At 41.5% G+C, this 288,358-nt stretch overlaps 2 protein-coding genes across 2 annotated transcripts in view; one reads left to right on the top strand and one right to left on the bottom strand.

The window, feature by feature from the left end:
* The window catches only part of RGS4 (regulator of G protein signaling 4), a 15,317-nt gene extending 12,688 nt beyond the window's left edge, over positions 1–2,629 (top strand). Inside the window, exon 5 of the mRNA XM_077453044.1 lies at positions 104–2,629. Within this exon, the coding sequence (XP_077309170.1) occupies positions 104–340 (237 nt within the window). The 3' untranslated portion in view covers positions 341–2,629. The remainder of the gene's footprint in view (positions 1–103) is intronic.
* Positions 2,630–48,765: 46,136 nt separating this feature from the next.
* On the bottom strand, positions 48,766–227,490 carry RGS5 (regulator of G protein signaling 5). The gene is made up of 5 exons (XM_077453043.1): positions 227,228–227,490; positions 148,418–148,528; positions 130,356–130,417; positions 99,309–99,475; positions 48,766–52,541 (listed from the first exon to the last, which is right to left on the bottom strand). Exons 1-5 carry the CDS (start codon positions 227,269–227,271, stop codon positions 52,380–52,382), a joined length of 546 nt encoding a protein of 181 aa, XP_077309169.1. The 5' UTR covers positions 227,272–227,490; the 3' UTR covers positions 48,766–52,379.
* Positions 227,491–288,358: the final 60,868 nt, after the last annotated feature.

Genomic DNA, 288,358 nt, shown 5'->3' with positions numbered 1-288,358 from the left:
GAACATCATTACCATAATATGTTAGAGAGTGCCTCATGAGTGGGATTGTCATAGCTGTCATAATCTTATCACATAATAAGCCTTGCATAATCTTCTTTAATAGGTGAATCTGGATTCAATTACTCGAGAGGATACAACTAAGAGCATACTTCAGCCAACAAACTCGTGTTTTGACCAGGCACAGCACAAAATCTTCATCCTCATGGAGAAGGATTCCTATCGGCGCTTTCTAAAGTCACATTTCTACCTGGACCTTGTCAGCTTGCCTAGTGGTGGAAGCACCAAGAAGATGAAAGGCCTCAGCACTGACAGCAATCCATTCATTCCTCAGTGTGCCTAATAAATAAGGCATAGACTGTGCATGGCCGCAGCTAAGAACTAAATGTCTGTGTGCTCTTATCTTTACTGTAAGATGGCTCAGATCCGGTCCTGAGCCAGCTCCTCTTATTTATTAGACGTGTGTGTCTTGCATGCATTTCTGTTTTATTGGGGTGAGCTGGAATTTTCACTCAGACCCGTGCAATGTTATCCAAATTAGGGACTCACTGGCATATGGGTGAAACAGGTCAAGCTGAACATTCTCAGGTGATATTTATGAAAGGTTTCAGGTGCCTTCTCTGTGAAGGATTCATTGACTGATCTTATACCCAACATGATGCTACTGAACTTCATATGACTATAGCAAAGCATGAAATTAGCTTGCTTTTGACATACATATAGTAAATACAGTGCAAAAGGGCACCCCTGTGTTGGCGAAGCCTTCAACTGCATAGGTTTTATTAGAAATGAGAGTTCTGTAGTACAGGGTGAAGCTGGGTCGCAATGCCTTTGCCAACGCATCTACAAAGTCATATTGTTCATGGACAGGGAGGTAGATACTACTGACTGGAGCAGGCAACACTGCTTTTATTTTATTACAGATATTTATTTTGACAAAGCTGTCTTTATTTAATTACAGTGATTCACTTTGTTTTCTATACATTTTTGGGAATTTTTTTTTTGCATTATTTTTATACGTTATGTTGTTGGGATAAGAGGTTATGGATTGATCATTGATCAAACAGTGATTTTATGAACAATTGAGACGAATGAAAGCAAAGCAAGAGCAACTAGTGAAACCTGCAACTGCTGTGGGCAATAGCAGGGAACAAGTTTGTCATTCATTAGTGTTACAAGCATGTATCTGCTTGGGTACTTTGAAAGTGTGCATGTTTGTGATGTCAAAAAAGTCTGTGAAGCCAAATAAATGTAATTTATTATAGAAACAGTATCCTGGGATATGTTGACCCAGTAAGGATAATGTGATGGTATGTATTGACATACATATGTGTATTTATTAAAAATTAAAAGCATCTGCTTATTCCAAAAGATGTATCTTCCAAAGAGAAGGAAACAGTGGCTTATGACAAAGTGGGGTTTACTACTTAGAAGCCCTATTTAGTGTTTCAACAGTATGCTCTGTGGATACAATCTTATTGTCCATACATATAACAGTTTCCATAAACTAAAGAAGTATGCTTAATGGGGGGATTCCTCATTGTCCAATCAATCAAGAATGCCCCCCATGATCAACTGTGGGCATTGTTGCAGGTCCTGCTGGCCCATGGAGATCAACTGTTACAAACCTGCAATCACTCATGGGAGGCGATGTTAGTGGAACTAAGAGTTGACAATGTGTAGCAAATCTGTATTAGCTCCAAGCATTTATAAATACATTTATAGAGGCTAGATGAAAACGAGTGTTGTCCACAACTGCAAAGTATACATCTGCTGTTGTGTACCACCGGTGACCTGCTAATCAGGAAAAATACATAGGTGATGATTAAAATAACATGATTGATGACTGATTTTATTTCACCTAAATATGTTCACGCAAATCTGTCTGACCTGTAAAGAATCACTCAGTTTAAGAGTCTTAGACAGTCATATATTTTATAAATTGTATGATTCTCCACAGACCGGAAAAATCTGCATACATTCACTCAACTGATTTTCAAATCAAATGACTTATCACTAGAAATGTGTATAGAAGCTGTGGTTAACTCAAAGGGATATATTTATTAAAAAAAATATAGAGCTATTTGACCTGTGAAACTGAATTTGCATTCGTTTTGTTGTGAATAGGGGCAAAATGGAATGTTATTAGGCTATTTGCTCTCCAAGCCAAATAATATTCATGTATACAGAATAGAGTAAATCCGGAAAATACCACATTATGGCTAATAGATGGAGCTGATGATCATAGGAAATAAATAGGTACTTATGTACTATGATTGCCTGCTCCATCTAGTGGCTTTTATGCAGTTTTCCCTGATTCAATTTACCATTTATAAAAGAATAACATTTAACCTGGAGATAAAATAGCCTAAGAGCATTCACTGAATGCTTTTAGTCAAAACTAATATATGTGTAGTTTCACAGGGTGAATAGCTGTACAAATTTCTTATACACACACACCCCAAAGTGTTAGATACCAAAAAATAAATGAACAGATCACATATCCATAGTGACTGCAAAATGCAGATTATAAAAAATGTACATGTGTGCAAAATATATCTTGTCAACTGTTTCATTTGTTATAATGCAATTGGAAAAAAATAAAAGCAATGTGATTTTTTTCTGTGGACAATGCTTTAATTTTCTCTTTTGGTTATGTGCCAGCCTTAGTATAACAAAGAGAGCGCCTTCCTTTTTTTTTTCTCACAATGGTTTAGTCGATAATACATTTCTTGTCTCTAACAATGAGCATTGATTAATGCAGAGTTTGGGGGCAATGACATTGAAACATTCAGAGTTTGCATACTCGTACTATTAAAAGAAACATTGAATAATCTGCAGCTTGTACAAAACGCCTCAACATAAAATATGCAATACCCTACCTTTTAACTTTACTGTACAATGTTAGCACACGCTGATCCATTACAGTTTGTAAAATAATTTTTGATGGAATAAGGTGTTATTAGGAGAGGCTGTTACCATTCAAAAAAAGCATGATACATTTTAAGTTGAACTTCAGACAAACAGCTATACATGTAGCAGAGAAACATATTTTATATTTTTAAAACTTCTAATTTAATATACAGTATCTCACAAAAGTACACACTCCTCACATTTTTGCAAATATTTTATTCTATCTTTTCATGTGACATCAATGAAGAAATGACACTTTGCTACAATGTAAAGTAGTGAGTGTAAATCTTTTATAACAGTGTCGATTTGCTGTCCCCTCAAAATAACTCAACAAACCAATTCATGTCTAAACCGCTGGCAACAAAAGTGAGTACACCCCTAAGTGAAAACATGCTCAACGTCATATCCAGAGGTTGTCTTTGAGAAAAAGAAGTATAAGTGCTGCTACAATTGCAGCAGACGTTGAAGGGGTGGCAGATCAGGCTGTCAGAGCTCAGAACATATGCTGTACACTGCATCAAATTGGTCTGCATGGCTGTCGTCCCAGAAGGAAGCCTCTTCTAAAGATGCACAAGAAATCCCACAAACAGTTTGCTGAAGACAAGCAGACTAAGGACATGGATTACTGGAACCATGTCCTGTGGTCTGATGAGACCAAGATAAACTTATTTAGTTCAGATGGCGTCAAGCGTGTGTGGCACTAACCAGGGAAGGAGTACAAAGACAAGTGTGTCTTGCCTACAGTCAAGCATGGTGGTGGGAGTGTCATGGTCTGGGGCTGCATGAGTGTTGCCGGCACTGGGGAGCTACAATTTAATTTAGGGAAGCATGAATGTCAACATGTACTGTGACATACTGAAGTAGAGCATGATCCCCTCCCTTCCGAGACTGGTCTGCAGTGCAGTATTCAAACATGGTAATGACCCCAAACACACCTCCAAGATGACCACTGCCTTGATAAAGAAGCTGAGGGTAAAGGTGATGGACTGGCCAAGCGTGTCTCCAAACCTAAACCCTATTGAGAATCTGTGGGGCACCCTCAAATGGAAGGTGGAGGAGCGCAAGGTCTCTAACATCCAGCAGCTCCATGATGTTGTGATGGAGGAGTGGACGAGGACTCCAGTGGCAATCTGTGAAGCTCTGGTGAACTCCATGCCCAAGAGGGTTTAGGCAGTGCTGGAAAATAATGGTGGCCACACAAAATATTGACACTTTGGGCCCAATTTGGACATTTTCAGTTAGGGTGTGCTCACTTTTGTTGCCAGCGGTTTAGACATTAATGGCTGTGTGTTGAGTTATTTTGAGGGGACAGCAAATTTACACTGTTATACAAGCTGTACACTCACTACTTTACATTGTAGCAAAGTATCATTTCTTCAGTCTTGTCACATGAAAACATATAATAAAATATTTACAAAAATGTGAGGGGTGTATTCACTTTTGTGAGATACTCACAGCCTGCTGCATGGATAATAAGACTACATTCTGACGGCCAAATATCTGCTGCTTGTTTGCTTCCATCATCCATTCATGTGCAAGCAAAATGCTGTTTTTTAATTGTCCTTGCATGTTATTGGGTATTCTTTACAAAGTGAAGCTTTATGATATTTATTTATTTACTCATCAACCCCACTATATAGTACAGTGATGGCGAACCTTGGCACCCCAGATGTTTTGGAACTACATTTCCCATGATGCTCCACTACACTGCAGAGTGTCTGAGCATCATGGGAAATGTAGTTCCAAAACATCTGGAGTGCCAAGGTTCACCATCACTGATATAGAACAACACACCTACTCTATTTAGCCAGAAGTATAAGGACACCCCTTAAAATGATTGATTTCAGGTGTTGCCAGTGAAGAGTGCTTTGAATACTGTAAAGGCATTTTAGGTACTCTTGTAACAGTTTGGGGAACATCCTGTTCTGTTGCAGCATGACTGTGCCTCTGTGCCCAAAACCAACTCCATAAAGACATGGAGGCTGATTTATTAGAGGCAAAAAAGGCTTTCACTTTGCAAGGGAATTCTCCCCAGAGCTTAGTGAACGTGATAAAACTCACTTTTTATGGAATATCCAATCATGGCTTGCCCATGGTTGGATGCTTGAAGTCAGCAGAGATTCTCCTCATTACCTAATTTCTGGGGAACAATTCCCTTACAAAATGCAACGTTTCTTGTACAGTGAACAGCCTATTGGCCTTTAGTAAATCAACTCCTGTTATTAGCAAGTTTGGTGTGAAGGAACTTAAATGGTCTACACAGAGCACTGCATTTAACCATATTGAACACCTTTGGGATTATTTAGAAAGGTATTCTCCTTCAAAACTGGTACCTAACCATGCACATGCTCTTTTGGATGAATGGACCCAAATTCATATAGACATACCATAAAATCTGCTAAAAAGCCTACCCAAAACAGTGAAGGTTATTAAAGCCACAACCAGGTGGGGCAACTCCATGATAATGCTCATTGTTTTGAAATGAAAAATTCAAAAAGATCATATAGGTGAGGGGTAAACAATAATTTCCTCATAAAGTGTGTACAGTAGACCAAGCACACCATCACTATAGCTCACCACTAAGCATGAGGCTGGGCTCCAGGTTCAGAACAAATCCAAGGCATTTTATCACCTTGCCACTTGTTTTAACCTTTAAAAACCAGCACCACTGCGCCGCAGCCACGGTGGGCTACTTTTTATGACATCAGTGGGAAAATACACAAAGAAAAAAAAGTTAATAGCCTAGTGTTGTCAGGCTAGAAGCTGGCTTTTGTTCAATTGGCTTTGGTTACTACACACTAATGCAGTTTATATATGCAGACTTTTATTAAATGAAGATTTTTTTTATCTTAAAATATCATATTTCTATTAATTAATGTGTAACTACTCTACTAAGTGTGTATGCAACAATTCGCCATGCAGACAAGAACTTAAAAAAGTCCCCAACTTAATGATAATTTTTTTTTTCAATTTGTGGTATTCCAAAAAAATTGATCAGAAATCAGTTTTTTATCGTTCTGATTGCTGTAAAATGATGAAGAATGCTACCTGTTTGGTACCAATGAATATATACACATCATTATTTTCATATATTAGGTCTTTAGTGGTTATTAATTTGAAGATGAACACATACATCACTACACAAGTATTTAATTTTAATTTTTTTCCTTGTTCAAGAATTGTTATAAAGATTGTCATAAAACATTGAATAAAGTATATAAGAAGAAGAGTTTTACATTGTTACATGAATATAAACTCATCATTACAGAAAAATACATTACTAGCTGAATATGACATTTCCATTCTTAAAAGTTTTTTTGTTAATAATTAAATCATGGCTGGTTTCTGCAATAAATGAGTATTATTCCATTTAAGTAAGAATCCACCCAATAAGATATAGAATTATGTAAAGCCATTAGTCTATCTGGAGCTCTTTCCATAACTAAACATTATATTTAATTTACTGCTAATAAGGGTCTTATTATTAATATATGATATGGTATGTCAATTGAAGATAGCGAAATTCATCTGTTTTAAAAATAATTATGTATAATGGCAGAGAGAAAGGGTTCACAACAAGGAGTTAAGAGAAAGCAAGTAGGAAAGGGAAAGGATAGGGGGTCCCCGAAGGTAGGTTACTCCCAGAGGGTCGTACTATAGCTACATATTAGAACATCATCTACCATGATAAGAGTACTTGGTCTTCAAAGTCTGGTGGAAGGCAGTGTTTAATACATAAAGGATAATTAATTAATTAAAACCGTGCTCTCTATAATGTGTAAGTGCAAAATTGCAAAATTAGTGCAAGTGCATTGATTGTATTAATCTCTTTAACGGCAAAAAAATGATATATATAAATAAAAAGTACCGATATTAAATTACAATCATGTATAAAGTCCAAATGAAAACTTAAAACGTGGTGTTTGTTACCATGTGTTCAAAAACACAAAATAAAAAAATTGGGAAAAGATGAAAATAAAAATAAAATAAAAATAGTGTTCAAATTAGACAAATTCTGAAGAGCTTCTGGATAAAATTGTCCTAATATTTGGCAATCACTAAAGAGGTTTGTCTTCCACCACCATCACCGGCCACACAGTCTGCTCACCAGAATGTAGTGACCCCCATTACATGAGTCAAAAATGCCTCAATGGAAAATGCCAGATGGAGTCTCACAGCCACGGCTTGATCCAAATGCTGTATAATCAGGAGTACTGTGACGTATGTGGACACTAGGTGGGCTTGTTACGAAGACCTCAATGCAGTGTTGGTCATAGCAGACCATCAATGCCATAAATTGGGAAAAAGGTAAAAGGCTCCCATAGCGAAGTTTTTAAAAAAAGGTTTATTTAACCACTTTCAGACCCGACCATTTTGCTGGCTTAAGATCAGACCACTTTTTGCAATTCGGCACTGCGTCGATTTAACTGACAATTGCGTGGTCGTGCGACAAAATTGACGTCCTTTCTTTTCCCACAGATAGAGCTTTCTTTTGATGGTATTTGTTCACCCCTGCGGTTTTTATTTTTTGCGCTATAAACAAAAAAAGAGCGACAATTTTGAAAAAAACGCATTATTTATTACTTTTTGCTATAATAAATATCCCCCAAAAATATTTAAAAACATTTTTTTCCTCAGTTTAGGCCGATATGTATTCTTCTACATATTTTTGGTAAAAAAAATCGCAATAAGCGATTATTGATTGGTTTGCGCAAAATTTATAGCGTTTACAAAATAGGGGATAGTTTTATGGCATTTTTATTAATATTTTTTTTTACTAGTAATGGCGGCGATCAGCGATTTTTATTGTGACCATGACATTATGGCGGACACATCGGACATTTTTTTACAAATTTTTGGAACCATTGTCATTTATACAGCAATCAGTGCTATACAAATGCACTGATTCCTGTGTAAATGACACTGGCAGTGAAGGGGTTAAGCAGGGCGTGGCAGTGTAGGGGGTAAGTGTGTCCTAGGGGCATGTTACTAACTGTGGGGGGCGTGGCTTTGTGTTAGTGAACACTGATCTCTGCTCCAATCAGAGGGAGCAGAGATCAGTGTCACTCATTGCTAGGGATGAGCTGAACACCCCCCGGTTCGGTTCGCACCAGAACTTTCGAACAGACCCCAAATTCGAACGAACTTTAGAACCCCATTGAAGTCTATGGGACTCGAACGCTCGAAATTAAAAGTGCTAATTTTAACGGCTAATATGCAAGATACTGTCCTAAAAAGGGTTTGGGGACCTGGCTCCTGCCCCAGGGGACATGGGTCAGTGCCTAAAATGTTTTTAAAAATGGCCGTTTTGGCGGGAGCACTGATTTTAATGATGATTAAAGTGAAAAAAAAGTGAAAAATTCCTTTAAATATGGTGCCTGGGGGGTGTCTGTAGTATGCCTGTGAAGTGCCACGTGTTTCCCGTGTTTAGAACAGTCCCTGTACAAAATGACATTAAACAGAAATAACATCATTGAAAACTGCTTGCGGTTTTAATGTTATATCTGGTTCCTGCAATATGGTTGAAAATCATTGAGAAAAATGGCATGGGTAGCCCTCCCTGCCCATTACCAGCCCCTTTGGGTCTTGTACACATATTAAGGGGAACCCCGTACCCATATTAAAAAAAGGAAATGCGTGTGGCCCCCAGGCCCTATATACTCAGAACAGCAGTATACAGGCGGTGCAAACAAGACAGGGACTGTGTAGGTTTGTTGTGTTAAGTTGAATCTGTTTGTAATTTTCAACTGGTACATTTTTAAAGTGTAGCTCCAGTCAAAAAAACTATTTTTAAGCTTCTTGGAAAACATAGGGAAGGGTTATCACCCCTATATAATTTGTTTTGTCGTCCATCTTTTTTCCTCTCACTTGCTGTTGTCTCCTTCCGTTTGCAAGTAGGAGATGTTTGTAAGTTGGATGTTTGAAAGTAGGGGCCTGCCCTATATGCTCTGCAGAAATGGCGGAACAAGGTGTTGGTTTTGCCACAACATTGTGAGCCCTCAAAGTGACTCTTGCTGGGCGCTGGAGCGCCCTGCTGTGAACAATTATATCAAGAATTGTAATTACATGCCATTGTTGAACAGTGGTAGAAAAATTGACCTTTGGTGGTTGTGGTGCTGGTGCCACAACACTATAAGTCCTCACAGTTACTCTGGGTGGGCACAGGAACGGGCCCTCCTGTGAAATATTATATTTAGAATTGTAATTACATGTCCCTGTTAAACAAAGGGGCAGAAAAATTGGGCCTTAGGCACTGGTGCTGGTGCCACGACACTGCAACCTCTCCCATATACTCTAGTTGTATTGCAGGAATTAGCCCTGCTGCAAAGCATTGCATCAAAAATTGTAATTAAACGCCCCTGTTAAACAGGGGCAGAAAAATTGGGCTGATGGCATCACCCAGAGACAGAAATGTTCTTCCAACATATCAGCGGAGGAGGAAGAGGATAGATAATCAACATAACAGGACAGTCACTCAGCATCAGCATAGGCAGTCTTGAAGGGATGTGATATTTAAAAAAAAATTATTCGGTTACATCAGCTTCAGGTGCTTGGTAGCTGTGGGTGATCCAAGACTGATTCATCTTGATGAAGGTCAGTCGATCAACTGATTCGGTGGACAGGCGCACCCTGTGATCGGTAACAAAGCCACCAGCAGCACTGAAGGTGCGTTCCGAAAGAACGCTGGATGCAGGACAGGCCAGTAGCTCAATTGCATACTGTGCAAGCTCTGGCCAGTGATCCATCCTCAAGACCCAGTAAGCCAGAGGATTTTCGGTGGGAAAGGTGTCCAAGTCTGACCTTGACCCTAGGTATTCCTGCACCATGTAAATCAGACGCTGGCGATGGTTGCTGGAACCGATCATACCTTGGGGCTGCGGACTAAAAAATTGTCTGAAAGCATCAGTCAGACGGCCACCTTCTCCACCGCTCCTTCTGACCGATACCTCAGCAACACGTTGTCCAGGACCAGGAGTTTGTAACCTCCCAGTCTCTGGGAACGCGTTGCACAGACCTTTCTGCAAGGCCTCCCGGAGATGTCTCATCCTCTGCTCCCTCTGCGATGGCAAGATAAGGTTGGCAACCTTACCCTTGTACCATGGATCAAGGAGAGTGGCCAGCCAGTAATGGTCCCTCTCCTTGATCCGAAGAATACGAGGATACTTCCGCAGGCTTTGCAGGATCAGGGAGGCCATGCAGCGTAGGTTAGCTGAGGCATTCGGTCCGGAGTCCTCTGGGTCACTAAGGGCAACATGATCCGCAGCTACCTCCTCCCAGCCACGTACAAGTCCACGTGTTTCTTGGGACTGTAAATCATCCCTACAAGACTGCTGCTGCTGATGCTGAGTGCCAGCCTCCACCTCCATGCTGACACAATCATCCTCCTCCTCCTCTTCCTCCTCCTCATCCTCTTCCTGTGTGATGGGTGGCACAGCAGGAACACTGTCTGGATAAAGGGGGCCTTGAGAGGCAAGGAAGTCCTCCTCTTCCTGCCTCTGTTCTGCCTCAAGTGCCCTGTCCATTATTCCATGCAGCGTATGCTCCAAGAGGTGGACAAGAGGTACAGTGTCACTGATGCATGCACTGTCACTGCTCACCATCCTTGTGGCCTCCTCAAACGGTGATAGGACAGTGCATGCATCCCTGATCATGCCCCACTGGCGTGGTGAGAAAAAACCGAGCTCCCCTGACCCTGTCCTGGTGCCGTAGTCGCACAGGTACTCATTGATGGCCCTCTGCTGCGTGTGCAGCCGCTGCAGCATGGCCAACGTTGAGTTCCACCTGGTGGGCATGTCACATATAAGGCGGTTCTTGGGCAGGTTCAACTCCTTTTGGAGCTCAGCCAGCCGAGCACAGGCATTAAATGATCGGCGGAAATGCACACAGACTTTCCTGGCCTGCTTCAGGACATCCTGTAAGCCGGGGTACCTGCCCAAGAACCGCTGCACCACCAGGTTAAGGACGTGAGCTACATGGGTCAGTTGTCCCTGTCGGAGGGCGGAGAGGAGGTTGGTGCCATTGTCGCAAACCACCATTCCTGGCTTAAGCTGGCGTGGCGTCAACCACCTCTTGGCCTGCCCCTGCAGAGCTGACAAAACATCCGCCCCAGTGTGGCTCCTGTCCCCCAAACAAACCAGCGCAAGCACGGCATGGCATCATTTTGCCTGCGTACTTGTGTAGCCCCTGGAACGCCTACGGAGCACCGCTGGTCCTGAGGACAGAGCACTGGAAGAGGCCATGGAGGAAGAAGAAGAGGAGGGGATGGAGGAGAGAGGTGTGTCACAACCAATAGTAGCATTTTGGAGGCGTGGTGGCGGAACAACCTCCAACACTACTGCACCTTGTCCTGCATCCTTCCCAGCTGCCAGAAGAGTGACCCAATGGGCCGTGAAAGACAGGTAACGTCCCTGTCCATGCCTGCTGGACCATGAGTCAGCGGTAATATGCACCTTACCGCTGACCGCCCTGTCCAGCGAGGCAAGGACATTGCCTTCCACATGCCGGTAGAGAGCCGGAATCGCCTTCCGTGAGAAAAAGTGGCGTTTGGGGACCTGCCACTGAGGAACCGCACATTGTACAAACTCATGGAAGGGGGCCGAGTCTACCAACTGAAAAGGCAGCAGTTGAAGTGCTAGCAATTTAGCCAAGCTAGCATTCAACCGCTGGGTATGTGGATGGCTGGGAGTGAACTTCTTTCGCCGGTCCAGCAGCTGGGGAAGGGACATTTGCCTGCTATAATCGGACGTGGGTGTACTACTAGCAGAGTGCCTGGAAGCACTTGGCTGTGACACACCTAATTCTACACCTTCATTCCTCTCAGAGCAGGTTTCAGAGAGGACTGAAGGTCTAGTGGGGTTGGAGATGCCAGCTGATGAGGAGCAAGGAGAGGTCCGCTTTGTTCTTTGGTGTGGGTCTTTGAGGTATGCTTGCCAACGAGCTGCATGGCAGGTCAACATATGTCTGGTCAAGCATGTGGTGCCCAAGCGGCTGATGTTTTGGCCACGCGAGATACGCTTGAGACATATGTTGCAAATAGCAGCGGTGCGATCTGATGCACTCGTCTCAAAAAAGGCCCACACCAAAGAACTTTTAGAATAACGCGCAGAGGCAGCGCCCTGCACAGGCGGAGCTCTGCGGTGTGATTCAGTCGGTGTGCTGCCCCTAAGCTGGCCCCCGGAGGGCATCCTGCCTCTTTGGACATGTGCCTCCTCCTCCTCCTCCTCCTCCTCTCTCCTACCAGGCACCCACGTGCAGTCAGTGCCCTCATCATCCCCTCCCTCTTCATCACTGTAGCAAACCTGGCAGTATGCTGCAGCTTGTGGAACATGACTGCCAGATTGCTGTCCTTCTTGGGCATCCCCTCTCTCTGCGCTCACGCTACTGCCTTCCTCTAGCTGAGTGTCATCATCAGAGCCTACAAAACACTGGGCATCCTCCTGGAGCATGTACCCAACACTGTGCTCAAAGAGTTCGGGAGACTCCTCAGGAGGACGTGGTGGGTCTAGGGAAGGAGTCACTGATGATGACATTGAGAGGAGGGAAGACGATGCGTTGGCAGCTGCTTTGCTAGTACCCTGAGACTGGGTGAGAGAGGATGAGGAGGATGAAGAGGGCTTGGTCATCCACTCTACCAAGTCGTTGGCATGTTGCGGTTCAACATGTCCAGCTGCCGAAAAGAAGGACAAGTGTGTCCCATGGCCACGTGCTGATGACAATGCACCGCGTCCATGACCAGCACTGTTGTCTCTAGACACAGAGCCTGCTTGCCCTCTTTTATCGGCTCGCGCCTGTCTGCCTCTCCTTGCTGGCCTTCCAGACATGGTAATGGCCTGAAGGGATTTGGGTAAAACAGCAGTGTAATGGAGTCACACAACACCCACTAAACCCTGCAGATGGCTCTATTAGAGAACAGCAATAAACGGTAGATACAGGTGTATATTGTGCTGGAGTCACACAACACCCACTAACTCCTGCAGATGCCTTTATTATAGAACACCAGAGATAAAGGGGTATACTGTAATTGAGTCACACAACACCCACTAAGCCCTGCAGATGGCTCTATTAGAGAACAGCAATAAAGGGTAGATACAGGTGTATATTGTGCTGGAGTCACAAAAAACCACTAACTCCTGCAGATGCCTTTATTATAGAACACCAGAGATAAAGGGGTATATACAGATGTATACTGTGCTGGAGGCACACACAACTTCCAATAACTCCTGCAGATGGCAAGTGGGCTCAAATAGAGAAGAGCTATGTAGGTGGATATAGCGATGTGTACTGGGTACAGAGCACGCAGACAGCACGCACAAGCTCCTAACACTACTGACTGCAAGCTCTATTATAAAAGATAGATCACTAGCTATATAGGTGAGGTGAATATAGCGGTGTATACTGCGGTCAGGGCACGCAGACAACAACCACTACAGAAGAGCAAGATCGAAAATCGGCCGATAACGATCGGTGTGTACTGTGTTGAAGGTACACAGAACACCCACTAACTGCTTCAGACGCCAACACACTACACAAGGCCGCCGCGCTGGCGGCCTTATATAGTGTGGGGCGTGTACTACACAGCCTGAGCTATGATTGGCCACAGGCATCCTGCCTGTGGCCAATCATGGCTCTCCTCGCTGCTGGCGCTGTGATTGGCCAAGAATGCGGGGTCACAGTGCATGCTTGGCCAATCATGAGCCAGCAATGCACTGCGATGACGCAGTGCATTGTGGGCCGTGAGCGCCACACGAATTTGGCGCGAACGGCCCATAACGTTCGGAATTCGCCGAACGGGCGAACAGCCGATGTTCGAGTCAAAGGTATGTTCGACTCGAACACGAAGCTCATCCCTACTCATTGCTAGGCAGAATGGGGAGATGCTGTTTCCCTCCGCATCTCCCCATTCAGCCTCCCCGTGAGACGATCGTGGGTATCCCCGCGGCGATCAAGTTTGCAGGACCTGCGACCGGACTCACGGGGGTCCCAACCGGCAAGCGCCGCGCCACCGGCCCATGCCATTCTGCTGATATACATCGTCGTGCTCCAGTCAGGAAGTGGTTAAGACAAAGTAAAACCAAATAAAGGTTCATAGCAGCTATACAAACAAATCCATGAACAAGGAAATGCCGCTGGCACTCCAACTGCATGTCAAACGGCAGAAGTGATGTGTCACGCTCAGTACACAAGGGTGTACTGTTAGGGACAGAACAAGTTTCAGAGAAAAGTTCCTGATGTGGAAGGAAAGCTTGGGGTTTGCAACTTCTCTGGAGATGTGCTTGTTTGGGCACTTGGGCCGCTTTCTTCCCCTCACTACAAACGCTGACAGTTTGACTGCATTCTGTTCTCTACCTGCTGTTGGAACCATGAATGTTCTCCGTTAGGTTGCCTTCCCACAAGTTCTTTCACTGCACTGGGACTGAGTGTGTTATTCCCACCGTGCCAAGTTGCACCCCACCTATACTTGGCAGCAGTCGGCAGGATATGTCTCTTGCAGTGGGTGTGGAAGGAGGATAGGGCTCCAGTATGGCTCCACTAGGATCAGCCTTAGCTCTAAAACTGAAGTTTAGTGGCTCTAACACTCCTCTAACAGTTTGGGAGGAGAGACTGAGGGTTCCAGCCCGGCTGGTGGTGGAGCTGCCCATTAATGCCCTAGAGCAGTGTTGGCGAACCTTGGCACCCCAGATGTTTTGGAACTACATTTCCCATGATACTCAACTACACTGCAGAGTGCATGAGCATCATGGGAAATGTAGTCCCAAAACATCTGGAGTGCCGAGGTTTGCCATCACTGCCCTAGAGGAGGACACCTGCCATGCTGTTGGAACCGTGAGTGTTCCTGGTTGGTTACCTTCCAGTGGGGTTATTTGTGAATTGTCTCCGCATTATTTCAATGCAAATTCTTTAATTGCACTGGGACTGAGTGTGTTATTCCCTCAGTACTGCACCTTACCCCCTACATCTGGGTCACCAGAACAAACAAGCAAGAAATAAAAGTCAGAATTACTTTTATCTATCTTTATTCATAAGCAGTAATTCATAAAGTGTTGAACTCAAAACATCAGCATGACAGCCAAGCAAATAAAATAAAAAAATGGATGAGAGGTTAGTAGAGGCATTATACATTTTCTGTCTAGACAAGTTTCCTTTCAGCAGATTCTTCTAGGTCAGAAAATACTGAATTAATTTAGTTTCCTGGTAATTCATTCCCAATTGATATGCTTTTTAATTTCCTATTCATGATTCATGTTATAAAACAATAACAATTTATAGACAATGGCAATGGAAACAAACGGAAATGCATTATTGAGAACTGATCCATGCCCTGAGAAGCTAACCCCCACACACATTTTGGACCTCTGCCAGATGAGTGTAATACTATCCAAATATACAAATATAAAGGACCACAAACTTGTACATAACATCATCACTTAAAATAATTATGGTCTACCCTTCTGAATGACACTAGAATGTTCAAAAACATCTGCTGCGTACAAAGCAATGTAGGTGATTGGATTTGGGCCGAAAACAAATCCTAGGCCTTTGACCCCTTTATTTCATTGAGGGTATCATTTCCATACTACAAATTCAGCACTAATCTATTTGTTTCTGGCCTGGGTGGTATTTATTCCAATATCCTAGGCCACAGTAATTCGTAAGGTGTTGGAGGAGCCTGGGAGTTCTAGAGTGCTGATATGGAAATCTTTTTATCATTCTAAAATAAATATATAATAAAAAGTGAAATGTAATACTACATTAGTGATTATGCTGACAATGTTCACCTTAAGGCTACAGTCAGGGGTGGTGAAAAAATTTCCACTGATTAGACAGCTGTCAATGGCTGTCTATGGGCCTCTTTCATGAGGATAGGAAGTTTTTGTATGGCAGATGTCGATGCAGGTTTACACAATGACACACCAACAATGCTTACATTGAATTTTTGGGTGGAACAATGTGTGGTCCTGCACTGTTACCAGCAGAAGAGTTGGGCTACATAGATCCCAGGATTAGAACTGTGCAGAGACTGACCCAAAGTGCACATAGGGCCAAGTTGTCTTCCTGTTCCTGCCTGTGCTGTAGGCTTCTCAGAAACTCCCTCTACCAACCTGCAGGTTTGAGACTCTCATATGATCTTCCCGTGTGGGCAAGATGACTTGAGGAATAGGCAGAAAATTATTTATATGCCAGGCTTTCATTCTACCTTCTGGTCTCTTTATCTTTTATACTGGGATCCTGGGCAATTTGTTTACCACTGTTAGGGATGAGCTTCGTGTTCGAGTCGAACGTACGTTCGACTCGAACATTGGCTGTTTGTCCGTTCGGCGAAATCCGAACACTTGGTCCGTTCGCGTCAAAATTTGCATGGCGCTCACGGCCCACAATGCACTGCGATGGCGCAGTGCATTGCTGGCTCATGATTGGCCAAGCATGCACTGTGACCCCGCATGCTTGGCCAATCGCAGCAACAGCAGCGAGGAGAGCCATGATTGGCCACAGGCAGGATGCCTGTGGCCAATCATAGCTGAGGCTGTGTAGTGCACGCCCCACACTATATAAGGCCGCCATTGAGGCGGCCTCGTGTAGTGTGTTAGCATCTGAAGCAGTGGGTGTTCTGTGTACCTTCAACACAGTACACACCGATCGTTTTTGACTGATTTCCTATCTTGCTGTTGTGTAGTGGTTATTGTCTGTGCCCTGACCGCAGTATACACCACTATATTCACTATTCACTTCACTATATTTATATATCTTTAATAATAGAGCTTGCAGTCAGTAGTGTTAGGAGATAGTGCGTGCTGTCTGCGTGCTCTGTACCCCCAGTACATACCGCTATAATCCACCTACATAGCTGTTCTCTATTTGAGCCCAATTGCCATCTGCAGGAGTTATTGGAAGTTGTGTGTGCCTCCAGCACAGCACAGTATACATCTGTATATACCCCTTTATCTCTGCTGTTTTCTGGTTATTGTCTGCGTGCCCTGACCGCAGTATACACCGCGATATTCACCTAACCTATATAGCTAGTGATCTATCGTTAATAATAGAGCTTGCAGTCAGTAGTGTTAGGAGATAGTGCGTGCTGTCTGCGTGCTCTGTACCCAGTACATACTGCTATAATCCACCTACATAGCTGTTCTCTATTTGAGCCCAATTGCCATCTGCAGGAGTTATTGGAAGTTGTGTGTGCCTCCAGCACAGCACAGTATACATCTGTATATACCCCTTTATCTCTGCTGTTTTCTGGTTATTGTCTGCGTGCCCTGACCGCAGTATACACCGCGATATTCACCTAACCTATATAGCTAGTGATCTATCGTTAATAATAGAGCTTGCAGTCAGTAGTGTTAGGAGATAGTGCGTGCTCTGTACCCAGTACATACCGCTATAATCCACCTACATAGCTGTTCTCTATTTGAGCCCAATTGCCATCTGCAGGAGTTATTCGAAGTTGTGTGTGCCTCCAGCACAATATAAACTACCCAACTGCTGTTTTACCCAACTCCCTTCAGGCCATTACCATGTCTGGAAGGCCAGCAAGGAGAGGCAGACAGGCGCGAGCCAATAAAAGAGGGCAAGCAGGCTCTGTGTCTAGAGACAACAGTGCTGGTCGTGGACGCGGTGCATTGTCATCAGCACGTGGCCATGGGACATGCTTGTCCTTCTTTTCGGCAGCTGGACATGTTGAACCGCAACATGCCAACGACTTGGTAGAGTGGATGACCAAGCCCTCTTCATCCTCCTCATCCTCTCTCACCCAGTCTCAGGGTAGTCGCAAAGCAGCTGCCAACACATCGTCTTCCCTCCTCTCAATGTCATCATCAGTGACTCCTTCCCTAGACCCACCACGTCCTCCTGAGGAGTCTCCTGAACTCTTTGAGCACAGTGTTGGGTACATGCTCCAGGAGGATGCCCAGTGTTTGGTGGGCTCTGATGATGACACTCAGCTAGAGGAAGGCAGTAGCGTGAGCGCAGAGAGAGGGGATGCTCAAGAAGGACAGCAATCTGGCAGTCATGTTCCACAAGCTGCAGCATACTGCCAGGTTTGCTACAGCGATGAAGAGGGAGGGGATGATGAGGGCACTGACTCCACGTGGGTGCCTGGAAGGAGGGAGGAGGAGGAGGAGGAGGAGGAGGCACATGTTCAACGAGGCAGGATGCCCTCCGGGGGCCAGCTTAGGGGCAGCACACCGACTGAATCACACCGCAGAGCTCCACCTGTGCAGAGCGCTGCCTCTGCACGTTATTCTAAAAGTTCTTTGGTGTGGGCCTTTTTTGAGACGAGTGCATCAGATCGCACCGCTGCTATTTGCAACATATGTCTCAAGCGTATCTCACATGGCCAAAACATCAGCCGCTTGGGCACCACATGCTTGACCAGACATATGTTGACCTGCCATGCAGCTCGTTGGCAAGCGTACCTCAAAGACCCACACCAAAGAACAAAGCGGACCTCTCCTTGCTCCTCATCAGCTGGCATCTCCAACCCCACTAGACCTTCAGTCCTCTCTGAAACCTGCTCTGAGAGGAATGAAGGTGTAGAATTAGGTGTGTCACAGCCAAGTGCTTCCGGGAACTCTGCTAGCGGTACACCCACCTCCGATTATAGCAGGCAAATGTCCCTGCCCCAGCTGCTGGACCGGCGGAAGAAGTTTACTCCCAGCCATCCACATGCCCAGCGATTGAATGCTAGCTTGGCTAAATTGCTAGCACTTCAACTGCTGCCTTTTCAGTTGGTAGACTCGGCCCCCTTCCGTGAGTTTGTACAATGTGCGGTTCCTCAGTGGCAGGTCCCCAAACGCCACTTTTTCTCACGGAAGGCGATTCCGGCTCTCTACCGGCATGTGGAAGGCAATGTCCTTGCCTCGCTGGACAGGGCGGTCAGCGGTAAGGTGCATATTACCGCTGACTCATGGTCCAGCAGGCATGGACAGGGACGTTACCTGTCTTTCACGGCCCATTGGGTCACTCTTCTAGCTGCTGGGAGGGATGCAGGACAAGGTGCAGTAGTGTTGGAGGTTGTTCCGCCACCACGCCTCCAAAATGCTACTATTGGTTGTGACACACCTCTCTCCTCCACCCCCTCCTCTTCTTCTTCCTCCATGGCCTCTTCCAGTGCTCTGTCCTCAGAACCAGCGGTGCTCCGTAGGCGTTGCAGGGGCTACGCAAGTACGCAGGCAAAACGATGCCATGCCGTGCTTGCGCTGGTTTGTTTGGGGGACAGGAGCCACACTGGGGCGGATGTTTTGTCAGCTCTGCAGGGGCAGGCCGAGAGGTGGTTGACGCCACGCCAGCTTAAGCCAGGAATGGTGGTTTGCGACAATGGCACCAACCTCCTCTCCGCCCTCCGACAGGGACAACTGACCCATGTGCCCTGTGTAGCTCATGTCCTTAACCTGGTGGTGCAGTGGTTCTTGGGCAGGTACCCTGGCTTACAGGATGTCCTGAAGCAGGCCAGGAAAGTCTGTGTGCATTTCCGCCGATCATTTAATGCCTGTGCTCGGCTGGCTGAGCTCCAAAAGGAGTTGAACCTGCCCAAGAACCGCCTTATATGTGACATGCCCACCAGATGGAACTCAACATTGGCCATGCTGCAGCGGCTGCACACGCAGCAGAGGGCCATCAATGAGTACCTGTGCGACTACGGCACCAGGACAGGGTCAGGGGAGCTTGGTTTTTTCTCACCACGCCAGTGGGGCATGATCAGGGATGCATGCACTGTCCTGTCACCGTTTGAGGAGGCCACAAGGATGGTGAGCAGTGACAGTGCATGCTTTAGTGACACTGTACCTCTTGTCCACCTTTTGGAGCATACGCTGCGTGGAATAATGGACAGGGCACTTGAGGCAGAACAGAGGCAGGAAGAGGAGGACTTCCTTGCCTCTCAAGGCCCCCTTTATCCAGACAGTGTTCCTGCTGTGCCACCCATCACACAGGAAGAGGATGAGGAGGAGGAAGAGGAGGAGGAGGATGATTGTGTCAGCATGGAGGTGGAGGCTGGCACTCAGCATCAGCAGCAGCAGCAGCAGTCTTATAGGGATGATTTACAGTCCCAAGAAACCCGTGGACTTGTACGTGGCTGGGAGGAGGTAGCTGCGGATCATGTTGTCCTTAGTGACCCAGAGGACTCCGGACCGAATGCTTCAGCTAACCTACGCTGCATGGCCTCCCTGATCCTGCAAAGCCTGCGGAAGGATCCTCGTATTCTTCGGATCAAGGAGAGGGACCATTACTGGCTGGACACTCTCGTTGATCCACGGTACAAGGGTAAGGTTGCCGACCTTATCTTGCCATCGCAGAGGGAGCAGAGGATGAGACATCTCCGGGAGGCCTTGCAGAAAGCTCTGTGCAACGCGTTCCCAGGGACTGGGAGGTTACAAACTCCTGGTCCTGGACAACGTGTTGCTGAGGCATCGGTCAGAAGGAGTGGTGGAGAAGGTGGCCGTCTGACTGATGCTTTCAGACAATTTTTTAGTCCGCAGCCCCAAGGTATGATTGGTTCCAGCACCCATCGTCAGCGTCTGATTTACATGGTGCAGGAATACCTAGGGGCAAGGTCAGACTTGGACACCTTTCCCACCGAAAATCCTCTGGCTTACTGGGTCTTGAGGATGGATCACTGGCCAGAGCTTGCACAGTATGCAATTGAGCTACTGGCCTGTCCTGCATCCAGCGTTCTTTCGGAACGCACCTTCAGTGCTGCTGGTGGCTTTGTTACCGATCACAGGGTGCGCCTGTCCACCGAATCAGTTGATCGACTGACCTTCATCAAGATGAATCAGTCTTGGATCACCCACAGCTACCAAGCACCTGAAGCTGATGTAACCGAATAATTTTTTTTGAAATACCACATCCCTTCAAGACTGCCTATGCTGATGCTGAGTGACTGTCCTGTTATGTTGATTGTCTATCCTCTTCCTCCTCCGCTGATATGTTGGAAGAACATTTTTGGTTCTGGGTGATGCCAGCAGCCCAATTTTTCTGCCCCTGTTTAACAGGGGCGTTTAATTACAATTTTTGATGCAATGCTTTGCAGCAGGGCTAATTCCTGCAATAAAACTAGAGTATATGGCAGAGGTTGCAGTGTGGTGGCACCAGCACCAGTGCCTAAGGCCCAATTTTTCTGCCCCTGTTTAACAGGGGCATTTAAGTACAATTTTTGATGCAATGCTTTGCAGCAGGGCTAATTCCTGCAATAAAACTAGAGTATATGGCAGAGGTTGCAGTGTGGTGGCACCAGCACCAGTGCCTAAGGCCCAATTTTTCTGCCCCTGTTTAACAGGGGCGTTTAAGTACAATTTTTGATGCAATGCTTTGCAGCAGGGCTAATTCCAGCAAAAAAACTAGAGTATATGGAAGAGGTTGCAGTGTGGTGGCACCAGCAGCAGTGCCTAAGGCCAAATTTTTCTGCCCCTGTTTAACAGGGACATGTAATTACAATTCTTGATATAATATTTCACAGGAGGACCCCTTCCTGTGCCCACCCAGAGTAACGGTGAGGACTTATAGTGTTGTGGCACCAGCACCACAACCACCAAAGGTAAATTTTTCTACCACTGTTCAACAATGGCACGTAATTACAATTCTTGATATAATCGTTCACAGCAGGGCGCTCCAGCGCCCACCAAGAGTCACTTTGAGGGCTTACAATGTTGTGGCAAAACCAACACCTTGTTCCGCCATTTCTGCAGAGCATATAGGGCAGGCCCCTACTTTCAAACATCCAACTTACAAACATCTCCTACTTGCAAACGCAAGGAGACAGCAGCAAGTGAGATGAAAAAAGATGGACGACAAAACAAATTATACAGGGGTGATAACCCTTCCCTATGTTTTCCAAAAAGCTTAAAAATAGTTTTTTTGACTGGAGCTACACTTTAAAAATGTACCAGTTGAAAATTACAAACAGATTCAACTTAACACAACAAACCTACACAGTCCCTGTCTTGTTTGCACCGCCTGTATACTGCTGTTCTGAGTATATAGGGCCTGGGGGCCACGCGCATTTCCTTTTTTTAATATGGGTACAGGGTTCCCCTTAATATGCGTACAAGACCCAAATAGGCTGGTAATGGGCAGGGAGGGCTACCCATGCCATTTTTCTGAATGATTTTCAACCATATTGCAGGAACCAGATATAACATTAAAACCGCAAGCAGTTTTAAATGGTGTTATTTCCATTAAATGTCATTTTGTGCAGGGACTGTTCTAAACACGGGAAACACGTGGCACTTCACAGGCATACTACAGACACCCCACAGGCACCATATTTAAAGGAATATTTCACTTTTTTTTTTCACTTTAATCGTCATTAAAATCAGTGCTCCCGCAAAAACGGCCGTTTTTAAAACTTTTTTTTGCATTGACCCATGTCCCCTGGGGCAGGAGCCAGGTCTCTAAACCCTTTTTAGGACAGTATCTTGCATATTAGCCGTTAAAATTAGCACTTTCCATTTCGAACGTTCGAGTCCCATAGACTTCAATGGGGTTCTAACGTTCGTAACGAACGTGGGGTCCGTTCGAAAATTCTGGTGCGAACCGAACCGGGGGGTGTTCGGCTCATCCCTAACCACTGTAAAAATTTCCTTTCACCACCTATAGGCTAAATTATCCTTTACAAATGCTCCCAAGTTCCAAAGCAAGATTTGGTCACCTGGTTTCAGATTTCTGAATCTCACACAGAAATCAAATCTTCTTTTGTTCCCTTTGTTTTTTTTAGATGTGTTTTTTTCAGCTAAATGGTAAGCGGGCTTGAGAATATTTTTTAGACGAGCTTCAATATTGGTAATGGATTTAAACACTAGAGTTTAGCTTGAAGTTCGAGTTGAACAAACAAACAAATTGGGCACTCGCAAAACGTTCACCTGCCACAGAGCGCCCCAAAATGCAATCGCAGTGCATTGATGGCTGGTGATTGACCAAAGCATGCACCTGACCTGTATGTTTTGGCCAATCATAGCACGATATACTGTCAGAGCCATGATTGGCCAAAGGCACGGTGCCTTTGGCCAATCATGGCTCAGGGGCCCACACTATATAAGGCTGCTTCCAACGGCGACCATATGTATTGTGTTATAGTGGAGAAAGATTAGGCAGGGTAGTTAGTGGATTGAATGTGCTGTCAGTGTACTGTAAATAATACAGTGCAGTGCATATTGTATAATACAGTGTAATGCCAAGTATATAATACAGTGTAGTGTGGTGTATATAACACAGTGTAGTGCAATGTATATAATAGCAATAATTATAATAATAACTGGTGTTATTCCTTCTGCGTCAGCACAGCAGTGGTAAACTTTTTTTTTTGGTGGTGCAGCAGCACTAAGAATATTTAGGGCATAATTTCTGCCTCCCTTCTGCATCGTAGGTGTTCCTCTTTCTGCATCAGCAGTGGCTCCCTTTTTTCTCAATAATTGCTGTTCCTTCTTCTGAGTCGCAGGTGGTCTTCCTTCTGCATCACCACTGTTTGTTTTTTTAGGACTTTTTAAATTTTTTTTACATTTATTTTATTTTAGTTTTTTTTTTGCTGCAGTACAATTGCAGTACAATTGCTGCACCCTTATTTTCTTTATTAAAAAAATTATTTTTAATATTGGAATGAAACCCAAGCACCATATTTCCATCCCACACTCTATACTAAAAAGTTATAAAAATCCCCCTCCCCCCCCAAAAAAAACCCAAAACAATAATAAAACAGTTTATAGTGCACAAGCACAAAAATAGTGCACCCAAGCACCATATTTCCATCCTACACTCTATAATAAAATGTTATAAAAATCCCCCCAAAAAATCCTCATTATGTCCAAAAGGCCAACAAGGAGAGGCAGACACTCACTGGCCACTAAAAGAGAGCAAGCAGCCTCTGTGTCTATAGTGAAAAGTGGTGGTCGCAGACATGGTGCATCTTCTGGAGGTGGGGCATGCTTCTCCTTTTTTCTGGTGCTAGCCAGGTTATTGAGCCACAACATGCAGAAGAGACCCAATTTTTCTGCAGGCGCACATAAATTCAATTTATTTTTTTCATTTTTAACAGCAGGGCCTGTTCCTGTGCCCAGCAATATTAACTGTGAGAGGTTACAGTGTGCAGGCACCACCAATACCCATTTTTTCTGCAGTTGTGAGTAAATTAAACAAATTGGGGAAAAACCAGTGTGGGGGGACCCTTTGGAGCTGGTATGTATTTTAACCACTTCCCTACCAATCATTGTAAAATGATGCCAGCAGGAACACCCCCTCCCTTCTGCATCAGAGTACCCGAGTACCTATCTGTAGCCAATCAGAGTACCCGAGTACCTATCTGAAGCCCATGTCTTATAGAATATACATTGGGGTGTTTTCTTTCCAAAACTGGGTCATTTTGTGGGTAATTCCACTGTCCTGGTGCTCCAGAACCTTCAAAAGTGTGATAGGTAGGAATTAGATGTGCAGCAGAATGTATTTTTGGGTGTAATTGGAAGTATGCATATGCTGTGTGTGAAAAATAACTTGTTATTATCAGTATTTTGTGTAGAAAGAAAAATAATTTCTTAATTTTCCCAAGAATTGTGGGAAAAAATTACATAAAAAAAACTCACCATGCCTCTTACTAAATACCTTGGACTGTCTACTATCCAAAAAGGGGTCATATTTGTACTGTCCTGACATTTCAGGTACTCAAAAATTAGATAAAATGTTTATGATTTGCACCATAGCTTATAGACGCTATAACTTCCATGCAGACTAAATAATATCCACTAATTTGGGTTATTTTTAACAAAGACATGTAGCAGTATAAATTGTGGCCCAAATTTCTGAACAAAAACTGCTTAATTGCAAAATATTACAATAGAAACTAAACTTTTTTTTTTCACCTTTTTTTTATTATATCACAAAAAATTAAATCCCAGTGGTGATTAAATACCACCAAAAGAAAGCTCTATTTTTGTGAAAAAAATTATAAAAATTTTGTCTGGGTACAGTGTTGCATGACTGAGTCACTTTGCCATTCAAAGTGTGAGAGCACTGAAATCTTAAAACTGGTCTGGGCAGGAAGGGGTTGAAAGTGCCCTGTATTGAAGTGGTTAAGAGGAACCCTATGACAAAATTAGGAAATAACATGGCATTGGGTCCTCCCCAAAATCCATATCAGGCCCTTTGGATCTGGTATAGATTTTAAGGGGAACTCCACATCAAAATGTAAAAACAAATGGCGTGGGGGGCCCCCCTCGAAATTCATACCAGACCCTTATCCGAACATGCAGCCTGGCAGGCCAGGAAAGGGGGAGACAAGGTCCTGGTGTGGACTGGGGGGGGGGGGGGGACATGCAACATGTTTTATATATTGTACAGATGTGCCACTTCACATACAGACTAAGGAGACCCCCCAGGCATGATATTTAAAGGAATATTTCATTTTAATTGTTTCCACTTTAAACATCATTAACCACTTCAATACAGGGCACTTAAACACCTTCCTGCCCAGACCAATTTTGAGCTTTCAGCGCTGTCGCACTTTGAATGACAATTGCGCGGTCATGCTACACTGTATCCAAATGAAATTTTTATCATTTTTTTCCCACAAATAGAGCTTTCTTTTGGTGGTATTTGATCACCTCTACGGTTTTTATTTTTTGCGCTACAAATAAAAAAATACTGAAAATTTTGAAAAAAAAATGTTTTTTTTTGTTTCAGTTTCAAAACTTTGTAAATAAGTACGTTTTCTCCTTCACTGATGGGCACTGATGGGGCTACACTGATGGGCACTGATAAGGCGGCACTGATGGGCACCAATGTGGCACCAATGAAGTGGCACTGATGAGGTGGCATTGATGGACACTGATATGTGGCACTGATAGGCGGCACTGATAGGCGGCACTGATAGGCGACACGGATGGGCGATACGGACGGACACTGATAGGTGGCACAAATTAGCACTGATAGCTGGCATGGATTGGCATGGATGGGCGGCACAGATGGGCGGATCACCGGCTCTTCCCATTTACACTGTGATCAGCCGTGTCCGTCGGAGACTCTTTACAGAGATCGTAGTTGCCGGGTGTCAGACTGACACCCTGCAACAACGATCGCCGCGATGCGCGCCCACGGAGCAGCTCATAATCCTGATCACGTCATATGACGTCCGGTCAGGATTATGAAACCACTTTTCAGCCGACAATTGCCTATAGAGCGGGCGGCAAGTGGTTAAAATCACTGCACTTTTAAAAACGATTGTTTTAAAACCTTTTTTTTTGCATTTATACATGTTCCCTAGGGCAATACTTGAGTACCTATACACCTTTTATGGCACTTGCATATAAACCTTTAAAATTAGGACTTTTGATTTTTCATGTTTGTGTCCCATAGACTTTAATAGAGTTTAATAAAGTTTGCATGTTCGGTAGAACTTTTTGCCTGTTCGAGATGTTCTCGTGCAAACCAAACCACGGAGTGTTCGGCCATCCCTATTAAAGACTAATGCCATTGGTGGAGACTCCTAGCAGGAGTTCAATGGGCAATCTAGTCTCCCTCCTGAACATTAGGAAATAGGGGAGAATCGTGTACTCTCACGCTTGGTGCTGTTATAAGCATGGACCATGGCTTCAACCCTGTGGCTCCCGTTATGCTTGTCGTCAGCAGGAAAAGCACCTAGCATATCAAGCAGAGTCCTGTTGAATGTCTCTTGGAGAGCATCACATTCAGGGCGATTAGGGATGGTTTGACATTTGTTAATTACCAGCAGCTGAAGTAACGTTACTCTTTAATTAGCTTGCTCTCAAAATCACTTCCCTGATCTGAGTGTAGCCTGTAGAGTAGGACAAAAACAATTCCATAGCTTAACTCACCAACTGGTCTGCTGACCAACCAAATTAACCTGTCTAACCATCTGCTAAAAGCAGGGATTTAGTTATCACACGTGTGCAAATGCATGTGAAAACTGCATGGCCTCGTTGCGGCACCCTGTGTTGCTTGCAGTCCTAACACCACAAATTTATAAGTGTATCCACAGTGGAAGCACATGCTTGGAATGGATAGATTTGGGACAGGTGAGCCTGGAGGCTGCCCAAACCCCCTTAAAGGAACAGGAGAACACTGGACACCCAGCAGGAGCACAATGGCAGCAAAGGTGCCCAGTGTGTTCCCGGACCATATATATGAACAGTAACAAAAAACTGGCCGCTGCCCACACCCATAACTGGCCTTCAAGGTAAGGAGCACATGGAGGGCATATATATATAAGACAAAAACAATTCCATAGCTTAACTCACAAACCAGTCTGCTAACCTGTAGAGTAGCCCTTAATGAATGAAATTCTTCTCCCAGAGCACCCTCACAACTATAACTGCCCTTTGTTTTCTGGTAGGAAAAGCTTGGGTGTATTGGGTAAAGTGATTTGTCACCACCAATACATTTCCAATTCCTCTGGAATCTTTGCCAATGCAGAGAAAATCTATACAGACTAAGTAGCTAGGGCCCAAACTCTGTAAGTTCCCCACTGGAGCAGCTCAACCTGGTAGGGCTTTCACCTGTAAATATTTGAGTCAACATCCTCATACACCAGTTCTGGTATCTCTTGTCTAAGGCCAATAGAAACTGTCTTGAACTAAGCTATACGTTTCTGAGGTCCCAGGTGGCCATGGTGATCATACAGACTTCTGAAGACTATATTTTAAAAACAATATGGGATACTTTTGGTGAAACACTCCACCCATTCCTTCAAAACTAGCATGTGACTGATGACCTGAACAACTTGCACTTATCTGCTTTCAACTCCAGTCCCTCTTCTTTCAGGCAATGTAATACTCACATGAGTCATTTTTTATGCTCTATCAGTGTAACCCCAAACACAATAATGTCATTGAAGTATACAATACATTCTCTGTGTAGTAGATCACTTAAAACTATTTCCATTAACCTTTGGTTTGTTGCAGGTACACCATTCATGGCATGCATGTATATTGAGAAAAGCCCAAAAGACATATAAAGGCTGTCTTCCCTTGATCTTCAGGTGCCATGGGCTGTTGGTAGTATCCAGACCATAGGTCTGGCCAGTAGTGTGTTTAGGTTTTGTGCTGCCCTAGGCCTGTCTAAATTCATGCATCCCCTAATTTAAATATGACCCACCCTTCTTGTCAAGGCCACACCCCTTCATATTTAAGACCCACCCTATCATCTGTAAACCACACCCCTTCCAGACCCCCACCCCCTGCATCTCCCCACTAGCAGCAAAAATCCCCCCTTTCAGCACAAATCCTCAACCTCATATAACCCCTCCTAGTACAAACCCCCCTTCTCAGCACAAACCCTTGCCTCAACCTCCCCTTTCCCGGCACAACCCCCCCACCATCTCCCCCTCTCAGCACAAATCCTCCCCCCCATCTCCCTCTCCCAGCATAAAATATCACTCTCAGAAAAAATCCTCCCTATCTCAAACCTGTGCCGCCCTCTCACCCTTACAAATAAATTGCCCCAGCTGCTTCTCCTGTTCTGTAAGAGCAGCCCGCTCTGCTGAGACTTGTAGTGCCCTAGACTGTGGGGGACTGAGGAATCCTCAGTCCCCCAAAGAGGCACCAAAAGTTATAGCAGAGCGGGCTGCCATATCTTGGCCCCCCCACAGAGGGCACTACAAGTCCCTGCAGAGCGGGCTGCCATATCTCAGGCCCCCACAGAGGGCACTTCAAGCCCCAGCAGAATGGGCTGCAATATTTCAGCCTCCCCACAGAGGCACTACAAGTCCCAGCAAAGCGGGTTGCCATATTTCAGCCCCCCACAGAGGGCACTACAAGTCCCAGCAGAGCGGGCTGCCACTAGTCCTCCAAACATAGCATTAGGACACTACACAACCTTCCACCCACTCACTCCTTGGCTGCCATACACTGCTCCCCACTCTCCCTATACAATGGTGTCCTGCCTGAGTCTGAGCAGCATGTCACGCTGCATAGTGGGCCTGATTTGCCCTTCTCTCAAGACAGGTCCGGGCTCCCAGACCCCTGTGTTCTGTAAAATTCTCCTACCCACAGCACACAAGGCTGGAGATCACTTTGCCACTGGCCAGGCACCTCAGTGGCTGTAGGCGGCCAGAGCATCGGCGGATGCGGCCAGCCTGCAACACGTGTGTGCACTGATTGTATTTGAACTTGGGGATGTTTTATCTGTGCAGGCGGAGGCCGCGGGAGCCGGGACTCGGGAGTATGCGTCAGGGGAAGGTTTTCATGTGGGGGCGGTTTTTTGCCAACCCCCGCAAAGTACTGCCCTAGGCTTGGGCCTTGTCGACCTAGGCCAAGACTCAGCACCGTAAACCAGTGATTACCATTTAAAACCTCCAAAGCGTCTTCAGTTTTGGGTATCAGTGTATACTGATCAGGTATTGTCCTTGGATTCAGAGTTCTGTAATCTACACACAAGTGGATTGAGACACATTTTTTGTTGTTAAAGGTATATAAAATAGGGAATAGATGGCGCTGCCTATGAACTAAAAAGTGATAATAATAAACACCCCTTCTCGGGTAGGTATTAAAGGTGATATAGTAAATCCCCTATATCAGGTAAGTGATAAGAACCACAATATCCTGGGGTCTTATTTACTGCTCCAGGTTTCCCCAAAACAAAGTGTTCATAAATTACTTGTAAGTGCATATATATCAAAACAATCAACATAAACTGTAACATTTATAAATATAGCCACATTCAGAGGTGATTGAATGAAGTCCAACCCAGAGAGGTACTGGCTCACTCTTCAAAGTGGTTTAGGTGTTCAGAGTGTTTTTCAACTCAGTGACAGGTGACGTGGTGGATCCCCCTTATCAGGTATGTGATAAGAACCACAATATCCTGGGGCCTTATTTGCTGCTCCAGGTTTCCCAAAAACCCACTGTTATGATCATAAATTACTAGTAAGTGCATATATATCAAAACGATCAACATAAACTATAACATTTGTATAAATATAGCCACAGGTGATCAAAGGAAGTCCACCTCAAAGAGGAATTGGATCACTCTTCAAAGTAGTATTGGATCACTCTTCAAAGTGGTGTGGATTTCTCAACTCAGTGCAAAAAAACTGCCCAAAAAATTGAAAACCATATATATATATATATATATATATATATATATATATATATATATAGAGAGAGAGAGAGAGAGAGAGAGAGAGAGGTGGAAAAAATATATATATATTAGGGAGCCCAAAGTATCATTCCACGTGACTGATGTTAGTCATGTGGAATGATACTTTGGACTGCCTAATATATTCTTATTATTTTTTATTATTTTATTTTATTTTTTTATTTTCATCTCTTTCTCTCTCTCTCTCTCTCTCTCTCTCTCTCTCTCTATCGCTATATATATATATATATATCGCTATATATATATATATATATATATCGCTATATATATATATATTTATATATATATATATATATATATATATATATATATATATATATATTTTTTTTTTTTTTTTTCTGGGGATTTTTTTTGCACTGAGTTGAGAAACCCACACCACTTTGAAGAGTGATCCATACCTCTTTGAGGTGGACTTCCTTTGATCACAATATAAAATATTACATGGACTCAACATGCCTCTCAGCACATAGTTTAGGGTGTCTACTTTCCAAAATTGGGTCATTTGGGGGGGGGGGGGGGGGGGGATTGTGCTATCTTGGCATTTCACGGCCAAGATAGCGAAATCAAACATTTACGCCCTTAGAAATCCTGAAGGGTGTGATTGGTTTTCAGGGTCCAGGAAGCGGCTAGGCTCCCAAAAAGTCTCACACATGTGGTCTTTTTGTACTTCATACTCACAAATTTTGGAAAAGAGCATATCGTCATATTCTTAGCATGAAATAGAAAAATCCTGATCTCCCATGGGGCTGCCACGTTATATCTGCGTACAATGGTAGATTCCCCCCATATACAGTTCCTGTTATTCTGTATAGAATCCACCTCCCCCTTAGAGGGGTCGACTGGAACAAAAAAATTGCTTGAGTTTGAATTATGGTGGATGTATTCATTACAGGTAACATCCCCTCCGGGGGTAAATGAAGCCATACATTTCAAGCCCTTTTTGGAGGGATTTGTTTTGGATGGCTGGGAAAAGTGATTATCTTCTAACCCCCCACTAAGTAAAAGAAAAGGAGGAGGAGGGGGAGGGACTCTCCCCTTTTTGCCCAGCAAAAATACAAATATAAAATCTCTTTACTTACTAATTGGGATCTGTCACCTTTATGTATGTATTTATTATATCTGTATTGTGTCAACAATTCATTATGGCAGAAACCAAATGATTTAGGTAGCTACCTTTTCCCCTCTTTTTTTGTCTATTGCATAGTAACTACAGTACAGCCATGTACAACTTTTTTGCTTTATATTGCGCTACTATATGTATCATGTATTTGTCATTTTGTATGTTCTCTTTCCACAGAGTAGTATGCAGGGCAGGTGCTACCACTAGGTAAACTAGGCAGCCGCTTGGGCGCACTGCTGCCTAGGTGCGCCCGGCCGCTGACTTCCCTCCGCGTTTGCATGCTCTGCAGGCTGCAGCATGTAACTAACTCAGTCCGACTGCTAGCGTAATTAGAGGTGCAGCACAGTACTGGAGCCAGTGCTAGAGGAAGCAGAGCCGATGCTTCCTGTATAGCGACGCCTTCTGTCACATTAGCAGGGCAAAATGGGTGGGGTCAGGGGTGGGGCCAATGGGGGGCGGCAAAATGAGGTTTCACCTAGGGTGCCAAAAATCCTTGCACCAGCCCTGGTTGTATGGATGCCAGCCTTCTCTGTCCTGCACGGTCCCTCCGGCTGTCTTTTTTTCCTCCACCTTTGCGGCACTGACCAGGCCACTCAGTTCAACTGCATTTTTATTCCATCTATGGGCCTTCTTTTTGATTTGGCTCCCATCATGGCCTGCTGGGTTGCTTGGCAACCTCGCTTGTCTGTGATGCTGTCTTTACTTCGGCCTCTGTGCGTGCCAGCAGGCGTGTGATGTGGGACGCTGTCATGCCTCCAGATGTGGGTGCACCCGGGGACCAGCTTGAAGCACATGTCGCACTGGCATGGTTACATCACACCGCACTGTGAACTTCCATCTGTATACATAGCGGCCTTTTGCCTGTAATCTATATCAGCTGTTGGCAGTGGGAAGTCCATGTGGTCGTGATTGGCCACTCTCGCCAGCACATGTACTATACAAGGAGCAATACAGTCCTTTGCACTCTGCTCATCTCCCTTCTCCAGTCAACATTCATGTCCTGCTTCCCCTCGGGGAGCAGTCTGCAATGTCTCATTGTTCTCTTTTCTTCATGTGACTATGTAATCCCTGTTTTGTGTTCCCTGTTAACGGGGGGCTTGCCTTTACTTATTCTCTAACTTGGATATTATTGTATGAAATTTCTTTGCTATGGATAATTGTCCTAGCTATACTTTATCTTTAATGCATCTAATACATATTAATGGACAGATATATTACATATCATGTTCTTTGGATATGCATATAGATATACAGTACTTTTTGAATGTATATATTATAAAAAAATTTGGTACGTTCTGTTATATCCCCCCTTACTTTTTCTTTCTCTTTTATTCAAATAGACAGCGAGGACCCCTCCCATGTCACAAAAAGTATTTTCGAGCACTTTATCGCCCCCTGCGGGTGCACTTAACTTGTTTGCTGGTCTTGTTGGTTGTTCCAAATGGCTGCCCCGCTTGGACCCTGAAAGGGATATGACTGTTTGGCTTCCTTTAAAACAACTCTGTGGTTGTAACATGTATCTGTATCTTTTTGGGCAACATGTAAGTGTTTATTCATATGCACCTTTACTTTTGATGTTTTTTAATAATCAGTGGTTGTATATTCTATACATACATATATATATATATATATATATATATATATATATATATATATATATTTTTTTTTTTGTTTGTGCATGTTATTTATTATTTTTCGTCTGTTTTTAGATATAAAAGTAAACCTGCTCTATACACCCCTGAAGAAATAATTTTCTGAAACGTGTCGGGTGTGGTCTGCATGTCCTGCCATGGTGATTTCCATCACGGTAGTCCTTGGACCATTCTAGAGCTTAATTTCTCTATGTTTCCATGTGTATATATTCATCATGTTAATAGCCACTTACTGGTAAATTCTTTTATATCTATCTTTATATTTCAATAAACTTTGTATATTTTTTATAATTATTTTTTGTTACTTGGGCCATTAAAGTCCTGTAAGGGGGAGTTCTCTCCACTCTCCATACTCAGGAGAAGCAGAAGAATGTATATTGGGGTGCAATTTCACATATACCCATGGCATTTGTGAGCAAAATATAATTTAGTTACAACCTTGTGTAAAAAAATAAAAAATAAAATAATTTGTCATTTTCACAAAACTTTTCCTTGGACTCAACATGCCTCACAATAGCTTGGGATGTCTACTTTCCAAAAAGGGGTCATTTGGGGGGAGGGGGGGTTGAACTGTCCTGGAATTTTATTCACGACATTAGAAGCTTATGCTACATATCACCAACTCTTCTATCCACTTGAAGACAAAGCAATTTCTGACACTTTTTGTTTACATGAAAAAATATTAAATATAAAATTACTTTGAATATATTTTTTTAAAGCAAAGGCCCTACAGATTAAAATGGAGCATGTTACAGTTTTTTTTTTCGAAAAGTATTTGTGCAGCAATTTTTTGGGAAAAAAAACACTTTTTTGAATTTGAATGCACTAAAACAGACTACATTGCTCAAATGTTTGTTAAAATATTAAAGATGATCTTATGCCGAGTACATAGATACCAATCTCGACATGCTTTAAAATTGTGCACAACCGTGCAGCGACAACAAACTACCTACATTTACAGGTTACCACTTTAGATTTACAGAGGAGGTCTACTAATAAAATGATTGACCTCAATCTGACGTTTGCGGTGATACCTCACAGGCATGGTGCAATTGCTGTTTACATACAACACAAGACTGACACTTGCGTTCGCCTTTCAACGTGAGCACGGGGGGACAGGGGTACTTTTTTTATTATTTATTTTGCTTTTTTATTTTATTTTTACACTGTTCCTTTCATAAATTTTCATAAATTTTTTTGTTATCATTTTTATTGTTATCACAGGGAATGTAAAAATCTCCATATGATAGCAATAGGTAGTGACTCTTTTTTGAAAAAATTGGGGTCTATTAGACTCTAGATCTCTCCTCTGCCCTCAAAGCATCTGACCACACCAAGATCAGTGTGGTAAGATGCTTTCCAAATTTCCCAATGGCGCTGTTTATATCCTGCGAAACCAAAGTCATGTAATGCTAATAGCTTCCGCTTTCTTAGGCCATAGAGATTATTGTAGCCATTCTGGTCTCTGATTAGCTCTATGGTCAGCTGGCAAAACCACCGGCAGCAGTCTCAGGTTCCCTAGTGGGACAGGAGAGCCTGAGAAAAACATGACGGGGGGGGGGGGGGTCGATCCCTCCCACTGCTTGTAAAGCTACTAGGATTGCTTTTACATGAAAGCTGACTGCTGGCAGAAAAGGACAATACCAGTACGTTGCTGGTCCTTGTTGGGCATATAGTGTAATGTCAGCCTGTGGGCTGAACGAAAAAAGAGATTGATTAGTGGGTATTCCCACCATTAGAATATCATCCTGCAGCCACCCACTTCTAATGATGGGCATACATGCACCATTTATTTTTTCTGTGGTGGTGAAATCATCTCCTACAGCACTGGAGTTGCTGATTTATGAATCCTGAGAGCAAATGCTGTTGCTGTCACAATAAATAAATCTGTGCTGCAGCTGAATGGCATACTTGAAAAGTAAGCAATTGAAACAATAAACATTAACTCAATAAAACAAAGGGTAAAAAATAAATAATGTTAGGGCCAAACCGCCCCTCCACCTCTGCCTACATGCTTTGCCATATATGCTCTTTTGTTTTAATGGCGGTAGTGAAATCCCTTCCTATATCACTGGAGTCGCTGATTTACGTATAGTGACAGCAAACGCTGTTGCTGTCAAGATAAATAAATCAGTGCTGCAGCTGAATGGCATACCTGCATAGAAAATAAGGATTAACATAAACAGTAAAGTATAAAAGAATTACATATCTGCAAAGAAAACACAATAAAATATAGTAACAATAAAACAGTTAAGCATAAAATACAGTAAAACAGAGCAGAACAATAGAGAGAGAACAATAAATAGAGAAGAACAAGAACATGGTAACTATTTTTGGCTTTTTTATTTTATATATTTTTTTGCATCATATTTACTGTGTCAGTGTAGCCTTGGTGCAACTCATGTTTGGATGTCCTCTCTCCTCCTTCTGGAACCAAAAAAGATTCCACAAGGGGAGGGGACATCACTTTCCCTGCCTGTGTTTACATTACGCAATCAAACAATCATTCACCAGAACTGATCACCAGGTCCAGGCCACAACGTACAGCTACAGCTATTTGCGCAGGAGAGCCAACCTGCCGCTGTATAACGAAAGCAGCTGTGTATAACGAAAGCAGCTGGTCGGCTACTGGTTAAAAATGTCCAATGTGCATGAGGTCTAAAACAAAATGGCAGATTATACACTTTTTTTTGCCTCACCACTAAGGCAAATACATAAATACTGAAAAATTATGAATACAAAATGCTAACTGTATAACTGAGAGAATGAGTTATATGTTTTTTCTGGTCAAATCCTCTGGTTCTTTTCTATTCATCACAGAGAAGAATCTGAAATATGCTAATGCTTTTTAAGAACCCGATAATGCTTTCTACTATAACAAACCAAAAGGAGGAATTAATTAAAAGAATGTTTGGAATATTATTCCGTGCTATATTTCTGATAATTCTTAAAAAATCCCAACCATTTTAAATCAAATGTTTGTAGGAAAAAAGAAGTGTAACTTATTATGTAAAGATTAGGGGTTGCATGGCTATGAATTTATGTAATGCCTGAATTACAGCTTCATGGCTGAACTCAAGGCCCATGGCTAAATAGCTAGATGCAATACAAATCTGAAATAAAGGATTGTATAGGGATAGCAAAAAAACACTTAGTGGTAGCAGTGGATACCCCAAGGTAAATACTGGTAAAAGGTGCCAACGTCCTCAATAGTTGTATACAGGACAGGAAAAATTATTATAGGGACCTTATGGACTTTCTAGGCACCGAAAGGATAATTCATTAATACATTTTATTTATACAAATAGCATACAAGAATTCATTAAAAGCAAAGATAGAGAAGTACATTTATCAATAAGACCACACTCAGCATAGGATGTAATCAATCAGTATCACATAGTATAAGCACTTGACTTGATAGCCGTAAGTATGTCACAAACTGAAACATGGTGATGTTTCTTATTTCTTATCCTTTCTTATCGGTGCCTAGAAAGTCCATAAGGTCCCTATAATAATTTGTCCTGTCCTAGATGCAATACAAGGCATATAACATAGGGAAGCTGTTATACGTGCCAAAGGAAGATTTATATTTTTGTTTAATCCATTCCTGAGGTTTACAGGTCTGCAGCACAGCACAGCCCAGTCTGCCAGGGCAGAAGTCCCGATTTTTCTCCTTTGTAGTTCAGTAACATACAGAGGTCCTGTCCCTCCCGCAGCCTCTGACTGGACAATAAAGGAACAATTAGCAGACTGATGATCTCATCTGTCACCCTACTCTCTCCTCCTATCAGCATGTCCCTTGTTAGCACATGATCATCGCAGCACAACTGTTTGTGCTGCTTCTCCTTCTGACAGCCTAACCCCTGCTGTACAAGGACTATGAGTGGCTGATCCCAAGTAAAAATCAGGTACTGCACACATTGCCTGAATTTGAAAAAAATACATTTAAAGATGCATTCATTAATGCAGAGCTGCATGAACTTGTGCCTTTTATATTTGCTTGATATTCAGCTTCAAATCTCCACAGGCAAAAATCTATTTTACAAATACCATTGTCGTGGCACTAAAAACTTTTCTGTGGCTCCAAAATCATAATATGTAGCAAACTATGATTCACTCTGTTGGTACCATAACACCATAGCAGGGTGTGTGCAATCTTAAAGTGGTTGATCGGGGTAGAGCCAGAACCAAATTATTCTGTTAAATGTCATTAAGGAAAGTTTCTTTAAGTGTCCCTACATTGAAAACAAATGGATTACACCAGGGTTAGGGTAATGTAAGTTATCAACACATTTTTCAGATTTTTTAAAATGGATAGTAAATCTTTATAAACTAAGGCCGCGTACACACGCGGGGACTGTTCGCTCAACTTTGTCCGCTGAACAGTGTTTCGGCGGACAGTCCGCTCGTGTGTGGGCTTCAGCGGACAGTTTCAGCGGACAGTCTGACGAACAAAGTTTTTCGGAAATTCCGAAAAACTGTCCGCTGAAACTTGGTTTGAGCGGACAGTCCGCCCGTGTGTAGGCTTGTTCGTCAAACTAAGTCTCGCGCATGCTCGGAAAGAATTTACACGCCGAAGGTTGCATTGCAGTGTATAGGACGTCGTTTTCTAGTCCCATCGTACGTGCCGTTCACGTCATCGCGCACGGTTTCAGCGGACTGTTCGTTCGTCGTGTGTGGGCAAGTCCGTCCATGCTAATTTTGAGCGGACTGTCCGCTGAAACTGTTTGACGAACAAAGTTGAGCGAACAGTCCCCGCGTGTGTACGCGGCCTAACTGTACTGGGGGGACAAAGCCAATCCTGTTGCAGAAAGCTTCCCCCTTTTTCAGCAAGTGATTTAAAATTGATATTGTTTTCACCAGACTGGACAAGACTTGATAGGAAGGACAATCAGGACCATCTTTAAGGCAAGGGAAAAGGGGCAGCTGCCCTGGGCCCTGTCATTGTTGTGGGGCCCAAAACAGCTGCCTTATACTTGCCAACTATCCCAGTTTAAATTCCCTTGTCCCTTGAAGTTTTAGTCCCCTGATTCAGTAAACTGATTTTGAGTCCAGCTGCTATTAATTGTATGTCTCAGAGAAGGTGAAGAGCAAAATGACATGGGGGGCTGCCAAGAAAATGTTTGCCTGGGGTCCAATCAATATTAAAGACGGCCTTGAGGACAATAGGTCTGTCTGTAAAGCTGTGTTATATAAAAATGCCAATAAAAGATGGTGTGTATATATATATATATATATATATATATATATATATACATATATACATATATATATATATATATATATATATATATATATATATATATATATATATATATATATATATATATATATAATATATATATTAGATACTATATATATATATATATATATATATATATATATACAGTATCTCAAAAAAGTGAGTACACCCCTAAGTATCCCTTAGGTGGGTGTAGACTGCTGAGTGTTCATCTTCCAGTGGTGGAGGAAGGAGAGCAGAGCAAACCCTATCCATCAGTGAAGCTCAGAACCTCCACTTGCTGTTTCCCACTGCTGAGAATTGTGTATAGGGTACTGGGTTGGGCTGCTGATCTAAAGGACCCATTCTGGGGTGTAGTTAGAGAGAAAAAGAAATAAAATGTTGGTGGTTTAAATGGCCTGTACAGATATGTAATGTCATTTATCTAGAGAGGAATCAAAGTCATCACAATTGACAAACATCCTACTTTATTTAATCAAATATGAGTTGTGTGGCTGAAACTTGCCTCTTTTTTAGTTTAAATGTGATCCGCAGTTCTTCCTGATGTCTTACTTCACTGGAGTGTGTCTGTGTGCTTGATTAAATAAAGCACCACCGATGGGTTTTTCTCTTTCTAGCTACAAGTACAGAAATCCCCCTGAGGACCTAAGACCGGGACCCCCAAGGCATTGACAGTGATCAATTATATTCTTTGTGGTTGCAGGGGTATTCTCCCCTTTCGCCCATGGAAGGCTGTGTTCTACTCAGTTCACTGCAACCTCACTAAGTTACTATGTTGATTATTTCTTTTTGAACAAACACCCCTGGGTCCATAATTTTTTTTAGATACATACTACACTATAAACTGGCTCTCCCACCTTTCCTCTTACTTTTTCATTGGACAGCCTGGGGTTGCTTGTTGGGCCCCCATTCTACATTTTAGATGTTACTCTGTGGACACCTGAGGACCACTGACACGTGAATATTACTATTCTGGGGTGAACTTTGTTACATGCATTCTCTTATATTTATACTGAAGAAGAACATCTTGCAAAACAAATTGATAGTGCATCATCACAACTCTGTATTATTATTATGAGAATGTAATCTTACATGCATTCTTTTATATTTAAACAAATTGATAGTGCATCCCCTACTCATCATCACAACTCTGTATTATTATTATGAGAATGTAATCTTGTCTAAAATATCAACTATATATATATATATGGGATGAGAAAGAGAATGTAATTTTGTTAATTACTCTGCAAATTATCTCAAATGTATACTAACTATATGCATTTAAAAAAAAAAAAATTGTATAAACAAATACACATTGGTTTGCGCAAAAGTTATAGCATCTACAAAATAGGGGATACATTTATGGCATTTTTATTATTTTTTAATTTTTTTAATTTTTTTTTACTAGTAATGGCGGTGATCTGCGATTTTTATCCGGACTGCAACATTACGACGGACGCACCAGACACTTTTGACACTTTTTTGGGACCAGTGACATTTATACAGCGATCACAGCTAAAAATAGCCACTGATTACTGTATAAATGTCACTGGCAGGGACGCGGTTAACGCTAGGGGGGATCAAGGGGTTAAATGTGTTCCCTAGATGTGTTCTAACTGTGGGGGGAATGTGGCTGACTAGAGGAGGAGAGAGATTGTTGTTCCTAATAACAGAACCCGGGATTTGTGTGTTTACACATACAGATCCTGGTTCTCACTCTGTCACAGGCAATCGTGGGTGCCCAATGGTCATCGCACCCACCCAAGCATGAGCGTCAGCTCCAGGGACATGCTGTGGGCAAGCGCACGTGCCTGCTACAGCGTCTTAAAGAGTCAACGTACAGTTATGGCGGCGCACGCAGGGGAGCCATCCTGCCGCAGTATACAGTGCCTTGCGAAAGTATTCGGCCCCCTTGAACTTTTCAACCTTTTGCCACATTTCAGGCTTCAAACATAAAGATATAACATTTTTATTTTTTGTGAAGAATCGCCAACAAGTGGGACACAATTGTGAAGTGGAACGAAATCTATTGGATTTTTGAAACTTTTTTAACCTTTTCCCGACCAGCGCACGACGATGTACGTCGACAGAATGGCACGGGCAGGCATATTGGCGTACAGGTACGTCCAATATTCAATGCCGCCCTGCCATCGGGAGCGCGGCGCCGGCGGTGCGCTCCCGCGCTGGTCGGGACCCGCGTGAGTCCGGTCGCGGGACCCGCGGACTTGATCGCCGCGGGCATCCCCGCAATCGTCTCACGGAGCGGCCGAATGGAGGAAATGCTGTGTAAACAACATTTCTCCATTCTGCCTAGCAACTAGTGACGCTGATCTCTGCTCCATGTGATTGGAGCAGAGATCAGTGTTCACTAAATGAAAGCCCAACCCCCCCACAGTTAGTAACACACCCCTAGGAACACTTAACCCCTACACTGCCACCCACTGGTTAACCCTTTCACTGCCAGTGTCATTTACACAGGAATCACTGCATTTATATAGCAGTGATTACTGTATAAATGACAATGGTCCCAAAAATGTGTCAAAAATGTCCGATGGGTCCCCCACAATGTCGCAGTCACAATAAAAATCGCTGATCGCCGCCATTACTAGTAAAAAAAAATAATAAAAAATTATTAATAAAAATGCTATAAAACTATCCCTATTTTGTAAACGCTATAACTTTTGCGCAAACCAATCAATAATCGCTTATTGCGATTTTTTTTACCAAAAATATGTAGAAGAATACGTATCGGCCTAAACTGAGGGAAAAAAATGTTTTTTTATATATTTTTGGGGGATATTTATTATAACAAAAAGTAAAAATAATGCGTTTTTTTCAAAATTGTCGCTCTATTTTTGGTTATAGCGCAAAAAATAAAAACCGTAGGGGTGATCAAATACCACCAAAAGAAAGCTCTATTTGTGGGAAAAAAAGGACGTCAATTTTGTTTGGGAGCCACGTCGCACGACCGCGCAATTGTCAGTTAAAGCGACGCAGTGCCGAATCGCAAAAAGTGGTCTGGTCTTTGACCAGCAAAATGGTCCGGTCTGCAAGTGGTTAACTAATAAAAAAATGAAAAGTGGGGCGTGCAAAATTATTCGGCCCCCTTGCGTTAATACTTTGTAGAGCCACCTTTTGCTGCGATTACAGCTGCAAGTCGCTTGGGGTATGTCTCTATCAGTTTTGCACATCGAGAGACTGAAATTCTTGCTCATTCTTCCTTGCAAAACAGCTCGAGCTCAGTGAGGTTGGATGGAGAGCGTTTGTGAACAGCAGTTTTCAGCTCTTTCCACAGATTCTCGATTGGATTCAGGTCTGGACTTTGACTTGGCCATTCTAACACCTGGATACGTTTATTTGTGAACCATTCCTTTGTAGATTTTGCTGTATGTTTGGGATCATTGTCTTGTTGGAAGATAAATCTCCGTCTCAGTTTCAGGTCTTTTGCAGACTCCAACAGGTTTTCATCCAGAATGGTCCTGTATTTGGCTGCATCCATCTTCCCCTCAATTTTAACCATCTTCCCTGTCCCTGCTGAAGAAAAGCATGGTGTGTTGAGGGTGATGAGCTGTGTTGCTTTTACGTTAAATATATCGTTTTGTATTGTGGGCAAAAAGTTCGATTTTGGTTTCATCTGACCAGAGCACCTTCTTCCACATGTTTGGTGTGTCTCCCTGGTGGCTTGTGGCAAACTTTAGATGAGACTTTTTATGGATATCTTTGAGAAATGGCTTTCTTCTTGCCACTCTTCCATAAAGGCCAGATTTGTGCAGTGTACGACTGATTGTTGTCCTATGGACAGACTCTCCCACCTCAGCTGTAGTTCTCTGCAGTTCATCCAGAGTGATCATGGGCCTCTTGGCTGCATCTCTGATCAGTCTTCTCCTTGTCTGAGCTGAAAGTTTAGAGGGACGGCCAGGTCTTGGTAGATTTGCAGTGGTCTGATACTCCTTCCATTTCAAAATGATCGCTTGCACAGTGCTCCTTGGGATGTTTAAAGCTTGGGAAATCTTTTTGTATCCAAATTCGGCTTTAAACTTCTCCACAACAGTATTACGGACCTGCCTAGTGTGTTCCTTGGTCTTCATGATGCTCTCTGCGCTTTCAACAGAACCCTGAGACTATCACAGAGCAGGTGCATTTATACAGAGACTTGATTACACACAGGTGGATTCTATTTATCACCATCAGTCATTTAGGACAACATTGGATCATTCAGAGATCCTCGCTGAACTTCTGGAGTGAGTTTGCTGCACTGAAAGTAAAGGGGCTGAATAATTTTGCACGCACCACTTTTCAGTTTTTTATTTGCTAAAAAAGTTTAAATTATCCAATAGATTTCGTTCCACTTCACAATTGTGTCCCACTTGTTGGTGATTCTTCACAAAAAATTAAAATTTTATATCTTTATGTTTGAAGCCTGAAATGTGGCAAAAGGTTGAAAAGTTCAAGGGGGCCGAATACTTTCGCAAGGCACTGTAACTGTGACGTCTGGTCGGGAAGGGGTTAAAAAATTATATGGCTTTGTTTTCCAACATACTATACAAAAATATATTCCTAGAAAGCGCTCATCCTGCACTCTTATGGTTTTTATACAGCCATGGAATTGACTATCAATATTGAGTATACAGATGGGTGAGGTCCTAAGTGGTATAACAACTCACACCAACAGCTCCATAAATCCAGTTATTGCCTCATTCAGCCATTCTCAGACACAAACAACTACACACAAACCAATTCAGATCATCTTATCACTACTTTTAAAAACTAGGTAGACTTTGATCTCTGTAAGCACTGATCACACAAACACAGGACTAGTAGTTACTATTTATTTCAGGTGAAGCATTACAGAGGTTATATATATGTTTAGGCAGGTAAGTATAAAGATGTATATCCAAATAAACATATCCATGCACCACAGCACCATCACATCCTACCTTAGGACAGCAGAGATAGGACATTTAGGCCTGGTTTACACCTATGTAGGTTTCAGTTTGCATACGTATTCCAGGTGCATTTTGCATTTTTCAATACGCGTTTTTGATCCATTGAAGTCTAATGAACCACAAACCAGAAAAAAGTTTCTGGTCCTTTCCATAAAATGCACAGATGTAAACTTGACCCATAGGAAACCATGTTAAATGGACTGTAGTGTGTTTCTGCAAAACTGAAAATGCACCAAAAAATGCATAGGTGTGAACCAAGCCTAAGTGGAGCACCTCTTTGCCATGTTAAGTATACTTTGTTAATGTGAAACTGAACACAAATTTACATTTGGCCTGGATGTACACTGATGATTTTCTTACTTATTTTCCTAGCACTTAATTGCTCAAAGTAGTCAATGATCAAACAAATGGCTCCCTATTGTGTATACTGTACAAGTAGCATGATTGTACAATGTTCTAATTGTGCAACTGATCGTTGAATACATACATGCCACTTGTGTAGATTACTCCGTATAACTCATGAATATCCTCTGTTTAGTGGCTGTGGTCATTTTTATGGTTCAAAGTGGCCTATACTCATGGATTTCAGCTTGTGAAGTGCCAGTGTGTAAAACAAGTTATTGCAAAGCATTTAGCAAGCTTTGAGCAACTTTCTTAAAGCCTCTAAAACACCCTTTGGCAGCTGCTTGGGGGTGTTAAACATATCATAAGAGTAGCTCTGAACACCAACGGAAGCCTGCTAGCAGCTTGATGATAGTTAATACTTATGATCTGTGTTTAAAAACTGAACCCCCGCCTTGCCTTTATCCTTGCACAGTTGCACAGACTCCTCTCTTGTACTGAAATTGCTTAATCAGATTTCACTGAACACTGTGAGCTTCACACAATGTGCAATAGAAGCTGCAGCAAATCAGACAGAGCTTGCCTCATTTCCCGGCTGGAGGACATTCAAGCCCGATAGTTTTCAATTATGAAGACTCAGTATTACATGTGGGCATTACCTAAGAGCAGTCTGCATGCAAATGCAGCCTTCCAAGGAACTCCCACTCCTCAAAACGGACATCCAATCATGGAGGCAGTTTAATATTTGCATAACTTCTCCAAAATGCCAGCCCACTGCTGGCATCAGAGCTGAGGGCTCTTTAGAGGAGCCTTTCTGGATCTTACTACCAGTCATGAGCACTAAATTTATTCTTGATGGAGTAGAGATGCTTGAAAGGGGACATGATAGCGATTTACAAATACCTCAATGGTGATTCAGTGTCAGGGAGTGTAAGAGGAGGGAAAGGGGTATAACTTTAAGCTGTGCAGGGTTTTTTTACTGTCAGGGCGATAAGGATGTGAAACTCTTTTCCACAATTGGTTATGTCCATGGAGAGTATTGATATTTTGATATTTTTAAAAGACTCTTGGACTCTTGCATGTTCAAGAACACAACATACAGGCATATGGGAAATAATTATCGACACTGACATATGTACACCTACACAGGTTGAAATGGATGGACTATTGTCTTTATTCAACCTTACCTACTATGTAACTATGATCTGCCTGCATTGCTCAGAGAAGCATAGAGATCCAGTGATGGCACTGGGTCTCAAATAAGATATGTAATAAAAAAGGTTTTATTTAAAACATTTACGATGCATGTTGACAAGGGGGAAGGGGGGATGGGGAAGGTAAAATATAACCAGAATAAATTTCAGCTTTAAACCCCCATAATGGAACTGAATGGGGCTTTCACTGGTCCTTAACGCTGGCTTAAAGCTTTGCAAATGCAAAAATCTTAGCCCTTGTACACATGGTCTGACATTCCGACAACCAAATCCGTCGGATTTTTTCTGACGGATTTTGTCCGAAACTGTTGCATACACACGGTCGGACAAAGTTGTCGGAAAATCCGATTGTACATAACGTGATGACGTTATTTCGTTATGACGGGACTATGTTCAGGCTAGTAGCCAATAGCTTTGGTCTAAGAATTTGATCTGAGCATGTGTGGCACTTTGTCCGTCGGAGTAGGCTACACATGATCGGAGTATGTCCGATTGGAGCATTTTGTCGAAAAAAATTTACGGACAAGTTGGAAAACTTGGTCTGTCGGATACTCCGATGGAAACAGTCCGATGGAGACCACACACAATCGGATTATCCGACAAAACGGTCCGATAGGACACATTCCGTCGGAATCTCCGACAGTGTGTGTACAAGGGCTTAGACATTTCTATAAATATCTGAAATTAAATCAGATCTCTAAATTTTTCATTAGCTATTTGAAATCATCTCTAAACCAAAACCTAAATGAATACTGTGGGTTGTTTCAATCATTGCTCCTCATACTTCCTATTAAATAAGGCTGTTTGTGCAGTAATCAAGAACATTTGACTTGATTTTGGGTTCAGAGAGAATAACTTATGGACAAATCAACTCAGGAAAGATATAAGTAAGCAGGGTCATTTATTGTGTTCCAATATTTTGCCTAAAATAAGACTATATGGATTATACTGACTCTTTACAATGGTGCACCAGCTAGCTGCTCCCTTTTAGATGCTTAGTGGTTGCATAGAAACAGAAAAAAAAACATAACATGGAAACTTTCTATGACCTTTTTAGGTATTCTTATGGACAGATATTTCAAGGGGAACATTTTGTTATCCAAGAAATAAGCTGGCAGTTGTTCCTACTGATATATAAAGCGACACAGTACATGTGCTCTACTCTGGTTCTTACAACTGACTTTTACACTGATGATGAACATCATCGCTATGTTTATATCTTGTCCTAATTGTGTCCAACTCTCTTGAAGGGACATACGCATCCACTCTGAAAATAATATTCACTTATACGTCTGAATGATAAATAAAACCTGAAAAAAATTGATTTTACTGATCCTCTGTGGGAAGACTTAAACAAGACGTAACAAATCCCTGAAGCCTGGACAATTTACAGCTGGCGCCTAAATTTAATTTATGTTCTTAGATCTGTGGATGTAGTTCTATCCTGGTTACCCTGCAAACAGGCTTGCTCTCAGACAATAAATCATCCCACAGGCTACTAAATTTTGAATAGGATTGTCCACCTTTGACCTAAAGATGAGCAACATCAAATTTCCCATCTTGACCTACCAATCCAGTTCTAGTCTACAGTACATCTGTACAATTGTTTTGTAAATGAAATGTTTGCAATGCACAGTTGTATTATCAATGGAAATTGTATCATTTTAAAAAAAAAATCTGTCATGAAAGAGATAAGGGGTAAAATCTTTAATAAAAAATATTGTAACAGAAAGAGATGAGGAGTTTACCACTGAAATGCTCTGAAAATCCTCTGAAAATGCTTGTTGCGTAGCTGTTGTACTGTCTGGTTAGCTTTAATGTTTATAGTTGCGGATCCAGAACAAGTTTGCAGATTATGAAAGTCATAGAACAGTTAAAAGTCCCTGGCTTGCATACTTGCAAGGGTCATTATGATATCAAGGCAACTCTGGCATGGTACAGCTTTTGAAAATATCATACCTGCCAACAGCTGAATATCTAAACTCTCGACATTTAATGTGTGACATAAAATGTTCCAAGATAGGAAATACACTTTGTGTAATGCACAGACAAAATTTTAATAAAGCAATACCAAGGTATAATTTGAAAGCAATCGCTTTTCTTCCAAAGTAAATATCCATCACATTACCATGACATGTAGGTGTACAGTAATCAGTTTCTCAAGATGAATCCACATAAAAGAGTATAGCTTCTGGCTGTCCTGGAGATGTAATTAATGAAACTGTTGCAAGGAAAGTCTACAAGCACATAATTATCCTCACTTAAGTGTAGATAATGTATATAGTGGAGAAATCATAATGCATAGTACATAAGAGTCAAAGGTTATGCAAGGTGATAGAGCTGCTAATATATATTATGTAGGAGATGCTGTAACCACTCAGGATCCTTTTCTGTGCACAAAAATCCATCAACTACACATTTTTCATTCTATTGCATTTTTGGGGGGACACTATATTTCCGTGGACCACAAATATTACTCTTTTGGTTGAAAGACTCCTTCTGAGATATCACATTCAGTACAAGCAGTGGAGCTCTTTCAGTTGTTTCTCATGCATGAGGCCAAGCTTATCATAAACGAGGTCTTTTTGGTTTCATTCGGCTAAGGCAGGTATCGATTTTTTCGTAGGCAAATTAGGCAGATTTTTAAATCATAATTCTGACTTTTGAACATCTCTCCCAGTACAACACCCAGATCATTATTTTGTCAGCATACATTTTGGGCCTTGTGCTTTGAAGTTAACTTAAAAAAAAACAAAAAAACTTGGGGAACAAGAAAAGTATGTGTTGCCTTCAGCAACCAGTCAGGCTGTTTCTGTTGTTTTTCTAGTACAGGTTATTGAATTAAATTTTCTGATTTATTTTCTCTTCCTCCGATTCGTGTACATGCATAGGTTGCTCCAAAACAATAAACAAGGATTCTATTACTTATATTAAGCAATGGGGGCTCAATAAAATTAACCAAATATAACCCTTTTATGCAATGACCTGTTCTAAAAACATTCTTCAGAGTTAGGTCTCATGCACAAGACTGTAATTAATATGTATAAAGGGATTTGCTGGTAGGGGCTTACAGCAAGATCCTGCATAAAAAAAGGCATCTAATGGTCAGTAAAGTGCTTCAATAAACACACATTTAGATGCACAAATGTACAGATGTGCAAAATTATTCTTCCATTCCTCTAGCTCCAATTTACATTTGTATGCAAGTAAATGCATTTACACTTTTCAGATGTGTACACACATAAATTACTGAACACAGATGCAAATTTTTCTATTTTGATTTTACGGATCTTTACACAGTGTAATTTTATTGATGTAGAGGTGGCTGTGTCCATGGGCTCATACCTTAAAATACTGCTGCATTAGGACCAATAAAAAATATGCGTTTTACAGATCTGTAAACAGCGTTTTTTTATGATCACGTGCGTGAGCCTTTATGTGACAGTTAAATAATTTGTATATGACAAAGAACATATAAGGGCACGTATATTTTAAATTAAAAGATTTATACAGTTGACTCTTGACCTTTCTTAGGTTCCCTTATTAGGTGCACTCTGAAGTCACTTACTTTACCCTTTGTGACAGATGTCTCATGCTGGCTGGCAAGAGAGTTATTCTGTCTGTTTCCAGTTCACCTAAAACATATATTTTAACCAGAACCAAACAACAGGCCCTATAAATATACGCTGAATGAAAAAAAAAAAAAAAAAACAATGTTGTGTATGCAAGTCATTTATATTCCAGTTGTATTTCAATTTTTTTTTAATGAAACACTCTGATTGGTTACTGTAGACAATACCTTCATATTTTTTTTCTGATTTTGTAGTTATACATCTCATTGCTATAAACCCATTCAAATATAATACAAATAGTTCATGTTTTAATATAACAACAGTTAAGGTAAATTAATTTTTTTTATTTTATGGAAACAACAGCTGTCTCATGTTATAAGAAATTGCAGGGTTTGGGTTTAAAATTGAAAGTTCCGGCATCTATAACTATTGATAATTACTGTATTTATATGGATACAGCTGAGACTTGTACTGATTTAAAAATGCGTCAGTCTGGGAGGAACACGTTTTCAAAGAATTGCCCACCACGTTTAAGGCTACATATTCACTATGAGCAGCAAATCATTTGAAACCATTTAGTAAAAACCACTAGCTCCTGGCTGCTTCTACTATGCTTAGGGGATAAGTTCACTTTTAATGTTAGCATAATTAGAAATAAATGACAGACCATCTAATTAAATGAAAACCATATAATTCCAAAGTGTTTTACTGTTTTCAGTAGGACTCTTTTCTGCAATACAGGGGAGGTTCATCCTCATACATACATCTCAAATGTTTATGGTTGAACTTGCACAAGATATTAACAACATTCTCCTACAAAGCAAGAATACAGTATATACCATGCAGCAAAAATAAACAAGATCAAGACACATTGACTCATTTCATGGATTACTGTGCAGAAGTCTCATAACACAAGTTTAAGCAAAAGCATCAGCATAATGGCACTGTACTATGTTATTGCCAATGTGTCCTGTGTTAAAGATAACAAGTAGATACTCTTTATGGATTCGTTGTGTCATGAATTTCATTGGATGGTGATGCAAATTGAACAGATGTCCGGCTATGATTTTCTTCCCTAATACATTTTGGCACAGAAAAATTGAATTGGTGGTAGAAGGCCTAGCAACCAATACAGGGCCAATGGTACTGGGGGCCCAGCACTAACTATGTATTGTGTAAACTGTAGCACAACAATATTGATTTATTTTTTTGAAGGCCATTTCATGCCCACATTAATTTAACTGTATGAGGCTTTTGTGTATTGCAAGTGTTAATAAGGTGAGCCAATGTCGTCCTGGTTAACATTTAATGCTACTTTTCTGACTTTAAATGAATAATTCTGTTAATATATGTTTTCATATCATGAAGACTGCAACACCATTACACCATTTATTCATAGTAAATGGGTGAGATTTTCTGCCCAGTTACTAATGTTGGCTGTGTGCAATGTAGGCAGTGGTTTTATGGACTTTATGTGTATACTTATGTGAAAACTGTATTACAGAAATATAAAGTTACTGGGAATAAATTGCCCTTTTTTATAGTAGTTTATATAATAGATGTTAAAAAGACAAAGGTTGTCCTCACCTTACAAAGAATTCAGACTGGCATTGTGCTTAGTGTCAATGTTTTCTGAGAACCAAAACTGAACAAAGAGATTAACCTTCATCTCGCTAGACCAACCTTAGGCTTGAACAGTTACTTCTAAAGGAATTTTTTTTGTACTTGTCTGTTTTTAAAGGATGACTGCCTGGACAGTGTTTGCATAGCTTCCACACATGATGTTATAAGTTGCATGCAAAAATATGACTAAACCCTTTGCCTGCCTTACAGAAAGGATCCCTTGTGTATCTGAAACATAGAGCCTGTACTTTGTATAATACTATTTAGATTTAATAGATGACATTGTACTTTAGCTTGAGTTCCTATCATAACTCAGAAGACAGGATAAGGTATGTGGTTTATGACACTGACCAACCAAAGCATTCTCTACGTTACAGAGATGGATGATATTGGTTAGTTGTCTCAGGCTTTTGGAATGCACTTGGAATGATCTTATCTCTTAATAGGGAAGATGATTATTATTGGTAATTGGACAGTGTTATGAGTCTATAGGGCCTTCTTCACTTTTACACATAAAAACTAGGGAGTACAATCTGCTAATTATTTGGTCCTGGAGACTGAGAGCCATGTTTACTAAACTGGTAGATATGGACTGCATTACTCATAACAACCAATCATCATCAGATGTTTGCTTTCACTCTCCAAAATGATTTTAAAAAAGATTGGGTGATGTGGGCAATGCTTCCATTATGCATTTAATCTATTTTTTAGGTCACCTGCCACTGTAACCACTGACCTATGAGAGAGAAAGTAATGTTGTGCATACAGAACAAAAAGGTCAGGGACAGGTATATTTTAGGAAGTTTATTTAGAAAATATATCAAATTATAGGTACATACAAAAGTATATTTTTCCTATTTGCAATATCTTACCTTAGTTTTTTTTTTTTTTAGCAAATTAACAGCCAGCCTCCTGGAATAGACATCCCTATAACCCCCTTCAAGTAATTTAACTTCCATTATGGAACACTTACATTGCTGAATGTGACCTATACAGCCCTTTATCCCAAAGTCCAAAAACCATTCCACATAAGGTGCTAGGTCTTCCTGAAAAAAGCTTGTTTACCCTGTTCATCTGACTCAATTAATTGTCCAACAAACCTTTCTGTAAGCTATTCAACCCATTCCCAAAACCTTACCATATGCCACTGTTACCTATACTTATCCTGGGGCTAGGCGTGCCTTCCTTACTGCCCTGTTTAGGTAAGTATTGCCTTCAGAAAAATAACTTACTGTGACAGTCTGTGCAGGTCGCAAGGGCTTAATAATACAAAGTAGACTGATGATTTAGAATAATGCCCTGTACACATGGTCGGACATTCCGACCACAAAATCCATCAGATTTTTTCCGATGGACTTTGGCCGAAACTGTGTTGCATACACACGGTCGGACAAAGTTGTCGGAAAATCCGATCGTTCGGAACGAGGTGACATTCGTTAAGTACGACTGGACTATGTAGAGGCTAGTAGCCAATAGCTTTGGTCTCGTAATTTAATCTGAGCATGTGTGGCACTTTGTCCGTCAGAATTCTCTACAAACGATCGGAAAAAGTCTGATCGGATTTTGTTGTCGGAAAACTTTTTCCGTCGGAATTTCAGATGGAAAAATCTGATAGAGCCTTCACACGATCGGATTTTCCGACAACATAATCAGATCGGACCTTTTCCGTCTGAATTTCCGACCGTGTGTACAGGGCATAAGAGTTTAATAGTGGCACGACTACTGTAACAAATAGAAAAAGGATGAATTTAAAAAAATTCTTTATGGTCAGTGGTCTCAAATTATAATGGAATATCTATTGCAAAAGTGTTAAGAAAAACATGGGCCTCTGAATTTTCTGCTGTATAAGATGTATTCTCATGAGAATCCATTTTTAAAAGTTAGGGGGGAAAATAAAAGTTTTCATGTTGTATACAACAACCATTCAGATTTCAGCTGTCATGATTGTAGTTTACGGAAGACAATGGAAGAAACAACAAATAATCTGTTTAGATGAAATTGATTACACTTCAACATGTGCACAACCCCCATTTATGAAAAACAATCGCAATGAAAAAGGATCAGTATAAATAGTGAACCAAATTGTAAAATTATAAATGGATTAATTGATTAATGCTGTAATCTATTAAAGTTGGTTGTGGTTCTCATCTAAGAGTTATTTAGCAAATTTTTTTACATTCTTCAATTTACCAATTATTCATATGCTAGTTAAAGGGTGTTATTTTACTAATCAATTTATGTTATTTTATAGTTCCTTCGTTTTTTTTTTTGTTCCTTAAATCCAAAAGATAAGGCTTTTCATAGAAACCTAGAATCAATTTAATGCAAGGCATTTAAGAACAGGGAAATTAATTGAAATTAACCTTGTCTGTATATGGTGATAAGGTAAACTACAAGGCAATCATTGTATAATTATTGGACTCTGAAAGTTTATATCCTATTTAAAATGTTGTTATAGTTGACATAGAAATACGGTTTCATAATTGATCTCTTTTATTGAATATTATTTATTTACTGCATAATCTGTATATCACAGGACATTTTGGCAATAACATTGTCACTAAAAGAGGCCATTAGGAAAAGCAGCTGCAGAAACCACCAACCAGCACATCAGTATATGGAAACCATTGCATGCTGAGGAGCTCTGCACAGCTCTGCCATGCTGCTACTTCACTAATTCTTGATAGATGTCTGACCGGATGAATCTGGGCAGTGAATCTTTCTCCATAAGAGCAAAAATCTTCTTCTGGGCCAAATCAAAGCTGGAGGATGATAGTTCCACCAAATTCTTCATTGTCACTGCTTTGGTGAAGTGATCAATATTGACCTGCAAAATCACAAAACAAAACATAATGTTACGTAAAGTAACTGTAATAAAAAAGGTAATTGACAACTCTCTATGCACGCTCTTTAAAAAAAAAAAAAAAGCTAGTTATAGCTAATCCAAGCAAATATAAATTGCAAATGAATTCAGTAACAAATTCAGTGCAAATTGTATTAAAAAACACAAATTTTGTAAACAGCTGAATTTATCTTTGTATAAGCATCTTTTTATGTCTTGTACAGTCCAACTCAAACCGGGGGGGGGGGGGCAGCACTGGAAACCATTCTGGGGTGCTTCAATGCACATATGTGGATAGAATGAGCAAGCAAAGTGACCAGAGGGATGAGCTCCTGTGATGTGGATGTTCCTTAAAATTCCAGCAACTGGCTTGAGGCAGGGAGTTGGCCTAGTTGTATTGCCTAAAGTGTTACCAAAGGTTTTATTTATTTATTAAAATAACAAATATCTTATACTCACCTGCTCAGTGCAATAGTATTGCACAGAGTGGTCCCAAAACTCCTCTTCTAGGGTCCCTCAATGGCGCCGTCTGGTATGTAAGCAGTGTTGGAAAAACTACTGCAGAACTCCATATAATTAGTAAGAATACTAATTGCACTCAGTATTACAAACCATTTTCAAAAAAGATGAAATGCTGTGTAAAATCTACATAAAAACAGAATGCAAAGATTTTCAAATCTCATGAAGCCATATTTTATTCACAATAGAAAATGGAAAACATATCAAATGTTTAAACTGACATTTTTTTTTACCATTTTAAGAAAAAAATAGGATCATTTTGAAATTGATGGCATCAACACATTTCAAAAAAGTTGTGACAGAGCAACAAAAAGCTTTCAAATTAAGTGGTACTAACAAAGAAGAGTTGGAAGAACATTTTGCAACTAATTAAGTTGGTTGGCAACAAGTCAGTAACATGACTGGATATAAATAGGGCATCTTAGAGAGTCAGAGGGGTTGATTTACTAAATGCAAATAGGTTGTGCACTTTGCTAAGTGCAGTTGCTCCAGAGCTTAGTAAATGAGGTAAAAGCTTCACTATGCAAAGTATACCCAATCACGTGCAAGCAAAATAAAAAGAAACAGCATTTTTGCTTGCGCTTGATTGGCTGATGAAAGTCAGCAGACCTTCTGCTTCTTTACTAAGCTCTGGAGCAACAGCACTTGTAGAGTGCAACTGCACTTTGCAAAGTGCACAGTCTATTTGCCTTTAGTAAATCAACCCTAGAATTAAGATGGGCAGAGGTTCACCAATCTGTGAAAATCTATTATTATAAATTGTCTAAGAATTTCAGAATATTCTTCCTCAACATACAATTACACAGACTTGAAATATATCATCATCTACAGTACATAATATTATCAAAGGATTGTGAGATTTTAAACAAATCTGAAAGGCTGAAACTCAATATTGCATGCCCGTGATCTTTTGGCCCTTAGACAACAGTGCATTAAAAACAGGCATGACTCTTTGATAGACATCACTGCCTTTGCTCAGAAATGCTTCCAAAATCATTGTCTGTGAACACAGTTTGCTGTGCCATCCAAAAATGCAAGATAAAGCATACAAAGAAGAGCACATATCTGAACATGATACAGAAACATTGCCATCTTCTCTGGGCCAAAGCTAATTTAAAATGGTCTGTTGCAAAGTGGAAAACTTGTCTGTGGTCAGGTGAAACAAAATTGTCATTCTTTTTTTGGCAATCATGGGCGCTGCGTCCTCCAAACTAAAGAGGAGAGGGACATTCTGGCTTGTTACCAGCGCTCAGTTCAAAATCCTGCATCTCTGATGGTATAGGGGTTCATTAGTACATATGGAATGGGCAGCTAGCATGTCAAGAATGGCGCCATCAATGCTGAAAGATATACCCAGGTTTTGGAGTTGCATATGCTCCCATCCAGAGTACATCTTTTTCAGAGAAGGCCTTGCATATTTCAGCAAGACAAGAATAAACTGCATACTGCATCTATGCCAATAGCACGGACTCATAGTAGAAGAGCCTGGGTGCTTAACTAGCCTGCCTGCCGTCCAGAACTTTCACCCATTTAAAATATTTGCTGCATCTTAAAACAAAACACAACAAAGAAGACACAGGACTGTTGAGCAGTTAAAAGTCTGTATCAGGAAATAATGGGACAATGTTCCTCTCCCAAGTCTCTAGCAACTGGTCTCCTCAGTTCCCAGACATTTACAGAGTGAGAGTGTTGTTAAAAGAAGAGGGGATGCTAGACTGGGGTAAACATGGTCCTGTCCCAAATTTTTTAAGCGGTGTTGCTGCAATCAATTTCAAAATTACCCTTTTTTCTTTCTTAAAATAGCACATTTTCTCAGTTTAAACATTTGATATGTTTTCTATTTTCTATTGTGAATAAAACATGGGTTTATGAAATTAGCAAATCATCGCATTCTTTTTTTTATGTGGCTTTTACACAGGATCCCAACTTTTCAGAACTTGGGATTGTACAAGTGTAAACTGACCACACTCACAGGGTTCCTGCTGTTTTTGGGCAAGGAAACCTTTGCAATAGGATTGGTGGCCTCATATCCCACCTTCTACAGTCATATATTTATATTAACCTAAAATCCCTTATATACAATGTTGTATATTATTTAAAAAAAACAAGGGGTACAACAGACATTTAAAAATTCCCTACATATGCTAATGATTGATATGGATAATTTTATTTACAGAGTTAATTATTTTACTGTCTGCCTTAGAATATCAAGTTTATTGATACATGATTCCAACTTACCCGCAATAGGCCTACAGCACACTTTAACTTAGTATAGCAAATTACTTTATATTTTATTAGAGGGAAACTCTTCATCAAACCTAATACAAATCACAAGTAGATATATAAACGTGGACCTTACTATAGCCACCCAAATAACAATAAATTATAACTGGGTAGGAAGTTTTCCTGAATTGCTACAGTAATACTGATAAGCTTTATTTTATCCATAAGGCTGTAAAACATTTCTGACATTTATTACAGACAAAAAAGAATACATCTGTGAACTCTATATATTCACAGACAGGTTTATATATCTATTAAGACATATACAAAATGCTCAGTTTGTTCTATTATTTAGAATTAAGTCAAGCATAAAGGATGACAACTGAGCAGAAAGTATGCTTTCTGAGAAAGTTACAATAACACCCATAAATACTCTATTTATATCCACAGAGCAGAAAACCATTAGAATAAAAATGATAACATTCTCAATTGTTTATACAGTAAAAAAGTGGGCATATGTTCTACTTCACGATGACCCAATCAAGGCATCTCAGAAAATTATAAATGATTTCTGAGTGAAAATTTCAATAACTGAATTTATAAATAATACTTTTAAAGAGACTCTGTCAAAAAATAAACAAGACTGCCATTTTAATGGCCAAGCATAACCAGCAGCAGCCTATTATACCATACTGTTATTGTCAAATGCTGATCTATTCTGCAGGAAAGAAAATCTGGAACCTCTAGGGTGGTGTCAGAGTTTTCTGCCCACTCCCAACATTAACAGGAATGTATAGGAGGCAGGCGGAGTGGGCAAGCTTTAGCCCCTTCAAGCAATGAAGAAAATTAGAACAGTGAAGGAAATTAGATGTAATAGCAATTATATGCATGCTGATGTAATATGTATGTATATATATATATATATATATATATATATATATATATATACACAAACACACAGTAAAACCTTGGATTGCAAGCATAATTTGTTCTGGAAACATAATTGTAATCCAAAGCACTCGTATATCAAAGCAAGTTTCCCCATAAGAAATAATGGAAACTCAGATGATTCGTTCCACAACCATTTATTTATAGTCCATATTAAAAGATTATAGCAAGGTGATGTGTAACCATAAAATGTCCAGCCACAAATGGCAGTCTCCATAAGGAAAAATCGAGCAGGAGCTACAGAATATAAAAGAGAAGAGAGGCGCAAGTGGCAATATGGCTACATTTAATGAAGGTACAGAATTTAGCAACTCACATTGTTGATGATTAAAAGAGGCACATCTAAGTATGCAGACATCCAGGGTAAAGCTGTCCACATAGACCATCCTCCGCACTGCCGGCTCTATCCACTGTCAGTCTGCATTTGTCACCGGGAATACTACCCTGCTGTACAGCGTTCCGAGGGCTGAAGAGCTCGTGGAGTGCAGCGTGGAAAGGATGACATTGATGGCGGTGCGGAGGATGGTCTATGTGGACAGCTTTACCCCGGATGCCTGCATACTTAGATGTGCCTCTTAATCATCAACCATGTGAGTTGCTAAACGTTGTAACTTCATTAAATGTAATCATATTGCTATGCTTAGAGGCACCTCTCTTCTCTTTTATACTCAGTTGTGACATGACGCTACTTGTATATCAAGACATTGATCGTTTATCAAGTCAAAATGTAAAAAATGTGCTCATCTTGCAAAACACTCGCAGACCAAGTTGCTTGCAATCCAAGGTTTTACCGTACATGTATGGGTGTGCTTTTCTCAAAATGTAAAGGACCTTTCCAAGTTCAGAGAACCCTGCTAATAATTACTATATCTACAGCTCACAGTACATTAGCGCGTAGTCACTGGGAAAAATACTCCTCACATTGGTGGTCATTGGAAAAATCCCCACTTACAGAAACATATAAAGATCATTGATGTCAGTGGGAACTTATCTGAGAGGAAATAAGTGCTCATTGCTCAAGAAGTCCCTATAAACATCTGGAGGAATCGTAGTTGAGAGAGGATACAACTTAATTGGGGTCATAAATAAATATTTGTATATTTTAAACTGTGACTTTTTGTAAAAGGTGTGAATAATTTACATTTCAAAAAAAAAATCTACCATAATCACGGGGTGGTGAGCGCATTTGTGACAGTGTATATATTGATTCGGAAACTGCGACAGGTTCTCTTTGGAGAAATATCTAGGGTCTAAACAACTTGACATTTTTGCTTTGTGATAGAGAAAAAGATAGGGGAAACAGGGCCCTAAATCTCGTATTTCCCTGTAGACCAGCAACTGCTGCATATGCTCAGTGCTGAGTTATTTCCTGCTCATGCACAAACTGAAGGAGATTGGTAAACATGAAAGGCATATTTACTGACCTCCCCATTAACCATCCTCAACAGAAAAGCTTATGATGAGACTGGCATGATGGCAGGACATCAGTCTGATCAGCAGTAAGGACTGGGAGTAAAGTGGCACTGTAGGAGGGAATCAGATGGCAGTGGCGGGGACCAATGGCAAAGCAGGCAGCGGTTAGCACATGCAGAAGGAAATTCACACTGCAGCGAAACACTGAAGTGCGGTTGGGCGGTCACTTTGTTTGAAAAAAGACTAAGATTGTTATCTTGTGAGATGCAGATTACAGCTATTTATGACTTGGTATGGGCACCCTTTCTATTATAGTTATGAATGTACTGTACAGCTTTAGGGAATGCCAAGAGTTGAGCTGGTCTGTTGCAGGTAGTTTTATTCCATCATAACCCTTATACCCATGGCTGGTATATGAATTTAAGGCTATATAACAGAGTGCAGAAGGTTCATTGGTCATTTTGCATGGACACTGTATGAGTCCTGTATACACACAATCATATATCGGGTCTCCAGTGAAGAAAAAAACACTTTAGGCACTGTGAGTTCATACAAGAGAACAAAGACATTTGGAGAGCTCACTGGCTCAGATTAGGCTGCTCACAACACACAGGGCTACCCTCCAGTGGTTACCCAGTATAATTGTATTTTAGCAGCAGATACATAGTGATCATTTCATTTGACCTTTTCATAGTGTAAGCTCACAATTTGCCTATAGTCTCAATAACCTTAGAAATGTTATCAGGAATATCAGCACTCATAGCCATGGCAACTTTATTGAGGAAGCACGTGTCTTCTTGGATATAAAGCCGCATTATTTATTACAGAAAGGAAAATCTGGCTCGTGCTTTTTTGCACATATGCTGAAGTGCTGGATGAGGACGTGATGATGCCACAGTGAGCTATGAAGTCTTCTCTTTGTCATAAATGCTGAATGATTTGTGCAATCTGCACAGCGTAGAAGAGGGAAACTAGAATGACCTGCTGCTAAAAGCCGTGACTATTAGTCAACAGACATATATGAAAATTGTAAAGCTGATAATAAACAAGCTGCTTTTATGAAATAAGAACAATATATGCCAAGATTGTTTGTGCTCTTTGCAAAGGCACTGTTCTAATGTTCTGTCTTCCACATGTCAACAAGTGTAAAAAACAAATAAGCAAATTATAGAAACATCAAAACGGGGTTTCCATTATGAATACATACTTCAGTTGTCTCCATTCTTTCTGTTTAGCATCAATAAAGACACCACATCCAAATGTCAGTTTCGTTTATAACAATACCATAGCTGATATCTTGTATAAACAGCATGAGCTGCTCTATAAACATTTAACAACTGTTACATTTTTGTTGCTAGTCTCATTAAAACACAATCTAAGCATAGTATAAAAGGATGAGAGAACCACTAGTTGCTGCAAGTCCATTAAAAGTGTAAGAAGTCAAACGATAAAGCCAACGCATTTCAGGAGTCAAGGCTCCTCTTCATCAGGGTCTAGAAGATGAATGGAACAGAGGCTTATACTGGACGCACAATTGTTAGGCAACACAAGTTATAATTTCAGCAGAGTCATTTCCAATTGACAGTCAGTTGGAGATTATACCACAGACATAACTTACATTGCATTAAAATTGAGTGTCCAGTATAAGCAGTATTTTCAGCCAGCTTCCAAGGCCTATAAAAGACTTGAACTTCCAAAATGCATTGACTTTGTCTTCTGACCTTTTATCAAGATTAATAAACTTTTTACTGGAGTTGCAGTAACCTTTGGTGCGCTCATCTTTTTATACTTTGTTTGACCTTTCTGGGGACCTTTGGGTATACTCCGCATAACAGAGAGCCGCCTCTCTCGAACTGCAGATCAAATGTGCATTTCTCATTTGGATCCAGCACTCCTAACACTATTTGGAACATTAAAAAACTGTGGAATAATAGTTGCCAGAAAAGTGAGGATTTTTGTAGGTTATTGCTTAAAAGGTCAGAAACGGCTTTGTAATGTTTTTTATTTATGTGGGAAAGATGCCATAACCTTGTCAGTAGATGAAACTTGCAGTAGAAAAAAATGTAAGCATATGTGGCTTCTAAATCCAAACTTATATTTACTTTAAAGTAAATCCAAGCTACTAAAATATCCTATAATCTCTATCATGCGTATTTATATCAAAAAGTATTTTTTATTTCTTTAAAATGTAAGCCTTTATTAACATAATGCCTGGTAATACAGCCACAAAGGACCTAGTTCTGGCTCTTCCTGTTAGGGCCTAACAATGCTTTGCCCCTGTTTCCCAATTGCTCCCATCCATTGTCATCCTGTAATGTTTGTTTTCAGTGGAGACTATGACCATGTTGATTGTACAGGCACATTGCATCATTGCCACCAAGAGCTAACCACCAATGGAATGTATGCATGAAAGGGGCTGCAAAGAGACTGGAGACAACTAGTGGCCTTAGTATATACAAAAGGATGAAATATAAGTATGAACAGTATTTTATAAAATAAAAATTAATGGCAACTGTTTATGATATGAGTATTTTAGCAAACGAAATGTCATCTAGTTTGGGTTTAGAGCAACTTTTCTTGGCTACGTATAAACCTGAAAACTCCCTAATTCCTTCACAGCTGAGATACCTGACAACCTGAACAAACAGTCCACAGCTGATGTTGCTTGCTGTCAATTTATTCACACTGGCAACATAAAAGGACTCCATGTATGCTTTAGAAATCAGTGACAGGCAACATAACCGGCACTACAAGCTCTGCGTTTCCTAGCTGTTAAAACCAAACACAGTTTATCACTGGCACTCCATTAAAGATAAGTATAAGCAAAACATTTTTTTTGCCACCATGCAACAAATTGACGTTTCAGGGCCACAGAAGACCCCTTCCAGGGCAGGCAGTGACAACAGACAGCAGTGCACACAAGACAGACCAAACAAAAACCCTCAAAGTTACAACACCATCCCCTATCACAATAACAAATAGTACATAAAATATGCAATCAAAAAGTAAAATATATACACTATATCCCTATATAGGTAAGCATCATCCCATTATAATGCAAAACCACCGTTTATATCATCACAGGATCACTAGAGGTCTATAACAGACACTGCCAACTTAACTCAATTACCACCTCAATCCAACAGGAAGTGGGAACCAGTTTCTCTTCCTGGCTTCTATTTGATGGCCTAATCCTAACAAGGGGCTATGTTTTTCATATGTCTTGTATACTTCAAATGAAAAGTTTAAGGACTGTTTATTACGGGGCCAGTTTCTCCATTGTCTGTTAGACAGGATCGAACATTTGCCCTTGAAGTTATGACTGTGTTGAATTGCTCAAAATTATTGTGCACTAATAACTAATACTCAACTATTTCACCTCTGCGCCACAAAAAAAATATATATATATTCCAAAAATTCACATATAAGTTACTGCTGCAACCTTGAGGCTGGGTTCACACTGCTGCGGGGGGAGATCCGGATGTGATTCGCACCGCAAATCACATCCGATCTCCGTAGCGATGCGAGTTCAGCCATACAGATAGTATGGCTGAATTCGCATCGCTCCCGCAGCAAACTCGCACGGGACCCTTTTTTTGGTCCGCAACAGAATCGGATCGCATGGGGGTTCACACCATGCGATACGATTCCTGTGTGAGTCGGCAGATCGCACTGCGATATGCGGACGGATCTGGGGGTGTCATTAACATATCATTGACACTCCCAGCCGTCCGCATAGGGCAGTGTGAACTGCCGGCGGGAGTAATGCGATGCGGGAAAACGCCGCGGATTTGCGGCGTTCCCGCATCGCAGCGGTGTGAACCCGGCCTAAAGAAAAATATAATAGCAAATGTACCCTCTCCAACCTATATAGATAAATAATCTGATTTCTCTGGGGAAGGCGCCAACCTATAGTTGCTATACAAATAATTTTTTAGACGTTCAGAATACATACCTAGTATGTATATAGTATGTATGTATACATACATAACGTAGTTATCAACAAAATATAATAAGGGCAATGGGTACCGGATTTCCTGATGATCCCTCTGTGATCGGGAGCAGTGACCTTTGTCATGTCCTAGGTAGCCCATCCCCCGACAGTTAGAACACGCTGAGGGAGCATATTTAACCCCTTGATTACCCCCTAGTGTTTAACCCCTTCCCAGTGACATTTACACAGTAACCAGTTTTTTTTTTTTTTTGCTCTGATCAATGTATAAATGTCAAGGGTCCCAAAATAGTATCAAAAGTGTCCGATCTGTCTGCCGCAATGTTGCAGTCCCAATAAAAAATGCAGATCACTGGCATTACTAATTTAAAAAAAATAATTAAAAAAATGCCATAAATGCCTTATTTTGTAGACGCTATAACTTTTGCACAAACCAATCAATATATACTTATTGCGATTTTTTTTAATTTACTGTATTATTTGGCATTTGCACCTTTTCTGGGCTGCAGGAGAGTACATTCTGTTGACTACAAAGCAACATCACTATTTTTTGAATATTAGCACAGCCAACTAAAGAAATTTGCCATTTTAACCGCTTCCCAACTATCTCACGCCCATATACGTCGGCAGAAGGGCACGTACAGGCAGAATCATGTACCTGTACGTTGCCCTTTAAGAGGCGGTGGGGGCGCGGGAAGCTCCGTGAGTCGGGTTGCGGGTCCCACCAACTCAATCGCCGTGGGGATACCTGCAATCGCCTCACGGAGAGGAAGAACGGGGAGATGCTAAAGTAAACAAGCATCTCCCTGATCTGCCTAGCAACAGTGACACTGATCTCTGCTCCCTGTGATTGGAGCAGAGATCAGTGATGTGTAAAACACAGCCATGCCTCCCACAGTTAGCAACACTCCCCTAGGACACACTTAGCTCCTTCACTGCCACCTAGTGGTTAACCCCTTCACTGCCAGTGTAATTTACACAGGAATCAGTGCGTTTGTATCGCACTGATTGCTGTGTAAATGACAATGGTACCAAAAATGTGTCAAAAATGTCCGATGTGCCTGACATAATGTCGCAGTCAGGATAAAAATCGCTAAAATCCACCATTTAAAAAAAAATATTAATAAAAATGCCATAAAACCATCCCCTATTTTGTAAACGCTATAACTTTTGCGCAAACCAATCAATAATCGCTTATTGCGACTTTTTTACCAAAAATATGTAGAAGAATATGTATCGGCCTAAACTGAGGAAAAAAATATTTTTTTTATATATTTTTGGGGGATATTTATTACAGCAAAAAGTAAAAAATAATGCGTTTTTTTTTTCAAAATTTACACTCTTTTTGTTTAAACCGCAGGAGTGATGAAATACGACCAAAAGAAAGCTCTATGTGTGGGAAAAAAAGGACGGCAATTTTGTTTGGGAGCCACGTCGCACAACCCAATTGTCAGTTAAAACGACGCAGTGCCGAATCGCAAAAAGTGCTCTGGTCAGGAAGGGGGTAAATTCTTCCGGGGCTGAATTGGTTAAAACTCTTCAAACACAATTGGAATATCTTCGAGATTTTGTTTTTCTCAAAAACACTATAATGGCACTTTAACAGAATGAGTGGCTCTTGTCAAACATCTAAGTTTGTATATAATAAATGTAGTATAGTAGTCACTCTGTGTATATATATATTAATACATACATAATAGGCTTTCCACTCTGATCATTGAAAGCGCTGCTCATTCTCAGGAAGAGAGTAAATATTCTTATTAGAAAACCCTTTTTTGCCAGCCGTCCATCTGGCTAGACTCCAGCTCAATAGTGGCGGTCTTCTTAGTACCGCATGTCACAGACTGCCGCATTAAATATTTACACAAGTGCCTGAACATAGTCAGGGTCACTAAGGCTCCCTTGGGACATTCAACATCCGCAGTATGTGGCAGGACCTGCTCCTTTGGGATAAAACATCTGTGTTCTGCTTTGGGAGATCATCATGGGAAGGAAAATCCTAACTTTTAATACGTGCAATATTCCGGCTCTGAAACTACTCAGCTGTTCTGCATAGGGCAGAATATTGGGACAAGAGAAAGCTTTACCTTTTAGCTCCACAAATAATTTGAATATAATTTTCAGAGAGGTAGAAAGTGTCATGTATGCACCCTAAAGTAAATGTTAAAGTTAATGGTTAATGGTTATATCAATAGTGAAAAAAAATAAACATGAGTTTAAAACTTTGTTCTTATTGTAGAGCTATAAGTCTTACTCAGCAGAGGTGGCATCAGGCTTCTGCAGTGAGCCCACTGTTTCCAGACAGAAAGCTAGTGTGTGTCTCTACAGCAGGCTGACAAGGGACAGGCTTTTCTACACACTATCAGATTTTCTGCTGATTTTTTCCTTCAGATTTACCAAAACCATGTAGTGGAAGGGCCTGCCTGATTGCATACAAAATGAAACGCCTAAGGTTTGACCTCATATTATATGGTTTTGGTAAATCTGAAGGAAAAAATTAGCAGAAAATGTGATAGTGTGTATGGGGTTTTAGACTGTGGCAGTTTTCGAAAGAAAACTAATTGTATGCTGTTTTGTTGAGGGGCCAGGAATATATTGATCTGATTTAAATTGAAAGTTCAGTTGGGCCTTAAAGGAGAACTAAAACCATCAATTGCCAAAACAGTTACATTCAAGCCATTCTAGCCTTGTGCTCTCAACTGAACTGTCCAACCATCAAGTGGCTGGTGTCTTGACTGAACACATGTGCATGGCAACTACAGATCAAAAAGAAGCTAAGATGGCAACTTTGTTGGCTGTAAAGGAAAAGAGGGTTAAGTTCTGCTTTACCATTACTGGTAACAAAAAATAAATGGTTATCAACATATCCTATATATGTTGGAAGGAAGGACCTTAATGTGGAACTAAACTCTTCAATTCTTTACAGGCAATGAAGCTACCATCTTAGCCTCTGTTTGATCTGCCATGGTACTGCACATGTGATTAGCATTGACATCAGTCATTTGATGGTTGGACAGTCCAGTTGAGAGCTGACATAAGAACACTAGTAACTGAGACAGCTTTCAAAGGACATCCCTTGAGTGTAAAGCAAGCCATACATTAACTGATTTTCTTTCCTTTAACTAGGGGTTGAAGAAAAGACATTTAGTGTTGATAGGGGATTTCCTCCCACGGAGCTATTTTATTCTGCAGCAGGCGGTTTCCCCGACATCAAAATACTTCCTGCTATAGCCGTCGGCCGTAATCGAACAGAAAACAGCATGGTGGTTGTACTGAAGTTAATCGATTGATCACTTTCAGTACAGCCAGCCTGCCCATACATGGATCAAAATTTGGTCAGTACCTGCTGAACCAGCCAAAATTTCGACCTGTGTATGGCCGGCTTAACTGTTTTAGGAAACAGATCAGTGGCTTTAGTTTTGCTTCAAGATGACTTTTACTAATTGCTGAATTGGACCATTGCTGCAGTACCTCTCAGAACTAAAAGAACTTTCAACATAATAAACCACACAGGATTATTACTAATAGAATTTATCCATAAATGGAGTGAACAGACATAGGCAGCATTGGTTTTTTGGCAAACACCACAAACTTCAACAAATGTCAAATATACGAGAAACACTGTTTCAGACTTACTTAGAAACAAAAGTTTTATTGAAGTTTGTATTAGATATTTCAAGAGCACTTAGTTCTAAAAACAATAAATAGTCAGGGAAAAGACGTGATTCAATACAAATCAATCATAACTGACTTACTATCCAAGGCTTATTCTGAAATTCCGGAACATCTTACATTACTAGGAAATCTGAATTTGACTTTTGTGTTTTCCACTCTCTGTCTTGATCCTCTCAACATGTTTCTTACTAATTTTAACAAATTGACCTTTTTTGTAGAAAAGTGCATGTAAGGTGCCATAATCTATTACAGAAATGCCTTTTCTTGGGCATAACTACAAATGAGATGTTCTAACTCCACAAGTGCTTTGCTCCTCAGCCAATGTTCCCACTAAACATGTAATAGAGGCTATATTTATTTTTAAAGTGTATGCCAAGTCCTTTTTTACCTTCAAGCATTGGATAGAGTTGAAATGGATTAGAACCCTTGTATGGTCTTTACAGCTATCTGGGGCTTAATTAGAGGGTTTTTCTCTCATCTTTTCCTGAAAGGAAAATCTGAAATAGGAGATTTCTCCTTGCTTTCTCTATAGTAAAACATTGTCAGCAGGAAGTGAAGGGAAATTTCCAATAGAGCTGTAAAAAACCCAAAAGGGGTTCAGATCCTTCCCCCACCTCTGTTCAAAATAAACATTTTTGGCTTTATAAACACTTTACACAAAAAAATGTACAAAGCAACTGTGCTGCAAAACAGAGCAATTAGGTATCAGTTCTTAATAGCCAGTCAACATTTAACTAATGATTATAAAAATTATTCTTCACATACTTGTTCTTTGTTTTGTTTTTTTAATAAGATTCCTTTCACACTGTGGCAGTTTTCAGGTGCTTTAGCACTGAAAATAGCCTCTGCTAAGCACCTGAAAACCACTGCCCATTCATTCAGCATCTTTGGAATGGTTTGGGAGCGCTGTATTTAGCTCTCCCAAAATGCCATCCTATTGGAATGAATGGGCAGCCCTTCTGAAGCACCTAAAAAGTGCTTCAGGAACACTGCAACAATGTGGCCCCAGTGTGAAAGGGGTCTAAAGGAGTCCAATAAATAGGTCCATCTAAATTAGTTTTCAGGGCTTGCATAAAGAGTTTGAATAAATATTCAAACAAATATTCAAATAAATTCAAAACTAAACTAGACTTTCTCAGAGTAAAAGTTCTGAAACTGGCTTATTTGAGTAGCCTCATAAATGGTGGAAAAAGTCAACATGGATTCCTCCTATGTAAGCCTGTTAGCTAGCACACAATTTAAAGTGGTAGTAAAGTCTCCTGACCTACTCTGCACCTTGAAAGCCATTGTGGAATGACTTACATGTAGATGTCTTTCATGGTATCGCAATCCACACTGTTTAGGAGATTTCAACCGATTTTTTATTGAATTACATCAATCGCGCATGCACATTTTATCCCCATTGATGGCATGCTCAGTGTGCGGTCAGTCTCATCATACAGATGCTTCCTTCATTATTAGCACTCCGCGATAATGCATATCAATCCCTGGAGAGTTCAGACCCATTACTGTTCACAGCGCATGAGCGAGATTATGTCTTGAATAAAGGAGGAGAGGCTGAAGTACATTGCTTTACAGAATCAGTAGACCACCACAAATACAGCACCAGCTTCGGCTGGAACAGGGGTAGAAAAAATCAAGCAGAAAAAATTGTAAGAAACATACTATGGGGCTAAGTACCATTGCTGTGTGTGGGGAAATACTTAGCGTAGTGGCCTTATGATTTCTGAGGATTTTTGTGCTGGAGTTTACTACCGCTTTAATGTTTTCTCAGCCACTCGCCAAGATGAGCTGCATACATTGATTTTAATTTTTCTGTTCATTTTGCTTTGAAGTAAAATATAGGACAGAATAGCTGAGATCATACCAAAAACATGATATATACAATGCTTTAACACATCTCATATCCTTCACAGATCTGCAGACTTTATTGTTGTCAGCAGAACATGAAGTGGGGATACATCTCCACAAGAGAGGTTCTAGTCCATCCCCACTCTATTTAACTAAGAAAAAAGTGTCAGCACATATACTGTAATGCTGAAAAGGTTAGCCTGACATCTACCAATGATTGTTCTTGAGCTGTTTAATGGATGTACAAATTAAGAGGTTGAGGGTGATCCCAACCCTGTCATGCTTTGAAAACCTGATATGATAGGTCTGGAACATGAAGGGCAAACCTAGGAAGGGAAAACGCACTAGGAAATCTCATTATTGCACATAGTGATTGTGCTGTAAAATGTGAGTTTAAAGCGTAGATCTACCCAAAAGTGGAACTTCCACTCATTTGTCTCCTCTCCCCCTCTGGTGCCACAATTGGCACCTTTTGGAAAGGGGGGGGGGGCAGGATACCTGTCTTTGGCAGGTATCCTGTTCCCACTTCTAGGAGTCCAGGCCACGGCCTGCGACATCACCGCTCAGCTCCCTCCTCCTCCCTCCTCCTCTCCCTGTCGGGGGCCAGTAGGATAGAGAGCAGAGGGGCCTCGTGCATGTGCAATAGGGTTCCCGGCATGAAGCCATGAGGCTACACTGCTGGGTACCCTTACCCGCAATGGCGGCGGCAGCACCTGACAGATGATGGAAACATTAGCTGCAGTGCTGACATCTTTGGACTCCAGGAAAGGTAAGTGTCCTACTGTTAAAAGCCAGCAGCTGCAGAATGTGTAACTGCTGGCTTAATTTTTTTTTGGGGGGGGGCGGAACACCCCTTTAAAAATGCTTAATCCTCCTCATCTCAATAAGAAGTGGGATGAATAAGCTCTATTGAGGAGAAAAAGACACACTTTGTAGTGCATCTGTAATGCTTAAGTCAACTAACCATATAGCAAGTTTTAGTGTGTCAGCATTTAGCAGTTCTAAGATCAATTACGGACTAGTATTCCAAAATTTATATTGAAAAAAAATATCGAAACAAAGTATGAAATGTCTATCCTAGCACCTGTATATGTCTTACATTAAAATTGACATTTCAACTATTATGGATTATTAAAAGCATAATAAAAAGCAATGACATTCTGTAATCCATCACAGTGAATCAGATTTACCTTCTATCAACCAAACAATTGAAGACAATTGCTGATGAGTAGCTTTCTCTTTGCCTATTAACTTTTAACTTTTCTTAATATAAAATATACAATATACAGGGAGTACACAATTAATCTTCTCCATCAACCAAAAGAACAAAAGTCTAACAAGTCCTAGTGCCTGAAGGTCCAGTGCATATTATGTGCCCCACACATTTCATAAATCATAAGTGTAGTGATGGCCCCCTGAAAAAGATGCTGGAAATATTGAGTTCTACTATTGTTTTCAGTAATTGCCCACCCTGCAACTGGACCCACTAATACACAGACACAACAATAGTGTATACCACTAGAACAAATAGAATAGACTAGAATTAAATACATTAGGATTTATTATAGCTAACAATAAACTCTGCAGAAAGATATGGGTTAGACAGTAATAAAAACCAAAGTTTAATACCAGCAGTATTATGTAATGACAAAATGATTGTTAATTTATTGATATGGTATTCATTATCCTTACTGGCAGTGAAAGGCCTTGCCTCAAACACAGAGAGTGGACAACAATACTGCAGACAAGGCAATAAATATCCCAGATATTACATCTGAAGTATAAGTCTAACTTTAAGGACCTAAATACACTCTTCAGAACCTGACTAACCACTGACCAGAAGGTAAATCTGCTGCAATGTCTGTCATTAAATTAAATAGTGGTCTGCTCTACCTTCAAGGGAAGTTATTTGTAATCCACAGAGATATCTTCCATGTCCCCAAACAGGTGCAAGCAAATTCTACACATGAGAGGGTGGCCAAAAGGATGCCCATCATTCTCACGTCTCATGGATGTGTTTCTGGAAACAGTTTAGCCCCGTACACACGAGAGGACTTATGTCCGACAGACTTCCGAAGGAGTTCCGTCGGAGTTCTGCCGGAGTTCCGTCGGAGTTCTGACGGACTTTTCGGCGGAGCGGACTTGGCCACACACAATCACACTAAACTCCGACGGATTCGAACGTGATGACGTACGACTGGATTCGAATACGGAAGTTCATAGCCAGTAGCCAATAGCTGCCCTAGCGTCGGTTTTAGTCCGTCGGAATAGCATACACACGAGCGGAGTTTTCGAAGGGACCCGGGTCCGTCGGGAAAATTTGAAGCATGTTCCATATTCTAAAGTCCTCCGGACTTTGGCGAGTCAAAAGTCCGTTGCAGCCCACACACGATCGAATAGTCTGACGGACTCAGTCCGTCGGACTTTGGACGTTGAAAAGTCCGCTCGTGTGTACGCGGCATTTGTCTTTTAATGTCTGTTCCCACAGGCTGGATGGAAATGGATAAGAGCAACTGTAATCCACACAATAGCCGTTCCTGCCCTAGGACTGGCTCCTCTGACACATTTCACCCAATAGGGCCTAATAGAATAAGTCATACTGGGTTAAAAGCTTTGGGGGAGGCACCCTAGAGTGGAATGTGGTTGCTCTATGGCAGCCTTTCTCAACTAGGGTTCTTTAAGAGGTTGCTAGGGATTCCTTGAGCATTGAAATATTTCTGCCTCTTAGATAAGCTACCACTAAAAGCAATGATCTTTTTAGTTATCTCTAGAGCGGGGGTCAACAACCTGTATGTTGAGATGAATGAATGAATGAATGAAATACTTGTATAGCGCACAATGCGAACCGAATCGCCTCTAGGCGCTGTGGCGAGCTTTGATCATCTGCTAAAAGAGGAAGGTCTTGAGTTTTTTCCTAAAAGCCAGGCGATTTTCTTCCAGGTGGATGTTGATTGGTAGAGCATTCCATAGCCGAGGCCCTTGGACAGCGAATCTCCTATCCCCCTTGGATTTATACCGGGCTTTGGGCACGAGGAGGAGGTTTTTGTTGGCTGATCGAAGACTACGGTTTGGTGTGTAATGATTTGTTTTCTCCATTAGGTATTGCGGAGCTTCTCTATGCACTCATCTGTGGGTGAGGCAAAGGGTCTTGAACGTGATCCGATTTTTTACGGTTAGCCAATGTAAGCTCCTCAGCGAAGGACAGATGGATTCCCAGGGTTTCTTTCCTGTTATCAGCCTTTCTGCCGTGTTTTGGCTCAGTTGTAATCGCGCAAGTTGATATTGTGGTAATCCTATGTAAAGCGAGTTTGCGTAGTCCAGTCGTGAATTAATGATTGTTCCAACTACCACTGCTTTGTCATTCTTTGGGATAAAAGGGATGAGTCTGCGAAGCATGCGCAGCAGTGGTGAGATCCACTGACTACTGCTCCTATTTGCGCATCCATTGACATTTGTGCGTCTAAAATAACCCCAAGACTCTTCGCTTTGGTCTTTGGGGAGATAGTCTGCCCAAAGTAGGTTGGTGGAGACCAGGAGGTTTTGGTTGCGACTTATGATTTGGGTGTAAGATAAGAAGCTCTGTCTTTGATTCGTTCAGCTGGAGGGAGTTAGTGGTCATCCAGTCCTCTATTGATTTGAGGTAGTTTTCAAGTTGTTGGTGATCTTTTTTTCCATTGATCCGGAAATAAAGTTGCGTGTTGTCAGCGTAAGAGTGGAAGCAGAGATCTGAGCATCTGATGATTTGAAGGAGTGGGCGAATGTAAATGTTGAAGAGAACGGGTGACAAAGGAGAGCCTTGAGGGACTCCGCAGATGACTGCCCGAGTTTTGGAAAGGAATTTTCCTAGTTTCACTGTCTGTGACCGATTTCCTAGGAAGGACGCGAACCATTGGAGATCTATGTCTTGGACTCCGGCTACTTCTGTGAGTCGGACGAGTAGGGTATTGTGATCTACTGTATCAAACGGTGCACTTAGGTCTAGCAGTACGAGGAGACACAGCTCTCCGTCATCTGCTGCTTCGAGGGCGTCATCCCAAATCTTGAGGAGAGCTGTTTCTGTTTCATGACCCGGGCGGAAACCTGATTGAAGCGGGTCCAGGAGTTTGTGAGTATCCAGGTGAAGTTGTAGCTGATGTACTACAGCTTTCTCCATGATCTTAGAAATGGTGTTGAGGCTTGTAATTGGCCTACGGTTGTTTGGATCCTGAGGGTCCAGGTTTGGTTTCTTGAGTAGAGGTTTGATGATGCCTTGTTTGAGGATGCTGGGAACAATCCCTTCGATGAATGATCAGTTTATGAGGTGGGTTATGGTTTGAGCCACGATGTCGGAGCATTCTTTCAGTAGTTTTGTGGGGATGATGTCAATAGGTGAGGTACTGTCACGCAGTTTATTAATGATGTTTTTTGCGGTGTCTACGGTAATTGGGGATAGTGAAAATTTAGGCGGTTGCGGTATGTTGGTGCAGACACCCTCTTTATGTATTTGCTGGCTGAGATCTACCAGTAGATTGGGGACAGGTGACTGGTAGATTGCAGTCTGGGCTTGCTGACCCACTGCCCCAGAGCATTAAATAGTGCAACGCAGAGGGACTACTTTTAAAGTTGGAGCTGTAGTAGGCAGAACGAGCCTCCTCTGTAATTCTGGCTCCTGTCCCATGCGGAGTGATACCAACTGCACTCCTGTTGGCTTGGTATACTTCCTGAAAGAGCACCAAAACTCCTCAATGCAGAAGTTTTGGTGCTCTTTCACAAAGTGCACCACACCTGCAGAATGTAATAGAGGTCTATGGCAAAGAGTAGCTAGCCCAGGAAAGTCGCAGATGCACCCATGATACAGGTAAACCGCTGCACAACAGTGTGCCTATAGGGTGCTCAGAACAGTAGGGGTTAATTTACATTTGCAGTTTTGGGGGTGATAAGACCCCATTGTTAAGATGTGTTTTCAACACCCCCATTCCAACCACACCCTCGTTAGTTGCAGTGGCAAGGGGTGTACACACGTTGCAGCCATAGCAGGTGTTATACTCCCTGTAATGGATAGTGGGTGTCCTACCTACAAAGCATGGCCCATTCAATGAATGAGGCCACTCTGCAAGTGCCCTGCAATCTTGTGCAGGAGAGCAAACAAGGAGCAGGCAGCGTTGTGTTGCTTTCTCTCAGGTTGCCACCTTCTTTAACCCTTTGGACCCCATAGAAGCATGTAGTTGTGCAATGCTTGCAGAGTGGCCCCATTTACTTGAATGGGTCGGGATTGGCAGGTGTTAACACCAACCAAAAACAACAGGGGGTTTAATTCCTGCTGCGGCAGGTGTACACCTTTTGGTCGCTGCCTCAGCAGCTAAAGGGGTAGGGGCTGGGGGCGATAAAACCGCGACTCAACCGCAGGATTTCCAACCCCCCAACCTTACATGTGAACAAGCTCTACGGGTGCCTCTGCCAAATGCAACTAAGGGCTCATTCAGAAGTGCAGTAGGCACTGCTGCTCTTCTGAAAAGTGATCCAAGTGTGTTTGACAGGTGGTGAGGAGGCAAACTGTTGCCTCTTCACCACCTGATTGTCATGCAATGCATGTGATTGCAACACAGTAGTACAACAATTCAAGGTTTAAATCAGGTGTGAGGAGGTGACACTCTGCAATATTGTGCCTTGTGATCTTTGACTTCTCTCGAGTTGTTCAGGTAGATCTCCACCTCAATAAGGTTGCCTACCCCAGCTCTGGGGTAGGATTCTTCCCACTGACCACAAATGTAAGGAGCATTCTTCCCTCCTGTGAGCTGTAAATATAGTGATTATTATCAGGGGGTTCTCTGGGACCAGAAAGTTTTTTCAAGGGTTCCTCCACGTTTAAAAAAAGTTGAGAAAGGTTACTCTATGGAATAAACTTGGATTATAGAAAAAACATCGGTGTGCGGTGGTCTCTCATTCCTGCAGTACTTCAGATTTACATTACACGTGTTTTCTTCATTCCTTCAATAGGTTTGATACATGGTCTAACCTACTCCTCACGTATGATGGCCCTCTGATTTTACTGTTTCTTCAATACATCATTATTCCTTAAGAAATGTGTGTTCACTGATATTAAAATAAAATAGTGTATTAAAAGTAAATAGACTTTTGGTATTCATTCACTGATTCTGCAATTAATTTGGCTCTAGCTGTGAATGAATCACAAGTCAGTTTTCATATTCCTAATTTTGTTCCTTTAAAACAATACTTAATTTTAAACCTGACCTTTGTAACAGCTCCATAGAAACTAAGTGCTGAATTCACTTGTGTCCACGCAAAATTCACATGTTTCCTTACAGCTGCGCAGTACACCTGCCTTGTGTAGGTGTGCAGTGATTAGAGTTAACCTTTACAGTGCCTGCCTAATACAACTTCATTATGTCTTCTTTAGAATTATGTAGAAAATGTATTTTTCCATTCTGTTACACTAGTGCATTGTGCTTTATCATGAAAGTAAGTGCTATCTAGAACCAAAGTATAATTCCCTGTACACACGATTGGACATTCCGACAACAAAACCGTGGATTTTTGTTTGAAGGTTGTTGGCTCCAACTTGCCTTGCATACACACAGTCACACAGATGTTGGCCAACAATTGGGAACTTGGTGCCGTACAAGACGTACAATGAGGCGATAAAAAGGAAGTTCACTAGTTATGAGTGTGATAGTGTACTAGTGTGATATCTCCATTCCGAACGCTAGCTTCCGGCTCGTACTTGATTCCGTGCATGCGTGAACTTTTGTGCGACGGACTTGTGTACACACGATTGGAAAGTACAACAACAAATGTTCGATAGAGCATACACACGGTCGGACTTTCAGCCAACAAGCTCACATTCAACATTTCCCGTCGGAAAGTCTGATCGTGTGTACGCGTCATAAGAATCACAAACGGATGAATGACATGATTTTTTAGGATGGTAACGGTAATATTATATATATATATATATATATATATATATATATATATATATAAATAATACTACAGTCACTTCCTGAGACATTTTGTTTGTTGCTGGGCAGGGCTGTCCTAATGGTGCCAGTCACAGACAGACAAGAATATTACTCAGCAACATGATAAGATCTCAGACTGGGATTATAACAACAACATACAATATAAAAAAAAAAAGCAAGAGAAACTGCCCTTTGTATTTGGGACACAATAATTTATGGTACATTAATGACAATAATAAGCTAAATTACAGTCAGCTATGTTTATAGAAAATATCCAAAACTGGCAGCAGGGCAGCCGTTCATTATCCATGCTTCCCAAAATAACAACCAAACATGTAAGCTCCATCCTGATCTCCAACCCAGAACTGGCCATATCAGATAGCTAACCTTAGTATAATTCCATATTTAAGACAACATAAACTGTGTTTCCAACATAGGTATCTATAATAGACAATTTATTGATGTGTTGTGCACTGTAAATTGTACATGATTTCTACATGGAAACAACTTCTTAGCCCTTGTACACACGGTCGGATATTCCGACCACAAAATCCGTCGGATAAATTCCGTCAGATTTAGTCCGTAAGCAGTGTTGCATCCACGGTCGGACTAAGTTGTTGGGATTTCTGGTCGACAAGAACAGGGTGATGTAAACCACGTACAACAGGACTAGAAAAGGGGAGTTCAGCACCACGTGCGGCACCCTTTGGGCTCCTTCTGCTGATCTCGTGTTTATCGCGTGTTAGTAGAAGTTTGGTAAGAGACGATTCACGCTTTTCAGATTTGTGCTTCAGATCATTAGTGCTCTTCAGTTTGTGCTTGTTGGTGCGTATCTGATTATCAGTGCGTGTAGTCAGTTCGCATTTGTTGGTCATTGCGGACTGTATCTTGGTATATAGTTCTGACCAGCCGAACGTTTTAAGCCATGTTTCATGTACGTACTCGTCGTAGAGTTCGTGCTGTGCAGGAGCTTGGTGTTGGGATTTTAGCTTTGACACAAGCCCAGTCCATGAACAGGGCGAGGAGGAGTTTGTGGACCAAGAATTGGTTGCTCCAGCGTGACTAGTTCTCGCACATGCCTTTGCTTTGTGATATCCTTCGTGAGATGCCTTTGCTTCCTGATTTCAGGAATTATCTCAGGATGACGGACCCCGTTTTTCACCGTCTGCTGGCTTTGCTGTCCACTTATATCAGCAGGCAGGATACCTGCATGTGGCAAGCCATCACTCCGGAGCAGAGGCTCATCGCCACGTTGTGGTACTTCGCAACAGGGACCTGAAGTTCTCGACAGGCATCTCCCCCCAGGCTCTGGGAAACATTATTCCAGAGACCTGCTATGCCATCATACAGGTCCTGCAGAAGGACTATAAGGTAAGTTTGCTCCTTTGACATCACATTCTATGTATTTAATGTTTGCATTTGTATTGGATTTCTTTCCTCATTCCCTAATTACCATGATTGCAATATGCTGTAATTGATATGCCCCTTTGTCCTCATGCATGCTGGAAGCTTTTCAGGTTCCTTTTTTGTCCTTCATGCATATTTTCCTTCACTAACTTCCCCAGAATGCTCTTCTGGGCCCATAAACCTATAGCCTAGTCACTTAGAAATGTATTTTGTCAGCTCCATAGTATTGCTTTCCCCTAAACACCCCCTAAAATGTGTACAAATGTTATGTGTGTGCTTAAATTCATGCACAGTGCCAGAGGTTTTTTTTTGGTGGGCCAAACTCATTAGGAACCCCCCTCCCCCCAACTGCTAGGTCAGCTGATAGCAATCCTCTATCTGCTGACTTTGCCAAACCCAATACACACTATACCTACCTCTTTTGTGGTCAGATTTATGGATGAATTCACCAAAGTATGTAGTGCAAGGGCCTGCCTCAATACTTTCAAATGCTACAGTTTAATTTTTTTCTCCTATTATTATCATCTTGATAGGTAATAGCAGAATGTCAAAATGTGCTTCCATTTGTTCCTTTTTTTTGTATTATGACACTTCTTACCTGTCCAGTGGGCTGCCAATAATAAGGCAAGTAAGGAGGGGCTGGCCAAAGTATCACACATTATTTTTGCATTCAGCTCTCAATGAAGTGGAGAGGGTTACCTGTCCAAAACACCCCCCCCCCCAATTTTTTTTTGGGGGGGGGGGGTGAGGAATCCGATAAGGGGACCTTATACTTTTGGCTTTAAATACTAATTTCCAAAAATGTTATACTGATCTTGGCCAAAAATGTTTGTGTCTAATCTGCTTGCAATGTTGATGTGCAAAATTACTATTTTTTTTCTTGTTTGACTCCACGGTTTCCTTCAACGCCACAGGAATAGCAGACTGTGGTCTCCCACTTTGCCAGCCGTTGGGGCTTTCTCAATTGTGGAGGTGCAATTGTTGGGAAACACGTCCGCATCATCCCACCCCCCAAATTGGGGTCCTACCATTATAATTACAAGGGGTATAATAGTATCGTGATGTTGGCGGTGGTGTCAGCTACATATGACTTCCTGTATGTGAACATGGGGAAAAATGGCCGTATGTCGGATGGTGGAGTGTTCGCACGGACGGAGTTCTACTGGCATCTCCAGAGTGGCAGTCTGGGCTTGCTACCTCCAGAGGAGAATGTCGAAGGACTCCCCTTTGTTTTTGTCGCGGATAAGGCGTTTGCTCTGGCAAACATCTGATGCAGTTTCCCGATGAGGACAGTCAACCCGGATCAGAGGATCTTTAATTTGCAGCTGGCCAGAGCCAGAAGAGTAGTGGATTACACTTTCGGGATAATGGCCAGCCAGTTCCGCCTCTTTTTGACTCCAATCCACATGGCAAAATATAAACTAAATCTCATGTTGATGAGGTCAAGGGCCTCTTCCCGACAACCCTGGCCGTTGGTTGTCAGGGTCTGCGGGCGGGGGCCTTATCAGAATCTGGGACCCCCTTTAATAAGGGGCCCCAGATTCCGGCCCCCACCCTATGTAAATGAGTATGGGGTACGTTGTACCCCTACCCATTCACCTGAGGAAAAAAGTGTACATAAAAAAAACACAACACAGGTTTTTAAAATACTTTATTAGACAGCTCCGGGGGTCTTCCGGTGTCTTCTCGCCGGACTCCTCAGCTATCTTCTGCTAGCTCTTTTACTAGCGGAGGAGCCCGGCTTTCTCCTTCATCGCCGCCGCTGTCAGTGGGTCTTCTTCTGTCTTTGGGGGTCTTGTCCCACTCTTCGGTTCTTCTTCCCGGGCCTCCACTTTCTTCTTCCAACTCTTTTACTAGCATTGGCTCGGTCTTCTGTCGCTGTCGCGGCCGCCTTCTGCTTCTTCTCATCCGGGACTGTGACATCATAAGGGGTGGGGTCATCATGTGACATCACTCGGTGACCCCGCCCCTTGTCCCTATATAAGTCGCCGCACAACGTATCCCCAGCATTACGGCCGGAGAGAGCGTCATGTAAAAGAGCTGGAAGAAGAAAGCGGAGGCCTGGCAAGAAGAACTGAAGAGCGGGACAAGACCCCCGAAGAGCGGGACAAGAGCCCCGAAAAAGACCCCCGGATGGCATTCTCCGGGACTGTGACACCATAAGGGGCGGGTCACCATGTGACATCACCAGGTGATTTTGAGTCAAAACTTCTTTCTAAGTCCGCCGGACTTTTGGGTACAAAAAGTCCACCGGAGCCCACACACGGGCAGATTGTCCAGCGTACTCTGGTCTGCCGGACCAAGTCCACTGGATAATCCGATCGTGTGTACGCGGCATTAGATGTGATGGCTGCAATAATTTTCTTTTTTTAGGGTTTTTTTCCTTCTGTTTTCACCTGATGATCTGGCCAGTAACACACGTTCTGTGTTAGAGTGCCTTCCCTCTCGATGAAGGAGCATGGGGGGCACCTTTGGACAGCAGCATTGTTAACCACTTAAGGACCGGGCCTATTTTTCAGACTCGTTGTTTACAAGTTAAAATCTTTTTTTTGTTAGAAAATTACTTAGAACCCCCAAACATTATATATATAATTTTTCAGACACCCTAGAAAATAAAATGGTCATCATTGCAATACTTTCTGTCACACCGTATTTGCACAGCCGTCTTAGCCCTTGTACACACGGTCGGAGATTCCGACAGAATGTGTCCTATCGGACCGTTTTGTAGGATATTCCGACTGTGTGTGGTCTCCATCGGACTGTTTCCGTCTGAATATCCGATGGACCAACTTTTCCAACTTGCCGGTAAAATTTTCCATCAAAATGCTCCGATCGGACATACTCCGATCATGTGTAGCCTACTCCGATGGACAAAGTGCCACGCATGCTCAGATCAAATTCCTAGACCAAAGCTATTGGCTACTAGCCTGAACGTGTCCCGTCGTAACGAAATAACGTCATCACGTTATGTACAATCGGATTTTCCGGCAACTTTGTCCGACCGTGTGTATGCAACAGCTTCGGACAAAATCCGTCGGACAAAATCCGTCGGACAAAATCCAACGGATTTGGTTGTCAGAATGTCCGAACGTGTGTACAAGGGCTTACAAGAGCACTTACGTATGTGTTCACTTCTGCTTGCGAGCTTGGCAGGACGGGGCGCTTTAATTTATTTATTTGTTTCTTATTTTACTTTTTATTTTTTATTTTTACTCTTTTAACAAAAAAAAATAGGTCACTTTTATTCCTATTACAAGGAATGTAAACATCCCTTGTAATAGAAAAAAAGCATGACAAAAATGTCATAAGAAAAAAACCTCGCTTCTGCCCTTCAATGCTACGGAGTCAAGTGGGGGCCATCTTCCCCTCTATGTACAGAGTTCAGGATTGCACTACATACAGAGTGCAGGAGTGTGCTACATACAGATTGCAGGATCAGGAGTGCATTACATACAGAGTGCAGGGATCAAGAGTGCGTTACATACAGAGTGCAGGGTTCAGGAGTTTATTACATACAGTGTGCGAAGTTCAGGAGTGCGTTACATACAGTGTGCGGAGTTCAGGAGTGTGTTACATGCAGAGTGCAGGGTTCAGGAGTGTGCTGAATACAGAGTGCTGGGGTTCAGGAGTATGCTATGTACAGAGTGCACAGTTCACGAGTGCACTGCATACAGAGTGCAGGGTTCAGGAGTGTGCTATGCACATAGTGCAGCGTTCTGGAGTATGTTACATACTGTTGTACATATGTTACATACAGAGTACGAATCTCATGAAAAATGACACCCCTTTTCCCAGCAAATTGCTCCCCTCCCCCAGTACCATGCTCTCCTTTCCCTTCTTGACAGTACCAGATGAAGAGCTACATACTGTAATAGCTTGCCTCAGAAAGAGGCTGTAGAGAACAGGCTGTGGGGTGGGTACATGTTTCAGGAGCTGCTGCTGATTCCTATCAATGCAGGGATACAGAGAGTCCAGATGACATCCCTTCGCCAGGACTGCCTCAAGGTTGCAGCCAGAACTACAGGAGCAGAATTGGCAAATTCGCCTGACCTGTTTCTTTTTAAAAATAAGCCAAACTCGCTCCCAGACTCTTGCCAGTATTCTGCCTGTAAAAAATGCCTGATTATTATGGATATTTTATGTCCATAATGGACATTCACAAACAGCTGTAAAAATGATTGGATTTTACAAACTGTCTGTGAAGTCACGGACAGTTGGCAACTCTGACACCCACCTACACATTGCCATTTCTAGAAATGTGCGTGATGGAATTGTTATACAAGGCCAGTGCAGGGCCAATACAGTTTTGATTCCCCCTCCCATTAGTAAAGATCTCCCCCCCAGTACAAACCCCCTCAGGGACAGAATTTCTGGTGGAGATTGCCCCTAATACAGATCAAAATCTATCCAGAGTACTTTCCTCTCCATTAAATCCTCTCACCAAACCAGTCATTTAGGAGTGAAGGGAAGTCCCAGCATATCTGTATCATGTGACTAGTGCCAAGCAAGAGATAAATAGAACTTCCTTTGCTTTGAACTACCATTGCCTGCATCTGCTTCCTGATACTGTAGGTAGCAGCCAGGGCGGTAGCTGCAGTGGTTGGACCCCCTTATTCCCTCCTTATCTATGATCTTAGAGGAAAAATGAGAAATGAGAAATTAGCTTATCACTATGCTGCTTATCCTCTCAACGTCCAGTCACAGGCTGGGGCAGGTCCAGGATCTGGACTCGGAGGAAGTGGGTTGAATGTTGTTGCCTATCAGATTATGGATATTTAGCAACAGAGGGAAATCTCTGGACTGTCGGTAAATATTTCAGCTCACTTTCTTATTTATCTTGGTAAAAAAACTTTATTACATAGAATCTGGAATTTGTTGTTTTTCTAGTCTACAGACACAGGTGGCAGAGAATCAATTTAGCTGAAACCCTTACTTCCTCTTCTGGCTTCACAAGGACCATCTTTTTCCGTTTTTCTGTCTTGTTTCACTCTCTCATAAAGAGAAAGAAAATTGTGCTTGTTGAACTTAATAGGTTTGTAAAGTTTTGTTTTGTTATGTATTGAAACGTGCAAGAGTTGAACACACAAGGACTCTTCTCTTGACACAAGCACCTTGCTTGGTCATGGCTCTTATTCCTTCTACAAAAATCAATACGTGTTATTGAATAGTGATGGACGAACTTCCGACGGGACGTTTCGCGAACGCGAAACGCGAACGGACACAAACGTTCGCGAAAACGACCGTTCGCCGCGGGCTCCATTGACTTCAATGGGAGGCGAATTTCGCAAACCTTTAGGTCGAATTTGCGGCCACGGGGTAATTATTAGGGGGTAGCACGTAGTCCCACCACCTGGACAATAGCATAATACATGTATGAGGTGAATTTGGGATCGATAACTACAAGCATTTTTTTTTTATTTGGGAAATTGTTCTGACAATTCAGGACTATGGAGCTAATGAAGGCAATGGAGGAGAGGGAAGGTCAGGGACCAGGGTAGGCAAACAAGAGGGTGCAGGAGATACAGAGCACTGACAGCAGCACCGTAATACAGAGCACTGACATCAGCACCGTGACATACAGCGCTGACAGCAGCTCCGTGACATACAGCGCTGACAGCAGCTCCGTGACATACAGCGCTGACAGCAGCTCCGTGACATACAGCGCTGACAGCAGCTCCGTGACATACAGCGCTGACAGCAGCTCCGTGACATACAGCGCTGACAGCAGCACCGTGACATACAGCGCTGACAGCAGCTCCGTGACATACAGCGCTGACAGCAGCTCCGTGACATACAGCGCTGACAGCAGCTCCGTGACATACAGCACTGACAGCAGCTCCGTGACATACAGCGCTGACAGCAGCTCCGTGACATACAGCGCTGACAGCAGCACCGTGACATACAGCGCTGACAGCAGCTCCGTGACATACAGCGCTGACAGCAGCTCCGTGACATACAGCGCTGACAGCAGCTCCGTGACATACAGCACTGACAGCAGCTCCGTGACATACAGCGCTGACAGCAGCTCCGTGACATACAGCGCTGACAGCAGCACCGTGACATACAGCGCTGACAGCAGCTCCGTGACATACAGCGCTGACAGCAGCTCCGTGACATACAGCGCTGACAGCAGCTCCGTGACATACAGCGCTGACAGCAGCTCCGTGACATACAGCGCTGACAGCAGCTCCGTGACATACAGCGCTGACAGCAGCACCGTAAGCAGCCCCAGGAGGAAGTCAGCACAGCACAGGGATGGTGTGATCCCCTCATAATAAGAACCCCCAGGAGGAAGTCAGCACAGCACAGGGATGGTGGGAGCCCCTCATAATAAGAACCCCCAGGAGGAAGTCAGCACAGCACAGGGATGGTGGGAGCCCCTCATAATAAGAACACCCAGGAGGAAGTCAGCACAGCACAGGGATGGTGGGAACCCCTCATAATAAGCAGCCCCAGTAGAAATATGACACCGCTCAACCTCTTCAAAGAGGAGGGTAGGGGCATATAGTACGGTGTGCTTTTTTGGGTCAGGGAAGTGAGCCAAATGAATTAAGAAGGTCTGTGTGCTTGATTCCAAAAATTGTTTATAGACATATACATGGTCTACTGATCACATGTGTTGAATTCCTCCGAGATCCATGCCTCATTCATTTTTAGAAATGTGAGGTAGTTAACACTGTGGTGAGCTAGGCGAGTACGCTTATCGGTCACAATCCCCCCTGCTGCGCTGAACGTCCTTTCGGACAGGACACTGGATGAGGGGCAAGCCAACAGTTCGATTGCAAATTGGGCAAGCTCTGGCCAGAGGTCAAGCCTGCCCACCCAGTAGTCTAGGGGTTCATCACTCCTCAGAGCGTCCACATCGGCCGTTAACCCAATGTAGTCGGACACCTGACGGTCTAGGCGTTCCCTGATGCTGGATCCGGATGACACCTGTCGATGGGTCGGCTGAAAGAATGACCTCATATCCGAAGTCACCAACACATCTTCAAACCGGCCTCTTCTTGCAGGCGCTGTTGGATTGGTACCCGCAAATCCTTCTCTGGGAGTGGGAATTGCTCCTCTGCCAGCGCACGCAAAAGCAGAATGCAGCATTTCTCGAAGCAAGGCCTGGAAGTGCTGCATTCTGACAGCCCTCTGCGACGGCGGTAACATTTCCGCCATTTTGTGTTTGTACCGGGGATCTAAGTACGTTGCCACCCAGTACTGGTCCTTGACCCTCATGCTTTTTATACGGGGGTCCCTATTAAAACACTGGAGCATGAAGGCCCCCATTTGCACTCAAGCGGAAGGTATGTGGTGGTGGTGGTGTTGTTGGTGGTAGTGTCTTTGGGGGTGCACATAGCAGAGAGTGAAGAAGAGGGTGCAGATCGAGAGGATGAGGAGGGTGCAGAAGAATAAGGCTGAGTGAGCCACTCAACCAAGTCTGGTGCGTCCTTTAAAGTAATTGAACGCACCTTCTGCAACTTCCCACTTTGGCTCAAGGCTGTTGCTCCTGCCCTACCCCTACCACCCCTGCGGAAGGGCCTGCCTCTTCCTCTGCCTGTCATTTTTTAAATCACCCTGTGACAAAACTCTTAGTCCCTATACCGCTGAAGGACTGCTGCAGTATAGGGCAGCGGTCAGCAGTAGTGCACGTCAACCCTATGTATTGTGGACCGATAGCGGTCCTTACAGAACAGCAGACTGTAACGCACTCAGGCCTATGTACCGTAGCACCCTATACCAAGTTACCAGTCCTTATAAGAACTTTTGTGGACCAAGCAGGTTGTGTGTTAGTGATTAGCAGACTGTACGTCAGTCCCTATACCAATGAAGGACTGCTGCAGTATAGGGCAGCGGTCAGCAGTAGTGCACGGCAACCCTATGTATTGTGGACCGATAGCGGTCCTTACAGAACAGCAGACTGTACTGCACTCAGGCCTATGTACCGTAGCACCCTATACCAAGTTACCAGTCCTTATAAAAACTTTTGTGGACCAAGCAGGTTGTGTGTTAGTGATTAGCAGACTGTACGTCAGTCCCTATACCAATGAAGGACTGCTGCAGTATAGGGCAGCGGTCAGCAGTAGTGCACGGCAACCCTATGTATTGTGGACCGATAGCGGTCCTTACAGAACAGCAGACTGTAACGCACTCAGGCCTATGTACCGTAGCACCCTATACCAAGTTACCAGTCCTTATAAGAACTTTTGTGGACCAAGCAGGTTGTGTGTTAGTGTTTAGCAGACTGTGCGTCAGTCCCTATACCGCTGAAGGACTGCTGCAGTATAGGGCAGCGGTCAGCAGTAGTGCACGGCAACCCTATGTATTGTGGACCGATAGCGGTCCTTACAGAACAGCAGACTGTAACGCACTCAGGCCTATGTACCGTAGCACCCTATACCAAGTTACCAGTCCTTATAAGAACTTTTGTGGACCAAGCAGGTTGTGTGTTAGTGATTAGCAGACTGTACGTCAGTCCCTATACCAATGAAGGACTGCTGCAGTATAGGGCAGCGGTCAGCAGTAGTGCACGGCAACCCTATGTATTGTGGACCGATAGCGGTCCTTACAGAACAGCAGACTGTAACGCACTCAGGCCTATGTACCGTAGCACCCTATACCAAGTTACCAGTCCTTATAAGAACTTTTGTGGACCAAGCAGGTTGTGTGTTAGTGATTAGCAGACTGTACGTCAGTCCCTATACCAATGAAGGACTGCTGCAGTATAGGGCAGCGGTCAGCAGTAGTGCACGGCAACCCTATGTATTGTGGACCGATAGCGGTCCTTACAGAACAGCAGACTGTACTGCACTCAGGCCTATGTACCGTAGCACCCTATACCAAGTTACCAGTCCTTATAAGAACTTTTGTGGACCAAGCAGGTTGTGTATTAGTGTTTAGCAGACTGTGCGTCAGTCCCTATACCGCTGAAGGACTGCTGCAGTATAGGGCAGCGGTCAGCAGTAGTGCACGGCAACCCTATGTATTGTGGACCGATAGCGGTCCTTACAGAACAGCAGACTGTACTGCACTCAGGCCTATGTACCGTAGCACCCTATACCAAGTTACCAGTCCTTATAAGAACTTTTGTGGACCAAGCAGGTTGTGTGTTAGTGATTAGCAGACTGTACGTCAGTCCCTATACCAATGAAGGACTGCTGCAGTATAGGGCAGCGGTCAGCAGTAGTGCACGGCAACCCTATGTATTGTGGACCGATAGCGGTCCTTACAGAACAGCAGACTGTAACGCACTCAGGCCTATGTACCGTAGCACCCTATACCAAGTTACCAGTCCTTATAAGAACTTTTGTGGACCAAGCAGGTTGTGTGTTAGTGATTAGCAGACTGTACGTCAGTCCCTATACCAATGAAGGACTGCTGCAGTATAGGGCAGCGGTCAGCAGTGGTGCACGGCAACCCTATGTATTGTGGACCGATAGCGGTCCTTACAGAACAGCAGACTGTACTGCACTCAGGCCTATGTACCGTAGCACCCTATACCAAGTTACCAGTCCTTATAAGAACTTTTGTGGACCAAGCAGGTTGTGTGTTAGTGTTTAGCAGACTGTGCGTCAGTCCCTATACCGCTGAAGGACTGCTGCAGTATAGGGCAGCGGTCAGCAGTAGTGCACGGCAACCCTATGTATTGTGGACCGATAGCGGTCCTTACAGAACAGCAGACTGTAACGCACTCAGGCCTATGTACCGTAGCACCCTATACCAAGTTACCAGTCCTTATAAGAACTTTTGTGGACCAAGCAGGTTGTGTGTTAGTGATTAGCAGACTGTACGTCAGTCCCTATACCAATGAAGGACTGCTGCAGTATAGGGCAGCGGTCAGCAGTAGTGCACGGCAACCCTATGTATTGTGGACCGATAGCGGTCCTTACAGAACAGCAGACTGTAACGCACTCAGGCCTATGTACCGTAGCACCCTATACCAAGTTACCAGTCCTTATAAGAACTTTTGTGGACCAAGCAGGTTGTGTGTTAGTGATTAGCAGACTGTACGTCAGTCCCTATACCAATGAAGGACTGCTGCAGTATAGGGCAGCGGTCAGCAGTAGTGCACGGCAACCCTATGTATTGTGGACCGATAGCGGTCCTTACAGAACAGCAGACTGTACTGCACTCAGGCCTATGTACCGTAGCACCCTATACCAAGTTACCAGTCCTTATAAGAACTTTTGTGGACCAAGCAGGTTGTGTATTAGTGTTTAGCAGACTGTGCGTCAGTCCCTATACCGCTGAAGGACTGCTGCAGTATAGGGCAGCGGTCAGCAGTAGTGCACGGCAACCCTATGTATTGTGGACCGATAGCGGTCCTTACAGAACAGCAGACTGTACTGCACTCAGGCCTATGTACCGTAGCACCCTATACCAAGTTACCAGTCCTTATAAGAACTTTTGTGGACCAAGCAGGTTGTGTGTTAGTGATTAGCAGACTGTACGTCAGTCCCTATACCAATGAAGGACTGCTGCAGTATAGGGCAGCGGTCAGCAGTAGTGCACGGCAACCCTATGTATTGTGGACCGATAGCGGTCCTTACAGAACAGCAGACTGTAACGCACTCAGGCCTATGTACCGTAGCACCCTATACCAAGTTACCAGTCCTTATAAGAACTTTTGTGGACCAAGCAGGTTGTGTGTTAGTGATTAGCAGACTGTACGTCAGTCCCTATACCAATGAAGGACTGCTGCAGTATAGGGCAGCGGTCAGCAGTGGTGCACGGCAACCCTATGTATTGTGGACCGATAGCGGTCCTTACAGAACAGCAGACTGTACTGCACTCAGGCCTATGTACCGTAGCACCCTATACCAAGTTACCAGTCCTTATAAGAACTTTTGTGGACCAAGCAGGTTGTGTGTTAGTGTTTAGCAGACTGTGCGTCAGTCCCTATACCGCTGAAGGACTGCTGCAGTATAGGGCAGCGGTCAGCAGTAGTGCACGGCAACCCTATGTATTGTGGACCGATAGCGGTCCTTACAGAACAGCAGACTGTAACGCACTCAGGCCTATGTACCGTAGCACCCTATACCAAGTTACCAGTCCTTATAAGAACTTTTGTGGACCAAGCAGGTTGTGTGTTAGTGATTAGCAGACTGTACGTCAGTCCCTATACCAATGAAGGACTGCTGCAGTATAGGGCAGCGGTCAGCAGTAGTGCACGGCAACCCTATGTATTGTGGACCGATAGCGGTCCTTACAGAACAGCAGACTGTAACGCACTCAGGCCTATGTACCGTAGCACCCTATACCAAGTTACCAGTCCTTATAAGAACTTTTGTGGACCAAGCAGGTTGTGTGTTAGTGATTAGCAGACTGTACGTCAGTCCCTATACCAATGAAGGACTGCTGCAGTATAGGGCAGCGGTCAGCAGTAGTGCACGGCAACCCTATGTATTGTGGACCGATAGCGGTCCTTACAGAACAGCAGACTGTAACGCACTCAGGCCTATGTACCGTAGCACCCTATACCAAGTTACCAGTCCTTATAAGAACTTTTGTGGACCAAGCAGGTTGTGTATTAGTGTTTAGCAGACTGTGCGTCAGTCCCTATACCGCTGAAGGACTGCTGCAGTATAGGGCAGCGGTCAGCAGTAGTGCACGGCAACCCTATCTATTGTGGACCGATAGCGGTCCTTACAGAACAGCAGACTGTACCGCACCCAAGCCTATGTACCGTAGCACCCTAGACAGACCAAGTTACCAGTCCTGATAAAGAGCTTTGTGGAACAAGTGAGTTGTGAATGATTAGCAGACTGCAGCAGAAGGGCAGCAGTCAAGTATAATATTCTTTCTATATTTGGAAGAAAGAATATTATACGTGTACAAGCCTATTACCGTACCACTGATACCAGTCCTGAAAAGAACCTTTGTGGAACTAATAGTAACAGCAAGTCTTTAAAATTATCCTCACTGCCTGACACACTGCTTCCTGCCTGTCCCTATACAAATTGGCAAAAAAGAGTAGGCTGGAACGATTAGCTGGAACAGCTCTTTTGTGGACCTGATAGTAACAGCTAATGATGATGATGATGATGATGATGAAGAAAGACTAATCTGGCTGAGCTGTCCCTAAAATAGCAGCATACAGCGCTCTGTCCCTTTATCTAAACTGACAAAAGAAACTCAGGCTGCTGACCTAACACCTATACCAGTCCTGAAAAGAACTTTTGTGTACCAAATAGCTAGCGTTTTCTCTGTCCCTACTCCACACAGGATCCTTTCCCTACAGTGACAGAAGAAAGAATGTAAAATGGCCACCGGATCGGGTGTATTTATAGGTTAGGGGGAATGTCCAAGTGTCCATGAGCTGTCATGTCTCAATTGGTTGTCCTGTAACACATGATAAACGTGTCACGAAAGGTTAAAGTTCTTGTATACATTAAACACGTAAGTCCGCCGGGGCGAACGACGGAAAAAGGCGTTCGAACCCGCGGACGGCGAAAGTCGGAAATTCGCCGCGAAACGACCGCCGGGCGAACCGTTCGGCCATCACTATTATTGAAACAGAAAAACACAAAGGACGTTTATAATTATAGCATGCATCCTCATGTGTGGAATTAATAGGCCACAGTATAACACAGACGAAGGTGCTGAAGCAACAACAATTGGATTTTTTTTAAAGAGCTTTCAACCAAACTTTTTTTTTTAAGTCAGATAGATACATGCCAGGTTTATTATATAACAAAAGATGTTCAAGGTCTTACAGTTAATTTTATTTAGAAAGCAGCCACAACTGAGCAGAAAAACCTGTCCCCTGCCAGCCTTACTGTTAAACTATGTACATACGATCCTATCTTGTGTACGGCCCATAACATGCAAGCAGTTCTCTCTCTCTACAGATGTCTGACACGCTCCTTGGGACTCAGACATGAGCAAAGCTTTACACTCGCTGCTGATAAAATAGCTCTAGCTCTGACTCAACAGGGGCCTATAGAACCATTGTTTCCACACGGTGAACAAGAGTCCTTCTCTACACCATTCTGGCAGGGGACAGGTTTTTCTACTCAGACTGTGGCTGCTTTCTAAACAAAATGAAGACTTGTACACCTTTTGTTTTGATGCAAAGATAGCTGATTTAGCTGTCTTAAAAGCTAACTTTAGTTAAAAAATTTAATTTGGTCTGGGGCAAAATAGACAGACATATTTGGCATGCCCTAGATGTGCATATTATGGGTTGCCTGGCTCTATGGAACCCCAACGTGCCAGAATATTGCAGTATAGGGGCAGGGGGATTGAACGTTTCAACTAATTCAGGACAACCACCCTGCCCTAAGGGTGACTATTCAAATTTAGTTTGGCTGGGGGGTAGATAGTCCATGCTGATTTCTATTTGATTTTTCCTCTGAGCTCAGTGTTGCTATTGCTGTTGCTTCTTATTGTTGCCAGAAGGTGTCACTGGTACCTCTGGCAATAGAGTGGGATGCTGCAGTAATACTGCGCTATGAATGTTTATTTTTCCCCACTCATTCAGTAAAAGGTTTATTGCCACTGGTGCAGTCTAGGGGAGGGCATACATATTTGTGGAGGACTATATGAGTTGCTGGATGTCCTGGGGTCAGAAAGTTTTGCAAAAAACAGGAGGAGAAGAAGTGATGCTTGGGATGGAGTATCAGAGGTGACTCTGTCCTGAGGACAAAGAGATTGTAGAGAGGCTAGGAAAACATTAACAGGTTTACTGAGGCTGCTGCTGTAAGAGATACTACTGATTCAGCTTAAAGGCTGATTGTTGCCTGTGCTGAGGTCTATGGATGGAGCCTGGGAGCTTTCAAGGCAGTATGGGTGTTCTGAATTACCTACCCCTCTCTCCCATGTGTTTTTGTGAGGATCACATATCTATAAGCAGTCTTTAAAGTGGTGGGTGTCCAATTGTTACACATCCCTCAGCTTTCAGCCATGGACTTAGCCCTGGGAAAATGCTAGGCCACCTTGTCTCTGGTGGTACCCCACATGCCTCTGGGGGTCAGAGGGGTGCCACAGATACATCACATTGACTGTAAGTAAAGTCCTTTGTGATCATTTTTAACCACATCACGCCAGACCTACAGCAAAATGACCACAGGGCGGTGGCTCTCCAGTTCTGACTGGACATCATATAGCATCCAGCAGAGCAAACCGCTTGTGTGCACACCTTGGGGCACTGCATCTCCTTTTACAGTAAAGTGCCTATGACGTAGGCTCTTTACCATGTGATCAGCTGTGTCCAATCACAGCTGATCACAGCCTTACCAGGAAGTGCCGGTTCCAGTTCAGCATTTCTCTATTCACTGCTGACAGGGGGATCTGCACTGATAATTGGTGCAGTGCCCACCTGTGATGCCCACCAGTGCCCACAAGTGCCCACCTGTGATGCCAATCGGTGCTCACCTGTGATGCCAATCAGTGCTAATCAGTAATGCCTGTCAGTGCCTCCTCATCAGTGCTGCCTATCAGTGACATCTATCAGTGCGAACCACCAGTGCCCACCATTGCCCATCGGTGCCGCTCATCAGTGCTGCCTATCAGTGCCCATCATTGCCACCCATCAGTACCCATCAGTGTCACCTATCAGTGCCAATCAGTGCTGCATATCAGTACCCATCAGTGCTACATATCAGTGCCGCCTATCAGTACCCATAAGTGCTGCATATTAGCGCCCATAGGTGCCACCTTATCAGTGTTGCCTCATCAGTGCCCATCAGTGGCCATCAGTGCAGCCTCATCAGTTCCCATCAGCGAAGGAGAAAACTTACTTATTTACAACATTTTATAACAGAAAAGAAGAAAAACGTAAAAAAAAAAAATTTGTTTAGCAAAAAAAAAACAAAAAAAAACGAGGGTGATCAAATACCAAAGAAAGCTCTATTTGTGGTGGGAAAAAAATTATAAAAATGTCATTTGGGTACAGTGTTGCATGGCCGCACAATTGTCATTCAAAATGAAAATTGGCCAGGGGTGAATGTGGCCAGTTTTGAAATAGTTAAAAACCTTTGGCTTTAAATTGAAAGTTAATTTGGGCTATAAATTATGAAAGTAAAAGGTATCAATTGTATTGACGTCTGACAGTGTTATAGTTTGCTCCAACCTCTGTCATTGTCACTTCTGGGCAGCTTGGTGTGCAGAAAAATGTGAAGATAAATATTAATGAAGATGTGAAATAAAAAAAGGAATTGATATAGTGAGTAATACTGTATAATTACATTACCCATACAGTTATAGTAATGCAATTATTTTCCCAATAATGGTCCTTTAATGTGGGAAAAAAATAATAAAACAATTTTGCAAATAAGCGATTGTGGAGTGATTAATCTCCTTCATTGAAGAGAAAATGAATCTTCAACATTTTCCACAATGATTTTAAATTGAAGCACTGCTCCATTGTGGGTGATTGATTCTGCAAGTGCTAATAATTTATGTAGTAGCTCTCCGGAAGCTTAAAATACCCCATAAAAGTGAAAAATTGCACATGATTTCAGTAGTAAAACCAAACAATTAAACGTCACCTTCCTAGCCCGAGTCTACCAATAATGGTCCGTACACACGATGAAAAAAATCATAGGAAAAATACCACTTTCTAATCGATCGTACGATCATCTAATCCTCAGTATATAGCTTTTGAGACACGATTATGACAATTCATGTGAAATTATCCGATTGGACAAGCACGAAAATTTTTCTCGTATGATACCCGATCGTACGATTTTCCTTTAATCAGTACAGTTGTCATTTGGAAATACAATACAAATACATTACCTCACTTACAAATTTTTATTCTGTCATACGACAATTTTGATAACTTTAGTAAACTCTTCATTTTCAATATGAGACCAGCATGCAAAAGAAAAAAAAAAAATGGACGATCATTCGTCTGATAATCTCATTATGTGTGCCAGGCATTCGTTCATTGAAATAACACGGGTGTCACAATTAGGAACCACAGCTAGGATCACACAAGCACATGATCAGCAATTAAAAGGGCTCATACATATGAGCATGTCCAGGCATTTAGTGCAGGAATTCAGTGGATCTTTGTACTTGAAAGTCGCAGGTGTTATCTTAAAGCTGCTTGTACAAATCAATGACAGGCTATCAGATGCCATGGCTGTATACCACTGCACATCAGAGTGATTACACACATACAAGGATGGATGAGTGGCCCTTGATATGTCAGGCAGCCCGTCATTGATTTTTTACAAGCTGCGGCTGTCTGCCAACACTTGTGAATCCTGAACATGGAAAAACCATACATTCTTGTGATGTATACTGAATACCTCCGTGTGCATGAGCCCTAACAACTGAACGGAGCAGATCAAAGCATTTTACTTTTCTTAACTGAAATAAACTAATTATAAGCTCTGTAACAACTTGTGCAATGCTTAAAACAAAAAAGAAAAAAAAAAATCTGGGCATTAAAATCACTTTCATCACTCAGTCTGAAAGTTGGAAAACCCAGCAATACATTTCATGCACTTGAACTTGAAAAATAAAATAAAAAAACAGACAGGCAAATATACATACAAATAATCCAGTCATATATTCATATAAAATCACATATGAATATGCATTTGTTTTGATACCAGGGTCATAAAAAGCTGGCCATGCACTGTGCTAATGTTGGCTAATTCCTGATAAACTGGCTAAAATTCGATTAAGGGGCTCCCCTGTTGCCACCCTCCTACCTGACATCCTCCTATTAAAAAATCGACGAGGTCAGGTGAAAAACTGTCAGCGAAACAGTGGCTGCATCCAATCAAATGCAGTTCCTGTTCAGGTAAGTTGACAGACAGTCCCGTCAGCTGTCAAAATATAGTAAGCACAGCGGGACATTCAAACATTTACACACAGCGGGACATTCAAACATTAATGCTAGACAGGATACTTTTAGATTTTTTAGCCTGCAGCATGAATGAAAGGAATCTATATGTGTATGGCCACCTAAAATCTTTACACAGTAGCACTGGGCTTGGGAGGGAAAGTCAGGGATACACTTCTTTGCACATTGCTTTGAGTCAAAAGTTTAAACATGCTTGCTAAAAGACGGAACGCGATGACATCATCAGTGTACAAACATCCATGAAGAAGCTCTAAGGGCGGGGCGAAACACGTCAGAGGGGGCGTGGTCTGGATTGAGTCTGGGCTGAAGTTGCTTTTACTACTGATATCGCTGGGTTTTGTTGGATGTACGACACCTGGAATGCTTCCTTCCAATAGGTTTGAGCTGTGATAAGCTTGTTCCTAGACTGCACTCCAAGCGGAGGTCACTGGATTTGAATAGATACTGTAGGTGCCTGGAGCATCACCCCGTTCCTTTGGTGTGACTTCATCAGGGTGCTGCCTCTCTCTCGTTGTCCGGTCACAGGCTCAAGTTGGTGACCAGATTGTATTGCTTGACTGCACTTCAAAAATGAACACAGCTGCATTTCCTTTGGCAGGAAAAATAGCTCATATAAATGTTTTTCAAATGCGTGCATAGCTCTTTCCCACTACTCTAATTATATTTATAACATATCTCTGTTAAGTAAAACAATGGCATTATTGTTCAGGGATAAAAATTAGGAAAACATGGATAATTTATGGCACACAGAATGGATTTGTGGCACACAGAATGGTATTACTGCTTTGTAGATAATCTAAAATGACGCAGGCTGGTAATTGCTAAATGTTGGTTTGAAGCCATGTCATACTTTATAAATTGTTACTTCAAGCTCAATTAGGTGTTTGACAATTAACAATGTTTTGTATTCAGCAAAGTGATCACACTTGTTTTGTTGTGGATTACTTTGGCTCAAGAACAATGTTTTGGTAGAAAACCATCCAGCTTTTTGGCACTCCAAGGTCATTTCTGTTTTCTCTATAACTACATGAAAGATTAGGTTCTAGCAGCTTCCCTACTGAGAAAAATGTTCCTATGATTTAGATGTATTTCAGTTGAGATTTCTAGAGCCTCATACATGCGATCGGATTTTCTGATGGGAAATGTGTGATGACAGACTGTTGGCGTAAAATCTGACCATGTGTACGCTCCATCGGACAATTGTCGGATTTTCCACGGACAAATGCTGGATGGCAGGTTTTAAAATTTTACGCAGACAAATGTCTGTTGTCGGATTTTCCGAGCGTGTGTACACAAGTCCATTCGGACAAAAGTCCAAAGTACAAACACGCATGCTCAGAAGCAAGGACGAGCTGGAAGCGGTCAGTCTTGTAAACTAGCATTCGTAATGGAGAAATAACATTCATGATGCGGCAAATAATGAAATCTCAAAATGCAGCGCACATTCTCTTCTTCTTTAATGGGGTAATAATGAAGCTGCTTTACTGGTGAGACTGATGAAGTTATTGCAAACAAATTTTCAAAGGCTTTTATTTTCTAGTGATATCAAGAAAAATATTACTATGCTTTTTTTTTTTTTTTTTTTTGGCCAAGTTACCACAACACCATTATCCCGTAGTTTTTAAGATCAAAGATACAACTATGTTGGTGTCCCTTGTCAATTTTACATTGTATTTTTTTAAATGTAACTGCCTGCTCCCAAACTGTCATTTGAAGTAAAACACATAGCCAAGTATTATTCTCCACAATTTTTTTATTGTGCATTAAAAAATGCAAATAAAATTAGACATGCTATCTGCCAATAGAACTTAACCAAAACGTGCATTCTATGCAACCAAAAATATAGAAAATATAACAAGTCAAATCATTATTATTCAACCAAAAAATAAAATAAAAGCCTCATGCATGTGTCCTGCTTCTTAATATAGGGGGTCAACAATGCCAAGAGTTGGTGAAAGCATGGGTCTGTCATCCGGAGATAATTCCACAAAACATCTGGATTATTCTCCAGGAGCTCCCACAGCAAAGGCATATGACATAATTGGTCAGGATTAAAAAAGCAACCAATTTTTGGTCCAAGAACTCCTCCTGTCCCTGGACTGGATTTGGGTCAAAGCAATAACTCCAAGGCCAATAATAAATAACACGTTATTTCCTCTGATTCCGCAGCATGGCTGGTTGACGAACGGCTGTTCAGAAACTAACCAAAAAGCATGAAATTAAAAATGCGAAATGAAAAAGCGCAAAACAACACTCACCAAACTTCTACTAACACAAAATTAGCAGAAGGAGCCCAAAGGGTGGTGCTAAAGAGCTGAAAAACAACTTAGTATGTCACTACATTCATATTGGTTGGCCAACAATTGTGTGCTGTGAGTATGCAAGACAATTTTGGGCCAACACCCTTCTGGCAAAATTCCACAGTTTTGTTGGCCACTAATACGGTCGTGTGTACGAGGGTTTACCCCCTTCTTGCCCAGGACAACTTTCAGCTTTCATTGCTGTCACACTTTGAATGACAATTGTGTCGTCATGCAATGCTGTAGCCAAACAAGGTTTTTATCATTATATAATTTTTTTAAACAGATAGAGCTTTCTTTTGGTGGTATTTAATCACCACTGGATTTTTATTTTTTGCATTTCTTTGAAAAAAAAGTTTTTTCTTAGTTTCTGTTCTAAATTTTTCTAAAGAAGTAATTTTTCTCCTTCACTGATGAGTGCTAATGAGGCTGCACTGATGGTCTGCACTGATAGGCTGCACTGATGGGCACTAATGAGGCAGCACTGATGTGCACTGATAAGGTGGCACTGATAAGGCAGCACTGATGAGCCACCGATGAGGCTGCACTGATAGGTGGCACTGCTAAGCGGCACTAATGGGCCCTGATGGGTGGCACTGATAGGAATCACTGGTGGGCACTGACAGGCAGCACTTGTGGGCACAGATTTGCAGCACTGGAGGGCTCTGTTGGGCTGCACTAATTATCAGGACACTGACGATCAGTGCCCTGATTATCAGTGTAGATGTTCCCTGTGTGGATTTGCCAGCTCTCCTCCTCTCACGTGCTGTCAGCCTAGGAGAGAAATACCAACAAATCCTGTTTACACTGTGATCAGCTGTGATAGGGCACAGGTGGTCACATGGTAAAGAGTCACTGTGATTGGCTCTTAACCCCGATCTTTGATCAGCAGTGTCTTAAGGACACAGCGCCCACAGATTCCTGCCAATGCGAAAATGTCTCACAATGTAAAATCAACACCAATCACATTGTCCTGCAAAATAGATCCATTATCAATAACTATGAGCAATGCCCCGATGACTTCTGTCAATGCTACCATCACAATTGAGAGTCTCTAGCTTGTTGCTGAATGACAAAAAACAACAAGGAGCGCCGACTGATATCATTGGTCAAATACAGTCATGTCATATTTGGTCAATGACATCACCCTGGATTGCACAGAGTCAGAAATTTTGTAGGATTAGGGTCAGGTGTATGTTTAATAAATTACACCAAGCAGGTGCTAATGATCATCAATTTAGTGTAGGTTGAAAAACAATCATTAACTGAAACAGAAACAGCTGTGTAGGAGGCTTAAAACAGCCAAACTCTGCTACTAAGGTGAGGTTGTGGAAGACAGTTTCATGTCACAAGTCAATCACCATGGCAAGACTGAGCACAGCAACAAGACACAAGGTAGTTATACTGCATCAGCAAGGTCTCTCCCAGAAAAAGATTTCAAAGTAGACTGAGGTTTTAAGATGTGCTGTTCAAGCTCGTTTGAGGAAGCACAAAGAAACTAGCAACATGGAAGGCCATAGGTACAGTGGTCGGCCAAAGAAACTTAAAATGGTTGTATAGTCTTTTTTTGAACTTTTACCTACAGGTAAGCCTATAATAAGGCTTACCTGTAGGTAAAATTAATATCTCCTAAACATGTACGTTTTAGGAGATATTTACATTTCATGCAGCGCATGCGCATGCGCTGTTAAGACACGGCTGAAGATCCGTCAGAACTGCCAGACCTTACCGTGAAAAAGACTCCCACGTGCATGCGTGGGAGGTACGTAACACAGCTTCAGTCACTCACAGCGCCGGAGCAGAAATACCCGGAAGATACGCCGAGGCAACATATGAGCTCCCTTGGCATGCATTGAGTGAGATACTTGTGCCTCGTTCTAAGGTCAGCATTTCATAATGAGCTAGTTCTATCTATACTAGCTCAGTATGCCTTTGCCTTGCAGTTTTTTTCTTTAAAAAAAAAGTGTGGGTTTACTACCGTTTTAATGCAGCAGACGAAAGACATATCATGCTTACTTCCCTTCAACATCAGAAGTTATCTAGCAGTGCCATCAGCACAGGTGGAAACCAGTGGGACCCAGGTACCCCCATCTACTGTCCAGAGAAGTCTGGCCAGAAGTGGTCTTCATGAAAGAACTGTGGCCAAAAAGCCATACCTCTGACATGGAAAAAACAAAGGGTAAGCGACTCAACTATGAATGAAAACATAGGAACTGGCATGCAGAAAAAAATGTGGAGCAGATGAGTCAAAATTTGAATCATTTAGCTGTAGCAGGAGACAGTTTGTTCACTGAAGGGTTGGAGAGCGGTACAGTAATGAGTGTCTGTGGGCAACAGTGAAGCATGAAGGAGGTTCCTTGCAAATTTGAGGCTGCATTTATGCAAATGGAGTTGGGGATCTGGATTAATGATGTCCTGCAACAAGACAACAACCCCAAACATACAACCAATGTCATTAAGACCTATCTTCAGCGTAAAGAAGAACAAGGAGTCCTGGAAGTGATTGTTTGGCCCCCACAGAGCCCTAATCTCAACATCATTGAGTGTGTCTGGGATTACACGAAGAGACAGAAGGATTTGAGGCAGCCTACATACTCAGAAGATCTGTGGTTATTTCTCAAGGTTGGTTAGAACAACCTACCTTCCTTTAAAAACTGTGTGCAAGTGTACCTTGAAGAATTCATTCTGTGTTGAAAGCAAAAGGTGGTCACACCAAATATTGACTTGATTTAGATTTCTTGTCTGTTTAGTTTCCATTTTGTTAATTGATAAAAATAAACTTTTTATACTTCTATATCTGAAAGCATTCTTTCTTTACAGCAGTAGTTCTCAACCTTTCTAGTGCCGTGACCCCTTGATAAAATTTCCCAAGTTGTGGGGACCCCTAATAGTAAAATTATTTTTTTTAGCGTAGGTTGTCAGCACCCAAGGGAAGACAAGTAATTTGCACCCCTGACCCACGGATATTTAGCACTCTTTGAGTTTCTTCCACCTGTACAGTATTAAAACCCCTTATGGTGCATTTTAGAGTGTACCACTCTTTCTCATTGTTCTCCTTTCTTTCCCTTTTATCTCTCTCTATCCCAATTTCTTGTTTTTTTCCCCCCATCCCTCTCTCTAGCCATCTTTCTTGTTCTTTCTTATATTCTTTCCCTTTTTCTTTGTTAGTCCCTTCCATGTATTCCCTATTTTTATTCCTTCTCTTACTCATTGGTGGAGGGAATGGGATGAGTGGCAGTGCTAACAGGAAGTTAGGATGAGTGGCAGTGCTGGCGGGGATTTGGGATGAGTGGCAGTGCTGGCGGGGACTGATCAGCCAACTTAGGTGCTCTTGATTAAGGTCATCTGCTGATCTGAGAACTATAGTGAGGACTTTTAATGCCAACTATAATCACAGGTAGTGTTACTGTCTCCAGCTTTACTGTGTCTCTGACTTTGTGGTCTCGTAGCAGTGACACCTATACCCAAATCAGGAGATAGGGTCTCCTCCAGCCCCTCCCACTTCACTTTCCTCACCAGTCAGCTGACCTCTAGTCTCTGCACCCCAATCATACCGTGAACTGAATGGACGGACGGCTGCGAAAAGGCTGAGTGGGTGTCCACAGGCTCCAGAAACAGCCCAGCTGGGTGGCTGCAGGCTTCAGGGACAGCCCTGCTGGACAGCCGCAAAAGGTTGGGTGAGCGGTGCGGGCTTCAGGAACAGCCCAGGATTCGGTGACCCCTGGCAAATAATTATTTGACCTCCAAGGGGGGCCAACCCAAAGGTGGAGAACCACTGCTTTACAGCATTTTTTCACACTTGTATAAGGCAGGGTTCTCACCTTTGCGAATTTGATGCGGGTATCCCCGCATCCAATTTGCATATCAGGGGAATGTTACCGTCTCTCTATGGAGCTGGTTTACATACCCCTGGGGCGGCTGCGGAGTGCACTGCACAGAAATGCTGTGCGTCTTTGGCTCTGTTTCAGGGCTGAATTCAGGCAAAGATTTGGCCCTGATTCATCCCTGAAATGGAGAACAGGGACACACAGCATTCCTGTGCGACCCACAGCAGTTTTAGGTGTGAACTGAGCCTCAATCTTTTGCACAGTATTATATATTGATATATATAATATATATATATATATATATATATATATATATAGTTGTTATTTTCAGTTGTTTAGACGTGCTCTACTATTCGTGACCTCATGGACCATAGTGTGCCAGGCTTTTCATTAATTTCATGTTCATCATTATCAAAACAATGAACATGAAATTAAGCAAGCTCTGGGAGGCAATGGAGAACAGAAAAAACCCTGGTGTGCTATGGTCCATGAGGTTACAAAGACACGTCGAAACAACTGAACAACTATATATATATATATATATATATATATATATATATATATATATATATATATATATATATACACATTATACACATTACGATCCCATTACTAGGCTTATGAGCTACTGTGCCCCATGATTAGGTTCTTGGATTAGGGCCGTTTGGCAATGGGATATCTACATACTCATTACAGTAAAACATATTTATATATTGATAAAGATACTGAACCTGTGATTCTATTTTCCTATTTTATAAGTTATATGTTATTTTATTTACGCATTTAGGGACCAAAATATATATGTATTTATATAATAGATGTCTGCAAGTTTCTATATGTATCAAGACATTGTCCCTGCGGTTTCAGTTACCTCTCTTGGAGCCTCAGTCTGGATGAATTCTTCATAGATTTTCTTGGCTTTCAGGGCCATTTTAGTTGGAGACTTGATCTTCTTAAACTCCTCACAAGCAATCCAGAATTCAATATTCTCCTCGCTGAATTCCATCTTCAGAAAGCTTTGGAATGCAGAAAGTCCATCTATACAAAAAGAAAAATAATATGACACCATGCTGTTTCCAACAGAATCTAAAGTGGCTCAAAGAATTTCAACAGCAACAATACCAGAAATCACTCTCCATATACCTCCAGATTAGATTAAACCATACTGCCAGTCTAGAGGGTCACTACAGATAAAGAAGATAAAAATGTGCAATCGTTTCTATGAGCTCACGAGATTAAAGCCGAGCTATTAACAATCCTATTGTACTATCTGTGGGTACACATCCCATTGCACATAGAACTCATACAGGCTATCATTTTTTTCTTCTTGGGAAAAATCCTTCTGCTGTGTCAGTTTACTGGCTGTTATGCTGGTCCACAGGCTTTAACCACTTGCTTACTGGGCACTTAAACCCCCCTCAGTCCCAGACCAATTTTCAGCTTTCAGCTTTCAGCGCTGATGCACTTTGAATGACAATTGCGCGGGCATACAACACTGTACCCAAATGAAATTTTTATCATTTTTTTCCCACAAATAGAGCTTTCTTTTGGTGGTATTTAATTACAGCTCGGAGTTTTATTTTTTGCTAAACAAACAAAAAAAGATGCAAAAAAAAAAATCATGTTTAATAGTTTGTTATAAAATTTTGCAAACGGGTCATTTTTCTCCTTCATTGAAGTGCGCTGATGAGGCGCCACTGATAGGCTGCACTGGTGGGCTCTGATGGGCTGCATTGGTGGGCACTGATAGGCTGCATTGGTGGGCACTGATAGGCTGCACTGGTGGGCACTGATAGGCATAGTTAAGGCGGCACTAATAGGCACAGATAAGGCGGCACCGATGGGCACAGATAAGGCGGCACTGATGGGCAAAGATGGGCACAGATAAGGTGGCATGGATGGATGGCACAGATGGGTGGCACGGATGGGTGGCACGGATGGGCACTGATAGGTACCACTGATAGATGGAACTGATGGGCACTGATAGGTGGCACTGATAGGTGGCTCTGATAGGTGGCACTGCTGGGCACTGATGGGCGGCACTGCTGGGCACTGGTAGATGACACTGATGGGCACGGATATGTGGCACTGGGGTGCAGCACCTTTGTTGAGGCAGATTGTGGGCACTGCTGGGTGGCACTGTGGGCACTGCTGGGTGGCACTGCTGGGTGGCACTGTGGGCACTGCTGGGTGGCACTATGGGCACTGCTGGGTGGCACTGATGGGGGGCACTTACTTTTTTTAATGTGACACTGGCAGGGGGCAGGTGGGCACTGGCAGGGGGCAGGTGGGCACTAGCAGGGCTGGCCATGATCGGGACTGATGTCCCGATCACGGCCGCCGGTGATCGGCTTTTTTTTTTCTCCTTGCGCTGACAGCGCGAGGAGGAATAATAGCCGATTACCGGCTCCGTTATATCACATGATCAGCTGTCATTGGCTGACAGCTGATCACGGGATAAGGGGTCGGGATCGACCCCTTGCACGGATCGGTGATCAGGCGAGTCTCGTAGACTCGCCGATCACAAAGCGCGCTGCGCGCGCCCCTCAGGGGGCGCGCAGGGCGCTCGTGCACGGGACGTCTATTGACGTCGTCCCGGAAAAGGAGATCCGCGCTGTAGCCGTCATTTGGCTATAGCGCGGATCTCAAGTGCTTAATAATTAAACCCAAAATAATTATGAAGATCAAAACTGCATCATTTTCAGAAGCATAGCCTGTAATGTCAATATACTCGCTTCCTCCACTGGTCCGGCTATCCTCTACTCTTGCTACCTTCAGGCGATCCCTGAAAACTCATCTCTTCCATTTCCATCAGCTCATTCCCCACAGTTATAACCTTTTGTACCACCTGCCCCACCCTATTAGATTGTAAGCTCTTCTGAGCAGGGCCCTCTTAATCCTCTTGTATTTATTGTATTGTAACTGTATTGTCTCCTTTTTATATTGTAAAGAGCTGTGTATATTGCTGGCACTACATAAATCCTGAATAATAATAATAATGGCAATTTTGAGTCGGCTTTGACAGACAGCTTGGCTCACTGTTGTGGTGTGTTATTTTAATCATCCTTGGATTAAAAAAAAAAAGAAAATAGACTTTTAGGAGGTGGCAGGATCGCTTCCTTAACCACTTAAAGACTAAGCCTTTTTCTGACATTTGTTGTTTACAAGTAAAAAATCTGTATTTTTTGCTAGAAAATGACTTAGAACCCCCAAACATTATGTATTTTTTTTTTTAGCAGAGACCCTAGAGAATAAAATGGTAGTCGTTGCAATATTTTATGTCACACTGTATTTGTGCACATGTCTTTCAAATGCATTAAAAAAAAAAAAGCTTTAATGAATAAAAAAATTAATAAAAGAACAGTAAAGTTAACCCAATTTATTTCTATAATGTGAAAGATTGTCATGTCATGTTCACTTTAAAATTCCGTACGCTTGTGGAATGGCGACAAACTACAGTACTTAAAAATCTCCATAGGCTAAGCCTTAAAAAGGAGGCCTAGTGCTACCCTATTTACATATGTGGGCTTGACTTATGTATGCGTTCGTTTCGGCGCGCAAGTTCGGATGGACCTGGAGCTTTAAAAAAAAAAATTCTTATTTATTTTACTTTTCATTTTATCTTTTTGCATTGCCCCTTTAAATTATTTTTTTTCCACTTCAGAAAACACTGTATAGAGACTTATTCAACTTTACATTCATTTACTGTCTCCTTCTCAGTTTCCCATCATTGTTGTATTTTCCCAAAACGTTATTTATTTTTAGTTTTCCTTAATTATCAACATTTTTTCAAGATTTAAATGTTACGATTTTATTCGCTAATGTTACTTTTTGTAACTGTCTTACAAAATTTATATTCGTCCCTCCTCCCACCTGCTTCTCTCCCTCCCACCCTCACCCCCGCCCCCCCCCCCCCCCATTTGGTCTGTTCTCTGCACTCTTTATTATTTCTGGGCCTACACAGACCCTGACGCCCTCTGTCATCTTTTCTAAGTATTTCTCCAAGGTTTTAAAATTTTTCCATCTTCTCCAGGTACTGTTGTATCTTCCTGGTCATCCTTTTTCTCTGCTGCATAGATATTCCATTCTGCTGTAGTATTCTATTCGCTCAAACCACTCCCTTACATCTGTTTTTTCTGTACTTAACCACTTCTTTGTGATTATTCCTTTTGCACCCTTCAGCAATATTGGAAGTAACTTTTTTCCGTATTGTTTATTTGGGACTTTTGATTCATGGAATATACACTGCAAGCTGTTAGTTACCTTTTCTCCAGTTATCTCTTCTATATATTCCAGGATTTCCTGACAATATTGCTTAATTTTTGGGCATTCCCACCAGATATGTGTCATTGTGGCCCTCTGTTTACATTCCCTCCTACATAGCGGGGATTTTGTCCGGTGTCAGGTACCATCTTGACAATAACTTATAGTTCATTTCTATTGTGTTTATATCTGTTACGTAATTATATACTGCTCCTATAATTCTCTCAACTTGTTGGTACTCTACTTTCGTACCTATTTCTTTTTCCCATGTCCCTATATAGGGGGGTATTTCTTGTCCTTCCAATTCTGTTAATATTCCATACACTTTAGATATACCGTATTTCAGTGGCGTTTGTATACCACAGAGTCTTTCCAATGGATTTAGGTTCTTCCCATCTCTAATTGGTTGAGGCAATGTATTTACCAAGTGTTTTAATTGAAAGTATTCCCAATCACTTATATTCCATCTATTTGTTTCCTTTCGTTCCAGTAGTGTTCTCATCTTCCCATGTGTAATGTCCCTTATTTGTACATTCCCCATTCTATCACCAAAAGGTGTCCCCTTCCCTGGGCCAAAAATGTTTTTTTCCGGTGAGTGCAATTAGTGGTGAATTATATACCCAATTTTTTGTCGATATAGTGTACCCCATATTTTAAATACTTTTGTAGTCAAATCATGAGCCTCCAAGTCTAATGTTCTGTGCGCTTACGTGGTACCCAGATATTTATGTGTATTTACCTAATCCACTTTTTTTGCTTTTTTCATTAACTCATTCTACCATTCCTGAAATAATTACTGACTTATAATATCTGTTTATATCTGGTGTTGTTAAACCTCCGTGTTTTTGTTTCCTAGTGATTAATGCAAATTTTAGTCTCAGTTTTTTGTTTTGCCAAATATATTTTATAATTTTTGTTTTTATTATTCTGAAAAAAACTTTGTGCGAGTTCTTCTTTTTTTTCTACTCCTATATTTAATATTTCTGTTTTGATGGGGTTTATTTTAAAATTCAAGAGTTCACCATATTTTTTTATCACTTTGATTATGTTTGGCAATGTCACCCTTGGGTTGGTTACATACATCAGGACGTCGTCCACGTACGCCGCAATTTTAAGTTCCTCTTCCCCCACTCTCGCCTCTTCTATGTCTTGATTAGTCCTTAAGGTCGCAAGGAAGGGTTCCATCGACAGTACGTAGAGGAGTGGCGAGAGTGTGCACCCCTGTCTCGTTCCATTATACATTTCAAAAGATGGTGACAGCTTCCCATTTACTTTAACCATTGCCATGGGCCGATTATACAGGTTTTTAATTCATCGCATAATTTTAGGTCCAAGACCTAGGTGTTGAAGTGTATCCATCATAAATCCCCAGTCTACCCTGTCAAACGCTTTTTCTGTGTTGATTGACAGGAGTAGTTCTGGGGATCCCCTATTTTTCCCCTTTTGTAACATTAACACTGTTTTTATGCTATTATCTCTTCCCTCTCTACCAGGTACAAACCCTGTTTGTTGTGGATCCACCCACATTGGTATCAATTTTTTCAATCTCATTGTCAGGATTTTTGCATAGATCTTCATATCCACGTTCAATAAAGCTATGGGCCTGTAGTTAGAGCAGATGGTTTTATCTTTTCCCTCTTTGGGTATTATTGTAATGTGGGCTAGTAGTGACTCTTGCCTTCCATAGGCAAAGTTTAAAAAATTTTTTTACAGGTTTTACAGGTTACATATTTAGAGTCACAGAGGAGGTCTTGTGCGACACCATTTACATATTGGGGCACGACTTATATATGCGTTCGCTTCTGCACACAAGCTCAGAGGGACGGGGCACTATACATTTTTTTTTCTTATTTATTTTACTTTTCATTACTTCTTTTTACACTGCCCCTTTAAAAAAATGTTTTGATCACTTTTATTCCTATTACAAGGAATGTTAACATCCCTTGTAATAGAAATAAGCATGGCAGATTCTCTATATTGAAAGATCTGGGGTCAAAAAGACCTCAGATTTTATTAAGTAGGGGGATATAATTAGCTTTAAAAAGGTCACCTAATTGTGCTGTCAATTTTATTCCTAAGGCCGCGTACACACGGGCGGATTGTCTGCCCAACTAAGTTCGTCAGACAATCCGACAGACAGTCCGTCCAAATTTTGAATGAACGGACTTGACCACACACGATGAACAGACAGTCCGCTGAAAACTTGCGCGATGACGTGTACAGCACGTACGACGGGACTAGAAAAACGACGTCCAATACACTGCAATGCAACCTTCGGCCGTGCAAATCCTTTTTGAGCATGCGCCATACTTAGTCCGTCCAACTTGCCTACACACGAGCGGACTGTCCGCTGAAACCAAGTTTGGACGGACAAAATTACGGAAATTCCGAAAGACAAAGTCCGGACTGTCCGCTGAAAAAGTCAGCTGAAGCCCACACACGAGCGGATTGTCCGCTGAAACACGGTTCAGCGGACTAAGTTGGGCAGACAATCCGCCCGTGTGTACGCGGCCTAAGTAGCCCACTTCTTTCTTTTCACCACTTGAATGGTAGGTTGGCCTGAATTGCTCTCTGATCTTCTATTGGTAAAGTTAAATTTAATATCTCGGATTTGGTCATATTTACTTAAAAATTTGTTAATTTCCCATATTGTTTTAACTCCTTAAATCAAAGAGCAACTGAGTAGGATGCAATATAAAGCACTTTCCTGGACTGGCAAGATAAACGCAACCAAAATGTTCATATTGCCTATGCTAATTTATACGTTTCAAATGATCCCCATCCCCCTCCCACAGACGTACTTTAGAAAATTAAAATCCATGATCTCAAAATGTATTTGGGCACGTAAACAACCGTGCATCGCATACAATACAATAGTTAGAGAAAAAGACAGAGGGGGTTTAGCAGCACAAGATGTGAAAAAATATTATGAAGCGATTGTGATCTCCAGAATAGTAGATTGGACTCACAATAAGAAGGAGAAGAGTTGGGTTGAGTTAGAAATGAGGTTAAGTAGAATAGACATAGGGAAAATGATATGGATACCGTCACAGTATTGAGATTTAGGACCAAACACAAACACTCTGACTAAAAATTCATAAAAAATTTGGGATACAATAAATAAGAGACACAGATGGGATTATAATTCACCATTAATACCACTGTTAGACACAATTTTTTTCCCACCTGGGAAGGAGGAATACACATATTTTAGTAGGTGGGCTAATAAGGAGGATATTAGATTGCAGGATGTGATGGAAGGGAATAGAATATACACTTATAAAGAAATATACACTTATAAAGTAATGACCACTAGACAAATGGAGACATACTCAAATACAACACTTCGCACAAACTCTATCACAGCCACTATGAGGAAAGAGACAGCTGAGACCCCTAGAGAAACTACTGGAGTCCCCCCAAAGCCTAGAGAAAAGGACATCAAAAATATATTAAATATTGGTGTGGGAGGCGGACCACGAATACCCATCCTTTCTAGAAAAATGGGAAAGGGAGATAGGCCCCTTAAGCAGCGACGATCATAGGAACAAGATAATAAGGCTTGCTCACTTTGTAGCAAAGGATATGCAAACAGTCAAATGTTGTATCAAGCTCCATGTGAGGTGGTATGTAACCCCACAAAGAGCACATGGGTATAGAGGAGATAACCCCCCAATTTGTTGGCGGGGCTGTTCTGCACTGGGGGCTTTCTCACATTTGTGGTGGGAGTGCCCCAAAATACAAAATTATTGGGATAAAATAATAGAAGCAATTTTTGATATAACGGGTGAAAGGATCAAAAAACAACCATGGGTATGTCTGTTCCATGATACAGAAAAGGGGGTGACTCAATATAAACTGAGTTTAATCCCTTACTTATTGAACGCAGCAAAAGCCTTGATCCCACGCTTGTGGAAAACTCAGGAGTCCCTGACCATGAAAGATTGGATTGAGAGGGTAGAGTGGACAAGAACCATAGAAGAGTCAATTCACAGGATAGAAGACACAGGGGGGAAATACCATAAGATATGGCATCAATGGCTGGTATTTAGGAAATTGGAGAGGCACCTGTGGTTAATGGAGAGATAGTGTTAACAGAGAGGAAAGGACGTGAGCGAGACGGGAAGGGATGTGTTTTTTTTTGTGGTTTTTTTTTGGAAGGAGGGAGGGATAGGGATACTGAGGCAATAAATTTAATGGGAATAATAATAATGAATGTAAAATATTAAATGTCTGTAAAACATAAGAAAATAAGAGTATCACATGAGGGAATTCTTCCATTTTGTTTAATGTTCTGGGGTGTGGAGCACCAGTAGCTCATACACATATGTTATTCCATTCTAGTGTTTGGATGTTTGCCCAAACATTTAGCATGTTCAGCATAGGTGAACATGACAGCTTCCTGCTGTCCTGAGTTGCTAAGAAAGCAGTAAGCGTCTGCACCCTGCGCATCGTTATCAACTGCTGACATTACCTGGCACATTCCCTCTAGTGGCTGGGAATCCCCAGCCATGCAAACAAGGGTGCAAGGATAAGGGATGAGATCATTGTCTTAATATGGCCACATATAACATTGACCAAATATGATTATACCTATTTTCTTATATTGCCAATGACTGTTTAGGGAACAGGTTATTAAGTGTGTGTCATCTTCGTGTTAAGGTGGTCTGTTTTTTCTTTCAACGGGCGACAGGCATCACGATTGATATAAATATAATTATACATTGTGGGATTTTTTTATTTGTAATAAAGGATTTGTCAGAAACTGTGCTTTTGTGTTTATTTACTTTTAACTTTTTATGAAGGGGTAGGGGTACTATGTGCACCTTACTTATTCCCATATGGGAAGCCATTGTCCCAATGCCCCTTATTGTTCAAAGTGGCTTCCAGATGTCAATAAGCCCCCCACCTGCAAACTCCCACAGCCACAGGTCAGGGAAAAAGGCTTACCATGTTGAGGGAATGTGGTCTGGTATAATTCAAGAATGGGGGCTGCATGTTCAAATGCTCCCCTTTCCTGGCCTGCCAAGCTGCATGCTTGTATAAGGGTATGGTGGTGGATTTTTGAGGTGAACCTCTTGATAGGCTAAGTATTAGACATTTGCGATTTGTTTCGTACAAATCTCAAATTCGTACGAATTTCCCAAAATTCGTACGTTCGGAAGGATCTGAAATACGAATTGCCATGCGTCCGAATTCTGTACGCAATACGAACTTTTGTTTACGAATTTCGGATTTCGGATCAGTTGTCGTCGCATCGACGACTCAGTCATTATGCTTATTATGAGGGGCTCCCACCATCCCTGTGCTATGCTGACTTCCTCCTGGGGCTGTACCTCTGCTGTGCTCATTATGAGGGGCTCCCACCATCCCTGTGCTATGCTGACTTCCTCCTGGGGCTGCTTATTATGAGGGGCTCCCACCATCCCTGTGCTATGCTGACTTCCTCCTGGGGCTGCTTATTATGAGGGGCTCCCACCATCCCTGCGCTATGCTGACTTCCTCCTGGGGCTGTACCTCTGCTGTGCATATTATGAGGGGCTCCCACCATCCCTGTGCTGTGCTGTCTTCCTCCTGGGGCTGTACCTCTACTGTGTATATTATGAGGTGCTCCCACCATCCCTGTGCTGTGCTGACTTCCTCCTGGGGCTATACCTCTGCTGTGCTCATTATGAGGGGTTTCCACCATTCCTGTGCTATGCTGACTTCCTCTTGGGGCTGTACCTCTGCTGTGCATATTATGAGGGGCTCCCACCATTCCTGTGCTGTGCTGACTTCCTCCTGGGGCTGTACCTCTGCTGTGCTCATTATGAGGGGTTTCCACCATTCCTGTGCTGTACTGACATACTGAACACAGCAGGGGTACAGCCCCAGGAGGAAGTCAGCACAGCACAGGGATGGTGGGAGCCCCTCATAATGAGCACAGCAGAGGTATAGCCCCAGGAGGAAGTCAGCATAGCACAGGGATGGTGGGAGCCCCTCATAATGAGAACAGCAGAGGTATAGCCCCAGGAGGAAGTCAGCATAGCACAGGGATGGTGGGAGCCCCTCATAATAAGCAGCCCCAGGAAGAAGTCAGCATAGCACAGGGATGGTAGGAGCCCCTCATAATAAGCAGACCCATGAGGAAGTCAGCACAGCACAGGGATGGTGGGAGCCCCTCTTAATGAGCATATGGCTGCCATGCACAGCTGCTCCAGTTTTGATCCCCCGCACTGTACGGGGTCACCGGGGATGTGCGGGGTCACTGGAAATTGTTTGGTGTTACCAAGCATGTGCTCTCCGCACATCCCCGGTGACCCCAAACAGTGTGGGGTGATCAGGCGAAAACTGGACCAGCGATGCATGGCTACAACAGATATAAACTAAAATGAACAATGAAAAACTAAGGATTGCAAAGATATTCGCTCAGATGCACAGACAAATAATTGTGTGATCTGCTCCACTACACTAACTAACCCACAAAGGGAAGTCACATGATTGGGCCTGCCCTGTAGGCCTCAGCAGCAGAAGAAAACCTCTGATTGGTCAACCAAGTCACATGTTGTTTCCGTAGAAACGAAATTTGAACATATTGTCATATTGAGGTATATATTTTTTCCTTTAAATTCATCGTAAAGAACGTTCGTACAAGTTAACGAACCTAACGACAATTCGTATTTCGTACGAATTGAAATTGAATTTCGGACACGAAATACGAAGTACGAATTAATTCTAACACGAACCGGAACGGAACGGAATGAAACAAATTTATTGACGGCGCCCATGTCTACTAAGTATAAATTATGGGAAAAGCTTTACACAACATATATATCAGACCCTCATCTAGGATAATGGTCTGGTACAGATGAAGGTAATCCCCGGCCATATTAACAAAGGAGCTGGGAGTAGTTAAAAAAAAAAGCAGTGCTGGGGTCACTCCATAATTCATAGCAGGCCCTTCAGGTCTGATATTGTCTTTTAAGGGGAAACCGATACAAGAAAAAAGCACAGGGAATCCCATAAATACACACCAGCCTGTTCCTCACAATCCTGACCCAGGGGCTGTGGACTGTTTTCGCCAAACTGGGCTTTTTTTTACAAAATTTGATTTACTTTGGTACATGTTCCCCAAGGCAATGCCCAGTTCTCCATGCCATTTATTTGACAATTTATTAACTGTTAAAAAATGCCCATTGCTGTTTTTCAACATTGGGCCATTCAAGCCATATACAGTCATAACAAGAGCTATTAAAACTATCATCAGAACTGATTCTTTCCTCATACAAATCTGAGGGAATGCAAAAGCAGGTGGATGCAGCTTAGAAAAGGGTGAGAAGGAGATCAATGTTAGGTCAAATACACCCATCAATAAACTCTGAATGATCTCTGAAGTGTTTCAAATTGATCTCTAAGCTGAATGCAACTGAAAGCAAGCTGCACTTGCCCATCTCTTGAAGGAGAACTATACTCACCTCCCCCATTCCCATGCTAGTGCTGGCATCTATTCCTGGTCTTCTTCCAGGTATAGCTATCTTGATTGGCTGGGCTGGGATGATCACACACATGCATGTGGGAATTCATCCTGGTAATGAGGGATGCCGAGAACATAGAGCTAAGTGTACAGCACTGTATATGTCTCAAAGTATGTGTCTTCTGCAATAAAAACTATCATTTTTTTAAGTCTACAGTATAGTTCCACTTCAAAGTACTTTTTAGCTCCAGACTACTCACTACACATATAAACGAGAATGCTGACTATAGGCCGAGAGTAGCTTATTAGGCAAATTATGTTTTTTAAGACAACATAAAAGGATGGATATTAAAGTTCAGTTTTGTATTTTTGAAACTTTGATCTATGAAAAAACGGATTTTGGACCTTTGAAAGTTGAGAAATACATCATATATATATATATATATATATATATATATATATATATATATTTCTTTGAGATGTGAATGGCACACTGTATAAACTTTGTCCCAGGGCCTTGTGGAAGAAAAAGCATGGGCCAATGCAAAAAGAAACCTGTTATGCAGTACATTTCTAGAATACATGCATATTTTCCCATGTTTTATCCCCTTAAAGACCCTGCAAGTACAAACTGGTATCAGTCCTGGCCATTGTCTTTTGTTAAACTACTCAACCACCCCCACTGTATTCTTATTGATAGAACGGGGACTTAGGCAGGCCATACATTATGCAACTTTTCTTTCCTTCAATCACGGTTTTAATAAAAGAACATTTATCGATTCCCCCATAAATGAGTGTTAATGCAGGAATCCCTCCTACTGCGCTATTGTATTCTGGCAGGGTTTCCCAGCCATCAGAATACAATGACCAGCTATAGCCATTGGCAGTGACTGAATGCAAAAAAAGCAACCAGCCTGCCCATAGATGGATTGAAAGTCAACTGGTTCCTGCTGAATCAGCTGATTTTTGATTATGGCTGGATTAAATGTGTCCATGATAAGAACATGGAAGGCTAAATTAAATAGTCTATTTGAAATAGCACAGGCCAAAGGACAACCCTAAATTTCTGATAAAATTAACAAGTATTTGTGCATTTACAAAACATATTTTTACGCTATTCTTTACTCTGTGAAAAAAGCTGTAGCTTAAAAATATTATTTATACTTGGAATGACCATGACGGTAGTGTCTGTTGGTGCCCCATAGACATTTAGGGGTGGATTTACTAAAAGCAAATAGACTGTTCACTTTGCAAGTGCAGTTGCTCCAGAGCATAGTAAATGAGCTGAATCTCTACTGCCTTCCATCATCCAATCATGTGCAAGTAAAAATGCATTTTTTTTTTAAAATGTTCCATTCATGTGGTTGAGTATTCTTTGCTAAGTAAAGCTTCATCTCATTTAGTAAGCTTTGGAGCAACTACACTTAAAAATAGTCAATTTGCCTTTAGTAAATCAACCCCCAAGTTTCTTTTAGCACACTTGGCTTCCCCCTCTCTCAACACCCAAGCTTCTCTGTTGTACCTTTATTGTTATGTGCAGCCTTGCTGACCAATAAGGCAGCTCAAGAGACAAAGCATGAGAAGGGCAACCTCCAATGTTACAGGTAAAGCCAACATTTATATATTATACCAGCTGCCTATATTTCTGGATCTACGGATTGTTTTGACGTGCTCAGTGTTCACTGAAGGTAATCTCTGTTTTTGCATTTTTTCATTATATGCTCCACTCAAATTGCCCAGGCCAGTTTATGTTAACTGAGCCAAAATGCCACCAAAGTATCATATTAATATTATAATATTTCTGATGGTGAAAGTCTATGCACTTTTGAATTGGATGTGAGCTTTCAGAATGACACCTGGTTTTCATCTAAATGACTGAACTGATTATCCTCATTAGATAAGATTCACATACATATTTATATTGGACAGCTATTTTGGGAACAGTGATTGATTCAACATTATAAACATAAATATAACATATGGTATAATGAATGCTTTTCAACCATGCAGATAATATTACATGGCTAGTCAAAACAGAAAACAATACTTTGTCCTAGACCATTGCAGTAAATATAGCCTAAGGGTGGAGGATGTCTCCGAATATTTGCAGAGGAAAAGAAACAGACAGCAAGAACATTAGCTATAAAAATAAACTTAGGAGGAATTAGGAGAATTAACCATGACAGGCTTACATTGTGTTTTCCCAGATTGAAAAAAAAAAAAAACATAAATTCTTAGCAGAAAAGTGTATAAAGCCTATAAATAGAGACTACAATCTAACTTTACACCCTAATTGCACCACTGTTAGCCAGTTGCCAGTACAACTTTTGCTTACCATGGTATCCCTTTTAGTACAGTGATCAATGCAAAAATGCCCCCTTCTGTAGAGCAAATATGACACTGTTATGCACCACTGAACAGTGGAAAGTTTGTCCCTTGATGCATTGGTGGATAGTACAAAGATACCCTTCTTATACATTGATGGTTAGTTGTCAAGAATTGGGAATTCTAAGGATATTGGGGCAGTTGCTGAGGCTGCTCCCTTGATATCCACACCCAAAAATGTTTGTTGAGGGGACTATTGCGGTACTAAATAAATCATAAAAGACTTTGTTATAAAAAAATTACAAGTAATTTAATAAGGACAAAAAAATGAAATCCATCAAAACTTTCATATTGCTAAAATCATATACACCACAATTTAATAAACTACCGACGGGTAAGCCCGTAAGGTTTCTATTGAAGAGGGGTACAGAAACGTTTCCTCTACCGGTTTCGCGGCGAACCGCTTCTTCAGGAGGATAGTCTACAGAGTAAATAAAAATATTTGCAAATAATCAAATAGCAGCGGATCCAAGAAAAGACCCAAGCTTCCCCCTGGGGGGAGCGGATCTCCTTTACAGCAACACTATTCACAAAATACAAAAATAATATATAAACATATAAACAATAATACTACAAACATCGTATAATCAAGGTAATAATGTAATAAACAAAGCATGGGAACAACCATACTTCAGTGTCACCAACGGCATAAGGAATGACAATCCCACTAGCTATCGTGGTGAAAAAATAAATAAAGTAAAGTAATGTATATCTAGATACAAAAAATAGAGGCACTCAAAAGAGACACCCACCACTGTTGCTGTTCAGAGGTTGGTGCCTCTAAAAAACGGGTGTGTTATCCACCCTGGGTGTATTATCCACCCCATGAATAATGAATAACTCTCATATCATATATATCTGTTTAAATTTGAAGAGTCCTTTACAACCCCCCGCATCTGCCATGGGAGGAAACCGATGGGTCCTGTGATCTACTGCTTCCTCCTTTGTGGGTGAGCTGATCCCCTCGCTATTTAAATTACTGTAACTCTTCTGTTATGTCATTATATGATTCGCTGCTATTTGATTATTTGCAAATATTTTTATTTACTCTGTAGACTATCCTCCTGAAGAAGCGGTTCGCCGCGAAACCGGTAGAGGAAACGTTTCTGTACCCCTCTTCAATAGAAACCTTACGGGCTTACCCGTCGGTAGTTTATTAAATTGTGGTGTATATGATTTTAGCAATATGAAAGTTTTGATGGATTTCATTTTTTTGTCCTTATTAAATTACTTGTAATTTTTTTATAACAAAGTCTTTTATGATTTATTTAGTACCGCAATAGTCCCCTCAACAAACATTTTTGGGTGTGGATATCAAGGGAGCAGCCTCAGCAACTGCCCCAATATCCTTAGAATTCCCAATTCTTGACAATTATCAATTGGGATGATGGTACTGTTATATGTATTACGTATATTTTGTATTCGAGGCTATACTCAGTCTATGGCTATATTGATGGTTAGCATAACCCACAGCTACCATGCTCATTCTGTGCACCCACCCTCTCCCCATACCCTCACCTCCCAATTCATGAATAGGGTGCAAAGTGATGGTTCACAGTGCAAGCACAATAAGTATGGTCACTATTTCAATGCAAAGAGCAACCTGGCTTTTTAGTAGCTAAGTAACAAAAAATAGGATTTTGTGCCTACATTAAGGGCTGCTTGAATTAAAAGTGAGCCTGTCACCAATACACAGGGTGTAAATATTTGCCTATACCAGAACCTGCCCTCCCTGTGCACTTTTATTAATTTTAAATACTGTACCACTGCCCTCTGTGTGAGGTCCATGGTCTAACTCTCCAGTATGCTGCCAACATAGGACAGCTTTTACAGTTGTAAGCACACATACAAATATCTGGCTTCAGCTGAATTGGGCCTTAAACGCATATGATTAGGAGAGTTGCTTGATTTTTTCTTGTTAGCCACTGCAGCTTGAGTTGAGGCTACATTATTTTTTTGGTTGAAATTGTTAGTTATGTATTGCTCTATTTGTTTATAGTACAAACTATATAGTCATTACTGTAGATATTTGCTCACTTGGCCAAAAAATTTGAAAGGTAATGACAAGAAACACAAAGTGGGAGATTTCCAAAAATTGGTGCATTCAGAATTTGGTGCAGCTGTGCATAGCAACCAATCAGCTTCTAACTTCAGCTTGTTCAATTAAACAAAAAGAAAAAAAGAAGGGGAAATTTTAAATGCAACACATGGAATCAAGATGTTATCCAATGTTACTTTGTTACCTTATTAATTATGAGCCAATTCATTAATTGCTCTTTTACTCAATTCTCATTAATTCACACTTTTTATTTTCTGTTTTGATCGGTACATTTGCCGCTGTTGATGGGTGGTGCCTGGGCTGTATTGTGGTCCGGCCTTGCTCCTTTTCCGGGTGCTGCAACATGCCTTGCGGGCCTCCTCCCTCCCCCTTCACTCCTTGCGTATGGGGTGGCTGAAGGCGCCGTGTATGCGTGTTGACGTCACACAATTCATGTTGTGCATGTGGCATCCCTTGTGACGCCATCGCTTACGGCGTGTATATACCATGCTCGTGAGTGTTGGGCGTTTGGGCTGTGCGCCGGCGGACTGGAGTTCCCGTGCTCCGGCCTGCGGTGCTTCCCTCCTCGTCTAAACGGCATGGCATTGGTGGACCCTCCCGTGACCGATTCCTTTGGGATGTTCCCCGGGTGATTCCGGCATGCAGGGCGTTCCTTATGTTCACCTTCACCTGGTTCAGTCAGCATCTGACTCTTCCGGTTCTCTTTCATTGGTATCATCATGTTTATCAGGTATCTTGTCCTTACCAGCACTACCAAATTGATTTTTACCATGCACAATTTTTTCTTTCCTTTGCTACTCACACCCGTGTGATTTCCATTCCTTACTTTACACGAATTGCTTTCACTATCACCCACACACTTACCAATCCTCTTCACTTCACTCACCTGCCTTCCCCCTTCCCTCCCCCCTCCCTTCCCCTATTCCTTTTCTCCTCCCCCCCTTCTCTTGTCCCCTTCTCCCCCTCCCCTTCTCGTTTTTAATTTCCACCTTTTCAATTTCTCTCTGTTTATTCCTGTACATATTTATGTAACTTCCTTGTTCTCACCTTTCTTGTCTTTCCTTTCCTTCCCCCGTCCTCTTTCCTTATCCCCTCCCCCCTCATTTTCACTCTTTTTCCTTTTCCTTAGAATGTCCCGGCGAGTCGCCCACCTTGGGTGTCTTCCATATTGGTGCTGTGTGTTCGTCCATCTCAGCACCTGGTTGGAGCTGTTCCCACGGACCGCTTGCTCAGTCCCACTATTACACCGTCTACACAGCGAACCCCAGTAAGTTGGCCCCGGTGGGGGTGATCACATGTCCTCCCCCCCAACCTGGTCTTCTTAGCCATATATTTTTCAATACATTTTTTCTAATTTAATAATATATTTTTTTATAGATTTTACATGTGCTTGCTCCTGTGCTTGCTCCTGATGAGTGGCGGCTCGAAGTCACGAAACGCGTAGAGCTACCAGTTGCCGTGTTTTCATCAATTGTTTCATGATTTTTAAGTTATCACAGTTTTAATTTCCCGTTCAGGTATTACCTCCAAAGTATTGCTATATATCATGCCTCCTGAGGCGAATGAGGGAATGGTTTAGTGTTCATATTATATGAATTTATTCCTAAATTTTTTTTTTTGTCACCTTCATTTCATACTATTTATATGGATTGTATTCAGTGATCTTATTATCATATGCATTGTTGTATGTATGTTACTATGCATTACTATTTTGTACATTATGCCTACCTGTATTATCATGATGTAACATTGTACGGTTATCTATTGATGTATTAATAAAACTCCCTTTTATTCTCCCTTTTATCGTCTAGCTTCCATGTTCTGCATTTAAAGTCCCACCCTTCCTGTGGATTAATTTCCCCTTCTTTTTTCTTTAGGCAGTTGGGATGGATATTCACGACCTTACCAGGCCGTTGTATCATTTAAAGTCCCTAGGGATGGAATTATTGGACCTTACCAGGCCATGGTTTCCTTAAAGTCCCTAATTCTCATTAAATGAAATGTCTCCTTGTTCAATTAAACGCTGACAATAAGCCCTCGTTCACACTGAAGGCGGGTTTGAAATCGTGCGAGTTTAGCTGAACTTGCATGATTTTAACCCTCAATACCCTAATTCTACACTCAATCAAGTGAGAGTTTTGGGGGAAATTTGAAAGATATCTGTGCGGGATTCATGCACAGATGTCTATTGAAATTGCTCCCAAAGGCGCCAAAAGTAGTGCAGGAACTACTTTTAGAAATTGGTGTGGTGCCACAGTCAGCGTCGCTTTGATTGGGACAGTGCCTTTGCCAGCAATAGGCTGCGATTTGGCATGTCAAATCGCGCTGATGTGAATGGATGGTAAAACTTGGAAGCTGATTAGTTTATATGCAGAGCTACACCAAATTTTGCACTCTTCAGATTTAGTAAGTTAGATGTTATAGGAATTACACATGCAAGAAAAATGGGAGTTTCTCCCTGTCTCCCTGTCTCCACGTCTTCCTGTGCTTTCTTAACATGCCTCATCTAGATATTCTCAGAATTGTTGTATATGCTTTGCAGACATCTGTTTATTTTGAAAAACAAATGTCCCTTTTAAATGACATTTTCCTCGAAGGCAAAAATATAAATGACATGATACACAGAATGTTAAGAATTATCTCTAGGGCTCTGTGTAGGACAGGAAGTTACATCATCACTGTGTTTTCTCCCACTTGCCCACGCTTTTACTTAATTAATAACTCACATTATGTTTAGTTTACTCTACAGATACAACAATCTTTGTTCTGAAAATATGTGCAAATATTGCATTTCACAAGCCATTCGATCATTAACATTAAATTAGTCAGCAGAGATAAACATGTTCATAGCAAAAAATTTAGCAAATTTACATCTGGATGTACACCAAGAGAATGCGGTTAGAGCAGAGACTCCTTGTGACAGAGATGACGGGCCCAACATTTTCACATAGGTGAATCAAATATACATTTTTCGAAAATGACCCTGTTGCCCAAAGCAGATCTTCCACGGAGGACCTGTCTAGTTTTTGTTTGTTAAACTTACTTTTTTACACTCAGCTTTAAAATCAAAACCATTGGGTGCAACACTTCACTACTCCCTGATAACTTAGATGGTCCAAAAAAATTGAAATGTCAGCCAAAACTTCCAGCATCATGCTTGTGCTAAGAAATTACCATAAAGTACTATATAGATTTTATTGTGTCCATGTTCAACTAATATTCTGCATAACAATGTGTCCACCTGAATGATTTTGGACTTGACTATTAGACGATATGGTATTACGTATACGGGGGACCTACACAAATGTTCAATTATTGTGGATGTCTGTCTATAGCCGTATCAGTTTGATTGTGCATTAATGTCTAAGGAAGAACCCATGGGAGGCTCTTCTTAATAGGAAAATAAGTATCATTTTCAATAAGGACAGAACATTAATAACCCATATTTTTATTGCAACAAAATAGCCCTTGCAAAAGCATGGAAATTGTCTGCCCTATACTTTGATGAGGTCAAAAATAAAGACAGTGTTACATGATTAATGAAAAAATTATGGTCATAATAAATGGTAATTTCAGAGGCCCTGGCACCGTGAGTTAATTATGTTTAACCACAAGATTTGGACTTCGGAGCCCTTTAGGGCCCCCGCCTGAGCCACCCATTCCCTTCTCCTTCTCTTCACACTGTACTCCTCTTTATATTTACATCGTGTTCACTAGAGCCCCATCGTTGTTTCTTTCAGTACTTTCCTAGATCCCGGTTTAACCTTTTTGTGTTTTGTGGTATAATAATTAAATTACTTACTAAAAGAATAAGGAGCTTTTGCAGTACTATATGTAGCACCCTCTACTTAGTGTAGGTGCTAGAGTGATTTTTTTGTAGAACTGGTGAATTTAGGCAGGCCTAGGCCTGTTTGTTTTGATCTGTGGGGCTGGGAGTGGCTTAGAGTAGGCTGGTGTCTCACAGATAGCATCATGTTTCGGTTACCTCCCCTATGCTTCTAGAGGCGTCTAGAAAGATGGAGGGGCAGAAGGGTGGAGCTTTCTGGGGTGTTCTAAAGAGCCCTGACCAATCCCCAACCTGGATTGGCAGGGGACAGGCCTCCTTAAATACCCAGGGTCAGCCCAGCTGAGGAGGAGTTGTTCGGGTGGAAGAACTGGAGATGGAGTGTTAGGCTGTCGGGGCCTAGGAGGGAACCTCCCAGTCTAGGGGAGTAACCTTTGCCCAGAGGCTTAGTGCTGAACAGGAACCCCACACAACCCAGAGGGTGTCCTGAATGGGAGCAGGAGAGGACTGTGGGGAATACTGCTGGGTAAATCTCCAGGAGGAATCCATCAGGTGTTGGTTAGTGACAGGCACAGTCGGGAGAGCTGGGAGAGGCATGCCGGAGTGGACTGGGAGGCAGTCTGAGATGGATGTAGAGCCAGTGGGAGAGACTGTGATGTTACTGCCAGTGTCAGGCTGCTGCAGTCAGGAGGGCTGTCAGGGTCTGCAAGGGGCTGGCTGGGATCAGTAGTCCTCCTAAGAGGACAGCTAGCACCAGAACATTATTTGCTACACCATAGGGTCCCTGCCTGTAATAAGGAACTTTGCTAAGGCCTGGCTGAAACCAGAGTTAGGCCCAACCATGTGCTAGCTGAGCCTGAATAACTGTGCTGGAGAGAGAAAGAGATCGTCTGTAGCAAGTGTTGTGCAGTAGAAGAATATCTAAATTGTCCCAAACTATGCAAGAATAATTTTCTGGGCATCCCATAAATCCCTGATCCCCATCCAAGTTCTAATACAAAAACCAAAGCTGACGGACTGAACTTCTTTGTCTTGGAGTGTCTGGAAGTGACTGCTGGGCTGGGCTGGACCAAGACCATTATATGCTTTCCAAGACCATTATATGCTTTATTGTCCAAGAAGGAGCTCAATTAAAATTCTAGATGCAAAGTAGGATCCTTTTACCCCCCCCATCTCTCCATTTTTGACATTTAATTTTTTTTTCTTATTATTTTTATTTTTTCTCTCTTCCTTTGTCCTTCCCTGCACATTTTGAACTAAAAAATGAGGGGCCTTATTGCTCTTCCCCGAAGCTGGAGCCCTTAGATCCCGGCTGGTTCCAGGTGTAGAGGGGTCACCGGCCGCTCTAACAGGCTGGCCCAGACCTGTGGTGTGACTCCTCCCCGCTGAGCCGTCATTCCCCTGCGCAACACCCGCTAGGGATGGGGCCGAAATCACGCGGGTCTTCCTCCACTCTGGGACCGGGGGTGGGGTATGACTGCGTTCCCATCCCACCAAGCTCAACCGCCAACAGGGATTCCTCCCGGTGCCCACACCTGCTCCTGGCAGGGGCTGCTGAGCCAGCTGAGCCGAAGGGCCTGAAATCAGGCTCCCTGTCCCTGAAATCAGGCTCCCTGTGCGGTGATGAGCTTGTGGGGACATCGTGCCTGAGAGCTGGTGGCGGCAGCTGTCCCCTACAGGGCTGCGAGCTGACTCTGTAGCCATGCTGTCCCCATGGTGTCCACCATTGCTTGCAGCTGCTACGCCAAGTGCCGTGGATCCAACATCGTGGATCCACAGAGGAGAGAGCACGGGCAGGCATGTCAGCACAGGAACATTTCCTCTCCTCGTGTGTTGACCAGATTTCTGATAACCGTGACCTCTCCAAAGTACTGCCTCCCCCTTTTCACCCTGTCTGGGCAATCCCCTGCCACCTACATTTTTTCTTGCAAGAATTTTAACCCACACTATCCCAGCCACCCTGTATACCTTCTCATGCAGAACTACGCTTATTTTTATTCTTTTTGCTACAAGCTTTACTAAATGGCAATGTAGACTATAAGTGCAGATCACATAAAAGCACATACTGCTTCTAGCCATTAAATATAATTAATATTACCGCTTATAGCCATTAAATATATACTGCTTATACTGGTTAAAAATAATTAATATAGATATTCTTGCAAAGTCATCATTAGCAAGTCTTCTACATTTCCATATGGCATCACAGTTGTTAGCAGTATAGAGTCAAAGTATATCATCAATACCACCTAGTACTCACAAGGCCGTTGAGTGCTCTTATGTAACACGATATGCTCATTAGATTGTTTATAATGCGGATACTTTCACCAGTAGTCAATTTTAAAAACCGCCTTGTGTTTATTTGTAGGAGTAAGCTTTTCTTGTGAAAAACACATCTGAAGCTACTAATGTTCTCGTAAACAAAAGAATAATTGTGTGCTCTTTTCCTGCAGAGGGGGGTAATGCGATATTACAAATAATCTGCTCTTCACAGCCTTGAGGCTAAATAAATGGTAATTATAAGGCTGCCAACATGCTTCATAATTAATCAGACAAATTATGACATTTTGCTTTGAAAGGTCCTCTAATTCATTTTTTGTCTGCCTTGGGTATATGTTCTGATAATGCCTGTTGTTTTTTGAGCAATTAAACCCAGTAAATATGATGCCTCCTTTGAATGAATAGCCCAAAGCAAATTAACAACAGGGAGAAAAATAAATTGAATGTGTGCAGATGAAAAAGTTACTGGCATATGACCAGGAATAGATACAGACCATGCACTGTGCGTGTCTACACCTGTACTCCCATGTGACTTCAGTATATATTCCTATTGAGCAGTTCAGAACTAATTATTATGCATAGAAAATAAATATGTAGTGTATTTTGATTTTTGAAAGGTAAATCCTCCGAAGACCTCCTTAGCCAAGGTCACATCTCTTCCTTAACCTCCCTGGCGGTATCATTATGTCAGTTTTTTGCATCTCAAAACGGGACAATTGTTTGGCATAGAAATTTGGCATTTTATATTGTAGGCCTGTAATTCTTAGCAATAACACATTTAAATCTGTCTAAACAAGAGTCTTATGTCGCATACACAGGATTTGAATTTCAGCCAGCAAAAGACCGATGAGAGCCTTTCATCGGAAAAAGCGACCGTGTGTATGCTCCATTGGAATGTAGCTGCCCAAATTCCTGCCAGCAAAAATTTGAGAGCATGTTCTCAATTTTCCCAACGGAAAAACTTCCGATTGTGTATATGCAATTCTGACATGCAAAAAATCACGCATGCTCAGATTCAGCTACGAGACGGAAGCTATTGGCTACTGGCTATTGAAATTCCTTTTTCTAGTCCCATCGTAGATGTTGTACGTCACCGCATTTTTGGCGGTCAGAATTTGGTGTGACTGTTTGTAGGCAAGACAGCTTGAGCGAAATTCCGTCAGAATTCTGTCGGGAAAGCCATCAGACCTTTTTCTGACCATAATTACGATCGTGTATATGCAGCATAATAGATATCCCGGGTATGATGAAGTTTGAAACACAAAATCATAAATTATAATATAATAAATAAATAGAAATAATTCTAAAAAAATTATAATATAATAATAATAACATTTATTTCACCAGAATTCACTATCGCTCAATTCTGCAATTTACTATCGCTGTTTTCTAGCTGGTCTAAAACCACTTTTGATGTAAAGGGACAGTTTTTGGTTGCCATGGACAATCTCCAGTTTCCAGGCAGAAAGAACAGTATATATATAATATAAAACTGCATGCAGGGTATTGGACAAAGCACTGGGGACAAAAAGGATGTGAAATAATTTCATACAATAATGTTATCTGTAAGATTACAGTGTACTGTATGTATTATGATTTTTCACTTTTTTGAATTTGCCGTCGGGCTCCGCCCCTGTGCATCGCGACGCTTGCAGGGAACGGAGCCTGGCACGGAGAGGCATCGGGCGGAGGACAGAGCCCACGGACAGAGAAGGGGGACATTGCAGGATCCTGGAGACACGGTAAGTATACTGCACCAGGATCCTGCAATGCAATTCCAAGTGTGGCTTGGGTTACCGCTAATGGTACTGAAATTTAACCCCATGCCACACTCAGGAAAACCACCAGGGAGGTTAAAGCAGAACTTTACTCTCTCAAACAGCATTAACTATTTTTAATCCTTATGCTGCTAGCATTAGTAACTAAATAGGAAGGTACACTATATTGTCAAAGTATTGGGACACCTGCCTTTATACACACATGAACTTTAATGGCATCACAGTCTTAGACCCCATACACACAATACAACTTTTTTGATTTCCTTTAGATTTACCAAAACCAAAACCATGTAGTGCAAGGGCCTGCCTGATTGCATACAAATTGAAACTCTTAAAGTTTGACTTATATGGTTTTGGTAAATCTGAAGGAAAACATCTACAGAAAATTGTATATTATGTATCCAGCTTTAGTCCGTAGGGTTCAATATTGAGTTGGCCCACCCTTTTCCGCTATAACAGCTTCAACTCTTCTAGGAAGGCTGTCCATAAAGTTTAGGAGTGTGTCTATGGGAATGTTTGACCATTCTTCCAGAAGCGCATTTGTGAGGTCAGGCACTGATGCTGGACGATAGACCCAATAGAACACCTTTGTGATGAATTAGAGCGGAGACTGCGAGCCAGGCCTAATCATCCACATCAGTGCCGGATCTCACAAATGCGCTTCTGGAAGAATGGTCAAACACTCCCATAGACACACTCAAACCTTGCGGACAGCCTTCCCAGAAGAGTTGAAGCTGTTAAAGTTGCAAAGGGTGGGCCAACTCAAAATTGAACCCTATGGACTAAGACTGGGATGCCATTAAATTTCATGTGCGTGTAGAGGCAGGTGTCCCAATACTTTTAACAAAATAGTGTACATCCCAGGAGTCTTGATGGCAATTTTTTTTTCATCTGGAGGAGAGGAGGAAGGACTTTCCCAGCTAAGTACACCCTCCTGCCTGAATGCCTGACCGTGCAAAGGTGTACCTACAGCCCATGTATTTTGTACTGTGCATACACAAGATTTTCTAGAGTATCATCACAGTAAGGGCAGCCGGATTCCAGGACGTAAATGCTACATGAATCGCCTGCCTTTACTCAAGATGGCTGCAACTAGAAATGCTTGGGGGGGTTTAAAGTGGTCTCTCAACAAAATAAGGTGTGGAGACATGGATGAATGGGCAAGTTTACGCTGAATATTAAAAGTTAACTAAATAGAATTTTTGGTGCATGTTGCTAAGATTCTGTTAAGTTCCACTATGAAGCATGTTTTTTTTATAATATTCAAGGTCAGGTTTGCACTTCCCTGAGCACAGACTAGCTGAGGGGGGTCCAAACCACTAGACGGGACCCTGCCCGCTAAATGCAATTGAAATGTACTTGTCTTCCCAGCAGATTATGTGACCTCCGCTGCTTTGCTTCTCCCTGATCACTTCAAGGGATACTTCAAGATATTTTATTGCATAAAAGAAGTGGGATAATGCAGTGAATACTATTTACAAAGCTGATTGACTGATTATTCCAAATATGACTAGTGAGTGATTAGAGTGAAAATTATTAATACAATCAGCCAGCCATTGAGCTTGAAAAATGTATTACTACTTTCCCATTTAATAATATATTTCCCTCTCTAGTTGTAATTACTCCCATACAACTTATAAGTTATGAATATAAACATGTCTCTTTACTGTCTATTGTATATTTTAAATGGACATATACGAGAAACAAAAAATCTGTAGAGAAACATGTTCAAAATATATTTTATATTTATTTCAGGTAGTTATATAGCGTAAATTTTTATACAGCGGTTTACATTCACATAAGTCCCTACCCTTAAGGAGCTTACAATCTAAGGTCCCTAACTCACATTCATACATACTAGAGCCAATTTAGACAGGATCCAATTACCTACCAGTATGTCTTTGGAGTGTGGGGGGAAACTGGAGTACCCGGAGGAAACCCACACAGACACAGGGAGAACATGGGCAAACTCCAGGCAGGTAGTGTCATGACTAAGATTGGAACCAGCAGCCCTTTTTCTGTTGTTAAAGGGGGCTTCCAGACTTTGATAAGCCGCCCACACACAGAACCCACTAGCACCATTTAGGGTTTTGGGGAGGAGGCCCTTGTCCCCATCAACATAGCACCCCCCTATGTTGAGGGCATGTGGCCTGGTATAGTTCAGGAGGGGGGCACTCGCTCGCCCCCCTTTTCCTGGCCTGCCAGGCTGTATGCTCAGATAAAGATCTGATATGGATTTTGAAGGGAACTCCCATGTCAAAAAAAAAAAAAATGGTCCCCTAATATCCATAGGGTCTGGTATAGATTTTAGGGGGGATCCCACGGCATTAAAAAAAAATTGGCATCTTAACCACCTTCAGACCGGACCATTTTGCTGGTAAATGACCAGAGGTCTTTTTACAATTTGGCACTGCGCTGCTTTAACTGGTAATTGCGCGGTCATGCAATGTTGTACCCAAACAAAATTTGCGTCCTTTTCTTCCCACAAATAGAGCTTTCTTTTGATGGTATTTGATTGCCTCTGCGATTTTTATTTTTTGCGATATAAACGTAAAAAGACCGCAAATTTTGAAAAAAAATGATATTTTCTACTTTTTGTTATTAGAAAAATCCAATAAACTCAATTTTAGTCATACATTTAGACCAAAATGTATTCAGCCACATGTCTTTGGTAAAAAAAAAGTCAATAATTGTATATTTATTGGTTTGCGCAAAAGTTGTCACATCTACAAACTAAGGTACGTTTTCTGGAATTTACGCAGCTTTTAGTTTACGACTGCCTATCTCATTTCTTGAGGTGCTAAAATGGCAGGGCAGTACAAAACCCCCCCAAATGACCCCATTTTGGAAAGTAGACACCCTAAGGAAATTGATAAGTGGCATGTTGAGCCCATTGAATATTTTATTTTTTTGCCTCAAGCGATTGAATAATGACAAAAAATTTTTTTTTTTTTTTTTTTTTTACACAAAGTTGTCACTAAATGATATATTGCTCACACATGCTATGAGCATATGTGAAATGACACCCCAAAATAAATTCTGCTGCTTCTCCTGAGTACGGGGATACCACATATGTGGGACTTTTTGGGAGCCTAGCCGTGTACGGGGCCCCGAAAACCAAGCACCGCCTTCAGGCTTTCTAAGGGCGTAATTTTTTGATTTCACTTCTCACTACCTATTACAGTTTTGAAGGCCATAAAATGCCAAGATGGCACAAAACCCCCACAAATGACCCCATTTTAGAAAGTAGACACCCCAAGCTATTTGCTGAGAGGCATTTTGAGTCCATGGAATATTTTATATTTTGCCACAAGTTGCGGGAAAATTACAAACTTTAATTTTTTTTTATTTTTTTTTCACAAAGTTGTCACTAAATGATATATTGCTCACACATGCTATGGGCATATGTGAAATGACACCCCAAAATAAATTCTGCTGCTTCTCCTGAGTACGGGGATACCACATATGTGGGACTTTTTGGGAGCCTAGCCGCGTACGGGGCCCCGAAAGCCAAGAACCGCCTTCAGGTTTTCTAAGGGCGTAAATATTTGACTTCACTCCTCACTACCTATTACAGTTTTGAAGGCCATAAAATGCCAACATGGCACAAAACCCCCACAAATGACCCCATTTTAGAAAGTAGACACCCCAAGCTATTTGCTGAGAGGCATGTTGAGTCCATGGAATATTTTATATTTTGCCACAAGTTGCGGGAAAATTACAAACTTTTTTTTTTTTTTTTTTTTTCACAAAGTTGTCACTAAATGATATATTGCTCACGCATGCCATGGTGATATGTGAAATGACACCCCAAAATAAATTCTGCTGCTTCTCCTGAGTACGGGGATACCACATATGTGGGACTTTTTGGGAGCCTAGCCGCGTACGGGGCCCCGAAAACCAAGCACCGCCTTCAGGCTTTCTAAGGGCGTTACAGTTTTGAAGGCCATAAAATGCCAAGATGGCACAAACCCCCCCCCCCAAATGACCCCATTTTGGAAAGTAGACACCCCTAAATTTAGGGGTACACTAGTGAGACTAGGTAATAAATGGCGGGTGCCCTGAAACTATAAAAAAAATAACTAACCAACCAGCGTCACCTGTAACAGTTATATGGTGATCACTGGTGAAAGGGTTAACTAGGGGGCAATCAGGGGGCTTTATGCGGTAGTATATGGGGGTCCCTGGCGCTATAAAATGCTGCGGCGAACCTAAATACCTACCTGCCTAACAAGCGTCACCTGTGACACTAATACAGCGATCAGAAAAACTATCGCTTATTAGGCTGGGTTCACACTGGAGCGATGTGGGAACGCCACGAATGCGCGGCGGGTTCCCGCATCACATGCCTCCCGGCGGCAGTTCACACTGCCCTATGCGAACTGCTGGGAGTGTCAGTGAAATGTTAATGACACCCCCAGATCAGTTCGCATATCGCAGTGCGATCTGCAAACTCGGATCGCATGGTGTGAACACCCATGCGATCCGATTCTGCTGCGGATCAAAAAAAGGGTCCCGTGCGAGTTTGCGGCGGGTGCGGCGGGTGCGGCGGGTGCGGCGGGTGCGACACGAATTCAGCCATACTATCTGTATGGCTGAACTCGAATCGCACAGAGATCGGATGTGATTTGCACTGCAGTGCGGTGCGAATCACATCCGTTCTCATAAACCGCTGCAATGTGAACCCAGCCTTAGTGACACTGGCGACGGGGGGTGATCACGGGGTTAAACCTTTATTGGGGGGGTTAAGGGGGTACCTTAGAACTAAAGGGGTCTAACCCTAACTGCCCTAACAGTTATTACAGTCACAAATGACACCCGCCGGGTGATCAGGGGGTTAAACCTTTATTAGGTAATAAATGGCGGGTGCCCTGAAACTATAAAAAAATAACTAACCAACCAGCGTCACCTGTAACAGTTATATGGTGATCACTGGTGAAAGGGTTAACTAGGGGGCAATCAGGGGGCTTTATGCGGTAGTATATGGGGGTCCCTGGCGCTATAAAAAGCTGCGGCGAACCTAAATACCTACCTGCCTAACAAGCGTCACCTGTGACACTAATACAGCGATCAGAAAAACTATCGCTTATTAGGCTGGGTTCACACTGGAGCGATGCGGGAACGCCATGAATCCGCGGCGGGTTCCCGCATCGCATGCCTCCCGGCGGCAGTTCACACTGCCCTATGCGAACTGCTGGGAGTGTCAGTGAAATGTTAATGACACCCCCAGATCAGTTCGCATATCGCAGTGCGATCTGCAAACTCGGATCGCATGGTGTGAACACCCATGCGATCCGATTCTGCTGCGGGCCAAAAAAAGGGTCCCGTGCGAATTTGCGGCGGGTGCGGCGGGTGCGGCACGAATTCAGCCATACTGCAGTGCGGTGCGAATCACATTCGTTCTCATAAACCGCTGCAATGTGAACCCAGCCTTAGTGACACTGGCGACGGGGGGTGATCACGGGGTTAAACCTTTATTGGGGGGGTTAGGGGGGCACATTAGAACTAAAGGGGGCTAACCCTAACTGCCCTAACAGTTACTACAGTCACAAATGACACCAATGCAAAAAAAAAAAAAAGCAATTGGTGTCACTGTGACTGGGGGGGCAGGGGTAATTGGGGGTGATCGGGGGTAAAGGGGGGGTGTGAGTGTGCCTGGCATGTTCTACTGTATGTGGGGTGTGTTGGTGCAACTCACCGAACCTCTCTCCTCGGTGCCGGAACGAAAACTACCGACACGGAGGAGAGAATACATCACTTCCTCTCCTGTGTTTACATTACAGGAGAGGAAGTGATGTCACCGGACATTTTCATTCGCCGGGAGCGATCGAGAGGGGGTGGCCATGAATGAATGGCCGTCCCCTCGTCCGGGATCGCTCCCGAACGAATACCGACCGCCGCAGGCACCGGGCGGGGGCCCGATCGGGCCCCCGACCGGCGGGCAGGCAAGGACGTACATGTAAGCCCTTATGCCTGCCCGTGCCATTCTGCCGACGTACATCGGCGTGCGGCGGTCGGCAAGTGGTTAAAATCCATACCAGACCTAAGGGCTTGGTATGGATTGGGGGGACCTCCACGCCTTTTTTTTACATTTTTACATTGCTGGCAATGGTTTTTTACATTCTGCTGACAGCCAATGACTCATTCGTTGTTAAGGACACAGTGGCCGGCTTCCTGGCCTACCCCTTAACAACCGCTAATCATTGGTTGTTAAGGACACCAGGGTTTAGCAGAGTTTAGGAGAGCTTAATAGAGTTTAGGAGCTGTCAGCATTTTTTCTGCCAAAATGCTGCTGCTCCAGAACGCGCTGGCAGAGGGTTTTTTCTGCCACTAAACTCTCCTGCCAAAAAAGCTGATAAAAGCCTATGTGTGCATGAACACATAGGATAACATGCAAGGAAGTTTAGAGGCAGTTAACAAAAAGTCTGACACCCAAAACAGCAGCTGTAAAAATGGCCAGTGTGCACGAGGCCTAAAACTCATATTTCTTTTAATGCTACCTCCACCTTTAGTAACATGCTACATATTATACCTGTGTGCATAGTGGTGTAGTGGTTAGCCCTCTCACCTAGCAATAAAAAGGATTGCTGGTTTGAATCCCAACCACAGCACTACCTGCCTGGAGTTTACATGTTCTCCCTGTGCCTGCACGGGCTTCCTCCAGGTACTCTGGCTTCCTCCCACACTCCAAAGACATGCTGGTAGGCTAATTGGCTTCTGTCCAAAAATTGGCCCTAGTATATGAATGTGAGTTGGGGACCTTGGATTGCGGGCTCCTTGAGGGTAGGGACCAATGTGAGCGTGTACTCACTCACTCAGGATGGACTGGTGTCTTTATTCAACCTTACTAACTATGTAACTATGTTATACCTGTATTTAGGTAATATGCAGTTAGGCAGACATCCCACAGTGTGGTGGGGTTATTCTCTGTGGCAGATGTAATTGTAGCGCTCAGTGGAAAGTGCAGTAATCAGTACACTCATAGCCCAGTGACACTTCCTCTAAGTCTCTAACTAAAAGCCCATACAGAGGTTTAGGCAGAGTGCTGGAGGAAGAGTTTGCAGTAGCCTGACATGGCACCTGTGATTCACTGGTCATCAGTACAATACATTAGAGGCCTCTGTGGGAAAAAATAATAAATGCACCTTTTTTACAGCAAATATATATATATATATATATATATATATATATTTTTTTTTTAAAGTGAACTTTGCCTTTAACCTCTTTGCACATGATTAAGTATTTAAAACGAACACTGCTTTGCCTTATTTATTAAACGAAAACTGGCCATACGTGGCTTGAAACTGGAACCATGAGTGACCCTGCAAGAACCACTTGTCTTGACAAAAGTCAGTTTAATAATTGACAGAGCTTGGTGGAAATTTATTGGTCACCCTGCAGTCGAGATTCCTCTATCCACACTGTTTAGCATGGATGGGCAAATTAACTAATTTTCTTGGGCTGAACAGGTCTGACTGGTTTAAGTAAACATACACTTTACTAAGTGAACAGCCTATACTTGGGTTTTACAATAAATACAAGTATTTTCAAATGCAAGTTAAAAAGAGAATTTTGTTTCTAAAAAGTTCATACTATGGATATGTGGAATCCATATCCAGTTACACATTTGACACCATGTAATAATATTGATTTAACCAAGAACCATGTTTAACAAACCACAGGGCTTTGTATTGCCCCTTTTGAACCTTTCAAGGAATAAAAACCAGGACAGGGTCATCTCGGACTATAGAACAGGAAGGTCTGGATTTTCCAGCCAGGAAAAAAAAACAGCCTGCTTTGTGGGAAAACACTCAGCTATATGGGGTCAATGGCATGGATTATAATGATGTTAAGCCTTTGGTGATGAGATATAGACAGGAAGCTAGAGAATAGAGGCAGGGGAGATGGTGACTCACAGCTGTTCTGAAGCAGCTTCTCCAGAGAATCTTTCCATTGCACGGCCTCAGAAGATGATGGTCTGATAAGAGAAAAAGAGGAGAATATCGTCATCAAACAAACTCAGGAATGAAGTAGTACTTATTTCCTATATTCCTATATCTACCTATCTCAACAAAGGTAGGGTGGTATTTTCCAAAAATGTCTCAGAAGGTAAAATGTATTTTCATTGGTCACTAATGGCACATATTTGCTATTATATGATATTTTAAACCAAAAAAGTGCGCCATTTGAGTTGCAAAAAACCTCCACCCACGTGAATAGCTTAAGTACCAGTGAAAATGAATCTCAACAGATCAATAAAGTGAATATGTTAGCACAAATATTGTGAACAAAAGAACACAAGTAAATTCAAATAAAGTCAAAAAAGTCTATCAGGTGAGTACTCTTCACACTCTTCAAAATGTGCAATGTGAGTCAGAAATCCAAATGTGAAATATAAGTAAAAAGTGGAGTTCAGCCTCTGATGTGACGTTTGGAAGCATAGAAGTATGACACCACCACCGTAGTAAGGGAAGACGATATATAGGACTTATTACCTTTGGGTCCTTGACAACCAACAGGTCTGTATGACTTGAGAGGCGTAAGCCCCTTTGAGTCTACGTCATTTGGTAAGCCTCCTTCCCTTACTACGGGGGTGCTGTCATTCTTCTGTGCTTCTAAAGTTCAGGCTGAACTCCACTTTTTACTTATATTTCACATTTGGATTTCTGACTCACACTGCACAATTTGAAGAGTGTGAAGAGTACTCACCTAACAGACTTTATTTGAATTTACTTGTGTTCTTTTGTTCACAATATTTGTGCTAACATATTCACTTTATTGATCTGTTGAGATTCATTTTCACTGGTACTTAAGGTATTCACGTGGGTTAAGGTTTTTTGCAACTCAAGCGCCATACTTTTTTGGTTTAAATTATTGTATTTTGCTGTTTTGTCTATAGCAGTGTTGGCAGCTAGGTTGCTCATATTTATGTTCACAGCGCAGTATTTTCCATATATAAAAAGCTATTATATGATATAAAATGGCCAGATTTATTTAGAAAATATTTTGATGAACGGGGCAGCATACTTGATTGGCATATTTGTGTCATACACTAAATAAATTGTTGGCTTTAGATCAGCATGACAGCAAAGCAACAAGCATTTGTATAAGAAGAGGTAAGCCATGGCTTCCCCCATGTTTCTCTATGCACAAGTCTCCTACATAATAAAACCAGTTCTAGTGATCAGTGTCTATGCCATGATGCAATAGACATGTACAGCATGGTGTAGTTATAACAGGTTACATATTTTTTTTTTTTAAAGGTGTTTATTTTGTTTTCCAGCAGTACAAAAAGAATAGACAATATAGCATCCTACATGTACAATATAAATGTGTACCACATGTAAATCTATATGTTACATGTCTTGTAGGTCAACATGGTCAACTGAAATTCTTGAAAAGAGGGTAATACCAACCATCCCCCTGCAACCAAAATAATGGCGGTTGGGGAAGGGGTTCAGCATAAGCCATACCGAGAAGGTTCATTTCTAGTGGACTAACTAAACAGGTTACATATTCTAAATAATAAATGTCATTCTAAATGATACTTTTCACTGTGTTGAGAATGCAATGGAAAAACATCAAGTCATATTTCAACAGTGATTTTCCAGGACAGCAGTGTTAACCTGGCCTATGAGTCCATATTTGTAAGCCTAATTTGATGCATTTGCTGTTTGCTGAGCTGATGTTTGATTTACTTTAGCTTGTTTTATTATGAATAATCCCTAGTGCTGTCCCAATGGAAAGTATGGATATGTCACGCAATGAACAGAAGAGAACCAAAGATCTTATCAATAAATAGTCCTTTATGCCATTATATTATGCATTAATGTACATGCAGGTGCAAATGGCTGTTTAACCCCTTCAAGAAGGAGGGTAAAACAAATCTTAAGGCTTATACACAGTTTTGCTACTTTGACATGTGTTAGCAAGACAGAATATAGGTATATGGTAGAAAAGTGGTGTAGTGGTTAGCACTCTCATCTAGTAGCAGAAGGGTCGCTGGTTCAACCATGATACCATCTGCTTGGAGTTTGCCTGTTCTCCCTGTGCCTGTGTGGGTTTCCTCTGGGTACTCCAGTTTACTCCCACACTCCAAAAGACATGCTGGTAGGTTAATCAGATCTTGTCTATAAACTGGCCCTAGTATGTGTATGCGTTTGTAAGTGTGTTGGGACCCTACAGGTTAAAGGACTGTACTATTTCAAGATGCAACTCAACTCATATATCAGTGCAACTACCTAGTGTATCCAGGTGAATTATAGCTTTGCTTTTTTTTAGGACAAATTGGGCTTTTATGTGTTGGTAAATGGTAGTCAACACCAGCTGATGTATTTTTTTTGTATTGTCAAAGGAAAAGTGACACAATATAGTAAAAACTTTTTTTATTCATTTTTATTTAGCTGTACTTTTTTTGCTATTACCATAACCTACCACCAAAGAACAACCTAATATAAATTTTCCTACTCCTGCAGGCAGCAATACCACATGTGTATATCATTTGTTGTTTGCACCTGTGGAAGGGCCCAGAAACAATAGTGTACATTTTGCTTTTTTTTTTTAGCCTACCTAAAATACACTGACACTGATAATACATTTTAAAATGCATTTTTTTAATCCTACTCTAAATACACTGACCCTGACCTCTGAACCCGACCTATGCCCCTGAACTTTGTCCCTAACCCTGACCTAGATATTTTTTCTATATTTTAATCTTCTTCTTTTTTTTTCACACTGTTCTTTGTTTACACTTTTCTCCTCTAGCAAAGAGAAAAGGCGAAAATTTACATTTTCTCCATTTAAGAGTTAAAACACATAGGGGTGGGCTGGACAGTGACTAATCACCGTGATAGCTAATAAGCAACACAGGTAAGTATATATGTACCCCCCCACAGACCCACTTATGTGAGGCCACATATATGCATATGCTCAGTGGGAAGGGGTTAAAGAGGAATTCCAGCTATGGATATTTTATACACAGTTGCATTGGTTCAGCTTGGACCATTGTAACTATGAATACACCATACCTGGCCAATGCCCTGTCAACTCGAATCACTGAAGTAGACACCGCTACTCAAGTGATCCGCACTTGCTTTTGCACACTTGGATCCTGTGCCGAGTGGCTGGCATGATGCATTCTGAACACAGGAGGTGGGCCTCTCTGCATGGGCTCCATGCAGAGAATGCTTTGCATTTTCTGAATGAATGATTGGACAAGGTGGAAAGGTGGGGCAGTAACATCACAATTTCCATGTTGTCCAATCAGAGAATGCTGTGCCTTCATTCAGAAAATGCAAAGCATTCTTTGAATGGTGGCTGTGCTGAGCAGCCGACCTCCTGTATTCACGCAGCAGGGCAGTCACTTGGCACAGGACCCAGAAGCAAATGGAGATCAGTGTCTACTTCAGTGATCAGCTTCCAGGGGCTTTGGCCAGGTGTGGTATAAACATAGTTATGTAACTATGTATAAAGTATCCATATTTGGAATTCCTCTTCAAATACTCTTATGCCGTGTACACACGGTCGGAATTTCGGCCAGCAAAAGACAGATGAGAGCTTTTTTCGTCTGAAATTCCGATCGTGTATATGCAATTTCAATACGCAAAAACTCATGCATGCTCAGATTCAACTACGAGATGGAAGCTATTGGCTACTGGGTATTGAACTTCCTTTTTCTAGTCCCGTCGTACGTGTTGTATGTCTTTCTTGGCGGTCGGAATTTGGTGTGACCGCGTGTATGCAAGACAGCTTGATTGAAATCACTTTGGAATTCCGTCGGGAAAACCATCAAAGCTTTTTCCGGCCAAATTTTCCGTTTGTGTGTATGCTCCATTAAGCACCTCAAGTAGTGGGCTGTGCTCAGCACAATCAAAACAGTTGCCCCATTCACTGCTTGAAGGGTTATTTCATTTTATGATTAGCTCTGTTTTCCCCTGTTTTGCCTAGCTCAGAGCAAAGCCTGTAAATAGGAACCTGTCCTATTCAGAAGCCATGTACTGCACTTGATAAGCTGAATGCATCCTGAAGGCTTGGGCATTTGTTTAAAGATAGTCTACATGTGCCCTTTACAGTGCATTAAAACTGCTTAAAGAGTCCCTTTCTGCTTTTAAACATCCTTGTGTGTCAGTATGCTGGGAAATGTAAATGAACTGCAAAAAAGTATTTCTGTTAACATAGACACAGTGCAGGGAGCAGTTATCTGACATTATTTAGGGTTACATTATGTAATCATGAGCACATGCTGTATGTCGCCATACAGATAATTAGTGAAGCTGTCCATGAACACTTTTGCTTTGCTGACCCCTAAATACAGCTAAAATACTTCAAAGACCACATACAATATATTAGAAAACTAGATTTTCTAAACATATTCAAAGGCTGCAGCATCCAATAAAACTTAATTGGCAACACAAAATATCTCTGACATTGTTGTCACTTTTTAGCTGCTTAAAGCAACGTTGCAAAAGCTTGTGAGCATGCGTGTCCATGAGAACATGAACAAATAAATGTTTAGGGGTCCCCTGATAGAGTAGCACTGCAGAGGCGTAAAGGGGTTGATTTACTAAAGGCAAAACAACTGTGCTCTTTGCATGTACAGTTGTACTTTGCAATGGCATTTTCTCTGGAGCTTAGTAAATGAGGTGAAGCTTCACTTTGCAAAGAATACCCAATCACATGCAAGGAAGATAAAAAAAACAAAAAAAAAAATGCATTTTTGCTTGCACATGATTGGATGATGGAAGTCAGCAGAGCTGATGTATCTTCTTATGCTTCTTAGGCCGCATACACACGGGCGGATTGTCTGCCCAACTAAGTTCGTCAGACAATCCGACAGACAGTCCGTCCTACTTTTGAATGAACGGACTTGACCACACACGATGAACAGACAGTCCGCTGAAAGCTTGCGCGATGACGTGTACAGCACGTACGACGGGACTAAAAATACGACGTCCAATACACTGCAATGCAACCTTCGGTGTGTAAATCCTTTCTGAGCATGCGCCATACTTAGTCCATCCAACTTGCCTACACACGAGCGGACTGTCCGCTGAAACCAAGTTTGGACGGACAAAATTACGGAAATTCCGAAAGACTTAGTCCGCCAGACTGTCCGCTGAAAAAGTCCGCTGAAGCCCACACACGAGCGGATTGAAACGTGTTTCAGCGGACTAAGTTGGACAGACAGTCCGCCCGTGTGTATGCGGCCTTACTGAAAACTTTGTAGTGTTGTTACAAAGATAAATGAAGGAAACTTGGCTCGTGGCCCCACACCGAAAAGCCGGCAAAGCTTACTGGCTAACTATGGAGGCTGCCATTGCAGAGATTTCTTTCTGTTTCGTTTTTTCTTTTAAAGAGTAGAGGATTAGAACTTTGGTCAGATTCTTATTGGTAGTAAAAGATAAATTCCACACTCAACCAATCAACATTAAAGTTTTAATATCATTAATATAATTTTAGGGGCCACAGTGGTGACAGCCACCTTGAGAAAGGGGCCACGTCATGTCAGTGCATCATGGTTTGTTTTGCATGTTTGTATATTACTCTCACAAAATTGCCTCATTAAAACTTTGATATTGATTGGTTGAATTCTGGTTTCTTTTTTAGCGGTCAATTAGGCTGGTTTCACATGTGGTCTTTGTAATGCGTATCTGCCTGCTCAGCAGGGGATATCTCCACTGATTCCTGCTGAGCAAGGTCTGCATAGTGGAGTTGACACAGCCCAGGTGTTCTCTATGGGGCTGTCAGATGGAAACGGGTCGACTGTTTCCATATGATTGTCATCCAATCTGCTGGATGAATGGGGAATGGATCCCCCATCAGTCTGTTTTTGCCAGGATCAGATCGGATGCTGGCGGGTGTCAGTGGATACATGTCTGCTGACATCCTCCGCTCCATAGAGAGCAATGGCTGGTCCGATTAGGTCTGCCTGAAAAACTGACAGATGGACCAGATCGGACTGCCTGTGTGAAACCAGTGTAATTGTGTCAGCGCTAGTCGTGCACTCCAGACAAAGAAACCCAAAGGGATTGGTGCTGGATGGATTTGTTACAATGTTTGTACTGCTGTCTGTGTCTCTATCAGGTAGATTTTTCTTCTCTGTTTACCCTGGTTACCATTGTCATCAAGACAGAAATTTATGGGAAAGCCAACATTTTAAAGTTGTAACCAGACAAACAGGTAAATGTACATTGTGATTCTCCCAATAGAGACAACTGTTTCTGTAATATTAGTTAACAGGGGAATTTTCCCTATATTTGTTGAGATTTCTTTGTTAGGTTTTCAAGACTGGAATTAAAGGGGCATCTCAGTGTGACACAGACAGAAAAAAATAGAGCGAGAGGTTTAAAGTGATTCCAAAGGTAATAAAAACAAAATAACAAACATGTTATACTTGCCTGCTCTGTGCAATGGTTTTGCACAGAGCAGCCTAGTCTTCCTCTTATTGAGTCCCCCGCTCATGCTCTTGGCTCCTCTCCCCTTCTGAGTGCCCCTATAGCTCCTGCCTCTGTCCAATAAGGTGAGAGAGTGCTGGGAGGGATTCTGCTCTCATGTACATTGCTGGCTTGAGATTGGGCTCAGGAAAGTATTTGGGGGGGGGGGGGGGGGGCTGCTTGAGAAAGTTTTTTATCTTAATGCGGGGAATGCATTAAAGTAAAAAAAAATAAAAAAACTGTACCTTTAGAGCTACTTCAAACCCTTCAATACTCCATCTGAAAGTAAGAAAAGGTTTTGGATATACAGATGTAGCACCCTCCTAGAATTGTGCTAGGTTAGGCAAATTTAGTTACTATCTTTCTGTAATCAGTTGAGTTTCATGTGATTATTTTGGTCTGTTCTGTTGTTCACTGGCTGCAGAGTTAACTGCTTCCCCCTGTCTATCTGGAAAGGTTCTGGAATATAGTGGGCTGAGAAAGTCAAATCAGCAGCTGAATATTTATGCAGCCTTGGCCAATCCATTGGGAGAAGTGCCCAGATGGTGGCTGAAAGTGAGCATCAATAGTCTGAGGCTTAGAGCAAAGGGTTCTTGTCCTAGAGGAGGGGATCCCAGGCTGGAGGACTGCTGCCCTTCTGGGAAGACCTGCCATGTGTTGGCTGCCCATCAAGGTCCCAGCTAGGCTAGCTGGGGGGGGGGGGGGGGATACTATTTTGCTGAATTCCTTTGGACCTAGCTGGGAGCACAGAAGTAGGTGTCTGGAAGATATTGTGAGTAGGCATAAAGTTATCCAAGGACATTAGTGAGTACAGACCAGTGTGAGAATTCAGTAAAGGCTGTGTGCTGCTGTTATCCCTCTTGTACTATCCCTCAACTCAACAATTGCTGCAATCAAGGACTGTGATCTGATTCATCAAGTTAATGCCTAAAGTTGCTGGAGTATCCCACAGTTACCCTACTCTTACCCAGGTTCAAGTTCTGCGCAAAAAGCATCAGAACAGCATAACCCTAGACTGATTACTGAGCCAAGAGCGTGACTGTGATGGTGTGCCTGGCTGCCAGTGCAATTCCTGGGAAAGGGCCCTGGGAGTTCTACACAGCTGGCTCCTGCAGGAGTGGGTGCTTCACATATATTTTAGAAAACTCAGTTAGCAATGTTGATGTTCATTTAGCTTGTGAGGAACATCAGGGTGCTTGTTCTCTGATTTATTTTAAACTATCACAAAAGTAATTTATAGCGCACATGCTGGGCCTTCTTCCTTTACAAATGTTGTAATGACAAGCGACTTTTTGGCCTCAGGTCTGATCCCTTCAGTGGGAGAACAGCACCAAATTAGATGTTCTTCAGGATATTTTACAGTCATCCAATAATTGCTCCACAATTAGATTATGGAGGTATCAAAGTCCCAATATTCAATATAGCTGTATCATTTAGAGAGGTGATTAGAGTAATGAGCGAAGCACACACATTATTTATATAGAGCACTTGCTGCAGCTAGGGCCAAGGATGTAGCAAGGACAAAAAAAAGCTTAGATTTAAGTGTAAAAACTTAAATATATAATACCATATAAAAACTGTGGAAATGTTGAGGACTGTATTAGTATGATTTAAAAGCATTAACACAATAAGGCATAGGGTAAGAATATCTTTTCTTTTTTTCTTTATTTATAATATTTTATTTTTCTTTTTAATAAATGTGATACTAGTACCTGGGGATATTCATAGCACCCATTTTCTGCCTTTTTCTTACCTTGTGAAAATGTTTGTATCAATAGCATTTAGAATTTTTTTCTTTTGCATCTGGAAAGTCCTGTGGGGTGTCTCATTTGCTTGGATATAAGATACATACTGTAGCGTCCCTAACCTGCGCTAGCTAAATTTAGTGTATAACTCTGCTGTAGCCAGCTGAGCTACAATTTACTTTTTAGGTCTGATCAGTTTTATCCCTGGTGGATGATTGTTTCTGTCTGCTTCTGGAAGAATGTTCCACAAATGGTGTGGAAGAATTAGTCGTTAAATAGTTATCTGACATTAGCCAATCCCTGCGAGAAGGTGTGGCTGGGGAGAAAATGTATTGGAGAATCTGATCACAGCTCTCTTCCCCAGGGCCTTATCCCTTTGGAGATGTTACTGCTGCTGGGTCTCCGCAAGTATTTTGGCTGATGGCCTAAAGGAAGCTGGTCTTAACCTCTTGGCGCCAGTCACATGCAAATATGCAACATCTTGCAGGTGGGCCTTGGCGCAGAGTGGTCGCATATTTGCGTGCAGTAGTGAAAAATCAGCTGTGCTGAGAGAGCGCTTCCTGCACTGGTTTCTAACAGAAAGCATGAGATTGCTACTTGCGATTGGGAGCTTTCTGATTGTGTGACCACCATGACAGCCAATCATGGTGGTCACATGATCATAAATCCTGCCTACCGGCATCCTAAACAGCTTAAAGGGTCGAAGGGGGCACCGGCTACAAGGGCTTATGCCGTGTACACACGACCGGACTTTTCAACATCAAAGGTCCGACGGAACGATTCCGGCAGACCATTCGATCGTGTGTGGGCTGCAGCGGACTTTAGATTTGTAAAAATCCGACAGACTTTAGAAATGGAACATGTTTCAAATTTTTCCGCCGGAAATCCGCCGGACCCAGTTCCTACCGAGAAATCCGCTCGTGTGTATGCTAGTCCGATGGACAAAAACCGGCGCGAGGGCAGCTATTGGCTACTGGCTATGAACTTCCTTATTCTAGTCCGGTCGTACGTCATCACGTTCAAATCCGTCAGGCTTTGGTGTGATTGTGTGTGGCCAAGTCCGTTTATTCGGAAAGTCAGTCAGAACTCTGTCAGAACTCCGTCAGAACTCCACCAAAAGTCTGTCGGACCTAGTCCCTCGAAAAGTCCGGTCGTGTGTACGGGGCATTAGGGAAACTTGCTGAAGGAAACTTGCCTGTGGAGGCTCAGCTGGTGAAGAGGGTGCCTTTTGCCTTGGGCCCCAGTTACAGAACTGCACACTGAGGAAGAGATGCCAAAGGTCTTAAAGACTTTAACTGCTTTTTTGAGGGTTTAATGACTATGCCCTTGTACACACAGTCGGAGAATCTGTCGGAATGAGTCTTATCGGACCGTGTCGTCGGATAATCCGACTGTGTGTGGTATGCATCGGACTTATTCCGTCCGAATCTCCGTCCGATCCAATTTTCCAACATGTTGGAAATATTTCCCGACCAACTGGGCCGGACGGACCTAATCCGATCATGTGTAGAGCATTTTCATCGGACCAAGTGCCACGCATGCTCAGATCAAATTCCTACATCAAAGCTATTGGCTACTAGCCTGAATTTAGTCCCATCGTAATGAAATTACGTCATCACGTTCTGAAAGATCGGATTTTTCGCCAACTTGGCCCGACCGTGTGTATGCAACAGTTTCGGACACAATCCGTCGGACTAAATCCGACGGGCAAAATCTGACGGATTTGGTTGGCTGTCCCCTCTTTCTTCAGCATCACAGGGAGCTGTGACTCGGCTCGGGTGCCCCCCCCCCCCCCCATAGCAAGCTGTTTGCTGTGGGGGCACTTGATAGGAGGGAGGGGCCAGGAGCGCTGAAGAGGGACCCGAGAAGAGGAGGATCTGGGCTGCTCTGTGCAAATCCACTGCACAGGGCAGGTAAGTATGGCATTTTTGTTTTTTTTTATTGAAAAAATAAACAAGACTTTACAATCACTTTAAAGTCCTTCTTTTCCGCTTTTTCTTTGAACTGTTCAACCAATCGGATCCCTTTCTTAAAAACAATGCAATTTACTGCAGTTATGTTTTTATATTAACAATTGAAAATTCTTACATTTATTTTTGAAGGCAATAAGCTTAATTTGAATCTTCACAACAGCTTCTAGTAATCATCTTTACAGTACAACTCAAGCAAATATTTTGCATGCACTAGTACTGGCAAAAGGAAATAGGAGAGAGATGAGCTTTTCAGTCTGATGCTGCTTCTCTCTCCATTTTCTAAGGTTGGGAGCAAGACGGTGACCTAGCTGTACAGTTTAACTGCAGTAGAGAAAAGTGAGGTCACCAACTCGGCTGTGCTGGCAAGGTTATATATTTCAGGATTGGCTGGACAAATTCCAGTCCTTTAGAAGATTAGACAGCTCATAAACATGTACTGTATTTCAACAGCATGTTTAGCTTTTTGCTTGGAGTTTGACTTGAAAAGATCTTATATAATGCTTTAGTTTGATTGAAATAGATTTATTTTATTTTTTTATCATTTTATTGCCTGTATAAATTCTTTATTTTACAAATCAGTACTTATTACAATGGACTTCAATACCATTTTGTTCCAATAAAAAAAGTCTAGCACTAGCTTTGCACTTGTTCAGTACTTGTTATTAACTGAAAAGCCATGGAGCTTGTTATGAACAGAGAGAGGAAACAGGGGTCGCTCCTCTTACCCTTTAGCTTTCTTTATGGGGTTAGGGCCACTAAAAAGCTCAAGATAAAATGACACCAAACCATTCAGGATCTTTACACCACAGCAGTACGACACTGCAGACTCTAGAGCACTACCTACTGACTCTATAAAGTAAATATGAAATATTCAACAGCAACATTTCATATTTATCTGACCAATAGGGATGAGCCGAACACCCCCCCCCCCCCCCCCCCGGTTCAGTTTGTGGCAGAACATGCGAACAGGCAAAATGTTGAACACACGAACACCGTTAAAGTCTATGGGACACGAACGTGAAAAATCAAAAGATCAAAAGTGCTCATTTTGAAAGCCTGTATGCAATTTATTACCATAAAAAGCATTTGTGGACCCGGGTCCTGCCCCAGGGGACATGTATCAATGAAATTTTTTTTTTTTAAAACAGTTGTTTTTTCAGGAGCAGTGATTTTAACAATGCTTACAGTGAAACAATAAAAATGAAATATTCCTTTAAATATTGTGCCTGGGGGTGTCCTTAGTATGCCTGTAAAGTAGCACATCTTTCCCATGTTTATAACAGTGCCACAGCAAAATTACATTTCTAAAAGAAAAAATTTAATTTAAAACTGCTTGTGACTGTAATGTATTGTCGATATCAAAAATTGCAATTACATGCCCCTGTTAAACAGGGGTAGAAAAAGTGGGCCTTGGTGATGGTGGTGCCCTAAAGAAAAAATATTGTTGGAAGCTAGCATCATCAAGATTGAGGAGGAATAAGATAGTCAGCATATGCAGTCTTCAAGAGATCCCACATCCATAGCAAATTCAATCAGTTACATCAGCATCAAGTGCTTGATAGCTGCTGATCCAAGACTGATTCGTTTTTATGAATGTGAGGCTATCAATGGAGTTTGTGGACAGGCACACTCTTTGATCCGTTACAAACCCTCCAGCAGCCTTGAATGTGCTTTCAGAAAGCATGCTGGATGCAGGACAGATCAGTAGCTCAATTGCATATTGAGTAAGTTCTGGCCAGTGGTCCATCCTCAAGACCCAGTAACCCAGTGGATTCTCTGTTGGAAAAGTCTCCAAGTCTGCTCTTGCCCCGAGATATTCCTGCACCATATAATGCAGACACTGACGATGGTTGTGTGAATCGATCAGACCTTGGCGCTTAGGACTGAAAAATTGTTTAAAGGCATCGGTCACCCAACTGCCTTCTCCACTGCTCTTCCTCTGACTGAACAAAGCTTCAGCAACACATTGTCCTGCACCAAGAAATTTTAACCTCCCAGGATCTGAAAATGCATTTCACAAACCTTTCTTCAAGGCCTCCTGAAGATGTTTTATCTTCTGCTCCCTCTGCGAAGGCAGAATGAATTCTGCAACCTTACCCTTGTAACATGGATCAAAAAGGGTTGCCAGCTAGTAATGATCCCTCTCCTTGATACCACGAATCCTAGGGTCCTTTGGCAGGCTTTGCAGAATCAGGGAGGCCATGGAGCATAAGTTTGCAGAAGCATTTGATTCTGAGTCCTCTGGGTCACTAAGGATCCTATTATCCATAACTACCTACTCCCAGCCACGTACAACTGCTTGGGTTTCTGGGGACTGAAACTCATCACTTGAAGACTGCTGCTGAGTGTTATCCTCTACATCCATGCTGACACAATCTTCTTCCTGTGTGTTTGGCAGGCCCGCAGGAATGCTATCTGGATAAAGGAGGCCTTGAGAGTTAAGGAAGTCCTCCTATTCCACCTGCTGTTCTGCCTCAAGTGCCCTGTCCATGATTCCATGAAGCGTGTGCTCCAACAGGAATACTAGAGGGACAGTGTCACTGATGCATGCATTGTTTCTGCTCACCATCCTTGTGGCCTCCTTAAATGGTGACAGGACAGTGCATGCATCCTTGATCAGTAGCCACTGGCGTGGCGAAAAGAAGTCAAGCTCCCCTCACCCTGTCCTGATGCCACACTCACACAGGTACTCATTGATGACCCTCTGCTGTGTGTGCAGCCGCTGCAGCATTGCCAACATTGCGTTCCACCTGGTGGGCATGCCACAAATGAGGCGGTTGGTGGGCAGGTTGCATTCCTTTTGAATGTCAGCCAGCCGAGTACTGTCTGACTGGCGGAAATGACCACAGACTTTTCTGGCCTGCCTCAGGTGATCCTGTAAAATGTTGGTGCCATTGTCGCATACAACCATTCCTGGCTGAAGCTGGCATGGCGTCAACCACCTCTGAGCCTGCTCCTGCAGAGCTGACAGAATCTCTGCCCCAGTGTGGCTCCTGTCCTCTAGGCAGACCAACTCAAACACTGCATGGCATCTTTTAGCCTGACTGCTTGCGTAGACCCTTGAACGCTTACGGAGCACTGCTGGTTCAGAGGACAAATCTGCAGAAGAGGTCATAGAGGAAGAAGAAGAGGAGGGGTGGAGGAGAGCTGTGGAGGGAATCACCACTAACATTTTGGAGGTGTGGTGGCGGAACAAGCTCCAACAAGACTGAACCCTGTCCTGTAACCTTCTCATCTACCAGCAGAGTTACCCAGTGTGCCGTGAAGGAAAGGTAAAGTCCCTGCCCATGCCTGCTGAACCATGAGTCAGTAATATGAACCTTACTGTCCAACGAGGCCAAAACATTGCCTTCCACATGCCGGTAGAGAGGCGGAATGACCTTCCGTGAAAAGAAATGGCATTTTGGAACCTGCTACTGAGGTACAACACATTCCACATATTCACAACAGGGGGCAGAGTCTACCAGCTGAAAAGGCAGCAGTTGCAGTGCTAGCATTTGGCCACACTAGCATTTAGATGCTGAGCATGTGGATGACTGGGACCAAATTTCTTTTTACGGTTCAGCAACTGGGGTAGGGAAATTTGCCTGCTAAAAGGTGCTGTACTGATAGCAGATTGGCTGCAAGTACTTTGGACACCTATTGCTATAGATTCATTCCTCTCTGCAGGTTTTTGAGAGGACTGGAGGTATAGTAGGGTTGGAGATCCCAGATGAAGAGTGCTGTTGCCAATGGACTGCACTGCAGGTCGCCATATGTCTGGTCAAGCATGTGGTGCCCACGCGGCTGCTGTTCTCATCGTGCTTTATCCATTTAAGACATAGGTTGCAAACAGCAACGGTGCGATCTGCTGCACACATGTTGAAAAAGGTCCATACCAAGGAACTTTTAAAAGTCAGCGGGGAGTCAGCAGCGCCTGCACCTGTGGAGCTCTCTGGTGTGATGCGATAGGGTGGCTGCCCTTAAGTTCCCCCTAGAAAACATCCTGCCTTGTTGGAGTTGTGCCTGCTCCTCCTCTCTTCTCTCAGGCACCCAAGTGACCTCATCATCCCCTCCCTCCTCGTCACTGGAGCAAACTTGGCAGTATGCTACAGCTGGGGAAACATGACTGTAATTTTCTTGTCCTTTTTGTGCACCCCCTCTCTCTAGGCTCATGTTACTCCCTTCCTCAGCCTGGGAACCAACATTGGAGCCTCCAAATCGCTGCGCATCCTCCAGCAGCATGTACCCAACACTGTGGGCGAATAATTCTGGGGACTCCCCTGTGCATGATGGTGGGGCTATGGAAGGAGTGACTGTGGACAAGAAGCTGGTGGAATAGGCCGCTTTGGCAGCTGCGTTGGAAGGCAAACTACTCTGAGCCTGGGTGACAGAGGATGAGGACAGCTTTGTTATCCACTAGACATGTGCATTCGTTTTCGTCCGAATGCATTTTGTCCGAATTTCAGGTATTTTCGTTTTCGTTTTGACAAACGATAACGAAAGCACAGAATCCGAAAAACGAAACATCCGACATAAATAAATGCTTTATTTTAGTTTTCCTTGTTACAACAGTTCGATATAGAATAGGATATTCGACGTGACTCTGACAATAACAATCTGTGTCTATAGAACCTGTGGTCAAATGTGCCTAACCTTACCTCTATTAGTCCAAGATTATATAGAGAAAATATTTGACAGAGAAAAAAGATTTGACAGAGAGAAAAGATTCTGCAAGTTACTGTCCTAAAAAGTGTTTGGGGACCTAAGTTTTTTTTTTTTTTTTGACGCAGGATTCCCCTTAATATCCATACCAGACCTGAAGGGCCTGGTAATTGAATTTGAGTGTTCTCTGTATTACGGAGCCGACAATTCATAATAGCTGCGAGTGATTTTAAAGGACTTTTTTTCCTGCATAAATGACACTTTGTGCAGGGACAGTTCTAAGCACCAGAAACATGCGCCCCTTCACAGGCATACTATAGACACCCCCCAGCTACGAAATTTAAAGGAATATTACACTTTTATTGTTTCACTTTAATCATTATTAAAATTACTGCTCCCGAAAAAACTGCCTTTTTTAAAACTTTTTTTTGCATTGATCCATGTCCCCTGGGGCAGGACCCAGGTCCCCAAACACTTTTTAGGACAGTAACTTGCATATTAGCCTTTAAAATTATCACTTTAGATTTTGAACATTGGAGTCCCATAGACTTTAATAGGGTTCTAAAGTTCACACGAAGATATGCTATATACAATGCCGTCTAATCTTCTTTATACATTCGACAGACACCATAAGCCTTCAAAGACAGATTCAACCATAAATTTTTGAACGAAAAACAAAATAATTAAAACGAATTTCAGGAGTAACTAAATAAATACATTTTTCGGACGAAAACGAAATTCCGAAATGAAATATTTTACTCTGCACATGTCTATTATCCAATCCACCAACTCTTTTGCATGTTTTGGCTCAATATCACGACCAGCAGAAAAAAAGGACAAGCATGCCCCACGACCACCTACAGAGGATGCACCATGTCCACAACCACAACTGTTGACTGTAGACACAGAGGCTGCTTGCCCTCTTTTAGTGGCCTGTGAGCATCTGCCTCTCCTTGGTGGCCTTCTGGACATGATGTATTTTTTGTTTTGCAACACCACACTACACTGTATTAGATACTATGTACACTGCCTGAAGTGTATTAGAAATTGTACACACTGTATTAGATACTGTGTACACCGCCTGCACTGTATTAGAAACTGTACTAGAGCTGCACTGTATTGTGTACTGTGTATACCACCAGAAGTGTAGTAGTGTCAGGGTTGGCTTAGCCCTTCCTCCTCTGGGCTGGCCGCTCAGCTGTCGACTATTGCCAGCTCTCTTCTCTTTTCACAGTTACCAGCTGTTCCCAATGATGCTCGTCTGACCTGCCTATTTAAAGCCTTCCTGTTCACTTTTTCATTTGCCTTTGCGTTGGTCACATCACAGGGAACCATCTCCTGTTGTTTGTTTCAAGACTGGCTTGCTGACATCCCACCTGGCTTCTTATCATAACATCGAGCTCATCCCTACTGACTAAAATGAAATAACAATATATCTTTTAAATAAAGGAAATGTATACAAAAGAACTTTAGATTACCTAAAATTTAAAGGATGAGATATGTACAGTTCCTATGGCCAACAACCCTGCTTTTGCTCAAGTTTTGCCTGATCCAGCTTTTGTAAATCAGCACCCCCCTACATCTGGGAACCACTAAATACTAATGTGCTCAGAAGGGGAACTCCTTATTGAGAAATGTTTGGGGTTAGGTTCTTTGGTAAAAACCAGCTGAAATAAAAGTAGCTGCTAATCGATAGCTCTCATGATTGGCTGACAACACTTTAAGGGTAGTCCCTATATCACGGGGATAGAGAGGGTAAAAAAGGGGAGGGGTATGCCTGTATATTGAAAATGATGTGCAAGTGAAAATTAGGGAAGAGCCAACTTCCCTAAACTACGATCCTTGCTAGAAGATAATAATTGGGATACAATCTTAGAAACAAATAACACGGAGGAAATGGGTATGCTTCAAGAGCATATTAAATGAGGGCATTAGCCAGTGCACCCCAATGGTAAATACATTTAAAAGAGCTAATAAAAGTCTTGGGTGGCTTAACTCCAATGTAAAAATGCATATAAAAGCAAAGGCCTTCAAAATTTTGCCTTCAAAAAATACAAGGCTGAGGGATCATCATCAGCATTCCAACTATACAAAGAATGTAACAAGAAATGTAAGGGTGTAATCAGGGCAGCTAAGATAGAACACAAAAGGCACATAGCGGAGTAGAGTAAAAAAAATTCCAAGAAATTATTTAAGTACATAAATAGTAAGAAAGGAATGTTAGATCATATTGGTCCCATAAAGAACGATGAAGGGAATCTGGTTACTAATGATGTATAGATGGCAAAGGTATTGAATTTATTCTTCTCCTTAATCTTCACGAAGGAATCGGTGGGTTTCAGTAACTAAAACTGCAATGTTTATCCTCATGACATGTCACAGGAAGCACCATTATGGCTAACAGAGGACAGAATTAGAATTAAACTTGAAAAACTTAACATGAATAAGTCACTGGGACCAAATGGCTTGCACCTGTGGGTCTTTAAGGAACTCAGTCAAGTAATTGCCAGACCATTGTTCCTAATTTTTACGAACAGTCTACTGACTGGAATGGTACCAGCTGATTGGAGAAATGCCAATGTAGCACCAATATTTAAAAAAGGGCCAAGTTACATCCCTGGGAATTACAGACCGGTTAGCAAAACATCAATTGTATGCAAGCTCTTGGAAGGGATGCTAAGGGACTATATAAAAGAAAGGGACTGGATGACCTTAGTTACAAGGATAGGTTACGAGCACTGAACGTATTCTCTCTGAAGGGGAGATGCTTGAGAGGGGATATGATTTCAATGTACAAATACCGAACTGAGGACCCCACAATAGGGATTGCGAAAGGCAATTTAATAAGACACGTGACCATTCACTAAAATTAGAAGAAAAGAGGTTTAACCTAAAACTGCGGAGAGGGTTCCTTACTGTAAGAGCAATTAGGGTGTATAATCCTCTTCACCAGGCAGTAATTTCAGCGGGGAGCATCAATAATTTAAAAAAACTATTAGATAAGCACCTGAACGACCACAACATACAGGGATATACAATGTAATACTGACCTAAAATCAGAAACATAGTTTGGACTTGATGGACTTATGTCTTTTTTTAACCTTGCCTACTGTGTAACTGTGTAACAGTGTATTACAATTTTTTTATTTATTTACTATCGACTAAGTCACATGATGGAACCTACTTGACGGTCTTGATTTGCTTCTCAGGCTTTTCAGGGTACTGGATAATAAAGTCGATGACAGTGTCCGGCTTCTGGAGAAGGGTACCAAGTTTGGTCTTTATCTCCTTGGCTCTAAGGGAAAAAAAAACAGAATATTGAATTAGGTAGGTTTTTGTTGATGACACATATCTATTATTTGCGTTTATTTAACCACTTGCTTACTGGGCACTTAAACCCCCCTCAGTCCCAGACCAATTTTCAGCTTTCAGCGCTGATGCACTTTGAATGACAATTGCGCGGGCATACAACACTGTACCCAAATGAAATTTTTATCATTTTTTTCCCACAAATAGAGCTTTCTTTTGGTGGTATTTAGTTACAGCTCGGAGTTTTATTTTTTGCTAAACAAACAAAAAAAGATGCAAAAAAAAAAAAAAAAAATCATGTTTTAATAGTTTGTTATAAAATTTTGCAAACGGGTCATTTTTCTCCTTCATTGAAGTGCGCTGATAAGGCGGCACTGATAGGCTGCATTGGTGGGCACTGATGGGCTGCATTGGTGGGCACTGATAGGCTGCATTGGTGGGCACTGATAGGCTGCACTGGTGGGCACTGATAGGCATAGTTAAGGCGGCACTAATAGGCACAGATAAGGCGGCACCGATGGGCACAGATAAGGTGGCACTGATGGGCAAAGATGGGCACAGATAAGATGGCACGGATGGGTGGCACGGATAAGTGGCACGGATGGGTGGCACGGATGGGCACTGATAGGTACCACAGATAGATGGGACTGATGGGCACTGATAGGTGGCACTGATAGGTGGCTCTGATAGGTGGCACTGCTGGGCACTGATGGGCGGCACTGCTGGGCACTGATGGGCGGCACTGCTGGGCACTGATGGGCGGCACTGGGGTGCAGCACCTTTGAGGCAGATTGGGTGGCACTGTGGGTGGCACTGTGGGTGGCACTGTGGGGTGGCACTGTGGGTGGCACTGTGGGTGGCACTGTGGGTGGCACTGTGGGCACTATGGGCACAGACGGGGGGCACTTACTTTTACTTTTAGTTATACTTCAGGATGGCACTGCGGGAGGCAGGTGGGCACTGGCAGGTGGCATGTGGTGCCTTGCATTGCTGGCCGTGATCGGGACTGATGTCCCGATCACGGCCGCCGGTGATCGGCTTTTTTTTTTTCTCCTCGCGCTGTCAGCGCGAGGAGGAATAATAGCCGATTACCGGCTCCGTTCTATCACATGATCAGCTGTCATTGGCTGACAGCTGATCACGTGATAAGGGGTCGGGATCGACCCCTTGCACGGATCGGTGATCAGGCGAGTCTCATAGACTCGCCGATCACAGAGCGCGCCGCGCGCGCCCCTCAGGGAACGCGCCGCGCGCGCCCCTCAGGGGGCGCGCAGGCCGCTCGTAACCGGGACGACGTCAATAGACGTAGTCCCGGAAATCTAGGTCCGCGCTAATGCCGTCATTCGGCAATAGCGCGGTACCCAAGTGGTTAAGGAAAACTCCACTTTCAATAAAATATCAATGTGACACATATTACTTCGATCCAAGCTACTTTGTGTTATTTTAAATTATATTTTTATTTCAATCTACAGCAAGCAATCATTTTATAAAACTGCCACAAAAAAAAACTGCAACCATAGCAAATGGTTCAGAACTACCCATAATTCGAAGTCTCTGTTAAGAGAATTGGCTTATTACTTTTACCAGATGTCTGCCCAGAACTTGAAATCAATTATAGGCATTGTGACATCACCACCCCAACTTTCCACATATTTTTAATCAGAGAATGCCTTGCATTCATCATAAAATTGCAAAATGTTCCCTGAATGGTGCCTGCGCCCACCGAGCAACCTCACAATGCAAGAGGGAAGCCACTCATCACAGGACATGGTGCCTACTTAAGTGATCTCTAGCTTCCGCAAGGATCCCAAAGATATGGGACATACCTACACTTAAATCCAAGTCCAAGCATAAGGGGACTAATTTTTAAATTGCATCTTTTAGTAACCCTAGTCTGCATGAATACATTCCTGACAGGTCACTAAATACTGCTGCTGTATATTTAAAAAAATCTGTACCTTTACCATTACAAAATAGTCCTTGAGCATCAGTCCATGACTTTGCCTAGGTTGAGATGGAGCTAAATAATAATTCAGCTTTCTAAGTCCGCTGCAGACAGGAAGAAGATTTTTCTCTGTCTTTCCTGCCCCCTGTGATCAGACTGCAGTGCTGTAATTTTCAGTAAGTCACAAGGTGAGAAGATTTACATGACTGTTTTATCTTTGAGTAAGCATCTCAGTCAAGGAATTAAGTGTATGTCCATTTGATAGCTAAAAAAAAACACCTGTGAGCATTATACTTAGCATGTAATTAAAGAAGAAGGTAAGTCAGCATATCAATAGCAGGCCAAGTGGTCTCTATAAGACTTGCTTTACCGGTGTATTGTTTTCATTTAATTAAAATCCTCACAAAATAACCTTTTTTTGGAAACTTTCTTTATACTCATGTGACAACTAACCGTCAGTGTGTATGATTCACTGCAGAGTGGGGTGCGGAGAGTTCCCTTGATCCATGATGTCAGTGGAGGAAGCACTCCAACCCTTCAGGCCGCGTACACACGCGGGGACTGTTCGCCCAACTTTGTCCGCTGAACAGTGTTTCGGCGGACAGTCCGCCCGTGTGTGGGCTTTCAGCGGACAGTTTCAGCGAACAGTTTGCTGAACAAGGTTTTTCGGAATTTCCGAAAAACTGTCCGCTGAAACTTGGTTTCAGCGAACAGTCCCCTCGTGTGTAGGCTTGTTCGTCAAACTAAGTTCCGCGCATGCTCAGAAAGGATTTACACGCCGAAAGTTGTAATGCAGTGTATAGGACGTTGTATTTTCCGTCCCGTCGTACGTGCCGTTCACGTCATCGCGCACGGTTTCAGCAAACTGTTCGTTCGTCGTGTGTGGGCAAGTCCGTCCATGCTAATTTTGAGCGGACTGTTTGCTGAAACTGTTTGACGGACAAAGTTGAGCGAACAGTCCCCGCGTGTGTACGCGGCCTCAGACTGCGCTTCAGGGAGCAAGGGAGAAGCTGTCATTGGATGAAACAGAGATTGTAGAAGCCCCCGAGATTCATTTGTGAATAAGGCAGCACAATGCTGGGTGGTATCAACCCTTTGCATATGGGCTGAATAGTGTTGTCAGGTCAGAGCAGGAAATAAATTCATATAGAGTTTAATGGTAGGATCAGGTAAATTCTGTACAAAGTCTAATGCCCTGTACACAAGGTCAGACTTTCCGACAACAGACTCAGGTCGAACATTTCCCATCGGAAATTCCAATCGTGTGTACATAGCATAAGGCTTTGAAAAACGAGCGTAATGTCAGTATGTGCAGAAAGCTGAAAAAATAGAATATATAGAATAACAAAATTAAGATCCTACATAGTATATTAATTTTGTTAATCACCCAAACAACTACTACCCCAAAAACTACTCCATATTTTTTTATTGTACTGAATGAAAATTATGAAAAATTATTAAAATGCCTATTTTGTAACAGAGTTGCAATTTGGATATTTGCACAGGCTGATCTTTCAAATAGCTGTTAAATTTGGTTTTGTGAGTTTTGGATGCTTGTAAAATAAAAAGTTTACCATTTTTGCCTGATACTTTAAGAGACATTTTGCTTAAATATTTCTAATACTAGGATTACTTTAACGATATTGAAACACAAGTTTACCCACAGGCTTATTCAATCAATAGTACTAGTCATAACATGTTGGTTTTCTACAGAAATTATTCCAAGTTTTATTAGGCCATGTTATTTTTTCAACATAAGGTGAATTCACAAATTGTATGAAAATACAAAATTTACAACATACTTCTAGAAATGCTAAATAATGTAACCAATTCAGTGAATGGTTTTGTTAGGTCCAATTATTTTAAATTTTCTTTAGATTATTCATGGAAAAATTTGGTTGCAAAAAAAAGATATTTGCTTTCCTTTTTACAAGTGTACACAAGCATACAATTGTCTTCACTAGATCAATATACTCAGAGAGCAGTAACAGAGCCATGACACTTTTATCTGTAAGGAAGCAGAGCTCTTACTTAGGAAGTCAACAAGCAGTTAATAGATGAGAACACAACACACGTCATCCAGACTCTTTGACTGATACTCATATATGCAGTGTACTTTCATTTTTCTGTAGTTGTTTGACTTCTTTTTTGTGAACTTTGCTCAGAGTGTACATTTCACCTTAGTATAAATACAGAATAGGTTAAAATGGCAACAGAGAAAGTAGCAAGGGGATAGGAACAGTTTTTTCCATGATGTTCTGTTGTGCCTTAGGTAATAAAGTATTGTCCAATGATATGTCCCACAGTAGCGAGCATAATACACAGTATTTGCAAAATCTGTAAGTGATGAATTACATTGAGACGATTGTTCATCACATACATTTTTCTTGTTGACCTTTTCAATTTAAATGTAAAAATTACAGGGACCAACTTTGTTCAGTTGAAAAAAAAAATACCCATTCTGTGCAAAAATAAATTAATAAAAATGCAATGCAATGTATGTTAAAAACACATTGCAAAATAAAGAAATGTATACCAGTTAATATAAATTATGCATGTACTAATGTGTGCTATGGTGTGAATGGGCCCCCAATCCCCAATTTGATCTAAGTAGATGCTTGTTCACTGGTACCAATGCCTATTAGTGTGGCCCACGATCCTTAAAAAACTGAGGGCAATATTACAATAAACCTATGTAAATGCCTATTCTGTATTCAATATTTATGTTGAATATTTAGGAAATATTTATGATGAGATTACATGAAAATAAAGTTAAAATTATAGCAGGCATTTTGTTCCTCCATTTAATAATGTCTGGAAGCCATCTAGGTTCCTCTGAGGTGACACAAACACAGGATCCAGTTTTTCCTGGATCAGGAAATGAGTTGCCATGATGCGGGCAACTCATTTCAACCATAACAACCAATGGCACTCTAATGCCGCGTACACACGATCGAATTGTCTGGCTGAATTGGTCCAGCAAACAATCCGGCAAACAATCCGCCGGACTTTATAACGAACGGACTTGGCCACACACGGATGATCCGAAAGTCCGGCAATTTCTAACGCGATGACGTACAGCACTTACGAGGGGACTAGAAAAAGGAAGTTCAGTAGCCAATAGCTTCCTTCTCATACTTACTTCAGAGCATGCGTCATTCTTAGTCCACCGGACTAGCACACTAACGAATGTATTGTCCACTGAAAGCCAAGTCCAGTGGACAAATTTTGAGTTAAAACTACTTTCTAAGTCCGCCGGACTTTACGATGAAAAAGTCTGCTGGAGCCCACACACGATCGAATTGTCCGGCGTACTGTGGTCTGGCGGACCAAGTCCGCCGGACAATTCGATTGTGTGTATGCAGCATAAGAGCTTGTTCACACTTGACTAAATTTCTAATGCTTAACAAACACTTCTATAGCTTTAGTATGGGTGTTAGACTCGCGTTAATGAGATTTAGCATTGACATTACACTGGAATCTTACAAGCATTAATGACAAGTTGAAAATGCTCCCTAAATGCCCTATGGAAAGTTTTGAAGTGTTTGATGAGCATTAAGGTGCTTTAAAACCACTCCACAAATGCCTATTTCATTACAGGAGGAGGACCACAGACTTGTAAAGCAGAAGTGCTAATCACTAAGCTACTGTGCTGCCCAATCAACTCTTCTAATAGCCCTAGACTTTGATTTAGAGACTTGGCACTGAAGCCCTGCATTTAGGAATGGGGAAGTTCTATCCCTTTGCATATGCTATGTATGAGTGGATCTAATGTAGGTCTGACAACTGTCTTGTTTGAAGCAAGAAAACAGAAGGATTCAGTTATTGTCATAGCAGGAAGTTTTGTTAATGAGCACATTTTACTAATCCTGTTTACAGCTGTGGTTCAGGTTTAATCCAGCTATCTTCATTCAGAAAAATACTATATACCAGAAATTGTCCTGTGTTCCTTTGCTTGATTAAGTTGCTTGTACGTGTAATTTTTCTGGCTTCCTCTACATTTTTGTCAGGCTAGACATTAATAGCTTCCATAAGTGTGTTATTTTTTGGGCCCTGATTTTGTACAAAAATTGGCCAATTCCACAAGAGAAACAGAACATTCTTCAACATAATATTTAGCTTTAATCTGTGGCACCTGGTCAACCAGATGGAATGTCTTTAGTTCTTGTCTGACAATTTACATAATTCCTCTTTAAATGTATACTGCACCTTATTCATAACTTTGGTGTACAAAATCATAAACACACATGTGTCTGTGCAAAGTCCTAGAGACCTGAAAGTTCCAGTCATCAACTTGAACGCAAACGCTCACAAAATTGGAAGCATATGGAAAGAGCTGACATTACGAACCTGTATTTATTCATTCATTCGTGTAAATGAATGCTTTGCGATTTCTTTTACTTTTCAGATGTATTTGATATTTAGAGCTCAGTTTGGATAGAGTAATTGTTCCTATGCTTGGAGTTCTTATAGAAATATCACAGAATCATTGACTATAAAGACAGGGGCTAATGTGTCCTCAACACTTGATATGGCTTAGTGCCTAGACTTTCAAAATTTTTCAAGTTAAAAGACATTAATATGGCATATCGGGAACAATTAACTGCAGTGAATAAGGTAATGAGATGCCCATCAGGAAAACAAAAGTTTGGCAGTGTTGGTTGTACATTGTGAATGCAACCCAATAGGACAAAAATACACTTTTGGCTGGCACACATGTACATTTGTAACATATAAGTGTTCATATTTGTGGATAAATTAATAAAAGAAAACTTTTGATGGTTAATATATTTTTTAATGGTCAGCCTCTTATTAATGTTGTTGAGTTCCTTTGGTGTTAAAAAATGATGCGGTATTTCATAATATAACAAGAAGAATCTGGAGTGAAGATATGCTGGTAGAATTTAGAAAAGTATTTGCATGTAAACTAAATAAATAAGTTAAGGCCAAACAAGACAGATAGCTAATTACCCATGGGCCCCACTTCAATATGTAATTCAAGACCTCAAGACACCTACTCCTTATACATACAATACTTGCAGTCCTACACAACATAATAAGTCCATCAGTATGGATACTTACACTGAACTGAAGAGTAAGTAGTTAAAACCATGGCTCCCAACTGTCGCTCATTTGGAAGGACTGCCCCTCTTATGAGACAAAATACTTCTGTCCCTCTTTTTGGTCTGATGTGTACATCTCTATATAACAAATACTATTTTCCTACCAAAAGTGTTATACTCTACTGTTTTATCCAACCTCTAAATTATTGTATTTATTTGAAAAACTCAATATAAAGGAAAAACACAAGATTAAAAAGCACTTGTGTGATTTAGCCAATCATTTTCTGCATATTAGATCTTTGTTGTCTGCGTAACTAGAGCCATGACAGTGTCGTGACCTTTACCTACACACTTTGTGCTTGAAGATGTCCCCCTTTATAGTTTCCAAAAGTTAAGAAGTATGGTGAAAACAATTACTACCCCTGACTCTAGCCTGATAAGGGAAAAAATGAAAGTTAAACACCACTAGTCTAGAGGCAGACATGGCTTGGTAAATCACTCTTGTTAGCTGTAAACTGTTCATGCCAGAGCTGTGTACATGGAGAAGTCACTTGGAAACTACTATGTAAACTGTTGGTGCTTGCCATATAAATCCTGAATAATAATAATAATACATCTGGAATGATGTATGCTTATTATACTCAAGTGCAATGAAGTGAATCACTCGTCAGGAGATTATTACCTATGACAGTACTATAATTCTCAAAACTCCATAATTATGACTGAAGATCAATATTTTTAGAGATCAGGTGTTAGCTGCATGTCAAATGTTACAGGTAACCTCTATTTCCCTTGTTTTCCCTATTTCACGGTCTCCTCCTTTTTAAAAAAAAAAAACATTTTAAACCATCATAGTTTCTTTTTAACCACTTCAGCCCTGGAAGAATTTACCCCCTTTCTCACTTTTTGTGATTTGGCACTGCGTTGCTTTAACTTACAATTGCACGGTCGTGCAATGTGGCTTCCAAACATAATTGACATCCTTTTTTCCCCATAAATAGATCTTTTTTTGGTGGTATTTGATCACCTCTGCAGTTTTTATTTTTTGAGCTAAAAAAAGAAAATAGCGTCAATTTTGAAAAAAACGCATTATTTTTTTACTTTTTGCTATAATAAATAGCCCCCAAAAATATTTTAAAAAAACATTTTTTTCCTCAGTTTAGGCCGATAAGTATTCTTCTACATATTTTTGGTTAAAAAAAATCGCAATAAGCGTTTATTGATTGGTTTGCGCAAAAGTTATAGCATCAAAATAGGGGATAGTTTTATGGCATTTTTATTGATTTTTTGTTGTTTACTAGTAATGGCGGTGATCAGCGATTTTTATTGTGACTACAACATTATGGCGGAGACACATCGGACAATTTTGACACATTTTTGGGATCATTGGCATTAATACAGCGATCAATGTTAAAAAATTGCATTGATTACTGTAAAAATATCACTGTCAGTGAAGGGGTTAACCACTAGGTGGTGCTGTAGGGGTTAAGTGTATCCTAGGGGGTGATTCGAACTGTGGGGGGGGGGGGAGGGGCTGTGTTTGACACTTCACTGGTTACCGCTCCCAATTACAGAGAGAGCTGATCAGTGGCATTGTGATTAGGCAGAATGGGGAGATGCTTGTTTACATTAGCATCTCCCTGTTCTTCCTCACTGTGAGACGATCGCGGGTAGCCCCGCGGACATCGGGACCCGCGATCGCAGTCACAGAGCTCCCGGCAGGTGCATGTGCCGCCTCTTAAAAGGAAACGTACAGGTACATTAATTTGCCTGTATGTGCCCTTCTGCCGCAGTATATCTGAGTGAGGCGGACGGGAAGCTGTTAAAGAAAACTGGTCATCTCCATAAAACGAATACAACCAATTCTCCCTTCTTTATGCATATCATTTTCCAGTAGAATAACTTACCTTCAATAAGTCTGCCTGCCATACTGATACACCAAAGGAGGCATGACAAAAACCCAGTACCTCTAGTTCTAGAGCACATTTGTACCTTGGGGTGTTCTAAAAGAAAAATGACAATATGGGGTTGCTTTACTAAAACTGGAAACTGCAAAATTTGATGCAGCTCTGCATAGAAACCAATCAGCTTCCAGGTTTTTGTCAAAGCTTAACTGAACAAGCTGAAGTTAGAAGTTGATTGGCTACCATGCACAGCTGCACCAGATTTTGCACTCTCCCGATTTAGTAACTCAACCCCAGTGTGTTCCTGCCAGTGCCTGCCTTAGCTTCCAGTGGCAAGCTTTTGACTTTAACACTGCTGGAAGTTTCATTTAAGGTTAGAGATGTTCAAATAGTCTCAAGACTCACAGATGAGGTCATCATTATTGGTTTCTAAAATTTCCTATTTACATAATTTAACAACAACTATGTAATGTGGCTGTCTATCTAACAATCCATTCATATTACATTTAGACAGACAGACTCTCACATTGGAAAGCTGTTAAATCCTGTTGACTCGAAAGATCAAAATCTGTTTGGCTAGTTTTTGCCAGGTTGATAATTAATACTGTTGTTATCAAAACTTGCGCTTACAGCATGGCTTTCCAGAATCGAGAACTACTGCTATTGAATGCAGCACGTAAATGGCTACAATTTATTGCAATTCTTTAATGATTTAGAGACTGAAGTAAATAAAAAATGTTCTTTCCGCTAGCTGTTTTCATTCGTGAAGAGCATGACCTCTAGCCAGGAATGCACATTATTTTTCAGTCAACAGTACATGAAAAGATGACTCAAGTTCAATGTTCTCACTAGCTTAGAAAGAAGTTCATTTATTACAATAGCAAACATTCAGACATGTGGCTGTAAGAAATTAGCTGACCATTCATTATTCATTGTTGTCTGCTCAACAGGCCATGCTAGAATGTAATAATTGTATTTATGTATTCTATGTCAATACAAAGGGTGTAGCCATCTACAGTAGCTCAACCCATAAACACCAGTTAAAATAATATGGAGGGGCAGGGTAAATAGAAAAGTAGAAATAGGTTTCCGATTCATCCCTTTAATTAATTTTGTTTTACAGTTTCCATTATTTAGAATGTTAACCAACACTTACCAACAAAGGAACCTATGTAATAGTTTGTGCCAGTAACAAAGATGTATAAAAACCTGTGTTTAAAAAACATGTATAAAAAAATGTGTTTACCCGGATTGATGGTGGTTAAATCCCTACAAAAATGAACTCAAAAGTACCACAATCCAAGTATCAATCCCTCTTGACTCCCAGTGGACTCCCAATTACCACCCTGTACCTGTGACCCTCTCTTAGTATTGACACCATATTTGCAAAAGATACTCACTTCTTAGATGCAGCAGTGTCTCTCTTCTAATCTTCTACCATTTCCAAAGTTTAAGGCTTGGTTTACACTTATGCAAATTGGATGTGGGTTTAGTTACATCCAATTCGCATAGCAGGAGATTGTGACTGGCTCTCTATGGAGCCGGTTCACACATCTCCACAGCGGCTCTGGTGTAAATTGCACAGGAGCCCTGTGGGTCTTTTGGTCCATTTCAGGTCAGGATTCAGCCAAAAATTCTGGCTAAATCTGGACCTGAAACAGTGAATGGAGACGCACAGAACTCCTGTTGTCAGCCACTGTGTGATCTAGTGTGAACCCAGCCTAAGTCTCTTTGTAGAGCTTGTGACTTCTCACTGAGGGCACTAAGCTGTCAAGAACCTTGCAAAGATATTTATGCCACAAATGTTTATGCCAGATATTATGACACTCCATGGCAAGAGATTGCATGTTAGCCAAGCTACACTATTTAGCAAATGTTTACACCCCCTTCCATACCGGCAAATCTCACTTATCTTACTCATTAACCACTTACAGACTGGACCATTTTGCTGGTCAAAGACCAGACCACTTTTTGCGATTCGGCACTGCGTCGCTTTAACTGACAATTGTGCGTTCGTGTGACATGGCTCCCAAACAAAATTGACGTCCTTTTTTCCCACCAATAGAGCTTTCTTTTGGTGGTATTTGATCACCCCTGTGGTTTTTATTTTTTGTGCTATAAACAAAAATAGAGCGACAATTATGAAAAAAATGCATTATTTTTTACTTTTTGTTATAATAAATATTACCCAAAAATATATATATAAAAAAAAAATTTCCCCCAGTTTAGGCCGATACGTATTCTTCTACATATTTTTGGTAAAAAAATCGCAATAAGCGATTATTGATTGGTTTGCGCAAAAGTTATAGCGTTTGCAAAATAGGGATAGTTTTATGGCATTTTTATTAATAATTTTTTATTATTTATTTTTTTACTAGTAATGGCGGCGATCACCGATTTTTATTGTGACTGCGACATTACGGTGGACACAACCGACATTTTTGACACATTTTTGGGACCATTGTCATTTATACAGTAATCACTGCTATATAAATGCAGTGATTCCTGTGTAAATGACACTGGCAGTGAAGGGGTTAACCAGTGGGTGGCAGTGTAGGGGTTAAGTGTTCCTAGGGGTGTTTTACTAACTGTGGGGGGCTGGGCTTTCATTTAGTGAACACTGATCTCTGCTCAAATCACATGGAGCAGAGATTAGCATCACTAGTTGCTAGGCAGAATGGGGAAATGCTGTTTACATGGCATTTCCTCCATTCAGCCGTCCCGTGAGACAATCGCGGGTATGCCCGCGGTGATCGAAACCGCAGGACCCGCGACCGGACTCACGGGGGTCCTGACTGGCACAGCTCGCGATGGCAGGGTGGCATTGAAGATTGGACGTACCTGTATGCCAATATGCCTGCCCGTGCCATTCTGCTGACGTACATCGGCGTGCGTTGGTCAGGAACCGGTTAATATCAATCTACTGCAAACCAATATCCAAATGAAGAACTAGATTTAGATCACACACTATATTTAATTCAAGCATCTTTCCTTTATCCCAAATTAACTACTAATTATTTACGGTTACAAAGTAAGCTTTGATGCATTTGCATCTGCTGCATACTGAGGCCAAACTCTAAGGCTGGATTCACACCAATACATTTTTTGTGCTTTTTGCATTTTGCAGATTTCCACTGCAGTCCATTTAACATGGTTTCCTATGGAACACGTTCTGTAGTGCAAATCTGCAAAATGCAAAAAGCACAAAAAATACATAGGTGTGAATCCAGCCTAACAATTGTATGCAGGGTAGTCTTTTGGCAGTAATCAGCAAAAAAATGATGATTTTAGCATCAAACAGCATAAGTCGCACAAAAGCTATATCTGCATATCTTGTATGTCTTCAAATGGGATCATCCAAACAATAAGTTCACTATTGTGCTCACCCAGTTTTTATTACTAATTCAGCTGTACATACAGCTTTTAAAACGCTGCACTTCTGTCTCTATCTACAGGGACCACAAACAGTAATATTACTCTACCACTACAAGGCAAATGCAATTCCACTTAATCTTTCCACCATAGTCCATCAGTAAAAGGATAAAAACAGATAAAAGCATCATTTTCAATTTCCTGTCATAATCACCCAGTAATGGATTTAGCTATGACAGCTTTTTCTGCAAATAAATTGCTTCTCCTAGTTGTTTTGATTGCATTTGTAAAAAATGAATGTGACCTGTGAAAGAGGGGACATGTCACACAATACCACAATAGTTATCAAGTGATTATGGGTTGCCTCTGAATTAGGTACCATTCAATAAAGGCTAAATTCACCTTCCTGCAAAAAAATTATAAATGCACATGTTTGGAGGAAAACATTCGCATTTATTATTTCTTTCACCGGATCCTGTAGAGCATTGCACCCACAGTCAGTGGATCGTGGGTGCAATGTAATGTAAAGCACCTGCAGAAATGTCCTCCAGCTTTCTGTCTGTAGATATGTCATGTGGGCTCACAGTCCATTGGGAACTACAAGCCATCTATTGCAGTGCCAGATGGGACTTTTACTTATCTCATTCACAGATTTCTGTGAATGAATTAATGATGTGACTATCCCCTGCAAAGCCACATGATTTTTAAATGCAGCAGAGGGTGTGTAGAAAAGAATCCCCACCCGCTGTGGAAGGGTAGGGATCAGAGGATGCTTTGCTCTTTCAGGGCACAGTGAATAGCTGATCATTAAGGAGTGGCTGGGATTTAGAGACGTCACTTGGGGGCAGTGCCACAGGTGATGTTGACAGGTGGCCCCGCCCCTAACCTTTATAAGAACTGTCAAATGGAGAAGCCTGCAGTTGGCTGTTTAGCCTTCGTCGTGGGCAGAGTTTTTTTTTCAGGTGGCAGCAGGCATCGTGGTTGACGATGGATCTACAACAGGAGACATTGTTTTTGTTTTTTGTTTTTTAATAAAGGAATTCTCAAAAACTGTGTGTGTTTTTCTTTCTTTTTGGCACTTTTTTTGGTGACTGGGTAGGCATACAATGTACCTAATAGGTAGAGTCAGATTCTGATAAGCCTCCTGCAGGAAGACCCCCACAACCACAGTCAGGAATGTTGGGAAGAGGCTATTGTCCACTTTTTTTTTTAATTATTATTGTTTCACTCTAGGCATAATTAAAATCCCTGCTCCTGTAAAAACAATCTATTTTATAAAAAAAAATGCACTGATACATGTCCCCCAGGTACCTGGGCCTCCATACTGTTTTTATGGCCAATGACTTGCATATAAGCCTTTAAAATGGGCACTTTTAAATTTTCAAGTTTGGGTCCCATTGACTTTAATGGGGTTCGGAGTTTGGGTTGGAACTTTTGCAATGTTTGAGAGTTCTGACGTGAACCGGGGGTGTTCGGCCCTACTCTATTCTCTGATGAGGTTCTTTAATTAGCCAAATCGCGGCTAAAGTAAACTATGCTCAGATCAAGCACGCTAAAGTATTTACATATTTGGTAACATATAGTACAGTATATTGAGTTGGAGGTAACCTTGTGTTCCTTTCACTTTCTAACCAATAAAACGCTTGCAGAGTTTCTCTTTCCTGCTCTATCTGGAAAATAATAATAATAAAACCTGACAAGAGTTGCACTTAACCACTTCACGCAAATTGCTGTACCCGTACATTGGCACTTTGACACTAAATACCGGGGTTATGGCAGCAGCTAGCTGCCATAACCTCTGTATTTTTGGGAACTGCGTGCGTTTTTCTGTAAGATCAAAGTGGTCTCCACAGTGGATTTGCCACAAGATCACTTTTATCGGCAGCGGGAGAGGTGCCCACCCCCGCCCGCCACTCTTCAGTCACCTCCACAACTTACCAGACCCGCCGGTAGCAGCAGAGATGATCGTGTCCTCTCCCATTGATGCCTGGCTGCCGACTGAGGGGAAGATGGCCCCTGCTCAGCTCCATGGCATGGGAGGGCGGAAGTTATGTCAAATATCAGTTCTGCACATAGCTCTTAAAGGGGATTTTCTTTTTTTCTTTTATTGCATTTTAGTGTAAATATGAGATTCGAGGCCTTTTTGACTCCAGATCTCATATTTAAGAGGTCCTGTCATGCTTCTTTTTTTTTTTTTACATTCCTTGTAATAGAAATAACAGCAAACCAACATTTTTTTTTTAAAAACTGTGCCAAAATAAAAAATTTAAAAGTAAAATAAATAAGAAAAAAACTAAATAACTTTTTTAATCGATCTGTCTCGATGAGCTTGAGCACAGAATCGAACACATACATGAGTAGTGCCCGCATATTCAAACCACACATGTAAGGTATCGCCGCGATCGTTAGAGCGAGAGAAATAATTCTAGCCCTAGACCGCATCGGTAACTCAAAACTGGTAACCTTTTAAACATCGCCTATGGAGATTTTTAAGGGTAAAATTTTGTCGCCATTCCACGAGCAGGCACAATTTTGAAGCGTGATATGTTGGGTATTAATTTACTCAGTGTAACATTATCTTTCACAATCTAAAAAAAAATTGGGCTAACTTTAGTGTTGTCTTATTTTTTAATTAAAAAAAGTGTATTTTTTTTTCAAGTGCGCTTGTAAGACCGCTGCGCAAATATGGTGTGACAGAAAGTATTGCAATGACCACCATTTTATTCTCTAGGGTGTTCGAAAAACATATATGTAATGTTTGGGGGTTCTAAGTAATTTTCTAGCAAAAAATATTACTTTAACTTGTAAACAACAAGTGTAAAAAAGTGGCTCGGTCCTTAAGTGGTTAAATCAGTTTTGGTATAGAAAATAAACTGTAATTTGGTTTTCTAAATATTTTAAATAACCTGTAGCTTGTTATGAACATTTTGTAAAGTAATATAAACTACTAACCACGCATTTTCTTTTTTTTCTGCCATACTTTGGCTAAATAGCTCATATGAAAAATATTTATCATTGTGCAAACCCCAAAAGCACTAGGAATACTTAGAAAAGCCAATCAAGCAAGAATGTGTTCACTTTTTAACACACCCATACAAACTGTTCCTAAATCATCAGGGAATACTAATAATAAACTATAACTCAGAAATACCACCTACAAAAAAAATCAGACACTGAAGAATTGATGTGCAAATAAACCAATTTAACATTGGTCTTCTAATTTACCTGGGCACACAAATGCACAGGATTGAAGAATAAGTTGGAAAAGAGCAGAGGTGCAGCTCTAGCAGTCATTCCCAAGACGTGATACATTGTTATTCCAAGAATCTTGCTTCTTTTTTTCCCCCGCTGGCATCAGGTTTCCAAAAGTAAAATAACATAGTTGCAATCAATAAAGTGACAAGCACAGTGGAACTTAAACTATGTGACCTATTTCTCAGGCAATTAGGTACCACCTGGAAAATGTTTTCTCTATGTTTCAAAATGTTGGCATAGTCAAATTCATTATATATAGAAAATATATAGTATCAAATGTTAAAAAACCCAGTAGAAATTAATACTCATTTGTGGTTTTTGTGCATAAGCTGTTTTTTAAAACCTATTTTTAAATTTTATATTAGACATTCGTCATACTTCATGCCACATGTTAACACATACTGCAAACAAAACCAATCAGTACTAGATTTATACAGCTATAATGTTAATTATAGAATTAATTTGTCTGTTTTTGACTCTTTGGTTTACTTCAGAAGGTCAGAGATTAGCCGCACTCCTGTCAACTATTTCACCTCCACAAATTGAGGTTGATTTGCTAAAGGAGCAAAGACTGTTCACTTAGCATATTAAATAAGACGACACGATAAGTTCAATCTGCCCTAGCAGAGCCTTCTTGGATCAGAATGTACAAAGAATGCTGTCTCCAAATTGTATTTTCATTTCTGTCTCTCTCCCAAATTTAGAGAAATTACGACTTAAATGGTCTAGGGACATCCCCGAAAATGAAAATGATGACTGGGATGACATATGGGATTCTCCTTTTAATTCTTTTGTTTCCTTGAGAGACAGATTGATTCAATTTAAGATATTCCATAGGGCATATTATACCCCCCATATATTACATAAAATCAATCCAGACTCTGCCCCTGGTTGTTGGCAATGTGGGGAGACCCCTGGAGACTTTACTCATATATTTTGGACTTGTCCGGCTATAGTGGGATATTGGGAAGAGATACTAGCTTTTATATTCCAAATAACATTTATTCCTCTACAATTATCAATGACAATATGTATTTTGGGATTGATAGAGCCATTTATTCCCACGACAGCAGGATGTACTTTGGTGGGGCTGCTTCTGTTCTATGCTCGTAAAGGTACAGCTCTTAGTTGGAAAACCACCCACCATCAATGGCTATGTGGAAACAACTTATTAACAACAGCTTATCTTTATATAGGGAAACCTATATCAATAAAGGCTGTCTCCTCAAATATGAAAAAGGTTTAGTCCACATGGCTGATGGTTCCTTCCACAGCCTTAGAAGCCTCTTAGCCCTTGTACACACGGTTGGAGATTCCGACGGAATGTGTCCGATCGGATCGTTTTGTCGGATATTCTGACTGTGTGTGGTCTACATCGGAGTATCCGACAGACCAAGTTTTCCAACATGTTGGTAAAATTTTCCGACAAAATGCTCCGATCGGACATACTCCGATCATGTGTAGAGAATTCCGATCGGACAAAGTGCCACGCATGCTCAGATCAAATTCCTACACCAAAGCTATTGGCTACTAGCGTGAACGTAGTCCCGTCGTAACTAAATAACGTAATCACATTGAATTTTCCGCCAACTTTGTCCGACCGTGTGTATACAACGGACAAAATCCGACGGCTAAGCCCCTGTACACGCGGTCGGAGATTTCCACAACCAAATCCGTCGGATTTTGCCCGTCGGATTTTGTCCGTCGGATCTTGTCCGACCTTTCAGAACGTGATGATGCAATTTCGTTACGATGGGACTACATTCAGGCTAGTAGCCAATAGCTTTGATGTAGGAATTTGATCTGAGCATGCGTGGCACTTGGTCCGATCAAAATTCTCTAAACATGATCAGAGTATGTCCGATCGGCCACAGTTAGTCGGGAAATATTTCCAACATGTTGGAAAATTGGGTCCGACGGATATTCCGACGGAATCAGTCCGATGCATACCACACACAGTCGGATTATCCGACGACACGGTCCAATAGGACACATTCCGACGGATTCTCCGACCGTGTGTACAAGGGCTAAGAGAAATATGATCTTTTGGCCCATTTTCCGTTAGTTACTGGGTAAATATTAATGACCATTCAAATATTTTAGATTATATATATTATACTTCATTCACATATCTAAATGTACAACTTTTACTCCTCTTGTTGATCAACCCAACTGTTTTACAGATTCTTGAAGTACATCACACTATCAAATAGCTGAGTTAAGAAGAACAATTACCAAAGGCCTTTTTAAATGTTGTTACACATGAATTGAGAAGCTGTAATCATGTAAAGTCAGAAAGCTTGCAGTGCAGCAGCTGTCAAACTTCAGGTCAGGGGAAGGAGGAATATGAATCTTTCACAAGAAAGCTTCTTCAGTTATTTTAACTTAAAGTGAACCTGGGCTCAGTCTATGCACAATAAAACACTTTTTTATGCAAGTACCGGCCTATACCCACTTATAGCTGCATAAAGACATTGGTTTCGGTAGCCGTACAAGGCACTTGTGGGTTTCGGGCAAGGAAATACACCCAAATTGTATGTAGTATGGCCCCACATGCCCATGAGCATGAGGTCTAAGCTGTTAGAATCCAAATGAAACTCAACTTTAGAGTCTCTGTGGTGATTTTAGAGGCTTGGTTACTTCACGATACAAATATCTAAAGAAGTTAGATCTAAAGAAGTTGCTTTTTTGAAACTCTTTTACTGCTTGTTAAGAATTAGAAAAAACTGTGATTTCCATAGTCTTGTACATATGCGCTATAAGAAGATATACAGAGATTCTTGGATAAATGCAATCTTTTCCTGGTTAGCTAAGCCTTTTTTCCTTTTGGTCTATATTTTTGTGGGGAATAAAAGCTTAATTTTTCTGAAAAATTGAAAACCACTTATTGAACATTTCAAAATCTATCCCTGGTCCACATGAGAATCAAGTTGTCGGGTTTTGAATCCCCAATCCATAGCAGTCCAGTTTGTCTCATTATAATCTGCAGAGATAAGCTTTTAAAAATCATACCAATCCCAAATGAGTATCTCATTGCAGTTGAATCAAATTTGGGAATGTGCGGTAAAGATTGATTGTAATCACAACCCGCATTGCAATTATCACTTAGACCCCTTTCACACTGGGGCGGGGGCGGTGTTGGTGGTAAAACACTGCTATTTTTAGAGGCGCTTTAACGCCAATTTCACGGTGCTATTCGGCCACTAGCGGTGCACTTTTACCCCCTCTAGCAGCTAAGAAAGGTTAAAACCACTGTTAAGCGCTGCTGTAGCAGCGCTATGCCGGCGGTATAGCTGCGCTGCCCCATTGATTTCAATGGGCAGGAGTGGGGAAGGAACGGTGTATATACCACTCCTTCACCACTCCAAAGATGCTGCTAGCAGGACTTTTTTTACTGTCCTGCCAGCGCACCGCCCCAGTGTGAAAGCCCTTTCAGGCTGCTTTGCAGATGATATTTTTAGCTCTGTAGCGCCTGCAAAGCGCCCCAGTGTGAAAGGGGTCTCAGTTAAAATGTTTTGGAAATGCACAAAAATGCAGAGCAAAAGCTCACTGTCATTAAGCCTTATTATGTTTGACTCCTCTTATGTCCCATACACACGGTCGGACATTCCGTTGGATTTTTTCAGACAGATTTTGCCCAAAACTAGTCTTGCATACACACGTCGCACAAAGTTGTTGGAAAATCTGATCATTCGGAACGAGGTGACGTTCGTAACGTACGATGGAACTACATAGCCAATAGCTTTTGTCTCCAATTTTTTTCTGAGCATGCGTGCCACTTTACGCACGATCGGAAAAAGTCAGATCGAATTCTGTTTTCGGAAAATTTCTGACAAAAAAAGTCCGATAGAAGCCACACACGATTGGATTTTCCAGCAACATAATCCGATCAGACTTTTCTGACCATATGTATGGGGCATTAGGCTTTCTAATGCTCTGTAGTGCTTATTTAGTGCAGCTTTAAATGGGACCTACACGTTACTTCTGTGACTTCTGGTAAAGTCAAGAGCAAGGTACAAAATACAAACAATATAGAAAATAAAGTAACATAAAGCACTCAAATAGAAGTTTGGCAACACTAAATTATAAAATCTGATCACTGGTTCTGATTAGGGATGATCCGAACACCCTCCTGTTCGGTTTGCAGCAGAACATTCAAACAGGCAAAAAAAATTGTCAGAACACACGAACACCGTTAGTCTATGGGACACTAACATGATTAATCAAAAGTTCTAATTATAAAGGCTTATATATATATATATATATATATGCAAGTTATTGTCATAAAAAACTGTTTGGGGACCTGAGTCCTGCCCCAGGGGACATGTATCAAAAAACTTTTATAAAAGTGAAGTTTTTTTGAGAGCAGTGATTTTTTTAATGCATAAAGTGAAACAATAAAAATGAAATATTCCTTTAAATATTGTGCCTGGGGGGTGTCTATAGGATGCCTGTAAAGTGGCATATTTTCCCATGTTTAGAACAATACCATAGCAAAATTATATTTCTAATGGAAAAAATGTAATTTAAAACTGATCGCGGCTGTAATGAATTGTCGGGTCTCGGCAATATAGATAAAACTCATTGAAAAAAAGAGCATAGGAGCCCCTTCAATCCATTACCAGGCCCTTTGAGTATGAATATTAAGGGGAATCCCTTCGGGTCTGATATGGAAATTAAGGGGAACCCTGCACCAAATTAAAAAAAATGGCATAGGGGACCCTACAAAATCCATACCGGATCCTTCAGGTCTGGTATGGATTTTAAGGGAAACCCTGCGCCAAATTAAAAAAAAAAGTGGCGTAGGCCCCACCCAAAATCCATAGCAGACCCTTATCCGAGCACACAACCTGGCAGGCCGCAGGAGAAGAAGGGGGTGAGAGAGTGCTCCCCCTCCTGAACCATACCAGGCCACATGCCCTCAACATGAGGAGGTCACCTGTTTATGTCACTGGGTGGCCCCGCTCCCTCTGACACCACAGGGAAGCCATGGGGAAGCTCCCGTGGCATCAGAGGGGCTGGGGTCACCCGGTTATGTCACTGGGGGGTTCCCCTTAGTATTCATACCAGAACCAAAACCAGAACCAAAGGGCCTGGTAATGGATGGGTAATGGATGGGGGGGGGGAAATCCCATGTTCTTTTTTTCAATTATCTGTATCTATATTGCAGAGACCCGACAATTCATTACTGCCGCGATCAGTTTTAAATGACAATTTTTCCTTTAGAAATGTAATTTTGCTGTGGTACTGTTCTAAACAGGGGAAAAATGCGCCACTTTACAGGCATACTATAGACACTCCCCAGACACAATATTTAAAGGAATATTTCATTTTTATTGTTTCACTTTAAGCATTAAAAAAATCACTGCTCCCGAAAAAAACTGTTGTTTAAAAAAAAAAAATGCATTGATGACCCTGGCAGGACCCAGGTCCCCAAACACTTTTAATGACAATAACTTTAACAGTGTTTTGGCAGCTTTCGAATTTGCATATTGTTTGCTGTTCGGCGAACAGGCAAACACCTGATATTTGAGTCAAACTTAGGTTCGACTTGAACATTGGGCTCATCCCTAGTTGTGATGAATAACCCCATATAGTGTATTAAATAAAGTCTATGTGGAAGACTTTGTTTCTGCCAATGTAATAACAGTTTCAAAATACCCTAAAATATATGAAAAAAATACTACAAGTTTAGGTGGAACTTCAGTTATTTATTTAAATTTTCCATCTATTAAATCTTCTGCCCTTGTTGTTTTAACTTTGAATAGTAAAACATTTTTTTCTGACAGTAAATACCTTATACAGCCCACTTCCTGTTTCTTGTCTGGTAAAAAGCCTAGGTCTATGACATCATGCACAGCTCTCTCTCTCTCTCTCACTCTCGTGAGAGTTTGACAGGAAGCAAGGGGGGGTGAAGCATAAGAGGACCAATCAGAGCTGCAGAGCTGAAGGTGTGCCTCTGTGTGTCTGTGTAAATCCAGGAAGTGAACAGGCAGCTTTAGCTGCCCACAGTTAAAATGGATGCAGCCAGGCTCAGTGGAGGGAGATTTCTGCAGCATATTTGGCAAGTACAGAATCACAGTATGTATAAAATAATATACAAAGTGGTTAGAGGGAAGCTTCAGAATGGCAAATATGTTTTTACTACAATGTATGTGAGCAGATTGTAGTTCCTCTTTAACAAAAAAATATCTTGCAGTTCTCTGTTTTTAGGAATTTAACAGTGATATGCAGTTGTCTATAAAACTAGTGAGTTTTAATATGAGCACTGTAAGATTATTTAACAGAACTGTAGAATTCTCAGAAGAGTAATCCTAGAACTGGTGTTTTTATAAAGACAGCCATGCTACTAGCACTTGCAGAATCAAACATCAGTACTGGCAGCCCTGATGCCAATCTTGGGAAAGTCTTTATGGATGTCTAAGTGAAAGTGGCTTTACAGATATTTAGCCTTAACTCTAGGCAATAGTGTTCCTGGTCAACTATATATCCAATCTTAAGGGACCCAAAGGTCATTTTTGCTAACAGTATAATCTTTTTCTAAACTTGTGAGGCTTGCTGTTTCCCTTATTAATCATATAATATATTATTTGGTTACAAATTTTCCTTGGAAAACAGCTCATGTATCTGAGAGGGGAGGAGGATTTGAAGTGCTTCAAGATGCAGACGTTAGATAAGGTCATATAAATTTGTAGTTTTGGGATGAGTGACATTGACATCTCATTACCAGGTGTTTGCATCACTTCCAGCATCCCCTCTGTCCTCTTAAGGAATGATATATTTCATGAGAGCCAAAGCCTCAATGAATCCTTATGTGGTCCCATGTAAACATGCCAAAACAAAAAGCAAACAGATCAAAAATGACTGAAAAAGTGCAAAACAAAAGAAAGAAAGTTTCCATAATTGGAGCGGTGTCTGGTCGTCAAGCTGTGCAACTGCTATTTTGGGAAACACTGTTTATTTATTCAGGGACAACCACATGAAATAAAGAATTCTGCTGGGCTGAAAACATAGAGATTTAGTTTTAAACACTTTGTCTTTCAAAAATAAAACATTTATCAGGTCTTCTGATGTAAATGGCAGCAGGTCGGACAAAACAGAGAAAGGAAATGAGGTTCAGAAACAGTTTACGACTCATGAGTTCAACAAGGCTATGAAGACTACATGTCTCATTAACGAGATGTTCATTTAGAAGAAACGATTTCCATCAATATGACCTAAACGTATTACCCACATTACTGGAATGTGGATGACGCTGCAAATCATAAAGTTAAGCCTTGTGCAACTGTTAATCTGAGGACAGGCCAGAGAGGTGCAGACCAAGGTCAGAAGCAAGATCAATAGTCTCTTGTACAAAATCCTGCTGCCTCTCTAGAGCCCTTCTGTTGCTACACTGGGCTAGCCATGCAACTTGTTTCAACTATTGATCCTAGGACACAGACTTGCTTCTTAGAAATCTTGTATGAGCCAACAACAGAGAATGGAATGGATAGTAGTAGCAGTAGTAGTAGGGCAAAGTAGTAGTAGTAGTGAAGTGTCCATTTACTCACTATATACAAATGCAAACACAGACTCCTTTAACTCTAATTCCCACAACTCCCTGAGTTCCTGAACATGCCCAGGGGAGACGAGTTCCTTGACTTCCCTTTTTCCAGCTCACAGAGACAACACCTGATGAGGTAGTTGGGCAGGTGATCTGCAGCCAGGTGAGAGGCCCTCCACTTTAAGAACAGGCATGTGGACAGGAGTTTAAGGTTATGTTCACACCGCGGGAAAACAGCAGCTGGTGTGCGGTGTGGTCCGTTGGATCAGGGCAATGCTGATGCACCGAGCTCGGTGCAGCACATATTTATTTTTTTAAACCAAACTTTATAGAAATGCCACACAGACATGAAATAGTCCAATTGACAATGCAGTGAGTTGCCTCACACTGCGCTGCACTGAAAGTGGACACATCCCATGCACCACACCAAGGCAGTGGTGTGAACCAGGCAGATAAGAAGACGAGGCATTCTGCCTTGTTATATGGTGGGACTGTGCCAGAATAGCTGTCCTACACAGTCTCACTGTATCTAGGGTGAATATATCTTAATAGCCTGTAGCTTCTCTGGAAATCCCAGCTACTGTGGGGAGTTCCTCCCGATTGCTACCAGAATACTCCAGTGGGGTGGCTCTTTGTCCTTCACCCCTGGATCCCTCCAGTTATTCACCTGTGTTCCCAGGGCAACCCTGGACCTCACCGAGAAAGATGCTGTTTATGAGAATAATTGCTAGTTGCCGTTTGTGTTCTAAACTGTTGTACTGAACTAGTGAACTTCAGTTAATATAGAATCTTATAGAGACTATGCTATGAGGAAGAGGGGTCACCATCGAAATGCGTCAGTTAACCTTGGACTATTCTCATCCCACTCAAGTTCACCGGCCAGCAGACCATGTTGGATGAAGTGACTAATGGACTTTTATAATTTCTTGCTTGTTTGCACCACTCATTTGTGAGTACAATATTTTATTCAATAAATATCACCTTTTGCTGCAAAGGTAATGCGCAAGGTTGGTGCGCCCTCTGTCATTGTTTTTCCAGCATTCATATGTTACCCTGATTGAATCGACTTTTATCATTTGTTTAGTGTTGTCCTGCAGTGTATGCATGCGCTTTGCCATCCTGAACCTGTTTTGCATAATTATTTCTGATTTTGCACCTGTTTAGTAAACTGTAAGATACAGTTACTGTACTACTATGTAGTAGGCTTAATTACAATCTATCTTACACAGGTACTATTGCATTTTTGCAACTCTTTGGGTAGAGGACCTAATTAATGTTCTTTATTAAAATTTCCCCAAATCATAGCATGACAAAATAATAAAACTAATATAGTTGGCTCAAATCAACTTACATAAACACCTTTGTCTTTGATGTGGCATCTCTAAAATGAAGCCAGATAGGTTGCAGTCTTTACAATCCTAGGATGGGACTGAAAGGAAACAACAGAGGGGCATTCGATTGTTATGAACAAGGTTTCCTCCATGCCTGTGCCACCCTGTCTGAACATTGCAGCAAAGGAAATGCTCTGATCAAAAGCTTAGAAAATCTCTTTCATTTCACCAACAACACCCAAGGGAAACAAGGGCAGGAAGGCACGATTGTTGCTGTTAATTAAGACAGCTGATGGATGCGAAAAGTGTTTTTTGTGATACAACCTTCGCTTGCATAACAGCAAATTCTTAAACAACACTTGAGAAGTATATGTCAGTGGAGGTCACTAAGCTGTTACAGTTGCAGGGTATTTATAATTATAGGTGCCCCCCCACCCCCAAGGTACAATAACATATAATTGACATAACTTCAATTAAATTCCACTTAAATCTTTTTTTTTTTTTAAGTCTATTTTAGTTTTGGATAAAGTGGAGAATGACCTCTGTCCAATTTTCTTTTTATTTCTGTCTGTATCACATTTGGAAGTCACTATGGGGTTGATTTACTAAAACTGCAGACTGTAAAATCTGGTGCAGCTCTGCATAGAAACCAATCAGCTTTAAGTTTTTTGTTTTTTTCAACACATTTCGCACTCTCCAGTATAAGTAAATCTACCCCCAAGAGTCACAATGATGGGAAGTAAGGGGGAGGCGTCTTAACATGCACAAAGACGTCAATGAAAACTTGATCATGGTTCAGATTCTTTACTGCTCTACCCTAATATAAATAAACCAAAAAGAAAGTTTTGGTTGCAATTCCATTTTAATGTCTGATTAAAAGGAAAAAAAAAATTTCTCAATGAGCATATATTTGAATTATTGCAGAGTTTACCTTGAAGTTGTTGGTTTGACTTTCACATTTGTACATGTTTGCCCTTCTAACTTTTTCTTTACATTTATGCAGGTATCTACTAGAGCAACATTGGCCCATACAATTAAACATTTCACTGCTTAACAACCTTAGAGATAACGCACATCTAGCAAGTACACTGTTCACTTTAGTACACTTAGACCCCTTTCACACTGGGGTGCTTTGCAGGCGCTACATTGCTAAAAATAGCGCCTGCAAAATGCCCTGAAACAGCCGCTGCTGTGTCTCCAGTGTGAAAGCCCTGAGGGCTTTCACACTGGGACGGTGCGCTAGCAGGACAGTAAAAAAAAGTCCCGCTAGCAGCATCTTTGGAGTGGTGAAGGAGCAGTGTATACACTGCTCCTTCACCGCTCCTGCTCATTGCAATCAATGGGGCAGCACGGCTATACTGCAGCAGCGCTTTGCGGTGGTTTTAACCCTTTCTTGGCCGCTAGCAGGGGGTAAAACCGCCCCGCTAGCGGCCGAATACCACTGCTAAAACGTCTGTAAAGCTGCGCTAAAAATATTGCCATTTTACCGCCAACGCCGCTCCCACCCCAGTGTGAAAGGGGCCTTAGTTGGTCAACTGATAGAATTGCATTGTGAAATGAAACAGTAAAGCACATCCATTGCTTAGGCTGGACATAGATGGATTGATTTTCTTTGTACAGCCAGTGGGCTTAACAAAAAGTAAAAATGGATTCCTCCATCCACACAATCAGTGCGGAAAGAGGAAAGCTCCCCACAGAGACATTGTGGGCAATTCAAAAAGCTGCTACGCCACTTTTCCAGTGTTAATCCCTCTTGTTAATGTATTGGGCCAAATTTATGAAGCATTTGCAATACTTTTGGTTCTTACAGCAACTCGTGCACCAAATTCAGGTAGTTCTAAAATGTGCAGGAAAAGATGTTGTACAAACACTCTATTATCACAAGGTCAAATGATAAATTAATTGCAAAATCAAAGGGTTCCTGCAACATGCAGGCTTTAGAAGGAAGTGTGTGCATTAGGCTGGGAACATAATCTTGTGCCAACATATAAGAAGGGAAAAGTGAGAAAATACCCCCCACATAATATTCTCAGCCCTTTGAAGAAAGGATGTCTGTACTAAGATGTGTTCACAAACAATTCATCTGATGTTGCAACATGATCTTGATGTGGTGAACACTCATCTATGGCATTGTTGTATTTTATAGTGTGCAGACATTCTGTCTGTGTTCTCTCTCTTAGCTCCTAGTGACAGCATTTAATCACGAATAACGTGTAGAAAGCATGTGCAGAGGCTTTCTCCCTGTTGATAAGCATCGAAAATTGGGGCCAGATGGGATAAATATGTAAATTTCTACCTTTACTGCCATCAAGTCAAAAGACTTATAAAACTATCCATATACACAAACTGAATTAGCCAATACGCCTTGCTGTTAGGGTCACTCAGCACATAGACCTGAGGAGAAAATAGCATAGACAATGAATTAAAATATAGGCTGGCCATATGTTATGCAATAAGGCTGGCCATATGCTATGCAAAGTTTGCAGATAATATTGCCAATTTGTCCCGAGAGGTGAACACAACCAGCAAAACCTTTGATGGTGTTGCTGAGATAGGGGCCAGAAAAAAGAACCACAGAGTGCAGAAGGGGATCCAGCACTTAACACAACTGAAAGTGTGTTGAATGTTGAACAACAGAGAAGTAAGAATTATAACTCTTCTTGTGCTGCTCATTTATTTTTTCTATTGTGATGAGAATGTAGCATTAATTGAAATCTTAAAAATAAAAATAAAACCCAGACAATTCAAACTAAGTTTAAGAAAAAAACATCAGCAGAGGTTATGTTCCTGTAAAGTTCTATATTAGTCCTAACTCTTAATGTAGATCTGAACAAAAAAAGTAAAGATTTGCTATATTTCAGTAAACTTCTACAAGCGTTGTTGTGCCTAAGCAGTAACCTGAAAAATCTACCATCTGAAATTCCTCCTGAAAAGTAGAAGAGCACTTCCTGGTATGTGAGAGTGTCAAGCCAGCCCTATACCTTCTGCTTCATAGCAGTATATCTGCAATGTGAGATCTTAGCCCTTGTACACACGGTTGGAGATTCCGACAGAATGTGTCCGATCGGACTGTTTTGTCGGATATTCCGACTGTGTGTGGTCTACATCGGACTGTTTCCATCTGAGTATCCGATGGACCAAGTTTTCCAACTTGTTGGTAAAATTTTCCAACAAAATGCTCCGATTGGACATACTCCGATCATGTGTAGAGAATTCCGATCGGACAAAGTGTCACGCATGCTCAGATCAAATTCCTACACCAAAGCTATTGGCTACTAGCGTGAACGTAGTCCTGTCATAACGAAATAACGTCATCATGTCGGATTTTCTGACAACTTTGTCCGACCGTGTGTATGCAACAGTTTCGGACAAAATCCGATGGACAAAATCCGACGGATTTGGTTGTCGGAATCTCCGACTGTGTGTACAAGGGCTAAGGCATTGCTGCATTTGCTTGTGTTAAGTGTGTTTGTAAGTGTTGTAATATGTGTCTTAGCAACATACATGTGCAAAGAAACATGTGACCAGTCAGGATATTAAACCATGATATACTTGATACTTATACAACTTATATGTCAACTAAAACGCCATACATTCATAATGCCATTAAATAAAAATGTCAAAGATGTCAAAGATCTATTAGTGCAAAAAGGCATAAAAGTAACAAATGCTGTAATTTATAATGTCATTAGTGATTCATTGAAAAGTGATATGTGCTTAAAATTATTAGTCCTTGAGGTAATGTTGCAAGGGATCACTTTAAAGTATGTATAGTGCTTCATAAAAATCACGGGATCCCCAATAACCATGCGGTGTGCTGGTGTATCCACTTGTTCTCCCCCTCTTATGCCACGCTCACTAGAAAGCTCTCCATTCTAGGGGGTATCCAGCATTCACAGCACCAGTGGCTGACGTCATCAGGAGCAACGAAACACGTAGGAAGAAGCTACAGCATCATTGCATCACTTCAGGTTTGAGTCCGTAGAGGGCATCACATCCCGGACTTCCTGGCTTTTATATAAAAACTCCTTTCAATAGTTTTAATTCATGTAAGTGCACTACTCTTTACTTTTAAATAAATCTAGCCAATGGAATTATGCTATGGAAGCCTTTATTATCTTTGCATATATATGAGACTGCTGGGGCAGTGGAAGTTAAAGAGAAAGTAACAGTCATCCGCTTGGAAATCTATATGCAGCCACTGGTGCTGTGAATGTCGGATACCTCATTGAGGGGAGAGGTTTCTGGTGAGTGCGGCATAAGAGGGGAGCACAAGTGGATACACTGGCACACTGCATGATTTTTGGGGATCCTGTGATTTTTCTGAAGTACTATATATACTTTCAAGTGACCACTTGCTGCATTACACCACAGACTAATCATTTTAAGCAAGTCACTTATCACTGAATCACTAATAAAATTTTGAATGACATTTGTCATTTGTATGCCTTTTTGCACTAATGGATCTTCTGCACTTTTATTTGATGGCACTATGAATGTATACCCATGTTATAGTTGGCATATAAGTTATTTAAGTCTCAAGTATATCAGGGTGTAATATCCTGACTGGTCACATGTTTCTTTGCGTATGTTTCTTATGCCCCGTACACACGAGCGGACTTTTCAACATCCAAAGTCCGTCAGACCGAGTCCGTCAGACTATCCGATCGTGTGTGGGCTGCAACGGACTTTAGCTTCGCAAAAGTCTGACGGACTTTAGAAATGAAGCATGCTTCAAATTTTCCCGACGGAACTCCGCCGGACCCGGTCCCCTTCGAAAACTCCGCTCGTGTGTATGCTACTCCGACGGACTAAAACCGACGCTAGGGCAGCTATTGGCTACTGGCTATGAACTTCCTTATTCGAGTCGGGTCGTACGTCATCACGTTCGAATCCGTCGGAGTTTAGTGTGATCGTGTGTGGCCAAGTCCGTTCGGCCAAAAAGTCTGTCAGAACTCCGTCGGAACTCCGGCGGAACTCCTTTGGAAGTCTGTCGGACATAAGTCCTCTCGTGTGTACGGGGCTTAAGACACAGATTGCAGCTTGTACAAACACACAAAACACAAGCAGCGCTACACCCACTATATAATCTCTATCATACTCTTACACCTACTCTGGTAGCTGTTTAAGTGGAGGCAGCAGCTATAGATATCCATTGCTTAGTCCACAGCATGGATCTACCCTTACATTGCTATTGCTACATCTGACTTCTGGTCGCAGGAAATCTAGAATGAGTTTTGGTGATGTTGTTACTGCGTTGCTTACTGTTCTCCTTTGTGAAGGTTCTAGGAAGAGAAACCTTGCCTTTAATTCTCAGATTGCTCTAAAGTAGCCACCTCCATACAAAGACAAATTCAGAACAATCATGGTGGGGAATTAAATGGAAAAAGATCAGCTGCAGTAAGACTATAGGCAAAACTGATGTCTAATTCTTTGCCTGCCTTTTTTGGGATCTTCCACTGTACAAGACCTTTTTAAAGCCTAGTACACATGAATGTCAGATGGCATCGGCCGGATCAATAGAAACCGCCCAACATTCGGCCTGTATGTACGGCAGCCGGTGTGTACAGAAGAGGCATGCCTGAAAAAGGCAGCGAACCAGCATCCTAACAGTGCTCTAAGTCAATGGCTGAGAGAGCTGACCGGTGTGTTCTGGCAGGGAGCAACCCCCGTCATAACACAATAGCTCAGTAGGAGAGATCTCTGTGCTAACATCGGATTGTTAGTACAGCGGCTCCTCCTGAGCTCTTCAGTTTTTTTTCTGTTCAGCCTGCTGAGTTGAACAGAAAAAAACTCACAGTGTGTACCAGGCTTAAGTCTACTTCATGTGCTTGATGATCTCAATGGTAGGCTCAGGGATGGGAGGAGGCTACGTTAAGTGTTTGCATGAGGTTTTCATATAAGTTCAGCTTTCTATATATCTTGATCTGCTAATTGTTTTGAAATGCAGGGTTCCCTGAGGGTCATTTCAGTTAATGTATTTTTTCATTGTATGCTCAATTTGAGTCTAGTTAAACAAATTGATCAGGAACATACTGTGCATCCAGTACACTCTGCTGCTATGCTATGCACTTAATATGAACTGATGTTTTTTTTTTAATGAATAGATGCAATACAAAGGCAAATATATATAAAAGGAGTTGCTTCTGCACTTTGAAAAGCCCCTTTGCGCTGTTATTGTGAAAAAAATACAGTTAAAGGATAGCTGCACTTTCAAACAAAGTGTGTTAATCATTTTGCCCTCCTCCCACCCCTCAATCTAAATTACCCCACTCTCCCCCTTCTCACTTGCATACTTACCTTAATCCTGTTGTTACGGTTTCCGCCATTTTGTTTTTGCAGATCTATCCATAAACTGTTCTGTGTACTGAAAAACCTATGCAGTAGCTTTATATAGATTCTTATGAGACTTATTACCGTTTGTCTCCAGCCTTGGGATTGGGGCCTATACAAGCTTATTGTGAGCTACATCACAGCCCTGGTCAGCTCACAGAAGATTTAAGGTTGGATGTAAACAAATGTCAGAGGCTGTGGCCACAGGATGAAGAATGTCTATATCTGGAGAGGTAGAGAGTGGTGGGAAAAATAATAAGTGCACTTTGCTTCCTTTAAAGTCTACCTTTGTAGAAATACATATTACAAGATGAGCGAGGATGAGGAGCCTGCATGTTTTTATGTGTTTACATCTTATGGTGTCTGTGAATCATCTGGAGAGTTTTTATGAAATCTGCTGATAAAGATATAATGTAACACTGCACAATAAGAGCAAGGGTGATTTCAGGTCAATAGAATGCTGGCCCTGAACATGTGTTTAATACATTTTCTGTAAGCAGCATACACTATTGTGGAAATGCACATTTCTTCTAAAATGGCTGTAAAGAGATGTCACAAGGTCGATGTTTTGCTTTCCCGTTAAATTACAATTTACTGTGTCTTTCAGCCATTGCATTCAACGATTGTTTGCACACTGTTAGATGATTGTTTGCAAGCTGCAGTGTCACCCGTGTAAATGTTTACTTATGAATCTTTTAGCAGAGACACATTAGGCCAGCTGCAGGTTGATGAGATGCTGGTTTTGGCAAAAAACCTCATTTAACCAAATGGCAGAAACACAGATAACCACATCAAAGCAAAGTGTCCTCTTAGCCCTCAGTAATCACAGCTAATGGTCATTCATGACAAAACAAGGAGGTGATGATGAACTATTAGTGCTCTAAACTGTGAACATGGTGTGTAACTTGTTTATAGGGTATATCTTTTAGGTGGCACTTATCTCAGCCAGTGCTAATCTGCACATAAGCTTAGATTTTTCATCTGTTATGTTTTAGGGGGTAAAAAAAAGTGCTTCTTCATAATGAACATTTCTGGCAGAGGTGTAGCTAGTGTTGGGCAGCAGAGTTTAACTATCCTGGGCATAGAGGGATCAAAGGATGCAAGATTACACTTGAAATAAAGGTAAAAAAAGTACAATAATTGACTATAAAGATTAGGACAGTGGAATTTCAGGATTTTGGACCAAAGATAAATTTATCAAAGTCAATAGGCGCACTAGAATTTTCACACATGCAAACGTGGATAGAGTAGCGAAGGGTCTAAAAAGGCTGTCAAACTTTTATTGCTGTCTGTGACTATACCCTCTCATTTACTGTACCTGTGACACCAGGACCAGAAATAGGGATTACAGGTGCCATTGGGGCATGTCCTTCAAAACCCCAAAAAAGTAGTTGGGGGGCATGCAAAACAGTGGGCTATGAGAGAACTATATATGACAGTTGGTATGGCAGGAGGGGAGTATAAACCAGATTTTAAAAATAAAAAATAAATAAACCAGGTTTGAGTGGGCCAGAGCAATGATTTCAAGAAATGTGCAGTATTTGCTTAACCAATTGACCTCCAGAAGATTTACCCCCTTCATGACCAAGCAACTTTTTGTGATGCTGTACCGTAATACTTTAACTGACAATTGTGCAGTCATGCAGAGCTGTACCCAAATTAAATATATGTCATTTTCCCCCACAAATAGAGCTTTCTTTTGGCGGTATTTGATCACCACTGTGTTTTTTTATTTTTTGCACTATAAACTCTTTGTGCTGTTTTTCCAAGGGGAAGAAATGGATTCTAGTCTCTGCTTTGCAGGAACACAAAATCCATCCCCCTGTCAGAACAGTGATCTTCCTTGTTTCATAGGCAAATTTCCATTCTGTGTTCTTTACTGACAATTGGCGGGTGCTGAACATTCACAGCAGAAGTGGGGTGGTGGCGGTGCACACGCACCCCCCTGCTGGTGGAAATGCAAAATCACGTATATATAAATGATCGGGCACACAGTAAAACTGCTATAGGGAGGTCAGCAAGTGGTTAATAAAGGAAACTGGGTTTCAGGGCACTTAGAATCTACTTCAAGGTACAAGAAACCTGCAGGCATCTCTGTCTACTGTATACTGTTTAGACTACAGGAACCTAATATGTACAGTGTTGAGGCAAGAAGGGAAAGGGGAACATATTTCAAACCTTTAGATACATTTAGGGTATGAAAAAGGTTCAGGAGGGCAGTATTTTTAATATGAAGCTTAAGAATATGAGGACATGACCTCAAAATAGCAGAAGTTCAAAAATCTTAGAAAATATTGCTTTACTGACCTATGACTATTTCTTATTGGTCCATTATTAATACACTTTTCAGTTTCAATTTGCTTGATTTGCATATAGGCACTATTGCTTGGATTGACATAAATACATCATTATGAGCCCACTCATCCTTGTCCTGTATAAAAGCTGCTGTGTCAGCTGATCTGCCTGCAATCTCTTTCAGCTTTCAATAAAGTCTTTTGAACAGAGAGAATATTATTTAACTGAAAGTGTGGTTTAGTCTTGGAACAGACATCCAGCTGGGGTAGTGAATCAGTCAACAGTAAGTCAATTTAAAAATGCTTGGAACAAACATACATCTATACTCACAAAAAGTTTTAAAAAAGAAAACTTAGTAACAAAAAAATCAAACAGGGGCAAACTTGATGGTCCACTTGGTCTTTTTCTGCCATCACTCCTCTATGTTTCCCTGAAGGATTGGGGTTCATGTACATTGAGTATTTTTTTCTAAATTATGTTACTTTCCCGTGAGGATGCAAACATACTTCTATACTATGGAACAAACATGCATCTATACTAATGAATAGTTTTAAAAAGAAAACAAAGCAGCAGAAACTCAAATTGGGGCAAACATGATGGTCCGTGTGGTCTTCTGTCATCGTTCTGCTATGTTTCTATGTTTCCCTGAAGGGTTGGGGCTCAGGTACATTGAGTATTTGTTTGTTTCTGAATTGTGTTGCTTTCCCATGAGGATGCAAATGCAAGATGAGGTAACTTTGAAACAAGTCAGAGTATTTCAGAAAAACCAGAAGACATATGTCATATGGCATTTGACTTGCTCCCGAGTCTGCTGCTCATGTACATGTACTGAGGAGGATACCATAAGTAATATGCTTAGTAGGCTGCTCATTATGACGTACATAGCTCAGTTCAGTTTTCAAGATTTAGCTGATAAGATTGAAGATTAGGAACATTTTTAGAGCCTAATTCCAGTCCTGATCACCTATAAAACAAATGGTAGCTTGTAACAAGATTCGAATGAAAGCTGGAACTCATTTAATGGCTGAGAAACGGGGGGGGTTTGGGAGCCTGGTCCCCACCCAGGACTCACCAAGGGGGGAGGATAGGGGACAAAGCACTATCTCAGTACAATGCAAATGTTGAGAAGTAGATTTTAGAAATTATAAGGAGGATTAACATACATGAGTGGAAACCACACAAAGTATGTGCATTCAAAACACAGTTGTCTATCAGGTAGGCAGTCATTCTTTACATGGTAAACCTAGCATATATTTTGGACTTGTATTGAGTTTCCATGTAGTTTCAGTAAGGCATGTGTTGTCATTTAATATACCATGACTGATTTGAGATATTATGTAACATAAATAATTACAGTGAAGGAAAAAATATTTCAAAGTTTTGCTTCAAAGTTCGCTGAGATTGCACAGGACAGGAGGCTTTCAAAGAAAAGCCTAGAACATTCCCTCTTTTAAGTAGGAACATACAGGCTCCTTTAAAACTTCCCTTGTCCCCACTCATCTAGCGAAGCTTGGAGGAATTGTAACCTATCCATCTGGAAGTAATATTCATTATAGGGTGCACAAAATTAGGTACAAAAATATAAAGCTGGATTCCAGATAAACCGTACACAGATGAATAAACATAAGTCAACTGTCTTATCTTCCAACTGATTTATAAATCTCTATCCAGTCTTCTGATCCAAACATCTCTGCCAGACAGCACAGCCAGGTCCTGGATTATTCTGCTGACAATATTGTAGCAAGACATTACAACCTATTCTGGCCTGTAATTGGATAATTAGAGATGAGCTAATCTGCCAATTTGGTTCACTAGGGACTTGGATCATGTGCAAAAAAAATTTTTTTTTGAAAGTGTCAAACTAAAAAATGTAAAGTTAAATTAACAATAAAAATTTTTTTTTAAGTGCCCCTGTCCCTGTCTCCTCGCACATAGCAGCGAACGCATATATAAGTCTGGCCCACATATGAAACAAGAGTTCAAACCTTCACACGTGAGGTGTCACTGCGAATGTTAGAGCGAGAGCAATAATGCTAGCACTAGACCTCCTCTGTAACACAAAACATGTAACCAGTAAAAAAATTGAAAGCGTCGCCTATGGGGATTTTTAAGTACCGAAGTTTGGCACCATTCCACGAGCGTGTGCAATTTTGAAGCATGACATGTTAGGTATCTATTTACTCATTGTAAAACCTCCTTAACATTATGCAACAAAAATTGGGCTAACTTTACTGTTTTTTTAAGCATGAAACAATTAAAAAAAAAAAAAAAAACGTGTTTCAAAAATTGCTGTGCAAATACAATGCGAGATAAAAAGTTGCAATTATTGCCATTGTATTCTCTAGGGCAGCCTTTCTCAACCTTTTAAACACAGAGGAACCTTTGACATAGTTCTCTGGTCTCAGGGAACCCCTACTAAAAATGTGAAATCTACAACTCATGATACATTAGTGTGATGGTCAGTGGGAAGAATGGTCCTTACACTTGTGATCATTGGGAAGAATTATCTGCTTGCAGATAGCTAAAAAGATCAATGGTGTCAGTGGGAACTTATCTGAGAGACAGAAATTGCCCAATGCTGAAGGAACCCCTAGCAACCTCTGGAGGATTCCACGGAACCCTGGTTGAGAATCACTGCTCTAGGGTCTCTGCTAAAAAATCATATATAATGTTTGGGGGTTCTATGTAATTTTCTAGCTAAAAAAAGAATGATTTTTACATGTAGGAGAGAAATGTAAAAATTGGCCTGGGTGGCATTAATGAAGAACTTACAAAATAATGAAAACAGTATAACCCACAGCCAATATTTAGTTTTAATTCTGTTTATAATTTACATGAGGTGATGACTTTTAATGCCATAGGTAACTATACGTTGACCTTCATTTCTTTGCTGCATATGGGCATACAGTATATGCAGCTAAAATGTCAATGAATATTAATTTCATTAAAAAAAAACCTGTGCTCTTTAAAGGGTTAGGGTAACAAAGGTGACATTTCTTGTGCAGCATCAAACATTAGCTAATTTTATCTCTTGTGGACTGCAGTTGCAAGATCGTCCTCCTCAGTTCTCAGCTCTGTTTCCAGAACCACCTTAAGCCTTTAGCTACAGAACAGGTGTTCCTGGGTGTTCCCATCCCACCTGTTGAGTGCTCCATTATATAAAACAATTCCAACGTTGTCATCTAACAAAATTACAGGGAGCTGACACTACAACCTGCATAGATGTCTCTAGAGATTTTAATTCTAGTTCCTATGAGGCAGTGGAGATTTTGCTTGGTCTGATGGTCTACCAGAGCCATTTAGTCAATCAGCATAATGTGATGTTAGGGGTGCATACACACACACATACTTTGTGCATATTAGCTATGAACATATTTATATTAAATATTGTACACCAGCTTCCTTCTTTTTTATTGGAATTGAGCTTTTTGAAGCATATCAAATAAGCATAAACCATTACTACAAAGACAGCGAAAACATCATAATATAACGTTTCATAAAGGCTCAAAAAAATCCATCATTACATGTTTCCATTAAATGAGCTAATAAGGGGTCCCTACATCAACTAGAGAAGGCACCGAGGTCTAACTACATGCATACACTGTCATCATGAAAACAAGAAAGAATATGTCAATTTCAGAACAATCTGGACATGATAGGAAACATAAGGCAGGTATATTAGGACCTAAAGAACAATCACCCAATACATCTCTATAAAAAAAACAACAACAACTGCAGGGCAATACTATCAGCAGCTCAGGCTCAAAGAGAATGTGAATATATCAGTGTGTAATGGTTGTATTAAACACGTTCAGGGTAAAGGGATAAAAGTCCATTAGCTCTGCATTCCTCTTGATTTGATTTATTGTTTAGCATTATATTTAAGCATCCTATGTGTTGTATTAACATTATTGATGATGATTGCTTCATTTAATAATACAAGAAGTCAGAAAAGGGAAAAATAATATTAAGCAGTTGTAATTGATTGCTAACATGTAAAAGCTTAGAATTTAGTTCTATTAGTGCCCCTTTAATAACTTTACCCTCAAGAGTTAGACTGTTTATTATAATAATGTAATTTATTTGTTATGTAGTCCAGACAGGGGCGGATCCAGAGTCTAATCTCGGGAGAAGCACTGGTAAAAATTTTGCAGCCAATTTGTTGGCTTCAATCATTACGACACCGTGGTTAATATGGTGTCAGGATGATTGAAGCGCATTATTTCTCTTATTACATTGTAAGGTAAAATGTAATAGTTCAACTCACCATAATGCAGAGTCAGTGGGAAACCTGAGTGTGTCACTTGCCACCGTCACCTGCCATCAGATGGGGCTTGTCACTTGCTATGTCGCTTGTTATCCGTGGCCAGTGACAGTGTCCCTGTTGTCCCAAAGTGAGGCCTGCACAGTAATGGCAGTCTTTTAGATGCAGAAATACGGTGATGCTGGGGGCGGTGAGACTCCAGCTTTCATATTTGGGGGGGCACATGGGGGGACAGGGACAAAAGTAGGGGGGGCCAACTTTAAAATGCAATTATACGCACACATACACACACACATATAAATAAACAGTGTCTTGAAAAAGTATTGGTATACCCCCTTACCATTTCAAACGGGGGGCGGGATCTGGGGGTCCCCTTGTTAAAGGGGGCTTCCAGATTCTGATAAGCCCCCCACCGGCAGACCCCTACAACCCAGACCCCAAAAGCATCCTGCCAATATTGAGGGCATGTGGCCTGGTATGGTTCAGGAGGGGGGCGCTCTCTCGTCCCTCCTTTTCCTGCAGCCTGCCAGGTTGCGTGCTCGTATAAAGGGTCTGGTATGGATTTTTGGGGGGAATGCCACGCAATCTTTTTGTTTTAATTTGGCGTGGAGTTCCCCTTAAAATCCATACCAGACCCTTCAGGATATTTGGGGGGAACCCCACATCATTTTTTTTTAATGTGACGCGGGGTTCCCCTTAATATCCATGCCAGACCTGAAGGGCCTGGTAATTGAATTTGGGGAAACCCCACACTATTTTTTTTATCAATGACTTTCAATGACAGTTCATTATAGCCACGAGTGCTTTTAAATTACTTTTTTTCCTTCAGAAATGACACTTTGTGCAGGGACAGTTCTAAGCACTGGAAACATGCACCCCTTTACAGGCATACTATACACACCCCCCAGGTACGAAGTTTAAAGGAATATTACACTTTTATTGTTTCACTTTAAGCATTATTAAAATCACTGCACCCGAAAAAACAGCCGTTTTTTTAAAACTTTTTATTGCATTGATACATGTCCCCTGGGGCAGGACCCAGGTCCTCAAACACTTTTTATTACAATAACTTGCATATAAGCCTTTAAATTTCTCCCATAGACTTTTACAGGGTGTTCCGCAGCTTTTCGAATTTGCGGCGAACACCCCAAATTGTTCACTGTTCAGCGAACAGGCGAACAGGCAATGTTTGAGTCAAACGTGAGTTTGACTCAAATTCGAAGCTCATCCCTAGTCAGCATACCATAGATAACAATGAAAAGAAAAAAGGGGGGTGACCTCAAAGAAAAAGTAGGTATAAAGCAACCCCAGACACTACAGTATGTGAAAAATATAATGTACTTTAATGGACTTATTATGACTCACAAATAAAAGTAGAAACCTCTACCCACCACTAAAATAACAACGTCGGTGGGGTATAGCCCCAGAAAAGGTGTCTCATCAATGTCATAAGCTCAACTGAGCTATATAGAGATAAATCATGATGATATTCAGATGACATTAATAGACACCAATATACTGAGTTATGTGGATCTTTATGCTTGAGAGGACAGGTGAGTATTACACTAGTCAGCTGTAAATAAACAAGCCTTATATGGGTAGTTTCCATGATGATATTACTTCTGCTACGGCTCTTTAAAAGGTGTTTCATGAGTCTCCAGGTAATCCCAAATGGTGGTCCCTTTAAGGTTCAGTCTCCCACGGTCACTCCATATGTTTAGGATAAAGAAAGTATTCCTCCATAGTGTAGTAGTTAAAATTAGTACTGGTTTATTAAAAATAGCATCTCTTACAGTTAAAAACGCTCTGGTTCAGATACAGTGACTTGCCAGTCTTTTGCATCACTTCCAGTCCAGACTGCTCTATGCGTTACGTCACGGCACGTGCCTTTATCAGGGGGGAGAGCTTATGACATTGATGAGACACCTTTATTGAGTGTGGTTATAAATATTTGCTTAGACCACTTTCACACTGCTAGCACGGCCACGTTAGCGGTAAAGTGCAGCTAGTTTTAGTGGGACATTACTGGCAATGTGCGGGCAGGAGCAGGGCACTTTTGACCCCAAAGGAGGGGTTAACAAGGGCCCGCAAAGCACCACTACTGAAGCGTTTTTCAGGTGCTTCGGCATCGCTGCCCATTGATTTCAATGGCAGGGGGCGGTTTAGAACCGCTCCCGCACCGCCCCAAAGACGCTGCTTGCAGGACTTTTTTTTGGTCCTGCAAGCGCACCGCCCCAGTGTGAAAGCCCTCAGACTTTCACACTGAGGAGGCTTGAGAGGCCCTTTTCATGCACTTTACAGGCGCTATTGTTAGCTCTAAAACGCTTTAGGGTTCTAAGACCCCTTTCACACTGAGGTGTTTTTCAGGCGCTAAAGGGCTAAAAATAGCGATCCACCGCCCCTGTCCATTGAAATGAATGGGCTCCTCTGCCGAAGCGCCTGTAAAGCGCATCGGCAGCAGCGATACATGGGCACATTTAACCCTTTCTTAAAAGTGGCTCCGCTAGCGTCCGAATAGCTTCGCTAAAACAACGGTAAAGCATTAACTCTGCCTGCGGCTCAGTGTGAAAAGGGCTCTTACTGTCTTGTCTTTGTGAGTCTGGGCCCTGTGTTTGTTTTTATACAAATAACAACGTTGTTATTTTAGTGGTGGGTAGCAGTCTCTATTTTTCAGTGAGTCTTAAGAAGTCCATTAAAGTACATTATATTTTTCCCATACTGTCTGGGGTCGCTTTATACTAGAGCTATATGATTCTGGCTAAAATGAGAATCACAATTTTTTTGCTCAGAATAAAAAGATCACAATTCTCTCACGATTCTCGCGGCATAAAATCTTTCACATTATACAAAAAAATTGGGCTAACTTTACTGATTAGTTTTTTATTCATTAAAGTGTCCCCAAAAAATTGCATTTGAATGACTGCTGCGCAAATACAGTGTAACATAAAATGTTGCAGCAACCACCATTTTATTCTCTAGGGTCTCTACTAAAAAAAAATATATATATATATATATATATATATATATATATATATATATATATATATATATATATATATATATATATATATATATATATATATATATATATATATATATATATATATATATATATATATATATATATATATATATGTATAAATTATATATAATGTTTGGGGGTTCTAAGAAATTTTTTAGCAAAAAAAAAAAATGAACTGAAACCAACAAATGTCAGAAAAAGGTTAGTGTTTAAATGGTCAAACTTCATTTACACACCAAAGTGTATTCCTTTGATCTAAAGGATAAATCGTTACAATGTTTATACTTAAGTTCCACTGCTAAAGAATGTTGTAATTCTTGGCAGACTGCCTGTTTTCCCCCCCCCCCCCCTTTCTTTTGACGGCTGTCGAGCAGAGAGAATTCTCTGCATAGAAAGAATCAGGAAATACTTTGTCAAGATCGCAACGGGGGAAATATTGTGATAACAATTCTTAACGATTAATCGCGCAGCTCTACTTTATACCTGCTTTTTCTTTGGGGTCTCCCCCCTTTTTTCTTTTCAATGCCCCAAAGTTAGCTAGATTGGAATTTTATGAGAATAACTTCTGAATTAAGTAGTTGGATACATTACTACAAAATAATAAATAATAATTATTAAGTATTCTTGTGTTCTAATAAATGTTCCCACTATGACTACTTTACTTCCTGGGACTTTTCTTTACTCATATTACATGATCCAAATGCTATTATACTTTGTCTTGCTCACATTCCCCTGTCTCTGAGTGATCCAAATTGTATCCTCAAAAGACTTCTACTTGCCAAGTTGCAAAGTACCCTTTGTTTTCCTTTGTGATCTGTACAGCAGTTAATTGATGGATTGTTTGTTATCTGAAATGTGAAGTCCTTTAACTCTGACTGGATCATGCCCTATGCAGAATTAAACTTGCCAACACTGAGCTGTCCCAAGAAAAAAAAACAATTTTAAAAGAACAAAATATGAAAAGCGATTAATAAAAATAATAAAAACATAATCTGCCTAAGAAAAATAAGTCTTTAATAATGTTATATGCGGCTGACTATAATAAAAAGTTGCTTAACACTTCAAGTAAAAACGCAGATTTAAATGATTTGCTCCCCATACATTGTCCAGTTATTATGAAACTTGCTGCACCTTGATCTTTGACAAAATTAGTTTGATTTCATCCAGACCTTTTGACAAGTTGCTGTCTGTGACGGGTATCAGACATACTAGATGACAGATGACACAGAGAGGCAGCCAGTGGATAGGTTAAAATATCATATTCTACTGCTATCTTTTTCTGCTGAGATAAACAGAGCCAAATCCATTTGCCAGCACTCTGTCTACTTCCTCCTTCATTCATTTAATATAAATGGGGAGCTTGAGCAATCTTTGTATACATATCTATGTTTCATTCAGTGGCGCTGGTGCTCAATTTATTTGGGGGGCGGCAAACAAACCTGGTCCGCTCATGCTCCCCCCTTTGCTTGATCACTCGTCCGCTTACCCATCGCCTGCCAGGCCGCTCACCAGCCGCACACTTACCCCATCCAGGTCACAGCTTTGGCGGCTTCCCCCCGGCATCTCCTCCGAAGTCCCATCGGTCACTTCTCCACCCAGCCAGTCAGGTCTTAGGACTCCCGGCCAATCCGTTCTTAGGACTCCTGGCCAATTGGGTCTCAGGACCCACTTCCTGATTGGCCAGGAGGAGAAGCAGGAAGACATTAGCGAATATTAATTCGCTAATATTACACAAGTGGGTGGGCTCAGGGCCCAATCGTTTTGAAACCAATTAGAGTCTCAGGCTGTAATTATGTGCACTTAGCCCATCTTTGAAAACAAACACTTAACACTATACTGAACCTTAACCCATCAAATTAACTCTTCACAGTTAGCTTTACAAAAAAGAACCTTAAAAATGTATATATTACATAAGTCAAACCTTAACCCCTCACCCTTCTCCATGCACTTTTTTATCCAGAGGGACTTTTTTATTTTTAAATAGAAAAGGGAATGGACAAAAGCAGAGACAGGTTTTATTTGCCATCTAGACCGATTGGAATGATTTTCCGTCTATTCATTTTCTAGGGGCAACTCGACATTTTGACTTTTCTATCACTTTTAGATCCCTTTCACACTGGGGAACTTTTCAGACATTTTAGCGCTAAAAATAGCACCCGTAAAGCGTCTGAAAAGCACCTCTCATGCCTCCCAGTGTGAAAGCCCGAGTATTTGTGATGTTCCTATGAGAGGGGGTGCATATGGCACGAACAGAGGCCTAGTTGGAGTAAGCCTGCACATTTGCAGATGCTCCTGTATGAAGAAGGGGCATGACAGAACCCCCCACCCTGAGCAGGAAAATCCAGAACAATGTTAACCAATAATAAGTAAGCAATATGCTGGGTTAATCAAACCACCATGGGACTGGTACAAATGGAATTTGGGACAAAAAACATCAGCCAGGATTGTAGCTTGGAGAGCAGGCTCAAAAATTACCGCAAAGATAGTAACCAGGTGTTCGCCTTGTCGGGGATTCAATAAACTTCACCGAACCACCATGCTGAACTTGTAGGCCACTTGGGTAGAGCATGGAGTACTTCATATCACGTTCCTGGAGTCGCCTATTGACATCGGTGAGTTTTGCGATGTCTTTGTAAGTCTGCAGAGAAGTCAGGATAGAGATGCACCACTGTGTGTTCAAAGGGAAGGGTGGGATGTTTGCGTGCCTCGCGGAGGATGCGGTCACGGCCTCTATAATTGAGGAATATCACCAGGAAGGGCCTCGTGGAGCTCCAGGGGTGCTCTGGCCAGTTGGGACTCTATGAGCCCTTTCCACCACATAGGTCGGGGGACCTCGGTCAAGTTAAGAAGTGTCTTAAAGAATGTTTCCGCAAACTCAGCAGGGCAGTCCCCCTCCACCCCCTCCGGGAGACCTAGGACCCTTACATTATTTCTCTGAAGGTGATTTCCAGCGTCGTCAGATTTAGCCACCAAGGATTGGACAGTGCGCTGCAATGTGTAGAGGGCATCATCATGGCGGGCAGTGAAGTCCTCTGTGGCGGAAATTTGTGACTCAGTCTCAGAAAGTCTGCCGCTGAATTTGTCCAAATCTGCCCTGATGAGGTTACATTCCTCAGCCAGGTGATTGATGCAGACCAGTAAGGAGGTTCTGCTCTGTTCTATGGCCGCAAGGATGACAGTGGAATCACTTGCTTGTGGAGGTCTGAGGAGGTGGAGAGACTATTGGAATCGCTGTCTGTTCCATGTCCGCCAAAAGCACTTTAAATTGATCCAATATGGCACTGGGACACTGAGCTGGCTGTGTTGGCACCTTTTTTGGTCGCTGTCTTGCTCTTTGAGGGCATGAGCAGGCGATCTGAGGTTATTCAGGATAAAATGCAAGATGGTAAACTTAGTTCATTTAAGAATCTGTGGTAGCAGGATGGGAGACTGACATGCAAGGGTGACAGATACCTGTGGCTGGTGTAATGCTGAGTTCCCTCACTGAGGCCTAATGCTGCTGGCTGACAGCCCCAGATGCAGTACACACTACCAATCCTCTGCAGGGGTATTGGCACAAAGGGAGAAAGGGAGGGGTGTGTTATGGCCGCTCTACCCCAATTCCCTCACTCAGCTAAGGAGGACACCTCAGGCTCCGTAGGCCTTAAGATGGCACAGAGGGTGTATGCGGCCGGTCGTGTGAGGCCTCTCGGGCATTCACGCTGCCGGCTACCGATAGGCTTCCTCTGGGGATGCTGCTGCCGATATGTGGGGGTGTATCAAACGCTCGTCCAGCAGAGCTTGGCACCCGAGAGCAGAGGATTCAGGAGGCCTCAAAATGGCGGCAGGTCTCTGCTGAATGTAGAAGGCCATCAACACAGCCGGACTAGCAGTCTCCAAAATAGGGGATGATGCTGAGGCAGGGGATGACCTGGAACAGGCAGGGCAGCTATGCAGGCTCACCAGGGTTTTCTGCTGAGAGGATGGTGAAGGATTGTAACGAGGATGGACGGAGCTCCACAGCGGCACGTCTTCCCTGGTTCACATCCGGACACGCCCCCATCCATGTGTGGCCTGCTTAAAGTAGAAGTCCACTCTAACACTAAAATTTCTACATCTACAAACATCCAAACATCCACGATCTAACAGCTATCTAGCCCTGTAAAGAAGAAATTAGTATACATACCTTTTTTGAAGCCAATTCGATCCAATCCCACATTGAGCTGTCAGCAGCAGGTGCAAAGGACACATCCAACAACAGAAGCACCATAGTAAGTCTATGGGTGATGTCACTCCCCATTCATTCCACAGCTATTGTTGGCTCTGTCCTCTGCAGAGCCTCCACCTCTGGAGACTGCATCGGATCGTCTTCAAAAAGGGTATGTATACTGATTTCTTCTTTACAGGGCTAGATAGGTTAGTGTTAGATTGTAGATGTCTGTAGATGCAGGGGTTTTAGTGTTAGGGTGGACTTATCCTTTAAAGGGTGTCATCCTAAGACTGGAAGTGTATTACTGACAGAACCTCTAGGTAAAAATAAAGGGGGAAAAAAAGCTTCAAATACCCTAATACAGCTACCACATGAACTGTTAACCTATAATATATTAAATGATGGCTTTATGGGCAAATTATAATTTATGTGTTTAGATATGTTTATCTAAAACCATAAAAAAAGTTTTGTTCTCTAGATATACTCTAATATAACCCTTAAACCAGTAATAAACCCAAAAGCAAACATGTATTATATTGCAGCTTAGTGAAGGCTGCATTTGTTTTATTTTTTAGGCTTTTTTTCTATTTTCATCTGGTAATCCAGCCAGCAACTCTGTTGTTTTTCACAAGCTCAAGCTCTCCAGCAGAATGTATCAGTTTACATGGAATGGATGAGACAATCAAATTAAACATTGACAGGGGTGATTAAAATTAAAGTTTTTTTATTTATTCATGCAAAACCTTTATCCCAAAAGGAACTGTTTTCTGCAACTGATTATATAGTGTGTGCTGGAGTTTGGCAGGTATTAGGCATATAAAGAGAGGAAACCAGCAATGCAGGATGCAATGCAAGAGAGTCACTGTTGGTTGCTGTTTGTTGGCATAGTTAGCTAGCAGAGCATTTGTGTAAGGTATTGCATTGTTGGAGGGATGGATTCCAACCATTTACATATACAGTGAGTTACAAGGTATTACATACTGTATGACAATTTCTCACTTTGACCTGTAAGGCCCAAATTGTGTACTGATAAGGCAGGGTTTGCTGTCTATGGAGAGGCTCCATCTCAGGTTGTAAAGATTTACTCAAGTGGCACAAAGCAAACTAACACTAATAATCCAAAGCTTAAAGCGGAGCTCCGCCCCCCCCCCCTCAAAAAATTAAAAGTCAGCAGCTACAAATACTGTAGCTGCTGACTCGTAAACTGGGTTCACAACATGACAGTCGTACCATTTTGATCTGACTCTGCCCTACAACTTGAAGTCTGACATGCATTCGACTGCAATGAACAGGGATTCAACTTTGATTCCTGACAATACCAGGCACAGTGGGGCAACTCCACGCCAAATAAAATAAAAAAACGGCATGGGTTCCACCTCCAAGAGCATACCAGACCCTTCGGTCTGGTATGGATTTTAATGGGAACCCCCACGCTGAACAAACGGTGTTGAAGTCCCCAGAATCCATACCAGACCCTTATCTGAGCACACAGCCCGGCAGGTCAAAAAAGGGGGTGGGGGTGAGTGATCGTCCCCCCTCCTGATCCGTACTAGGCTGCATGCCTTCAACATGGGCGGGTGGGTGCTTTGGGGCAGGGAGGGCCCTGCGTCCCCCCATCTCAAAGCACCTTGTCCCCATGTTGATGAGGACAAGGGCCTCTTCCCGACAACCCTGGCTGTTGGTTGTCGAGGGAGCTTATCGGAATCTGGAAGCCCCTTTAACAAAGGGGCCCTCAGATTCCTACACCCCACATTTTACCCCTACCTATTCATGTAAAAAAATTGTCAAAAATAATAATTGAGACTCTCTGTCCACTGTCTTCTCCGCTGTCTGGGTCTTCTCCGCTATCTTCTCGCTCTTTTGCTGGGGCTTCTCCACTGTCTTCTCCCTCTGTTCTTCTTCCAATGTTGACTCAATGTGCTCTCCCTCTCTAATGCTGGGTGTGTGGTGTGCCACTACTTATATTGGCAAGGGGCGGATCTCCGGTGACCCTGCCCCATGCCTATATAAGTAACACACCACTCATCCAGCATTAGAACGGGAGAGAGCATCGAGTCAACATCGGAAGAACAGAGGGAGAAGGCAGTGGAGAAGACAGCGGAGAAGACCCAGCAAAAGAGCGAGAAGATAGCGAATAGAGGCAGAAGAACCGAAGAGGGCTAGAAGACATCATGGGAGAGCAGAGAAAACCCGGAGAGGGGAGAAGAACCAGCAGAGGCAGAAGACATTAGCGAAGGAGGCAGAAGAGCTGGAGAAGACGTCAGAAGAGATCCCGGAGCTGCCTAATAAATTACTTTAAAAACAATGTACCCCATACTCATTCACATAGGGTGGGGGGCCAGGATCTTGTTAAAGGGGGGCTTCCAGATTCCTATAAGCCCCCCACTCGCAGACTCCGACAACCAATAGCCAGGGCTGTTGGGAAGAGGCCCTTGTCCTCCTCAACATGGGGATAAGGTGCTTTGGGCTGGGGGGCACAGGGCCCCTGACCTGCCAGGTTGTTTGCTTGCATAAGGGTCTGGTATTGATCTTGGGGGGACCTTCACACAATTTTTTCAGCTTGGGGGTTGCCCTTAAGTTCCATGCCAGGCCGAAGGGCCTGGTATGCTCTTGGTGGGGGAACCCATGCCATTTGTTTTTACATTGCGCATGGAGTTCCCCCTAAAGATTCATACCAGATAGACAGTTCTTGGTATTGTTGGAGATCAAAGTCGGATCCCTGTTCACTGAAGTCAGACTTCAAGTCAGAGGGGAAAGTCGGATCCACAGTCCTTTGACTGTTTAGTCAAAATCGTGGCTGCAAAATCGTGGTAAAATTGACTTTGAAGTCGCACAAGTGTGAAAGAGACCTTAGGCTGCATTCACACCTGAGCATTTCAAAGTTACATATTTTTACCGTGTTTCTACTTCGATCTTGCCATGCTTTTTGCCGCGATTTGTCGCAATTTTGTACAGGTCACCAATGTAAAAGGTAGCAAAACACCTGTATTCTGCCCAAAAGAAACTCATGTTCTTTTTTTTAGCTTGGGGCGTTTTTCAGGCATTTTGCTTCAGGTGACAAAATGCTGAGAGGTGAACCCGCCCCCCCCCCTCCCCCCTCAAAAGGTGCCCACTATTGCAGCGTGGAAGGGGAAGAAGCAAACAAGCGTAGCTTCCCCTTTAGGGTGGAGCTCTGCTTTAAATGTTTGTAGCATGGGTCAGTTCTTTTTTACCTGCATGGCTGATGTATCAATTTTTAAAGACTTTCTAAACTTAAAATTTTGCTCATTTAAATGCATAGGCAAAATTTTGTTAAAAAATATCAATTCCTTTCCGGGTTTGTGGCATAATGTATTTAGGGTAATTTCGCTTTTTTTATCATTATTTGTGCACTTTAATCTCTTATTCTACTTATTTCAGTGTCTGCTTTTCTCTCTCTGTTAAGCAAAAAATGCATATTATGGCTAATGAGGATCCATTTTAGGCAATAGAAGAGGTCAAAAAAGGTTGAAAGGAACTTCTGTAACCAGAAGGATCAAAAGCAATTTAAAGTCCCCTAAACCATAAAAAATTACCTGGGTTAATGAATACTCTCATTTCGATGAACTCCAACAAACACATGCTTAGACTGTCATATGAAAGATGCCTTGAGATAACATTTTGTACAAAGATGACAGCTCATATAGATTAAAGTGGTTGTAAACCCTGCCCCACAACTTTGTCCCATGCAAATCAGCATACAAACACCCTAATGAACACTGCTTGTAGATATCTCCTTACTTGCATAGCATTGTTGTAATCCTTTTTGTTCTTTAGAATGATGTCACTGAGCATGCCCAGATCTTCTCTGATTTACAGCACACTCTCTATGTGCTTATCTATCTGTTATCAGGACTTCCTACGGCACACCACTGATATCCCAGGAGGCTTCATAATCACTCAGAGCTTCCTCCTACTTGGGCATGGGACAGCATTACTGCAGACTTATTAGCTGAAGCTGATAGGACTCACACAGGCAAACACTAGATAATCGGCACAAGTAAATACTATGAAATAAAACAAGTCAGCTGTGAACAGGGGAGCAGGGTTGCCATAGAAACGTTGGATTGAGAAGGAGGCTTGGTTAACAGTACAGGAAGTGCTCAATGAAAAAGTGGAAATACACTCCACTGTGGACTCAGAAAACAATACTTAAGATGGCGCTGCCTAACCCCTGGAAACAAGTTTTTTAAAGTTTCTTTAAACAGGAAGTAATATGCGATTTGGGCTGGATTACAGTGGCTATAGTTTGATAATTACTTATTATAATGGACTAAATGAAAAGCAGCATCAGAGTGGGAGAGTTTACTTCCTCTTTAACAGCTAGGCTTTTTCAGCATTTTGTCTTTGTGAATGCTTCACAAAAACCAATACACCAAAACATTATTGCCGTGCCGACTCTAACCCTTTATTTACCAAGTAGCATGATATTTTCCTAGCTGTTATATCGGTAATCCAGATGTTGTTGAATGAAGAGTAAAACTTAAATGTCACAACTCATATAATATGTTTTTTCTGACATTAGGAAATATAATGGTATATTACATCTTATTCTTTTCCCTACAACAAGTCTTATTTTAATGTCACCTGCATTTAAATAGGAATGAAACTGATGCAAGTAAATATGGAAACCTTTAACAGAAGCACAGTTTGATATTGAATATCGCTTTACCTTTTGTTTTTCCCAGCAATTTGTCAAACCGATATTCATCCCAATATGCCAGTTAAAGTAAATCTAAACCTTCCTATCATTTTCAGCCAAGGAACCTGCCATCTTGGGGACTATTTTATCTTCAATGGGTTTAGTTCTGCTTTAATGGCAGGGTATCATGCACAACCCCCTTAAATTACAAGGAGACCAAATCAACAATGACCTAAACACAATAAAGGTATTTGCTTTCCAATCATTTCAAATTTGAAACCAATTAATTTTAATAATTTCATACATTATCTAGTTTCTTCTAAAAACTATCATCCATTATCCACACAAATCAAACTTTAAAATTCCAACTGCCATATTCCAACACAGGTTTGATAGCAAAGGCTGTTAGTTACTAATCAGGGGTGTTGCTAATTCCTGAACTGGACTTGAACAGCTAATTGGGGCAGATGTGGTTAATGTTGCCTCTGCAGAGACGCAGTGGGAACAATTGCTCATATTCTTGTTCTTGACATATGATTGATATGAATATCTCCCAGATGAAGTCACAGGGAAGGACAAAACTAGTAGGAGGGGCTTGGGATGCTGACATGGAAGGAACCAGGAAGTAACAGAAGGAAAATAGAGCCAGTGTAAAAGATAGGGGAATGCTGATAACTGGGGGCTGCAGATCTGGCTGTGAGCTGATATCTTGTCCCAGCACATATACCAAGGCTTGTTTTTTGTATTTGAAAAATGTGAGTGGAACTTATTTTATGCTTTATATAAATAAATAATTTTTTAAAATAGTAAAGCACTATTGTAAGCTTTGTACCTTACATATGGGCGATGTGAGTGGAGGCCAACGGTTAACAATAAGGAAGCAGTACACCTTGTGATGTGAGATGGGATGAGCTAGATGAAGGAGGAAAATCTAAGGAGGCCAATCAGAGGAGTAATTGTGATCTAAGGTAATATTAATCAGCCTATAAGGTGACGGCACAACCAGTGGCGGTGACACAAGGATATTTGTAGATGCATAGAGGTGGATAAATGTGAAGATTTTATCTCGATGTATAGTGATATCACAAATCAACAAAAGGACTGTTTGTTTTTTTGCACTATCTATTGGAATTCATAAGGACACTGAGTGGAATAAGGAGCACATTTCACTTTATTGTTACTTTTTTTTTGATTATTGAATTTTATAGAGGATTGCACTTTACATTGCGTATATATTTGTATGCACTTTTTGATATTTTTAATAGCGCTGCACTTATTTTAAATATTCTGTATTATCACATATTTGGAAGTGTGGGAAGTGCCGGCGGATTCTAGGTATTATATAGCAGCTCACAGGATTTCATCCAAAATTCTCAGTCTGAACATCCAGTTCATACAGGGAACTTATTAATCAGTTACCTTAAAGAGGATCAATCATATTTATGAAAATTAAAAGTCAACAGCTATAAAAACTGTAGCTGCTGGTTTTTAATAAACAGACACTCACCTGTCACAGGATCCAGCCCTGTGTCCACCCAAGGGTGGTGCCGGGACTGTATTTCATCCCTGGCATCAACATCTAAACCATGGGCACCTTTCTGTGACAGATTCTCAGCCAGCTGCCCCCTGCGCATGTGAGACATTGTGACCCCAGCTCATTTTCCCATTTTTTGATAAATGCCGGGTCCTCCCGTTCGTCCCCCTCTGAGAGGGGGCTAGATGAGATTTTTTTGATTTCTCTCTTTATTTCCTCTAACAATGGAATGTAATTTTTCATGTATATTTTCCTGGTAGTATTCAAGAGAAAAATTTCCAAATATTTAATCTCCTTACGCCAGGGGAAATGAAATTCTGCTAGCAATCTCTCTTCTTCCTGATTGCTGATGTTAATATTTAAAACTTCGGACTTGCCAAGGTTAATCTTCAAATTTGATATTTTACCAAATTTTTCTAACATCCTTAGCAAGTTCGGAATCGTTATCCTAGGGTTTGTGATGAAGAAGAGCACATCATCCGCATATGCTGCGAGTTTGTGCTCTTCCTCTCCCACCTTAATCCCCTTTAAATCTGGATTGTTTCGGATCGAGGCCAATAACGGTTCGAGAGATATCGCAAACAGCAGGGGTGATAAAGGACACCCCTGTCTGGTGCCATTTCCCATTTGGAGCTGTGTAGATGTTTCTCAGTTGAATGAATGAATGAATGAAATACTTGTATAGCGCACAATGCGAACTGAATCGTCTCTTACCGTCGCCTGTGGATTATTATATAGGACTTTAATCCAGTGGATCATCCTCGGGCCCACCCCCATCACTTCTAGAGTTTCTAACATGAGTCCCCAGTCTACCCTGTCAAAGGCTTTCTCAGCGTCCATTGACAGGAATAGACCTGGGGACCCATTGTTTTTTAATGCCTGGATAAGGAGCATTGCCTTTACCCCGTTGTCCCTTCCCTCTCTCTCGGGTATGAATCCGACTTGGTCCAGATGTACCAGTTCTGTCATTTTTTCTTTTAGTCTAGCCGCCAGTACTTTGACATATAACTTTATATCTGTGTTCAGTAAGGCTATCGGCCTAAAATTGGAGCAGAGCGTATGATCTTTGCCCTCCTTCGGAATCAATGTTATTGCAGCTCGCAGGGCTTCTCCCCCCATTTCATATTTTGTTCCTAATCCGTTTATATATTTGCAAAATTGAGGAACTAAAATGTCCTTATATTTTTTATAATAGGAGATCATGAACCCGTCTGGGCCCGGGCTTTTTCCTGAAGCCATTTCTTTTAAAGCATTATGAATTTCCTCTTCTGTAATGGGTCTATCCATGTTCTGCCTATCCCAGTCTGGTAGTCGTGGTAATTTAGCTTTGTACAAGAATTCTTTAGTTTTCTCCTTTTTCCCTTTACCTTGTTCCCCTTTATGTCCTACATTGTACAGAGCTTCATAATATTGTTTAAATACTTCCGCCATTTCCCTAGAAGTATGGACCATTTTCCCATTCTTATCCTGAATTTTGTCGATGAAATTAATCTCTCTCTTACTTTTCACCTGTCTCACTAAACATTTTCCTATTTTATTTTCCCCATAATATCTCTCTCTAGCTCTCCCCTCTAGTACCCTTCTTGCTTCCTGGTCATAGATGTCTTTAAGCTCCTCCCTCTTGTTAATTAATTGATGAAAGAGGTCTTGTTGTCGACCCCTTTGTTTTTTATGCTCCTGCTCCAATCTATGGACCTCTATCATCAATTTCTCCCTTTCCTCTGTTCTTTCCTTTTTTTTTTTCTTTCCCCTATGGAGATGAGGATACCTCTAACATAGGCTTTGTGACCCTCCCACAGGGAGGCGCCCGACGCCTCACCTGTGTCATTCGTCAAAAAATAAAATTCTATTTCTTTCTGTATTATTTCTGCGGTTTTATTGTCCTGTAAAAGGTCCTCGTTTAACCGCCAGGTAAACGGATGTCTCTGTATTCCAGGTATCCTCATCTTCATTATCGCCGGGGAGTGATCTGACAAGGATGCTATTTCTATCTTTGTTTCCATTATGGTCTCTAACAGTCTATGTTCAACCATCATATAGTCCAACCTAGAGTACGTCCCGTGCACTGGGGAGAAAAAAGTGTAATCTTTTATTTTTTCATGTTGTATCCTCCAAACATCTATCAATTGGCTTTGTCTCAATCGAAGTTTAATTGTTTTCAGGCTCTTCCCACTCATCGCCTTTGCACTAGATGTACTATCATGTACTGGATCCATACAAAAATTAAGGTCCCCTGCCAGTATTGCATCTCCTGTTTTGAACTCCGCAAGTCTCCTCAGAATTTGTTTCAAATATCTTACTGGGTTTTTATTTGGACTGTATACGTTTGCTAGGGTAAAGGTTCTATCCCTGAGTTTCCCTTTCAGGAACAAATATCTACCCTCCGGGTCGGTCAGCCTGTCAAACACCTTGAATTTAATGCATTTCTCAAACCCAATTGCCACTCCCTTGGCCCTCCTTATTGGCGAATCTCCATAGAACCAATTTGGGTAGTTATCGGAGTACAGTTTAACATTTGTGTCTTGCGTTAAGTGGGTCTTTTGGAGAAACACTACTTCTGCTTTATATTGCTGTAATTCCTTTAAGATTTTATATCTCTTATCGGGGGAATTTAGACCCTTTACATTATATGTCACAAACTTTATCTCTGTCATCCGAGACTACCCAAGAAAAGTTTAATCTGGACCTTTTAAAACTCCTTTGAACCCCATCTTCTCTTTTTTTTTTCCCTCTCCTCCCCTCTTCCCCTCAACTGCCAGGAGTATCTTTTCCCCTTTTTCCCTCCTAGTTCCTCCCTCCCCTCCCCCCTTTCCCTCTCCCACCCTCCGGCCCATTCCTGGCCTTTGCTTTGCATTATGAGATTTACTCCTTCTGCAAGCCCTATCTCCCGGGGTTTGACCCTAACTGCGGCGCCCCCTTTCTGTACCCCCCGCTCCCCTTCCCCCCAGGGAACAGGAGTAACCCTCTCAGGTAAAGAGTGAAAGAGCCCGATCCCCCCCTAGTCCTTCCATCAGTCCGTCCCCTCCTCCGCCCTCCGCCCCCCCCCCACTCTCCCCCCCTCCGTCAATAGAGAAGAAGACAAAACATAAACTGAGCCTCATACACTCCCCCCATCTTCCTCATCCATTGTCATTACAATTCCCATGGATCTAGAGGGATCATGGGGGTTGAGATTCCTATTTTATTGCAAAAGTCCTCCAGTTCGTCTAAGAACTTAAGCCTAATAGTTCTTCCCTCTTTCTGAACCAAGAGGCTGCCGGGAATCCCCAGCTATATCTTATATTTGCACGTCTCATTTGTTCCAATAGAGGTTTTAATCTTCTTCTCCGCACCAAAGTTCCCGAAGACAGATCTATGAAAACCTGTAACGTTACCCCTTCGTATTGAACTGGTGATAGTCCTCTAAGTTTACTCCAGATCTTGGCTTTATCTTCATAAAGATGGAATTTTATAATCACATCTCTCGGTACCTCCTCCTTTAACCCCGGGGGTTTCCTCACTCTGTGCACACGCTCTATTTTTAACTCTGCACCTTCTTCTCTTCCCAATATGGGGTTAAATATCTTTCCCATTTTTACACCTAAGTCTTCTCCCTGTTGTTCTGGTAAAGATCTAATCCTCAGGTTTTGGCGTCGATTTTGATTCTCCTGTTCCTCCATCTTATATAGGATCTCCCTGTGTGACTCCTGCATTTTCTTTGCTTGCGTTTTTAAATCCAATATTTCCTTGGTCTGTCTTCCTGTTTGCTCCTCTACTTCCTCTACTCGCCTCAGCAAGTCCCCCAAGTCCGTCCTTACTGTTAAGATCTCAGCTTTAATAGTATTTTCTAATTTCAAGAACATGTCTTGCATTTCACCTTTTGTTGGTATTTGAGAGGCATCCCCTAACTCCCTTCTTCTGCTCTCCAAGTCTGAATCCATCTCCTCTCCGGAGGTGTCTCCACGTGCCCCATCTGGTTTTCCAATATCTTTCTTCCTCTCTCTCACCCCTTTTTGATTTCTCTCTAGGCCGGGGCTTTTTTGACTTGTTTCCTTCAGATATTTCTGAATTGTGCTTGTGTTTAAGCTCTCCCTCGAGGTTTTGGGATCGTTCGCTTTGGGGTTTTTTCCCCTCATATTATCTTTTGTTTTTCTCTTCCCCAGGGTTCCCTTTTTATTTTGAGGGTAAAGGGGCGGGGTGAAAGGGGCGGGGCTTACCCTTTCTAAATATCTTCACAGGGAGATATATAAAAAAGACTTTGGGGATCAGTTCCTACAGTCCTCTCCACCAGCATATAATCATACATATAAATATTCAACTGTTTTCTCAGCGTATGTCACCTGCTGTTTTCCACTTCTCGGTACTCAGTGCTCTGTACTCCACCCTTTATATCCTGGGCTGTTACACTTTTATATCAAATTATGCTCTGCTACAGTGCGGCCTGCTGTTGGTATGTTATTTACAAGCAAATAAATCACTCAATATTGCGCGATTCTCAGAACAGCATGTCGTTCAGTCCTCTTAATTTTATAACCATAAGCAATTCGGGTTTTTTTTTTTCCATTCACAAGTAATCTTGCTTTTCCCCTTTTTTTTTTTTTTTAATCAGCACCACAATTTTAAGTTGCAGTATTTTTTATACAGTGTATTGAACATATAAGCTGAGGTGCAGGCCCTTTTAAGCATAGCTTTTTTTGTGGAGTAGTAGTGTCCCTTTAATTAGCTTCAATGCGTGTCAGGGCAATACACTGAGGAGGAGAGAGACAGCCAAAAAAAAGGAATGGGAAGACCAGCACTTATTATACTTTTTACACAACTTCTTCCTGGGTCCAAGCTCCAGGTTCCAGGCAGTGCACCGATCTCACTTCTAATCCTCAGAAATATTAAATCTCATATTTCAATAGTCCATTAGACCCTTAGCACATTTGTTCATGATGACATCCGTCACCCGTGGGGTGATCGCCGCCTGGGAGAGCAGAAGGGGGGGCGTGGGGGGTCCGGGGGAGACTCCTCCGTCTCCGGTAAGCCTCCTCGTTTCCGTCCGCCATCAGATGGCGTTCTCCCGGTCACGCTGGCTCCACTGTCTCTGCTGTTTGTTCCTACTTCACATACTGCATGCGGATGGGCAGGCGGGTAGGCAGGCGAACGGGCAGGCGGATGGACAGGCGGGGGAACACAGTCAGCGGGGAAGGACTAATTTCATTCCGGAGCGAAGCAGAATATTTTAATTTAGTTACATACTATATAATTATTTTAAAAGGTTGTTAGAGAGAGTATCATTATTATGCATTCTCTTGTTTTCAAATGTTGTAAATGCTTTGAACTATTTCTGTATAGGATCTGCGAGTATTCTCTTTTTTTTAGGAAAACATTTTATCATAGAGATCAAAGAGAACTCTAATAGCATAAAATGGGATGTGATAGTTGCAACTGAGCTCCGTGTGCATGAAGGGTATAATTTCTTCCTATTGGTAAAAATGTCACACATGTGTAATAGCTGTGGAAGCAATGTGTTCGGCACACATCAAAGGCCAAGCCAATGTATCAAGATACCATAGCCTGTGCTTTACAATCTTGTTGTCATTATTTGCCTTTAGTACACTAAATACTTACTGGCAAGAAAATGGTTTGTCATCTGTGCCTTTGTGTATTTATTTATCGAAAAACTGCAACAAAACATACAGATCTATTTATGAATGTTTTCACACAAGATTCACCCTAGACTTACACATTTTGCCAATTGGATTCAAATGGGAACTGTTTGAACCTTAGGTTAAAGTTTTGTAAATCTTGGGTGAAAACATTTATAAATAGACCCCATACTGTCGATACAAGGTTTTTCTTTTATGTTATGTATCTACTAAAGACTGAAACGTGTGCAAAGGGACCTGTACAGTAATTTGGGAATTACATGCAGCTCTCAGGTCTTTGTAGGGTTGCTTTTAAAAGCCTCTAAAAGGATCCCTAGTACCAGTCTGAAAACCAACTCTACCACACATATCATAATTATGATGTTACTCAAGATATCAAATGTATATCATTTCAATAAAACATTTAAATTGTATTCAAACGTAATTAACAAAATCTCATATAAGCTTTACTACAATAAGGTATTTTAAAAGTAACTTTCAATATTCTTAAGAATGCAGGTTTTATTACATGTAAGAACAAAATAAACTGACATTGTACCAATTAATTACAACTAAATTCATATAAGCAAATACAATTTTTATTATTATTATGATTTAAAAAAAAAAATATTCACACCTATATATTAATAGACTGATGTGTATCTGATAGTTAATGCCTAATAATCATAATACGTGAATGTGAACATATATACAGAAATATTAGTATATTGGTTCAATTTGTAATTAATTGTATGTCTAATATAGAACTAGCATTTCCCATCCACCTGTGGAAAGCCAGTTTATTATAATATAGAAGTAAATTAGGATGTTGTTGATTGGTTGTGAGATTGATCTACTAAATGCTAATGCATATTGGGAAGGCATACCCATGTGATGGAGACTGTGCTTTTTATGTTTTTTTTCTTTAATATTAATTAAAAAATTGCACTTTATATTAAATAAACTGTAGTTCCTGCATACACAAAAGTCCATTTATTTTGTTCTTATGTGCATTTCTGTATAATCTCAGGATGCGGTACTTGTAACTTTGCACCCATGCTTTCATTAACACAGCTTATGCGGGTTTCTGTGCTGTCCATCTGTCAGGTGTTCTCCCAACGGAGACTACAAGTGGCAATGCCATCATGCATTGTGCAGACATGGAGCAGATACGTATAGTGGACCTATCAGGCAAAATGACATGTAGCCATCACTGGAATAGATGCATATAGACAAGAAGTGGCTGCGATGAGCCTGCAGAAGAGCAGTTACACCAAAATGTGACAAATAATGAAAAAAAAATAAAAAACATTTTTTATTTAAAATATTGCATTTTTGGGATGGCCCAGGCTCCCCGATAGGTAAATGGAGGGCTGGGCCATCCCAGCAGGTGGAGAATATGTTGGAGATTTGGATGAGCAACAAGCTATGGACCATCGAGGCAGTGATATCACATAAAGTATAAGATATCAAGACAAAAAGAGAGCATGTACCACAATTAATTAAGCAAACAAACTGTAATCAATAGTAGTAAGAAACAATGGTCCATGTATGTAATAAGAAGAAGAATTTCCAAGTAAATCAGAACAGTGAATGTATAACTCTCTGAACAAGTTGTATTTTACACAATGAAAAGTCGAGACCTTTGTTCTTTGTATTGTAAACCTTTAATAAAAATTATTGAAATTAAAATATTGCATTTTTTTGACACACATGGCTTTGGCAGACTAGAATGAATTCATTTGGAGTTTACATCTACTTTAATGAATGTTATTATTCGTGTTTCGTCACACATTTTAATCTGGCTTCCCTGGGCAATTCCTAAGTCAGGTTAGGCTTTGTCTCTGGTATAAATATCCAAACCCACTCCATCTATTAATCAACTTTTGTAAGACAGGTTACTAAATTAAGTTGGGTTGAGGGTTTGCTGGACTTCATTTATCATTGTGTCTAAGCAGGAGAGGCTCTGCGGGGGACTTGCCAATGGGATTAATGTTTTTAAATAATTCAGAACTTCTATCCTGGGCAGGGGGGAAACGTATCCATCAGTGCTGGAACAGCACTTTAAATACCCTAGAGTGCCTATTGTGTTTGAGAGAATTGTAACAGTCTATGCTTTCTATACTAGCCATTTGGTTCCCCCTTTACTCTAACCCTTGTGCAGAGCGACAAACAGAGTATTCGATTAGCTGCTGTGAGCATAGCAGCCTGAGAATGTTTTCTTAAACATGCTAATAGGTGTGGTGCCAACATTTTCCTCTTATATGGTTTTACCCTGCATGCATCAATATTCATTACAGTTTATTAAAGGAATATTTATAGAAAATAATGAGCCTCTAATGTTACAATAGAAGAACACAAGAAATCTTCATGGAGATATGTGATCTTAATTATAGCACAGTCCCACAGGTCACACAGACTTAACTGGAACAGTGTGCTATTATGTTTCAAGAGTTTAGGGGTACGTCATCATTGAATATATTATTTACAGAGGTTTTGTGAGCTCTCTTTTTCCTTACTTTGTCAGCTTCTCAGCCCCTTTGATTTATCGAATGTTGATAAAAATTAACAAAAGTAGTTAGTCTCTATTCAACTATTTAAAAAAAATTAATTTTCATAATTTAACGCTTACTGGTGAGCAGATGTAGGAGGCACACATTAATGCAGCTTTAGTCATTAAAGCTAAAATTCAGTTAAATAAAATGTAAATCAGCACAAGGGACATTACTTGCCATCAGTATGATGTGTCCCTTGTGCTGTCTCCTGGTTTAGGTGAAATCTTCCCCCTCAGCAGGCCATCCACAGTACTTTTCCAGTGCTGCAGGACTTAAAGTGATTTTTTGTTAAAAGTAACAAACATGTTATGCTTACCTGCTCTGTGCAGTAGTTTTGCACAGAGCAGCCATGATCCTCCTCTTCTTAAGTCCCTCTTCAGCCCTCCTGGACCCTCCATCCTGTTGAGTGCCCCCACAGTAAGCAGCTTGCTATGGGGGCACCTGAGCCGAGCCACAGCTCCCTGTGTCCATTCAGACACAGAGCTGCGACATGGCCCCACCCCCTCTCTCTTCTCAGTGGCTCACTGAATGTGATTGACAGCAGCGGGAACCAATGGCGCCACGTTGCCATCTCAGCCATATATCAGGAGAGAGAATCTCAGGCAGCCAAGAGACTCCTGCAACATCGCTGGCTCGAGATGGGGCTCAGGTAACTATTAGGGGGGGCTGAGGGGGGGTGCTGCACACTGAAATATTTTTATCTTAATGCATAGAATGTGTTAAGATAAAAAACCTTCTGACTTTACAACCTCTTTAATAGAACTGAGGGCGCTGTGACAGGCACTCATCAAAAGTGTGCGACTATGCCTGCCTTTTCTGTCCAACTCCTCCATTTATAGAGACCATGCTACAGCTTTTATGAAGGAAACGTGATCTCTGGATGGAGGGGAAATTTGGTTTCATAGAAAAAATACTGCAACTTCTTTGAATGAAATGTTATCTATGAATGGAGGGAGCAGACTTTTTAATAATCTGCCCACCCTCCATTCATAGTTTATGCTTTATTCAAAGAAGCTATACAACCTCTATAAATTGAGCTGCTGGGCAAAAAAGCAGGCATAGTTGGGCATTCTTGAGGAGTTCCTGTCACAGCTCCCTTACTTCTATTAATCCCGACAGCACTGGAAGATTAAATTGGCAATGGTGGTGGGCATCGGAGGAAGAAGATTTCACCTAAACTAATAGATAGCAGCACAAGGGACACAACACACTGATAGTAAGTAATATCCCATTTACTTCTTTTTTCAACTAAACTTAGGCTAATAAATCATTATATGCAGTGTACCTGCCTCAATTTAACTTGATATCAGCTTGGCATGGAGTCTACAGAGCTTGGGGGGGGGGGGAGTACCTTATGGATAGATTCAGTGAAAGAAGCATGCTAATATGCTAATAGGGGAAGAGAGCAGAGTGATAGAGCTATGAAATCATTGTCATGCAGCTTCTCCTTTCACCCTTTCACAGTTAAGTTATGTGTGTTGAGCATAGTTGAACCTCTGCCTACCACTAGGGCCATATGCACTCTTCTTACCCTCTTATTGTTCTATGCCAGAAAACTGAATATCATGTCCTAGAAGAAATCTTCTGCCCCAAGGCTGGTATTCTTGAAATCAGTGGTCAATAAATCAGTCCCTTTATACAAAGCTACGTATTTGAGTAGAGGGGCCCTGACTAAGTTTAATAAGGTATGGGAGGGTTGGATGGCATTTACAGATACCGTTTCTGATTAACTCCTCTTATATATGTGGTCTGCTCCTTGGTTATGCTTGAAAAGCTGAGGGGAGTGTATTTCTGGGGTGGGGGGTTTTATTGACTTATCCCATTACAAATGGTATAATATGGTGAGTGTTTTTAAAGGACTTGAATTTTCCTGACTGGGAGGGATGAGGAAAGTTGGAAATTACAATTAATGTAATGTTGAATATGGTTGCAGAGACATCATCACGCCAGCATTTTTTTTTGTCTTTCTCCATGTTTTTAATATAGGCTGATTTTCCTTTATTGTAACCGCTTTAATTGTTCCGCTATATGCGGTTTACTGTTGTATATAACACTTTAATAAAAAGTAAATTATAAAAAAAAAAAAACTTATTAGGGGTGGGGAAACGAGACTGGGCTATACTGTGTAGCAGAGATGTGTAAATCTTTGGACTGGATTGACAGATATACCAATTCTTTGGTAAAACAGGTCCTATATATGTATTGCATCTATGCATTTAGCAGTTTGCCTGGAGTCCGACTTTAACAGAATAAAGAAGCACACATCCAGTATAAAAATTATAATATAATATATAATTTAAAATAAATAAAGATTTGATGAATGATGTTCTCATTGGTGACACAAGTAGTTACCTTAGTTATTCTCACTGTAATGAGCTGGTACTAATGTTATGTGTAATAATGTATCTTACTAGTCAAAAGATTTACAGTTCCTTATTTGCTCATAAAACTCTTGCTAAGTCTTCAGCCTGGAATTTCCATAGAGGAATTGATGAAGCCTCATTTTTTTCTACCCACTTCTTCTAAACTTAACTGAACAGAAGCTGCATTTCCAAGCATGTAAACTTGACTTTGAAAAACTGTTCTCACCAAACCCCAATCTATGAAAGCCACGAATGAGATGATTCTAATCGAAAGTTACACTTCATTGCTTTTAGCGCTCTCTTGCTACAGTGCAAGGACACAAAGTTATTAAAGAGTGACAAATCTCCACATTAATAAAAAACATTTCTCAGCTAATCATTTCTATTGAGCTTGGCACGTTCAATTCATACTTTGTAACTGTGGATGATGAACAGCAAATGTAATATCATTTTAGACTAAACTGTAAGATGGTTTAGATTACAGGAACATTTTTAGACAGCTTTCACACTGCCGTGCCCATAACGTCAGCAGTAAGCTTCCCCCCCCCCCCGCTAGTGGCCCAGAAAGGGTTAAAAGCCCCCGCAATATGCCGCAATAGCGGCGTTTTGTTGGCAGTATTGCAGCGCTGCCCCATTGATTTCAATGGGGAGCAGCGGTGGAGGAGCGGTAAACACACCGCTCCTTCACCGCTCCAAAGAAGCTGCTGGCAGGACTTTTCCTGACGTCCTGCCAGTGCACCCCTCCAGTGTGAAAGCCCTCGGGCTTTCACACTGGAGACAATGGTGCTGCAGTTTGAGGGCGGATTGCAGGCGCTATAACATTTTCTAACGCTATAGCGCCTGCAATATGCCCTCGGTGTGAAAGGGGTCTTAGCCCTTGTACACACGGTCGGAGATTCCGACAACAAAATCAGTCTGATTTTGTCCGTGGGATTTTGTCCGACGGATTTTGTCCGAAACTGTTGCATACACACGGTCGGACAAAGTTGTCGGAAAATCCGACGTGATGACGTTATTTCGTTACGACGGGACTACGTTCACGCTAGTAGCCAATAGCTTTGGTGTAGGAATTTGATCTGAGCATGCGTGGCACTTTGTCCGATCGGAATTCTCTACACATGATCGGAGTATGTCCGATCGGAGCATTTTGTCGGAAAATTTTACCAACAAGTTGGAAAACTTGGTCCGTCGGATACTCTGACGGAAACAGTCCGATGTAGACCACACACAGTCGGAATATCCGACTAAATGGTCCGATCGGACACATTCCTTCGGAATCTCCGACCGTGTGTGTACAAAAGTTTCTTTAATGTAAACAATAGTAATAAAACTCACATTTCAGTGGTTAAAAGCAGACGGTGTATTGGTTCCATACAACGGGGGGGGGGGGGGGAGGCATCGGTGTAATCATTCCCTTATGATGTTGAGTCCTGGTAAGTCTGTCCTCAGCTGATCCCGGCAGTGCTGATGTTTAATCCGGCTGGCAGCGATGGAGGAGCATCCGCGCGAGGCTTGGAACGCAAACAAGGCTCCAGGCGAGGGGAAATGACGTCACCAAACGTGTGATGCGTTTCCTGAGCTGGCAGAGCAGTGGATGGTAGGATGGCTGCACTCCTTTGTCAAGCTGACAAAGGAGTGCAGCCGTCACACCATCCACGGCTCTGGCCTCGTGCGGATGCCCCTCCATCGCTGCCAGCCGGATTAAACATCAGCTGCTGGGATCAGCTGAGGACAGACTTACCAGGAATCAACATCATAAGGGAATGATTACACCGATGCCTTTCTCCCCTCTATGAGACTCGCTGGATCACAGATTGGAGTAAGGGGTCGATCCCGACCTCTTACCACGCGATCAGCTGTCAGTCAATGACAGTTGATCATGTGATTAAACAGAGCAATCAGCTGTCATTTAGCTGTCAGAGGGACGTCAGTCCCGATCAAGGAGAGCAGCTGCCAGCAGTTCACAACAGTGCCGTCTACCAGTGGCCATCTGTGCCATCTACCAGTGCCCACAGTGCCACCTTTCAGTGCCCACAGTGCTCCCTATCAATGGCACCAATCAGTGCCTCATCAACAGTGCTGCCCATCAGTGTCACCTACCAGTGCCCATCAGTGCCGATCAGTGCCACCTATCAGTGCCACCTATCCGTGCCATCTATCAGTGGTACCTATCAGTAACACCTATCAGTGCCCTTCAGTGCTACCCATCAGTGCCAACCATCAGGGCCCATCAGTGCCATCTTATCAGTGGCTATCAGTGCTGCCTTAGCTGTGCCCTTCAGTACCACCTTATCTGTCCTCATCAGTGCCGCCTTCTCTGTGCCTATCAGCGCCATCTTATCTGTGCCTATCAGTGCCCATAAGTGCAGCCTATCAGTGCCCACCAGTGCAGCCTATCAGTGCCCATCAATGCTGCCTCATAAGCGCATATCAATGAAGCAGAAAATTTACCTGTTTGAAACATTTTATAACAAACAATGAAACATGATTTTATTTCTTTCAAAATTTTCTGTGTTTTGTTTGTTTAGCAAAAAAATAAAAACCCCAGCTGTGATGAGCGAGTATATGAGACTCGCCTGACCATAGAATGGAGTAAGGGGTCAATCCCAACCTCTTACTATGCAATCAGCTGTCAGCCATAGCACGAGGAGGAAAAAAAAGCCGATCACCGGTGACTTGAGAGGGACATTGGTGCCGATCGTGAAGGTACCTAACAGTGCCCACCAGCGCCCACCAGCGCTACCTACCAGTGTCCACCAGCACCACCTACCAGTACCCACAGTACTACCCATCAGTGCCCACAGTGTCACCTCACAGTGCCTCACCTCACAGTGCAATCTATCAGTGCCCTCAGTGCCACCTACCAGTGACCATCAGTGCCACCTATCAGTGCCCATCAGTGCCATCTGTCAGTGCCACCCATCTGTGTCACCCATCAGGGCCCATCAGTGCCATCTTATCAGTGCCATCTAATCTGTGCCCATCAGTGCAGCCCACAAGTGCCCATCAGTGCAGCCCATCAATGTCTGTCAGTGCAGCCTCACCAGTGAATATCAATGAAGGAGAAAAATGACCTGTTTGCAAAATTTTATAACAAACTATGAAACATGTTTTTCTTTCCAAAAAAGTCTTTTTTTGTTTGTTTAGCAAAAAATAAAAACCCAAATGGTGATTAAATACCACCAAAAGAAAGCTCTATTTGTGTGAAAAAAATGATAAAAAATTCAGTGTACAGTTTTGTATGACGACGCAATTGTCATTCAAAGTGTGACAGCGCTGAAAGCTGAAAATTGGTCTGGGCAGGAGGGGGCTTAAGTGCCCTGTAAGCAAGTGGTTAAAGAGACGCTGCTTTCAAATAACACTGTTTCATCAAATTAAATGTATATAATTGCTAATACTGCCCTTTATGTAGCAATTCATTATGTCTTTTGTTAGTAACTGAGTTTGAGCCGGCACTGCTCTCTCCCAGCTCTGACATCACCAGGGTTTATTACTGCTGCCTTTGAAGCCTCCAGCACCTGAGGATGTGTGTGGGAGCATGTCTGCATGTTTTCAGTTACAGCAGTGAGGTTCTAACCTCAGTGTTGAAGAAGAAAAGAGACCTGCACCCCAATATCATTCGCAGAGCAACAGAAGCTTAACAGGCAGAAGTCAAGCTCCTTAGTGACGTCAGTATGGGGATGGGGAATAAGCAGCAAGATCTGTTTAGTACAAAAAACTATTGGTATGCTTGTAAGTGTTGCAGGTTGAAGAAAAGTGTACCTTTTATAGACAGGAGGAATAATGATTTGCAATAGGGCAGCATCTGTAGGTGCAAGTTTCAAACATTTAATTTACATTGGCAGCTTCAGAAGGGTTCATTGGTGACTATATTTCTTTAAGTTACATTAGAGATAACATACAGATAGAATAGGCAAATGAATTTCAAGGTGCTGTCTATTTCTTCAGGCTTCTGTCTAACTAAAAGCATCTATATGCAAGCTTTAAGAACTGTTTCCTTCTCCAGGAAAACTAGCAAAAGAAGAAAGTTGTAAAAACATATTTATATACATATAGATTTATAGAGAATATTTATTAACAATTTGTATGAATTTTGTACTCTGTCAGCTCTTATATGTTTAGTATGCCTGTATGGGAAAAATAGAGGGGGCATATTTAGAATTAAATTTATATAAACCTGGGAGTATATTTATCCCTTACAGGCAGTACTTTCAGCTCAATCCATAACTATATATCAAGATAAAAATAATAACATAGACTTCAGTATCAATACATCTGCCCAAACTGTGATAAAAAATCCATATATTTATTAATATTTCATTAAAATGTTCATCATAAAATATATAAGACTGGTATACAAGAACACATAAAATTGCTGGGAGTACATTCATCCCTTAAAGGGAGTGCCTTCATCTCAATAAATCATATCAGGGAATAAAAACGTTGGGCTTTACAGTTAGCAATACAACTATACAAACTATGTCATAAAATACATATATTTATTATTTCATTACATTTTTATCATAACATATATAAGGCTGGCATATACTATATCTACATCACATTGCTACAGTATTCCATTTAACCACCCCATCGTCTGGTCTAACACAAAGGATGTTCAACTAACACAAGTCCAGGTTCCCTCAAACTGCAAAATGATGGGATCAGAGTGACAGTTTTATGATTAAACACAGCCACTTCTCCAGGAGAATGAGAGGATCTATCTTCATAACCTAAGGTGAAAGTTAAACCAGCCACAATAAAATCATTTTGGTGCCTTCCATTTACAATATGTGTGAACCCAACCATCCAGGGCTAACCATATGAGCTCATGGAACAATAGTGCTACCACTCCCTCCAAAATTGTCCCAATGATTACATTACACCAGAACCATGTTGTTCAAATTAGTGTCTGTAGCCCATTTTGGAGCAAACTCGAAGTTGCTTCCCAAGGTTTAGGTCAGGACAATGCTCTTTGGATCTGTTGCTATTTTATTTTACTGTTCAATAGCTTCACAATGATATGCCCCTCAGCAGTAGCATTAAATTATTTGGCACAAAATTCCAATGTAAAAATCCCAACTCTGAGCTGATACTGGTAGGGATATGGAGCATTGGATGTCTTCAGCAGGGGTAACCCATAGGGCAGATATCCCTCATATCCAGGTAAGAATGTCTACTGGGTGTCATGGGGACACTCCCCTCACCCACAGTTATAATGAAGCAGGTGTGGGACAAATGTATGATGCAGAAAATTTGATAATAATCAAATCTCCAAAAACTGCATAATCTTTGTAAATATGTTTAAAAAGCTTGCATATAAATATTTTTAGTTTGTCACTAAAAGGTATTACTTTGACAGTAAGTTTGGTCATTTTTTCGTGTATCCGTATTCCTCTGTAAAAAACACAGTCTTTTTTTCTTAGATAAAGTACAAAGTTATGGTCAATAATATTATACAAAAAACAGTGATTAAAAATGTTAATGGAAACCTAATTTCTTATAATGTCCTGCCATTAAAACAATGTACTCTATAAATTGCACTAGGCATTGTCTCTACATAAATAATGACACCTATAATAGAAAGAGCGAGGGCAGAAAAAAAGACCAAGTGGTCCACCGAGTCTGTCCCATTTTTTTTAAATATATGTTTTTGAGGTTTTTTGTTAACTTTTTTTGTATGAGTATAGATCTATGTTTTTTCCTAAGCATGTGTGAATCCAGTTACTGTTGACTGACTCACTACTTCTGCTGGAAGTCTATTTCATACATTAACTATAGAATAGTTCTATTCTATAGTTCTAAGATTCCTTTTGAACTTTCCTCCTGCTAGTTTGGGATCATGTCCCCATGTTCTTGATCCTAGCTTCATATTGAAAGTACTGCCCTGCTGAACCTCATGCACCCCTTTAAAGGATTCAATCGTGTCTCCTCTTTCCCTTCTTTACTACAGACTGTACATATTAAGTTCCTATAGTCTCTCCTGATATTTTTCATTAATTTCACCATTTTTGTTGCCCATCTCTGGACTTGTTCAGCACTACTATGCAAAAGCTTTAGGGAGGTATAAAAAAAACTGTAAATTAAGAATGCTTTCAGAAATAATAGTGTTATTATTTTATTTTTATCAATTAACAAAATGGAAAGTAAATGAACAGACAAGAAATCCAAACCAAATCAATATTTGGTGTGGCCACCCTTTGCCTATAAAACAACATCCATTCTTCTAGGTGCACTTGCATGCCGTTTTTGAAGGAATTCAGCAGAAAGGTTGTTCCAAACATCTTGGAGAACTAACCACGGGTCTTCTGTGGATGTAGGCTGCCTCAAATCCTTCTGTCTCTTCATATAATCCTGGACAGACTCGATGATGTTGATGTCAGGGCTCTGTGGGGATCAAACCATCAGGTCCAGGACACCTTGTACTTTCTTACACTAAATTAAATTGGCTGTTTGCCGTTTTTGTTCTGCTGCAGAATAAATTTAGGGCCAATCACAGGCCTCCCTGATGGTACGGTGTGATGGTTAAGTGTCTGCCTGTATTTCTTAGCATTGAGGTCACCATTGATCGTGACCAAATCTCCATCTTCATTTGCAGAAATGCAGCCCCAAACTTGCAAAGAACATTCACCATGATTCACTGTTACCTGACACTCATTATTGTACCGCTCTCCAGTCCTTCAGTGAACAAACTGCATCCTGCTACAGCCAAATATTTCACATTTTGACTCATTAGTCCTGAGCACCTGCTGCCATTTTTCTGCACCCCAGTTCTTATGCTTTGTTGAGTTGAGTCACTTAGCATTGTTTCCACGTTGAAGGTGTGACTTTTTGTCACAATTCTTCCATGAAGACTACTTATGGTCAGACTTCTCCAGACAGTAGATGGTTGTACCTTTGTCCCACTAGTTTCCACCAGTTCTGTGCTAATGGCACTGCTGGACATCTTCTGATGTCGAAGTAAGCTTAATTTGCCTTTCATCTGCTGCATAAAGATTCCTTGGCCAACCACTGAGTATACGGTCCTCAACGTTGCTGTTTCTTTGTGCTTATTCAAAAAAGCTTGAGCAACACATCTTGAAACCCCAGTCCGCTGAGAAATCTTTGCTTGGCAGAGACCTTACTGATAAAGTATAACTACATTGTGTCTTGTTGCTATGCTCAGTCTTGCCATGGTGTATGATCTGTGAAATGAAACTGTCTTCCACAGCCTCAGCTTAGTAGCAGAGTTTGGCTGTTCCTCACCCTGTTTTAAGTCTCCCCCACAACTGCTTTTGTTTTAGTTAATGACTGTCTTTCAACCTACATATGAAATTGACAATCATTAGCACCTGCTTGGTACAATTGGTTAACCATACACCTGACTCTAATCTTACAAAATCCCTGACTTTGTACAAGTATACAAAGTGTGTAAGTGTAATAATTGATGCTGGTTTAAATCCAAGGGGAAGTCACACCAAATATTGATTTCATTTAGATATCTCTTCTGTTTGCCCACTTTGCGTTTTGTAAATTGATAAAAATAAACTATTAAAACATATATTTTGAAAGCATTTTTACTTTACAGCATTTCTTCACACCTGCATAAAACTTTTGAACAGTACTGTACCTTATCAATATCTTTTTTAAGTGGGGTTTCCAGAATTAGACACAGTGTCCCAAATTAGGTCTAACTAAAGATCTATTGTATATATGAGAATCAGGACCACCTGATGCATCCTAGAATTCTATTCGCTTTTACCACTGCCTGGCTACACTGTTTGCTCATTTTGCAATTACCTGAAATAAGTACCCCCAAATATTTTATCTCTGTTGTGCTGGCTAACATTGTATCCCCAATATTAAAGTGGTTGTTAACCCTTACAAACCACTTTGGCCTACAGGTAAGCCTAGATTAAGGCTTACCTGTAGGTCCAAGAAATATCTTCTAAACCTATACGGTCCTATACGAAGACAGACACCGCTGTCTACAGCGCATGTGCCGTAGACAGCGGCGCGCAGGTGTACTGAGCGCGGCATCGTCAATGACGAAGTTGTCGCGCGTGTCGGCTCCCGTGCGCATGCGCGGGAGTGACGTCATCGCGGCTTCGCCGAATGACAGCGGCGGAGCTGCGAGACCCCACCAAGAAGATGGATGCACTGGACTACAGGGGACAGCGGTGACATCGCTGGCTCCTGTGTCAGGTAAGTGACACATAATGGACTACTATGTGATGCATAGTAGTCCATTATGCTTTGCCTTTGCAGGGAATGAAAGATGAAGTAAACTCATCAGGGTTTACTTCCTCTTTAAAGTAGAATTAAAAGAAGGACACATAGGCTGACCTCCTACTAAAATAATTATTTGCCTTGGTGTTTCTGGAATCAATAAATAATTGCCCTAGAGCAAGTCTGTTGATCCAAAAAGTCAGAATCAAGTCAAAAGTGCTGCTGGATTCTTGTTTCATGTTAGTGGTTCAGAAAGTTTTATAGCCACCAGATCACCATGACAGCCTTAAAAGTAGCATTTTCAGAAGGAGAAGTCAGTAATAACAGCTTCCATATTCTCTCAGTACCGGTTTCCTTGGAAATTGTCTGGCACCCTGTGAATTGTCATTAATTATTCCTTTTGACATATTACTGTCACATCTTTTATTGTTTCTGTTCTTTCCATAAAGAAGTATCCCTGTTCTATAACCGATGATGGAAAAAAAAAAAGGTTTCAATTGTTTCTTTGTGACATTCAGCCTTAACTCAGAGTGAATTAGCTTCAGTGTCAACAAAGAACCAAATAAACACTAAATCAGAATAAGGAAACAAATGGAAGTAATATCTGCCATCAATGAGAACATTGTCTACCAGATGTATTTACCTTACAAGTACAAAAATAGAAGCTTTTTTGTGGAGCATTGTGAATTTTAACATAATTCAAGAAACATTGCACAATCTTTGAAAAACAGCATATCCTGCAAACAATTATTAAGCTCCAGGTTCAACTTTGTGTCATAAATACATGATTAATATTAAGGCAGAAAAATCATGTGATGCCAAATGCAAACAGATAAAGAATATATTCCATAGAATTGTACATGCTCCACAATGAAACCAATGTAACAGCTGGGAATTAGTAACTTCATATATCTCCTATGTATTCATATGGTTTTAGAAAGCATATGGATATATTCAAGTGTATACACACTTCTTACAAAAAAAAAAGTATGGGCATGATTTTTTTAGTGTATGTCATCTGTGATTTATCACATGCTTTGAAATAAGGCAGTAAAGCTTAACTCATCATATACATTTTATTTTTCCATAATGCACTGATCAAATGCATCAAAAGCACATTTTGCATATGTTTGTAGTCAATTTTTTTATTTTATTCCTAAATATAACAAAAACAAAATAACTGGATATTAACATTTATAGGTATTAACACCAGATCCAGGGAATGTCCAACAGCCTTCTGATGGATCAAAAAGAAATGTATATTTTCCCCACTGCATCAAATTGTATTAAGCTTTATCGTTTTTTTTGCCTTCCTCTGTATCAACTATGGATATATGGTTCTGTATATGGAGGTTTTCTATTTATTTATTTGTTTATTTCTATTGGTTAAACTAGATAAATGTGTTTCATTATCAGTCTGGCTAACTATGTAACTATCCACAGTGCATTCTTCAGAGTTCTACTGGATGAAGCCACATGCTCTAATAGTAAAAAATAATTCCAAAGGCAAATCAAAATTTCATTTAGATATATTTGCAAACACTCAAAAAAAATAGGAGTAAATTTGGAAGCAAAGGAGTGAGGTGAATAAAATAAAGTGTAGGGATCTTTTTGGTGACCGAAAAACAAATGGATCATTGAAGCAAACACTGTACTGCTACGCTTGTAGTTTTATTACAGATTTGTATAAACAAAACAAATGCTAGCATCAGAATTTGATCACTTTCCAAACAGTAAAGAGACCTTACAACTGTTACTGATATTTGTAAGCTTCAGTACAGAAGTAACACATTCATATATGAACTTCTATAACTTGAAACTTGCAATAAAAAGGTCTGGTACAAGTTATGAAATTTTTGTCCATTTTAAGGTATCTCAACATATCATACATATATATTAGGAAATAAAAGAACACAGGACTTTCATGGTACCAAATTAAGTAATGTTTTTAGTTGTAGTTACTTGTTTATTTACTTGTTAATTTTGTTTCTACTATTCTCGGGTAAATATTCTCCCTAAATATGCCAAAACCCTGTTGTGTATAGTGTATTTTACTGCAAAAAAAGTAAATTTGCTCACATGAAAGAGCTCCTCCTCTCCAACAGTAGCTGAATGGATCTGTCTAGTTAATGCTATCTTGTTGTATGAACTAATTTATTAGTTTAGACGTAAACCACTAAAATTTGGATTTATTTGGAACCCTTTGGTTGGATCTAACTAAACACTTTTTATATAGAACCTTGGTAATACCTAAGGTGTACTGTTGATTCTTGGACATACGTTTTCTCTGATACTCTATAACAGCCTTTCTCAACCAGGGTTCCTCCAGAGGTTGTTAAGGGTTCTTTGAGCAAAGAGCAGTTTCTGAGAGTAACCACTGACAACCATGATCTTTTGCTATATGTAAGGGAGGGCTCTTCCCAATGACCACAAATGTAAGTATAAATGTTCCTATTGACCATCATGCTAATGTATAGTGAGCTGCAAATATAGGAATTATTTGAATGAATACATACCTGCTGTGTTCTTCTCAGGAAGTGGACCAATGGTCTAAGAAATACATAGAGAATGTTTTAACTTTTTCTCAATATCTACATATAGACATTGTGGTATTCACAATGTGTTTAATGACTGTCTACCAGATGTATTTACCTTACAAGTTTGAAAACAGAAGTCTTTCTTTATGCAGCATTGTGAATTTTAACATAATTCATGAACCACTGCCACCATCATACTTTTCTAAGTGAACAGTCTCTACTTAGTCAGTAATTTGACCCCTTTGAGCTAATAACCAAGAATAATCATGAAATAAGTGAGGTTGGAGAAAAGTCAAATCTACTGATCTCTGCACTTGTGCCAGGTCAATGGCTTAAAGAGGACCTGTACTGTGGAAGCTGTACCCAAAAACAGCAATCAGAAGATCTTGTCATTAACATTCCCTATGGTCTCTCCACAACTGATCTTTCACCCATTATTGGCCTATTATGCCTTGTCCTAGACTGCTTCTGATGTTCTCTGATCACTCATGTAACATTCTAGAACCTCTTCCCCTTATTTCTTTATAAACAATATGCTCAACTGTAATCACCAGCATGTCCTCAAAAGGAAAACTGCAAATGTATGCAGTTAAACATTGTATTACGGACTCATTGAGAACTAACACAATAGAAATAGATGAAAACAAAAACAACTTATGTATGTGGAGATTTAGAGATACAGTATGGGAATATGTTAATGCTGGACTGCTCAGGTCAACTTTGCTCTAAATTCAGAAGTTACAGTGAATTTTTTTTATGAGTGATCTTATCTTATCGACTCAGTGTGTGCTCCAGAGGGAACACAAGAGGAGCTCAAAAGAGATCATGTCACTAATCTGCCTCATCACAGCTCACCTTTCAAAAGGGACCAATATGGTGCAGCTTACATGATGAGCCACTGGTAGAGTGAAAAAAAACCCAGCTTCCTTTAGTTTCCTCTCATGCCATAATCACATAGGAGGTGAAGGAGAAAGAGGTGAAAAGGAAGGACAGGAGGAAAAGAGGGAAGAGGAGGTGGTGGTGAAGGAGGTAGAGAAAGATGAGGTGAGGAGGATAAAGAACTGGAGTAGGAGGAGAAAGTGGTGCTGGCTAAGTAGGTGGAGGAGGAAAAGGTGAGAAAGAAGTAGATGAGGAGTAGAGAGAGGAGGTTGTGGTGGTAGAGGAGACAGAAGTGAAGAGGAAGTAGAAGAGGAGTAGAGGGAGGAGGTAGTGGTGGTTGAGTAGGTGGAGGAGAAAAAGGTGAAGAAGGAGAGGAGCAGTAGAGGGAGGAGGTAGTGATGGTGGTTGAGGAGGTGGAGGGGGAAGAAATCAAGAAGGAGGTAGAGAGAGAGAGAGAGAGAGATAGAGAGAGGGTGGCAGTGGTTAAGGAGAAAGTGGAAGAGGTAAACAAGGATGGAGAAGAGGAGTAGATGGAGGAGAAAGTGGAAGGGCAGGAGGCAGAAGAGGTCATGGCTCTGGTCAAGGTCCACTGCATAAACAACAAAAACAGAAAGGACACAAACGCCTTGCAAGTTACTTCCAACACTCTATTAAAGAATATAATAGTACAAGTTACAAGTTTATCAACTCTGCTGAATCCAGTCATAACCAGTTTCAAGGGTTTTAGTGGGGATAGTGGTGGAGCAATAGACCTAGCAATGGCAGTTTTTTTTTCTTACCAGAAAATTACAGTATTTTGAGGCTATACTTTTGCTGGTCAAGCCACTACTGATACTAATCAAATAAAAGTAGATTGGGGTGTTGCTGCTGTCTGTAATTGGTCACAGTGCCAGTTCCAACATACAAAATTCAACTTTAAGGCATCCCACAAATGTATTTTTTGACAGATTTGTGTATGGTCCATGTTGGCCTTAAATCCGCACGAACAGGGTCCTATCTCTACTGTATTTTTTTTTTTTACTTTTTGGAAATTGCACCAACTTCCTATGGCAGTGCCAAGCTTCACATGCCTATTTTACAATTGGTTTCCTATTAGCTGCTAAAAATGGCAGGAATCTACAAACGGGATCACTTCCTTTCCCCTTCCATTAACTTTACTAGGTTCTGGTTTTATTACATGGTTACATAGTTAGTCTGGTTGAAAAAAGATACAAGTACATCCAATTCAACAAATAGAAGAAAAAAAATAGTATACAATCATATATGCACAATCCTATACTTTACATACTAAAGATGATCCAGAGGAAGGCAAAACAACCAATAAAGCATGATCCAATTTGCTCAAGTGGGGGAAAAGATTCCTTCCTGATCCCCCAAGAGGCAATCAGATATTCCCTGGATAAACGTTACCTATAATTATTAGTATCTGGTTATATTATATGTACAGTATCTAGGAAAGAATCCAGGCTTTTTTAAAACAATCTACTCAGCTAGCCAGAACCAGTTCTTGAAGGTGCCTATTCCACATTTTCACAGGTTATACTGTTAAGAAGCCTTTCCCTATTTGGAGATTAAATATAGACGTAAAGAGTGCCCCTTTGTCCTCTGTGATGACTTTAAAGTGAATAACTCAATACCAAGTTCACTATATGGACCACTTATGTATTTATACATGTTAATCATATCCCCCCTAATCTCATCTTCTCAAGAAAAATTCAGTTCTAATCTTTCCTCATAGGTGAGCTCATCTGTGCCTCTTATCAGTTTGTTTGACCTTCTCCAGTTCCCCAATATTAGTGAATTGGTGCCTAAAACTGAACTGCGTATTCCAGAAACAGTGCATTGAGGTTGGCTTGAAAGTTGGAGACATCCTGTAAGGATGTTATTCCACTGCATAGCGTGGCATCATCTGCAAACACTTAAATATTACTTTTAACCAAAGACCCTATATTATTTATAAATAAAACCTATTTATAAATATACTAAAAAGTGAGGGTCCCGACACTGAACCTTTTGAGTATGAATCATTAACCACTTCACTCTGGATATGCTCTTTTAGTCAGTTTTCTATCCAAATACAAATTGATCTTTCCAAGCCTGTAGACTTTACCTTACACATTAGCCATGTGTGGGGAACGAAATGTCAAATGTTTTTGCAAAATCGAATTAAATAATATATCCACAGACACGTCTTTGTCTAAGATTTTGCTTACTTCCTCATAGAAAGAAATCTGATTTGTTTGTCAACCTTTGTCAGATTTGTGAATGAAACATTTCAGGAGTATACATAATATTTTACCTGAATTTACTATTTTATTGGCACGGTTGCATTGCCTATAGTGGCAAACTTGGTATTTGTCTCTGGCAGCTTATATATGACTATTCTAACAGGGAATTCTACAGTCGCCCCATATGCACATTGCATCCTGGATCATGTCATTTACATTTTGGCACATTTATGAGATGTCATACATGTGTTAAATATACTGAATACGCATGGCGAACATGATAACCCTTGACTCTTGGCTGTCGCAGTGGAAGAGGGTAGGGAAACAGACATGTATGAAATGTTGTATGACACCTCATTCATGTCTATGTGATGGCAAGACTAAGTGAAGATCATACAAGCCAACACTTTATGTATATCTACCACAGAGTGGTTTTGGATTGTGGCTAATTACAATGCATAGTGCAAAGTTACAAATCTAGGGAATGTTTACAGACAATGCCTATGTAAACTTCAAATGCAGACAGTGCAAATTCCAAGTAAAGCTTCATAAATCATGTTGCAATATTAATACAAAATATTAATAGCTATTGATTAAACTGAGATCTCCGCAACAGCTTTAGATCAAAAGGTTAAGCAGCAGTAATACCATGATGACAGATAGTCATGTTAACAAAATCCCTTGGTGGCCCAGACCATGAAAACCACAGTAGGTAGGCTGGTAAGTGATAGTTTATCTTTCCAAGCGTCTCTTGATGTAACATTGAAGATTTCCATATATTTGAGAATGAACCTGGTAGCTATAAAAAGGAGACATAATTTCATGGACACGCTTGCAACCGACCAAAGTGTTTGATCTGTGGAAAGTTAAAGCTGTTTTAACCTGATACCAATCAGACCACATAATATTTTAATAAAGTACTTCTAAGTGGAAAATATGTGAATGAACTACGGTATATAAAGGGGCACACAGTATATTCTGAATTACAGCGCTGTGGTTTAAATTCTTCCAAACCAAGAGATGGTTCCTTATGAAATTTAAGAAAAGATCTTTAAAAACACATTAATGGAATTCATTTACAGCAAAACTGAGTTGAACAAATTCTGAGTATAGTTTATAAATACCGTGGCAAAAGATTGCTTTTCCATAATGAAGTTATATAGCTTGGTTCAAAACATAAGCATAGCATTCCTATGCCTGGAGTTACTGTGTGTCTACTCTTACTTTATATCTATACACAATGTTGAGTGCTTTGAATGATCCCATGCATAAAAGTTGCATATCCTATCTCCATTCTACTGCATGTCCTTAAAGTTTGAAAAATAACAGATTTGTATGTTTGATAGTACACATCCCACTTTCTTGCAGGATATATAAATGAATGATTTTCTTGTGCCTTTCTGAGCATTTGTTGTCATGGGTTTTGGTTGGGATTAAGCACAGAATAGTCCCAATGTTATGATGTAAAACTTGACGTCACTATAAATCATTGGAATATAATTTGATTTTAACACAAAAACTTGTCAAGATGTTAAAATAATTTCCAGGAACCCTTGACTTCTACAGAGAGCATAAACTAGTTACTTAGGATTCTGTGCTTGATATTCTAAAGAAATAGAGGCTGAGGGAGATTGAACAAGGTGTTTTGCTTGGATATAATTGGTAGTAGTATTTGGCGTCACTATAATTGAAGTAATCACTCAGTGAACATACATTTTGCAAAGCGTAAATTTACTTTGCTTAAGCTGGCCATATACTGCTCAAATTTTGTCTGATTCCTGCTGGTTCAGCTATAATTTGAGCAGTGTGTGACCCTGCCTGCACCACTCCATTTGACAAAAGTTGACTGTTCAATCCACTTTTGTCAAAGAAGCCTGTTGGAAATTTCTCTGATGAACAGCACCTGTATCCACTTAGATGCAGGCACTATCCAAGTATCCCGACAGCCGCTGGTGCCAGCTGTCAGAATAAAATGCCCTGACAGGGGAGAATTATCCATCAGTGCTGTCAGCCTGGATGAAGGAATCTGTTAGATTTCTATGTTCAGCCCAGCTGAATGAAATAAATGTATACATGTATGGCCAGTTTTAGTTAACAACCTCCACTCCTTTAGTACATGAACCTCCTTATCTTGGACAACTGAAAGGCATGGCAATCCTTTTATGACATGTTTCTTATGTTTATGATGTTTCTTAGGTATAATTATCAGATAATTAGGGAGGCTATCCATGGCTTAATTTGAACCTGATTGGGGCATGAAGCTCTTCCTTAGGGGGTAGTATTGCATTCCTATGACAGTCAGAAGTGTTTGCTATCACTTAGAGATTACACAAAGCAAACAGGGTGCTAAGTGTTCATTGTGTGTATTGATGGTTGTACAGAAGATGGTATCCCTTCAAGTGTGAGGACAGGGAGATGTCAAGTTCAGTAAGATAACTGTCCATCTATGCTTATCCATTATCATTTCATATAAATGTATCCTTCACCAAAATCATGGCAACAGGAAGCAAAGAAAAAAAAACATATTGATTCTTTCAACTCTATAACACTAATTTGATTTCATAGATTGGATTAGGTGTATGGGTTTTAACAAAGTCATCCTTAGAAATTAGTAGGCAGCATCATCTGAATGTTTCAAGTGAAGTATTGTGATGACATACCGTATCTACACATTTCCAAAAAATGTGAATGACCTCGGGAACTATACATTAATAAGCTTACAAATATTATCCCAAGAGCTTATGCACATGTCCAGTGCCAATGCTGCTTCTGGTCAATGTCCTAATGGTCATCATCGTGGCTGGGATTATTAGGGTAAGCATTTGTGAACTGAATGGGAATTGTAGCATCAGTGCCTTTAGGTACCACATTCATTTTAAAGTAATGCATTTCAAAGCAAAAGCTGAGCACATGTCTGTGCAAGACTTTTACACCAAGTGGCAGGGAGAACTGTGAGTATGTCAGCCGATATGTGGATTAATATCTTTAAGAAAGCAGCTATGTAACTCCAATTAAAATAAAGAATACGTATTATATCTTTTTTGTTTTTTTTAAACGTCATGCCTATTATAAATGACATAGTATGGAATTAGAACTATAGCCTTCAGCATAGCTGAGCTGCCAACAATTTAAAAGACCTCCTGGGAAGACCTCTGTTAAAATTGTATCACTTTGCTTAGATTCAGGTCAAACTGATCCTGGAAGACTGACGTGCATTACATTTTTTTCTCTGCAGTTCAAATACTCCACAATAATTTAAGAAACCAAGATAATCTGAATAGTAAAAATTAAATGCAACATTACAAAAAAAAGTTTTTTGGTAAAAAATATTGATCATTAGAGGTCACAATGGGTAAAAATGGGTAAGAAAAATGGGTAAAAAAATAAATAAAAAGATCAAAAAACAAAGATGCCTGTTGTGAATCATATACAGCTGGTCATTATGTATTAAGTCTGGGTCTAAATCTTATAGAGGCTAATGAGAATTTAAGGGAATAAAAGACCTATGCAGATAAGCCTTTTAGTGCACAGTATAGAACAGTACATCAGTGTTCATCCTACTGACACAGTATTAGTTGTACTCCGAGCAGTCTCACCTCTCCAGGCAGGTGTGGGGCAGGGCAGCTAATCCTTTACACATGGTGGCTTCTGTGTGGTGCTGGTCCTTGACAATTGACTGGTATAATCTTTTCCTCTCTCTTTGGCAGAAGGCTTTGTCTTTCTGAAGACAGTTGTCTCTGGTTGTCTTAGATAAGCACTGTGCCGCAGTCTGTCTCTGGCTGTCTGATAAAGCTGTCTAGAGCTTTGACAGCAGTACTCTCTCTGGTTTTCTCACTCTGAGGTCTCAGTCTCTTAGTAGCAGAAGTATATAGTGGTTTAACCCTGGAAGTGAGCCAACCCCTCATCCAATGACATCCTCCTGAACAGCGCAAGCTGGAGAGAGCAGTAAGTTCTGTGCTTTCCCCAGAGCTAGAAAGCATGCAGACCCTGGATATTAACCCATTGTGCTGGCTTCCCTGGATGTCAGGCTTCTCTTATTTCATCAAGGGACTAACTTACCATAAACTCTACCAGTGAATACTTAATCTGCAACATTTTTATTGCCAGCTAATAACTTTGGGACATACCAAAAGTTTCTACTTTTAGCTATAGACCAAAAATGTATATTTAGCAAGAGGGACGTATATCACATTCTTACAATTATATTGTGTTTTTTCTTAAATTATTCAAATCATTGTGCTTTTCTCTCTCTTTTTTTTGGAAACTAGGTAATAAAAATGTATAACTTTTTTTTTTCAGGAATTAAGCAAGATAATATTCATAAGAAATTAAAAAGGTACTTTTGTTAGAAAAAATTATCTACTACATTTATATTCTTGCTTTTTCTCCTTGTTTTGGAAACTGGGAAAGATTACATTCATAGGTACTGTAAGTAAAAAATTAAGATTGTAAGTTAAAAAAAAATTGCTACATTTATATTCCTCTATTGTAAAATATTCTAGTAATGGTGTTTTTCTCCTTAACCACTTAAAGACCGTAAGGATTTGCCCCCTTAATGACCAGGTCATTTTATGCGATGCAGCACTGCAACGCTTTAACTCATAATTGTGTGGTCGTGCGACGTTGTACCCAAGCAAAATGTATGTCCTTCTTTTCCCCACAAATAGAGCTTTCTTTTGGTGGTATTTGATCACCTCTGCATTTTATTTTATTTTTGCGCTATAATTTTTAAAAAAAGCAATATTTTTAACTTGTTGCTATAATAAATAAAAAAATAATTTTCTCATCAGTTTAGGCTGATATGCATTCTTCTACATATTTTTGGTAAAAAAATTGCAATAAATGTATATCGATTGGTTTGCGCAAAAGTTATAGTGTCTACAAAATAGGGAATTGATTTTTGGCATTTTTATTATGAATTTTTTTTTCTTTTACTGGTCAGCAATTTTTTGTCGGGACTACGACATTGGGACAAACAGATCGGACACTTTTGACACTTTTTTGGGACCAGTGACATTTATACAGCGATCAGTGCCAAAAATAGCCATCAAAGTGTAGCAATCAAAGTGTTAAGTGTTCCCTAGGGAGGTGTTTCTAACTGTTGGGGGGAGTGTAGTGACTGGAGGAGGAGACAGATCGCTGTTCCTAATCACTAAGAACAGCAGATCTGTCTTTCCTCCTCTGACAGAACAGGGATCTGTCTGTTTACATTGACAGATCCCAGTTCTGTCTCAGGAGCGATTGCGGTGGGCCGGCAGACATTCCAGCTGCTGGCCACACGCATTGGCTCCGGTGTCACACCATGGGTGCGTGCACCCCCTAGAGCCGATGTACAAAGATGGAGAGTCGCTCATGAGAGCCAACCTGCCACAGTACAACTGCGATGGCTGGTCTTTAAGTGGTTAAAGTAGGTATGTTTTCATTTGTTGACCGATAAAAAAAAATGTTCTTTCCATTCTCACGAACACCTACCATAATCTGCAGAATTTTCACATCACACATAAATTCATGACCAATTAAAAGTTTCCCCTAATAGCCTTAGACTGAACATTTTTGCAATAGAGCTGTATGTCACTATTCTACATTTATATCCATGTATTAAAATATTCCAGGTATGGTGCTTTTCTCATTAATATCATGTTATTTTCAAAAACTAGGCAAGATTGTGTTCATACGCACACAGGCAAATCTGCTTTTATTTATTTTTTTATTCCCAGGATCCTTATTTAACTTTTAACTGGCTGATTGCATCATGACAAAAGTCCCTATTATAAATAATATCTGACTTTTTTCCATGTCAATTATAAACATAATTATGCGAGTGATATCATACTTACTATTTGACTTGCTGGCATTTCTATTTGAAATGCAATTTGGCAATTGCTAATATTAAATTATATATAAAAATGACTTTTTACATTTATTTAATAAATACAATTTTGCAATTGATATTATATATAAATATTTGACTTGTTTGCATTTCTACTATAAATGCATTTTATTTGTGGTATAATAATGTTTCTTGCTGTGACCGTGTCCTCCTGCCCTGGTAATAGACTGCTGGTGGTATACAAATTTCTGTGTATGAAACAGTGGGCAGGGTTACTATTAAAAATGGGTTGCATTTATCAATGTTTTTTTTTTTTTATTTAATTCTGTTTATTTATTTCAAGGTAAAACATACAAACATTGGGTGTGTCAACTGGACACATCCATTGGCCACAAGGCCAAACCTATCTAACAAAATAATCTAACTGGTCCAACACCATAAACTGCCATAAACTGCCTGCATTGACTAAAGAAGCACAGAAACCCAGTAATGATATCACTGGGTCTAAAGTAAGATATGTTATTGCAGCCAGGTGGCACACAATACACCCCCCCACCCGCGCTCCAGTTGTGCCACTGAACTCTGTGTAGAGAGTGGGTTGTGCTGAACCGTGTATGCCAGCTCACTTTAACCCCCCCCTGCTGTACGGTGACAGAGCAGGTTGTGTGTTCAGCTGTGCTGTGCAGATTCTCTGTGGCCACTGCATTGTGGCAGAGCGGACTGTGTGAATTACCAGACCACCCCCTTCTGCTCACCCCATATCTTCTGGCAGCATCAAGACTAATCAGTAGCAAGGGGAAGAGGACTTAGTCTTGTCACAATAGACACTGGGACATGTAGTCCCAAAGAAACCCAGCTCGATATAAGTTAATAGGGGCTAATGAGCTGTGGACTAAAAACTCCCTTGATTTCCTACCACAAGAAGAGGGGAAGCACAGTGTTTTCTACCATAGCTTGGTGCAGACCAGCACAGGGAATGGTACAGTGCAGACCTGTTGCAGGGGTCTGTGCACTGTGTCAAAGAGGACAGAGCCTGTGCATCGATCGGGTGTCTTTGCCATGTCCATGGGAGCCTGAGGACTGATTCACAGAGAGATCATTTGCTGAGAACAGAGATTCTGATCCTTGTGAGAGATCTGGGACGAGAAGAGTGGAGGAAGAAGAAGAAGATGGAGAAGAAGAAGATGGAGGAAGAAGAAGAACACCGAAGGAAGACCAGAAGAAATAAGATGGATGACGATGCAGAAAGAAGAAGAAATGAATAAAGGACTTGTCAAAAACCATCTCTTGTGTTTTTTAACCCTTTTGACACTTTTTTTGTGACATTGTAGGGGTACAAAAAGTATGTCTCATCCCCCCTCTTTTCCTGCGGCCTGCCAGGTTGCGTGCTTGAATAAGGGTCTGGTATGGATTTTTGGGGGGACCCATGCCATTTTTTTTTACATTTTGGTTCAGGGTCCCCCTGTGGGGAAATTCCATGTAGTTTTTTTTATCAATAAACGTTTATGTGTATTGTGGGATCGACAATTCATTATAGCCGTGAGTAGTTTTAAAGGACTTTTTTTCCTTTAGAAATGTCATTTTGCTGTCGGACTGTTCTAAACACGGGAAACATGCGCCACTTTACAGGCACAATATTGACACCCCCCTGGTACGAAATTTAAAGGAATATTACACTTTTATTAAATATAAAATAGGGAAAGCTAGTGCGCTCAACCTAAGATAACTTACAGAGAGGAAGTAATGTATCTAGGAAGCAGCCAGCATAAAAAAGTGTTCTCTGCACCAAAATTAGATAAATGAAAATGAAAATGCGGCGCTACCAAAAAAGTGCTAAATAAAAATGAGTGTATGGTAATCTCAAAATAAATGTGGATCAAAATGTTATTCACTAAATATAAATACAATGGAAAATAAATATATCAAAAATTCAAACAAATATGCGTGTATGCAAATATATGCAAAATTAGTGAATAAAAAATTGTGGAGAAATATTCAAACCCCTAAACAATCCACATAGACAATCCCAATCCAAACAAACATAATAAAATAACCATATGAAGAATAAAAAATAGTGAATATCGTGAAAAAATGAATATTTAGACATATGATGCAAACACGTGATAGTCCATAAATTTAAAGTGCATTAATGACTAATGCCATTGTAAAATTAATAAATAGAGTTCATGCAAAAGATGTGAAGAGGCGATTCCCACAAGTGATAGATCACTGCAAACTTCAGTGCTTAATGGGTGCACCACCTATTTCCCCCAGCCTCTCACCTCCAATATCTGGTATACAGGCACTGTGTACAAGGGGTAACTGCTGGCTTCTATTTCGTTCCCACTGCTTCACCGCTGATTAACTTTTCACTGTGAGGATAAATGTTACATGCCCTCCCAATAGCTCCAGGATATCCAGGCCATAAAGAGTGGAAAAACACAGAGGGCTCTCATGTGTAGTAACTTGGCTATTTTATTGAAAACAACAGTAAAATCCACACTTACATTTAAAATATCAGCAGAGTGTGCAGCAGACGCGGACTTCCGGTTTCGGCCGTAAACCGGAAGTGATGGGTCCGACACCGAATTCCTTCCCTGACGCGTTGCGTTACAGAACGTAACTTTTTCAAAGGGTGATTTGAAAAGGGCATCACCCTTTGAAAAAGTTACGTTAAGCATTAAGCACTGAAGTTTGCAGTGATCTATCACTTGTGGGAATCGCCTCTTCACATCTTTTGCATGAACTCTATTTATTAATTTTACAATGGCATTAGTCATTAATGCACTTTAAATTTATGGACTATCACGTGTTTGCATCATATGTCTAAATATTCATTTTTTCACGATATTCACTATTTTTTATTCTTCATATGGTTATTTTATTATGTTTGTTTGGATTGGGATTGTCTATGTGGATTGTTTAGGGGTTTGAATATTTCTCCACAATTTTTTATTCACTAATTTTGCATATATTTGCATACACGCATATTTGTTTGAATTTTTGATATATTTATTTTCCATTGTATTTATATTTAGTGAATAACATTTTGATCCACATTTATTTTGAGATTACCATACACTCATTTTTATTTAGCACTTTTTTGGTAGCGCCGCATTTTCATTTTCATTACACTTTTATTGTTTCACTTTAAACATTATTAAAATCACTGCTCCCAGAAAAAACTCTGTTTTTAAAACTTTTTTTTGCATTGATACATGTCCCCTGGGGCAGGACCCAGGTCCCCAAACACTTTTTAAGACAATACCATGCATATAAGCCTTTAAAATGAGCACTTTTGATTTCTCCCATAGACTTTTTTAGGGTGCTTTCGAATTTGCCGCAAACACCCAAAATTGTTCGCTGTTTGGCGAACTGGCGAACAGTCAATGTTGGAGTCGAAGTCATGTTCGATTCGAACATAAAGCCCATTCCTAGTGGTAATATACTTACACAGGTGTGAACGGCCTTTAATCTACACCCGGGGATATCACTGAGGACCGAGCAGTTTTTATTAGCATGTTAATGAGAGGATGAATGAGGAAGGCGAAATATAAGCTCAATAAACTTCAGTTTTAATAAGTAAAATAGAAATACAGAGAATGCTATAACCCCAAACTCCTAGGTAAGATAAGAAACTAGAGATACATCTGAATCTTCAAATAGTAAAAGTTTTGTACAAATTATGATTTGTAATGGAACGAACGCAACATATTGCTTTGAGCCAAGGAAGCCGCCATCTTATCTTCTGTTTGATCTGCTACTGCCATAATGCTGTGCATGTGATCAGTTATGGCACCAGCGATTTGATGGTTTGACAGTTTGGTTGCGAGCACAGGCAAATGTGACAGTTGGCATTCCTGGCGAAGTTAATTTGATGGGTTTAGTTCTGCTTTAAGTGCTCAATTAGTTCTAGTGGACGAGAGAAGCAGGTTTACTTACACAATCCTCCACCCCTGCAGCGACCAGCACTCCCCTATGCTCCTACAGTGGACTATTCCATGGTGTCCTTACAACCAATACTTTGGACTCTGCATTGGACTTAATGATGTTAAAGGACAGCCACTATAACAAACGGGAAAACCCGAAGGGAGTGGAGGACTGAATACATAAAATTGCTTTTCTTGTTTTGTTAGCTCTAAGCAAGCATTTAACCCTTGCATTGCAGAGGCAGACCCACCTTACTTTTTGTGAAATTCAGCTTTAAGGTGTCTAAATCGAAATATGTGGCAGACATTTTTTATCTCCTTCTAAAAATGCTAGTTTTCTGAAGGATATGCTGACTAAATGTACCATTCCAGTCCAAAATGTTGTTTTTAGCTTTGGATAGAGTTAGGAAATATGTGAACCCCTGTTCATACAGCTATTTGGGACTCTGTTGGAAAGATTGCCCTCACTCACTGCCATGGCAATAATAGTTTCACAAGACCGGGAGAAAGAGAAAATCGGAGGCTGGGATAAAATAACAATAAAAAGTTGTATAACAGATGTTCTTGCCAACTTCCCAACTTTACAAAAAAAAGTGTTTTTATTTAGTTCTGCGTTGATGTTGAGATTTTCCCTTACTTCCTGTCCGGTGAAACCATTGTTACTGGAACCAAATTCAGTAATTTCAGCAGGTACAGGATGTATTTCAACCCATCTATGGCTATTTTGGTTCATGAGAAGTCCCTCTATAAATCAAATTTTCATAAACGGCCCTTCTAGAAATTTTTCATTCAATCAACACTTGGAGCCAATAGGTTGCAGCAATGATCTGTGTATTCTGATAGCAGGGATATCCCATTGTCAGAATATAATGACACAGTGGTGATTCCCACACCCACATCAAATGTGAAGATAGGAGAATGGGTCAGTTGTTTTTTTTTTTCATTCTACCCACTGGCTGAACAAAAAAAAAAAAACAACTGACCCTAGGTTAAAGCTGGCCATACATGGGTCATTAGAGAAGGGTCCATCCACCCAAGCGAGGTGAATGAAGGAAATCCCCTTGCTGTATTCTGGCAGTGGGACTCCACCATCAGAATACACTGATCAGTAGTTGCAACCAAACCACTGCAGCTAGTTAATCAACAACAATTTTCCAACATTCCCTTTTAACAAATATAGATCAAATGATAGTGTTTTTCTTGCCTTGTGAGATCTGCATAAATCTTTATATGCACATGAGCTCCTTGCAAATTGTAGAACAATTCATTGTGAGTAATTTCTCCATTTTAACCACTTGCCTACTGAGCACTTTTATCCCCTTCGTGCCCAGGCCAATTTTTAGTTTTCAGCGGTGTCGCATTTTGAATGACAATTGCGTGGTCATGTAACACTGTACCTATATGAATTTTTTATAACTTTTTTCACAAAAATAGAGCTTTCTTTTGGTGATATTAACTCAACGCTGTTTTATTTTTTGTTTTTGTCTTTTTTGCTAAACAAGCAAAAAAAGACAGAAATTGAAAAAAAAAAACCACATTTTTCATACTTTGTTATAAAATTTTGCAATTTTCTCCTTTGCTGATGTGCACTGATGAGGCTGCACTGATGGGCACTGATAGGCTGCACTGATGGGCACTGATAAGGCAGCACTGATGAGGTGGCACTGATGGGCACTGATAGGTGGCACTGATGGGCATGGATAGGTGGCACTGATGGCCTGATTATCAGTGCCGATGTCCCTTTAACAGAAGCCGGTTATCGGCTTTCTTCTTCTCTGCTAATACCGTAAACACAAGGAAAGAATATCTGATAACTGGCTTATGTTTACCTCCTGTGATCAGCTGTCATTGGACACAGCTGATCACATGGTAAAGGGCGCTGTGATTGACCCTTTCTACCAATATCTAATCAGCTGAGTACAAAGTACTCGGCAATCACAGAGCGTGCTGCCAGCACACTTTACCCCAATCTGTGATAAGCTGAGTTCTAAGGACACTGCCATCACAGAGAGCGCCACCCGCGCACCGTAGGGGAGATCATGGGAGGACATCCATGTATGCCTCCCGGACAAAGTAAACCGTGCTGTCGCCATCTTTTGACCATAGCGTGGGCGTGAAGTTGTTAAGTAGCTGAAGGAAGGATGTTACATGAATTCCAATATGAACAAAATGAACAACCTCGTGCGCGACCGAAATGCAACAGGAATTGTGTCACAGATGTATGCATTGTCATGGCTCACCATTCTTGTGGCCTCCTCAAATGGTGACAGTCCGGTACATGCATCCTTTATGAGTAGCCTCCCTCTAGGCGATCTCCAGGAGATCGCCTATCCACAGCCGGGTGCCCAGAGTGGCAATGGAGGCACCGGCAGAGAGCAGGGGGAGAGGAGCGACACCCCATTCTGCTGCATCGCTGGACCATGGAACAGGTAAGTGTCTGTTTATTAAAAGTCAACAACTACACTTTTTGAAGCTGCTGACTTTAAATAAGCCTGGAACTCCACTTTAAGTAGGCAGGACTTACGAGCAGGATCATCAACAGCTGAGTAACTGTTGAGAGATAGGAGCGTGGGGGAAGCCCAGCCAATAGGAGGAATTGGCACGACACATAGTAATTAGGGTGTGCTCAGGCACACCTAGTACCACCCCTGTACACGCCTATGAGCTTTAATGTGGACCTTCGCTCAATAATTTAAAAGAGAAGTGCGGGAAATGTATTAATTTATTTATTACAGGCACTTATATAGTCATTTACGCAATGATTTACATATACTGTATATTGTACATTCAAATCAATCCCTGCCCTCAAGGAACTTACAATCTAAGGTCCTTAACTCACATTCATACATAGACATACTAGGGTCAATTTAGACAGGAGTCAATTAGCCTACCAGCATGTCTTTGGAGTGTGGTAGGAAACCGGAGTACTCAGAGGAAACCCACGCATGCAAACTCCAGGCAGGTAATGTCGTGTGGAATTCAAACCAACAACCCTAGTGCTGCCATGCAGAAGACATAAATAAACATAACCATACATACTCACTTATATGGCTCCAGCGTTGATCTGATGAAAGTCCGAGAGCATAGAGTGATGACCATCAGTCACCGCTCTTTGTTCTGCCCATCCAGCACTCAGTGGAGTACCGGGCTGTGGGCTAAGAGGCAGAGCCAGCCACGAATCAGGCATCTGGGTGGATCCTGACATTAAAATTGTGATCCTTTCAGAGCCTAGACCAGTGATGACGAACCTTGGCACCCCAGATGTTTTGGAACTACATTTGCCACGATGCACAACTACACTGCATGAGCATCATGGGAAATGTCTCTTTTAACTTCCTCTCCTCTACTCCCCACCACTTTCCCTTTTTTCAAAATTGGAGATAATTATGTTACTTCTATACATTATGCTAATGTGTGTTGCATTAAGGCCGGCCATTATTTACGACTGGGCTGCCAATGCACAATAATAGGTCAAAAACACACCTGACCCTTTTTTTAGCAATGCAATGCACCACAATGCACAGTATTGCAGGAACATGCATTTTGGTGTGGGTTGCAGAAACACACAAGTGTGACTAGCCATTTGTTTTTCTTTTTACCTTTTCTTTTCATCTGCCCCTTCCTGTACTAGGTTAACAATGCTCACTCACTCACTGGATCTATAGAGCAGCAATGTTACCTAAAGCTGCTCTTCTGATTTGGACTATGAACACCTCCCTCTCTCCTTATCTCTATTATATAGAGTGGTGCTGTTTTGTAGTTTACAAATGATAGCTGGAAGGGCAGATAACATTGTCAGAGATTTCAGATCAGTGCTCAAAAAATTACAAGGACACACTGCTTCTATTATCAAGATTAACGTTTTTTTTTCTGTACATGCAGAAAATGTACTGATCTTCAAAAAAGGAGCTAATGCAACCATTGAATAAAAGGACTGGTAAAACTTAAAAGTGGTTGTAAACGCTTACATATACCCACTGAAGTGACAAGCCTCAGATGATACACAGAGATGAAACAAATCCTGCTACATAACCATACCTCCTAACTTTTTGAGATGGGAACGAGGGACACCTATTTGTATGCATTTCCTATGTAGGCATAGGACACATCCCCTGCCACGCCATCTTAAATGAGAATTATACAGCAAAAAAATATTAGTTAAACCCACAAGTGTTTTTTTTTACCACTACTATTCCTGTAAGGCTCCGTCCAATGCATTTTGTCAGCAAACATCTTCTGTCATCAGGGATCCCTGATGACATCAAACGTATGCTGATGACACGCGCTGGGGGAGCCTTTGAGACACGTCATATCCAGTGGTTGTAACACAAATGGAACGCAAACTGGCGTTTTCCAATGATTTTAATGCCAGATTAATTCAACTACAATTTAAGTGCAATACTTGTTGTTTTAAGATAAAAATTTGTAATACTACACCATAAGAGCCTTCTTCTTTTCCCCCTCTTATGCTGTGCCATAGTTTAAAGTGCCAGAGCGCTGTGTTACACACCATATGAGATCATTACACCAGAAGATGTGGGTGGATACTAGCAACAATCTAGATCTGGATCTATGTTGACCAGCTAGTGAGCCTTTTGCCACGTACACACGATCAAACAAACCGGTGGAAAAGTCCGGGGGACTCATCCGCCCGTGTGTGCGCTATTTGGCGGACTATGTGGCAGACTATTTTACCCAAAAGTCCGGCGGACTTAGAAAGTAGTTCTGCACCAAAATTTGTCTGCCGGACTCGCAGTCCAGTGGAAAATACGGCCGTGTGTGTGCTAGTCTGACGTACTTTTGAAATGAACTGACTTTTCCCGCACAGAGAGGAAGAGAAGGAAGCGGCGCTGGCCCCGTCACCTGGTATGGACTTAAAGGGGAAGCCCTACGCCGAAAAAACGGTGTGGGGGTCCCCCCTAGGTCCCTATCAGACCCTTATCCGAGGCACGCTACCCGGTCAGTCAGGAAACGGGGTGGGGATGAGTGAGCGCCTACCCTCCTGAGCCATACCAGGCCATGTGCCCTCAACATGGGGGGGTGCTTTGGGGAAGGGGGGCTGCGTGGTCCCCCACCCCAAAGCACCTTGTTCCCATGTTGATGAGGACAAGGGCCTCTTCCCGACAACCCTGGCCATTGGTTTTCGGGGTCTGCAGGCGGGGGGCTTATTGGAATCCGGGAGCCCCCTTTAATAAGGGGGCCCCCGGATCCCGACCCCCCACCCTATGTGAATGAGTATGGGGTGGTACAATGTACCCCTACCCATTCACCTGTGAAAAAAAATGTAAATAAAACACAACACACAAGGGGTTAAAAATAATTTATTGCACAGCTCCGGGGGTCTTCTTCCATCTTGGGCGGTCTTCTCGCCGGGCTCCTCCGCTACTTTCTGCTAGCTCTTTTACTAGCAGAGGAGCCCGGCTTTCTTCTTTGTCGCTGCCAGGGGGTCTTCTTCCGACTTCGGGGGTCTTGTCCCCCTCTTCGGGGGTCTTGTCCCCCTCTTCGGTTCTTCTTGCTGGGCCTCCATGCCTTCTTCTAGCTCTTTTACAAGCGGTGGCTCGGTCTTCTATCGCCGCTTTTGCCGCTGTCTTTGCCGCCTTCTGTTCTTCTGTTCTTCTCTTCTTGAGCTGTTGACTCGTCACTGTCTCTGGCCACAATGACAGGGATGCGGCGTGCGGCGACTTATATAGGGACATCGCCGGGTGATGTTCCCGCCCATTATGATGTCACAGTCCCAGATGTTGAGGGCACACGTCCTGGTACGGATCAGGGGGGGCGTTCACTCGTCCCCACCCCCTTTCCTGACCAGCCGGGTAGCATGTTCGGATAAGGGTCTGATATGGGCCTAGGGGGGACCCCCACGCCGTTTTTTCAGCGTAGGGCTTCCCCTTTAAGTCCATAGCAGGAGACAGGGCCAGCGACGTGTCAATCTCGCTGCCGAAGGAGGCGGCATTGACTTCCTTCGCTAGTCCCAGCTACCTGGAGCCGCGTTCAAAATGAACAGACTTTCCTCCGTGTGTGGGCAAGACCGTTCATTTCAAAGTACGGCAGATAGTCCGCCGCAAAAGTCCTGTGTGTGGGCAGGTCCACTTGTTCGGACAGTCCGGCGGTTTGTCCACCAGACTAAGTCCGCCGGATAGTCTGATCGTGTGTACGCGGCATTCCAGTTTTCCCTCTGCTGTGTTTGACTCCCTGTAAAAGGGGTCAATAAAGCCTGGTGAGTGTGGTGTGCATCTACATGTTGGTGGAGGAACAATATTTTGTTTTCACTTATAGTAGATATTCAATTCACGCAAATTGGATTTACATTGGACTTTATGAACTGTCAATTTATTGTTTATCTGAATTTTGTATGTAAAATTTTGTAACACTTATCACATCACTGGTTGGTGCTAACCCTATACGTTTCTTTGGCTAATGTTTATGCATATATTTGGGAGTGCGGTTATTAATAATATCTTGTAAAAAAAATGTAGGTAGCTATTAACAAACCACCACTTCATTTATCATATTTATACTAATCATTTTTTACAATTAATTTTTCACAATTTTTTCACTTATTAGTATGTTTTAAGATTTGCATTCATTAGATCACACTGAAAATCCAATTTGTGTGGGTGTGGGAACCTTTATTAGGTTCTGTATTTATATGCTTTGGATTGGGGCTAGTATAAACTTGAGAAGGATATGCTCTGCTCAGTTTTCTTTTAAGAGGTTTACAATCACTTTAATGTATTACATTTATGCTCTTGGATTTAAATATAATTTAAGGTGCTTTATTTATTTATTTTAGGAACCGGCTTTATGTTTAAATTTCATCAACATTCATAGTGCTTACTATATCACAAGCCTGTCATATAGGCTGGATCTCAGGGTGCATACCACTATTGTAACTGTCCTCAGTACTATAGCCAGAATTACCACTTTTATGTTTAATTAAAGAAGGTGAAAAATACAGCTATGTGCTTGTTAAAGCTCTTCTATCAAGTCAGTTTCCTTAGTTGCCTTGCCCTTAAATTGAACCTGCAGGCCTTGTTGAAGTGTCAAGCTAAGAAGGCACATTACAATGAGGAGACGTGGGTCACTCCAGTCTAGAGAGAAGGTTCCAAATCTACAGGAGCTATTTTAGGAAGCTACTATTTGGAAGTAGTGAATACTTTGAGAAATCTGCCTGGGTGGTAGAGACAATGTAATAGCATAACAAGCATAACAAGTATGTATGGTATAAACATTAGACGGTGCTAGGATTTTTAAAAATTCAATAATTGTAGGCAGAAGGGTAATGGGCCGACTAATCTGACCTGTTATGTTGTCGCCAGACTAGTTTCCAGGCCCTACAAAAACTAATCAGAGTCAATTTAAGTGCTTTGGGATACATCCCAGATGAAAATCATTTCCAACTTCTGCCTAGGTGATGTTACGTTATATTATGAACTAAGTGACTAATGAATGGTGTTGCTGGATAATGTGTCTAGGGCCTTACCAACTTTGTGAACAAACTTACTCAGGCTAAGTTTAGACGTGTGGCAGGCCTTGTCGCCCCTCTGAAATGTTATCTGCAGTGGATCGCTTTTCAGAGGTGTTTGACAGGTGGTGAGGATACAATATGTCAACTCCTCACCGACGGTTTTAACCCTGTAAATGCCACACCACCGCAGTACATGTTGTTGCATGGAGGCTTGAGTGGGTTGCATTTGGCAGCGGTACTGCCCACCAAAAAAGTTGGGGGGATCATTTTTGTCGTGCCTGCAGAATGTGTACAACACTCTCTGGCTGCCTTTGCATGTGTCTCAATTGGTGTTTTTACCACCCCCTGATGGCAAGTGTTAATAAACCAGTGTTGTTTCACAAAATAAAACATTTTAAACATACTGTAAAGACAAGACCAAAAAAAGTATAATTTTTAAAAAAGAAAGTAAATTGTATGTTCAATAATTTATTGAGGTAAAAACACTTCCTGAGAAAGTGCCATTTTAAATAGATCCCAGATAGAGACACATGTAGAAAAAAATAAAACTTTTATTAACATGAATGAACAACTAGTACATGCTGAAACATATAATACAGACAAAATTTGATAAAACTCAGCATGTACATGAAAAAACAATTGTTAAAAGACCAACTAAGAACCAAAGCCCAGAAACTGTCAAAACGACAGACCAGCCAACACATTTCAAAAGACACTCATGGTTTAAATCTTCTTCAAGGACTGAACCAGGCTTAGTATTTTTTTAAAGCTGAAAGTTGGATCCTCGCTAAAATCGTTTCACCAGGCAGTATGCGATAATTCAATTAAAGATTAGAAAATTAGAGAATGAAGTACATCCGCCAGGCACATGGTCAAAGATGATATGCGTTGAGAAGGTCCCCCAAAGATGGTAACTATAAATCTTAAATGGTTGGAGGTGTATTTTCAGAAGTCTGATAGTGACCGAATGAAAAAAATTGATTGAGAAAGATCCATGGAAAGATCAGCTTTGTATGGCATGATCAATACTAATCGTGGTTATTGATAAAGCAAGATAAAGAAGAGGCATAAATGTATCCTCACCTAAAGGATTTGAATCGATCTTGGCTCCTGTTAGGGCTCGGCGTGGCTCTAATCGTCAGACAGTTTGCTGAGCCCTAACAGGAGCCAAATCAACCCCTACTAGGCTCAATCTAATCTAAGCAATCCATCATGTAATGGACATGAACAACAGCAGCCATGTTTGAAGTTCAACCTCTGTGACAACCATGGTGCCTTCCATAGATGCAGTAAAGAAATGAGTACAGCCATGAAGGGACAGGAAGTTTACTGTTCACAGGATTTCTAGGTAAAAATAAAGAAGACAAAAAAGTAAATGAATGTTGCCGTTACATCTAACAACTAGCAAGTATTTTTTTGTTTTTAGGTTTATTACTGATTTATTTCTTGTATGTATGCAGACTCACTTGGTCTCCCCATGTGACATGGAGATGGTTGGCCACTGATCACTGCATTGTAGATGGACAGGGAAAATATCACTTGATTTTAAACACATATACAGAGTGCCACTATTAAATTGAAGCATATCTAATCCTAAAAAAATGTATATATTGCAGTTTACCAATCCAAGCCTTCTTTTCCCTTTATTTTCACCTGGTGATCTGGCCAGTATGTGGGCAGGACTTACAGCACCTTAGTGGGGATACTGTGTAAATCTATTCTAGCTAATGCCTGTAACACAGGCCAGAGCCGCAGTCATGTGAATTCAGTATTAAGTAGGTGCGAACTGGGCAACTTGCACAGTTAACACTTTGTGATCTGTGGCCATGCTATTTACACTGTTGACACTACTATACTACAGTTACAAGTCCTTGTTAGAGATCACCGTGTATTGGTCTCCACCAACTCAGCAGTCCCCTCACCTCACTCCCAGTGACAATGTTTCATATGTTACTAATGGACACAGGACACACACTTCTCCACAACTCCACATTTCTCCATAACTCCATGGTTGTTCTACTCCCAGGGCCCCTTTCACATCTCTCTGTTACTCCAGGCTAGGTCACTAGGTACTCTGTGCCACGAGACCAGGTACAGTATGTGGGGAGCCAGTTACAAGTAAAGGGGCCAAGCACACAATTTCTTTCTATGAGAATATCCATCAGGCCTGCCATGTCACCTATTTGCTGGCTGGTTGTGTGCATTAGCAAGTGACACAAACATAGTAGTCCTTAGCAACAGCAATATAACCTCTTTAGGACAACTTCTGTGCATGTTAGACACATGTACTATATTTTCTCTAACTTCTCTTTAGGCCTGTGTTGTAAGCCCTGTTATTTTCATACACCTTACATACACTTCTTTTGAGACTTCAGACCAGGAAAATTAGATGAACAATAAAGATCTTTTACTGTAATAGTTAAATGAGACATTTGAGCAGTACTTGAAAGCATCTTCAACACATCCTTAACAAAGTTCTGTAAGTGCCCTGGAATCATACCCCATGAGGGAGTAAGCTCATAAAATTGTCTCCTTTTCAGTCCAGAATAGGCAGTAATCCATATGAGGCAGCAATATTCCCCAGGCAAACCGTAGCACTAATCCATGTAAGTTCATACTTCATTTGGAACCTCAACTGGACTCTCCGAAAAGGGTGGTGTTATCTGACAGAGTAACAGCTACATTTTGGCAGACTTTCCCCTAACCAACCTACCGACTTTCTCCCCATGGTCTCTAATGTGCCACTATTTTTATGAAATGACCAGTGGGGGTGGGGAGGGGGGGTAACTTTCCTAAAAAGAGCAGGAAAACCTGACCAGCAGCATTAAACTTTCATTCTCAGGAACCACCAATTTACAGGCCAAATAAGGACACAGCATATTAAGTTTACATTGTAAGAATTTACTTTTACACACAGATGCAGTTGAAATGAGCAGACACATTTTGGAGGCTGTCCCTTAACAAAACAAGCTGTCCAGAAAAAGTGGCAGTTAGAGGGTTGAGACAAACCACTTACCACTGGCAGTGGTGCTTACAATTGTCAACTTGCATTCATTTATGTAAAACCTTTATCCCAAAAGGACACTGAACTGTTGCTGTAACGACTTAAAATGTGTAAGCTGTAGTTTGTCTTTCATTTGTTAGTCAAGTCCATCTAAATCTGCTAGTCCATCTATGCTACTCCTCTCCCCAGACTGACAATGCTGTTGTCCAAATGTGCCTCTGTTACTCCGCAATGCAGAATGGGGAAACCCTAAGACAGGAATTGTTTTACTGGCCGGATCACCAGGTGCAGCCACCACATTAAAAGATTGGTAAGTTGCAATGTATTACATTGTTGGTTTTGGTTTTAATATTGTTTTAACTTTCAGACAAGGTTCATTTTTGCAAAGTATTTTTGCTGGGATCATTGAGTTCAAACATTGGATGGTATTTAGTGTAGAGGTGTGTCTCTATATATAAAGGTGTGCCACTCAGTCTCCTTGCTTCACAACTGTCATAATAATATATTAGTCATAGGTACCCAGATAGCAAGGTAAACTTGCCACAAATTTGTGACAGTGTTGAATGGCTATTTTCACTGGCAAGTTGTACACTTGCAGAGCACTTGAAGCACAAGTTCTAGTTGACACTATTCCAATTTGTAGAAAATTTGCATGGCAAGCCTCTAGCAAGAGCAATGTTGCAGTGGTGAGTCTACAGCTAGAGCTCTGCAAGTCTACAGCATGAAAAGTCAGCCATAGTGACCCCTGTGGTGGGAGGACTATTGTGCAACATAACTGAACTAGAACTTGCAGCAGACTTGCAGAATCTTTGCAAATAAAGTTGATATGGAGTCATGCAATGCGGACATGCTGCAATTGTGCAACAAACTTGTGAAGCCTGGCAAGTCTAGCAATAGCTTATCCAGTCATTTTCAAACTTGCAGCGCAATTGCTTGCTATCTGGGTAATGCTTTTTTTTTTAATGGGTCAATAGACCCATATACTTTTATTGCACACTGGGAATTTAACCCTGGTGCACGAAACTCCGGTGTTTAGGTGAAGAAGCCATAGGTGCACTATCCATCTCTGCTGCCGGAAGCTTGTAAAATTCTATGAGAGGCTAAAAGCTGCAGCAGCTGGACAGGGCTGGAAAGTGCACTGCGGGCTACTAATGTTTAGGGTACATTAGACCCATAAACCTTAATTGCACACTGGGAATTTAATCCTGGTGCACGGGACTCTGGTGTTTAGGTGCAGAAGCCACAGGTGCACTATCCATCCCTGCTGCCGGCAGCTTGTAAAACTCTATGAGAGGCTGAAAGCTGCAGCAGCTGGACAAGGCTGGACAGTGCACTACAGGCTACTAATGTTTAGGGTACTATGTCCCAGGGACAGACGCCCATAAAGAAAGTAATCTGCATTCTGAGCATTTATCCCTGGGTCCACCCTGCCATAAATGTTGGTAGCACCCGGTACACACCCTTGCCACAGTCTCATGCATCGGGGGTTAAACAGCCAGTGTGCTTGAGGTCCAAGAAGGAATGGTAAAGCACAACAATTGTGTAGTACTGACAAAAGCAGAGCCGGTATAATTGCAAACTATACACTGAAATACCATTTATTTTATGTGAACTCTCACTGATAAGATGATTAATGTCAAGCTGATTACATTTATATTGAAACAAAATACAAATACTATACTATTCCATTCACTTGGCAAGTTGACAGTATTATCACAACTAAGATGGAGCAGAGTTGGCTAGACATAGATGAATAAGTGCATTTGAATATAGGAAATACACTGCAATGTCACTTCTAGTGCCAAATAAAAGATTTAGGAGTTTCCCGTTTTAGCAGCAGAGCTGTGAATTCAAGCCAGGCAGATGACAATATTGGCTGGTTAGCATTTTTATCTTGCCAGTTATAACAGCGAGATTAAGGTGTTGAACAGCGGGATGAGTCGGTGTTGTATTGGAGCCAGGTTACTGTGAAATCCTTCTCTAGCTCAGCCTATGCAAGCTTAGTCCGTCTCCTCTCCACTATTGTGTACTTACAGTGTTTTAAGCAGAATGAAACCCAAAAACAAACATTTATTTTATTTTGTAGTTTGCCAATCCTTAGGCATGACGCTTTTTTCAGGCAACACTGTACCCAAAAAAAAATAATTTTATCATATGTTTCACACAAATAGAGCTTTCTTTTGGTGGTATTTAATCATCAATGTTTTTTTTTTTAACTGTCTGCTAAATAAATACAGACTGAAGATTTAAAAAAAAAAAACAGAAAAAAAAACCCATTTTCATAGTTTCATAGTAATATAATTTTTCACACATGTAATTTTCTCCTTCACTGAAGAGCACTGTTGTGGCAGCACTGATAGGCTGCACTGATGAGGCGGCACTGCTGGGCATTGATGAGGGGACGCTGATGAGGCTGCACTGATAGGCGGCACTGATGGGCTCTTATAGGCAGCACTGATGGGCACAGATAGGCAGCACTGATGGGCACTGGAAGGTGGCACTTATAGGTGACACTGATGAGGAGACTCTTTACATCATTCTGTGATCAGCAGTGTCCTCATATGATGACGTCCCAGAACTAGCTGGCCGTGCTGTAGCCGTCATTTGGCTTGTAGCCATCAGCAAATGGTTAAAGCTAAACTCCAGAGACATACTGAAAACAGCATTTAATTTGGCTTTGTATTCATTACGAAATAAGGCATCCTAAATATATAGCCAACACGTGAAGGACTACAACCTCTGTCAATTTGTTTTTAGACTGTATCCCTGCTAGGAAAATTCACCCTCTTTTTTGGTCCTTTCATGAAGACAGAAAGTGATGGCAAAAACCCAAAATTTACAGTTGTCACCAGAACAATAAGTGATTGTAAGTCTTCCAGTGGGGATGCCCATTCCAGTGACAACTGACTAAGCCCCTGTACACACGGTCGGAGATTTCCACAACCAAATCCGTCAGATTCTGCCCGTCGGATTTTGTCCGTCGGATCTTGTTCGAAACTGTTGCATACACACAGTCGGACAAAGTTGGCGAAAAATCCGATCTTTCAGAACGTGATGACGTCATTTTGTTACGATGGGACTACATTCAGGCTAGTAGCCAATAGCTTTGATGTTGGAATTTGATCTGAGCATGCGTGGCACTTGGTCCGATGAAAATGCTCTACACATGATCGGATTAGGTCCGTCCGGCCCAGTTGGTCGGGAAATATTTCCAACATGTTGGAAAATTGGGTCAGACGGAGATTCGGACGGAATCAGTCTGATGCATACCACACACAGTCGGATTATCTGACGACACGGTCCGATAAGACTCATTCCGACAGATTCTCTGACCGTGTGTACAAGGGCTAAGAGAGGAATAAACCTTACTTTGTTGTGATTCCCTGTTATTTAATGTTGCATCTCTGGGAGAGTAAGTGAAAGGGAATATAAATAAATACATTTATTGGGGTTTTTAACCATAACCTACACTATCCAAAATTGAAAAAAAGGTTTGGCTATAAATACACTTGAAATTAGCCTCTTGTAATCTCCTTCAAATCTAACTGAAAAGAATAGTCTTTTTATTAGCTTAAATTCCAAGAGGGTTGCTAATGCTGGGCATATAGGGCATCTCTGCCTGGTGGTCCTGGGTCCCAAGGCCACAACCATTTGACTTTTGTCCTTGTTGCCTTTAAGTCCTCAGACACAACAGCAACAAGTGGGTGAGGATCTCTTGAGCCCTTCTGCAGCTCCAACATGTCAAATGTCAAGTAGGACTAGGAGAGGGGGCAAAGAGGGAGGTTTTTATTGGAGGGGTTGGGTTTGGGGGGTGATTTGTACTGGGAGGGGGATTTTTGATTGCAAGGAAAGAGTTTTTTTTTTGGATGTGCATTATCTTAGAGGCATGGGTGCTCAACCTGTGGCCCTCCAGTTATTGCAGAACTCCCATGAGGCTCTGCAAGCCGCTGACAGTTACAAGCATGATTCCCAAATGCAGAGTCATTTTGGGACTTGTAGTTCCGCAACAGTTGGAGGGCCACAGGCTGAGCCCCTGTGTCTTAGGGCATTAGGGTAAACCATTTGGCTACTTTGCCAAATATAGATGGCTCATCAACGTAGCTTTTAGACCTGAGTAATCAAGCACATAATGTAAAGATGGTGAGAAAATTGCTGGCATTTCAATCAGAACTGACTGATGCTCACAGGGAAACTTCTGTATTACTCTGTAAGGTAGATTATTTTGTTTCTCATGAAATTCAGCGTGTCCACTCTTACAAACAAATTAAAGGACTTAAATATCCAAAATAAACTCACAAAACCATAGTTTATTTATTAAGTATTGCATTTCCCTTCCTTTTGTTATGTGAAAATCAACAAGAAAAGCTTGGAAATTGTGGAGCTTGTAAATCTGCCATTTCTCATGACAGGTCAGGGATGTAGATTTGAACTGGACTCCGTTTTTTAAGCTCATGTAAACATCATTCATGTATAACTTTACAAAGTAAAAGTAACGATTGTAATCCCTTTAAAGTTTAGTTACATGCAAGAAAGATAATATGGTTGGGGTTATATTAGAAGTCACTCTATTTTCAGTTACTATCTCATGTGTAATGAATCAGTGTTGCACAAGGTGTATTTCACTCAAGGTATCACGCAAGGCATTTTTATATTGGTGCATTGATAGTTTGTCTTTAAATGTTTGCTGAATTATGAGGTAGCTCTTAGGGTCTAAGACCTTTCTCTACACCACATCCCTTAAAGTATATACCATAGTTTAATTTCAGTCATAGTATATTGAGATTTTTATAGTGCCAAAACACAATCTTTCTTTTATTTTCTTTTTAAATATAGTTTTATTTTGTGTATATTAAAATCATATTAAAAAATGCATTAGCTATATACAGCAAAATATTACAGTGGGTTGCTTCTTCTGCACAGGCTACACTGTTGTTTCCTTTACATGTTTCACTTACAATGGCTTCATCTGGAAGAGTGTTACCAAAATCTTTCTATATAAGCCAAGTTCTTGTCTATCAATAGGACTCCTTGCTTCTAATTAATGTGGTTGTTACTAGGGATGAGCCAAACACCCTTCGGTTCAGTTTGCAGCAGAACATGCGAACAGGCAAAAAATGTTGGTCGGTCCAGCCAGTCCAGTCCCCCTGAGCCATGATTGAATTATGACTCTATCAGGAGAGTGCGCTGTAATTGGCCAAAGCATGCAGTTCAGGTGCATGCTTTGAGCAATCATCATACAGCAATGCATGCGATCTCGCAGTGCATTATGGGGCACTCCGTGTCACTCAAATTTCCCATGAATGTCCTATTTGTGAACTATTGCGTAATTATCCTCGGTATTGATGTACCTTGCCATTTTGGTGTCTCTGTCCCCTTTTTTTCCCATGCACAATCTTATATGGTCACTTTCAAAGTCCCATTTCCCAAGGGGGTTCTATCTTCTTTTACTCTAAAACTGGGATGTGGTGACCAATAAATACTATATTCTCCTGATGTTGGAACGTTTTTTCCTTTACACACACAGATCCAAGTTCTTGCTCTGTCATGGGTGATCACGGGTGCCCATTGGTCATCGAGCCTGCCGGGTACTCACATTGGCTCTGGGCCCATGCTGTTGGCGTGCGCACCTCCTACAGCACCTTAAAGGGCCGACGTACAGCTACATATATATATAACTGCAGCGGCCCTTTGGGAACTGGTTAACAGGGGCATGTAATTAAAATTTTTGATATAATATTTCACAGCATTTCCCCTTAATATTCATACCAGACCCAAAGGGCCTGGTAATGGACTGGGGGGGAGGGGTGAGGCCCATGCCGTTTATTTCAGTGATTTTTATCTATTTTGCCAGGATCCCACAATACATTACAGGTGCAAGCAGTTTTAAATTAAATTTTTTCCTTTAGAAATTTAATTTTGCTGTGGTACTGTTATAAACATGGGAAAGATGTGCTACTTTACAGGCATACTAAGGAAACCACCCAGGCACGATATTTAAAGAAATATTTCATTTTTATTGTTTCTTTAAAGCATTATTAAAATCACTGCTCCCGAAAAAAAAGTCAGTTTTTAAAACTTTTTTTGCATTGATACCCTGGACCCTGGTTCCAAAACACTTTTTATGGCAATAACTTGCATATAAGTCTTTAAAATTAGCATTTTTGATTTTTCCCGTTCACCTCCTTTAGACTTTAACGGTGTTGGCACTTTTTTTTGTCTGTTCTCATGTTCTGCTGCGAACCAAACCGGGGGGGGGTGTTTGGCTCATCCCTACAAGGCACTATGATAAAATGTAGGTGAGTCTGTAACCCCTGGATTTCCCATTTTCTTCTGGGGACTTTCAACTGCCGCCTTCTTGAACTCTAAACCAACGAGTCACAATGATTGTGCCTTGCTCATTACAGCATGGGATATCCCTGATCATCTCGTCCACTGTTCCTCTCCCCCTCTATATTTCTCCTTTCTTCCTTCTCTCTGTTCTTATGCACCATCCAGTTTCTTTTGCTTCCCTAATATCTTGCTGTAGCCTTACCCTTGGCCCTGATTTAATGTTACTGTCATGAGCTGTCATCACCTCTACTCTTGATGCGATTACTCATGTATATTATGATTTTCCACGCTGGCGAGCCTCTTTGCATTGTTATGTTTGTCATTTTGGACTTTAGAATCCTTTGTGATATGCTTGTAAGTATTTGAGACAACTTGAACTTGTCTGATGTGCCCAAGTATTTTTTTTTTCAACATTCAATAAAAAAAATGAATTACAAAGAACAGAAACAATGTATGTAGACTCAATAAAGAGTGAATTGTTGAGTATATGTAGATTAATGCTGCACAGCTCATGAGCAGCAGGTATGGGCAAAGAAATTAGCTGCTGATGGACTATGTGCCCATCCACATAATAATAATCAGACTGTCCGAGTGCCTGCTACAGTGTGTTCGGGTGACTCTAGCGGAGGTGGTGCCTGAACATGTCGTGTGATCTCATAGTGCAAGGGAGCCAAGCAGAGCAGCCAGAGCCTCGTGTACAGGTCAGGAGCAAGGCAGGCCAGGAGCGGGACTGTCAGTACTGCTTAGACTGGAGTGGACTGGAGGGACCACCTGGCTTGGAGAGACTCTGTCACTGTGACTCAGGAGGGGGCCTGTCGTATCGTGACACTGCTGTCATTGTCACTGAGAGAGTCAATTTAATGTGTGTGCCTGATCCAATCTAATTTCTTACCCTCCTGAGTTCTATCCCTGAGCTACTTACTTACTATATCAAAAATAAAAAAAGAAATATGTTTTTTGCCTTATTATCTACCTGAAGTCATATTGCTAATTATATTTTGTACTAGTTTGTAGCCCAAATACTGAAATTTGCACTTAAAACAGTAATTTTTTTGCTTTTGGAAATGCCAGTAAAAAACGTGGCTGTTCCAGTAAATTGGATGGCAACACTGCTACTATCTATCACTCTGCACATGCCCTGTCATCATAGGCTGTTTATTTTCAACCTGATGCTCTTGTCAAGTAATAAATTGATTTTTGAACTGATTGAACTGAAATTAATGTTCACATAAGTTGCATCATATGCAAAATGTGGGCTGTGTATAGGCCATTTTAGCTTGTTTTGAGAAAACCCCTCTCATCTACGCTATTGATATATTCATCTTCCCACATCAAGCATTGTCAGTGTCTCATCTTGTCTTGTCATGATCTTTGACCATGAATAAATTTACTTCAGTCTTTCAAATTCACTCAAAGTTTGGCTTATGCAGTCTACGGCTGGACGTTTTCATGGTATTCTGACTAATCCTTGCTAATGAGAGAACTTTCCAGGATAAATCTGTGTTTAAAATTGGACTGCACAGAGTGGGAGCCAGTGTTACATTCTGGAAATATCCATCATCAAAAGCTTGTGGCTTCACTGACAGTCAGGGTAAGAACATACTGACTGACAGAAGTTTCAACAAGACTGAAACAGACTATATCATAGTCTGAGACTACCTTCCTGGAACCTGCTCTCCCAGACCCTACGTATTCAAAAACAAAGCTTTTAGAAATAACAAACACTTTTCAGGAAATGTCATAATATGCAAGAGTACACCATTTAGCAGCCATGTTTTATTTCATGCCAAGAAGCACTTAGCCCTCTGGAATGAAAGGGCCTCCCAGGCAATATGAACACACTGGAAATTGCCACAGGCGTAGGTCTTCTAGGGGCCTGCTAAGGGGATAAATGAGAACCTTGAATTCTGATCAGGAATAAATAGTTAGTGCATTAGGTGTCTCTGACTCTGAACATTGGGAAGTCCCAGGATCTGACCTTAAACCCCAACTGAACTCTCAATTAAATCAGCTAAATACATTCTAGGAGCAGCAACACAAAAGGTGTTCAACATTTCTTTTCTTTCTGAAGCAGTCACAGTTTGAGTCCATCCCTGGCCAGAGTTGGACCCTTGCTCTTTATGTATAATCAGAGGTGTGTCATGCTTTTTACTGAGTCAGACCTACACCCTGGCAATGATCAAAGAGAAGGAGAAGAAAAGAAAAAGAAAAGAAGAAAGACTGAGGCCGCGTACACACGCGCGGACTGTTTGCCCAACCTTGTTCGTCAAACAGTTTCGGCAAACAGTCCGCTCAAAATTTGCATGAGCGGACTTGCCCACACACGAGCGGACTGTTTCAGCGAACTGTTTGCCAAACAGTTCGCTCAACTTTTGAAATGAACGGACTCGCCCACGTAAGGAGGAGGCAAATCCGCCCATTTCGAGCGCGTGTACAGGTAGGCGGGGCCCGCGAAGGAGACGTCGCGGGCTCCGCCGCCTGGAATGGGCTTAAAGGGGAACCCCAACGCCGAAAAAAATCGGCGTGGGGGTTCCCCCAAAGTCCACACCAGACCCTTGTCCGAGCACGCTACCCGGCCGGCCAGGAAAGGGGGGCGAGCGAGCGCGCCCCCCCTCCTGAGCCGTACCAGGCCGCGTGCCCTCAACATGGGGGGGTGCCTTGGGGAAGGGGGGCCGCGCGGCCCCCCCACCCCAAAGCACCTTGTCCCCATGTTGATGAGGACAAGGGCCTCTTCCCGACAACCCTGGCCGTTGGTTGTCGGGGTCTGCGGGCGGGGGGCTTATCGGAATCCGGGAGCCCCCTTTAAGAAGGGGGCCCCCGGATACCGGCCCCCCACCCTATGTGAATGAGTATGGGGTACAATGTACCCCTACCCATTCACCTGTGAAATAAAGTACAAAAAAAAACACAACACAGGGAAAAAATATTTTATTGCACAGCTCCGGGGGTCTTCCGTCTTCGGGGGTCTTCTCGCCGGACTCCTCCGCTATCTGTGTGTAGCTCTTTTACTAGCGGAGGAGTCCGGCTTTCTTCCTCCCCGCCGCCGGCCTCTTCTCCCGACTTCGGGGGTCTTGTCCCCCTCTTCGGTTCTTCTGCCGGGCCACCGCGCCTTCTTGTAGCTCTTTTACAGGTGGTGGCCCGGTCTTCTGTCGCCGCTGTCGTCGCCGCCGCCGCCTTCCGTTCTTGTTCTTCTTCTTGTTGTTCTTCTTCTTCTCCTGGAGATGTTGACTCGACGAGCTCTCCGGCCGGAATGCCAGAGCCGCGCTGTGCGGTCACTTATATAGTGACAATGGGGCGGTGTCACATGGTATATGTCACATGGGTTGGTCACATGGGTTGATGTCACATGGGGACTATGACATCGTAAGGGGGCGGGGTCACCATGTGACCAACCCATGTGACATATACCATGTGACACCGCCCCATTGTCACTATATAAGTGACCGCACAGCGCGGCTCTGGCATTCCGGCCGGAGAGAGCGACGTGTCAACATCTCCTGGGGAAGAAGAAGAAGAAGAAGAACGGAAGGCGGCGACGGCGACAGCGACAGCGGCGACAGAAGACCAGGCCACCGCCTGTAAAAGAGCTACAAGAAGGCGCGGTGGCCCGGCAGAAGAACCGAAGGCGGCGACAGAAGAACGGAAGGCAGCGGCGACAGAAGACCGGGCCACCGCCTGTAAAAGAGCTACAAGAAGGCGCGGTGGCCCGGCAGAAGAACCGAAGAGGGGGACAAGACCCCCGAAGTCGGGAGAAGAGGCCGGCGGTGGGGAGGAAGGGCGGCGGGGAGGAAGAAAGCCGGACTCCTCCGCTAGTAAAAGAGCTACACACAGATAGCGGAGGAGTCCGGCGAGAAGACCCCCGAAGACGGAAGACCCCCGGAGCTGTGCAATAAAATATTTTTTCCCTGTGTTGTGTTTTTTTTTGTACTTTATTTCACAGGTGAATGGGTAGGGGTACATTGTACCCCATACTCATTCACATAGGGTGGGGGGCCGGTATCCGGGGGCCCCCTTCTTAAAGGGGGCTCCCGGATTCCGATAAGCCCCCCGCCCGCAGACCCCGACAACCAACGGCCAGGGTTGTCGGGAAGAGGCCCTTGTCCTCATCAACATGGGGACAAGGTGCTTTGGGGTGGGGGGGCCCCGAGGCCCCCCCTTCCCCAAGGCACCCCCCCATGTTGAGGGCACGCGGCCTGGTACGGCTCAGGAGGGGGGGCGCGCTCGCTTGCCCCCCTTTCCTGGCCGGCCGGGTAGCGTGCTCGGACAAGGGTCTGGTGTGGACTTTGGGGGAACCCCCACGCCGATTTTTTTCGGCGTTGGGGTTCCCCTTTAAGCCCATTCCAGGCGGCGGAGCCCGCGACGTCTCCCTCGCGGGCCCCGCCTACCTGTACACGTGCTCGAAATGGGCAGACTTTCCGAGCGGGAACAGTTTGCTCATTTCGAAAGTAGCCTACACACGGGCGGACTGTTCGCTCAAACACAGTTTCAGCGGACAGTTTTTCGGAATTTCCGAAAGACTTTGTCCGTCCAACTGTCCGCTGAAACTGTCCGCTGAAGCCCCAAACACTGTTCAGCGGACAAGGTTGGGCGAACAGTCCGCCCGTGTGTACGCGGCCTCAGAAAATCTGTCACAAACCTGGGCAAAGAACTATATTTTACAGCGCCTTGCAAAAGTATTCACCCCCTTGGCATTTTTCGCATTTTGTTGCCTCACAACCTGGAATTAACATGGATTGTTTGAGGATTTGCATCATTTAATTTACAGAACATGCCCATAACTCTGAAGATATATATATATTTTTTATTGTGAAGCAAACAACAGACAAAATAACAGAAAAAGTCAATGTGTATAACTATTCACCCCCTTAAAGTCAATACTTTGTAGAGCCACCTTTTGCGGCTATCACAGCTCCAAGTCACTTTGGATAAGTCTCTATAAGCTTGCCACATCTTACCACTGGGATTTTCGCCCATTCCTCCTTGCTAATCTGCTCCAGCTCCTTCAAATTGGAGGGCTTGCGCTTGTGAACAGTAATCTTTAAGTCTTACCACAGATTTTCTATTGGATTGAGATCTGGGCTTTGACTAAAAACCCTTAATCCACTCAAGTGTTGCTTTAGCAGTGTGCTTTGGGGTCATTGTCCTGCTGGAAGGTGAACCTCTGTCCTAGCCTCAAATCACACACCGATTGGTACAGGTTTTGCTTTAAGAATATCCCTGTATTTAGCCCCATCCATCTTTCCCTCAACTCTGACCAGTTTCCCAGTCCCGATTGCTGAAAAACATCCCCACAGCATTATGCTGCCATCACCATGTTTCACTGGATAGTGTTCTTTGGGTGATGTGATGTGTTGGGTTTGCGCCAGACATAGCGTTTTCTTTGATGGCCAAAAAGTTCAAGAGTACCTTCCTCCATACATTTTGGGAGTCTCCCACACGCCTTTTCGCAAACTCGAAATGTGCCATTTTGTTTTTTGCTGAAAGTAATGGCTTTCTTCTCGCCACTCTACCATAAATCCCAACTCTATGGAGTGTACGGCTTATTGTTGTCCTATGTACAGATACTCCAGTCTCTGCTGTGGAACTCTGCAGCTCCTCCAGGGTCTCTGTGCTGCCTCTCTGATTAATGCACTCCTTGCCCGGTCCGTGAGTTTTGGTGTACGGCTGTCTCTTGGCAGGCTTGCTATTGTGCCATGTTCTTTCCATTTGGTTATGATAGATTTGATGGCGCTCCTAGGGATCATCAAAGGTTTGGATATTTTTTTATAACCTAACCCTGACTTGTACTTCCCAACAACATTGTACGCACATGGCAATTATCATTTTTTTTATTTCTGAAAAATAGTTTTATGTATATATTTTTCTAATTTTACTTCACCAACTTAGACTATTGTGTTCTGATCCATCACATATAATTCAGATTAAAAAAAAACCATTGAACTAAAGGCTGTAATGTAACAAAATAGGTAAAAAGCCAAGGGGGGTAAATACTTTTGCAAGGCGCTGTGGTTATACCCTCAAGGGAGCCGCTTAGTAATTTGGGTTCTCTGTTCTGCTCCTTGACTCCAAGAACAACCGCAACCCCTCTGGCAGGACTGGTTGAGTGAAATCTAAAGCACACAGTTATAGGAATACAAGTGTGGATATTTTTAACTAGTGTTCGGCAAAGAGTTTGTCCCGAACATTGCCCATTCGTGTGTTTACCGAACACCCAATTTTTCTGTGCTTCGGCAGGATGTTCTGTATCATGGAAAAATCCGCGCTACCCCCAGTCAAAATAAAAAAATTATAAATGATAACCATATAAATCTATGTGACAGCTGAATATATATGATAGTGCTGTAATGTAAACAAAACAAATCTAAAACAAAAACCAGAATATTCAGTTTAGGAGTGTGTGTAAAAATAAGAATAGATGAGCTACTAAAAATGCCTAGTGCAATTTACATAATATCTGTGTTATACCTGTGCTAAAAAGCCAAAAGTGCACTACTAAATAAAATAGGTGTACCGCTACATGCACAAAGATACAAATTAAGGAGCCTCCTTTCCCTGTGGAAGCCTAATACAGAGAAATACAGAGAAACGCAGCGTCGGGTGGAGCTAGCAGAGTGGACGTGAGCCGCGGCTGTGTTCTTTTTAGTTTTTTTTGGAAGTGCTTTCTGTTTTTGAAAGTGCTTGCTGTTTCATGTTTTAAAGTTTTAAAGTTCTGTGGTGCAGTGCTGTCCGTGGTTTTGAATAAACGCACTTGGATTTTAAACATATTATGCTATGAAGCCCTCTTTTTTCCTCCCATAATGTTCCTATTGAAACCGCCTTACCCATAAAACGTGGGTCCTATGGAGTCCACCGGAGGCCGGTCTTATTAGCGGAGGAGTGGATCCAGATGCATGTCCTTGGCGTGTCAGCCTGAGTGATCTCTCCTGCTCTGTGCCTATCAGATCTCTGTAATAGAGATCCGACTTTTCTGGTAAGCAGCCATCTGGCTTTTTATTATCCTTCGGCTGTTACATGAGGAGTGTTACTGTGAAGAAATCATCCTATTTGGGAATCTCTATTTAAAGAATTATTGTCAATGGACTTGTATTGTACCTTTCATGGACTTTCTTCTGAGTAGAACACTTTCTTCAGAGTAGAACAGTTTGTTTTTTGATTACAACAGTTCATGTATGCTGATCTATTTTTGTATCATTTTTGTTTCATTTCATTTGTATTGCCAGGTGCCATAAATAGCTTGCAGCCGTGAAGTACATTTAAATGCATTTTTTTCCCTTAGAAATGTAATTTTTGCTGCAACATTAGCTATACATGCTCCAGATGCACCACTTTACAGGCAGACGAAGGGGACCCCCACCCCCCACTAAACGAAATTCTAAACTAAATTAAATTTAAAGGAATGTTTTATTTTTATTGTTTCACTTTAAGCATCATTGAAATCACTGCACCTTTAAGGACAATTTTTTTTTTTTTTTTTATATTTGCATTGATACATGTCCCCCAGGGCAGTACCCGGACTGCCATGCCCTTTTTATGGTCAATAACTTGCATAATGGGGACTTTTGATTTTTCAAGTTCAGGTCTCATAGACTTCAATGGGGTTTAGTGTTCAGATCCAAACTTTTTGTGATGTTCGGCTGTTTTGGTGCAAACTGAACCGGAGGGTGTTCGGCTCATCTCTACTTTTAGTGTGACTGTGAATTAGTATCAGGGGTACAACGCAAGACTGTTTAGTGGTAAATTAAATAAATGTATTGATATGAGTTAGAGTAAATGGTGGTTTGAGCATAAATGAGCACACAGAGGAAAGATTCAGACACAGTCTGCTAAACAATGTGATCTCTAGGCCAAAATTACTTAGGTTAGAGTTCTGTACCACTAGACTGGAATTAACTCATAAATCAGCAAGATCGGCAATAAGCAGCATATATAAACATTAACTGCAATGTAAATAATAATACTATAACAAATCTAGAGTAGGGATGGGCTGAGCGATCCCCTGTTCGGTTCGCACCAGAACTTTCGAACATCGCGAAAGTTCGCAACTGAATAACAAACTATTGAAGTCTATGGGACCCGAATGTGAAAAATTAAAAGTGCCTATTTTGAAGCCTTATTTGCAAGTAATTGGGCATACAAGGGTTATGGGGGTCCAGGTATTGCCCTGGGGGGCATGTATCAATGAAAAAAAAGTTTAAAAAAAACGTCATTTTTAAATCAATTTATTGATGCTTAAAGTGAAAATATAAAAATGGAAAATTCCTTTTAATATAGTACCTGGGGTGTCTCCTTAGTTCACCTGTAAAGTGGCACAGCTGTACTGTGTATTAAAGCTGCAGCAGCAATAATTGCATTTATAAAGCCCAAAAAATGACATTTTCCCTGCAAGCTTTCTTTATTTTGTAAGCAACAGCTTGGGGAGCCAGTCTGTATGATGAGCCACAATGTAGTGCACGGGGAACAAGTTTAGAGATTTTTTGGATAAATTCTGGTGTCTCTACCACAGACTTTGGATAGAAGTAACGGGTGTGGAAAAATTGTTCTTTGAGTGTCGTAGCACCTTCACACCATAACCCTAAGTATTCTTGATGGAAGCAAGAATTGGCCTTGCTGTCAAAAATTGCAATGATATGCACTTGTGCCCATGAAACCTACACCAAAAACATTCTTCCAGATGCAACCAAGACCCACAACGCTAGACAGCCTAGAAGTTCTGCAGAGATTCCATATCCCAAAAACACTTAATCAGCGACATCAGCATCAAGGGCTTCATAGCTGCTGGTAATCCAGGACTGATTAATTTTGATAAAAGTCAGACAGTCCACAGAGTCTGTGGACAGATGCGTTCTATCAGTAACAAAACCTCCAGCAGCACTGAATGCCTGTTTGGAAAGCACGCTGGATGCAGAATAGCTCAGCAGCTCAATAGCATACTGGGCAAGTTCTGGCCAGTGGTCTATTTTCATGACCCAGTAAGCCAGTGGATCATTGACTGGAAAGCTCTCTATCTCTGTTTTTGCCCATCGATAATCATCCACCATGTGATGCAGACGCTGCCAATGGGATGTGGAAGCTGACAGCCCTGGGTGGCGAGAACTAAAACATAATTCATAAATGCATCACTTTGGCAGTCCCCTTCTTCACCGCTCCTCTCTTGACCAACAGAAGCCCCAAAACAAAGTATTCCACGAAACTGTAACCTACCAGAGTCGGGAAAAGTGCTTGATAAACTCCTCTTTAAGGTGTCCTCAAGAGATTTCACCTTCTGAACTCTCTGTGGGGACGGGATGAGTTCTGAGACTTTCCCCTTATAACGGTGGTCAAGGAGGGTTGCCAACCAATAGTGATCCTTTTCCTTTACACTAAGTAGTCTTGGGACCTTTTGCAGGCTTTAAAACATGATGAAAAAATTTGAGGAGGCATGATAACATAAATGTAAGCGCAGGATAGTTTTGCCTTAACAAGATGTGATGTGATCATAGATGTAGTGTAATTTTTAAGTTATTAAAGATATAGTATTCAATATCAGTCATGTACATATGTTCTTTCATTAGCATTTGAAAAGGACAGGACCAGTTTCTAGGCGAGAGTTGACACCCAGATGCCAGTAAAAGTTCCCATCAAAATAAACATAGATTGTCACCTCCTTGAGCTTCAAAAGAAAGTGCTAGCCAATGTGGCTACAAGTATCAGCAGGGGGCAGGAGAAGGCCCCAGAAGGCCTGCAAGTTTTGATTAGTATCAGCAGGTCTAAGGAATACATTTTATCTCTCATAAAAGCTAAAATATTAGCGGCAGAGAGATGAAAATAATTCCTTTTAATCGTACACATGTTGGGCTACACGTACATATCAATTTGTATTTGTAGGATGTGTAGAATCCTAGAAAAATACACAAAACCGTTGTATGGCGCCTGATTGCGGCAGGCAGTCAGTGATTGGTACTGTCGCAATCGGACTGATGCGCTGGTATTGGAAATCCTATACATGGCCCAGCAATCAGCACCGTTATGGGTCATTTTAGAACACAAAACATCCTGTGGGAACACCCCCCCAGGGATGATTGGCTAAGGGGCACATCCATATTTCAATAAATTGGGTAGCCTGAGATATGGATGTTGTTCTTCCATGAAGCCAGTTCGAAACTGGGGAGGTCCCACATGTTCCAGTATGCTTCTACTAAAGAATAGACTTTGGTAAAGATTATTTCTATTTTTATCCCTTTTAATTTTCATACCAAATTGCCAATTGTGTGTCTTTCTGTATTTTTTGTATCTTTTTGGTAACTCCTTTTTGCTTATATATCTTTAATGCGCTGCCCACTTTAACTGCTTGCCGACCGCCGGCTGCCAAATGACGGCCAGGCGGCGCGGCTCTTGTGGCAGGAGGCTGTCATAAGAAGGCCTCCCATTTAAATAGGGAATGCGCGTGATTGTGCGTGCGCATCCCTGTTCCTTCGGTGGCGGCATGTCATGGAGACACCGCTCGCCACCGAGGGGGGTGAACAGCCATTGGGTATGGCTGTTTACCACGTGATCAGCCGTGATGAAGTCATGGCTGATCGCAGATGGTTAAACCCCCACTGTGCATGGCGTGTGTGAGGAGATGATTGCGGTAACATCTCGTTACCACTTACAGTGTATACCAATCACACTGATTGCCCCCCCCCCTCAATAAAGAGGACCTGTCACCACCCATCATAGTACCTGTCACTCACAGTCCATCAGAATACATGTCACAGTCCATCTGAGTACCTGTCACAGTCCATCCGAATACCCGAGTACCTGTCACAGTCCATCCAAGTACCCGAGTACCTGTCACAGCCCATCAGAGTACCTGAGTACCTGTCACAGCCCATCAGAGTACCCCAGTACCTGTCACAATCCATCTGAGTACCCGAGTACCTGTCAAAGTCCATATGATTACCTGAATACCTGTCACAGTTCATCTGAGTACCTGAGTACCTGTCAGTCTATCTGAGTACCTGAGTACCTGTCACAATCCATATGAGTACCTGAGTACCTGTCACAGTTCATCTGAGTACCCAAGTACCTGTCACAGTCCATATGAGTACTTGTGTACCTATCACCGCCCTTCAGAGTACCCGAATACCAGTCACCAGGCCATCAGAGACCCTGTCACCAGGCCAGCCTATCAGAGTACCCGAGTACCTATCTGCAGCCCATTAGAGTACCCAAGTACCTATTTACAGCCCATGCTTCATAGACTATACGTTGGGGTGTTTGCTTTCCAAAATGGGGTCATTTTGTGGGTAATTTCACTGTCCTGGTGCTCCTGGACCTTCAAAAGTGTGATGGGTAGGAATGAAATGAGATGTGTCATTTATGCTCCTAGAACGCCTGAAGGTACTACTTCAATGTTCGGCCTCTCTATGTGACCAGGCTGTGTAAAAGTCCTACACATGTGGTATCACCATACTCGGGAGGAGTAGCAGAATGTGTTTTGGGGTGTAATTTTTGCTATATACATGCTATGTGTTATAAATATCTTATAAATTGACAACTTTGTGTAAAAAAAAATGTGTTTTCAAACAAAGAAAAGGACATTTTTTTCACTAGTGATTACTAGTGATTAAATACCACTAAAAGAAAGCTCTATTTGTGTGGGGAAAAAAGGACGCAAGTTTCATATGGGTACAGTGTTGCATGACTGAGTAATTGTCAATCAAACTGTGAGAGCGCTGAAAGTTGGAAATTGTTCTGGACAGGAAGGGGGTGTAAGTGCACTGTATTGAGGTGGTTAATGATATTAAATGATAAAATTAATGTATTCTGTGTACTAAGCTACGACTCATATCTCTGGAGAGGTTGCTGTGTTTTAGTGCCTAAGTACTCGGTCTAAGTTACTTGCCAATCGTTATGCAATTATACTGTGTGTTGGCAGATTGCATGCAGATTGTAAGCTAACATCTCTGCCAGATGGAGATCTGTGTGGGTGGTACATCAGCAGACCAGTCTGCGGACAAACTGTTGGGTGGTGGCAGGCTATCATAGGTTGTGTGTCTGGTGTGTGGGTGTGTGGACAGTGTGAAGAGAGATTAACACCAGGGTTCTAGCTTGCAGGATAGCTATAGGAACCCTGTGTGTAGAATTGTGTAGTAATTGTTAGACTGCTCCCCAACCATTAGCGTGAACCAGATTGTATGTAAGATTTATATCTGCCTGTGTGTTGCCAGCTAGCTGGATTGGAGTGGAGTCTCAATCTAGTGGTGGCCAAAGTTAGTGCGGGCTGTGAATCACAGCAAGTCTTGTTCAGTATAAGTTCCCCCTTATTCTCTTAAACCCCCAGTCACGGAACGTTTCGGTTAGCTGGTCACCGTGGGTGTTCATATTCATGACATGGGTCACTGAGGATTAGAGTATCTGGCTGCCTCCTCCCAGCCATGTCCTACTCCCAAGGGTTCTGGGGATGGAAAATGATCTCTTACTGTTTGACGTATGTCTTCCTCTGCTTCAATGCCTCCGAAACTGTCAGAATCCTCCTCTTCCTCCTAATCCTCTCTCTCCTCTTGTGTGTTCTGTGGCATAGGAGCAATGGTGTCTGCATAATGTTGGCTTTGAGAGGAAAGGAAGTCCTCCTCTTTGTCCTGCTGCTCTGCCTTGAGTGCCCTGTCCATAATGGCAAGCAGAGTCTGCTCCAGCAGAAACGCAACAGGAATTGTGTCACAGATGTATGCATTGTCATGGCTCACCATTCTTGTGGCCTCCTCAAATGGTGACAGTCCAGTACATGCATCCTTTATGAGTAGCCATTGGCGTGATGAAAAAAAGCCGAGCCAGCCTGAGCCTGTCGTTGTGCCATACTCACACAGGTACTGGTTGACGGCTCTCTGCTGCAAGTACAGCTGCTGCAGCATTGCCAAAGTCGCGTTCCATTTGGTGGGTACCTATTTAGGAAATGCTGCACCACCAAATTGAGGACATGTGCCAGGCATGGCACATGTATCAACTTTCCCTGTCTAAGAGTGGACAGGAGGTTTGTGCCATTGCCACACACCACCATTCATGGCTCCAGGTGGCGTGGCATGAACCACTTCTGGGCCTGTCCCTGCAGAGCTGCAAGAATCTATGCTCCAGTGTGGTTCCTGTCCCCTAGACACACCAGCTGAAGCACTGCATGGCACCTTTTAGCCTGACTCATTGAATAGCCCTTTGAACGCTTAGTGGGTACTTGAGTTTCATAGGACAATTCAGCAGAGGAGGGCATGGAGTCAATGCCGCTGTCACACTACAATTGGCTGCTATGGAAATAATGATTTTATAGTGTGAGGCGGGAATAAGAGCAATGAGCCATGATTGGATACAGTCATCAGACGGCGTCCATTCAGGGCTCTGACAGTGCTCTGTGCCCTGATTGGGCAAAGCTTTCATTGCTTCAGCCAATCAGGGCTTTCAATGCACTGTCAGAGCCATGATTGGACGCTGTCAAGATAACTGTATCCAATCATGGCTCATTGCTCTTATTCCCGCGGGAATAAGAGCAATGAGCCATGATTGGATACAGTCACCATGACAGGGTCCAATCATGGCTCTGACAGTGCCCGGTGCTGTGATTGGGCGAAGCTTTCATTGCTTCAGCCAATCAGGGCTTTCAATGCACTGTGCCGCGGTGCATGGCATTGTGGTTGTTCAGCGGACCAAACAAATGGTCGAATGACTCGTTAATTTGGTTGTTCGGTGAACAAACTCATGCTCAGGCTGAACCATTCGCCCATCCCTAATCTAGAGTCCACTATAGGAGAATGGCTAGGATATGCTGCAATGAAACCTGAGAGGAACCTCTTAACATATGCAATAGTTGAAGGTCTCTGTGTAGCAGCTGTAAGGGGATAGTCTTTAGTCCTAACTGGCTATAATTGGGGCCCAGAAGTATCATTGATGCACACAAGAATAGAATAGATAGCAAATCCCCAAAGCAGCAGCTGACCGGTCTCAGCGATATTGCAGCTCACCATACAGTCACACACAATGATTAGTCAACACTCTGCTCTACAACCAGGTGACTAGCTGTCAGCTCTCCCAAACTTAGCACTCCAGATCCTGCTTAGGCGGCTGATATGCAGCAGTGATGGTGCACACTAGACAGCAATGTGCACGTCTCCCTCGTGGCAAAAGTGAGCTGTGTCCTGTACTGAGAAAATGCATTCCTTTCCCTCTCCTCCTGGCAAACTTTCTTTGGGAAATACAGGTCTAAAGCTCTTGACTCTGGACTACATTTTCCACAATGCAGTGCTACCTGAATCAGTCTATTGAACTCTTCCTACTCAGCAGCTCCCTCTCCTTGCTGATATAGCTGTTAACCAGTTGAGCATCACAGGACAGCAGCCACAAAAAGCAGCTGTGGCCAGTGTCCCTCTCACTCTCCATTCTTAACAACTTCAGCCCCGGAAGAATTTCACCCCTTCCTGACCAGAACACTTTTTGCGATACGGCACTGCTTTTTTGCACGGTAGTGCGACGTTTTACCCAAACAAAATTGACGTCCTTTTTTTCCCACAAATAGAGCTTTATTTTGGTGGTATTTGATCACCTCTGCAGTTTTTATTTTTTGCGCTATAAACAAAAAAAAATAATTTTGAAAAAAAGCAATATTTTTTACATTTTGCTATAATAAATATCCCCAAAAAATATATTAAATTTTTTTTTTTCCTCAGTTTAGGCCAATATGTATTCTACATGTTTTTGGTAAAAAACAAATCGCAATAAGCATATATTGATTGGTTTGAGCAAAAGTTATAGCGTCTACAAAATAGGGAATAGATTTATGGCATTTTTATTATTAATTATTTTTTATTAGTAATGGCAACGATCTGTGATTTTGATCATGACTCAACACATCAGACACTTTTGATACTATTTTGCGACAATTGTCATGTATACAACGATCAGTGCTATAAAAAGGCACTGCTTACTGTATAATTGGCATTAGCAGGGATGGGGTTAAACACTAGGGGGCATTTAAGGTGTTAAGTTTGTCCTAGGGAGTGTTTCTAACTGTGGGGGGGGGGGTGGTCTACCTAGGACATGACAGCAATCATTGCTTACGATGACAGAGAGCAGTCGCTCTCTGTCATGTCACTAGGCAGAACCGGGAAAATGCCTTGTTTACATCTTTCCATTCTGCCACTCTGTGACACAATCGCAGGACATCGGCGGGCATTGAGTCCGCGGGTCCCGCAGACATGATCAATGTCACGTCGTAAAGGGGACGTACTTGTACGCCTGTTTGTGCAGCCGTGCCATTGTGCTGATGTATATCATTGTGTACTGGTCAGCAAGCGGTTAACCAAGCACCTGGCTGCACACATATCACTGGGAAACCTGAAATTTACATACAACTTTAACTATTTATATAATTAAATCTACTAATCATTTTGACATATGTGTTTTACTAAAATGAATGTAAAGTATGAATTTGTATCTTGCCATTGTATACTTTTTTTTAGAATTTCCAAGGTATGTGACAGGTAAACATAAATAAACCAATTAAAGTGATTGTAAGCAATCACCTTGTAAAACAACTTGTTCACTTTAAAATAGAAATGAAAGGCAAAACATTTGTGTATACTGTACATATAAAAAGCATTATAAAGGTACCTTTCTCCCCTTTTTTATACAGTAAGTGATCACATTCCCTCTGTTCTCAGCTGCATAAGAGCTGGAGAGAGGAGAAACAGCAGCATACTGATCTTCCCAGTGAATGGCTGTGCGGGGGGGATGCCAGGGCAAGTCTGACTATTGGAGGAGAGCAGATTGAGTTCCCAGAACAGCTAGGGAACTTACCTCAATGTGTTCTCCTGCTTAGTGTGGTCAGTTTTTAATACAGAAGCAGAAGAACTGGCAGGAACACCAGGGATTGTATTAAAAAAAGGAAACATGGTATAACAGGCAATATCAGGAATATGAAATGTCGGGTTTAGATACTCTTTAAGTATAATAAATATATCTGTGTAACTATGTTGGGTTTTCTTACAATTTTCCTTGTGTTGGGGACACACTCACACTGCCTCCAATTCTCTCTCAGGACATTTTTACTTTCTTACTTTTGATCCCAGTGTAAATCGCTCGCCCTGTTTCATCTCTGTCTTATGTAATTGTAATTACAGCTGGTGCATTACACAGGGCCCCGTATGTTGCACGTTCTGTTTTCTCTTCAAAGGAAACATTAGGGAACAAACTGAATGACAAAAGCAAGGGGGGATCTGCTGGGCCTGGGAGATCATATCAGACAGAAAGACAATGTCATTGAGCTGAAGTCAGACAGAATGACAGACAGAAAAAAATGGGAGGAAACAGTTAAGGAAGTTTATTTCTTGTATTGTTAGTTTAAATCTTTAAGGATTTGTTAGTGAAATATTAGCTTTAGTTATAAAGGGGTTATAAATATGTTCCATGGGCCACTCATATGGAAGCACAAAAGGGCAAAGAAGTGGTGGTACCATAACCACAGAACATGACACTTTGAGGTTGATTTACTAAAACTGGAGAGTGCACAATCTAGTACAGCTGTGCATGGTAGCCAATCAGCTTCTAACCTCAGCTTGTTCAATTAACCTTTGACAAAAAATGTGGGAGCTGATTGGTTTCTATGCACAGCTGCTCCAGATTTTGCACTCTCTAGTTTTAGTAAATCAAATCCTGTCTAACCACAGGTAGATACTGATGACTAATTCAGGCGGAAACATTAAATGGGGGATGGGATCAAGAAATGTGTAGTTAGAATGTGGCCTTCTTCGGGTTTTTCCAGGCTCCTGATTGGTGGAGGGAAAAATCAAGATAGTAATCAATGTTTGCACGATGTATGGCTTACATCGCACCTGCACAAACATTGCATGTAATGTGAACAGCAGTGCGCTGCAAATTACATGCAATGTCTGCCATTGCAATAGTGTGAACCAGCCCTTAAAGTAGAACAGGCTCCCAATCATGTGACTGCTGTAAGAGCTAATCACAGTGATCATATGATACAGAAACCATGCCGCCTCATGGGCAATAAAGCTCACTTGAAGGGCCACTTGTAGGTAGCATTAAGGGGTTAAACCCATATGGAACAACTGAAGACTCTTTCATTCAAAAGTACTCTGTAATATTTTTTGCTAATTTTACTTTTATTTTAAATTGTGCGTTTTTAAACTGATTTATTATATCTATTTGTATTATATGTATACAATCGTCCATGGCTTCATGGGTCATTTAAGGAGACAACAAAGCCACCTTATGGGAAATTTAAGGAGACAACATATCAGAAGAGGTGTGCCTTTTATTTTATTTTTTTTTGTCTAAAAAAACCTTGGATTGAGTAGCCCAATATAAATTTAGTCACTGTTCTTACGCCAGCCATAGACAATTCAAATCTCAGCCAGTTTAGCAGGGACCAGCCGAGATTTAAAACATGAATGGGCAGGCTGTTTGTACCCAAGGTGATTGATCGACCATCCTGTTTCATGTGTTCTCCCAGTCGGGATGGCTCCCTTTGCCGGGGGAACACAATAGCTTTGCTGGAGAGATTCCCCCATCAACACATTCAGTGGTTGCAGGAAAGAAAATTGCTCCATCTATGGTCGGCTTAGCTCACCTACTTGTGTGTGCAAATGACAACTTGAGTTATTGAGATCTGTACACAACAAAAAAGCAGAGGAGACAGACCAAAATATGCACTAAATGACCTAGACTGCCACTCACTGACTGCCTAAAAGACTGCAACATGATCATATACAATCTTTTATATTTACCTGACTAAAAATAAGCTTTTTTATTTTATTTTTTAGCTTTTACCACAATAAATAAGAAAAAGATTACATAACAACTGTTTCAATTCTCTGCTGCCAGTCTGCAATACAGAAATACGCATACATTTGTTTAATGTTAAAATTCTACCCTTAAGTATTTTTGTACATACAACTGGTCAGCTACAGATTACCATCAACATTGCTGGCTCACAAGTCCTCATCTATAAGGTATCATTCACACAAAGCGGATCCGCTCAGCGGAATCCGCCAGCTCAGCGGGAGTTCTCTCCGTTGGTCTCCGCTGAGCCAGCAGATGACAAGTCTGTCTCTGCTCACTGAGCAGGGAGGGGCCAGTCAGAGCGCCACTGATTCTTATGGAGGGATCGGACAAAAACGGGCAGCATCCGCCAGGACGGATGCAAACGTATCGCCATATGTCTGATTTTAGCGGATCGGAGCAGGTCGGATGTCAGCGGACATGGTCACCTCTGACATCCGTCGCTCCATAGACCTACATGGAGCGTCCATTTAGGTCCACCTAAAAAACTGAACCTGAACGGTCTGTCCTTGTGAAAGGGGCCTTAGTCAGGCCACAGACACACCGTCCTATCATCTTCTAACTGCCACAGATAGGCAATCTGGGCTGATTGATACATAGATACTGATTAGGGATGAGCCGAACACCCCCCCCCCCCCAGTTCAGTTTGCAGCCGAACTTGCGAACAGGCAAAAAATTAATTTGAACACGTGAAATTCGCATTATTGATTGGTTTGCGCAAAAGTTATAGCGTCTACAAAATAGGGGATAGTTTTATGGCATTTTTATTGTTTTATTATCTTATTTTTATTATTTATTTTATTTACTAGTAATGGCGGCGATTCGTGATTTTTATTGTGATTGCAACGTTATGGCTGACAGATCGGACAATTTTGACACATTTTTGGGACCATTGGCATTAATACTGCGATTAATGCAAAAAATTTGCATTGATTACTGTAAAAATGTCACTGGCAGTGAAGGGGTTAACCACTAGGTGGTGCTGTAGATGTTAAGTGTGTCTTAGAGAGTGGTTCTAACCGTGGGGGGGGGGAGCTGTGTGTAACATGTCACTGATCCCCGCTCCCGATTACAGGGAGCTGTGATCAGTGACAGTCTCATTAGGCAGAATGGGGAGATGCTTGTTTACATTAGCATCTTACCATTCTTCCTCACTGTGAGACAATCACGGGTATCCCCACAGACACCGGGTCGGCGGGACCCACAATCACGGTCATGGAGCTCCCGGCGGGCTCTTAAAGGGCAACTTACAGGTATATTAATCTGCCTGTACGTGCCCTTCTGCCGCAGTATATCTGCGTGAGGCAGTCGAGAAGCGGTTAAAGTGAAGCGCATGTTTCCCTTGTTTAGAATAATACCACAGCAAAATGAAATTTCGAAAGGAAAATATTTTATTCAAAACTGATTGCAGATGTAATGTCGTGTGTACGCGGCATAAGTGTTAGTGGTGCAATGTGGAATTTCTTATGGCATAAAATGGGACGAAAACTATAAATATAAAGAATAAAAGCAACACAATAAAAAAAAAAAAAAAAATATATATATATATATATATATAGATATATATATATATATATATATAGATATATATATATATATATATATATGGCCAGATATCCATATGCTTCAGTAGCTTCATCCTTATATGCTTCATTGATATGCAGAGAAAATATATATGGTTTTACTGATTAATAGAGGTGGCGCCGAAAGCAAATCCCAAAACAATGTTTTCCCATTACCGACTTTCTCCATCTTCAAGGTAAATCGACTTGTGCCTTAGCTTTTGCAACCCTTTGAAGAACTCCTGATACTCTAAACCGGGCAAGCAGGAGAGATTTCCATAACCCTTTGAAGGGTGGGATTTATATAACATCATTTCTCATTTCAAATTTCATCCAAACTGACCTCAAAATTATATCATGTTATCTCGGGACCACAGCTTCATCATTTAGGTACACCAAGTCCTGATGTACTCCCACTATTTAATCATGATTCATGTAAACGAGATAAGCACGGTTACAGTGTGGTGACGGATTCATAGCAGGATTCAATCACTGGTGTATATCATCTACCATATGTGTTTTCTTCCAGCCTTTTCTCTATCACAGTCAGGAACAGCTAATTGGCAGTGAAAGTACCAGAGATCATAGCACAGGTTGCAGGTTCAGTGTATGAAATACAGAGTGCTGGGTAGAAGAGACTGGACATCTGGGATCCTTCACAAAATGGCACACAGATGGAAGCAGAGGCGTTGAATCTCCCGGTTAACCACTAAACTGAGAGTGGGAAGCTATTGGTCACTGAGTTCCCGACAGCTCATAAAAACGAAAATTCTTTCCTTTTTTCCATGGAGGTTCTACAAGTTATAGTTCACTGTGTAATTCTTTTCCCATTTTAGTAAAGCCCACTCTATTCACATGGACTATGGAATTCAGAAAGAGAAATTATTATTATCATTATTATTATTATTATTATTGAATTAGCCACAAATGAACTGCAAGCACATATTTAGACATCACAAATAAATGAATGAATATAATATGAAATGGACTTCAAATGCAATTAACGTAAGCTCCTGAACTTTATTTTACGTCAGCATTTTGTTTTCCCTGTACAGTAGAATTCAGATGGGAAAGGGAAGAAGGGGCAGCACCAGGAGTCAGATAGGGGTGTTTTACTGTCATCACTTTCCACTCACAGGATTTGGTGCTGGGAGGCACGGCTGTTGTTTGAAATCACAGGGTGCTGTACAGCCTACCTGACAGACCCCCCCCCCCCCCAAAATATAAATATAAAAAAATACATTAAAAACATAACGTATACAATTCCTGCTAAATCTAAAAGGTAAAACTATATTGAGTTAATAAAGTTCTGTATGAAGGTGAGGTCTTGATGCCTGTACAGTGTGAATCAGCATTTTCTTTTCTAAATGTGGCTATTGCTGTGTGCAGGCAACCTATGTTACACTATAGGGATGCAGTAGCTGTATAACCACAGCCACAGGTTCTAATTTGACAAACATGCGGATGCAGATATATGGCCCACTTAGACAAAGTAGGTTGTCACCTAAGGCCGCGCGTGTACAGGGGCCTCACGGCCGCCTAAATTGCCTAATTTGTGTGTGGGAGTGGAAGGGAATGTCCCTCAGTCACGATCGGTGACCCCAGGCCGGGTGAGCAGACCGTTTTGTTCTGTCAGATTAGTATGACAGAACATCACCGACACACATTGGAAGTTCTAGCCTGTAACATCCTCATCGGCGGTGGCAGCCAATAGCAGACTTCATCGCTGACCTAGCTGACACCACATTGCATGATGGTAAATGTATTTCTTCACACCACACACTAGACTCGGCCGGGCAGAGCCTGCGCTCTACAGAGACTACACCTCCCAGAATGCACGGCAGGGCGATCAAAGTGGACAGTCGGCTTCTCCTGCTTGTAGTAGGTGATGAAGGACTCGGAGGAGTGTAAGGAGGGATCATCTGTCCTGTTTGCATCGGGATCATCTGTGGCTGTGGCTCTAACTTTCTGGCGGCTGCTGCAATGTGATGTTACCTTGATAGCCAGGTGAGCCTGAGAGTTTGCTTGTCATTATCGTGACAATCTCCTGTATGTCCACACACTCTCTGACCATCTCCTGTATGTCCACACACTCTCTGACCATCTCCTGTATGTCCTGTTTTAAATGCAAGTTTGAACTCTGTGGACCCTGATGTAAAGGGCAATGTTGTAGACCCTGATGTAAGTGGGAACTCTGATGTAAAGGGAAATGCTGTGCACTCTGATATAAGGTGATATTTGGTAACCAGAGCCCCCCTTACATCAGAGGTCCACTTTACACCAAAGTCTGCAGCATTCCCCTTCATATCATGATCTATAGCGTTCCCCTTTGCATCAAATGTGCACTGTAAGGGGGAATCCCGCAGACTCTGATGTAAGGGGAACTCTGTGCCAACTGGGTTATATTACCCTGACTTTCATGTAAATGAAGAAGTGTGTTTTTTGACTTTTGTTATAGAGAAAAGTCTAGAAACAGTGAATTCATAGTTCAGAGGATTTAAGGCTCCTAATAAATGCAATTTATACAGTTAATTTTTATCTCCATTATGGCCGTGAGTGGGGCCTCATCTCTAGGTTTTGCCTAAGGTCTCACAAAGCCTAGAACCGCCTCTGGCATTGTTACAATGCAGGGCACCTTTTACCTTTTTTGAAGGTTTTATTCAAATGTCATGAAGTGACATTTCATTAATTTGATCATAACTGTCTGTGCGCCTTGGTGTCAAGCCTGCGATGAACTGTGCAGATCAATGCAGATCAACTGTACTGACTAAAACAAACCCTTAGCTGCAGAAGACAAAAGTAAGGGCGCCATCCTGGTTGTGTCTGGCAAAACTGGATGGACACAAATTACAAAACCTTTGGCACTTAAAACAACCCTTCTATTTGTATTTTAACTGTGTGTTTAGCTTCTTGCCTAGAATCCAGCTATAGCAGAGGGTGGAAGAATGTCTAGACATGATTGAGGAATAGTATGATATTTCTTCTGAATTAATTAAAACGAGAATTGTAAAAAAGTTATACTCCTTAAAATTGAAATTTTTGTTATGTATTTACTTGAAAGTTTATAAGTATTTTCCAGTTTTGTTTTGACTTTAAGTACCTTTGGAAAAATTGAATGCCACAATATATTACACTGGTATCTGTAGAAATAGCAGCACACTTAAAAAAGAAACATTTTGATGGATCAGAAACATCAAAAAAGGGACATTCTTTGTGCACTAAGAACTCACTGAAAGCCGATAAAAAAAAGTCTACACAAACCGCATTATGTAGGGGTTGTGTACATGGGTGTAAGCTCAGTAGTAAGTCGTTTTTTCTTTTGATTGCATTGGCTTCTAGAAAGAAAAACAAGCAGGGCAGATGGAGCAGAACGGGACAAGCTGCAATTACCATAATGCAAAGCAAAAGTGGCAAGTGAATGCTGCTCCATAAGGTTCCAATCACAATTCAAGCAATTCTTCCAAACTGCTCCACAGATGTATGTCAGAAGCAGAACACAAACATCCATTTAGTTAAGCCCTTGTGTGATCAAATAATACAGTCCTCTTTTGTTCCTTAAAGCAAACTTAGCACTTCAGACAAAAGTCTGCTTACTGTGCCCCCACTTCAAAAAATGCTGCATAAAAGTCTGGGGGAAGCAGGGGGGAAGTTACATAATATACTTACCTTTTGCTAACCTTCATATTGCAGGGGTGAAGTCATCCCCTGACTTGCAAGATCTCTGGTTATGTCAAGATCTCAGGATATGTCAAATAGCCCATATCTCACAAGAAGACTCCAGCATGGGCTATTCAATATTCGCCAATATTCTTTTCCGAAAGAAGGGTATGCCATTCGCACCAAGGCACCATGGGAACAAGCCAGGGGAAAGTTAGTATATTATATAACCCCCCCCTTTCCAGTTCGGTCTGTTAAAGGAAATGGAAATGAAAAATAGAAGACTTGCTAGCAGGAACACAAGGTCCAAATAAAAGAAAACATTTTAAAAAGAAAAGTAATGCAACCAGCACATTTAGGGATCGCTAAGCTACATTATATTACATTTTTGCCTTTTAGATTTAGATATTTTTTAACTTTTAACTCATAAAGTCTGCTTGGTGCTAGCTTTGACCAACCTAGATTCATTCTTCCTACTTGTGTCATAGGTGTGCATGACCAAAAATTGTGTATAGTGCGTTGGATGTGACATTGCAGCCAGAGTTTTTAATATTTTCTTTTTTAGCACCAACTCTTGTGGACGTTTGCTAAGCTCACATCTGATGTACTTCCACATTCTGGAATATGTAAGGAGGTATCAAGACACATATTTAGCTTGCCAAGAGATGGCACTGTAATAAAATATATAACAAGTAAATATACTGTATGTAAACAGTGCCTATGACAATTGTGAGGTCTGATGAACCCCAAATTGTGTGAAACAAAATGTGAGAATAGTGCTAAACACCATGTCATCCTCATTCTTGCCAGAATCTGCAAGTCAGTAACAAAAGCAGTCAGATTAGATCTCATGGTTGTGCTATGCATTCATTAAAAGTGACACATTTGTGATTGAATACAACTTTTGACAAAAAGCAGAGGTGTCAAAAACCTCCACTAGCAAGGTCTTTAAAAGACTCCTAATGTGGCCATCCCTGTCATGAGCAGTTGAAAGCAGCTAAGCAATACACATCTGTGTTTTTATGACCTATACTGACCTACAGCTGTAGTGCACAAAGTTAAACTGGTTGTAAACGTAAATTTTACTACCACTAGTTGTAACATGTTATACGTACCTGCTTTGTGCAAGGGTATAGCACAGATCAGCCCTAAACCTTGTCTGCTGGGGTCCTTCGCTGGCACTCTAGGCTTCTCCTCTTCTGTATGTGTCCCCATAGCAAGCTGCTTGCTATAGGGGCACACCTGTGGGCTTGCTCCAGAAACAGGCCGTGTGCTTCCCTTCTCCCTGATCCCTCCTCATTAGATTGACAGCAGCAGGAACCAATGGCTCCTGCTGCTGCCTTTGTATCATGTGAGGAGATGAGGAGAGAAACACAGACTGGTACCAGTGCAGATGGGCACAAGACTAGAACAAGATAGGACTCAGGTTTCTATAACTTTCTGTGTCCCTAGTCATGTGACTCACTTGGGTTGATATATTAAAGGTAAATAGACTGTTCACTTTGCAAGCAAATTGTTCCCTAGCTTAATATGGTAAAATTTCACTTAGCAAAGAATATCCAATCACGTGCAATGAAAGTTTGAAAAACGTTATTTTTGATTGCACATGACTGGATGTGCACACGAGCGTAATTTCCGTCCGAAAAATCTTGGATGGTTTTTCTGGAGGAATTCTGTCCAAGCTTGGCTTGCATACACATGGTCACACAAAAGTTCTCTGAACTTTCGACCGTCAAGAACACGGTAAAGTACAACACTACGATGAGCCGAGAAAATTGAGTTTCAATGCTTCTGAGCATACGTCGAATTGTTTCTGATTGCTTAGGAATTTTGCGCATCGGAATTGCTACAGACAATCGTAATTTTTCCAAACAATAAAGAACCTGCTCTACATCTTTTGCTGGCAGGAATTCTGCCAGCAAAAGCCCGATGGAGCATACACACAGTCGCATTTTCTGATCAAAAGCTCTCATCTGCCTTTTGCTGGCCGAATTTACAATCGTGGGTACGTGGCATTAGAGATTCTTTCTCTTAGAGAGATTTTCCCTGACTCCTTAATATGTCTATGAAACAGGAAGCAAATGATTTTTCAATGGGATGGCAAAAAATTGTCATGGGTTCCAAAGGGTTAGTTCACCTTTTCAGAAAAAATTAAGAAATTAACTAACACCCTACACCCTCTCCACCCCCAGTCCCTGCTGTTCTTATCTCTGTGGGTGATGAGCTGTCAGTGCCCATGCAGACAGAGTGTTAATGGTCCAGGGATTTCCTCTTCTTTCTGACGTATTTCTGGGATGGATCAGAGCGATTCTCATTGGTCAGTGCTGATATGTTCAAATCTGTCCTGGAAGCCCTACAGAAGGAAGAGAAAGCAGAGCTGTTAAAGCCCCGGGCCACTACACCGGCTACGTTGGCACTTATTTTTTTCAATAAAGTTTACTATATATATTTTTTCATCAACATTGGCTTGTTGCTTTCTTTTTCCATTGTGAGCATTCGTGAGCCCGCTATGGTCTTACCTTCCCCCATATTTTTGCTTCGTATATACATTTTTGCTCCAGGGAAGGAAGCCCGTCATATTGACGGATTAACCCTTTGACTATTGAATTAGATTTATGAGCGGATTTATATGCTTTCTTTTATCTATAGGACGTTGGCACTTATAGCTCTTCACCCATGAAGGTAAGTGCAGTGGTGATCGGGGGTCAGGAGAATGTACGGTGTTAGTTCACCTCTTCATGTTTTCTGAAAAGGTGAACTTACATTTTAACCTTTCCTTACTGCATTGAAATAAAAATAAAAATAAAATAAAGGTTTGGCTTTATATAATATAATATATGATTTGTAAATGTCTGCTAAATCTGATGCTGTTCAAAGTGGCATTTCCAAGCTTAGCCTGTGGACACACCAAGTGCCATTTAAAATAGTGCGATTTAAGCCTGACTTCAACACTACTTCAGCACTACTTCTGTGAGATTTGTAACGATTTGATACAACTTCAGTGCTACTTTATGAGAGGGACTGTCCATGTCACAGAAAAAACATAACAGCGATGTTATATGGTTAGTCTTTCACCTCTTTCAGGCTCAAGTAGTGCTGATAAGGACACAGGTATGATTTACATTATAGTCTATGGCAGTGAAATTGTGCTGAAGTCCTGAAAAAGTAATACATGAACTACATCTCAAATCGCACTACTTGAAATCGTATCTATTAAGACACTGGCAAAGAAATCCGTTAGATGCTACTTCAGGTACGATTCGTAAATCGTATATCAAGCCTGAAGTCGTACCGGAGTGACTGTATTAGGTCCTAACAATTTCAACAACAACAGAACATACATGCAAAATGAATTGTCAGATCAAGTTTGAAGCAAATCTCCCAAGAGATGGTGTTCTGTAGGTCTTATTAGCTGAATTTTGCAACGTTCTGTAGATGTGGCTCTAGACAACTACAGATGGTGGTCAGCACAGGATCGTATTTCTCCCTTGTAACTTTTAACAATCCAGAAGTGTTATGTGACTTAGAATATTTGTTTGTCACAAAAACAATTAGCGTTCTTAATCCACCTGGGATTTTCTTATATCTTCAACTACAAACCAAGTTTTGCAAACCACACACACAGTATCACGCTGGAAGATCTGAGTTTCAGGACTGGCAGGGAAACGCAAGAATGTTTGGTTTGTGTGTCATCCAAAAGTAATTAGATTAAAAAACAAAAATAACAATTCCCAAGCCACAGACGCAAATGTATTCAAATCCTTTAATAACAGCTGTATTAGTCTGCATAGTACTGAGGCTTTATGTATTACAATGTGCTGAACTTTGCTACCCAATAAATATGGCTAAATTATACCAAATGGAATAACAATTTGTTGAGTACAAAGTTAAAGTGATTCCCATTTGAAAATCTATATTTTCCACTTTGTGTCCACAAACATACACATATAATATTAGACATATAGGGGTTGATTTACTAAAGGCAGTTAGGCTGTTCATTATGCAAGGGAATTTGCACTTTCCAAGAGAAATTTTCCTAGAGCTTAATGAATGTTAAGCCACTGTGTAGCACTGCAATGTACACAGTAGGAACTGCATGTACTGATCAGTATATAGCTGCCTCCTGTGTACATACACTGTATTTTGAAAAAAGAAACATTGTAAAAAGAAACATTGTACTGATGGGGCTTGTAGTAAACTACTAAACTGTCTAAACTGTAAGCTCCTGAAAAGGAAAGACACATCAAATAGTTGCTCTGTCAGCGATTATAACTTGTGCTAAGTCCCCACTCTTGAATCATCCGAAAGATATGCAGTGCCCAGTTGGGGTGAAGGAACCAGTTCACCAGAATCTCAATAAGGCAAAACACACAATTTTATTGATCAAACATTGGAGTCATATTATAATTCGACCACATTGGCCTCTGTATAAAAATCCATAATGTGTAAAACACTACTGACTGGGTGGCTCTGCAACAATGTCCCATCACTGGATGGTGATGTAAAGGCTGCTTGCCTGTGGATGATAAAAAGCACCGCTTGTGGGAATTGTGCCTGGAGCGTATGAGCTCAGGAGCCAGACATCACAGAGCCGTGCCGGAAGTTGGGAAGAGGGGGGGGCGCTGTAGATGGTGGAACCAGAGCGTCAGGGTGTCACCATGACTTAACGTGTTTTGAATGCATGCGCTTTCTCAAGTCACGTGACACTCTGCATGAGCACAGACTATAAGGGCAAAAAAAACAGAAAGGGAGGGGCAGTGTATAATTATGCATTAACAAAACCTCCATCCAATAGCGTCCTTTATTAAACACATCCACATCATTGATAATCCAAATCTACATTCCATTAAAACATCATGTATAAGGATTAAAAAAGATTGATTAAGAACCTTTTTAACGATTGCCAGTAAAATTAGATATACACACCAGGGACGTGCGGTGAGGCCAGTGGCTGGTGAGGCACTGGCTAGTATCAGCGCCAGATACACACAGGCTACATACACCATGATCGTTAGAGCGAGAGCAATAATTCTAGCACCAAACCTCCTCTGTAACGCTAAACATGTAAACTTTAAGCATTTTTACAGGTGTCACCTTTGGAGATCTTTAAGTACTGAAGTGGCGCCATTCGACAAGTGTGCACAATTTTAAAGCATGACAGGTAGGCATTTACTCAGCGTAACATCATCTTTCACATTATACAAACAAATTCGGCTAACTTTAATGTTTTTTGATTTTTTTTTAATGCTTAATTCAGGCAAGAATTTGTGGCAGTGTCAGTAACACTACCGACATGTGCAGTAAATTCAGATCATTCTTACTACTGTCACTTTAAGAATCTGTCATTATAGCAGTGAAAAATTCTTAAAGAATATCTGCCAGTTGTCAGATTAGGAAATTGGTGGTAATTTAGTCCAACTCTGAGCTGGGGTACGGAGGTACCATGGCAGACAGAGCAGGCCATGCCTGTGGAAAGCTGTTCTGTATGTGGCAGCTTTCAACACAGAGTCATATCCCCAGCCCCACTGCAGTTGGTGGATTTTAAAGCTACTATTGGACTGATTAGCAGCTACGGATCTGCCCACTGCCATGCTCTCTCAATTTAAAGTATAGTGGACCTGATGAGAAACTAGTCTCTCAGTTCCCCATCAGGCTTCGCCCATCCCTAGTACAAAGCTCCTTGGCCATGAATCTGTCAGTGTGATGGGCGCAGCAGAGGTTTCCAGTGTGGATGCTCCTTCGTCAGTGCAGACACAGACGCATTTATGTATAATTGGTTAGTTTCCATGTTTAGGTGTGAACTGGGCTTCTGCCTCCCCTAAAAATGTATAAATAGCAAGCTATTTATAAATATATACAAAGGGGTAAATGGCGCTGCCCATCAGCTGAAAAAACTGACCCTCAAAGATGAGTCACACTTCACACCAATGTAATAAATGCAAGTGCTAGTATGACCAAAAAGTGTATATGTGTATCCAAAACAAGTGGCCAAAGTGATAGAAAAAACTCTAAAAGTGCAGTATGCATTGACAAACTGATATAACTCTAAAGTGCAAACATTTTCAATATTAGTATATATAGTAAACGAAAAAACATAAGCCGCGCTTAAACAAAGAAAAATGTGATCAGCTACTTGTACAGTAGTATTAAGATATACACTATATAGGGTACAGTAATATTAGGATATACACTATATAGGGTACAACAACCCTTTAAAAATATGTGCGTAATATAGAACACATATGTATTAATGTTCTAGATTCAAAACCTCACTGCTGTGATTCGCTATATATAATAAGAATACATGACATAACTTATAAATACGAAAAATATATAAAACATCAACACCCAGTGTATAAACAATAAGTCCGTGTATAGAACGCCAAAATGATTGACGTAAGGCTGTAAATATAAGACCTCTAAAAATAAAACATAATGTTCATGTAATCCAAACTGAGAAAAGTCGTGTTCAATCCACCACCAACATGTGTTGAGATTTGCTGCTTACCAGACGAATATGACCCCCCACTACAGAGGGTCACACAGAGCTCTATGAAATTGTGCACCACTTCCAGCCACGGGGGAGGGGATTCCACAATGTCCTCCTGACCTTGCTGCTTCAGAAGCTCTTGGGAAGAAAAGCTCGCTCCCGTATACTTGGCTCAAGGTCCAAAAGAAGGACTCAAAGGCAGGGGCATCAAAATCATAAAGGGAGATAAAACTCAAAATAGTATAAAACCCTTTTATTTTGGGATAAAAAATATAAAAATACACTTACAGATGTGTAAAAGAAAATACGCCTTAAGTCCGTGGCGCCGGCCGGACGCACACGGACAGACCCGTTCTCCTGGAACCCGTCACAAACACGAGGTGATAAGTAGCGTACCGCTCAGCCCTACGCGTTTCGCAACAAAATTGCGTCATCCAGGGGCCAAGAGCTTCTGAAGCAGCAAGGTCAGGAGGACATCGTGGAATCCCCTCCCCCGTGGCTGGAAGTGGTGCACAATTTCATAGAGCTCTGTGTGACCCTCTGTAGTGGGGGGTCATATTCGTCTGGTAAGCAGCAAATCTCAACACATGTTGGTGGTGGATTGAACACGACTTTTCTCAGTTTGGATTACATGAACATTATGTTTTATTTTTAGAGGTCTTATATTTACAGCCTTACGTCAATCATTTTGGCGCTCTATACACGGACTTATTGTTTATACACTGGGTGTTGATGTTTTATATATTTTTCGTATTTATAAGTTATGTCATGTATTCTTATTATATATAGCGAATCACAGCAGTGAGGTTTTGAATCTAGAACATTAATACATATGTGTTCTATATTACGCACATATTTTTAAAGGGTTGTTGTACCCTATATAGTGTATATCCTAATATTACTGTACCCTATATAGTGTATATCTTAATACTACTGTACAAGTAGCTGATCACATTTTTCTTTGTTTAAGCGCGGCTTATGTTTTTTCGTTTATCTATTTTGCTTGTATGTGATACAGTGAAGCCGCAGCTGAACACTTTTGATACTTTTCATTATTTAAGAAATTCACAATTATTTCACACACTTCACAATCTTTCACCTTAGCGCAGTTTGTTTCCCCCCTTTTTTTAGTATATATAGTACACCTATTGGTGCACTGCTAGTGCAAAAACACCATGACATTTATATATCCAAAAAAACATGTGAATATTAAAAAATGATTTATAAAATAAAAATGTATATATAAGAAGGCCAGTATGGTGGCCTGAATTTATGGGAGGAGCATGGAGGGTATTTAAGTAAGCAGCCCACTCGCCCATGCTCTTTGTCGGTTCCAGTGAGTGATACCCTCCCGCTCTTCCCTTTTTCAGGGTACTTCTCAGTACATGCTTCTCCATAAACTACCCATTACTTATCTTTTGCATGCCTCCTTTTCTTGGCTTTCTTTCTTTTCTTGGCATACTGACCAGACCACCAAGGCACACTTCAGGTCTATTTATGGTGTAAGTCTTGTTGTGTGTTTATGAGATCCATATCTGTCTCGGTCATAGGGCCATGAACCTAAATATATAATAAACAAATTTCTCAGTCCTGAGTGGAAAAAAACTTTTGCAAATATATCCTCCAAAATTGTGAAGAATATAGAGTTCAGTCTTTGAGTGAAAAACTGCTTTAGTGCAAATGTATCCTTATATGCAGTATTCCCAAGTGACTTGTGCAGGTATCCAAAGTGACTTGTGCATACACTTTATCACGGCTCCTGTGCAGAAAGTGAAGTGACACCCGTGCTCCGTTTTGGTTCCACACTCACCAGATCTCTTCACCCCTGCAGGGGTAGAGCACATGTAGTCAGGTTGTCTTTGGTCTTGGTATCCTAATATCCAAGGCAATCACCTCCTCTGTGGCACGTCAGATCGTGGGGTATTCTCTAATTAAACTAATCTAACTAATTAAAAAAAAAGGGCATTACAAATGCCCAATTGCACACTCTTAAACTAATACTTTGTGACTCACCATTTGATTTTATTACAGCACTCAGGCTTTTTGGGTATGAGTCCATCAGCATGACACATCTTGACTTAGCAATATTTGCCCACTCTTCTTTGCAAAAACACTCCAAATCTGTCAGATCTCCTGTGCACAGCCCTCTTTAAATAACACCACAGGTTTTAAATCGGATTCAGGTCTGGGTTCTGGCTGGGCCATTCCAAAACTTTAATCTTCTTCTGGTGAAGCCATGCCTTTGTTGATTTGGATGTATGCTTTGGGTCATTGTCATACTGAAAGATGTCACTGTTGTGTCATATTTACTCCACTTGATGTTGACTGTCTACACTGTGTTCCGTGGTATATCTAATGCCTTGGAAATGTGTTTGTATCCTTCTCCTGACTGATACCTTTCAACAATGAGATTCCTGTGATACTTTGGAAGCTCTCTGTGGACCATCTCTTTTGCTGTAGGATGCGACTAAGAAAATGTCAGAAAAGACCTACTAGAACAGCTGAACTTTATTTGGAGTTAATCAGAGGCACTTTAAATGTTGGTAGGTGTGTACTAACTCCTATTTTACATGAGTTTGATTGTGATTGCTTAATTTTGAACACAGCCTCATCCCCAGTTATAAGAGGGTGTGCACATTTATGCAACTGCTTTATTTACGTTTTTTTATTTTTACTTTTCCCCTTCTAAAAGATTTCAGTTTGTTTTTCAATTGAGTTGTGTACAGTTTATAGGTCACATTAACTGTGGAAAAAGTTCTGCAATTTTTTTACATCACAGAAACCTGACATTTTAACGGGGCTGTGCAGACATTTTATATCCACTGTACCTGTGAACTGAATATTGGTGTGTTTAAAACAAACACCTTCCTGTCCTTTTTTATTTCTTTTACAGCTTTGACAGACTCACGTTTCAGGCAGTATGGTCTTTAGATCTATGCTTTTAATACAACAAATAATCAAAACTCACAAATTCAATCTTAAGGTGGCTGTAAAGGTAGAAGGTTTCTACCTTAATGCATTCTATGCATTAGTCCCAGTTCACATATAGTGGATATAAAAAGTCTACACACCCCTGTTAAAAATGCCAGGTTTCTGTGGTTGTATAAGTGTGCACACCCTCTTATAACTGGGGATGTAGCTGTGTTCAAAATAAAGCAATCACATTCAAACTCATGTTAAATAGGAGTCAGTACACACCTGCCATCATTTAAAGTGCCTCTGATTAACCCAAAATAAAGTTCAGCTGTTCTAGTAGGTCTTTACTGACATTTTCTTAGTCGCATCCTACAGCAAAAGTCATGGTCTGCGGAGAGCTTCCAAAGCATCAGAGGCATTTCATTATTAAAAGTTATCAGTCAGTAGAAGGGTACAAAGGCATTAGATAGACCATGGAACACAGAGAAGACAGTCATCATCAAGTGGAGAAAATATGGCATGACAGTGACATTACCAAGAACTGGACGTCCCTCCAAAGAAAACTGGTCGGGGAGGCTGCCAAGAGGCCTACATAGCAAAATTAAAGCAGCTGCAGGAATATCTGGCAAGTACTGGCTGTGTGGTACATGTGACAACAATCTCCCGTATTCTTTATATGTCTGGGCTATGGGGTAGAGTGGCAAGACAAAGCCTTTTCTTACCAAGAAAAACATCCAAGTCTGGCTAAATTTTGCAAAAACACAGTCTCCCAAAAGTATATGGGAGAATGTGTTATGGTCTGATGAAACCAAGTTTTAACTTTTTGGCCATAATTTCAAAAGATATGTTTGGTGCAAAAACAACACTGCACATCATCAAAAGAACACCATACCCACCGTGAAGCATGGTGGTGTCCGCATCATGCTTTGGGCTGTTTTTCTTCAACTGGAACAGGGACCTTAATTAAGGTAGAGGGAATCATGAACAGTTCCAAATACCAGTCAATATTGGCACAAAACCTTCTGGCTTCTGCTAGAAAGCTGAACATGAGTAGGAACTTCATCTTTCAGCATGACGAGGACCCAAAGCATACATCCAAATCAACAAAGGAATGGCTTCACCAGAAGAAGATTAACGTTTTGAAATGACCCAGCCAGAGCCCAGACCTGAATCTGACTGAAAATCTGTGGGGTGATCTAAATAGGGATGTGCACAGGAGAGGCCCTCACAATCTGACATATTTGGAGTGTTTTGCAAATATTGCCAAGTCAAGATGTGCCATGCTGATAGAATCATACCCTAACAGACTGAGTGCTGTAATAAAATCAAATGGTGCTTCAACAAAGTATTAGTTTAAGGATCTGCACACTTATTCAGCCATATGGTTTTATTATTTTATGTTTTACTTCCCTGTACCTAAAAATTTCAGTTTGTTGTTCAATTGAGTTGTACAGTTTATAGGTCACATTAAAGGTGGAAAAGTTCTGAAATAATTTATTTTCATCACAGAAACCTGACATTTTAACAGGGATGTGTAAAAATTTTTTATACACTGTAGGATCCCACAATGCATCTAACTCACAAGGCAGTTCACACTGCCATATGCAAACTGCTGGGAGTGTCAATACAAAGTAAATAACACCCCCATTTAATTTTGCATATCGCAGTGTGAACTGACAGTTTGGACAGGAATCGGACTGCATGGGTGTTCACACCCATGCGATCCTATTCTGTTGCGGACCAAAAAAAGGGTCCTGTGCGAGTTTGGCCTGAATGCGATGCAAATTCAGCCATACTATATGTATGGCTGAAACCGCATCACACAGACAACACATGTGATTTGCACTGCAGTGCGGTGCGAATAACAGGCGAACTAACACAGCTCACCAATGTGATCCCAGCCTCAAAGTGAAAAATCTTCTGTGTGCAGCCCCCCCCCCCCCCAGCCCCACCTTATACTTATCGAAGCATAATCTCGATTTAGCAATGTGCCCAAGGTCAGTGGCTCCCTCCGATTTCTCTCTCCCAATTGGACAAGAAGGCAGCAGTGGGAGTCATAGGCTCCTTGCTGCTGTCAATCACAACCAGTGAGCAGAGAGTGGGGGACAGGGCCGAGCCACACTGTGTGTGTCAATGGATACACAGAGCCTGGCTCGGAATTGAGCCCGCACAAGTGCCCCCATAGCAAGTGGCTTGCTATGGGGGCGCTTGGCAGAGGGGGGAGCCAGGAGGGACCCCAGAAGAGGAAGATCAGACCTGCTCTGTGCAAAACCATTGTACGAAATAAAATACCCGCTTCATACTTAATAACTTAATACTTGTGGTTTACACATAAAGTAGGTAACAGAATTAAAATCCCAGTTTCATGTCTGGGTCAAAAGCTGGCACATGTGAGTCCATCAGTCTATTAATCAGTGACAAAAATAACCTTGTTTTCTGTCCTGGAAATATTTAAAAAGTTTAATGTGTTTGAACTGTGGGTAAAGAACATTTTTTTTTCATTTAACAATTGGATCACTACCAAAAACGATATAAAAACTTGGGACATTATGTTCAAAACACTGTTGGGCACAGTCTATATAGAGTTGGCAGAGTGAAGAAATGTGAGGAATTTTCACGATTATACAAGTTAAAAAGAAAGATTTGAATAAGCAGTTACGAAGAGAAAGTATTTTTATTACAAAAATACGTGTGATCAGTTACTGAACAAGTACAAATATGACCTCCTTCCCTGCAGAAGAAAAAGTATGCTTCTGTATCCAGATTATTGGCTAATGTTACATGTGTTACTTGGTGTTTTATAGAAAAAAACAATATTCTAATGGGAATTGATGAACAGCTAAAAGCACCCATGGGAAAACAAAATACTGCAGATTAATAATGAGGAAGATGTGGAAAAAGAGCATTATGGCTACGTAATTTGCACTCGTGTCTTGCATTTTGGACATATTGAGGTTGATTCACCAAAGGCAAATAGGCTATTCATTTTGCAAGAGAAATTGCACTTTGTTAGGGTATTATCCCCAGAGCTTAGTAAATGACTTGAGGCTCTGCTGACTTTCATCATCTATTCATCTGCAAGCAAAAGTAATTTTTTATTGTTCTTGCATGTGATTGGGTATTCTTGGCAAAGTCAAGCTCTTGTTAAAAGTGCAACTTCCCTTGCAAAGTGGACAGTCTATTTGCCTTTAGTAAATCAGCCCCATGTGTATAGACCAGGGTTTCTCAACTCCAGTCCTCAAGGCACCCCAACAGGTCATGTTTTCTTTTTTTTTTTTTAAATGTTTTATTCAGATTTACATCTATAAACAAGTAATTGTCATACAAAGAAGACAAAAGGTGATATATAAAGCATATACATGTTTTGTATCATACAGTAACATGCCTATAAACAATATAAACAAGATAGGGTGTATAGGAGCGGGAGCACGGAAACCTCAAAAGCAACGAAAATAATACCATAAACGAATCATGGTGGTGTATCTATTACTTAGGGGGGCTTCTCTCCTGTCGCCCTGTTGGGTATCTTCAGGGTGCCCAGGGAGTTTGTAAGATCTCTTTTGAGATACCAGTCTGTGTATCTGAATGGCTGCATATTGATATGTATTTCTTCCTGAGAGAAAACATGCTCCATAAATTTGCGCCATCTTGAAAAAAAGCATGTGGTAGATTTAAAGCTTAAAGGGGTTGTAAAGGTAAATGTTTTTTCACCTTAATGCAAAAACATCTCACACTGCCGGCGCCCCCAGTCCCCCCGTTTTACTTACCTGACCCCTCGAAAATCCCGCGCTCGCCCCCGCCGTCCTCTTCGCCGCTCAGCCTGGCCGCTGATTGACTGGAGTGGATGGATTGAAAGCAGCGCAGCCATTGGCTCGCGCTGCTGTCAATCACATCCAATGACGCAGCGCGCCGGGGGGCGGGGCCTTGTGATACAGCGAGCGGCTATAGCCGCCGGCTGTATCACGGGAGCGCGCCCGCAGTGCTTCTCACCAATGCGAGGGAGCTCGCATTAACGTGAGAAGCACCTGCGGGAGGAAGCAGAGACAGCCGCCGAGGGACCCCAGAAGAGCAGGTTCAGGGCCACTCTGTGCAAAACGAGCTGCACAGTGGAGGTAAGTATGACATGTTTGTTATTTTAAAAAAATAAAAAATTTTACTTTACAACCCCTTTAACAGGATGGTGTCTAACCGTTCGAGGTAAAAAAGAGTTTACAGGGCCTTTTTCACAGCCTGTAGTGAGGGCGGTGATACTTTGATCCATTGTGTCAGGATAGTTCTCCGTGCGACCAGAAGACATAGATGAACCCACTGAGGTATACAAGTAGTGTCATCCGCAAGGGGTGGTACAACAGGTGGGGTACATCCGAACAAGCATAAGAGGTGGTCTCTGGGTAGGTCGAGGTTAGCGACGTCTTGAATGAAGCGTAATACTGAGTTCCAAAAATGTGTAACGTGTGGGCATTCCCATAAGCGATGTAGAAGAGTGGGGCGTGGTGCCAAGCACCATGTACAACGTTCCTGTTCGGAATCGGTGCGGTTAATACGAAAGGGGTAGTAGGCTCTGTGCAAAATTTTGAATTGAGTCTCCCTCCACGTTTCGGAGAGCGTAATATGTCTGACTCTAGTGTAACCCTCCAATATCTTCATGGGGAGGTCCATATCGTCAAATATGTCAGCCCACTTTTGAAATGGTTGAAGATGGTATTTGGCGGATTGGTGGGAAATAAGAGAGGTATAAATGGTAGAAATAGAGTAGTCACCATTTTGCAATACAGTATCTATAAAGGATTTCTGAAACGGGTTAGTAGTGTGTCCATGGCAATTCTTCAGATAGCTGAGTAGCTGGCGGTAGTAGAAGAAATGAGTCATTGGTAGAGAAAATTCCCGAGCCAGCATTTGGAAGGGCTTAGGTTTACCTGAGCTGTGTAAGTAAACATCGTAAACCTTAGTGAGACCTTTCGTCGACCAGCAGGCAAATACGCCATGCATTGTGGACGGAAGGAACATGGGATTAGATTGGATAGGCAGATAGCGGGAAATATTGTAGGGTAGCCCCAGCAATCTCCGGGTCTCCCTCCAAGCTATCACTGTGTCTCTAATTAGTAGATTTGATTTGAGGTGGATAGGCAATTTGTTTGGGTTCGAATGGAGGATAGCTGAGAGGGCAAACGGTGAAACTGCTGCAGTTTCTAGAGAATGGTTCGAGTATCTGGACTTGCCTAATAGCCAGTCAAGGCCTTGCCTAAGTAGACATGCTAAGTTGTAAAACCGTATATTGGGCAGGCTCACTCCTCCCTCTACCTTTGGGAGGCATAACTTATTCAAAGCAATCCTCGGCTTCTTCCCGGCCCACAAAAATTTCGCCAATGCAGAGTGAATCAATGTGATATCCGAATGTTTAACTAAAAGAGGAATAGTCTGCATGGGGTAGAGCAATCACGCAAATGAGACCATTTTAAAAAGATGCCATCTCCCAAAGAGCGAGAGAGGAAGAGCCGCCCAAGCCTCCAGCTCCTTTACAATTTTTGATATTACCGGTGGAAAATTAAGCAAGTAGATGGTTGAGGGTGTCCGGCCAATACGTATTCCCAGATAGGTGATACTGTGAGTAGGTCATGTTTTCAAGCTTTCCATTATTTTCACAGGTGATTTGATCAGTTTCACTGCCTTAGTAATTACCACAGCTGTTTCATCTGAGGGAAATCCTGAAAACATGACCTGTTGGGGCACCTTGAGGAT

The sequence above is a fragment of the Lithobates pipiens genome, unplaced genomic scaffold (genome assembly GCF_037356315.1).
Source record: "Lithobates pipiens isolate NorthernLeopardFrog02 unplaced genomic scaffold, aLitPip1_a1.2 Scaffold_23, whole genome shotgun sequence".
Lineage (NCBI taxonomy): Eukaryota > Metazoa > Chordata > Amphibia > Anura > Ranidae > Lithobates > Lithobates pipiens.
This window is presented reverse-complemented; position numbering and strand designations above follow the sequence as displayed.

Coding starts and splice junctions, on each gene's coding strand:
- RGS5 (XM_077453043.1), bottom strand. CDS start 227,271: ATGTGTAAAGGATTAGCTGCCCTGCCCCACACCTGCCTGGAGAG. Junction 148,529..227,227: donor CCCCACACCTGCCTGGAGAG/GTGAGACTGCTC, acceptor TTTTTCCCTTAG/AGCCAAGGAGATAAAGACCA. Junction 99,476..130,355: donor GAAGCTGCTTCAGAACAGCT/GTGAGTCACCAT, acceptor CTTTTTGTATAG/ATGGACTTTCTGCATTCCAA.